Source organism: Tauraco erythrolophus, chromosome 14 (assembly GCF_009769465.1).
Source record: "Tauraco erythrolophus isolate bTauEry1 chromosome 14, bTauEry1.pri, whole genome shotgun sequence".
In the NCBI taxonomy this organism is placed as follows: Eukaryota; Metazoa; Chordata; class Aves; order Musophagiformes; family Musophagidae; genus Tauraco; species Tauraco erythrolophus.
In genome coordinates, this window is record NC_141478.1 from 779,116 (window position 1) to 1,059,962 (window position 280,847).

Consider the following 280,847-nt stretch of genomic DNA (forward strand, 5'->3'; position numbering starts at 1 on the left):
CTGAGCAGCCATTGAAGCGCCAACCCGCCAACAGCGGTGGGCGAGCGGTGCAGCACCGGGTGGAGCAGGGACACACGCGCCGTGACACCGTTACCAGCCGACACCGCACCGCGCGCACTGCGCTGCTCCAATGTCACCCTTTTCCATGTTTTTAGCAGGAAAACCGATCCCTCCCCGCTCCGCCTCCCCTCGCAGCGGCGGGTACGGCTCTGCCGTGCGCCACAGCGCTACGGGAGACGGACGGTTTGCGGGGCGACCCGATCGCGAATAAGCGCTTTCTTTGAGCGTTCCCCCTCCAACAAACACCTCATCTCCTCACGCCGTCTCGCGGGCGCGCCGCGCTCCCTCACGGAGGGTGCCGAGCCCTACTCTGCTGGTCCAACCCCTCCCCGGCCGCCCGTCCTCCCGCTCCCGCAGCCCGGGCCGGTGCCGCCGAGGGCCCCGCCGTGTCCGGGTGCCGCCGGCGCGCCCGCCCTCCCGCCGCAAGACCACCGGCCCCCCGCGCAACATGGCGCCCCGCCGCCGCCGGGACACTGCCCTCTCGCGCGAGCTCGGCGGCGGAAGGGGCGGGGCGGGGGCGCGCTGCCGGCCGGCGGAGCGGCGGCGCCAGCGCGGCGTTGCGGCCTGTCCGTCCCCGCGGGGCGGGAGCGGCGGCGGCAGCGCGGGCACGGCCCTGCTCCCGGCGCGCCTCCGCCTTCCCCTCGCCCCGCTGCTCTCGGCCGCCGCGGGCCGCCCGCGCTCCTCCCGCCTCACCCCCCCCCACACCGCCGCCGCGTTCGGGGCCGCCGGGGATGCGCGCGGCCCCCCGGGGTAGCGCCGCCGCCCGCCGCCCGGCGCCCTGAGCGCCCTTCCCGCCGCTCCGCGCCCCCGCCGCTGCTTCTCCCCTCTCAGGCGCGGGCGGAGGCGGCGCGCGGGTGCGGCCCCCGCCCGGCGGCGTCCCCCATGGTGGGCTTCGGGGCCAACCGGAGGGGCGGCCGTCTGCCTTCGCTCGTGTTCGCGGCGCTGCTGGTGGTGATCGCCGTCCTCGCCTTCAACTGCTGGAGCGCCTCGTCCCGCCAGGCGCTGCTGCAGGCCGAGGTGGCGGAGCTGCAGAGCCAGGCCCAGCGCACCGAGGTGGCCCGCGGGCGCCTGGAGAGGCGCAACTCGGACCTGCTGGGCAAGGTGGACTCGCACCGGCGGCAGCTGGAGCAGCGGGAGGCCGACTACAGCCACCTGAGCAGCCAGCTGCAGGCCCGCGACGGCCAGGCCAAGCGCTGCGAGGACAGCAAGGTGAGCGGCGGGGGCGGCGGGCGGGCCCCGGGGGTGCCGTGAGCCCCCGGGGGCACTGGTTTGCGGAGCCGGTGCGTTGGCTTTGGCGGCTGTCGGTATCCGCAGCACGCTGGGGTTCCTGAACGCATCCCAGGAAAGAGCTGGAAGCGTTCGGCCAAGGCAGAGCGTGTGCGAACAATGAGAACTCTGAGCGCTCAGTGGTTTCCAGACAGCTTAATTTTTATTCTTTTTTTTGAGCTTTCCTCCTCTGCTTAGATTGTTTGATCTTTTCTCATCAGTCAAAAAGCTATAGACAGTCTTAAAACTACAGTTTGCCTGGCCTCAAGGAAAATGAAATGACTTCAGGTGTAGCACCCTGAGCTGCCTCTCCCCAAATGCCTGGCACATCAGGCTCTGGTTCTGAGCTCCTCTTGCAGAATGCCTGGCACATCAGGCTCTGGTTCTTATGCAGCCAACTTAGAAAAAAAAAAAAAAAGAATTCTTGCTCCTGACATAACGTGTTGTTTTCATTAGCCGCAGAGAGACAAGCTAATATAAAATTCAGCTTGCCCTTTTATGTGGATGTGGCCTGGGGATTTCTTTTGTTACGGAAGGGAAAGTGAATCATCGACTTTCACTGTTCCATAATCATCAGCCAGGCAGCTCTTCACAGAGGCGTTAAGCAGACAAGTTCCTTTACTCGGTCGTGTGTGGTACTGTGTACTCTATTTGCATGCAGTTCATAATTCTGCTAATTAAACACTGTTTATCACAGTAGGATTTATGGAAATATCACACTCTCGGGCTCATTACTGGCCCAGTTTGTTTTTCTGACTCTTTTGTATCACACATTTGATAAGCAGTGTAAGAAAATGCGTTTAATTGTCACAGAAAAACTGAATACAGAATTACAGACTCCTTCAAATTGATTTAGTTCGTATTAAAGTATTTCCTACTGAGCTGTTAAAGTGAAGCCGTTTGTGTGTTCAGCAAACACATTTGGTTTAATTTCTTAATTTTTTCCAAGATTGGGATAAAAAGCCTGATTAGATACATAGGGGTGGATGCCAGTGCTCTCCTTTGGGAATAAATGCAACTAACACCGTTGTGATAGAAAATTCTGTGTTACTGTAAAATCCGGGTTGATTTATAAATAAGCATTCTGTACAGATGTCAAAAGAGTTAGTTCTGATGAGTAAGAGAAGCTGAACTCAAAGCAGTTAGGTTGTAAAAGTCACGCGTTGTGGTGACTGACTGACAGGTGTAGAACCGATGGGATTCCAGTAAGCTGTCAGGAACTGGGCTGCAGGGCAAGGCTGGCTTTTAATGCAAGAAATTTGTATTTTTTTTTAAATCTGTGATGTTTTCCTGCAGGACACCAGGCGACAAGTGCAGGTGGTGAGCGAGGGTGTCTAGGAAGGGGCATGGGAAGCCAGAGCCCATTTTGCCCACTTTGCTGTCGAGCTGCACCGGCCTGCGGAGCGCTTTGTTGTTCTCTGTAAATCCGGCTGCTCCCTGGATGCTCTCGGAGTCTGGCATCAAACAGGGCAGAGCAGGAGGGGAACGAGAGAGGTGGGACTCGTAGCTGTCACAAATGAGTTTTGCTGTTATTTGTCCCCGTGCTGCAGTAAGTGCCCTGGGTCTGGGCTCTTTGTTCCAGAAGCTGCCGTTTAAGGTCATGTGAGCTGGTGGCTTTTGAGTATCCCCTCTCCTTTACTTGGGCTCAGGATACTCCATGTGCCTTAACAGGCAAGAGTAGCAGATGTTCTGTCAATAGCCAGCCACTCTCCCTTTCCCTTTTCCTCTCACGTGAGCTGCTGTCATCTTCTAAGTGGCAACAATCCTTTTTTTTTTTTTAATAAAAACCCTTTAAGTGAGAGTACTCTAGAGAGTGGAGAGTAAACCTCTGGTTTAGAGAATAAAAGTGTGTTTGAAAAAAATTTGGAAGTAGTAGGCATAAAGTGTCTGAGCAAAAAAGGCTCGAATGATAATTTTTTTCTCTCAAAATAGAATTTGGCAAGGATGTTCTTTGAACAAGTTGGTTTTTTACTATTGATCTTACTCGATTTGTGAAATGCAGAAGCTATAATAAAACACCAGCACTGGTAATTTCCAGAGTATCGAGTGGTCACAACAGATCCAGGCTCATTTTGTAGAAAAATCATTGGAAGGATGCTGCTCTGGTGGTCATCGTGGTGCCTGTTCTGCTTCATGCCCCTTTGTCCTCCCAAGAGGCTCTTTGCCCTGTGCTTGTGTGGATCAAGTGTGCATCTCCTAGTGCTGAGGCAACTGGAATTTCTGCCGCGACGGTCTCCCAGGGGGGGTGGTGCTGTCATCAGGCCCCAACCTTTGTCTTTGTCTCTCCTTGCCTCCCTGCCCCTGCTCGCGGAACATCCCGCTCCCTGCTCCGGCACACAGTCTGCTCCTACGAGTGACCTCGTGTCTTCTGTTTGAAAAAAGAAAAGCCACGATTCTTGGGAATTCTCTTCTATCACCCTGCACTCATCTTGATGAGCTCACGATGGTCTGCTGGACCTTGGGACGAGCCAGAGGAGTTCTCTCTTGGAGCTCCTCCTGGGAGGCAAACAGAGGTGGTGGTTGCCCAGTGTTTGGGAGGTGATGCACACAGTTGGCATTGGTTTACTGAGTGTTTCGTGCTTTTGTGCAGCATACTGTGAGGATACTTCTTTTTTCATACACATTGCTGTGCAAGAAGCTCAACAAAATGATTGAATGGCAGGAATTTATGATGGAGAGCTTCCAAATGGCAGCCAGTGAGTGTGTAGGGGCTGGTAGCTGTGTGGTTGCTATTGCAGCTCTCGGGAGCATGCCTTTCTCATTCCAAAGCTGCTGCTGGCAGTGCCAGGTGTGTGGTACAGCCTTGTCCCTCAGCTGCTGCCTAGAGATGGTGCTGCAAAGGATGAAACTGTTCGGTGAAACATCCTTGGGAGCAGCTGGTTATATTCGTTGCCAAAACGCCTTGATGCCGCTCGGTTTGCAAAGCTGTGGCTTTACAGCAGTGATGCTGAGTACATCTTCCAGTCCTGCTGCATGTTCCTGATGGTCACAGTGTCATCTCCGACACCGTACTAACTGCGTGGTCATGGCAGTGTCTGTTCTGAAACAGGCTGCTGACAATAGCAGGACAATCTTGGAATGGTGGCATTGTGCAAAGACTTCTAACCAGCTTTCCTGTGCTGTTCCAGCACGTGCCCTAGCAGTGCGTTGGGAATGCCCTGGCGTATGGACACTGCTTGTGCTGCCCCGGCGGGTGATTCAGAGGGTGTTCTTGCCAGAGAAAGGAATAACTCACAGGGAAGTACGGGTGGGTGTTTATGGTTTACCACTCATCGGTGAGCAGTACCACCTGTGTTCTGTCCTGCCGTATGAAGAGATGAGCTCCAGCATGGTTGTGACTTCCCTTCGTCACAGCTCCTTCCGTTGTGTGACACGGCTGTTCACAACTCGGATAGCACTGGAGGGCTGCCCTGCATGTGCACAGCTCCAGCCAGCGCAGGGATATGGATGGTTTTTCCCTGTGCAGAGCTCATTGGGCTACAGAGAATTTCTTGTACGCATCCCAGCTGCTTTGGAAAGGATCTGAGAAATATGAACAGCACAAATAGGTCTGGACTCCAGGAGGACACAGCTCGGAAAGAACTGGACTTGCGCCATGCTTTGTGGAGTGTGGTTTTTTGCGTGTGTAGGTGGAACAGATCCCATGAATCATTAAAAAGCTTCTTGCCTTTCAGTCCTTCAGATGAGGGACATTTGCTGTCAGCTGAGCTGTTTTGGATGTGAATTCTGTCACTTCTGCCTGGAACTCAAAATGGCCAAAATGAAAGATGGTGTGGTAAAACTGATGCCATCCTGTTAGCAGACAGGCAGCCCTCCCCAGCCCGCTGCAAGTCAAGCGTTTTACAGGATGAGCAGAAGCAAGCCAGTGGGAAGGCCTTTTGTATTCAGAATTCTGCTAGATGAAGGTTTGAAAATGGAACCCACTACTTCCCAGGATCTCCTTTGTTCACAGATGTGTTGGGTTCTGTAAAATAACTGTGTTAGGGTGGAAGATGGGAAGAAACGTGGTCATTATTGCCAGTGGCTTTGCAAAACAGGGAAAGATACTTTTTCATTAACATTCTAAAGTCACTCTGTGTCTGTTCCCCTGTCCCCGTGTCGGTTGGATGGGGAGCTGTTGGAAGGGGAAGGCTGGGTCATTGCTGTCGTGTTGTGCTTCCATGCGAAGTCCCCACCACGTGCGGGGGTCACTTGTGCTTTCGTCGTAAAGCCCAGGAAGTCCAGCGCAGGCTTTCCTTCAGCTGAGCGTTGTTCCTTGTGCATCCTGTGACCGGGGTGCCAGGATGCCTTGGTGGGCAGCGCCCACGTGTCGCTGGATCTCAGACCTGTGGCTCCAACGTGCCGGGAAGGCTCCGCAGTGTCCCTGGTGGGTGTTTTTGTGCTGTGTCCGATTTCGGAGCAATATGGTCAGGGCTCTCGGGTTACCAAAAGATTGCATCATCTGCTGTTCTTTCCCTTCTTTAGGGAAGAGCCTTCTGAAGTGGCCTGGCGTCCCACCGGAGGTGCCTCTCGGCGCTCCAGAAGCCCTCTGGGCTGTGCCCTCTGCGGTGGCAGGATGTTCTGCCAGCACTGCCTGCGTCCATGGTGCCACGCGGGATGCACTGGGATACTGCAGTCTGGCACACACCAGGCTCTCCACGGGGCACTCGCTCCTGGAAGAAGCCTCTGTGGTGTGCCCGGAGCTACTGGACACGTGCCTCCATGTGCGCCGTGTTCTGCAGAACGTCCCGATTTCGGCAGCTCTGGAGCGGCCGCGGCTCCTGAAGGGACAAAGAGCAGCCTGGTCCCGCGCGGGCCGGGCTGGATCCCAGTCCGGAGCTCGGGTGCCTCTGTTGGAAACGAGAGCATTGCGTGAAAGGTTTTTAAACAAATTAGTAACGCGATAAGAGGGATGGCAGAGGTGGGTGGAGGAGATCTTAGAGTAGGGGCATGTGTCTGTTTGTTGGACAGGGAGTGTAGCCACCTGAGTCACCGCTGAGCTTCAGAACCTCCTGTGTGGGACGGAAATAGCCTCTGTGCATGCGTGTGCGTGTGTGTGTGCACGAGTGTGTGTGCTCCACGTGGCGTTCCAGAGGTAATTCTGACCTCGTAAGCAACAACAACCCTCTTCCAGCGCCCCTTCTATTGCTGCCGATCGTATCGAGCGTGAAACTACAAGAGAAATGGTTACAGCATCACTGTTGCCTGATGAGTCGTGGATTTTTTTCACTCAGTATGTTCTACATGTGCATCTTTCTCTTAATTTCTATTATTTTTTGTCTTTAGAGATGCCTTTATGTAAGAACAAGTTAAAGCTTCTTTACTTTGTGACTCCGTGTGTGTGCATTTCTTGTTTATTGTAACTGCTATTTTCCCCTTACTAAAAATACCAAATTAAAAGCTGTCGTGGAAGCCCACTGGTGTCAGATCCGCTTTTAAAAATAAAATTTGTTATGAATATTAGGTAGCATCACATAAAAATTTACTTTAAATATACATTAGGTAAAAATTGGTTTTGCTGCATGTTTATTTTTAGAGGTTTATGCTTTGACATTGGAAATTCACAGTCTCCTTCTGCAGTATCAGAACGCAGTGTGTTTATTTTAGTCCTGACAGAATCTACTTTTTCGATAGAAATATAGAATCATAGAATCACGGAACAGTTTGGGTTGGAAGGGACCTCCAAGACCATCCAGTTCCAACCCCCCTGCCGTGGGCAGGGACACCCTCCACTACACCAGGTTGCCCAAAGCCTCATCCAACCTGGCCTTGAATATGTTCTGGAAATAAATTTAAGTCCTTGTTAGCGAAGCCTAAACGTAGTGTTTAGGTTAGTGATGTCACTTGCAGATAACTAAACGTGCATTACTTATGTTTACAAGAACTTTGCGTATGTCACAATCCTTGTGCTACGTTGTCTTTGCAATGAAGAGAAGCCACCCGAGTCTAACCCCGCTGTGGCTGCTGGCTGCTTGCGTTCATGTAACCGTTTCTTCCTTTCAGATGAAGCTGCAGAGCAACATCTCGTATCAGATGGCAGACATCCATCGGCTGAAGGGTAAGGAATTATGGCAGACTGAGGAGTTGTGTGTGTTTTAGCTACCTCGGTACTGCAGGATGTGTTTTAAGTGGAAAATCAGGCAATGCTGGAATGCAGCATGATGTGACATTTCGTTATATTTGTTTACTGCCTGGTCTGGATGAGTGTGGGGTTGGCTCTCGTAGACTTTGCTCTGCTCTTTGCAGGAAGAACGTGGATTCTGGCACTGCTCACTACCAAGATGTTAGAATCATTTTCATGACCAAATACACAGTTCGTTATAGTTTGGATCAGCAATGTTGGGATGCTTACGCTGGGTTAGAAAAGGTCCAGAAAACATCTTTTAATGATTGCAATGCCTGTGATCTTACTGTGTGGGTTCCAGAGCGGCCTGGAATCAAGGAATCATGGAACGGTTTGGGTTGGAAGGGACCTCAAAGACCATCCAGTTCCAACCCCCCTGCCGTGGGCAGGGACAGCCTCCACTACACCAGGTTGCTCCAGGCCTCATCCAACCTGGCCTGGGACACTGCCAGGGATGGGAACAGCTAATGCAAAAATTCGAACGTGCCTGCAGACACCATGCTTGGCGTTTCTGCCTGTATCTGTGTAGTTGCCCTTAAAATAGTAGGAAGCTTAACAATTATTTGTAGCCTGAGGAGCAGGGAGGGCGTCTAGAACAATTGTAAGGACGGGAGATATGTGTTGGTTTTATGGAAAGTGTGAAGGTACCTTCTTTTTGTACACTTCTTGCAGAAAAAGAGTATTTGACCATCGTGCCTAAAGTAACCTAGTAGTACTTTTGTGTTACTCAGAATAACAGAATGTTTCAGGAAATTAAAGAGATTTCCAGCAGATATGTAAAATAGCATTGTGTAAGTCTCTGAATGCAAAAGTAAAGAAAAATTTAGGAGTTTTGGCATAGTATCAGAAGAATTGTTCTGTAGTTCATAGTGACATCTGGCATATGTGAGTAAATTGGCGTTTTTTTCCAAGTTACTTTAAGAATCTTTAGAAGAAATAACATAAGACTTGAGTAAATTTTTAACCTATATAGCAATATTGAAAGTTGTATCTGCTGTGGGGCATTTTTTCTTATGTTTCTATATTTGTGCTGATTTTTGCTTTTCGGTCCAGAACAACTGGCAGAATTACGTCAGGAATTCATTCGCCAGGAAGATCAGCTGCACGAGTACAAGAAGAACAATACTTACCTTACAAGGAGGCTGGAGTATGATAGGTATGTCTTCAAGAACGTTAGTAACTGTAGGGGGGTGTGTAATGGAGGTCTGTGCTTATGAAAAGTGCAAATAAATCCTATTTCTGCCAATCCTCAAACTTGAGTGCCCTCACTCGGTGATGTAACTCCAAGTTAGCTAGTTGTTTGATTTTTAAAGTTCTATTTTTTGTGGTGTTTGCTCCTCACCCCAAAGTGAGATATGATCGTAGAAGAATCTGATTTACTGGAATTGTCCAGCATTGGACAATTTTAAGTCAATGCATTTTTTTATAACATGGAGATTTTAGTTAACAAATACTTGGAAGAGTTTAATCAATGCAGTTCTGTAAGCTGTCTTTCTAAAAGTGCAGGGGTTTTGGGCGTTTTTTGTATGTTTTTTTTTTTCCCCACTGAAGTTGAAAGCATTGTGTGTATTGAAATTTTAAGCTGACCTCATCCTTTTAAGTTTATGATGGAGAAGCAGGAAGAGCAACTACTGCTGAAGCTTTGAGGATGGGGGAGATAAATGCTTGAGAAAACGTTTGAAACTTTCACACACACACAAATATTCTTTACTCCATGTGCCATGTTGAGTATTGGCGGGTCTGAGGGAGACAGGAATTTTGCTGAATTGGGTTGATCTCCGTGTGGCTCGTTAGAGAAGTTGGGACACTTAGCTGGGTCATTCAGATCTCATTATCTGAGCTGGTAGCAGTCACTGATAGTAGTAGTTGTGCATCTTCTGTGTTGACAACCGTGGGAGATACATTGCTCTCCAGTGGAACTAATGCGTGCTGGTGACAGATTGACTGTGAAGCTTGACTTTTTGGTTGCTTTCCAGGTTTTGGAGGAAACATGTTCAAGGCCTTTCCTGTTTTTCTGCTCTGTCTCTATTTTTTCTAGTTCTGCTTTCTTTCTGTATTCACTGCATGCTCATTCCAGGACAGGGCTTTTTGGACAGCCTATTCTAGTTATATCTCAGGTTTGGCTTTTTGTACCACGTCATATTTTCCCCCCTATTTTATTTACGGGAGAGCAGATACAACAGATGAAATATAACTAATAACGTGTTTCTAATCAAGTCTGCAGTGTGGGCAGCAAATCAAGGAAATGAGACTGCAACATGAAGAAAACATAAAGAAATTAATGGACCAAGTTGTGCGGGAACAAAAGGTAATGTGCAGCCGGGTTGGTGTGTCGGATTAGCAGAGCCTGAAGTCTGGCTTTTGTTTGACTCAGCATTTCAGATGCGTGGGGGCCTTGGTGCTTCTCTCCTGACTTTCTGTGAAATATCGTCCTGCTCAGCCCTGAATGGGTGTTAGTGTGAGAACATGTGCCTGGTTTGCTCCGTGAGGAGCAAAAACTTGATTCTTGAAGATCTGGCTTGATTCTTCGCTCTGCTGCAGCCTTCCTGCGTGACATCGTTGCTGAGGGTTTCAGTTTCTTCTCTGCAGAATGGATATTACTTCGTAGCTCTCCAGGGTAGAATCGATGTTCTTACAACCTTATATAGGTTATTGCAAAGGGGAACTCGGTCTCTGTTGAGGCCTGGAGGTGCTGGTGTGATGCAAATAACGATGGTATTTGAACGGTATCGAGGGTGTAATTCTGTGGCACGAGCTGCCAGTGGAACATGGGCCTCGCTCCTGCGAGCAGATGAAGTAACCTCTTCTTAAAATTTCATTTCCTTACTTAGTCTCTGTTTACAAACATTTCAAATAATAAGGCAGCTGTGAAGTAGGTTTCAGTCAGATCTTTTCTTGAAATCTAGAATTGTTTGCAAGTCTCTGACCTGAGGCTTAAGGCCAATGATGCCGTAACCCGTCTGCGTTAAGAGCTACACGTGCCAAGACAGATGTCGCGCAGCCACGCGGCGTTTCTGTTCCCTTATCTTCCCATACTCATCTCTCTCCCTCAGGATGCAGCTGTGCATATAGAGGAGTTCTGTTGTTTTTTGCTTTGGTGATCATCTAATTCCTAAATACCATCTCGCTTACCCAAAATAATCTTGAATTTGAGGGCATTCGTTTTGTAATTTTCAGGGATGTGCTTAATATTGGTTCCTTATGGATTTGTTCTAACAGGCCACACAAAAAATTCAATCAAGTAAAGACACTGAAGTAAGTCCCGACAATGATGACCAGGCAATATCTAAGACTGTTCCAGAGGCAGAATATAAAAACACAGTCAAGAATGAGCAGCCTTCAGACCATGTTGTAAACGGCAAAGGTATTTTCCTTTTTTTTGCAACTCCTGCCAGATAACAGGCTGATTGTGTTGTATCCTTTGCTATCACACAGAATGGGGAATTTTTCTGAAGCAGAGCAATGAATTCTTGGCTCAGGTGACCCGATCAGCTGCATGTGATTGCCCTAAGTCAGCGTTCATGGGTGTCCAGACACTGGCGTGTCCTTTCTCTGGGTCCTCCTATGAAAGTGGTTTCTTGCACAGTTTCGTGTTCACTTTGTTGGTTCATTTGGCAACTCCTTCCTGCTGTGGCAAACAGACCCAGGGATTGCCTCTCCGCTGCCCGTGAGGTGTGTCGTGGGGTGAGCTGGGGAAGGGCACATTGCTGGAGAGCTGGAACTGGCCCAGAGAAGGTGGCTGGAGGTGAGGAGCGTTGAAACCGCTGTGAGGAGTCTCTGGCAGGGGAGGTCAGCAGGAGCAGTGGGGACCTTTGGTTGTCCCGAGCTGCACAGGAGACTCTCAGCGAGCAACTCTTGGAGTTGTTTCCTCCCTGTAGGCATCTCTGAAAGGCAGATGCATTCCCTTTTTTTCTTTACTTGTGGTGCTGAATCAGCACATTTTGTCTCAGTTCCGTGTCTGTTCTGGCCAGCTTCTTGCAGCAGGTTTTTCTTACCCTGCTGCCAAGAGCAGTGCATCTGTTTCCCATCGTTTTCTGAAGATTGCACTGACTTTGGGCGTCTTCAGTGGCTGCTGCAGTACAATGGTAGGAGTGTTGCGGTCGCGTTATCAATATGGGATGTGTTCTGTGGATAAAGGACTTTTCTTCTGGTCTTAGAGCCTTCCACAAGAGGGAAATCCACTCTTCAAACTTCAAGGTTATTAAGGCAGAAAATCCTATTCTTGTCTTACAGAGAAAGTCAAACCAGGAGGAGATGCAGGCATGCCTGAAATAGAAGATAATGACCCTGCTAAAGCTGAAGATACTCCCACTGGTTAGGAGAAATACTCCAGTACTTTCACATTTGGGTTCTTGGTGGCGTATATGCTGTTTGAATACTAATTGCTTCATAGTGAATGCAAAATTTTAGAATCTGTGGTAATAAAATTCAAGTGGGGTGTAAAATTTGATAATTTTTACTGTGCTTTAGAGGTTTGAATTCTCAAAACTGAACGTTTCTGATAATTATTTTTTTCCCCCAGAAATCTTGTGTATTATATTTTCATCTATGGTTTAAAAACAAGAAAGAAAAACAAAACCAAAAAAGTTTCCAGGATTGCTAGAGGAATACCTGGTAATAGTGTCCGTTTGTTTCACGTTAATGTTTTTGTCCATGTATTTTGTTTCAGCTTTAAAGAAGCCACTTATTTCAGCTCCTAAAACTGAAGGTCATCAGCCTGTTGTAAATCTTCCAACTGAACAGCCCCCTGCTCCAAATCTGGCACCAGGTAAAATTCTTACTAGCAGGGGACAAGTCAACGTTTCGTAGGAAACTCACCATTTAGTATCTGGTACCATACCATGAAGGTTGGAGGTACATGGCCAGCCCCTTTTTTGTGTCTGATACGGCTGCAAAAAGAAAACCAACGATGGATTTCTGCAGGACACAAGATTGAATGCGTTCTTAGTCCGGCCTCCTGAGGCACTGAGGTTGCTGGTTGTACGATCTCTTTTTGTCACGCACCACCCCAGTAATTCCTGAGCCTTTTGACCAGCTGCAGCCCAATTTGAGAGTTAGAAGCTTCAAAGATAAGTGCTTCAAGACTTCTCCACTGGACAGAGGAGAGTAATTGAAATTAGTACTCCTCCTTAGGCACACTAATTAGACAGGGCTGCAACATGTAACCAGGAGTTGATTGTTGATCTGTTGGTAGCCAGTTACACTCAGATTAAGCAGCAGCACTGTCACTTGCTCAGTGTCCTCCTGTTTCTGTGGAAAGCTTGCTTGAGGGTGATGTGGCAGGGAGGTTTAGGACATGAGAGGACTAAAAGTACTGCAGTGAAAGGGTTTAGAAGGATTGCAGGTAGAAAGGACACAAATCCTTAGAAAATAAACTTAATGCTCGTGGATCAAGTCACTTTGCTTTAATGTCAGAGAACGTTAGGTTACACCTGCACTGCAAGTGGCATCTTCAAATACTGTCCTGCTGGAACCCGTTAAATAGGATGTACTCATGTATTTGTGACATGACCAGGCAGGTTGAAATTTTTTGTCATGTCCGTTATTGGTTCATTTGAAAAAAGGCAACAGAAGTATTTCTTTGTCTGCAGTGTTCTGTGAGCAGATTAGCATACCAAAAGTCTGTATCACATTTAAAGTTTATTACTTCCAAATGTCAAGTCTTTTAAATCGTTTCTGTTTGCTGCTCTGAGGTAGTCCTTCACTGTGACTTTAATTAATGAGAAAACATGAAAGGCAGCAAGTGAAATACTTGCTTTGTTGGATTTAGAGTTTATGAACAGAAGGTTGATGTGAGTTTCATGAGGACCAGGGTTTTCTGTATTCCTTGGTTGTGTAGTCCTGTGATTCTGCTTATTATTTTTAGCATAACTTCTGTGACCTATAGCAACCTTCTCCTCACATCACAGCTCTTGAACGATAAATGTTGCTTAGCAGATTTGAAAAGCAGAATCAGCAGGAGGAGTAAAAAAAAGTATTATTGTTCTAGGCTTCATCAAGCGCTTGAGTACATACAGAAAATCAGCTGAGAAGGTGACAACTTAGGATTGATTACATATTAAAATGTGATGCGTTATCATCTGCAGTAACGTTACAGCTGCCTCTTGGAACCGTGTACAAACCCAACCTGCTTCCTCGTTCTGCAGGTTTGCACAGTGACAACGATGGAAACGCTGACATTGCGAAGCAGATACCTCCAAATTCTCTCCAGCACTTAAATTTCGAAGAAAACGTGGAAAATCAGAAAGAACACAAAATTGACACGGAGCACATACAAATTCCAAAGAGCAGAGTTAGTGACTTGCAGAGGATGAAGCAAAGTAAGTTGGCCAAAATCGTATACTTCATTATATTAAGAAAATAACTTCATTTTCTATCCGTTATCTGGAAAATAGGAACTGTTACAGCGGGTGGCCTCCTGGAGAATAAGCCTGAAAAGAAATGTAATATGTTACTGTGTAGAAGATATGCCTTCATGTGTTGTCTTTCATCTATATCTATATTCAGTCATTAAAAAAAATTGTAAGCTTATAGGAATTTAAAACGCTTTTGGAAATTACTACACATTTAAATAGATTAAGCCAAGACTTGATACGTGCATGATACTGAGTTACTTATATGCACCCTGTAGTACTTGACTTAAATACAGTGTTTTGGTCAACATTGTAAGAATTCAGCCCTTATATAGGGGGTCTTTGTGGTGCTATATGTGTATTGGTCAGAAGTTTGTTCTTCTGTGTGAGGAAGTTTTCCAGAACCCTTCTCTTCCATGTCTGCTCAAGGAAGAAGCCTTCAGTCAGGAGCAAATCATATATTTGTTTTAGTGTGTATGGTGGAGGTAAGACTGCAGAGTGGGCAGACAGCAGGTAAGAACTTGCAGCTCCAGAGGCAGCTCTGTGTACTGCTGGTTTTGAGATGCTCTACCTTGCAGCAGGTTCCATAACGCTGGGAGAGTGCTGTGCCTGTGGCGTTTGATTTAGCACCTTCCTTTAGGACCATTATAGTGAAATAAGTTTCTTGTGGTGTCAGTGGAGATACCATACACCTAAGTGTTAGTATAGAGTATACTGACCAGATATACCTTAACCTAGTTATTTGTGAAGAACCAACTCCAGTTGTTTAGCATTTTGGTGGGGAAGGGACATCTGGAAGGAAAAACATAGTGCTGAAAGATCTCCTCTTGTTTTTTACCAAAATAAGATTTTTCTGTATTATAACGCTACTATAAATTCAACTTTAAATGTCTTTGTACTCACAGCTAAGTAGCTTTCACTTAGGGTTTGGTTTCTGTGATTAAAGTCTGTCTGTACTCCAAGGTGACAAGTTATCACATCAGAACAGCCATCTTCAGAGTCACGAGAATTGGGAGGAAAAAAAGGGATTCTATAGCCTCCTGCTGGAAACCTGTGCTAGTTCTGTGGATGGGATAAGCAGTGGTACAGAAACAGCAATTTTGTTGAAATAGAATCATGAATTGGTTTCAGTGATCTGGGAAAAGAGTTCTGAAAGCTGGGGTCACTCTCAGGAACATGAAACTATGAATTAATTTTTGTCATAACGAAGGGAACTTCGCAAGCTAAAACTGTGAAGAGTGGAGCTGCCGTTCCTTTTCAGGGTCTAGCACTTGACTGGCGATTCTGTAGCTTGGAGAAGTTGCAGGAAAAAGGTGTTAACCTCTAGCAATCTCTTAAATATTCCTTGGATAGCAGAGAAATAAGTTTCAAATACCACTCCGTTTATTCTTGTAAAATGTTTTAGGTGCTGTTCTGCAGTAGAGATTAAATTAAACCAGGGCCTGTAGCACGTAGTCCCATTTGTTAGCAGATGGCTGTGGGGGGGGTGTGTGGGCATGAAGGGCTGTACAGGGACGTGGGGGTTCAGTGGGTGCTGTCCTTGTCCTCCCACCCCCTTGTAGCCCCCCAAAGGGTCAGAACCCAGAGTGTGTAGATGGTGCCAGACTGCACCTGAGAGGTTCGGGCAGCTGCCCGAAATGGTCTCTGAGCCATTAACAACCTTGCGAGAGGAGGTGCCATCGCACCGCGAGGCGACTCGTCTTTAAAAAGTGAACGGGAGGAGGACTGGAGGCATTGCAGAGACCCAGCAGCCCACCTTTGACACCTGGAGAGCTGACTGAACAAATTCTCAATCAGTTTGAATACAATATGATAAGTGTTTCAAGAGAAGATTGTGTCAGTGATACGATCTGAAAAGTATGTATTCACAGGAACGAAAGCAGGAGTGTGACTTTGTGGTAGGCAAATAATGGAGACTGCTCAGGAATAAATTGCTATTTGGTGGGGTACAACTTTAAGAAAATTATTCCAGACATAGGTATCACTTACAGTTTTGTTCAAAAAGCTTCTGTGAGGTGCACGAAGATGCATCCTGTGCTCGGCACTGTTTGTATGTTGAGTGCTGGATGATAAACAAGGTAGGAGATGTGGTTTCAGCAGCATAGAAGTTTGTAAACATGAACGTAGTCCGCAATCAGGAATGGAGAATTCCGTGCACAGTCAGTGACAAAGAGCAAGTGAGCTGTTCCGTCAAAACCAATGTGGTCAACAGTGGCTATTAGTCCCTAACAAACGGCTGAAGTGGGATATGTTAACAGCAATGTCAGATAAGATGGTAAATGGAGTAACTAGCTCTGGTTTACCTGGTGCTTGTGAGGCCATCCTCTGGCTTCCAGTGTCAAAGAAAGATGATGGGAAGCTGGAAGGAAGTCAGGGAAGCGGAAAAAAGAATACAAAGTAGGGTTTAGCGTGAGGGGGTAAAAAGCTCTGAAAAGACCAGGGTTGAAGAGGTAAGGAGTGGGCATCAATTCACTGTTGGTTTCCAGAGACAGATCTTTAGGGAAGGCTTCAGTTTAGGGAAGGCTCCTGGATCTTCCTGATGCAGTGGGGATAGGTGTGTTCAAAAACGGTGTGCAACTGGGCAAGCTTTCCTTCCACTCTGGCCTGAGACGTGCGAGACTGTTGAGTTTATTGAAGGAGCTTCTTGAAGAGCCTGTGCTCGTCCGGCTGAGTGGCTACAGCCGAAATGACAGAGTTTGTGCTTCAGTTGCTGGGGTTTTCAAACGGATCGGCCGTCTTCCCTGGTTATGGAAGAAATGCCGGGGGCCCTGCTGTGCGGGCCGGAGCACGGAATGAAAGGTCTGCACTGTGGGCTGTGAGTGGGTCCCTGAGAGCCAGTAATGGTCACTGGTTGTCTTTGCCTTTTCTCTTTGCTATTTGGAATAACTTACATTGTACATTATAGTGATGCAAAGAGACTATCACTTATGGAAACAGCTAATCCAGGTCTGTGGAAGATTTGTTTCCTGATTGATCGGCAGTGGCTGTTCTGAAAGGTCCATCGATGATAAATTCGTCCCTCTGGAACAGAGGAGCCCATCCCTGGCACCTGGCTTTCGTGGTGGGGTTTTGGTTACTGAGCACTTCAGAACCTACTGTGCACCAGCCCAGGGGATGAGATGAGTAACCAGCACTGGCTAAGGTGTCTGTCATGTCTGGCTGGTTTCAGATCAGGGAACTTCTTCCCAAAAGATGTTTTCCTTTTTAATTTTGATAGTGTAGATTGAGAAAGTAACTTTGGTGCCAGGTAGAGATGGGCACATTGCGGCCGTTCAGTTTCAGAAGAAGCAGAACCCGAAGGTGACTGCAGCAGCGTCACTGTGCTCCTACCTGGCATCAGAAAAAAGCTGGGTGCAGCAGACTTCCAGCCCATGCTGCTGTCTGAAGTTGGCCTGTAAGCATGTCCTTAGTGATGGGCATGTGGACAGCTGCTCCGAGTAGTGTGTTTGTAAGGAGCCAGCTTTGAGTAGTAATACCCCGTGTGTCTACTCAGAATTCATTTCAGCAAATGTTACCTGCAGATTTTAGCATCTCCTTATGAGACATCCCCTGCTGTCACCAACCTCCTGTGCTTCATGACAACGTGTTGCACTGTGCCTCGAATAGCCAGTCCGTGTAACGCCTGTGTTACGGCCACGGACCCGTGTTCGGAGCGGTTGAGATCCACAAGCCATCAAGATGCCAGATCTTGTCTGTTTCCGAAAGCCACCGGTGCGTTGCTGGCGGGAGCTACAAGCAGCTCCTGCTGCGGTGTTCGCTTGGAGTTTGGCATCCCGAGACCCTTATCCCTGGCTGGTGTCAGAGCACTGACCTTCTCCCCGTTGTGCGAGACGTCGTCTGCCTCGTGTACCCCCAACTGCCCGCGCAGGCTGTGGAGCCGCTGCCCAGATCACCCAGTGCAGAGCGACTGCTGGTGAGGTTCGTGTGCTCAGCAAACCTCCCGTGGTTTGCGGTGGTGCCACCTAAACCACCGAACGCTGCAGGCAGAGCCCGAGTAGGGCTGTAGTGCCCGAGCAGGTGCACCCTGGAGCTGTGCTGGCACCCGCCCTCGCCGGGCTGTCCTGTGCACCAGGCTGTGCGGGTGACTCCGGTGCCCAGGCCTGTGGCCTGGCTGTGTTTCCAGGATCTCTTTCCAGTGTTTTAACCTTTCCTTCTGTCAGCTTAGATTTGTTCAGTGCTTGTTTGTCACAGTATCCCTGGCATTCTACAGGCTGGGTTTTTCTGTAAGCGAAGTGCATTCTTGCCTTTCCATAGCTTGGGTTGTATTTAACCTGTGCCAGTTGTACAGTTCTGATTGCTTTTTATATGTAGTGCAGTGTCCAAAAACACAAACAATAATGGCAAGGATTACTTGGAGATGAATAGAGAATGAATAATATATTGAACTTCTGGTTTCTAAACAGATCATAGTTTCTTCTTGATTATTTTATGAGAATAACTGAAACTTCAGTCTCTGTACACTTGAGCTGCACCAGATGTGATTCTTCTGCTGTTCTTCCCCACCCAGACAAGCACTGTGTTATTGTTCCTGTCCTGATTTTTATATGCTGCCACATATGATAGTTTTCATTGTTTTAAGACACAATTTCATTTTTGCATCTCTCTGTTGTAACCTCAACCCCCTTTTTAATCCTAACGTTGAAATCATATCGTCAGTTTTACTTCACTGTTCGTCGCTTGCACTGTGAATCACTTAACATCTGCCTCGGCAGACTTCTTCCTCCGTCCCCTCCCAGCCTGTAAGGATCGTATCGCACTTTAATCCTATTTTTGCGTTCATACATAATCCCTCCAGACTTGCATCCTCTGCAGGCTCAGCGTTGCGCTCTTTAAGCAACGGGCAAGCGGGCTGAGCCGCGCTGGGCGTGAGCAGATGTCCCCGTATCCCCCTGAACCCCAGCTCTGAGCTCGACATCGCACCGTTCATCTTCCATCGTGGGCTCGGTTGACTGTCTACTCATTGTGTAGCTCCAGCTAATTCTCATTTTTCTTGTGCGATGTTTCAGTATCTGGAACTGTTCTTAATTATTTGCTGGGAGACAAAAACACTGGATTCGGAACATTTTGAGAACTGTTAAAGCTTGATAAGAAACCAGAGCGTAAAGCCAAATTAATTAGGTAGTTAATCAGTTCCGAGATGCAAGGCAGATCTTTGCCAGGTTGGCACCCGTGACAGCGTGGTGCACGCGCTGCAGACGTCACCGTGTACGGAGTCAGCAACACGCTCCGCCGGGCGCAGGAAAACGCCAGTTCTCCTCCGACAGAGTCTGGACACCAAAACTTCCACTGTGTGTTCTTCAGCGTTGTAAGAAAACTTCACTAGCGTTTGTAGGTGATCAGTCAAAGGTGGAGCTTCTGGGTCGGGTGCTTACTCTAACTTTTCTCCCAAGAGTGAAGCTTACAGCAGTGGGATTTCACACGATCCAAATGCTGAATGACCGAGTACATCCTTTTTGCAGGGTGTTCCGTGACCCGGCTGGTTCTCCCCCTGCCCTCTCCCCGCTACCCCTTTGCTCCTCCAGCTGAAACTACTACAGCCCCCGACTGTCTTAACCTGTGGTCTGCTTGTGGTTGGAATCTTCCTGTTTCTTTCCTCTCTGCTTCTGACTTAATCCTTTGCCTACTTCACAGGCCGATTCTTTGATGAGAATGAATCCCCTGTTGATCCGCAGCAGGGTTCTAAACTGGCAGATTATAATGGGGATGATGGTAACGTGGGTGAGTATGAGGCAGACAAACAGGCCGAGCTGGCTTACAATGAGGAAGAGGATGGTGATGGTGGAGAAGAAGACGTCCAAGGTGAGCTTGGGCCTTGTCTCCATCCCATTGTAATCAAACCCGCGCTGAGTTTACTTGTTGAATTTGTGTAAAGCCTGGCTGATTTTGGCTGATCAGAAATTTCTGGCACAGAATAAATAAGCTTTCGGCAGTCTGCTCTCCGTTTGGGAGCGACGTGACAGTTTGCAGCGAGAGGGTTTGGTACCTGATTTCTGCCGGGGAAATCACGACACTTCAAATTTCAGAAACGGTTTTATCTACACCCCAACTCTGGTCTCTAGCTCGTTGGGATGCATTCTTTGCCATTACTAAAGCAATTTTCAAATGCAGACGCGTAGTTTGTTGGACTGCTGCTTTGGTCACACCTCCCTGGAGGTGCCGCGCAGCGAGGTCTCAGCAGTTCTAAGTGTAATTTTCGTGCACTGTACACAGATTCAACAGGCTTCTGGCTTTCCTTCCTAACCAGACTTCAAAACTCATTGATCTGGCACTGCCCTAATACCTGTGTGTGCATGTCCACCGCCTCGTGTTCCGCATGCGTGTCAGTGCGTCACCTCTCCTTCCTTGTCTGCCGTGTATCCGCCACGTTGTCTACCATTCTCCATCCAGCTGTTTGCCAGTACTTTGTGAAAGGTGTGCATGTCCCTAGGGCGAAAATGTTTATGCAAACACACGTGCTATTTCCAGTTAAGGAGAGTGCAAAAGAAAGAGGAGGGAAAAAAACCCCAAACCAATATTGAAGTTCTACAGGCACGCAGATCCTGATCCTCGTAATGCAAGTTTTTTAGCTGGTAGTTTTTCAGACGCGTATTTAATTGGTATCCAAGCTTAATTAATGGGAAAAGCTGATGAAAAAGCAGCTGATTTCTGTGAGCAGGCATCTAACTGTGCAGTGTAAGCATTTTTTGGCTGGGCTGGTAGTTTGAAACTCATGAACAAGCAAAAGAAAGGTATGGATCAGAACGCTGGGCGATTAATTGCCTTCCTGAGAAAAGGAAAACTCTGTTGCCGTTCCAGAAGATGTGGGCTGGTTTGTTACTCTGGTTTTCAGTCACTCTGCATTGCCAAGGCCTGTCCCTCTGGCTGGGCTGTTCCTGGGCTGTAATTAGCCCATACAGGCTGCCTTCCCCATGAAGGTGTGACAGTGCATACAGCCGCTCCCGTGGGAGCAGGAGATGCTTCCAGTGATTCCAGCCTTGTAACGGAAAGGAGCGCGTGGTTTGCCGTGCGGGCTCGCGTGTCTGAGCGCTGCTCAGCAAACCCAGGCAGTTGTGGGGGTCGGGTTTGTCGTGTGGTTCTGGGTCGGTTCCCCGTAGGAGGCGGTGGGCGATGCCGGCTCCTCACCACGGCAGTTCCTTAGATGGACTTCAGAATCCAGTTCGTGAAGTTTTACCCAGGGCCACGTAACGGTAAGGGGATCTGTGCTGCCTTCAGCCATTGGCCTCGCTCAGCCCTCGGGCTCGTCTTCGCCCGCAGCCGTCGCGGCAGTGGGTGCCGTGGGCTGCCCGAGCGGCGCAGGGACGCGGCTCTGGCTGTACCTCCGAGCTCTGTGCCACGTTGCTTACCAGCACGAACACGGTGCCATGGTGGCCTTTACTGGGAAGCGAGTGGCTTTGTGTAGCCAGAGCTAATACCGCGTGTGCTGTCAGCTATTACCAGTAACGTGGGCAGCATCCCTGTGTGCCACCTGGGAAAGGGTGGCTATGATACAGTGATAAGTGGTGGAAAATTGTTAAAAAGCATAGAGATTGGGTTTATGTAGCTCACTGTGCAAAGGATAGATATTTGGAAAAAAGAGAGCTCTGCCTGAAAGTGGCCTCATGAAACTGTTTCCCGTGAGATGTGGTACCTGTCAGCTCACGGCTCTGGTGGCTTTAAATTGGGACTTGGTGAAACTCTTTTCTGATCAACCCCTCTGCATATCTGTATAGACAACGGGTTTAATATCTGGTAGGAAAGATTAGAGAGTGACTTCTGGAAGCCTTTCATGAACAACAGTCTGAGCAGCATATGTTACTACCTCAGGCTTAATTTTCCAACCCCTTTGGTTCTGTTTTTTTCCTAATAACTTGTTGACTTGATTTGAGACAGAAGTCATACAGCATGGGGAGCAGCACTCCCAGAGCAGCATTTCGGAAAAAGTGTCTGCTTTTGTCGTTACACTCAGTTGTTTGCAGGGTAGGAGAAGGTACAATTGTGGGGGTTTGGAGGGAGGATGGTTATAATTGTTTAGGGAGGAAAAAAAAAAAAATCCTGAATTTCTGTCTAAAAACTATTAGAAAAACATCACATGGTTTTGCATGAGGCTGGAACAAAGCATGTGGCATGTGCAAACAAAGCAGTTTAATTAAACATGTTTTTCTGTTGCCACTAGAAATGTGTGGGCCTGAGATTGAAATTATCAGAGGAGAATACACAAATGTGGGAGATACACTCACGTGAATGTCAGTATCCCACCTGGCATTCCCCCTTTCACTCCACCTGTTTGAAACACACGGTGAAACTTCAAAGTTGTTGGCTTCTGCTCCAGTCAGCATGTTTTTGTGGTGGCTGGTTGGTGGAGGATTACATAAATCGATGATGCCCACATGCTGCTTTAGTAGCTTCTTGCCCAACAAAAGCGTGTGGGGTGTAGATAAAGTTGAGCCTTTTGCTGTGGGGAGCAGGTTACCATCGGGCACCCGCCTCGCGTGCGGGCTGGTGAGTAATTGTGGAAGCGTTGAAGAGCTTCAGGCTCTTATTGTCTAGTAAAGGACTTGGTAAACTCCAGCTTTGCTGTCCGCTCCTGAGAACCAGCATCTTTCCTGAGAACAAAGGATTTGAAGTGCAGCAAAAGCTTCTTAACTGAAACAAACTGAAGTTTTAGGGCTTTGTCACGTTCTGAGGGGAGGAGGCTGGAGACCTGCACAGGAGAGCTCTGAATTAATTACAGCAGAATGCAGAATATTGTGAGATATTTTAAAACATCACTTGAAAAAACCCACTGAATGTACACTTTCTTGCTGGATTTTTTTTTTTTTGCGTGTGCTACAGTAAATGGTTATTTTGAGGATGAGCAAGATTTTTTAAACTTTATGATTTTTCATGAGGCTCAAAACCCAAAACCGAAGGAGCAGAAGTCAAGAAGTAGCACAGAGTAGAGTGGTGGAGAGAGAGAGTCATTCTGGGTCTGAGACACGAGACAGTGTCCAGCTCCTGGCTGGGAGCGCAGCCGTCCTGCAGCGCAGGAGTCACGTCCCGCCTGGTGGGCTGAGCGTTCACCGCGCCGGAGCCCGGCTGGATAAGAGCAGCCGTGAAAAAGGCGTTGCTGATTTTCCAGCAGCGCTGAGAGAGCACAGAGATTTCCAGTGGTAAGGGCTTCGAAAAGGTTGAGAGCCGCCTTTTGCTTTTTTAAAAATCTCTCTTCAAATTTCGCCCTCAGGTCGGAGGAACGAGGTGGCCGTATCAAAAGCGTTGACAGCAGAGTCAACTCCAGCATTAGTAAAGATCCCATCACTAAAACGTGCTGTTTGTGTGGGAGGGATCACTTTTTGCATCGGAGAAGTAGGTGGAAGAAGTGTTGCCTTAGTCTGGAGGGGGTCACGCTGACTCCTCTGTGTGTCCCAGGAGGTCCTTGGCCTTCGTAGAACCTTAGAATGGATTCCCTCTGGAACAGGTTAAAAAGTGGCGATGTGGCGTTCCGAAGTGGTTGACTTGGTAGTTGAGTTCTAGTGGGAGAGGTTGAAACCTCGGAGGACCGTTCTCAAATGACAGTAGTAAGTTCAACTGGTTGTGCAGCTCCTTAAGGCAGTGACCCTCAACCACGTGGCCGGAAAGCCCAGGGTACTAAACAGCGTGAAGTCCCAGTTCTTCCCGAGGGACGGCTCCGGGCGCTGCCAGCCGGGCTTGCCGTCGCAGACCCCGGTGCCTTCTCATTGTTTTCCTGGTGACCTCACTCGAGGCCAGTTCCGTGTGGGCGTAGCGTGAGCGGCGGGTCCTGGGAAAGTACGTTCAGGTGGTTTTTCAGTAGTACCACATCAGGTTTGATCGGAACGTTCTAATTGCAGATGATGAAGAAAGAGATCTGCAAAATGACCTCGATTATGGCAAGCCACGCTTAAGTGACAGTGTTCTGTAAGGCCTGAATGGAGCAGGAAACATGGATGGGAAGAGATCTCCGCTGAGGAACCCGCAGTGCAGCAGAACTGAACCATTTTGACTTCAGAGTTCCCTACTTCGAAGGAAGCCGATACTAAAAGCGATGAGTGTGCTCGGAGTCAGCCAAGTAACAGAAGGCAACGGTTCTGTACAGATGTACATAGTTGTACTATTGCAAATTGTATCAAAACTACATTTTGGTTGTTACATTGAGCCAACTGCTTAGACTGTACCTTATCTGTAATGATCTTCCCATCGAAAACCGGTATTATAAATACGGGCCGAATTGTTTCTGCGATTTAGAAAACTTTGTAAACTGGAGAACTTGTACAGTTTGTATCTCATGTAACAAATACACTGTGGAAACAATGTACAGCCAAAGGACTCCTTTTCTACAGTAATACCTGTGTGGGCAAAAACGCTCCTGCTTTCCTCACGAGTGCTGTGCTTCTGTATTTTGCAGGTGAGCCATCCGTTGGGAACGAAAACGGGATGTTTAGCAAATTGCTCTTTCCTTAATGTAGCTGAGGACGGACTGCGAGTGTCTTTGGCAGCAAGTACCGTTTTAATTCGCGTGTCCAGCGAGCAAATCGCTCCTCGGTAGAGCTGGAAACCGGCGATCTTAGAATTTTAATGATTTGATACATCCTGACAAGGTGGTGTCATTAACAGCTTGTTTGAAAAGGGAATAGAAATATTTCAGCAGAGCTTGTAGGGGATCTTTGTGTGTGCTGAGGAGCCTTGGTGAGCAACGGGCGCGTCTGCATCGGCTCGGTGGGAACCCGACGGGAAGGAAGGACCCGTACCCTGGGAAAACACGGCGTGTGCTGTTCTGCTGCCTCGGAGCATCCATCCTGTGTCACAGCCTCTCCAGTTAATTTACAATTCAATCCTTTGATACAGATCTCCAAACATCTGCCATGTTCCATGTTTTGATTTTCTATGTCGCAAGGTTTGTAAGTTAGATACTTTTATTACTTTATGTTTAAGCACTTTCTGAATTCTATGAAAATGATTCTGTTGATCTGCAGTAGTGAAAATCAAGGTTATTAACCCAGCCTGCTTCTCCAAAAGGGCTACTGTGAAAAGAAATTATAGGGCCCGTGACGTGGGTGATTGTGCTTTGTCTCTGCACTCAGGTTCCAGTTTGAAGTGACAGTTGAGGTTCGCTCGATGCCAGTTCAGTGAACCTCTTAACAATTTTTATTTTGTGTTTTATTTTGCTACAGGGACCTTCTACCAATCAGTCTTAAATACACAAGGAATAAAAATTTCAGGTTCTGGCAATGCATCTCAAGGCTTTTTGTTTAAGGCTTGAGCTCTTCATTCCACACTTCTGGAGGCAGATGGGGAATAGCCCCTTGCATGGTGTGATGTACTTTCAGTTGGAAATTAAAATGCTGAACCTGCTCGGAATTAGGTACCATACTAATACCACACCGTAAGTGTAAACTTGTACAAGGATTCTAAGAATAGCAGTCTTCAGTAAATACTGTATTTAAGCTCTACATTTTTTTGTCTTAAAATGTAATTTCACCCTGAATTAGGTGTTAACTTGATTCTTCTAATGAAAGCAACATTTAAGGGTTCTAATAAATTAAGTTGTTTAAAGTATGCGAGGCTTCTGGCTCTTTTTTTTTTTTTTTTTTGACTTCTTACAATTGGATTAACTTGGGGATTCACAGAAGTCGAGGTATTGTAGATGCCCCAACCCTGGCAGTGTTCAAGGCCAGGCTGGATGGGGCTTTGGGCAACCTGGTGTAGTGGAGGGTGTCCCTGCCCATGGCAGGGGGGTTGGAACTGGATGGTCTTTGAGGTCCCTTCCAACCCAAACCATTCCATGATTCCATTGTGACGTATGGGCAGCAGTTACAGAGTTTCCTAAAGGCCGACTTGGGCAGCGATGGGGCTGAGGAACTCGCCGTGTGCCTCACAGCTCGTGTTTTGTCCCGGGCAGAGCAGCTCCAGCAGCTGCTCCCTGGATGTTCCCAAGCCAGAAGTCTGCCTCAGCTCTGCGCCCTCGGTGCGAGCGTGCGTGGCAACACCGGCAACGCGTTCTGAGCTGCCTCTTACTGCCAGTAACGTGAGGGGGAGACAGACACAAAATCAAATCTTATTTTAGCTTCTTACTTTCTAGAATATTAAACCATTTCACGTTATTTCTTTGTGCAGGTGCAGTGATTTTGGAAACAACAGCCCCCAGACCCTTTCTCTATAAAAGCAGAGTGCTGGGTTAGAGCTCAGGGCCCGTCTCAGTGTGTTTGCTGACCGAGTGGGATGGTAAATGATGGGAAGGATTCCTTGATGTGTTCTGGTCTGATTTCCACTGTAACCTGGTTACTTCTGTGCATGACACAGAACGACATCTGGCATTAGTAGACAAAATCATTAGATAACATGTTGGGAAATAGGTGAGCTTTGTAATTAGAGTCTTGTGATAACTATTATACGCATAATCAATTTCTTATTATGTGTAACCTGTTTTCTTGCATGCCACAGGCTGAATCTTGCTTTATATTTAGAATAGTCCATGTTACGATATCTTTTAAGTCTAGTGGTAGTAAAAAATAAAACCAACATTCATCCTGGCTTTTAACACCTGGCTAAACCGTCGCCGTTGAGTTGCCCTGTTGGCTACCTCACTTCTGCCACGAACTGGTCTGGAAAGGAGCACGGAGAGCTCATGGCACACACCCGCCTGGCCGCCGCCCGCGCGGTCGGAGCAAAGTTTAACGAGATGGCACCAACCGTAGGGCTGCAACCAGCGACCTGGCGGTGAGCGACCGGTAACGAAGGATTCCGCATCTCCCAGGAAACAGCCCCCTCGCTCACGGGTTAACACGGGTTGGGCAAGATGAGAAAAATTCATGTTTCTCATCCTGTTGGAAGGAGATGGTAAAACAGGGAACTACCAGCCCGGCTGGACGTTTGGTCTCAAGCAGTTCCCTTCCTTCGTGTGTGTTTCTGTTCTGTTCCTTGAGAAATCCATACTCACAGTTTTATGGCTTACGTCGTAACCCGCCGCGGAAGGGGGAAACACGGAGCTACAAAGGGGAGACAGGAGTGTCCGAGGAGAAAACCTCCCCTCTGGTTTGGCCGGTGCCTCCTCGGCTGCCAGCCGCAGCGCTCGGCAGGTTTGCCGACCGGCAAACGCTCCCGGTTCCCTTTGGAACGCCCGGGGGCACTCGGCGGGCTGTGCGCCTGAGCTGGGGGCTCGTGCTGCCTCGGGATTTTGGGAAAATATTTGGCTGGAGCATAACCCATATAGAAGCAGTTTGATCTGAGCGGGTATCCTTTTAAGGAATCTAATTTAGGTCACTGAGCACTTTACCCTTCATTATTTCATGATCCAATGTTTAAAGAATTTTATTTCTAAGGGGAATTGTTCTGTCAAACAAATTCTGCTTTAGTAAAAAAAAAAAAAAAAAAAGTGTGTTCTTTTGAGAAACTGCCCATGTTTTTAGAGCAATGTTCCTTGCTTTTTTTTTGGTTTGTTTGTAGGTGGCTTCATTACAGCTGTTCCCTGAGCCTCTCCCCTCTCACACGTGGCTCCTGCTGCTTCCTCCACCTCACCAGTCCCAGTCCACCTTCCCATTCCCATCTCTCCTGCTGTTCCTCGCTGCCCTCCTCCTCCTCACGCAACGCCAGCCGCGTCTCCTGGGCTGTTGGATTCACCGCAGAGCGGCGCCTGACCACCGCGCCAGCTGGAAAATAAATGTCTGCGTGATCAGGCTGAAGATGCCAGGCAACAAATAGAGGCACCTTCGTTTTTCAGGAATTCCTGGAGCTCCTGCTCCTCAACTTCGTGTGAGATTTGTTCTTCGTACCATCTCCTGGGAAGCAACAAGCCCGCTGGTTTAAGCCTATTTTTGAGGGCTGTAGCAAGGCTGACCTGGGGTAACGCCTTGGCCGTGACCGGCTGTTCCCGCAGCACGCGTCCCCGCAGGAACACGGGGCTCCCTGCGTTTTTACGTGCTGCTCAAGGTACAAACTCACCAATCATCAGTTTTGTGTCCCATGAGCCACTTTATTTTTTTAAAAATGTCTAGTTTGCCAACTAGCTGAGATCTGTAGTTCTCATCCAATACATGTCTCACCTCTTGAGGAAGGTGGAGGCCTGAAGAAGTGATAAAACCGTGATTGCCTTCCAGGATGCAGAAGAGCCTGTGCTGCACAAAGTGCAATCAATGCCTGTTTTTCTAATAAAGTTCTATCAAGCGCTCGCTCATTTAAAAGAAATAAAATTAAAACATTAATCACCGATCTGCCGATTCAGATGACTATTCCCAATATATTCAAAGACAGGTTCTGTTCAGCACCGCTATCGGTGGTTACGAGTGAAAATAAGAATGACTAACCTGACTTGATTTTGGTTTTTAAAATGTAATTCTGAAATCCCTATGCTGTTCCTGCTGAGCCAATACCCGTTTCCGTGGAAACGGCAGCACACAAAACGTTGACATATTTCAGGGAGCGAGAGCTACTTGAACATCTGCTTCCCTGAACCCACCAGCGAGCCTTCAAAATAAAACTGGCTCTCACGTTTGGTGGAACTGGTTCACAAGAAAATTCAGACCATGTTGCAGCCCCAGCCCAGCCCAGAGCCCTTTCAGCAACACACCCAGCCAGCGACAGCAGCACGCGGCGCACCGATTCCTGCTTTAAGGCTCACACTATAAATAACTTTTGATCTGCACGGCGATGCGTTACGGCGCAGCCTCTGGAAAAAAGCAGCCGAGAGCACCGACACACCTTTTGGTATCTTTTCATCCCATTTTCATACACATTTTTAAGAGCTTCACCTCTCGTTACGATTCTGCACCGCTAAGTGCTCAGCACTGTCACTGGTAAGAAATTTGGGAGCGTGGTAAAGGTGAGCACCTACTTCTCACTAAAGCCTAAGCCCAAAGCCAGTATTTAAACCAGAATTCAGACTGGATTTATGGATCAGCGCTCGCTGGAGCCAGGCAGGCACACTGCCCTTCCACAAACCATGTTGGCTGAATTTTGGTACAGTTCTTTAAACTGGAAGAAAAGAAGGGGAAAAAAGCCCAAACAAAACAAAAGAGCTGATTTATCAGCTTTTATCAGTTGATAAAAAGGGTAGAGCACACTGTATTTTTACTGTACCAGAAAATTCAAATTATTTCAGTTATTCCATTTTTTTCTGGAATGATTTCTGATTAGTTCATTCTTTTCCCTACACTTACTTTTTAAGTCCGTAAAGAGTTAACGGCTCCACCCTAACATAACCCTGCACACACCAAACCGAGTTAAATATATTTCTTGGAAAAGGGGCTTCCTACTGACTTGAGATTAAAGGGAAAAGAAGCAGCACTATTCAAAAGCAACATGAAAAATCTATTTACTCCTGTATGTTTTTACCCAGCCGACACCTGAGCCACCTGTACTAACTTGTGAGACGCTGGTGGCAGCAGCTTCATTCTTTCTCAGAGACATGATCTACTCTGAAAAGTGAAAAATGTTCATAATTTTTACAAGGTTGAAGAAAACAGTACGTTTGGAGTAAAAAGGATCTTTGCCGATAAACCTTGATTTCTCCCCGTGCCTCCAGTTGTCCACCACAGACAGGACACCCCCTTCAACTGGTTTTCCCCTGCCAGAGGCCAGCAAGGCCAGAGCGCCCCACACTCGGTGCTCGCTCCAAGCCAGGACTCCCAGCAGCAACCAACTGCTCCCTCTTTTTCTGCGCTCACCAGTAGGTGTCTGCAGCTAAGGCGTGCTCTTGGGGATCGAAATGAAACCAGCTTTTTAAACAGTAAAGCTTTGAAATCCTACCCAGCCAAAGGGACGGAGATGGGTGTTTTGTGAGAGCCTTAAGCAGCCTGTGGCGTTACGGTTTGGCCCCAGTTCAGGTGTAAAGAACCACGACTGCTGACATTCATGGTGGCAACACAGAGCTCACCCGCTTCTCGCTCCCTACGCCGCGCGTTCCGAGCTCTTCCCTTCCGGCACGCTGGCTGCACGCACAGCTCGGTACGCAGCGATGAGAGAGGGATTGCTCCCGAGCATGTAGAACTTCACCTGCCAACAATCCACAGAAAACTCAGGAAATCGGACCCGAGAGAACAAATTCCCTCGGGCTGCGTCTAACATGTTTTTCCCAACGTTTACCACGCTCCCATTGAGAGCTGTGATTAGGTGAGTCCACAGGAAGGACACTCGTATCGAGAGACTCGCTTCTGGGGGATCTAAAGAAAAATACTTTTAAAACATAAGAAATATCCTACCATGATACATTTTCCTTTTGCATTTATACTTTGGAAGTAACTGCAAGGACACCTGAGTGACTGTCAGGGTGAGCAGTGGCTACACACACAGTCTGAACTATCCAAATAATTTTGCAATACATGGAAATATCGCGGAAGTTTTACAAAGGGGTGACCCAAAGGCTTCATTTTCCTTTTCCTTGCCTACTCTTCATTTTTCCATCCACTACTCAAAATCGTGCTCAACGTCGCAGTAAGAGGCAAACCCACCTGTGGGAGAGCGGCAGCCAGACGCACGCGGTCCCTGCTGATCCGTGCTCCTCGGCTCTGGGCACTTGGCAAAGATGATCTGGGAAGTGTCCAATTGTTCCGCGTTTCTTGTTACAGTTCAGGGAAAGGAACAGGCTCCTCCACACGGAGATTCAACTCCTGTTTTCCGTGGAGCACGAGGGAAGGGCTCCCAACTCGGACATCCAGGTGACGTGTCCCAGGTGAGGCAGGACGAATCCAGCAAAGCCAACGGCTGAACCATTCCCATCACACTTGGTCGGGCCCAGTTTATCCTGTCCTTAGCAAGGGCATCCCGCAGACCGACTTGCAGGCAAGGAACGCGTACTTCCCTCAGAGAGAGAGGCACGAGCAGCGTTACGCACCGAACACGTACCTGTTTGCAAGTTTTCCATGTAACTCAACCCTCCTACTTCCCTCTCGCGCCGTTCCAAAAGCCAAGAACCGCGATCCCACCGTGACTGCCGGGCCCGGTGCAGCTCCCGCACCTCCCCGCGGGCTGACGGAGCCGAGGGGTTTGGGTGGGGGAACCCCTGCGTAACCCCATCATCTGTCTCTAGAACTCACAGACGTGCGAAAGCGGCGCGGGGTGAGCAGCCAGCCGCCCCCCGTGTGCTCGGTGCGCCCCAGAGCAGGGCATGGAGGGCCCTCCTCCTGCGGGGACAGAGGCAGAGCCCGCATTCCGGCACCCAGCGGAATAACGGGGTGATGACAACATGATGCAGGCGGTGGCAGCAGGGTCATCGATGAATCGCTTCGAAGGTGGTGTGCACCCACCTAAACACTGCCGTCTTACCCGTTTTTTAATTAATAACTCCACAGCCTCAAAGCACAGTACAGATATAAACTAATTAACATGTAATAACTGTGAGGAACTTTAGGAAAATACTGAATTCCTCAAACACCGAGAGCTGATACCATACCAAAGACCACGAAAATTCCTGCAATTGTTCCATTTCCTAAAGATTCCAAACGCGAAATGACAAAGAGGACAAACCCCTCTACCCTTTGCGTAAGTAACCAAACTTTAAAAACTCTCATTAAAAAAGGCTGCACTTAAAAAGCACTCACAAGTCCCTGTAAACGAATGCTGTAATGCCAAAAATATTTTGCCCAAGGTTAAACTGAGAAAATACATATTCCTAAGTCATTTTCGATCAGCAAGTGATTGCAGCACTTTGTTTTTATGCCCAGCCCTGAAGAGAAACCTGACTTGGAGAGACATCAGCCTACAAACAGGGCATGAACTTCCAAAGCTTGTGCAACTCTTGCTCCGCTAGAGACAGACCGAACCAATTAGGTTGTTAAAAGTCAGAGAACAAATCTTTGTTTCGGTTTAAAATGTGAGTGCTGCCTCCTACCTCAGACACACAGGAAATGTGAAGCTGGTAAGAATCCAGCTTGTTGAGGAGAGGAAAAAAATACCCAAACAGAACTCACTTGATGTTCTCTCTGCCACGGATTTTCCTCCCTCTCCTCCTCTGCTTCAACGTTCCCCTCCCTCTCTCCCCCGCAAAAAAGGGTTGGAGAGGAGGAGACAGAATTTTCCTCTCCAGATGATTTGATTCAGTCTTCAAACCTGGTAAGTGTGAAATCAGAGGAGTGTTTATCCTGCTTACTGGGAAAAACCTTGGCATAGCCATGACTGCACAAATCCCAAGCACCTCTGTAACGAACAGAAGGAAAACAATTAAGAGTGAGCTGATGACTTTGCTGCCAAGACTGAAGGATGATTTCAACTAGTATGAGAAATGCAGGAAGAGAAAAACCTGATTTTGAAGAGAAAAAACAGAATATTTAATAGGATCGCCTGCAGTGAACCACCACAGAAACAACCCAGTTCATCCTCGTCAGTCCCAACTGTGCAATCTGGTGGGTTTTCAGTAAACGGGTTTTGCCAAAGCTTTCTCCAAGTCACACGGATCCCACAAAAGCTGGGGCTCACTGATGAATCTATTTTAGTTTAAACATCAGGAAAACCAAACGAACTGATGGGTAGCACCCCACTGAGAGGTACAAAACAGCCCTATATGAAACAAAAATAACCACATTTTTCAGGCTTTTAGTAGCTGCAAAGAGCGTTCTGCTTAAAATGCTCTGAAGACTGACGTGACAGGCTGAAAACAGAGAGTCAATACCTAATGGTGTCAGTATTTTATTAAACGTCACCATTTTACGTGCTCCCATAGACAAAACCATAAACTGTGAGAAATCCAAAGCCTGCGGAACACAGGCTCTCTCGTAAGCGAGCGTTTTGCAAGACACCATCAGATGTTTTCTGTGGGTCACGGCTGGTTTGCCTGGAAAACACGCACGGTTGACTCGACTTCACACGTCGCCACGACTCCTGCTTCAGCGTAAGGTTGGTATCTGCAGCAGGCCCTCTCCTCTGCAGGCACAATTTCTGACACTCAGTTACAAAATGCTACACCACATCTCCCCCCAGCTCCATGTCTGACCTGCCAGAGGCCACACCAGTACTAGAAGAGGCAGAGGAGCCAGGTCTGTGTCTGTCACTCGGTGGTACCTCCACTAAGCAGGCCCTTTTCTGCACACGAAACTGTTCACCACTCGCTTCAAACTCTTGTGGATTTGCTGGAAGAAACACCCATGGTGTGTACTGGTGGGGTGTGGAGAACTCACCTCCGCTCCACTAGTTCACTCGTTCCCAAATATCTCACAGCAACTGAAGAATTCACAAACCTGCGTGCACCCAACACAGCGTGAACAAAGTGATTTCTTCGACTTCCACATGCCAGAAGAAAAGCCCAAATTTTATTGGAACTCTTGAGGTTTTATTACCCTAAAACTGTTTTTCGGGTAGCAACACTAAAGCTGTTCGTACAAGCAGCCCATTACGAAACCTGCTCAAAACACGGTCTGCATTAACATTGGTGGCACATCCTCAAAACAAGGCATCAACACAACTGCTTAACGGTTGTCAAAACATTCTTACATGTTCCCATGGCAAAGAAATAAGAGTGTATAAATATACTTATGTAGAAGAAAACCTTTTAATACCACTATTTTGTTTGCATATTGGAAAAAAGCTGGATCGACAAAAGCTGTTTTACTTGAAGCAAGGTTTTTGAGGTCCTGAGCAGAATCCATTTCACTGTTCAGCACCGGTCTCTGAAGAAATTCTGTATCTGACAACTTTCTGCTTTATCCGTATCATGGAGAGTCTCAGCATCCATACATCCAGCTGTCCACTGCAATCTGTATTCCAGGATACATACCGAACTTTTAAGTAACCTAGGACCCAAGTATGGTAACTTGAAGTTAAAGTTTAAGTAACCTGGGACCCTTCTTCGAAGAGAAAAACCAGAATATTTAATAGGATCAAAAATCTTGCTGCAATAAACTAGAAGATGTGAGATTGGGTGCTTTGTACCACTGTGGAGAAACAACATGGTGTTCTGCACTAGCCAGAGCTTTCCAGCTGACTCCAGGACTAAGATGACCACATTTCTCTAGTACAGCACTGGTTTAAATAAAATAGGAAAAAAAACCATCCAACAATTGAGGGCATATGTATCTATTCACTAGAATGCAGTGGGTTTTTCAAGCCAGCCACACACAGAGTGACGATATTCATGCAAGAACTTGATGCCAACACAGAAACCATAATACCCTAATTCCCCAGCCTATACCAAACTGTCGCCACGCAGCCACAGTGGCATTGCCAGTACGGACACTCTGCAGTTTAACCTCCTGAAAGTGGGCTTGGCCGCCCGTGGATGGGTGTTTCTGTCCCTGCGGGTTGCTCCACGACTGCAGACCGTTCAGCGGTGCGCTGTGCTGGACCGAACACGCACAGCGGTTCGTTTCATTTGTGCTTGCCTTTGTTCTGCAGGGATGCAGCACCACAGGAACGCTGATTCCCGTCAGCTGAAGGGTAAGCAGAGAGAACAGCGAGTCTGTAGCTGCTCCTGGACAGACAGACTGGATCGCAGGCGTCCAGGCATGACGGAGCACGCACAGCCTGCTACCTGCTCCTCATGTAAGGCAAGTGCATGGCTCTGTTCACCTATAAAACAAAATGTTTTCCCTTCAGACAAGCACAAGAAATAAAAAATACTAGAAATAGGTAATTTTAGAAACACAAACCCAAGTAAGAATCGGTTCTGTTTATACAGCAACTCTCTCTCAGTCATGTCACAGTTGTTTCACTTCGGTAAAATAAGCTGGATTGAACTGCTGCTGCACTCAGAGTACCCTGTGGTATCTGCAAGGAGGATGCGGAAACTCTAGAGAGAACTTAGAGGAAGACCCCCTCAAAATCATCCAGGGAATTAACCCCTTTCCTCCTGAAAAAGCAAGGCCCTCAAGGCAAGATTTAGGATTTTAGCTTGTGAAACAGAATTCTGAGGGATGACCCGATCCCTACACGTCAGTCCTGACACATGAAAGAGGAACTCCAGCAGCACACGAGAGAGAAACTGGTGGACTCACCAACAATCTCTACGACAAACAGGGAAGTCACTCTGAAGCGCGTCACTTTAAAGGAGCACATCCATGTAAACACACAGCTAATGGATCAGCAAGACTCGGGGGAAAAAAGAGAAGTGAGGAAACCGTAAGACACGAAGAATGGCCTTTCAGATGAACATCCAGAGTGTAGCATTTCAAGAACGTGCAGCATTCTGGCAACTCTGTGTTTTTCCCTTCTGTTTCTCTGTAAAGTGAGGAAAACAAGCACCCAGGACACCTCAGTCTGACGGAGTGCCTGAAATCCATGGTCAGGGAAGAACCTGCTGCCAACACGAGCCTCTTCTTTGGACGGACACCTGGTCAAAGCTCCCGCTGTGCCACGTGCGCGCAGGCAGACACGGCGTTATCGAGCGTTCGGCCGTTTTGCACACACGCAGAGCTCGTGCCTTTTTCACAGGATACTTAATAACGTGGAAAACAGGCCGCAGCAGGTGGACCTCTGCACTTTTGCCTTCAAAACTGCTAATTGCAACGTCAATGAGCAGTATGGTTTCACCCATTCCCACCGGGCACGTGGCAAAGCTCACAGCCCTCTCCCCAACACGGCGCAGAACCAGGCAACTCAAGGAAAGCACAAGACTGCTGTGGAAGACGTACTTTAATATTCTGTGACACAGAAAAGTGCAGATCTCATTCCCACAAATACTAGTTTGGACTCTGAGTTACAGGCTTTAACCTCTCCTCTGCATGTTTTTTGGCTGTTGTTGTAAAGGTACCAGGCTGTTTTGGTATTCGTACAAATATCTGCTTGCTTTGAATCTTGCTGAACAACTTCCTCTGGCAGCCAGTTTCATTCTAATTACATGTTTGAAAAAGTATTTCCACCTACCATTTTTCAAAACTCCCACTTTCTAAGTACCAGTGAACGTCCTTTTGGGCTTGTACCGTGAGACATCACAAAGTTATCCTGCCACACTAGCTCCTCTTAATGGACTGACAAACAATTAAGTTTTAACATGTCCAAGCTATCCTTTTTCACAGCTGATCATATAAAAAACATTCAAGTACTACGGTTAATGAGTGTGTTTAGAAACACTTCAATGCTCTAAAGGAATGAGGCTACCTGTCCTGAATGAGTACTACATTGTTTCCACTGCCTTTTTATTACCTCTTTTCTTAAGTTACTATGGCAAAATTAGCTTTATAATGTCTTCTGCTAAAGAATACCAGAGGCCTGTGATAGATTCTAAAACAAATCTTGGCTTCGCAGCAGCAGATGTGGTTCAGTTTAACAAGCCAATAAATATTTTAAGTGACTAGAGAGCTGGGACTTTTATAATATGACCCAGGTTTAAAAGCTAGGAAGGAAGTCACCAGGTAGCAGAAAAAGAAACCACACAGTACCCACCTGTGTGGGTTTCTGCCTACTGCTAGGGAACGTGGATACAAGCTACTTTTGTAAAAACGTTCCATTTTGAGCAATATCTTGGGAAGATATCCTAATGTCACAATGGATATGAACCTAAGAACTGAAGATATCTGTTTAAGAAGCTCGGTGGATAAAAGTGATCACCGACAGAAAGAAAAATCAGATACACGGGTCCGGCAGGATGCAAACAACAAACCTGACCTCACTGCATCCTCCTGACTGCACAAGACCGTCAAGCTGCCTCACTGAGTCACTCAAATCCCAAAGCACGCAGCGTCCTCAACATTTCACGCCGAAAAGAGGCTGCCTAAAAGAAGAAGAAAAAGAAAAAAAGTGAAAGTGGAAATAAAACTTCACAGTAGACCCCACAGGCGCCTTCAAACAGCAACTCGAATCACGAAAGCAGCAGCGCCCCGAGCTTGGGAAAGGAGGTGAACCCCGAAGAGCCGCGGCATGCCAAGGTGGCCGGAAGGCAGGACCGGGAACGCCGGCACGGGCCGGAGCGAGCCGCCGGGGCAAGGGGGAGGGGGCGGCCGGAGCGGCGGCGACCGGGGGCGGCCTCCCCTGGAGCACCCCCGGGCGCGGCGGCCCCAGCGCCGCCCGGAGGCCCCGCCGCAGCCCGCCCGGCCCTGCGGCCTCGCACCCGCCGCCGCGAAGCCGCCCCGGCGCTGCCCGCCGCGCCGCGCAGGAAAGCGCCGCTCTCCGCCCCCGCTCCGGGGGAAGCGCTCCCCGCCGGCCCGGCCTTCCTCCGCGCGGCGGGGGGAACCGACCCGCACAGCCCGGGCGCCGCTCGCCGCCGGCGCTCCCCAGCCGTGCCCCGGGGGTCGCCGCCGCCCAGCCCGGCGCTCCCGGGGCCGCCGCCGGCGCGTTCCCCGTCCCCTCACAGCGCCTCGGGCGCGGCGCGACCTCTGCCGCCCCCCCACACCTCTCCGGGGCCCGGCGCGGCCGCGCACCGCTCGCGCCGCCCCCCCCGCGCTCCTCTTCCCTCAGCGCTCCCCTCACCTCAGGGCGCGGCGCGGCGGCCGCTGCCTCCTCCGCCCGCGGCCCCCGCACCGCAGCCTCCGGCTCCCGGCGCGGCGAAGAGGCGGCCGGGCCCTCTCCCGCGCCCCCGCTCCGCCGCTCTCCGCCCGGCGCCGCTCCCCTGGCGAGGCCCCGGCTCCCCTCCTTCCCGGCCTGCCCCGGCGCCGCCGTCCCCGGGCCCCCCGCCCCCGGCCGGGCTGCGCCTGCGCGGCGGCCCCTCTCCCCATCCGGGTCCCTCCGTGCGGTGTAGCAGGTCGGTAGGCGGGAAATGGCGACTGGCTGCTGAGCGGCTGCGGAGCGCGGAGCCCCGGCGGCGGTGTAAACACAGCGGCGCCCGCCCGGCCCGGCCCGCCCCGGCCCGGCCCGGCTCGGCCGCCGGGGACCCGGACACCGGGGGCCCGCCTGCCCGGCACCCCGCACCCGCAGGTAACTGGCGCGGCGGTCCGGCCAGCGCGGGGTCCCAGCCCGGGATCAGGTGGGGAGGCAGCGGGTGGCCGCTCCGGAGCGACCGGCGGGAGCCTCCGCTCAGGGCCTGCCCCGCGGCGGGGCCCCCGCCCGCCGGGCTCCGCGCCCCGCTGCGTGCGGAGACGCGCCGTCCCTCCGCGCTCACCTCCCCTCGCCGATCGCCGAGGCCGGCCAGCCGCGGCCGCGCCGGAGCGGGGGCGCGGAGCTGCCGGGCCAGCCCCCTGCCCGCGGAGGAGCGGGCGGCGCGGCTGTCACCCCCGCGCCGGCACCCACCCGCGTCCCCCCCCTCTAGGCCGAGGCCTGCGGGGAGTCTCCGCCGCCCGCCGTGCCCCGTCCCGCCCGCCCCGTCCCGCCCCGCGCCCCGGGCGGCGGTGGGCAGCGCGGGGGCTGCGCTGTGCGCGGCGGCGGGGGCGCGTCCCGGGCCGGGCCGGCTCAGGGGGCGTCGCTCTGCGGGCTGCGCCCCAGCCCCGGCTGCGCGGGCGGGCCGTGCCCGCCGGGGCTCCCGCGGAGCGCCGCGCAGGGCGCGCCTGTTGCTGCCGGTGGCTGTCGCCGCGCCGGGGCGGCAGCGCTGGACGCGTCTGTCACCGGCTCCGGGGGGGGGGGGTACGCTCCCGGCGCGGGGGGGGCTGCCGTCCCGCTGCCTCCCGGGCCCCGGCGCGGGGAGCAGGGACCCCGGGCGGCAGGAGGCTGCCGCGGTGGGTGTCAGCGCGGTGGGCGGAGGGCATAACACCGACTGTGCCCGCTGTCACTCGTGGGGGCAGGACGGGGGCACGGCGGCCGCGAGGTCCCGGCCGGTAACGTACAGCACCGCCGCCACCCCGGCCCGTTACTGGCGTTCCCTGCCGATACCGGGAGGTGTTAGCGTGCTGCGAACCGCATCGATCATCTGCGGGCTCCTGCGCTACCGAAGAGCACTGTGCGAGCCTGTTGCTCCGTTGCGTGGTGCCGAGGAGCTCTTGAGAGGACAGGTCTTACCGTTTCTTTGTGACTGTTTTGGTTGAGCTCGGGATCGCCAAAATATCCCGCCCAGGGTATTTCTTCCTCTTTGATGGTGATTATAGCGCTTGTTCTGATCCTAGCCGATTGTTTCGGGTAGGGGTTTTTCGTAATCTTCCAGCTGCTCATGGTGCACTTCTAAAAGTAATTTGGAGATCGTACTTGTTGCCTTTGCCTTCCTTGATAAGCCTCCACTGTTACAATACAGTAGTCCGTGAGAGGATCTCCAAGCGTAACTACTACTCTGTTGCCTTGGGCGAGTCACAACCCCTTTTGCCATTTCTCCATCAGTAAAATGGGGATAATAATACCTCAGAGAGTTGTTACAAGAAGTAGTCGCTGTTTGTAGAGGGCTTAAAAGACCTAAGTGTTGTTAATTAGGCCCCATGACACATTAAGGTACGAGCTAGTGAACCAGGTTTACACAGGGATGAATTGAGGCAGGAAGAGATTATGATTTAGCTGGAGTAACATATTGGATCTGTGACAGTAGCAGAAAACAAGTTGTAACTACTTCGTGCTGTAGGCACACGTGAATAGTTCTGTGTAACAGATATGCTTCCAAGATTATTTGCCCCTCCCTCAACCCCCCTTCCAATTTCAAACTTTCCTACTTCAGGATGTTTTGCCTTTGTGACTCCCAGTTGACTGAAGAGCTCCAAGGACTCTTGTGGCTTGCCCACTTAAAAGTGTTTCAGCAGTTTTCATAACAAGATATATGTTCTAGGATGCAAGCCAAATCCCAACTTAAATTCCATAAAACGTTCTCCACTTTTTCCCTGAAAACATCGTGTGGAACTTAGTTAAGACTTGATCCTGTTCCAGTCAGCAGAGTACACACGAAAGCTGACATTCCTGTTTCATCTGAGAAAGTTCTTTCATTAAAGAAAAAACTCTCTCGTCAGTCTGTCCCAGAGATTTAATGGTTCAGTTAGATCATTTTTCTAAAGATGTAAACACTCCATGTATGCTGCCGCTGTACATGCATTTTCATAATTTAAAGGTGATTTTCCATCTTCAGACTTCCACTGCAAGTGTTGATAACTTCCGTCCACGGTGTTGATTCCCCAGCACACTGACGTGACACTATTGCAGGCTGAATAGCATTAAGTAGTTAAAAAAAAAAAGTCTACTGAATTCAAAAGGAAACTCAGTCTTCATCTTACCAAGTTTTTCCATACCGTATTGACTTTTGTTTTCTTTGATCACTTGTAATGCTGCTGAGGTTGACACCAACAAAAATAGTGTTTGGAGAAGACTTTAAGAATCACATTTTCTCTTCTGACAGTTTTCTATGCAAATATTTCATTCCTGTGGAAGAAACTTTTTCATAGGTCTAAGTGGAGTAATAACTTGGAGTACGTGCACATTTTTGTGAGAACCAATACTGGAAGTCAAAGTGAACTGTTTTGGCAAGAGCTTGCGATAAAAGCTTGAGCAGGGGGGTTGGAAAAGATGACCTCCAGAGTTCCCTTCCAACCTCAGCCATTCTGTGGGTCTGTAAAGGCATGATGTGTCAAGTACGACTGGAATTTGGCAGAAATTTAAAATTAATGTGCATTTCTAGACATATGTATACTCTGACAGAAGCTTGAGAATTCTTGCCCTTTTGAAGGAATGACTGAAAGTCCCAGAACATCATCATGATAATTTCAAGATCACAGCTGAAGCCAATGTAATGGTATAACTCTAAAATTGCCTTTTCCAGTTTACGAGTTTGCAGCTTTTCCCTACTCAAACCCCGTACAAGTTCTTCCCTATCTGTGTGTTTTCAGCCTGGGCTCCCTGGGGGAGCCAGTTCCTACGTATCGTGGTTTTTGGACTTTGATAATGTCAGCACAGGACTGTTAGGATTATCCCAGATTTAAAGGCTGTCGTGTGTTGTTGTCCCTGTCCCCCCCGCCCCGTGACTGCATCCTTATTCCATACTTTCTCAGGAGCATTCCTCAGACAAGTGCCTGATTCATTACTGAGTAGATCAGATGTGATGGTTCTTACTCTTATTAGCCCAGAAAGTGAAGGACTGATTCTGAATGAAATTCTTTCGTTTGCTGGCAGCCTACATCACCACTAAAGTGTTGGCACCAATCTCTTGTGAATTTTAAAGGGAAGATTGTTTTTCATCTATTGTGTGGGAAAAGTTCATTTGATTTTTTTGCATCCCAGTTAAGTCTTCAAAAAGGCAAATATGCACCGTAAGTGCATAGTTGATTAATCAAATTTGTAATGGATTGCAATTTTGGGGGGGCAGAGTATGTAAATTGGCTCATGCTGCTGTGATTCCGTAAGGGAGCAGTAAGCTCTTGCCAGGCTTGTTTAAAGAGCGGCTGGCTCAGGCGGGATTTTGTCGGAGTCGGGCCCTACTTGCAACATGGGTTCGTTTGCCGAAGTGCGGTGTGCTGCTGGGAGGAGGAACTCATGTACTCTGAGATATTTGAAAGCCAGTGTAACATGTTGTTTGCATGTTGAGTCGCCCCGATGGCCATTATTTAGTAGTTTAGGAAAATAAATATTTTACCTTCACAGGTGAAGACATTTTCCGTAGCACTTGAAAAATGAGGTGTGAAATCTTCCACATCTAAAGCAATCTGTTTGAGAGGTTGGGCAGTAGCTCCCAGTTGGCAGTCTTAACTTCTTCTAAATAGATTACTTCCCAATCAGATCAGTTTCAGTAATTACTTTGATTGAAGTCCTCTTAACTCTGGAAAATAAGTTTTTTTTTCATCGTACCTCGTGATCTAAGGAAAACACTTGTCAGGACAGCCTGGTGTAAGAAAATAACAAGTCGAGTATCAGCCTGAAGCGTCTTTTCACCTTTGCCAGCACTGTCAGGGGTGTGCTCTGACATGGGCCCTTTGTTGCCTCGATTTCCCTATCTGATGGGTTGGTGTTTATGGTAGTGCTGGGACCTGTGGACGAGCCGAGGGGAAGGAACGGCGCTGGACCCGATGAGCTCAGCAGCCACATTGATCTCTGCTTATTATGACATAAAAATACAGCTCCCTACGGGGAAAGTTTTGCAAGAGCCCAGCCCCATCAATCAGATTTCGGTGCATTTGGCTAAAAATAGCCCTAAAGCAGTGGTTAGGAGGCTGCTGCCTGTTGTGTTAGATCCAACGAGGATCCTCTGTCCACTGAGCAGCACGTGTGTCGGAGTGGCCTAGAAAAGAGGTGGCAGAACTTGAAGTTACCCCAAACAGTCCTAACTCCTGCCGGAATTCACAATTTCTTTTTCATTGGGTGAGGAAGCTAGTTAGAAGGCATAACACACTTGTAGTTTTGAATGTTCACTGGATCAGTGTAGCTTTAGGTATAACATTGTCATGAAAATGAGTTTAACTGAAAGGAGCTGTTAACCCCCGCAGCATCTCGAAAGTTGAGCTACGCATACTTACTTGAAGTAGCACAATGGTAAAAAAAAGCGTGTCCTGCTATTCATTGCTGATACACCCAGTGTAAGCAGGAGAAAAAAAATCTTCAGACTCTAAAACATTTGGATTATAATTTACATAAGTTATTTTTTTTCCTCTCTATATAAACACACACAGTGGCAACACAGCAGGAGCGTGGTTATCAGCAGAGGAAGGTGATACTGAGGGCATGTCAGCATCCTTGAAGCCTCGTAGTGAAGAAAAGGAACCTGTCCTTACTTAGGAACAGCTGATTGCAGCTAATAAATTACCAGGAACTCAGATCAAATCAGAGCAGTTGTTCTGAGTTTTGTCTGCACCGGTTCAGTCTAAACCATAACTCAGTTTACTCTAGGCCGTTCTAAAGGATGATTGTGTTGGTTCACCCTGTATTTTAGGAGGTGCTAATTAGAGGAAGGTGGGTAATTCAATCTAAGGATTAGGCTATACCACAAGGAGTGGACTGGCACAGCGACACCAGCCTGGTTAGTGGTAAACCCCTGCACAAGAGGTTCCTTTTGCCAGCACGAGTTGCTTTGCACTCACTGGGAGGCTTGTTACCCGAGCTGTACTGGACTAGGGAAAATTAGCATTTCCCCCTTCTTTTCACATTTCTAACAGATAGCTTTGTACTAGTAAAGCTTCTAGTTTAGACACAGTCTAATACAGATTTCTTTAGTCTAAACAGAGCTTCGAGGGTACTCAGTGTCTTCTGCATAGCACACAGGGGCTGCAGGTGCTGGAGCAAAGGGGCTAATACAGCTCTATTTATTTCTTACCCCCTGTGCTGGGATTTTGCTTCATCTGTTGTAGTTTCCTCTTGGCTTGCTCTTCTGTAGTTTACATCTCATAGCTTGTGTTTTTGGAGTATTTGCTCTTTCAGGATGGAGCAGGCTGACGAGGTAACAGCTAGGTTCTGGAGCCTCCTCTGTTCTTGCTTCACTTTCCAATACCCTTTTCATAGGAGATCCCACTACCTGGGCTGCTTCTCTTTCCTCCCTTTCCCAGGAACTTCTCTCATTGCACTATCCTGGGGGAAGCTCATTTAGGTGCAGCAGGCTTCCTTTTATATGGAATAACGCCTTTGGGCTGGTATGTGATGGCTGGTCACCTGATTCCAATCCATCACCTGCGAGGGAGATAAATCCTATAGGTGAGGGCTGGCTTTGTTCTCTTTGGAAACGTGGCTCCCTGTGACAGTGCTTGTACTGGGGTTGTGTGTCCCTGGTGTGTTGGCTGTGTGTGTGTCTGTCAGAAGTTAAGAACTGAGTAAAGAGGATAAGAGAAAACTAGTTGTTAGTAGTTACATGGGCTACACTTACGTTGTTTCAGTGTTTGCCCAAAAAAACCCATGTAGTGTGGAGTTTTAAGGTTTGTTTTCAGAGGGGGGTAAATATACAAGAAGTAAAGGACATAAATTATAAATAGCAGAAATATCTCCAAGAACATTAAAGGTACTTACGGGCTTTGTGTATGCTACACTCAAACATAGCACGTTTGATTGAATTACCTAGCTCAATTTATTTGACACCTTATGCTCTCGTCAAGACCAAGCGGTTGTAATTAAATCAATTTCAATACGCTTGGAAAAGCTTGTTTATTTCGTTTATCAAGATAGAACTGATGAATATTAAAGAAGAACAAGAAAGTTAGTGGAATCTTGATGCTTTTAGTTTATGTTCTTAAAAATATAAATTTGAAATTAACTTTAGCAGACTTGAATGCAGATAAATTGTACTCTCAAACAACTATAATTACTGGATTTGGAGTTCTTTAGTTGTGTGTTGCACAGGGACTAAAAAGCTTACTAGCACTCTTAAGAGAAAAGTCTTTGGGAGCTCAGTTGGAAAAATGGGCTGTATAGATACAGTTTCAGGTGAAGAGGTGTCATGCTTAATTGTTATGCTTAATTACCCTGCTGGACTTACTCGAAGATAATTCTCTTTTGCTAGTAGATTGGTTTATTACATACCTGGGAAATGTTTGATAATGTTCAATCTCAAAGATTAATAGTTAATATAAAAATGTCTTGAGTCAATTAACATAATAGAGTTCCAAACTGTAAAATAGTTTAAGATTAGGAAATAAACATTTGTCATCAGTGGTCCATGCCTTCTAAATTAAAAAGTTATTTCAAGAAGATTGCTCTTTGCTCTTTCTCCTCTTTGTGTATCTTCTCTTCCCTTTCAGTTTAAGTCCTGTAAGGCTGGAGGAGTACGTGTAGCTGTTAACGTGCCACTTGCTGGGAATGTGAAAGGCTCCGTGCCCCCTTTTGCAGATAGCTGATATTTTGTCAGAATTACTAGGATAAAGGGCTTTTTTTTTGTTTGTTTGATGGTTTAGTTTTATTTTTAAACTGAAGCGACTGTGCTGGTAAAGGCACTGCTGTATGTCAGCTTGCTCAGTGTTGTCAGCCTTCACCTGTGTTGTTAGTGTGGTGCAGCAGGAGCAGACCTGCAGAATGGTCTGTTGGTGTTGAGGACTTGATGTCCGTGTCATTTGTATTCCTGGAGGTTTTAGCTCCGTCTGGTCCCATGTCCTGGAGGAGACACTTCAGCCACTGAAGTTTAGCTTGAGTTGGAGGGCTCCAGTTGGTGAGCTCCGGGACTGCTTCCTTGTGTCAACTGGAGTGCTGTCAATGGGATGATGAGACGATCCGTTTCAAAGCTCAGCTAGATCCAAACTGGAAAACTGCTGTTTATGTTAAACAACATCTTGCCTCCAGAGAAGGCCGAAGATGCTGTTCCACTTCCGAAGTTTTTGTTTGTGTTAAGCTCCTTGTGAAAGGAGTGAGAGGCACATGGCAGTTGATAGAAGAAGGGACAAATGTGATGCGAAAAGGCTGTAAAAGGTGGTTAAGAGCCTTTAATCAGCCATCCCTGATGGAAGCAAATCCTGTAAAATCTGTACAGAGTTTTCGGAATGTCTGAAGGGATGCTTTGTCACCTGTTGCTGGAGTTGCATGGCTTAGCTCTGCTCTTTCCCTGGGGCTGGATGGACGCTCCTCATCTGCTTCGGCACAGTGTCTGCTGGTTTCACTCCGTTTGCAATAGGCGATTGTTTAATCCGGCTGGACTTTGTTTATCCTCCGTGTTCAAAGAGAGTTTAAAAAACTCCATTCTGGTTTATAACATATATGATACTGAAAGAATGAGGAGAGAATGATTCCCCCCCACTTTAATGTGCAGATTTTTAAATGTTACTGTGTAGGAGTTTTGATCTACTGTAGTGCTCAGGAACAAAAGGTGTTAACCGTTTGCATGAATGGTGTGCTTAGCGTTTTCTTCAGACTCTATTTCTGGGTTATTTTGTTGTCATACTGTAAGTGTCATAAATGAGGATTCTTCTTAACAAGATAATGGCAAGAGCAAACTGAACTAAACCGGTTAGTTACGTGTTGTTCCTGGAACAGCAGAATTGATAAGGTCTGTTTTCCCACAGACTGGTGTTCTTTTGTGCCTTCCAGCCCTCCCGTCTCCTGTACTACCTCCAGACTTTCCATCCACAACGTTTCAGGTATCCCCACCTGCAGTCAGAGCACCTCCCGTGAGCGCTCCCTCCTGCTGCCCGAAGTGCCAGCGCTGGGTTTGCTGGCTGGCGGAGCTGGTGGCACAATGCGTGGCTGTTCGTTCGCTGCCGGATCTCTGCTGAGGAGCTGACCTTTTTTCCAGAGGCAGGCTAGGACAGGAGACAAGGTGGAGTGTGGATGTGGGGTAAGGACTGGGCTGTGGCCGTCTTTTGCTTACTGGGGATGCTAACAGAGTCTGTCTTACCTACATAGCTTTGGATTTTCAGAAAACTTGGAGAAGCTTAGTATGTTTGGAATTTCTCTCCCACTGGGAAGTTGGGTTGATATTGCTCAGTGGGTTCCATGTCTGCCAGGGAAAGACTGACAGACACACAGGCAGTTAGAGGAAGTGCAATTGTATAAGCCTTATTTTCTCTAGAAACCAGGCTTTAAAAAAAAAAATCAACACTATTAGATAAAGCCTATAAATGTTTATGTTAAAGAATGCAGCCCTCAGAGCACAGGGGTATGGTGGCAGTTGGATGGGCTTAGGCTGTGGTGGAGCCCCGGCTGCCAGAGCAGCAAACTCTGGAGCTGTGCTGGAGAAGGGGAGGCTGGAGCTCCCTGTGCCAGTGCTGGAAGGCAGCGAACGGCACAGCCGGTGGAGGGATGAGCAGCTCCTTAAATCGACTTTTTAAATTGAGGAAGCATCGCTGAACTGTGTCCTGCCATGTGCCTATAGCCAGTTGTGATGGGCAATGAAACGGTACCCACTGAGCTGGAAGGGATGTAGAGGAAGGAGGTATGGAGATTAGAAAGCGTTCCTTCTGTTTTCATTAAAATGTGTATAAATGTCAAGAGTGCTCTTCCATGATTTTGCTAAATTGGTCTTCAGCGCTTCTAGTGAGAAGTGTAATGTGCTCTGTCGTATATATAGCATGCACAAAGGTGACAACTAGCTTTCTTCCAAGTATTTGTTTGGTATTTAGGTTAAATTAGGTCTCCTCGGTATCTGGAGAGGACGACTTGCCTTGCTTTGGAGCGTGGCATGGCCATTCCTTACTCTGTACCATTCCTGATGGAGGGGCTGTAGGTTTACCCCTGATATTGGAAAAAAAAAAAAATCCAACAACTCTGTAGGCTCACAGGTGATAGCAGCACTTTTTGCTCTTGCAGGTGTCTCTGTTTGAAAAGATACAGCTCCAGATATGTGGGTCGAGTGTGGAGATGAGTGGGCTTCAGCCGCCTCTATTCCATTCCAAGTTACTAGTGCAACATCCGTGCCCCATGGTACTGATGGGCAGCCTCCCTTTTCTCTGCCTCAAAGTGTCCCTCAGCTTGCTGGGCACGCAAAAATGCTGCTTGGTTTTGGATGGTTTTTCTGAAGAATGACATCAGTAACGGTGGTGTTAATGGTTCCGTAGCTCCTGCCTTTTCCCCAAACAAACTTTCTGCAGTGAGGCACCGGACAAACGCCATCTTCTCGCTGCGCAGAGCAGTCCCCTGCCTGTTCATGGAGCCATACAGTCACAAAGGTGTTTTTTCATTACATCTCACACATTTCCAAATGGCAGAGCTGTGTTAGACCAAAGTGGAGGCAATTAGCTTGTGAAATAAGTAAGTGGAATTCAGGGTAGAATCAAAGAAGAATGGAAACGTTATGGTGTGTATATAGATCATAGAATCATGGAATGGTTTGGGTTGGACCTCAAAGACCATCCAGTTCCAACCCCCCTGCCATGGGCAGGGACACCTTCCACTACACCAGGTTGCCCAAAGCCCCATCCAACCTGGCCTTGGATCAGTTTTGACTTACCAAACTTTTGTTGCTGTTGGTAATTTGTGCTTATTATACTTTGTGTTATTGGAATATTGACCAGAAACTTCCTATAACCTTCCACTGAATAGCCAGTGAGGTTTGTTTTTTTCTTGTGGATTTTTCACTTAAAATAAAATAGGAAAAAAAATAATGAAGGAAAATAAAATGTGTAAAATAACCTCGTTGTGATGGATCATGCTGGTCCCTGAAAGCCATTTCAGTTAAGTTTTTGAAACAAATGAGATTCAAGTTCATAATGTCTCAATATTATGTTTTTAAGGTTCTATGTAAAAACATAATATCACTCACAAATTAGTAAAGCTGTTAAAACTTTAGGACTTATATCAGTTTTAACATAGGTACATGCACAAAGTGGCAGATTAATCTCAGAGAATGCAATTTATAAGAATGAAGTTTTCCATGCAAGAAATAGGCCAGAATGGGCTATGAAAAAGTTGGGTTTAAATCAGCATGTGTATGTACTGGAAAACGTTTAGTTTAAAATTTGTATGGACAGTGACTGATAAAAATCTTCACTGTGATGGCATTTTCCCCATTTTTAACAACAGTTGGTTGATTTTTTTTTTTTTTTATTTTTGAATCAGGAAAGCCAGGTGCAAGAAGAGCATAATAGCTGCCCCTTACAAGGTAGAGAACACAATTTAAACTATTTTTAAAGGTTTTGAAGCTATATAGTGCACCAAGGAAAAATGTTTTCCAGGGCAATAAGAATCATATTATCATTTAAAGAGTTTTTGTCCTACAGTAAAAATAGTCTGCTATTTTTAAGGCCAAAGGAGCAGCCAAAAACCTTATCTAGCCTTTTAAAAGATAGCAACCTGACAAAGTCCTGTGGAATATGTGATTGTGGTTCTGATCCCACAGGAAGATTAAGGTGAAGTAGAGCAAGATTAGGTTTTCTGGTGAAGTTAAGCAAAATGCAGCTCTCTTGTCTGTGTAGACCTTGCAAAAAACTAGTAGCCTCTTGTAAAGAGCACAGGAGTGGCTTCCATAGTCCAGCACAGCCTTACTTGGGCATATTAATCTTCTTGATTTTTTCAATTGTTTTTTTAATTAAAGAGACAACTAATAAAGATGAGATGAACAATTTAAAAAAATAACTCATTAGGATATTTTTGTGGTCAGACAACATCCTGGAAGGTCTGTTCAGGAAGTGTTTAGCAACCTGTCTGTACCACGGGGTGTGACAAGAGGGAGATGACTTCCAAAAATAGGCTCCCTGTGTGCCCAGCAGCATGGATTAAATGTCCAGGGAGCCTCATATGTCTAAAGACAGCTGGTCCCTTCCAGAATCTCAGCAGGAACAGTGCTGGTTCTGCTGGAATTTGTGATCTACTTGTCTAAAACTCGAGCACTGCAAACTTTTATTTCAGAACATCTCAGCTATCAGTGAGCTCGCAATGCCTTCAGCTGACTAACGTAAAATTGTTATCTTGGCAACATCAGGGGCTGTGAATGGAATCTTTCTTTGGCAGCAGATTTTGGGGTTCTGTTCGGAGATGAACTCGGCTCTCCATCTTCCCCTGTTGGTCAGTAGTCTGACCCAAGCTGAAAAGACTGAGTTAATTCCAAGTATGTACCCTCAGTCGCAAAGAGAAAAATATCTTGGCCGGGAGGGAATAAACTTTCAGTTCCACATGCATCTGGTGTAATCAAAACACAGCCTCGCTGGCAAGGCCAGGGCAAAACCGTGGTGCCTTGAAATGTGGTTGCTAGAGCAGAAAAGTAAAGTAACAGAAAATGTATTTTCTGTTAAGCCTCATTATAAAAAGCCACCCTCATTCTTTGGCAAAATGTTTCTTTTAGGGGACATGCCTAACTTTGGGAGAGAGGAGCAGTGTGTGTGAGCCCAGCAGACGTACTGAGGGGTCGTGGTTAAACAGGGGGACTGGGCCCAGGGTTTTGGAGCGTGACTTTATTTCAGATCGAAGTGATGTCGTAACCTGAAAGACAGGGAGGAGAAGAAAAGGCGTTTTCGGTGAAACGAGGAAAATCTAGAGGTGCCTTTGCACGGCATCTTTGATAGCTGCAGTTGCTACCTGTGGTTTTGGTGGAACTTGTGGTTTCTTTATACGTGTCCAGATTTCAGCACCAACATTTGAATAGTACTTACTGTGTTTTTGGCTGTTTTTATAAATTATTGTCTTTACTTTGCTTTTACCTGTGCTATGCTGGCACTACCTCCAGACTCCTTTGAATCATGGCTTCCTAGTTAATAGTTGTCTCTCCAGGAGGCAGTTGCAGAAAAACGCACCTGAAGATTTGAGAAGAGTGACAAGTAATACAGTATGTTGCAAAATATGAAATAGATCAGATGGAATAACGTGAAATTGCAGTAATTTTCTAGGGAAGGAGAATAAGTCGGTTAAAGAAAGGCCAAGAGTCTTTGAGGGGGAAAAGTCTCAACATCTTTGAACTAACATAAAGCATTGCCTTGAAGTCTGTGAAGTGCTTTGGGGCCTGTATGGATGAAAGACTTTTATCTGTAAGTCATTTTCCTTGGCTTTGTTGTGAGTCCAGACAGGTACATCATTACGGCAGCGTGATCACCTGTCCCATGTTTCTCCCTCCCCACCAGCCACAGGCTTATCAACTCCTCGTCCCTTTGCCGTGGTGACTCGGGCTTCTTCAAACGCTAGCGTAAGGTCTTCTGTTTCTTGGAAACATCACTAGGACCGTGTGAGTGGACTTCAGCCAGCTCAGTGAACACGTCTCTTTGGGATGTTTCTTCACACTTGCAGTCCGGGTCGCATCGCGGGAATGAAATGTGCCGATGAAATATGCCTGGTATTATTTGTTTAAAAGGAAATCGAAGAAAACATTTCTTCTTGGTTCCTCTTTCTGTGGATCTGCCCGCTCTGATCCAGCTTGTATGTCTAGAAATACTTGAAAGAAGCGAGCACATTTTCTCAGCAGTGAGGTCTGCGTTATCTGAGCTGGTTGATAGTGGGACACTGAACCTGCTGCTGGTAGCTCACAAATTCAAACGCAGGCATCAGTCATCACAGCTGTTAAATTTGGTGACAGTTCACAGCTTTGTGTATGTTGGTCACGTATCCATCTGTATCGACAACATAAACAGCATGCATTGATGCTCTTGCTCAAAATCTAAAAAAAAAAAATTTAAAAAATTTACTGCCTTCTTGGCTTGTGTAAAAAATGTTTTGAGAAATGCTGTGGAAGTAATGCAGGAAGAATATTGTGCTTGTTAAAATGGGAAATATTCCACAACATTTTCAGTACACTTTGTTCTGCAGCGTGAATTTTTCATACCCGCTGGTCATCAGCTCCTTGATGGAAAAAACTAATGTGTGGGCATGTTTCTCTGAGAGGAGGGAGCATTTTTTGGCTTACCTGTGTCGTTGGGAAGGGAGCTGTACTGTGGAAGCAGAAAAATAATGTTCTGTCAGCATAGACGGTGTCCAAATAGGAGGTTAATATAATCTATAGCAGCAGCAGTTCAGTTGGGTAAAAAATGTTGAGCATCTCAACACAGCTGGCACAAGTTTCATCCCTTCCTCTTCCCTTACTATCTCACCTCTCCGGAGAACCTCATGGTCTCCCCTCCAACACCACGGCGGGTGGCCAGGTGGGCTGGCGAGCGCTCGCCCTTCGGTGGTGGGGGGGAGAGCACGATGTGCTTTGGGATCCAGTGGGGATTCATAGCATCTGTCTGGTCTGCCTGGGAAAGACCTGGGCGTTACACTGGAATGAGAGAGAAATGGATCGGAGGGGAAAAAAAAAACCAAATAAACTTTAAAAAATCAAGAAATTCACCTAATGTGATCCTGTCACTCACCCAGTTACACTCCTGAAGTGTGTTCAGTTGTCTCAGTCCTCTACAGCTCTCTTTTGTGTTCTGGATCGGAATGTAGAGTTTGCAGTGGGGGCAATTCCGTGTTATTCCTGAGTGCCAAATTAAATGTAGAAGTCGTTCAATGCTATAATTTTAAATTTTCTTGTCAGTTATCTCTTCCTGTTCTTCACCACTATTGTTCTTTTACAATCTTAAACTTTTTCCTGTATCAAAAAGCCTTAAACCCTGTAATTATACGTGCCTCACCTAATTTTTCTTTTAATAGTTTTCGGAAAAATAGATAAAACAGTAGTACCGTATGTGGTGGGAAAAGAAATCATCCCTAACTGCAGATTTCCTGGAGGTATGCTCTTGTCTAGAAATATGAGTCATTCACAGGAATTTCTTTCCTGTAGGTACACGGTACCTGTGCCATGGAATAACAACAGTGTTTACTGGGTAGTGAACCTGGCAGCTCAGTGCGGGGGACTCGGGAAAATGGGGAATTCATTGCAGCTGTAGCTTGTTCAGCTGCAGCTTTTTAATAGCTCCTTCATTTCTTACTTTCCTTTCTCACAAATTGCTTAATGAGAATTCCATTTACTCCCTCTTTACCTTGGAGTTCTCTTGCGAAGAGTGAGGCTTTGCTTTTTTTTTTTTTTTTTTGCCCCCCTCTTCCTTTCTGGGTTTATTATAGATGTAGAAGGAAGTGAAAAAAGAAGTGTTTTCAAGAGTTTAAAGGATGACATGTATATAGTGCAGAAACATGGCTTGAGTGTCTAAACATTCAGCATATTTGCTGTTCATGTTTTTAGTTGGCTGCAGGGTCCTGATGTTGCGGTGATACTTCGGTATCAGCTTTCCATGGTGGGAAGGAACTACGGCATTGCACAGAGAGGATTTCGAGCTGCAAACTCCTGGAGGAATCTGCTGAAAAGAGAATTAAAGTACAGGAATTACTTAGGATTGTGTAGTGTAATCCCCCACGCAGCCGACTGTACGACGGCTCAGCTTCGGCCTCGGCGTGCCAGCGGGGCCTTGGCTGGCCGCGGCGAGCGTGGTGCGTGGTGCCATGGCAGGTACTCGGGCTCTTGGCCGAACGGCACGCCGTGGGGAGAGCCAGACTGCCTGTGTTGGAGGAAGGAAGCTCACGTACACGTTTAGACTTGATTATTTTGACTGAGAGAGTGTGTTCAGTATTGTAGTCTGGTTTATGCTCGTTTCGGAGCCGAAACGCAACCACAATTCGAGTTAAACTGTCCACTGCCGAGTGCATCAAGCACTGGGAAAGCAAACAGTCGGTGAGAGGGTTGTAGGTAGCTGTTGCTAAGTCCATCCGAGATATTTATAACCCCAGGCTTGATACCCAGGATGCGAAACGAGCCAAAGAACTCTCTGGCAATAGCGCACAAATGAGTCGGATGGTGCCTTGCTGGATAAATACGTACTCACCACTGACGAAAGTTAAATGGGTTCATCTTTTGTCTGCCTGGTATTTGTTTCCGTTCTAGAAAAATCAGACAACTTGTATTATAGAAAATCTTAAGTAATTTTTTCATTCTCAAATTAGAATTTCACTAGTGTCGGTCGTCTTTCGATGTTTTACAGTTTTGTCTAATTCCTTTTTACACACATTTGTTTTCACTATAGTCATGTTTAATTCCTCCCCAGGAAATGGCAGTCATCTTAGATTTCTCACCAGAATATTTTAACATTTTTTAATATTTTAATATTTAAACTGCTGGTTTATAAAGTCACATTGCAGGATGTTTTCAAGTTTTTCACAATGTGTAAGTAACGTTTACACCTTTGAATATACTAAATCCTGTTATATTTTAGTGTTCATTTACTTAATTCCTAATTCCCCATGGCAAATGGTTGTCCATTGTCAATGAAAAACTTGAATTAGTTCAGTGTAACTCTATTCTTACCTGTCAGAGTTTTTTGGACTAGGTGAATGAGAATTAAGAATCTCACTTGTGTATATGTTTATATACTCAACATACGTGTTTTAGGGACTCCTGACTACTTCAGTTCTGTGTAACACACCCTTTCCAGAGAGTTCATAGCACAAGGGATTGAAAATTAGTTTCTGTAATTGTGTTAGCTTGAGACCTCAGTTCTGAGTGGCACAAAACCATTGCTGTGTAGAAAAGGCTGAAGAACAGCAATGCTCAAGGCCGAGCGTTGGTGTGTAGGTTGGGGTATCCTCCTCTTGTGCTCTGCAGGGGGATCTGGACAGGCTGGATCGAGGGGCCCAGAGCAACAGTATGAGGTTCAGCAAGGCTCAGTGTTGGGTCCTGCACTTGGGTCTCAACCCTGTGCAACGCTACCAGCTTGGGGAGGAGTGGCTGGAGTGCTGCCCGGCAGAAAGGAGCTGGGGCTGTTGGTCAATAGCTGGCTGAATGTGAGCCCGCCGTGTGGCCAAGAGGCCACGACATCCTGGCTTGTATCAGCAGTAGTGTGGCCAGCAGGACTAGAGAAGTGATCATGCCCCTGTACTCAGCACTGGTGAGGCCGTGGTCAGTTTTGGGCCCCTCAGTACAAGAAAGACATGGAGGTGCTGGAGCGTGTCCAAAAACGGGCAACGGAGCTGGTGGAGGATCTGGAGCGTGAGTCTTACGAGGAGCGGATGAGGGCACTGGGGTTGTTTAGCCTGGAGAAAAGGAGGCTCAGGGAGACCTTACTGCTACGTGAAAGGACGTGACCTTTCACAACTACGTGAAAGGAGGTCCCAAGTAACAAGTGATGGGACAAAAGGAAATGGCCTTGAGTTGCCCCGGGGGAGCTTTAGATTGGATAGTAGGAAAAATTTCTTCACCGGAAGGGTTGTCAAGCACTGGGAAGCGGTTGATTTGCCATCCCTGGAGGTGCTGAAAAATGTGTAGATGTGGTGCTTAGGGGCATGGTTTGGTGGTGGACTTGGCAGTGCTGGGTTAATGGTTGGACTGAATGATCTTAAGGGTCTTTTCCAACTTAAATGATTCAGTGATGGCATTGGCAGATGTCGCAGAGATCAGGGAATCCCTGAATGACCCTCCTGTCATCCTACCATATCTTGCAAGTACTTTTGAGAAGTTTGCTCTGATGATTACATATTCTGGTACCTTTTTTCTTATATCTTTCTGATTTTATTCCCCTTTTACCACTTCTCAACTTCTCAGCTTAAACATGTTTCCAGTGCCCAGGGGACCGTCATGAGAATAGGCTGCCTCGTGCTCTTTCCTGGGCCTGGCTTCCAGGGCTTCCTGGCCGGAAGGATTGCAAACACAAATCCATCCAACCTGGGCAACACAAAGCCAGAACAGTTAGTCACTCCGGCTGGCACAGGGCTGGCATGTCAGCGGTGGAGGAGCCTGGCACACAGGGGCTGTGGGTACCCATCGGAAACCAGTTGAAGCTGGGGTGGTGGAAGTATCTGTGACTGCTGTCTGCACTGCTCTGCTTGCTCTGCTGTCCCAGAGATCACTGTCTGTGAGCTGACGTGTGGCTCCTCGTGCAATGCACGGATTGCAGAATTGCACGGAGTTATAATTCAACCAAATTCACTCCTGAACAGGGTGATAATACTGCTAAAAAAAATTCCCTTTTCAAAGCGTGGAAGGACGAGAGCTCCTTGGAGAGTTGTAAGAATATTTTTCACATGGCAAAACAATGTTGTTTTTCTCTAACTTCATTCCAACAAGTTGCTAACTATTTAACTTGAAACATTGACATATTTAAACTATTTGGTTTAACAGGCCATTTTCTGTCCCAGCCTGTGTAGGGTTGTGAATTAATTCATCTCCCATGTACAAGAAATGTAATTGTTCTTTTTTCAGCCACCTAGGGTAACATGATTTTGGCAAGGCATGCAGACTTAAAGTACGTTATTTAATACACACAATGTTGATAAAAAATGGTGCTTTCCTCAATGTTTCTGAAGTGAAAATATGGTCCATGTTTTGAGGTATCTTTGGACCATCTTGTCCATTGATGTTTGATAATTTCTTCATGATTAGGTCCTCCTGATTAGTGCAGAAGTACAACAGGAACATGTGTCTGTTGTTGCGGGTACTTCCCACTATAAATCATACCCAAAAAATTAATCTGGCAGCAGTTTGTAAGAAAGAAAAGTCAAGATGCAAGTTCTGATAAAAGGCATGTTTATTTTACATCTTTGTATCAGAATGTCATTTTTATCTTTTTATTTTTCTATTGGCAAGGAATAGGAACAGAAAATTGGATTCAAATCTTTGGGGATATTTTTTCGTTTTTTCTCTGCATTACTTTTTTCCCACATGGAGTAGATTCTTTTAAACAAAATGCAAATTTTTTGTTACAAGTGTTAGTAACTAAAAGATACTTTCATGGACTCAGAGTTTTAATGCTTCTGTTACTAGAGGGCGCAAGATTATAAGGAACCAGTTTCTGTGAGTGTAGGCTATGGTTTCTGTGGGTTTTCCTTAAACCTCAAATATCATTCTGCTTTTGCTGTAGTTACTGTAGTCATTTAAGAATCTCGACTTGTCCTTTTCCTGTCTGTAAATATTAACTACTGGTGGAAAATGCTGGACATGTACGTGGGAAAAATGAAATCCCATGTTTGCTGGCAGTTAAAACAAGCATTATATGTAAAATTTCACTTTGACAATACCAGTTGGGTACTTTTTTTGCCAAGTCTTCTAAAAGAGTGTCAGTAGTTACGTTACTCTTCATTAGCTGGAACGTCTTTCGTTTGAGATCGAGATTTATTGAACTGCAAACAAATGCATCTGTGTACACTTTCTGAACTGTTTCTGAAAAATGTTATCACAATATTTCGATGTCTTTGAATTATACCAGTGCCACCAGTGGCTTTTCTTAAACAAGATAGCTGTTGTGACGTTACTTGTGTTTTAAGTGTTATAGATGATTTATTTTGTCTGTTCAGCGATAGGATACTTGCTAACTGAACTTGAGAAGAGCAGGTACCGATTCCTATCGTGATAAGCATATGCTCTTCTTTTTTAAAAAAAGCTTTTTGTCATGACTTCAGCCAGGAAACGCGTATTGCTTTCTTACCAGTATTTCTGTGCATTACGACTGGGATGGATTTCTTGCTGTTTCCTTTTTCTGCCCCGATCCAGTATATGCAGAATTTTAGGCACATGAGTACTGCCATTCAAATCAAGTGTGAGCTTCGGTCAACTGAAGAAGGCATATCCTTCAGTCCAGAAAAGCTTTACGTTTATGCACAAATTTGACTCTACCAGCAGTCCAGTTGAAGGCTGGAGATAAATGGGACACATTCTCTGGAATGGCCTTTTACTCTGCTTTAATAAATATTGCCCTTGCATGAGTCTTCCTGGGGTCTAATCTTGTTCCCAAACACACTTGTATTGAAGATCAATCTTAGGTTCCCTTGTTGAGCTGCCATATCCTCACCCACACTGAACGCATAGTCTCATTTATGTTTTCTTCTTCTGTGAACACTTGACACGAATTTAGATTTATGCCTCCTCTCAAATTTAATGTAGAGACTTAAAATGAAGGATTGTGAGGCACACGGAGCTGGAAAGGACTGCCTAGGTCATTGAGTTTAGTCATTTGATGCTGAAGACACCAGGCACCGTACATTCCCTTTCATCTTAGAAGCAGGTGGATTTTTTGTTCCTACTACTCGGATTGGAGGGTTATGCAAAACGTCATTGATCTAATGGTCAGATGTAGCCATGGCCAGCTTATATTCATTTGTTCTCCTGCCAGTGTTATGCTTTAACTTAAATAGCTTTTTTCTTTGATGTAAATTAAGCCATATATGTGGATGTAAAAGCTCAGTGCATCGGAACACTGTCAGTGCTATATAATTTTTTGAATTCATGATCCGATGCTTAATACATTTCTTCAATGACTAAGTATTCTTGGTTTTGTTTTTCCTTTTATAGCTTTACATGTGGTACACATGAAAATGAGGCTGAGAACGCGGAAAGCTTCTCAGCAGTCGAATCAAATTCACACGCAGCGTGCTTTGAGGGCGAAGAGGAAACACTCCGAGGTGGAAGAGAGCCTACCTGTTGGCGGAGGGAAACCACAGAAAAATGAGACTGGCTTGTTGTCTTCAATCAAAAAGTTTATTAAAGGAAGCACACCCAAGGTATGCCACCAGTGGGTTTCTTCTTTTGGTTTTTGATTGGGTCATAGTCAGTTAAATTCGATCTAAAATCATTTCTATTAAGAATAAACAAGCATGTGTAATGTAGTGGAAGCAAAACATTCTTGTCAAGAATTGGAAGACAAGAAGTACCTGTGATAGTTGTGTCAGGCAACAGATATTTTTAAAAAACCCACAGACTTTCAGACTCTACGGGAGTCAATTGTAGGTGTATTTAAGACAACCCAATAAATCACAGGATTTCTCTGAAAATATTGACTAATAAATTTGGTAGCTTCCGAATTTCTGTTTTAAGGAAGCCTTGAATTTGGGAATTAGCAATACTGGCAACTAAGAAAAGCAAGTCTGTAAGCATAAATTTGTTGAATATTTTTAGCATTTTTATTCAAAATTGTTCAGGAGTCCGTCAGTCGATAAAGGTCAAACCTCACAAATTCGACTATCGTGAAACTGATACAACTGCTCAGTGTGTTATTGCAGTGAGTTCTGCCCTGCTTAGTGGGTCAAATTCCAGCATTGCCAGGGCCAAACCACTGCATCTCATCCGTCTTGATCCAGGCAGAAATCTGAACTTCAGTAATCTTCGCACGTTAAAACCTGTTGCATGTACGTTTTGAGGGTGAATGATTTATAAAATACTTTGATAGGCTGAATGTGACCTTGCAATTGTTTCAAAAACCTATGTTTTTTTTCTGTAAAGGGAGGCCAGTTAAAAAACCACCAACTTCATTCAGTCCCAGCAGTCCAGACACTGACATTATGTAGCTGTAAATTTTGAAGAAGAGTAGCCAAGAAGTCATAACGAAGTGAAAATGTATCCCGGATTAACTATGTGATAAATAACAATATCATATAAATTCAGAAGTATTTTCTGGGTTTTGAACTAAGTGTTGAAAAAATAATTTTATAACAAGCTGAAGTTAAAATAATTTTAATTTACATAATAGTATATTCTTAAATTGTCGAAACTACCTCAAAGGGGCCTACAAGAAAGATGGGGAGAGGCTGTTCAGGAGGGCCTGTTGTGATAGGACAAGGGGTAATGGTTTTAAAATAGAGGGAGGTAGATTCAGGTTGGATATTAGGAAAAAATTTTTTACCATGAGAGTTGTAGAACACTGGAACAGGTTGCCCAGAGAGGTGGTGGATGCTCCATCCCTGGAGACGTTCAAGGCCAGATTGGACGAGGCCCTGAGCAACCTGATCTAGTTGGAGATATCCCTGTTCCTTGCAGGGGGGTTGGACTAGATGACCTTTGAAGGTCCCTTCCAGCCCTGACCATTCTATGATTCTACGATTCTATAGTGAAATTTAATATAGCATGGCATGTGTTAATTACCTGCCATAGAAACATAGAGCTACGGCCAAAGAAATATTTCAGTAAAAATAAGTGGTTAAATGCACTTACATTTTGTTTTTCGTTAAACTGGGACAATTATTCCATTTTGCATTCAGCATCCACATTGTAGCTCAGTAGTGCAGCATTTTGGCTGTGAAACCACTGCGACAAAACGCTGAAATCTAAGCAAAACATTTGACATTGGAATTTTAAGATAAGGGAAATATGTCTGGTTTTCCTTTCCTTTGTCTCTTTAAGGTTTTGTTAACTTTCTCTCTTCCCTTTTCTCTTCCCTTCCCAAATCTTTGGATTACATTTCATTCTTGTTTTTTCTCAACAGGTTTTTTAATATAAAATGCCCGCATTTTTCTACTGTTTCCTTTCATGTCCTCTCCTGTGCCTGTAGCAGGACTTGGAGTGGTTCCAGTGGCATTAGCATGGCATGATACTGATAGTGCCAGGCCATCTTCCAGAGCACTAATGGCTTAACAAAGTAGTCTTGTGGCTGCCAGGGAAGCGATAGAACTCTTGGAGGGGGTGTCAGTGTGTAGTAGTTCCTCTATGGGTATGTGAAACCTAAATCCTTGCCCAAAGCCCCATCCAGCCTGGCCTTGAACACTTTCCAGGGATGGGGCAGCCACAGCTTCCCTGGGCAACCTGTGCCAGTGCCTCAGCACCCTCAGAGTACCTAAAAGCAAGCAAAATGTTTATCTTGGTGTCCAGTTGGTTTGACATTGGCACGCTCCCCGTGGCACAGTTATTGATAGGGACAGGTTACATGGAGTAGATCCCAGAATTCAAACATTGTTCTACAAATACGTGTAATAGGTTTATTTAGTTCTGTATCTGTGCGATAAAATTTTCGGTGTATAAACCGAGTAGCACAATAACATTATATCTAACTTCACCTTTGAGTTCTGTTACCTCGTGCAGCATGAGCCTAGCAGTGGGAGCTTTCCCACCACGTCAGGATAGTGCCTCTCCTGGAGGATGAAGGTGATCTCCAGATTCAGTGAATTCTTTATGCCTCTGGTGGTACCACCAGCCAGATTTCCTGTTTCCACTGTAATTTTTGCAACGTTTCTACACTTGTTTTCCATAAAGCAGAATGAGAGCACAACTCGTTTTATGAAGGCACATGGATAGCTTTTAGAAGTTAATTAATTTCTCTCATTTTTCCCCCGGTGTTGAACATTTGAACAAATGACCTAGAAGATGGGATGCCTTACTGTTCTTTTATCAGTTCAGTGAGCCATCAGTTTTCTCTCATTATATGGATTTATAGTATATAGAATATTATTAATTCTCAGTGGTGGTAATTAGATTGTTCTCACCAAGGTTGTTGGTCAAGGATATTGCCAGCAGGAGGCTTTTGAGATCAGTGGCGTTCACTCGTCTTCTGATACCGACGTCAATACGTTTCCATGTTTGTTTGTATTTCTTTTCACTGTGCTCCTGTTACCATGGGCTTTAGATTAATTTTTCTAAAAGATCTATTTACTTTTTTTGGAGCACACAGACATTTTTCTCTTTTCTCTTTAAAGATGTGAGCGTGCTGCTCCAGAAAGGTAGTATTGTAATTCTAAAATTGAAATTTTAATTCACTTTGATATGGTCTGTGGCCTTGCTATTTATTTTGGCATTTAATTCAATTTATTTTGCATTGTCTCACACCTAACATTTCAGTGTGCTCTATGTGGCCATGCTTTAGATTGCAGATTGCCATTTTATTAAGTTGTAGTAGGTGCTTTGGGGGGAAAAAGGAGGAGAAGCCTGTGTTAAACTTGTGTGGCTGCACATGCACTGATGCACAGAAAATATGCAGAAATGTTTGGTTCTGTATCGTTCACGTGAGTGTCACAGGGGAGGACAGTCAGTTAGTTAAAGGTAAGGAGAATCACTGGCTCATAACCCTTGCCTACAGCATTTTTAACAGCCAGGTTTTGCCATGTACTATCCAATATGGATCGAATAGCAGCAAGTTCTGTACAATTTAGCAAGCCACTTCATGCAGGGAGCATGGTGGAGAATTTCCTCTTGGATATTGTTGTGCAGTTTACTTCCTGTGTATTTAACAGGTGGAGAAGTCGAGCTTCAGATCATTTTAGTTGCTTTATCTCTGCATTTCCCCCACTCCATCGCACTTAGGTATTTATAAATTGCCTGTCCAGTGAAATAGTACTTAAAGACCGTTTTTCTGCTACAGAAGTTCCGAGTACAGTTTTCTTTCCCAATACTTTGCCATTTACCTTGAGTCGTGTCAGTTTAAATGAGTTTAAAATTCCAGCTGCCCAGGTACATGGTGCGTATTCTGCATCTGGAAGTGGAACAAGACATGGATCTCTTGTGAAAATTTCCCTAAGAGCTAACATTTTCTCACAGTACTAGAGGCACTATTCAGTATGTTTCTTTTTTTCCCCCTTTTCTGTTTTAAGGAAGAAAGAGAAAATCCTGCAAAAAGAAGTAGAATTGAGCGGGATATAGATAACAACTTGATTACATCCACACCTCAAACAGGAGAAAAGCCTAACAAACAGATCTCTCGAGTACGACGGAAAAGTCAAATGAATGGAGGTTTGTAAATGTTCTGATCTTACGTTGTTGCAGTGGGGTGGGGGTTCAGCAGTCTCACAGCCCTTAACTGATACGGGACCTTTCTTCAGCGGTGGAAGTCGTTAAGGGTTTGGTGAGTGGCTTCGGTGAGAGCACGGGGCGCTAGCACGGGAAGCGTGGAGGTTCAGCCGTTGGAGTTCCACTGGCACTTCCTCTTGTTTCCATCTAGTGGAGTCCCACTGATCCTGACATCTGTCCGTCGGGAAAGCTGCACAGCATCTCACTCTGCCTGCCATCAGCAAGCCCGTTTAAAGGATTTAAACATATTATTATTAATCCATAGCATACTTCTATAAGCAACGAGTGCTTCCTAATTGGAAGTGAAAATTGCCGTTTCCTTTTTATGTTGAAACAAAATTGCCATCTCTTTTTGTTTGTTTTTTTTTTTAAATTAAAAACTTAGGCTAGTTTTTTGTCAGCCGAGTTGAACCATGAGCAAGAGGGATCTTTCCTATAGTGAAAATAACGATAAAACTGAGGCTGTAACTGTGAAACACAGAAGCATGGTGTTACACTTTGTAACTTTTCTTTTACAGAAGCTGGAAGTTACGAAATGACAAACCAACATGTAAAGCAAAATGGAAAATTAGAAGATAATCCTACCACTGGCAGTCCCCCACGAACTACGTTATTGGGAACCATATTTTCTCCTGTTTTCAATTTTTTTTCACCAGCAAATAAAAATGGTAGGTATTTTTTAAAAAGCCAGTAGTGTTAAAGCTAAGAATGATAGATATGGGTTTTTTTTAAGAAAAAGCTGATTTGAGCGACAGTACACTTTTCATTCTGATTTACAGACCAAGAGTTACTACTACCAGGTAAAAGACCTCCTTAATTCTTAGAAGGGTTGATTTGATCGTTAATAAAAGAAGCAATAAGTTTATATTAGAGCAATTCTTTCACAGGTATACATATCTAGTAGTGTACCTTTATTTAAAAAAAGAAAAAAGAGGGAAAAAATTGATAGTAAGTTCCTTGTCACAAACATAAAGGCATTTGTCCTGGTTTTCATTTTGGATCTTATTTTTGTAACATGAATCAAATGCAGCCATCTTCAATTATTCTGGAACTTTTTTTGTGTGGTTCGTGACGACTGTCAGTATTCTGATGAGTAGCTCAGCTTAAAGATAATGACTATGAGTGTGCTGAAATCTTACTTCAGGAACATCAGGATCAGATTCTCCAGGACAAGCTGTTGAAGCTGAAGAAATAGTCAAACAGCTTGATATGGAACAGGTAGATGAGATTACTACAAGTACTGCAACGTCAACCAACGGAGCAGCTTACACTAGCCAAGCCGTGCAGGTCAGATCTACTGTCAACAATGGTTTAGAAGAAGTGGAGGAAACAAATGACCGTGACCTGCCACCACTTACTGGTAAGAGATGTGTGCTTTGGACTCAAGTGTTGCAGCTGTATGTGATTTGTACTCTTGGGGAAATCCTAGCACCTGCATTTTCTATAAATTAATATTTCATATTTGCTTAGGGCATGCAAACAGTATTAATGTTGGGTTTTATGTTTCATAGACAAATCTCTTTTATGCACCAAAGACACAGTTTTGGCAAGTCAGATCTATTGCTGGGATAACTCAGTTGACCTTGTAACATTTCTTCAAATGAAACCAAAGATTCCAGAAGAAATGCGTTTTTGTTAATATTGAACCCTCCTCACCCCATTAAAAACGCACTCCCTAGACTTGGTGATCACGAAAGAGAAATTTGCAACATTTTGATGTCTTGTATTAGAACAACATAGTGAGGTGGATGAGAAACATGCAGGTTGTGCATTACTTTTCCACGTTTTCTTCTAAAGACTCATCATACATCCTTTTTGACAAAAATGGTATCCAGAAAATTCAGCATCTCTTTTTGCATGGCCAGCATCAAATTCTTAAGAGTTATCTAAATCCTCCCAAGACCCTTAAAACATTGGGAGTTAAGGGGTGCTGAGGTTTTTGGGGACTCCTTTCGAGGAAGTAAATGTAACCTCTGAGTAGAGGGGCTGGTGCGTGATCCACAGGTCCAGCCCAGACCTTCTGATGCGGTCCGGTGCCGTGTCTCAGAAGGGCCCCTCGGACATGAGGCTCTCGCTGGAAGAGTCGTGCCAGCTTCTGGGCTGGAATGGGCATCCAGGTGGTTCCCATCATCAGAGGCTGTGCCTTGCTGTGCCATGTGGGCATGTCCAGTGTGGCAGCTCCTGAGGTTCCGCGGCATGAGGCCACGTCAAGCTCTCGGGTGGCTTCCTCGGGAGCTGTGCAGGCTGGTCCAGGTGAAACGTGGGGGCTGAGAGGGTGAGGCTGAAAGGAGATTTTTTTTTTTTTCCACTTTTCTTTGAGGCTTTCGTTTATCAAATGCAAATTTCCACTTGTGAAAACTGCACTAATAAGACTAGCTCTTGTGGTTTTTTTTTTGTTTTGGTCATTTTCGTTGAATTTTAGCACCAGTATCTCCAGACAGTGGCTACTCATCAGCTCATGCAGAAGCCACCTATGAAGAAGACTGGGAAGTCTTTGATCCGTAAGTGCTAATATTTGTACTGAAAGTACTAAATTCATCATTGTGGGTATTGAATTAAAACATTACTTTTTTTTTTCTTAGTTGGAACATTTTTTTATATTATGGTAGTGAATTCCAAAAGCTCTGAACTTAAAAAATAAGTGTGTATCGATGTGGGTTTTTTTCAATTTAAAATACTTGCTTCTTGTGCAGCCTTAAATATTTGGAATATTAAGTAGGGCTGCACCATTGCCAGTTCAATAATGTATATGCCTTTCTGCAGCACAATCTGTATTCTTTTCAGGTATTATTTCATCAAACACGTTCCACCACTAACAGAAGAACAACTTAACAGGAAGCCAGCTCTTCCACTGAAAACAAGAAGCACACCAGAATTCTCACTAGTTCTAGACTTGGTAAATATCTTTAGAAACACATACCAAAAGCAGGGGTTATGTAGCATCTAGTTTATTTTGTTTGTTGCTGAAATTAGTAATGTGTGCTTTAAACAAAAAGGCCTTGTTGAATGTTACGCAATTTTTGTAGTGATTTTTAGTTAAAGATAGTCTGCATTTAAAAAAAAAAATTAATAGCAGCAAGAGTACAATGCTTGCCACATCTGTTGAATACTTAATGTCCTGTTTGGAAAAAAAAAAATCATTACAATTTTTATCATCTTGAACAGAGAGTTATCTGTCCCCATAAAGCTTTCCTAAATCCAGTGTGGAAAAAAATGAGATGTTATAAATAGGAAAATTCAGCTTGGTATATCTTGTGTCAAGATTGATCAAGAATGATTCTTTTAATTCTTGGAACATTCTTATTCTTAGAGGGCACAAATCCACTTTCTTAAATGTTAATAGAAAATGTATTTGTCTTTATAAGAATTCCTTTTAGTCTCTCTGTTTTGAAAGTTGTTTCAGACCGTTAATCATGTCAGGAACATTATTTGATCAGGAGCAATATCAGTTGGCCTGTCTTCTAGTGATGTATGAAGAGATGGATTATTCAAATTGGCAGATGCAGGTTTGGATTGAATGACAGGATAGCCTATGAAATTAATATATTTTCCTATCTTTGTGCCCCTAGCACACAATTCTAACTGAAATTTTTCAAACACTGCAAGAATAGTGAAATGTATAATTCGTTCTAGGAATTCTTCTTCAATCCTGACAGCACTTGTACAAAAGTAAACTTCCCAGACTAAATAAACTGACCTTAACATGAGCATAAAAATCTGGAAAACTATTTCAATTTTCAACATTCTTTTCACAATCTTTTCTTTCTTTTATACCATCTTTTTTTTTTTTTTTTACTAGGATGAAACATTAGTGCACTGTAGTCTAAATGAATTAGAAGATGCTGCACTCACTTTTCCAGTTCTTTTTCAAGATGTCATTTACCAGGTAATTCGTGTGCACAGAAAAATACTTACCCTTTATTTTGCTTAACATTATGGATTCTTGCTGTGTGTGTCTGTTACTGTCTTGTTGAAAGAGAGGTGAGTCACCGTCTGGCATTTAACAGCTGGGCTGTGAGCTGCAGGTGGCACATCTTGGGGTGGGTTGTCCTGTTGGGAGCACTGTGGAGCGTTGTTCGGGCACTGGTTCCAGCGGGAATGATCTTTCCTGCAGCAGTCGTGTCTCCTTGCTGGCAGGTGGAGGCAGGACCTCTCAAAGCGCACGAGCTGTGATTAGAAGTACAGGTACTACAAAGAAATGATTTTCCATGGATTTCCTGTTTGCATTCACATTTTAACTTCTTAGAGAAAGGTTGATGTCAAGGTAGATGACACACTCACAGCTGCGTGGCCGTGACCCAGAACAGAGCCTGGCACAAAGGTGCTGAGATATCCACGGGCTAAACAAACCCAGAGATGGAGCAGAAGGAGCGTGCACGCGTGAGGCACCCCGCAGCCACAGCTGTTCTCCCCTCGAATGGGATCATCTTCTAACTGGCCATTGTGACCAATATAATTCAGTCCAGATTTAAGAGGAACAATAAATTATAGAGAAAATGTTTTTATTTATATTAGCAGCAGTTGAAATATCAACAGAAACCGTAGCTCACTGCTTTGGTTGCCAGGAGTGTGCAGAGAGCTGCGGAAGAGGCTGCTTCTGAAATGACATCCGTGTTTCTCCTGTAACAGAGAAACAGATTTGAAATGAAGCTTTTGGAGAAACCTTAGAACCAAATACCATCCTCTTTACCTACCACTGTTTGCAGCTGGTGTCTCACAGGCAGTGAAAACGTTGAACATCCTTTCTGTGACTTTTTAGTTTTGGAGAGAAAGGTTTAGGTTGCAATGAAGTAAACGTTTACTCAGGAACAATGGCAGGAACAGAATAATCCTTTTGGCATTTGCAAAGAACAACTTGCCTTCCCTTAAACTCTGGGTTACAGCTCGGGAGGTCGCTGGCTGTGTTATCTACTTGCTGGATACTGGGCAAACGCTGAGGGAACAATTTGCACCAAATTTACAGTCACAGCCAACTTCAGTGTTGTTTAATGTCCGGTCGCCTGGAGTTAGTTCATTCCGTTTGTTCTTGTGGTGAGTTGAACACATCATCCAGTCTCTGAGCAAAACTTCCCTGCGTGCTTGGGGCGGGATGGGGGGTGTTCTCCCTCCAGTGCCCTCAGAAGTGGGGTGAAGACACGCTCCAGCTCTGTATTTAGCAAGTCGGTTTCTCAGTAGCTGTCTCAGCTAAATGCAGCTCACAAACCTGTCAAGCAGAGGCTGCTGTCTCTCCAAACAGGATAGCAAATTTAAGGGATACTTATTTACTGCCCCCAAATGTGGGTTTGCCAGGAGGAGAAGGGAAGTAGACATTGTCTGCACAGTGAACTAGTGTGTCCGTATGTGCTAGAGGTGCAGGTCCCGTTACCAGGCGTGGTAATTGTCTGGTTTTGGTGATTGCTCCTGCTGTAGGGGGGGAAAAAAAAAGAAAACTTCAGTGTTACTGTAGTAACTGGTCACTCTGCAAACTTAAGTCAGAACTTTAGCCATTTTAAGAAAGAAACAAACAAAAGACTTGCCAAATTTTAAGCTAAATAATGAAATTCACATTGAATTTTTGGTTTAGAAATATGTGCATCCTTCAAAGGACTAAGAGCTCTTGCAGCATGTGCTAACAATAAGAAATTTGGCATTTGCTTAAATTATTCCCCTTTTCTCTCCCTCTGGTCACTTGGTTGTGCCCACGTATACATTTGATACAATTCAATTCAAGTATACAAACCTTTGTGGAGATTTACTGTGATTTGATAAATTTAAGCCTATTCCTAATTGGCTGTTAAAAAAATGGGTAAAGCAGGAATTACCTTGGTTGAAATCAAAAGAAGTTCCGTACACTCTCTTCTCTTTCTGGATATTTTAGTAACTCTTTTCTCAAAACCATGTAGTTCTGTATGTGGGCAATCTCTGAGCCGAGCAGAAAGGTAGGCAGAGCCTAAGGCTGTCGTTTTCACCCCTTCGCACGTGTCACCACTGCTGCTGTAGGTCAAGTCCACACCTGTGCCAAGCCCTAGGCCAGCATTCCAAGAGAAGCTTGGGTGGTGTGCCACAGGAGCGGGACAGTGCTCGACACGTGCCCGCACATCTGCCGTGGCCACTGCCCTGAAGCCACAGATTTATCTCGGTGTCTCCGTGTGAGCCCAAGTGCTGAGTTAAATCCGAGGGAGACGCCGAGGTCTCCTGGACTGGTGTCTCCTCACGAGGCTACCGTTTTTGCAGGGAGTAATGTATGTATGTGTGCAGTTCTGTGTAAACTTGAATTTATGGAAATTTGCAAACAGCTGAAGCCTCTTTTTTTTTTTTTTTCTGTCACTTCTGCCACCCCCATTCTCACTGTGTAGTTCTTAGTGGCAGAAGGTTATTAAGAAGATTGCTTGGTTAGTGCTGGCTCACATTATCTAGTAGTTGAGTGGATGCTACCCAGCTGCTGAAAGCTGATTCCAAATGTTTAGTCAAAGTAACCAGTTTCGTTTTGTCTTAAGAGATTGTCCAACTTTTAATATTTAATTATTTGTAATTCCATCAAATTTTCCAATAAAATTGTTAAGCCTAATTACAGCATTTTACGCTTTCACTTACAACTGCTTAGGCTGCGAGCTAATTTAATACTGTTTTAATGGAGTTATTATTCTGTAAGAAGTTGATATTTGCTGTTTACTTTATTCATAAATGCTCATTTTGACCTAATCTTTACAAGCTGCTTCTTGGCAGTGCAGGTGACAGCTGAAGTATTTCGAATCTTTAGTAAAGTCCATCTCTGTTTCAGGTGTATGTCCGGTTAAGGCCGTTCTTCCGAGAATTCCTGGAACGTATGTCTCAGATTTATGAGGTAAAACCAATTAGACATTACCTTTTGAGTGTCATTTTTAAATTATATTCACATACTGATATCTAAAATAATTACTTTTTCCCCTTTAATCCATAGATCATTCTTTTTACTGCTTCTAAGAAGGTGTATGCAGACAAGTTATTGAACATACTAGACCCTAAAAAGCAACTGGTCAGGTAAAAATAGAAAAATGTGAACATGCCTGTTGTAAGCAACCTAACTGCTGTTTCTTAACAAACATGGTGAAGAAGTGATGATGACACGTTCGGTATTGCAGTGTGTCTCACTAAACCGATTCTTTGGTCTTTTGTCTGGTCTAAGAGTGAGAGAAAAATGAAATGAAGAAGTGATTGAGTTATTGCCTTGGTGATAAGATAAACCCACACAGCTTCACGTTGCCTTCTGGGGCCAAAAACCGTAGCCGCTCGTTCTCGGTAGCGTTGTCAGGCTTGCTGGTGGGAAATGACCTCGTGGGTATCAAAAATGTGTTTGAGCTGCTTTGGAATACACAGTAGGAATAAAGAAAATGAACTGAGTGTTAGATTACTTCTAAACGATTCAAACTTGATTTATTATTTATAAATTATGAATTGTATCATTATCTTTACAATCAACGTGTTCTTATTTCTTGTTCAATCACAAAATAACTTGTTTGTGGGATTTGTAGTAGAGTTATCTTGATTTTTCATTTCTTTTCTTAATTTGGAGCTCTGTTTGGAAGTGACTGGCATTCCTCAAGAACAGTTCCTTAAGGCATAAAGAAATTCTGCCAGCTGAGGTTCTTTGTTATCCTCATTTGGACAGTGGACTGTTACGTGGGAAAGTTGCAACCAAAGAGGGGTCTTCTCAGGGATTCACCCTGCACAGGGTGTCCCAAGTGAGGGAAGTAGACAACTGTGCTTGATTTAGAGTCAGAACTGAATAAATTCCGTGCCTGGGACGTCCTCGGCAAAGCACTTCTCTGCATCGTTTTATTGTAATATTATTCAGTGAAAACTTGATTTTTTTACACACACAATAAAATTACCATTTAGACTGAGACAGTGGTTGCATCCATTGTTTTCACTCGGTGGTTTAGGCGGTTTAGGCACATCGTAACTCGTTTTCCTTAAGAGCGTGAAGATAACCTGTTCCTTAGTTTCATCCAGGAACAGTGCTCTTGTTGCAAGTGAGTCCGCGCGTGCCCCTGTAGCGTGAAAAATCCATCCCCCAGAACCTGCTGCGGGTCCAGCACCGCAGTTTGAGCTGCGTTAGGAGCAGGAGAAGGACAATAAACCGTACAGCTGACCGGTGGTGTAAGAGCTGGCAGGAGGATTCCTGTGATGCATGGACTGGGATGTGATTCACGTGCACTGAACAGCTGGCATCAAGGCGTGATTAGTTGTGGCATCAGCTGAAATGAGACTTGCCAGGCATGCCACGCGTGCGACTCAGAGTCTGCCAAGGCAGCAGCCTGTTGTCCTCCATGGCAGCGTTGGGACTCAAGCCCTTCATGAAGTTAGGCACACTATGTGCAGCTTCTAAAAACTACATTTAAAAATACAAACAGCCTTCAAGAAACCGCGTTGTAGTACAGCTGGGTGCAACTCAAAATCTGTCTAGTTTACTATTTATTATGAGATTACAGTTACGTTGATACTCCATGAAATTTCAGTGTTATTCCTGGTAATTTTTTAATCTGAGTCCTTTTAGTCTATCCATCCATTGACTATGTATTTCTCCTGTAATAAATTAAAAGGGAGTAGACTAATTGGAAAGGAAGAAGTTGATGGAATGTTTTGGCCTCGAGGCTTTTTTCAAGCTATAATAACTGAAATAGGTTAATTGTGAACAGAGGCAAGATTAAAAAAAGAAAATATTTCTTCTGATACTTTGTGTTCTGGCATGCACAGGGAGGCCGTGTGCTGTAACAGTTGGAACAGAGTAAAAGAATAATGAAACCCAATAAACGGGCTCCTGTGCAGAACTAACTTCTCTGATCTTGGGGCCTTGCAAAATTGTTAGAGCATTTTGTCAATCTGTCTGCAAAAATGGGTAGAAAGCAAGACCCTGTTGGCAAATATTTGTTACATCCGAGTTGAGCTTTTCCATTTAAATACCACCGCCCACCTGCCGAGCTAGGTTAATATAAAAGCACCTTCACTTGTAGTTTTACCAGTAAAAAGCTCAAAAGCAAATGGAAAAAAAAAGGGAATGTTTTTTTAAAAGGAGCCAAGTAGATCAGAAGAGAAAAAAAGTGGTAACATTTGGCAAAGTTCACTGTTCTTTTCCCCTGTGCAATGTAGATGTTGTAATTTTTCTCACTAATTAGTGTTTTACTTTAATCACAGGCATCGACTTTTCCGTGAGCATTGTGTTTGTGTACAAGGGAATTACATAAAGGATTTAAACATTCTTGGCAGAGATCTTTCCAAAACGATCATCATTGACAATTCACCACAAGCCTTTGCTTACCAGGTGAGGGTGCTGCTGGCAGCAAACGTGGCAGGTGTGGCAAACGCTTCCGGAAGGAAGGCAGGGGACCACCACGGTGGAAGGAAGGCAGGGGACCACCAGGGTTTGGTTTGGCTTATTTAGCTCGTGTGCCCAGTCTGTGTGTGACAAACCACTCAGCCCTGCTCCGAGTTCTCTGGATTTCGTGAAGAGCTGCTCAAGTGACGTCTTACATGAGCAGACTGGATAACCAGTCAGTTTTATTTCTCATTCAGCTTTTCTGAAGACACCACTGGTCTGCTAAGCCTCTTGCTTGGACTCTTGTGGATTTAGATTTTTCATGCTAGTGAGATGATGAAGAACAAATTGCTGGTTGAAATGATGCACAGCTGTGAAAATTACTTATCCTTAAATGTTAAGAGTTATACACTGTGATTTAGATTTTCCCAGCAGTTGGGTATGTCACTATTCCAGTTAGTCCTATTATGTAGATAAAGAAGTGTCATCTCTAACATCTCACCTACATTAAAGCAGCAAAAAAACCCCCAAAACCTGTTAGACACAGCGTCATGCACAAACTGCGTCCCACCAGTACCCAGTTTGTATCCACGTGTGCTTTGGCATAACATTTTCTCAAAATACCAACGCTGTTCAGTTCAGCAGAACTTTTAGAGCTGGTTCTGTTTCAGCTTTGATGTGGAAAGCTTTGTAGTGATGTATGCAAAGGAAGGAGGTATTTTGGAAGTGAATTTTAATAAAAAATTTAGAGGAAAAATGGATATTAAACACCAGCTTGGAAACATTTTTCCCCAAAATGCTCTTTCACAACTCATTTTTAGATAAATTAAGTGTGAATCATGTGTTGATTTTTTTTTTCTTTTTTTTTTTTTTTTTACTTTAGCTTTCAAATGGAATTCCTATAGAAAGCTGGTTCATGGATAAAAATGACAACGAACTCCTAAAATTGATTCCATTTCTGGAGAAACTTGTAGAGCTGGTAAGTGTTTCCTTTATTTGGGCTCCCCTGCACCTCTCCCCCCCGCCCCATGTGTCAGTTGGCTCTTGTGAGTATTTCCATGTATTTTAGGATTCCTAGAGCCGCTGAGATTTAGGCTGCCAACAGTCATGCATGTCCCTCTTGGACAAAGATACTCTGGGAAGTATTTCAGAGCCTGCACAAGGGCTTCGTTACGTAGCAAAAGGCAGAACGTCGTCATTTCTAACGGTGCTTTTAGTCCCGAAACGGAGAATTGTAAGACAATTGTAAAGAGGTTGAGAAGCGGTGGGCATTTAGGTGATCTGCTGCCCTTGTTGGCTGGGATGGGTGGCTCTTCTCAAAACACACAGAAATTACTCCGAAGTTGTTGTTAATGTTACGTAGCTATTTCTGGGAGTCCCTTGTGATTACGTGTACCCAAATATAAGCCAGGAATGTATTGAAATACTGGTGTTGGCAAACTGACCCTGCCAAAACCTGATGTACAGATGTGTTTGTTCTCCTAAAACCGGCACCTTTTTTCCCCTCTTTTTTTTTTTCCTTTTCCCTGCAGAACGAAGATGTCCGACCTCACATCAGAGACAGATTTCGCTTGCATGACTTGCTACCCCCAGATTAAAGCCTTCTGCCTAATTACTGAAGGGGGAGAAAATGCAGGACCCTTTTGGACTAAAACAAAACATTGCCATTACTGTTGAAATTTTGCATTTTTGTACCCCGTCTTGCTTTTCTTATCTTTGGTGCCCGACAGTAATCAAGGGTTACAGAGAGAGACGTTCTAGATCGGAGATGGAATGCGTTCAGTACGGTGCCGTGCAGCGCGGTGGGGAGGCGAGAACAGAACAGTCTTTAGAACTAGTGCAACTCCAATGAAATTTTTTTACGTACAGGACATCTGCAGTTTATAAAGAATTCTGTTTCTGCCACCAGCAGTTTGACCTGTAGAAACACAGGATTTTATGACATAACAGAGATTGAAAATGGACTCTTATTTTCTCTCTGTTCGGTGCTCTAAGTGGGTTTGTAGCCACTTTTCTGTTACTTTTAAGATTCTCATTTCAACAGGAATGGCCAGTAAAAGTTGTTTTATTTTTCCTGTTAAGGTTTATAACCTTTTTACCTTTTTGACCTGTATTAGATTAGAATTTCATTATGCATTCCTTTTAGTTGAGGCGCTTCGTAGTTTTTCTGGAAATAGCCAAATTTTCTTAGTTTTTTATTAAACAGTTGGATGGCCGTTTTCCTGCTTCGTCTGCCTGCATACTGTATATTTGTTTAAAAATATTCTCTAGTTTTAGCCCACGTAAGTTTCATTTAGAAAGAAAGAACCCTGCATTTATATTTTCTTTCCGTAATATTCTACCGTAGTCGAAATCTTTTCAAAAATCAAGAGACTGGCTAGATAAGAAGAATATAAGAATTACTAATATTCAGAATATTTTAAACCCTTGTGATGGCATGTACTCTGGACAGACGGTATCTGGCAGTGGCACAAACAACTGGTGGACAAGGAATACCTCAGACTGTGCCGTGCACGCAGATCTTGAAGGGAGAACCAGTTTGGCCACCTCGCAGGTTCGATGCCATTCGATTACTGCTGCCTTCTGCTTCCTCCAAGACCGAAGTGTCCTGCACAGTGGCTCAGTATTTTCCGGTGTTTCCGTGGGCTGGCGGTACCTCTGCGACACTCGTCGTTACAATCAGTGCCACGCTCGGTGTGCCAGCCCGGGTACCTGGCAGCAAGGGCACGTAAGCGCGTGGCGCCGCAGGCAGCCTGCTCTCACAGTGGTTTGCTGTGCTGGAGGGAAATAGTCTTTCAGCCTGGGTTCTCTCATGCAGCTGCTGCGGGAGGCTGATATTTTTATAATGGTGTGTAATCTCCTTTTCAGGAGGCTTTTTACGGAAGGTATAATTTGTAAAAGTCAGGACGCGTTGCCTCTCGACTGCATCGACACGCCACAGGCTCAGACTGGTTTTGTGTAAAAGATGTCACAGAACGGCACTTTTTCTAAAGAGAAGTTTGATATTTTGTATGCTTGTTAAGAAAGTACAGTATTGGAAATTAAAGGTGGACAACTGATAATTGAGAAGTATGTCAGTTAATTTTTTATGTATATTACCTGTTTACTTGTACAATTTTATTGTACAAATTACATGCAGCTTCATTTTCAAATGAGTCCTTAAAATAAGGAAAATCTTTTTAGGAGAACATTTAATTTTTGTATTTTTGATTTTAAAAGGCATGAGTTATGTCAACTTTTTCCAGTGTATTAATGAAGATTTTAACTTTTCATCAGGTTGAGTGTTTTCTTACTATATTATCTGTTGTGTACGTAGCTAGCACATTGTGTCACTGAACTGTTTAAAAAAAACTAGCATGTAGAGCAAGCCTGTTTTGTGGAAAATCCTTATTCATTAAAAAAAAAAAAAATCATCATGGCAGATTTTCTGCAAAAAAGTGAAAACAGTTGCAATTCAGAATACTGTTTTTTTTTTTGTATTTAAAGAAAGGTATTTTGCTTGCAGGAAAGAAATACTACAGATTCATTTTAATGAGAATCTTTTAAATGTATTTATCTTTAGGGCATCTGGGCATCTTTACGCTGTTTGTCTTATGTCTTTATTGAAATAAAATGTACATAACATTACCTTTATAGATGCTTTTGCGCAGACGTGTGAGCCCTGTAACCATCCCCCTTCCTTCCTGGTTTTATGTCGATAAGATGGTTCTGGAAATATTTATAGATTTTGAAAATGGTCAGCTTGTATTTGAATTGCTGCGTGGTTTGCCAACTATTTTTCAGTTGTTTGTTTAAAATGTAAATCTGGATCTGAGATTTTTAATTAGTTTAACAGTGAATCCTTGTTGAATGTGGAATTCTTCCAAATTTCTCCAGGTAACTGACATAATAGAACTGCTTTAAAATTCACTGGTTGACCAGAATGAAACAATTTTTGTTAAGTAGTTCGTGGCTTTTCTCAGACTGTAAAAAGAGACGATGGTTTCTTCAGATAATGTCCTTAACCACGTGGGTCCTACCTTTGGCTAAAACCATTCTAAAAGTGCTTTTTTCAGTTAAGGAAACCAAAGCATACATTGCACTTTACAGCTGTATCTGTGTTGTGATGATCAGATCAGTGAGGGAAATCAAAATGTAACTGGAGGGGGTTAGTTCTACGTTAGATGCACAACAGAAATAACAGAGACTGCTTAGTAAACATATTAAATATTAATATTTTAATGTGCTGCAAGTCTGGTATTTATCATTCTGGACTTTCTTTGCAGAACGAGTCTGCCTTCTTCAAAATGGAAGTTCCTAAAAACGTCAGACGCTGCTGGCCTTTGCATGGAGCAGAGCTAGAATCCATCAGGCTTTGTTTTCGTCCTGCTACAGTGTCTGGAGGGTGAGACCCAGCTGTCCCGGGTCGGGGTCAGACTGTGCACGCTGACACCGGGGGTCTCAGCCGTGCGCATCGCTCCAGTCGGGAATGTAGAATTGGCAACTTTGGCAGTTAATCGTGTCGCTGTGTCGTTTATCCCAGTCTTATGTATTTTGAGAAAACACAACATCCTGTTTCCAGAGTTCTTAAGGACTTCTTTCGTGGTCTTCTGCTTGATGGTGGTAATAATGTGTTAATTTACATGTCCATGTGTGTTCTGTTCCAGGTTTGAGCATTCTTGGTTCTGACAGCAAAAGAATGTTTTTCCTGCTTGTTTTGGCAATACAGGTGCAATCGTTTTTTTTTTTCTTAGGTTGCTCTATAGCTAGAATAGTGCTCACTGTGGTATTACTGCTTCAACTTTCCACCTTCGATTCGTTTCACCTTCCAGCTATGTAGGAAAACAGTTTTCCATTACTTTTGAAACGTATCAGAAAGCCTGAATGTTTCAAGACCTGATGAAAAAGCTCCCAAAACAAGAGTGGTGTCGCCCAAAGGCGCGCTGAGCAGGCACCCCTGCTTTAAACACAGCACTCACCTGAGTGTTTTTGCTAGCGCCTTCTGTGCGAGTGCAGTGCTGGAGTAGAACGGGAGCGGTGCCGGGTCCGCCGCTGGCAGCAGCGCTGTTGGAACAGTTGGCCCTCACTCACTGCGAGAAGCAAACGTCCTTTTTGTGGCACCTCGTCCCCCCCCCTTCCCCAGATGCAGTTTTTTCCCAGCATCTGTGTCCGAGGGCAGTTGAACTGATGGCTGGACTGGTGCAGCTGAAAAAGCGTTGAGCCCCAGTGGGGAGTGGGATCAGGCAGGGGTGGATGAGGAGAAGGTGGAGTGGGTGGAAGTCTCATCAACCTGTCTGCCACCGGCAGAATAGTGATGTCTCGGAGTAGAGCTCGTTTGTTCTGTATGGAAAGGTGTCCAGAAACGCAAAAATGTTGTGACTCTACTGAGTAAATACCCACATTCCTTTATTTTTCCCTGTAGCGTTGCGTTGTAAATCGTACCCGTTATTCTTTTGTCTAAACCAGCTTGGATCAACCATGTAGCGTTAGTCTAGGAAAGCAGATGGTGAGGTTCATAACTTCACAATTCATGTGAGATCCAAGGCAAGCCTGTGTCGCAGGGAATCGGGCTGCTGAAGCAGTCGTGTCACCCCTGCTGGCATTGCCCCGGCTCCTGAGCGAGGGCCGGAGCAGCACCGGGTGCACCCAGGTGTGGGGAATTAGAAAAGTTTACCGTGCCTTCTTCCCTCCCCTGGCTGCGCTGTGCTCCCGTTGCGTTCCACGGGAAGGATGTGGAGAGCGCACCTTTGCACAGCTGAAACTTCCATGTAAAATTTAACACTGGCAGAGCTGAGATGGATCTAGTACAGACAGCCGAACTGTAACGGAACACAATTCCAGAGCCAAGGCCAGACAGCAAACATTCACAACCTGTTGTGTGATACCTGCTGGTGTGACATCAGCTCAGTTGGATGAGTTTGTTCCAACAGGTGCCAAGAGAAACTCATCTCTCTTCTGTTCAAATGTCTTCCACCACAAGTAGAGCGTTCAGTGGCACCGGCAGTGTTTTTCTGGGGAAAGGACTTCTATGGATCTGTGTGGCAAAGGCAGCAGGCAGTACCTTTGATCTGCGGTCGTGCCAATTCCATCTTTCATGCCATGAAACTTTAAACTCATCAAAAAACAATAAAAGAAGAAATAAAGCAGTGGCAGTCACGCCGGCACGGCGGTGTGCGTCGGACCACAGAGCGTGCCAGTCTGCTCCTGGCCTCCTGAGAAGGACGTAAACGTCTTCGTTTTCAGAAGACAGACGCCTCTTTCTGGGAGAGGTAATCCATGAAAGGTGTTCCGTTGGGACCTTCAGGCAGAATGATTGTCTTGAGGATTGGAATGAAAAGGGAGTTCAAAATCCATTCTGTGAGCTCCCACCAGCCGGGGCTGACCGAACGCAGGGAGGTTTCCTCCTGCTTTTCCTTCCCTCCCCGGGGCACGTTGGTTACCCACGTCCTCCTGCCGGCGCTGGTGCTGGTGCAGCCGTGCCGGGAGCCGATGCAGCCAGACACGAGCCGCGGTGTCGCTGAGGGAGAGCTCGTGGCAACGAGGACCCCGGGGCTCGGGTCCCAAAGCTGCTGCGGAGCGGGAAGAGAGTTTTTCTGGAAAAAACAATCGTTGCATGAAACTCGTTCAGCCGGAGGACGGTGTCACTGCGTACCTGGGAGATGCTGAAGGACTGACTGCTCTCCAAGGTGGGATTTCACCAATCCCACCTCAGATTTGTGTCTTAGGCTCTTGATACTTAAATCGAATCCTGAGCGAGATGATAAATGGCTGGTGAGAAGTAGCGTAGGTGCATCATTTTCTTAGCGAGTAGTCAAAATTTTGTAAAAAAAAAAAAAAAAAATTAAAAAAAAAATTTAAAAATCCAAAACATTGGCAGATCGGCAGCAAGCGTTTTTGTTGGGAAGCAAGCAAGGATGGGCTGCTGAGGATTAACTTGTACAGATTTTGTGAAGCACATCACTATTTTGGTTGTCTTGACCGTGTAATGTAATACTGTTTTGCTTTATTTTTTTGATACTTGCAAAAATGTCATTGTACTGATAGGCTGAATCTTGTAAAATACAATTGGAAGAGAACTCGTGTTCTACAGATCTGTGTTTCTTCTGCAATCATTTCTAGTATACAGAATCATAAAGGTTTATATTAAATATTTATGCTCTGGCTACTGTTTTCATGATTTCTAGCTGGTCTCATCCTTTATTGAAGAAGTTTCTCATGTCAGTTTTCAGCCTTTAAAAGCCAAGGAGAAGTGTTGTGTTTGTGTGTTAGAAGCTGAGGATACTGGAGACCGAACAAGAGAAAACAGATGCAGTTTATGTACTAAAATCGTTACAGCAGATTCTTTTAAGGATGGTCTTGCTTTGGATCTGATTTTCAGTATATCATACCTATTCCAGTGGATATATTTGTAAAATGACCACAAGGCCAGGTCTGCCTTCCTTTTATGTGTTTCTCCTCCTAAGCAGAAACCTTTAGACGTCTCCACGACAAGAACTGTTCCTTTCCTAGAAGGCAGTAAGTAGCTCAGACTCAGAGCTGTGCTGAGCAGCAGTTTTTTCCTTTGTGCCTTAATTTCCTCATCTATACAACGGGAATTACAACGCCACTGTTTTAATCCAGAGGTTTAAATTACATAAATGTCTGGTGTAAACACATAATATTTTTATAATTAACGTGTTCCCAGTCATAGCACAGTTCTTGGCCCTTTTGTTGTTATCCTCACAGCTTACTGAGCCTGTGAAACTCCGCGTAGACTCGGTGAGGATGTAACTTATGACATCATTTGATCTGTAGTTACGTGTCTGTTATTTATACTGCCTGATAATTGGGTAACAAGAAAAAAAGGACAAATTTGGAGGTAGTATTTTTTTTCTAGCTAACATGTATCATAGTATCATATATCATTCCACTTGTTATATGAAAGATGACATCTAAATTTATTATCTTCAGACAAAATATATCCTCCTTTTCCACTTACTCAGATTCTCACAGAAATCACAGGGTTGGGCGGTGGCAGTGAAATAAACTGGATGAAGTAAATGTTTCCAGCTTTTACGTATTGGATGTTATTTGACAAGGTGGAAGGAGACTAGCCCCGAAAAGCTGGGCTGGAGGAGGCGCGGGGGGGCTGGTCTGTAGCTCCCAGGAGCATCACGGCCTTGATGTTTAATCCTGAGATAAAGGTGTCCTCCACTTCCACCTGCTCCGTCAGGAACATCCAAACATCACCAGGTCTGAGACAAGGGCCTGCTTACCTCTGACTGAACCGGGGCCGACGAGGTCTCTCCCGGGTCTTGCAGGCAGAGCTAAAGGGACACGATGGGCCTCAGCGTTCCGAAATAAAACATTCCCCAGGATCAGTGGGGAGGAGGTTGGAGAAGAGCGACGACGTGCAGGCAGAGCATTTGAAGCTGTTAGCAAAGGGCTCGTCCGTACTCCTCTGGTGGCCACCAGACCACAATCCCTCGGGGATCTGACCTAAAAATCATACCCTAAACAGCATCGTGTGGCTAAATTGTGACAGTTCTGGCTGCTAGACCATCACTAGTAGCTCTGCTGCACCCATCTGCCCGTTTCGTCCTGGTTGACCACAAACCTGAAAGCCAGGAAATTACCAAGTCTTAACCTGCCTTCACTATACGGTTATCCTGTTATTTAGGGGATTAGGAGACACTTCCCTGAAACATTCCAAAATCAGACTGCAACTATTTTTTCTCTCCTTCTCTCTTCCAGCACAGCCGTGTGTGTTATCACAGTTGGATTTGATTTGCCAAGTCCAGTCAGTGCGAGAGATGTTCAGGTAACAGTGCTGGAGGAGGAACCTCTCCACGTCCTGCTCCCAAAGTCCTCTGCAGTGAAAGCAGCTGGAGGCAGAGCCGTGTTTGGGTGGACACAAGCCTTGCGAGGTGAACCTTCTAGATTGGTGGCGCGTTTCTTGTCCAGTCTCCGACATATCTGTGGATTAAACTATTCCAGTTTAATCGATAACATCGATTAACAACAATCGGAGCACCCAGCACGATGCTTCTCAGAAGAAGACGCCCAAGATGGCACAACAGTGCTGCCAGGGCAGCGTGTGCAGGACTCGGCGAGCGCAGCAGGATGCTGCCAGGGTACCCCCATGGGGTGACATTAACCTGCATGTCGCTGCTGCCAGACATGAAATAACACAGATCCCGGGATACTTGAAAAGAGCCGAGTTCACGGAGTCGAGCAGTCCTGGGCCGACTGAGAAGCAACGAGTGTGTAACTCCCCAGCACTGCTGGCGTTTTGGGGAAGGAAAAGGAAAAGCAGAGTCCGAGCCAGCCGGGGACGTCTGGGCCAGCAGTCGGGGTGTTCCAGCCTTTGCCTGTTGCTCTGCTTGCACCGCGCATCCCTATTGTTAACGGGTGAAGGATCTTCAAAAGAGTCTGCTTCCCGCCTTTTCTTCCCTAAGAGGAAAGACAACGTGGCAGCAAAGACGAGGGAATGAGCTCAGGCCAGAGATGAGGGTAACTCCGAGAAGAATTCCGACACACACTTTAATAGGATTTTCTCCTTCTAAAAAAAAAAAAATCTTAATTTTCTCCTTTTATCTATACCCTCATATTCCATTTTTGTGCCGTTTCCTACACATTTCCCAGAATTGACGCCGACAATCCCAGCTCCAGTGATGTTTTTTCCCCGCCGCAGCCCCGCCCGCCCGCGGCACCGGCTGAACCTCAGCGCGCACGAACGGACCCGGGGACGGCCGGGGCCGCGGCCGCTGCCGAAGCTCCCCCCGCGTGGGGCCGGTTTTTGCGGCGTTTGCCATTTTTCGCGGCGTTTCACCTGTTTGTGTTAAAGCTCCGCCACCCGCGGAGGGTGCGCGGCCTCAGCCCGGACCGCCCCGAGTTCGGCTTTTTTCGGGAAGCGGGAGAGTTTCCCGGTGCGGGGCTGGCCCCCCGCGCTCCCGCACAGCCGCGGTGCGGGAAGCGTTCGCCAAGCGCCCGTTCCCCGAGCAGAGCAGCTCCGCGGGTGCGGAACAGTGCGGCTCCCGCCGGGCCCGTGGGTGGGAGCGCGGGAACGGCACAGCCGCGGGACCGTTCCCACGGTGATGCGGCTCATCGCGGGGGGCCGCGCACCGGGACCGGCAGCGGCAGATCGAAGCGCCGCCAGCGCCGAGTGTGTCCCCGGTGCCGAGCGTGTCCCGCCGGCGGGAGCCCCGTGCGGGCGGAGCCCTCCCCGCCGCTCCAGGACAGCGCCGCGGGGCTGCGGCGATCCGCCCGGCGGGGAAACAGCACCGGGACCGCCGCCATCCCGCCGCCCCGCGGTGGGCGGAGCTTGAGGGGAGCGCTCGCGCCGTGGGCGCGGCGGGGCGGGGCCTCGGCAGTCCGCCGCCGTCCCGGCGTGCCCCGCGCGCGGCGCTGGCTGGGGGCCGCTCTGGCGCGGCCGCCTCACCGTGCCCGCACGAGCGCCGGCGGTCGCGGCCCGGCGGGGAAGATGGCGGCGGCGGAGGCGGCGGATTCGTGGGGTGAGTGGCGGCCGCCGCGCCCCGCCGGCGCCTCCGCCCGCCCGCCCGCCCGCCCGCGCTCACCCGCTCTGCTCTCCCCCACAGACGCGGACAGCTTCGAGGTGGTGGAGCCGGTGGCGAAGCGGCTGGTGCCGGGAGCGGCCGGAGACCGCTGGGCCGGCGAGGATGAGGAGGACGACGTGAAGGTGCGGCCTGGCGGGGCCTGGCGGCGGGGAGCGGGCCGGGGGCGGCGGGGAGCGGGCCGGGCCCGCCGCGGGCCGCTGCCATATGGTGCCGCGTGTGCGGGGAACGGGGCCGCGGCGGCGCGGCCCGGCCCGGGGCGGGCGAGGGGAGCTCCCTCCGGGCGGGCCGGGCCGGCGGCGTTCGCGCCTCTCTGGCGGTGACGCGCAGGCCCGGGGCGGGGGGGGGCGCGCGGCCGGGCCGGGCCCGCAGGGCGGCGGCGGCGGCGGCTCGGGCCGATCCCGGCGGCTCCGCCCGTGGGGAAGCGACTCCCGGTGTCGGTGCAGCGCTCGGCGGCAGCCGACGGGTCAAACGCCGCGTGGGACACGAGCCCGTCTCTGCCCCGAACCCCGCCCCGTGTGTGCCCGGGTTCCGTCCCGCGGTGTCGGCTCTTCCAGGGGCGGACAGACGGACGGACAGACGTGTTTCAAAGGCCCGAAGACGCGTCTGCTGCTCCCGGGGACCCACTCGCCGCGTGCCGGGCTCGGGCCGCCTTGCCGTGCCCCGCGGGGCGCCCCCCGCTGCAGCCCCTCAGACGGGCGGTTCTGAGCGCGGGTGGGATCGACCCAAAGCGGAGCTGTGCTCGTGCCTCTGGCCAGAAGCCTCTGCCTTGCACCAGCGGGTCCGTTCTGCCCCTTTCTCCTCCCTCACAGCCCCCCCTGACCCCCCCGGTGCCGCTGGAAGCACAGCAGCACTGTCGGGTTCCGTGCTCCCCACGGCGCTTACGGCACTATTCGACATGGATTTTTGCTGTGTCTGCATGGAATCGGCGTTAAAACGTGCAGATCATGGAATCATGGAATGGTTTGGGCTGGAAGGGACCTTCCAGACCACCCAGTTCCAACCCCCCTGCCATGGGCAGGGACACCTTCCACTACACCAGGTTGCTCAAAGCCCCGTCCAACCTGGCCTTGAACACTGCCAGGGATGGGGCAGCCACAGCTTCTCTGGGCAACCTGTGCCAGTGCCTCACCACCCTCAGAGGGAAGAATTTCTTCCTTAGATCCCATCGAAATCTCCCCTCTTTTTGTTTAAAGCCATCGCCCCGTGTGCTGTCACTGCACACCCCTGTCCAAAGCCCCTCTCCAGCTTTCCTGTAGCCCCTTTAGGTACTGGAAGGCTGCAAGATGTTTGTTTCTGATGCTTCTGGAAGCAGACAGCCCTTCCTTAAAAGCTCGTTTTCTCCTGCTTGGTTCCAGCTGCCCCTTAGGATGCCGGGGGGACTGGATGGCGGGTGCCACGGAAACCTCCGCTGGCTCCGCGTTCCTACAGACAGTGAGCAGCGTGATGTCAGGGAGCAGACAGAACGTGTTGGTGAACGTGGGGAATGGAAATAGACAACTGAAAAAGGCATTTTTATTTCAAGTGAGGCTGCTGAGACTGTACCAGCCTCGTGAGGTGACTCGGCCGCTGCGGCAGGGCCACAAGCCTGACACTGTCTGAGGTGGAGCGTGAGGACACGTTGGGCTTGTTTGGGCTGCTGGCTGTTAGCAGAATCTCGGAAAAAACAGCACAGTTGTCCTTGGAGCCGAGGGTGAGCGTGCTTTTTATAAACAGTATGAAAAAAGTAGTTTATCCTTTCTTCAAAAAAAAAAAAACCCCACGTTTTTGTAGATCATATTTTCCTTCTTAGATGTAACACCACACACCCCCAGTAGTTACCATGTGTCACACTACGGCAGGCAGGTGAGCGAAGGTGTCTCCGAGCGCCGCAGCTACAGTCATTTGTGACGAGGGTGGTTCCAACACGACACCGTGCACGTACGGTTTGGGGGGGTGTGTACACGTGCGTGTCGCAGGCTCGCCGTCTCTTTGGGCTGTGCTTTTCCTCCTTCTTTGGAAAGTGAGGAACTTTCTGCTGCGCCAGCACGTGTCCGAGAGGACTGGGCTCTGCAGAGTGATTCTCTCAGACTCCTGTGCTTTCCGTGGCTGTTTAGAAAGTTTTCCCATGTGTAGTGAGAATGGAGCAGCTTAACTCTTCCCGAGGAATTGCGGCTTTAGCCCTGGAGCTGCATCTGGAGGGAGGGCCAGGTCCAGCAAACTGGTTTGTTTTGCTCTGGTTTGCTCCTCCTGTGCAGACAGCAAGGATCACGGAGGGGGTGGTTCAGCTCGGGGTGCCGAGTTTGCGAGGGGCCCCTGGAGAAATGGCGTGGTCTGAAATGGAAGCACGAGGTGTTTTCTGACAATTAGTTGGTCCTAAGGTCGATGTTTCACATTTTGGGATGTGTTTTATATATTCAGATTCTGTAGTTTATTTTGGAAGATTTTTTTAGTAACGAACTTAAAATAACTGTGAAGGTCAGGAAACTTCGACTTCCCTGGGTTTAAAATTAGCATCTTCATCAGTAACAAAACTACTCTCCAGTGTTACCCAGCACACCAGTTTCCCAGAAGACGGGCCACCTGCCAAGGAATTTCCATCTATTTACTCCTGGGCAGCCCTGCTTAGCAAAGCCAGAACTGGGAAAAGTGTGGTGCCATCCAGGCAGCAGCTGTCGGTCATTTCTCTGGGAAGGAGGGCATTCAGGTTTGGCTGGGAACCTCCGTGCTGGGGTACCTGCCGCTTTCCAGTCATGTCTTCTGGTTTTGGGGGCAATAATGAACATTATCATGTGTTTAAGGTCCATGTGATGGAGCTTATGAAATGAAGGGCTGCTCTCATCAAGGGTTTATTTACATGAAACGGGAGGTGTTTGCAGGAGCTTTAATTTAGATAAAGATGTGTAAATGAGAATTGTTGGAATACTTCAGCTGCTTTAGTGGATGTATTTGGGAATGGAGATGTCCTCTGTGAATTACTCAGTATCAGCACAACGATACAGTGCTAGAACGATTTTCTGTTCCTCGAGAGAGTTCTGGAATTTATAAATGCAGAAATAGGTGTATGAAGGGATGCTCCCCCCACCCTCTAGTGGAAAAAAAAGCTGCCTGCTGTATTGCTCATGTTCTATTGCTGTTTAAAAAAAAAAAGCTTGGAGAAGAGCGAGACAGCGTTCCGCGTGTCTCAGCACCGCAGGGAGCGGGGCCTCGGCTGGCCCGTGGGGCTGGGGTGGCTCCCGGCACCCGCCGAGCCCTGTGCCGGGAGTCGGGCTCTGGAATTGCACGGCGGAGCTCGGGGGCGGTTGGGCCGGAGGTGGGCTCGCTGCCCGCCGGGGGCTCCGCTGCCCCGTGCCGCTGTGCCATCCCGGCTTGGGAAGCGAGACCCCGCGGGGACGGGGCTGCGGTGGGGCATCTCGTGGCGCGGAGCCCAGGCGGACTAAGGACACGCACTGGTTTCCCTCAGCCCCCTGCGTGCCTGCGCATCACGGACAGATGCCCTTCCTCGGGGTCTGCTCCCGAAACGCTGGATTTTGAAACGTCTGGGCAGGGCAGGGATCAGGCAGCGAGCTCCGTGCGGCAGTAATGAGAAGAGCTATTTAAGAAGTGGGTGTGACAAACTCTTAATTAGCCAGGAGCTCAAATAATGCTGCTCCAAATTCAAGTCAGCTTCTCGGAATGTGGAAGGGAAGCCGCGTCCCTTACAAGTGCCAATTAACTGGAGTGAGCTGGTGGATCCTTGCTTGGATCAGCACGCTGCAGGGACACACCAGTGTCCTTCATGGCCTCGTGCCAGTAGCAGCCCCCAGAGCTGAATAAATGGCTGGTGCAGCTGCTCACCTTAGTGGGGTGGAGATGCAGAACCCGGGAGTGATGGGGTTAAGCACTGGCACTGTGGGGTGCTGTGTAAGGCAGCTCTTGCCATCGGTGAGCTCGAGTGGAGCCGAAACAGGAAACTCAGATTAGATCCCTGCGAGGATTTTTGGCTTTAACTCGTGGTGTGTCCATCCCGTGGTACTCGGCGTGTAACTCGGATCAATTTAGGGCGCTGGTTTCCGAGCGGAGGCCGAGCGCCCGGCTGTGCCGTGGTGCCAGGACAAGAGCACACGGTGCCACAGCCCTCACCCGGCTAACTGGCGGGCAGGAGCCGCGGAATTGCTGCCGGCAAAGCCTGCAGACCACATCCGCAGGTCGGGTCTGTCGGACATCCCGCTTCCTCAGGGCTCAGGTGAGCCATGGAGCGTTTCGAGCCATGGATCGCCCACCTGGGAGCAGGGCAGTGGCCGTGAGGGGTGGGGATGGTGGCTCCCGAGGGAAGGAGGCTGTGAGCCATGGCTGGCGTGAGGAGCACCGGGAGGGTGGAAACTGGAGCAGAGTTACTGCAGACACGGCAGCCCAGTGTTGGAAAACACTGGAGAGCGCGACGGCTGTTGGGAACATTGAAGTGGTTTGTTTGTGGGAAGGGTGTTCTGATAGCGCCCGTGCCAGTCAAACAGAAACAGTCCTGGTGGTGGCCAGAAGGTTCGTGGATCAATGGATCAGCATTTGTAGAGGTTACACGTGAGCTACTGTCCTTTGTGACCTAAATAAGTATCTGTAAAAGAATCTTAATTAAAACTTATTTTGTAGGATAACTGGGATGATGAGGAGGAAGAGGAGGAAGTAAAGGAGACAGAGGTAAAACAAGGTAAGACTTCAAAGGAATAATGGCTCTGCGTGCCGCAGCAGGACAGGCACTGGTCTCGTCTCACAGCGTATCTGAAGGATCAAACCCAGTTTGGTGGTGACGGAGCGACTCTGAACTCCCATTCCAGTAACAGCTCTGTGGCTTTCTCCCCCTTTAGTGTTTCTGTAGTTGCTGGAGAGAAGAAAACCAGTAGATTTTGAGAGCTGTATTGTTCAATGTTTTACAGAACCAAAAGTTTCAGAAAAAAAGAAAATAGCAGAAAAAATTAAAGAAAAAGAAAAGCTACTGAAGAAAAAGCAAGAGGAGCTGAAAAAAAGGGTAACTGGTATTTCTCCCGGGTCTCATAACATTTAGAGGGCAGGTTTGGGATTTTGGTTTTTTTTTGAGATTAAAAAAGACCTGTAAAGATCTTGACTAGTCTGATAAACCAGATTTTAGTCATGCACTTAATAACATCTGGGGGATGTCAGCTTTAACTTCTCTGTAATGTCACCAGCCATTGCAGTAACGCTCGTCTCTGCTCCTGTGTGCAAAACACGCAGCAGTGAGACTCAGAACAAGGTGTTTCTTCCCACTTCGTGTAAAACCAGCAATCGATTCAACAACGTGGCGCTGGGACGCTTCGCTGGGCTGGTTTGCAGGTCTCTGCATGCTGGGGGGCTCCTGGCTTCAGGCAGGCGTAAGCTGCTCCGGTGGCTCTGGCAGAAACCTGGTTTGTTGGACGGCCCGTGCTCGGGGGTAACCGGTGTAACGTTCTCCTTGCATCTGTGCTTCTGTTCAGCTCGAGGCGCCCGAGGAACATAAAGAACTCACCCCGGAAGAACAGTTAGCAGATAAACTACGGCTAAAGAAATTACAAGAGGAGTCAGACCTTGAGTTAGCTAAAGAAACATTTGGTAAGTGTGCTGTGCCCGAGTCCTGCAGGTCAGCGAACTCTCCGCATCCCAGAAGTGCTGTGTCCTGCCAGTAACACCTGAGGGTGCTCTGCAGAACTGACTGGGCAGGACTGGACCATCAGAGCACACGCAGGTCGTGTCACTGGGAACAGAGAGGAGTTTAGGTTCGAACCCCTGGAGGCACGTCCTGGCACTGAGGGGTAATTGCGAGAACCAGGGAAATGTCTTTAGCGTAGAAGGTGCTGTGGTAGGAGGTTATGGCAGAAAGATGGCTGACTGGATTTCCCAGCATACTGGTGTTTCTGGTAAAAAGGTGAGTGTGCAAAAAGGAGGAAAAGTGCTGTCTCTAAATGTTCCAAGGTGCTTTACAGCACGGACTCAGTGAGGCTTCGGACATGCGTGGCACAGCGTGACTCCTGCACGCTTTACTCCGGGCAGTTTGGGCAATAAGCTGGGTGCTGAGGACGCCTCTGCGTCTGTGGAACGGGCATTTCCTGGCGTGGATGGATAGACCCAGAGCAGCTCCTTCTGGTTTTGTGCTTTGACAGAACCGGCAGGATCCTGACTCACAGCAGCATTCTTCAAACGCGAAGGCGTGTTCCTTGAGCACAGTGACTTACACAGCGTATTACTCGGTGAAAATTCTGCTCTGCGAGTCCCCGGTGCCGTGGGGAGGGGGGTGTGGTGCACACAGCTGCAAAGAGCCAACTAAACTTTGCATTCATGAGCTCAAGACGGGAATTCCTTATTTAAGGGGAAAGGAACAGGCTTTCCGTAGAGGCTCGTCCCTCGGGCTGCGAGGCTTTGTGTGGCAGAAGGCAGCGGGAGGCGAGTGAGCGACCCTGGGCTGTGGTTTTGCAAAGCTGGAGTGGAGGTGAAGAGCTGACCGTCAGCGAGGCTCCGTGTTTCCTCTGGTGTCACCTTTTGGGGATCACAGCTAATGTTTCCTGTAATATCTCTCCTTCTGTGCAGGTGTAAATAACACTTGTGGAATAGATGCCATGAATCCCTCTTCAAAAGATGACTTTACGGAATTTGGCAAACTACTAAAAGAGAAAATTACACAGTACGAAAAATCCTTACATTATGCCAGTTTTTTGGAAGCATTAGTTCGGGACGTATGTATTTCATGTAAGTCAAGCAAGAGACATGCTGCAATACTGCGATTGTGATGGAGCTGAAGTTGGGAACACACTGTTGTAGTAAATGTGGGATCGAGGTTCATCTGTGTAGTCTGTACTGAACGTACACTGAGTAGTATCCGATGCCATTCTGACAAACTACTGCAGATTGTGCACAAGAGCTGCTCTCTGCGTCAGTTCAGGAACAGTGATTGGAACAGTGTGACTCTTTATGCTGCCCCAAATCCTGCGCCTTTTTCTTGAAGCCATTTGTAAAGTCATAGTAACGGTAACAGTAACAGTTCTCCGAGCCAGATAACTTGAGTGGCTCATTTGGAAGGAAACTGTTACAAAATGGAGTTCATGTAATTCCGGGACTGCAGAATAAATTGATCTGGAAATCAACATGTAACTACACAGAGATAAAACAAAGTATTTTTTTTCCACTGCTCTGGGAGGCTGAAGGACTTGGTGGATCGTTGCTTAATTATCTTTTCCTGTGCTGTACGTGTCCTTCAGTGAAGTAGTAACCTGATAGTACTCAGTGCTGGATAAACACAGTGATCGCTGGCTGACGGAGCCGGGAACTTACGTTTCAAATGGATTCCAGATCTCTAACGTGAAGGACCCAGCCTCTTGGGCCATTTACTGCTAATAGTGATTTGTTTGTTGTGCTCGGGTACACTGTGTGTTACTGGATCCATATTTTACTGGTCACACACCTCCTCATTAAGGCTTTTGTGTTGACTAACTCTCAGTTTGCAAGTTTTACCTTCCACAACATTCACACTGCTTCCTAGGGACTGTCTGAAATGGCAATTCTGTGATTGCAGGGACCAGAATTACCCACTCTGTATTTTACTGATTTAAGTCCAGTAATTGCTTGTACTTACTACTGCAGCGTATTTCTAGTTTAGAGAATGTTGGTGGTGGGTTATTTAACTGCCTTTAAGAACAACACTGATCAGGAATCTCTTTTTTTTTTTTCCTTCCTGATGTAGTGGAAGTTGACGATTTGAAAAAGATCACAAATACTTTGACAGTACTATGCAGTGAAAAACAAAAACAAGAAAAGGTAAGAGTTGTGCGTGTTTGTGCCGCAGCGAGAGCACCACGAAGGGTGCTGACGGAGACACGCTCAGCTGAGCTGCTGATGTTGTCCGAGGTGGCAGCAGGGGATGAGGCACTCACCTTGGAGACTGTTTAGAGTTAAATCCTCTTCTCTGTGTGAGGCAATCAGGAGCTGACTGAACCTGGAGATCACAGGCAAACCGTGATGGATTGACCGGTGTCACCCACGGGCTGACCCTGCTCCGTTTGAAGGCTCACACCAACATCCCCAGGGCAGAAGTGCCTCATTTACTGTTCAGTGTCAACAGAATACCAGTCTGTGAGGAGCTTAAAGCTTTGCCAGAGTTTGGGATTTTGAGTAGCAGATAACTGCAATTTTTCACAGTCATGCAAACTAAAGGAACAGTCACTGCCTAAGCAAGGAAGAGCAGGTTTAAAACGTGATGTAATGGCTGAACTGCTGCTTCTGTGATGCAATACATGTTTTATGGCATGAGGTGGGCTGGAGTTCAGTGGTTAAGTGAATCATTAGATGGCAGCAAAATCAAGCAGAGAACGTGAGCAGCAGTGCAGCTCTTGGTGTGTTCTCAATCAAACTGGAGGACGGTCAGGAAACAAATGGCAGTGTTGTCCGTGTGAGGAGTAACTGGTAAATGTGAAATGGGAAACCTCTTGGGCAGAAACTGATCTGGTGTCAGGTGTTCTTCTGGGTGCTGTTCTGACTCCCCAGGGATGAGGGAAGCACCTTAATGCAACCCAGACTTGCTGTCCAGTGTTAATGCAGTAAGTCTGGAGTTGGCAACCGTGATTGATAAACTTTTTCCTTCATATGAACTGCACTTCGGAGAGAAGCCTGTGACCTACTGAACCAAACAAGTTTAAAAAGAAAAAGTATATATACTTCCTAATTTCATACTCTTCTCTGGTTTTTCATGTCAATTAGTTGGGTCAGCTACACCAATCCAGCGAGGAAGAGCTTTACTGTGAAATGTTCTGTAAAGTTTGTTTAGGACTTCCTTTTGTTTTTTTATTTGCAAGGAAGATGTTTGGCCACTGTGGTGATAAAAGCCACATTAAATTCCTCAATGAAAAGGGTAATTTCACAAAACTAAATGCTAGACTCTGCATTTACTTAGTTATCCTACTTGTTTACAGTATGGGTAAAATAGGCTGAAAGATGAAACATGGGCAGGTATGTGATGGGGGGAGGCTTTACCTTGAGTAGGTGTCACTGGGGGATGGAGTGCAGGGGTGGCGACCAGTGGCCTTGTGCTCAAAGACAGGTGGCTTTACTCTAGCTAGAGTGACGCCCAGTTACTGTGGATGTTAAAGTCAACATGCTCTTCTCATTTAAGCAGAACAAAGCCAAAAAGAAGAAAAAAGGTGTTGTGCCTGGAGGTGGTTTGAAGGCTACGATGAAAGATGACCTGGCTGATTACGGAGGATACGATGGAGAATACGTACAAGACTTTGAAGACTTCATGTGACACTTCTCTCCCCTTCTGTTGTCTTTCTGTTGCCCATAATCCCTTAAACATGTAGCACAACTTTTCTTCCTTTAAATTCTGCCAAATGCTACAATCAAATTGCAGTATCTCTGTGCTGGTGGTTTAACTCCTGACAGTCCGTGCTGAAGCACTGGGCTTCCTCTTCTGTGGCCAGGAGTTAGAACGAAGACCTGTAAAAGCTTTGTACATTGCAGTTAAACCCCACAGTTCTGGTCACGGGAACTGTTGCTATTTGGTGTTATCGTGGCAGCCAGGAAAGTGGGAGGAATTCCAGCAGTGCCATTGCCAGCACAGCCGAGTGACATGGCCTTAACTGTGCCGCCGCGGCGTGACAGCGGAAGCGGTTTGCAGCGAGGGCGTGCGTGCGCGTAGCGTTACGATTGCTTTGGCTTGAGGTAGAGCCCGAGGTTGTCACGGGTTGTGAAGGGGAACTGCAGCTTCACCTGGAGCCACGACTACACAGCTTGAACACGGGGGGGGTCAGCACAAGGAAAGGGTTGCTGATTTGGAAAAAAAAAAAAAAAAAAGACAAGATGACTCGTGTCTCGAGTGCGAAGTTTAGTTTCCATTCATCTAAATTTCTCCTAATGCAGCTGTATGGGTTGGGTGTTCTTTAACAGTTAACTGCCTGGTTTAAGTGTGAAGAAAACAAGACTTTTCTTGGTCTTTTATGGGTCGTGGCAGATCTTTCACGACTCAACCATTTTCTTTCATTTAAAAAAAACCCCAAACTTGCTTAGCAAACTGCGACAGTTACTACAGTTGGGCAAATTGTTATGTTAACAATTACAACATCTGCAATGTTTTATAAAGCAACTAATTTAATAAAAATCACTATTGAGGACTTCACTGCAGCTGTCTTTGGGCCAGTTCTTTGGTTGGCTTACAGTGCAGATCCTTGCAGTGCGAGCAGTTATGTGCAGCTGCCGTTACCACCACCAGTCCTGCACCTACAACCTCTGGTTTACTCACGTGTTTGTTCCTGGTGTGGATGGGACACGGGTGTGTTTCCTCAAGGCAGAAGTTCTTCCACATCCTCCCCATTGTTAGTGGTCCCAAATTTTTAAAGAATCGGGGACGGTGAGTAATTCTTAGAAGCATAGCTCAAGGTGCACCTTTCATGCTAAGAACTTTAAATTTAAGCAAGAAGCTTGCTAGCCAGTGTTTAACTTGGACTAGTCACAGCCAGCTCGGTCTCACTTGGGTGTAGGAGGCTGACTGGAACTGGAATTCTAAACGGTGTTCTGCTCAGGCACAGTCCTCCCTACATCAAACATTTTAGTTAGCGAAAGAGCAGGGACTTGCACTGTGTAGACCTGTGCACAGCTCCTGGCACAGCTCCTGGCACAGCTCCTGGCACAGCTCCTGGCACAGCTGCTGCAGCGCTGGGATACTGTGCAAGCAAACACTGGTCCTATGCAGCAGCTGCTGGCACAAAAACATTCAGCACCCGAGAAGGCACTGGTGGCATCTCTTTGCTAATTAACTGGGTTGCTATGGCAACTATTTTTGCTAGGATAATATTTAGGGAGTACAATATCATTGCTTAATTCCACTGGAAAGCTGTCTGTGCTGCAGTCAGCTACCCGCCCTCCCCACCCCTTGCTGGGCAGGAGGCAATGGCTTCGGATCAGCTGGAAGCTCCGCGGGCTGCGTTTATTCTGGGGGCTGCAGCGAGGCCGAGCTGCAGCTGGGTTTCTGCCTGAAGCCGTGCCCAAGCCTTGCCCCCTCCCCAGTTACATCAGCCCTGCTCTTGTCAACTTGCCAGACACCAACGTGGCAGAACCCGCTGGCTGCCAGCTCCTGGCAGGGTGTTGCTAACCAGCTTCTGCCCAAGCATGGGAAGGAGTTAAAATTTAACATTGGTACTTGATTACCTGTCCTGGTTTCAGCTGAAACAGAGTCAGCTCTTCTACTTAGCAGCTAGAAGAGCTCCGTGTTTTGGTTTTAGTCTGAGACTTCTTTTAGTCCCAGAGGGCAGCGAAGTCAGTACCTGCTGCTTGGAGTCGTGCAGGACTGTGTCACTGGATCAGCGAGCTGGAAAACAGAACTGGACCCATCATCAGACTGGAATCAAGGACCAACTATCACCGTGTGTAGCTAAAAAGTTTCAAAGGAGCTTGCTCGTTCTTCCGCTTAATTCATTGCCAATGGACTGGATGTTCTACTGCAGCCTTTTGGTGGGTGAGATGATCCGATTCCAGTGGTGATCCATCATCCACACCGCTGCTTTAAAGAGCTGCTGCATCATCAGCTGTGCAAGTATTTCGTAAACAGGAAGATTTATTATACAAAACACAATTTTAGGTTTAACACAGTCTCAGCGTTTTAAATATTTACAACCAGGACCAGTTTTCTGGAGTCACTTTCACATAGCAATGTATCATTGGAAGCAGGTAATTAACAAAAACCCGTGCTGAAGCATCAGTACCAACCATGCACGAAGCTGCGGCACTGGTCCTCGCCAGAGCCAGTCTCTGCTTCCCGGAGGCTGGAATCTAGCTGGATAACATATCCTTAAGACAGCAGCCAGTCTGTGCATCCTTCAGAAGCGTATTCACCACATCGTAGAACTTGTTGTCGTAAGCCAGCCTGTAGTATGTGTAGACATCTTCACAGTAGGTGAGCAGTTTCTTCAGGTTTCTCAGAGCAGCATCAGTGGGTGGGTGTTGTTTCACTCTGGAAAGAATTGCACGTAGAATTGAAACAGGCTTCACAGACAACGACAAGACTATCTTGCTGCAGAACTGCAAGAACTACACTTCCTGAAAAGAGGGAGAGCTCAACATGGACATGAGATTCTCTCGGTGGTTTATTTTGCTCTGATTCATTTTAAAAAACATTTGAATCTGACCAGCCCTGAAGCACCCTATTCATCCAGCTCAAAAAAACGGTAGATCCAGTTCTACTTCCACAATGTGCTGAACAGATCTCAAGTCTCTAGGCTCAACACTTTATCACGTAGAAGTTTTTAGCATCAGTCAGACTTGCAGGCTACTAAACACGCAGCTGCTCCTCTAAAGCAGCCTGTGGAAAAGCGAGTTCCAGTCTGACCACAGAACTACTTACTTCTTCGCGATCTCCTCGAACATGGCAGGCTGCAGCGGCCTCTGTTGTTTAAATTCTTCCAAGTAAGTGAAGTCTCCCTTAGTGATCACTTGTTGATACAGAACTTCGGCCCAGTCTGGAACAAACTCGTAAGCCTCCGCCACAATAGCTGCCTGCAGGGAGAACAGATGCTGGAATTACTGAGCAGGAAGAGCTCGTTCTTGCACAGAAACATTCCTATACTTGGAATACTTAAAACATTCTGGGTCTTCTGTTCGGCCCATCTCTGATGCTGCTCTTGAGAGAGAGAAATACAAGGGTAACAAAACACTGCAAATAATTTTCCTTAACCCCTAAACACGGTGTTGAGTTGGGGAGGGTGTTTGCTCTCTTGAAAAAGCCCTTTCCTTTCTTCTTTCCAGATTTTTTTTTTCCAACGTCGAAGAGATTTTAGGGCTGTAGTGTCGATTCACAGCAGCACGGGAGCTGTTGGAGAGCCAAGGTCCCGGCTGTGCAATGGCAGCAAACCAGCAAGGACTGTTACAAGCACCAGTCTGCCCCAGGATCATGCTGGCATTTCCCAGCTTGGTCCCACTGGCAGCAATACGACGGGTTAATAGTCACGGGACTTGGTGGCCACGTAGCAGAGTTGAGGCTTACGCTCCCAGGAGCAGAGCGCTGCAGCACCTGCTGCTTAACACAACCGTTGGCACACAAAGTGGGGGCTGAGGAAGAGGCTCACCTGGTAGAACCTGGGCAGGGACACGATGGCATCCATCAGGCTCTGCCTGGCCAGGTTGATGAGCATAGTGCTCTGGCCAGTGCTGAGGAAATGCAGCTGGAGGGTGATGAGCTTTGTCAGCCGACTGCAGCGCAAGGACTGGCGGACGCAGGAGTCCTGTGGCAGAGATCAAAGCCAAATGCAGTCTTCTGAAGCGTGTTTCCAGGGGAAATCACTAAATATTCCCGAGAGCAACAATGAGTTCAGAGTTGTCTAATATTTCATCCTTTAGATCACTGGTGGTTTATCATTGATCATACTCCAGTAGTTTTAAATGAAGCTCCACTCACCACAAACACTACTTTCATCATCATCACACCAGTTTTAAACACTCTGCGTTGTTCTCTTCTAGCTAGTTAAGCTCACGGTCACTCCTCTAAACTGGGGAACCTCATTGTAACCTTAGATGTTAAAGCCTGAGCAGGGAACAGCATTCTGCTCTTTGATACAAGTGTTATTAGGACTGCTGGGACACTGCTGAGCTGACAAAGCAAGAGATTCCTTTGCTCCTTTCCTACTGAGACAGGATTCTGCACACCCTCTCTGGAGCAGCTGTATTTGTTCTTCCAATTCAGCTCACTCCTTACATGCTCCCAGTACTGCACAGAAGTCATACAATTCCATCCCATTTTACCTTAGAATAGCTTTCTGCTGCATCAATAAAGAGAGTCAAAGCTTTCATCAGCAGTTTCTTTAAATTTGCAATATCCCGAAGAGACTCCTCTGAAATGGGGGGGGAAAAAAAGAATAACCAGTTATTTATAAAGGTGACAAAGTAAGTTACAAAAATACCTCCTGGTACCAAGTCTGTCCCTAACATTGATTCAGAAAGCAACAAAAGACTAAAAAAAAAAATTTGTGTTAAAAAAGCACAACGAAATAGCGATGCCTGCTGCTCAGTTAAAGGATCAAAGCTACTGCACGTGTCCTTACCTCCTCCCTGCACGGTACCACAGGAACATCACGTTACAGTAAGAGCCAAAAATCTCAACTTTTGGAAAAATACCAGAGCAGACAGGTAAACTGGTAAAAGAATACCCCAAGCCTGGCAAATAGGGCCCCTCCTTCCAGACAGTGGGAGTTTAATGGATGTTACCAGGACAACAGAGGCAACCAACACTACACCTACGCATCGTGTCTTCTCCTCCCTGACCAACCTTGCTGGTGTTTCTCGGTGCCGCAGCTGCCACTCACCCCACGGCTGAGACTCGATGAGCTTCAGCTGGATACAAGCAGCAGCCTCGTGATTCTCCCCGATCTCTCGACACATGCTGAAGCACAGGGCGATCATGTTGTGCTTCTCGCTGTCCCCGGGGCGACAGCGCTTGATGTAATCCAGCAGGGCTGTCTTCAACGTCCCGCTCTGGCCACATAAAGGGACACCAGGTTAAGATTCCAAGAGCTTTTTTTTTAAATCACGTTTTGGTACCAACAAGCAAATCTGTTCTGGTACAATTTTCCAAAAAGTGATCACTGCACTCTTCGAGGTGTCTCCATACTATTTTAAAACATCATGGCAATTTTACACTTGGGCTCAACGACATTACACCAGGTAAGCAAATCCAGCACCTATGCATTTATTTATTTACATACAAATGTCAACACTGACATTTGTTTATGACTTTATTTGTGTTACAAGAAAGCTATAAATATGTTATTTTAAAAAAACCCATGAAACATTAACTGGAAGTAAAACCAAAGCAGGACATGAGAACTCTGACATTTCCAAGCTTGAAGTTACAATGCTGCTCTCGTGGCAGCAATGGACTAATTAGAACAAACTTGTTAAACTAAAACTAGAATAAACCCCAGAATTAATTTATTACTGTGAACTTGAACAACACCTCCTATACTCCAGTAATTAAAATGCCCAGATAATTCCACCTTGTTGTGTAAATTAAATTGTTGTGTAAATTTTAAATCGTGTTGTAAATTTTAAACCCTGCAGGTGTTTAAAAACTGTGTGGATTTGGTGTTGAGGAACATGGTGTAGGGACCCTGACAGTGCAGGGGGAATGGTTGGACTCGATGATCTCGAGGGTCTCTTCCAACCAGACGATTCTATGACTCTATGAAATACCAGTTTCTGAAGCAGTCACACATTCCTCTGAAGGTGTCTCCCCTTTATCCCCTTCCACCTACCGGATCCAACTTCTTTCTCATGAGCACTTCGAAGTAGTGTTTCTCATGCAGCAGTTCAAATATGTAGGTCATTTCGTTGTACCTGCCAATTCCAGTGAGCAGACGGACCTGTGGAAACACGGTGTGAGTACGAAGCCCAACACGAGGTCTCCAAACCCCCCCCGAAGCCGTGAGCAGGGAGCGGGCGGCGCGAGGCCAGAGCGCTGCGCTGGGGATCCAGCGGCACGGCACAGCTGCATTAGGCAGGCAGATGTTCCCTGAGAGCCACAGAGGTTGGATTTTTCCACCAGCCTACTGCCTGTTTTCCACTGTGAGCTGAAGGGACACAGTTGTACCATATAAAGATACGCAGCGAAGCTTTTAGCAACGACACCGTTGCCCCGGGCACGTCTGAGGCCCCAGGAGTCGTTTCAAGGCAGGACTTCGACGCACGACAGCGCGGTGATGGAAATCATCACACTTCACCAGTGGCTGAGCTACTTCGACACTCCCGTTCTGATTTACTACACGATTGCCACCTCACCATCCTACTGTCTCCACTCTATTTTTCCAGAGAAGTCTCCCAAGAGCTTCTGTGACATAAAAATCATCCCAAACACCCTCTCTTGGCTTCTAGGGACAGGCTGGACAAGACCAGTCAACCAGAGATGACAGACTGTTCTCCATTCCATCACCCACCCACTCCTCCTGCACTGCTCAGGAGCAAAGTTATTTGCTAACGTGTGCCTGGAACCCTCACACAACACCTGGATAAACACACATGGCACCAAAGACACGTACCACAAGTCCGTACTCTTCATTAGGTGCCAAATGTTCGTCTGTGAGAAGCCGTGCTGCTTGGAGGACTCTAGTGATTCCTTCCATGTGGCAAGTTAAACTGAAGCAATTGTGGGCCAAAATCAGCAGTTCTGTAACTGAAGAAGAGAAGAGAACTCAGGTATTTCGGTTAATAAGCTGAGGAAGTTCATTATTATGCCTCTCTCCAAAGTGATGCCATCTCTGCAGAGGATACACAGCCTTTCCAGTTACAAACAGCACAACTGGATCAGAAAGTTGAGCTATTATGGTTCTGCCCTATGCAATTTTAAGAAGTAACAGTTTCTGTTACAGTATGCACGCAGTCTGGCTTCTCAATCTGTGGGAAAGTCTGGGGGTTTTGGATCATTTTCTGAAACATTACTTATTTCACACAGAAAACTTCCCATCTCCTCCACCAAAAGCTGACTGACAAGCACGTAATAATGCATCAGCACCCCACTATCACCAGTCAGCTCTGCATTTGAAACAGAAAGGCCACAAGTTTGGCATCTGGGTTTGAAAAATCATTCACAAATTCCAGACTAAATAAATAAGTTGAATCAGTACATTTTAGCACATTCCCTTTTCCGTGGAAGGCCTGATCTGCTACTGCAAAGCCATCACGACACTGGGAGCCCCAGATGTTCCTCTCAGCACCCTGCAGTTCACCTCAGAAAAGCAGCAGAGGTACATGGACTGGTGAACAACAGATTTAAAACGCAGATGTTGAAAAGAACACAGCTCATGTCGTAAACCCGCACAACTTATTTTCAAAGAAACCAACTACACCTCTACCTGCAAAAAGGTACTCCAGCAGAGACTCCTGTCAAAGGGAGGTGGAGTCCTCCAGCACCATTTGGTAATTCCCAACATTGTTTCCTCCTTTTCCTTACTTTTAGTCAGCCATACATGAAAATATTAATATTCACCCCCATAATACTTAACCAGACAAAATAAGGGGTAAGTTAAGATCTGACAACAGGACAAATGCGTTAGGGACACAAAGATCACATGAAACATGATATTTTTAACTCCTTTTCTCACAAAGGTTGGCCAAATTTCCAATCCAATTGGATTCCACTGGAACAGTTTCACCACTAACTTCAGCCACGCTTTTCCTTCTGCAGAACGTGTTCTAGAAGATGTTCTTTCCTCACCACATTGGAAGTTCTGCCCCCATTAACACTCATGAGACAACTCACACAAAACCCTTATCCTCATTCGTTTTCCTCAGAGATTAACTGCCCATAATACATCTTTTTTAAAACCACTCTAAACCACCAGTGCCCAAATGGTACCAAAGTGCCTTGGCTGTTTTATAAACTCAATGGCAACATCTCCATGGCATATAAAGCGATTTATATTTGTGACCAGCACAAAGGAAGTCACGACACCCTCCTTCTGTCACATGGAACTACAGAAGTTCAGGTAACTCACTGACTGCCCTTCCCCACTGTTGGCACAAAAAAAAAAAAAAATCTGTATTTTGTTTGGAAAGAAAACTGAAGCAACATGCTTACTGTGCTTGTACTCAGATCTATTATTTTAATATCAGATTTGACATCAGTGCCAGATGCTTCCATCAGTATTGCATTTATTCTCTGCGAGGGGATCTGAAACCAAGTCATGCCATGTTTAGTAACACACTAGTTACATCAAGGATTATTTACTTACTGCATGACAGTTCCCCACGTGGTACGGAGGAAACTTTACCCAGTAACTTCATGCCAACCAACATATGATCCTGGCACAGCTTAGCAAGCTGTAGGAACGCCTGGCTCTCAGCTGCGGGGTTCAAAACATGTTTCTGGCCTGTGTCCACAGAGAGAGAGAGAGTTGTGTCACAAGTGCTAAATGTTCAGGAGAGATTAGCTACATTAATAGAAAAAAACCCAAACAGATAAATATAACTTCATCCAGACTGACTTAGGACTTGGAACTACAACTCTAGAGGCACTTTTGATCTTACTGCTTAAATTTAAGAATCAGATACCACTTCTTGGCCAGTTCAATCCAATGAAATCCCACTGACGAACTGTACTGCTGCTATAATTACACCCAGGAGGCTGCTGCTGCTCCCCTTCCTTACACAACCCAATTCTAACCCATTCCTTGCAGTGGCTCCGATTCATATTCTTCCATGAACCTGTTCGACTCATGAACTCAACAGAAAACTCTTCTTTTCTGGATTTGCCTTCCGCTGAGTTAGCAAATTGACTCTTCTGAAGGAGGTGCACCAACTCATCTGAGCTAGCCAAGTGAGCTGGTACAAGGTGAGCAGCAGAGTGAGGGGGGTAGCGGAGTGGCAGATGGCAGGGGCAGAGGAAGGCACACCTGGACTCAAGAATCTCCATCCGATGGCTCATTGTTTCTCATGGAACTTTGTTGTTAATGTTGTGGCAAAGTAGAAGTTACTCAAATAGAAAAGTCCCCCAGATAAACTCCTGCTGTTTTGAGGAATATCCCTCACTTCAAAAAGTAAAAAACAACCAAAAAACCCACCCCAAACCTTGGCCACACTTTTCACAAAGAAATTAACAAGTCAGATGATGTGGGGCTGCAAAGATCATGATTAAAAAATTCAAACAACTCTTTCTTTTAAAATCATTAAATTTACACCCATAAAGGAAAAAACCTTAACTACTGCACCACCACATCGGACACAAAAGTAACTAAAAAAAGACATTTGTATAAAACCTCATACACCAGCAGCCCAAACATTGCTAACTGTAATCACCAAATATCTCAGGAGCCAGGACTGGTTTTCAGACACACAAACACCACACCTACAAACCACATATGCTACAAGACAAGACCAAGCCTCTTTACCACCTTTCCCTTCCGCAGACACTAGCAATTCCTGCACGATCTCTTCAGCCACCAGCTCTGCCACAGTTTCAGGCTGCAGACCCTGCGTGCTGATGAATGCCTGAGCTCTCCTGCATCGATCCGGCTGCTGGCACGACAGGATTGCTCGAAGCACTTGTTCAGGGTGGTGGGCTGCCATTTCACTGTAGGAGCAGTTCAACTCCTAAGAAACACACACACACACTTAGAAGATCTCACACAGCAAAAATGCCAGGCCAGAACATACACTGACCTGCAGTGCATCTTCTTAACGCTGAGCTGATGGAAGTGGGGAGTGCTGGAGGAGCAGACAAAACTCAGGTCCCAGAAATGCAAACACAATCTGTCCTTGTGCCAGTTAACAGTGCCTTCACCTGTGCATCCTCAGTATTCATGTTCTGCAGCTCAGGATGGCATTTAAGTACTTTCCATTTGAAGTTTAGCACTCATGGAGCTGTCGCTTTTCTGAACCAAACACAAACCTTAACACTTAAAATACCACGAAGAGAGACAGGAGTATTTCCTCCCAGATTAAATATTCTGGTTTACTGCCTAAGTTTTACTTACGAGGTTCCTCTTCTCTACATACCACAAACTCTCAAGTGAAAAATATACACTAGTTACATTTGGAAGAGGAGTCAGTGAGGCTTTGTAAACTCTCTGCTGTAACATATTCCAAATTTAAAAATTCATCACCAAACGCACCTCATCCACACAAAGATCAACTCTTAATTCCAAAGCACGAACATCCAGCTTCAGGCAAGAAGTAAATGGATGGTATAAAAGGGGACAAGCTGGTAACATGACTACTTCTTAGCAGCTCAAAACTAAAGTACTCACTCTGAATATTCAAGGCATGAAAAATTCTGTAGGCAGATCTAAGAACCTCTGTGATAAAGACAAGACTAATATTTTTGGCACACACGCTGCAGTTTTTATTCAGAAAAAACTAATGCTACGTTCCAAAACTATGGACTAAATATCATGGAAAGGGGTTCTGTACCCTGAAAGAATTGTTGAGCAGCACCTCCTGGAGAAGCAGCGGAGATGGGCTGCTGGCACTCAGGAGGGTCAAGGAGCAGAGAGGCAGCACACAACAATCTGCCACTTCTCCTATCACTGTCTGGATCAAACCACTTGGAACTTACTGGGCACTCCTCTGAGCAGCCTCTGGGTAACGAGCTGCCACGCAGTGGAGCCTGCAGAGCACCTCTGTGCTCAAACTTCTAAGGCAGCTGCTATCTCTGTGTCTGCGTCTGGGTCAGCGCCGATTACGAAGGCATCCCACAACGCAGGCCTGAAGCGAAGCACTAGATGAACAACACACGCTTGAAAGATTATAAAAAAGGCACATCAAAGAGACCCAGGCTGAAATCTGGCTTGGTGGAGTCAGAGGTAGGGGCCTGGGGAGTCTGGGAGCTGAGCTCATTTCAACACTTCACGCCTAGGAAGCATCTGGCCATTTTTCCACACAAAGGCTTGGTAAGTTCACCCGCGGAAGCTTGTTGATGAGTACTTTCACCACTCTTTATCCTGCTCTCCACGAATCTCCACAGCACAGCTTGGCACAAACCGCTTGTTTCTTCAGTAACGTTACGAGACACATACCTTAGAAAGTTCATACAGACAGAGAACCTGTCTGCAGTAGTTTCTCCCATGGACACATTCATCTATGAGAGCCTTCAGACTGGTAACAACTGGATCATCTAGAGACGGAGCCACAATGTGTGTCCAGTCTTCTAAGCTTGATGCTGGAAACAAAACCACTATAAATTCCTTTCTTGTAAAGACAGATAGCACCAACAAGCCTTATATTGGAGCAAGACTCCAGAAATCTGCAGCAAATACATAATACTTTCTCAGTCTTTGAAAACTAACTCTTGATACCTGTGATTTTATTTTTTTATACGTATTTTTTTTAAGTTTTAGGGTACAACCAATATGACAGAACACAAATGAGCCAAAATATCCACCGTAATATCTCAGATGATTCCTAATCATAAGAGAGCATAAGGGTTCAGCAGTCTTTCTGATGGCTAAGGCTTCATTTATTCTCTTTTCCTATTAAGCTTTATATATGTCAGCATTAGAAAGTAACGTTCCAGCTGACAGCTTTCTCATTCACACCTCATAAATACGCACTGAGTACTTTATACAAAACATCACCAGCCTTAGCCTTGCTATTAATAAGAAACACTAAACCCTTTATAATGTACAAAGAATTCAGAGAAATATATTAACTCAAGCATGCCCATGTTTCAGCTCCAGCAACACACTCAAGATTTACTACAGCCTCTATTCCAGAAGCAGAAACACAGATGAAGTTCAGTGCTACTTTACTGGAACAGAACTGTGAACTATGAGAAAAGGAACAGCTAAGAGACTACAGAAGCTGCACACAGAAACACACTGCCCAAAGCACACACGAGCAGTTACCAGGCTTCGACCTCCTTCCGTTAGAAGCCTTATGAACCAAGGAGATCACCCACTGCCATGAAGGAAGACCTTACTTCCTGCAGAAGTTTTTGGGGAAATCAACACTGTAACAGGAGAGGAAGAGTCCAGTGGAACCCCAACAACTGTATTACTTGTGAAATGGCTGAACTGGTTAGTGTTACTTACTGCTCGAGACTCTGCCCTGCTGAGACGAACTGCTTTCAGATGTCTTCTCTCTTGCTACCAGGAGCGGCCGAATATCTGTGTGTAATTTGTCTACATCAGTCTCCCCTGAGGCCAGAGCTCTGCAATGCAATACCAGGGAAACGTCTCTGTTGTAGAACTGGAAATACTGGCAAACACGGCTGGCTTCGTGCACACTTCCTTCATCGAGAAGGCATCCGATCAGAAACTCGAGTGACTCCTCCTCCTCGCTAGTCAGGGTCTGCTGGGACTCTCTGCATGGAAGACTCTCTAGTTTTAAGTGCTTGGGTGTGTTCAGATCAGGTAGCTTTGAAAAAGAAAACTCCTTAGCTAAGTTATCAAAGGTAAGATCTCTGTCCACTACAACACGAGAGGAAGATCTTGACTTGCCTGACCCCTCGTCTGCGGACAACATTTGTCGTGCAATGCGACAAATCCAGATCTGCTTCTCTATTTCTTCCAACTTGTGCAGTGACACCGAGTCATTCCTGGCCAGCCAATGGCCAGCTAGGGTAAGCAACAAATGTCTCTCCATAACGCCATTTATCTTCTCGTCAGCTAAAGGTTCAAACACTGTGTTTGCTTGATTAAAAAAAAATTCAGATGCAGCATTGCTGGAGATGGAGTTCTTCATGAAGTTGTCATTACATTTCTTCCAGAATTCAATTCTAGTCTGGTTTTGATGCCACTGTCCACTGTCTCTTAAACGATGTAGATCTCTTAGAACCTGCAAAATTCACAAAAGGTTTTAAACAGCGATTTTCCCAAAAAAGAAAAATCACACTGGATGGCTGGAATACTGAAAAACTGAATTTAGACTAAGTGTCTCAATCCGTAACAAATCCGTCTATTTTTCTCAGGAAATAAAACTGACTGTATAGCAAGTAAGAATAGTAAGAGAATAAGGAAAGCTACGCTGTCCTTTTTGGCTCAGCACTTACAGTCAACTTGTTTGGTGTACTTGCATTTCAAATAAAAATCTGAAGAAAAATTTGTGTTTCAGGAAGACTGAGAAGTAACATCTGCAATACTGCCAGTAATAGGAGTACTAAGAGGTGAGTCTCATTGTTTAACTACACTGTACCTCTTGAGTAACTACATTGTCCACGGGCAGCTCAGCCAGTGCTGCTACCTCCCGAGCCAGCGAGAACATTCCTCTCTCTTGTAGCTGCTCCAGAATCGATCCGCACTCGCTCTGAAACGTGGCCATGCTGTGACTGGTTAGGACGGAGCGATTAATGGACACGGAGGAATCCTTCAGGGTCTCGCTGAGTGCACAGAGTTTCTTCACATAAGGGCCTGTTTTAAAGGAGGACGAACAATTAAAGGGAGCTGGATTTTAAACCTGAGGAAATTCTGCTACTTCTGTCAGCACACAACCCTGCACGAGAAGGATCATAGATTTTACGCTCTCTAAAACCTTCCTGAGACTGAAATCAACTCCAAATCCTTGACTAAAATACTTCCATAGATAATATCTGTGCACTCCTCATCAAGACTTGCACATAATCACTCCCAAACCGACTTACAATCACACTTTCACCACTGCGATTCGCCGTAAGGACCAACTCTGGTTACATAAACTCCTACACAAAAATAAATCAGCGTGAACACACTTACAGCAAACCTTTTCAGTCACTCCAAAAACATTGCAGGTGGTTGCCAGATCAAGGCAGGAACATCACCGAACAGAGGAAGCTGTATTTACCATCAAGCAGAAGATTCTCTGCTGCAGCAAACAGCCCCAAGAGCTTTCCCAATTCGTATTCCGTCCCACACTGCTGCATCATCAACTCGAGAAGAAACACCGCTTGTGATTCCAACCACGGCACGGGTAATTCTGAAGCTGCTGGTTCACCTTCAGTTTTAAGCTGTGTAGATAAAGATTTTTCTGTGGTTACTTTTTATTTTTGCAAATATATTCTGCGTTTTGGTAGGAATTGCACTGGAAATGGAAGGTGTACCAGATCTACTTCCTTCCGTAAGAAACAATGAACTGCCATTCCCAAGGGAGCTCTCAGCCATTACTGATGCATGTTTGACTTTGACCACCAACCACTCCTGATAATCATGGAAGAGATAAAAAAAATGCCAGAAGGATCAGAAATGTATAGATAAAATAAACTTCTAGGTTAATAGCTCTTGTCATCCAGCTGCACACTTTATCAGCATATCCACTATGCGCGTGGCGCATCGGAAAGGAAACTGATCTGGCCTTTGCTTGAATTGCAGGAAGGAAAACCACTAATAACATGGAATGTCAGTTACCAAGACATTCAGGGAACTAGAAAACTGTGATGGAAAGAACTGAAATAATTAGTGAAAACGTTTATATGTGACAAACACGGAACGCTGCATGAAAACACTCCGGTCCTCTTAAAACCAACTGCTAAATCGATGTTTCAATCAAAGTGTGTGATTCAGTTCACTGGGTCATTTTCAAAGAAAAGTCTACACAACCACCAAAATTAAAGCAGTATCACAGACTTTTTCAGAAACTTTGAAGCATATTCCATAAAAGTTGTCTGTCTTAATAGATATTCCCTGTAAGCCACTGGTTTATTGGCTCAGTATTGACTTGCCCTGGTCAATACAGAACAGAGAATATCCCACACTTACTTACCACAAATAATTAAATTTACCAACAGGGGTCCTACCCGAGTCAGTGCCAACCTTCAAATGGTAAACTGCTCACAGGAGGAGGATGACGTTCTATTTCAACCTACCCACATCAACTTAAACCAAAATCATTTAGAAAAATGCATTGTGGGTTTTGAACTGTCAAAAACATCTTCCCATCAACTGCCAGTAATAAGAAGCATCTGCTGAAACCTGCTGCTTCACAAACCAGCTCCTAGTCATTCTAAGCATACTCTTCATTATTTTCATATATGCTTTTAGATGTGTGTCACATTCTAATGAGGGAAGACCCAGGCAAAGACATTTAGAGGAAATGAATTTGCTTACTTTTGTGAGACTTTCCTGAAACTTGTCCAGTTTGGTTTTAGCTTCATTGTATTTTTTACAGTTCATACAGAGTTCATACATCTCCAGTATATACAGTAAAGGCGAATCCTTTAAGACACAAAAATAGGTTACAATTCTTTCCTAGAAGTACCTCAATAAACGTAGGATTTGTCTTCCTCAGTACAGAACAATAAAGCTCTCATTTATCAAAACTGCATGCAAAGTTGATGCATGATCTGCAAATGTGCAATAGCTGGAAGAACTTCCATTCAGAGATTTTCTTACTCGAGGAGGATTTTCAGTGCATTACAGCCAGGTTGTCTAGGCCACAAACAGCGAGACAGGAACCTACAGGCCACCTCCTCTCCAAGATGATCTGACATACACTCAAGCATACCACTAAAAAGACATTAGCTTACCTTCAAAAAGAGCTGGAAGCCGTTTAGAAGTGTTTTACTTTTTTGCTTTCTTAAAAAGACTCTCCAGATAACTGACAGGTCATGAAGATCCCATTTGTGATCTTCTGCTGAGCTTTGAATGTGGTTTGTTGCTTCAGCTCTGGTAGTATCATCCACGGTAGTAATTATCCAAACACAGAGACAATCAATAATGTTTGCGTCCTGCCAAACGACAAAAATGATGATTTTACAATAACCCCAGACAAACATCATCTCATTATATGTCACTTGGCAAAACGTGTCGTACTATTCACAATTACTACAAAAAACTGAGAAAAAAACTTGATGAATGCAACCTACATATCTACCATTTAACATAATTATGCACGACCATCACTTTTTTGTTACTTATCCCTCTAAAAGAGAAATAGCTTCACCAACACTCACCTGGAAACATGCTGCTAAAACACTCAGAATGGGAGCGTGCTCTCTCAGTCCTTTAGTCAACAGGTAGCAGGAAGGGTTTGAGTTCCCCTGACATTGAAAAAGGATTTGGAAGAGACTATCTGCATATTTGCTTTTGACCACACTGGCAGCACCAGGACACAAAAGTGGTAACTTCTCCAATGCCAGCATCAAATGATCTCGTAAAACAGGAGTGAAATCTTGAAGGATAGAAATGACCTGGGAAAACAACCAAAAGCATCTGTACAGAGTGAGAGCCAAAGAGAACGAGGGGGAAGAAGGACTGAAGCACTAAGCACACAGAAAAGACAAATAAAATATTCCTCAAATTTGATTTTTAGAACATGTTTTGGAGACCTAAAGAGAACAAAGTGTTTGCAGGTGGGAATTATTCTAATAAAATATTAAAGCTCATCCTTTTACATGGAGCTAAAACGTCTCCTAGAGACACTCATCTTGGTGTCTCTCTCATACTGCTGACAGCGTATCATGACAAGTGCCCAGGCAGTTGCTGCTGTGTGATTACATATTTTCCTTTTCAAGACAACAAGATCCAAGTTAAAATCCTAGGCCTGCTATGCATCATCTTACTTAGAATTTTCCAGTTAGCTTCCTCACGTTACTTTTCCCAAATCACTTAATTTTTACATATATTGGTAATATTTCATTAATTTTCAAATTACGTTCAAATCAAAAACCGGAAGACTTAGATTCTCAAAAGTTTAAGTATCTTCACACAAAAATCAATGTAACTTTTGAAAGGAAAGATGAGTGGCTTTATTAAAACTTATACTGAACATATGGCAACTCTCCAGTGAAAAAAGCAGTAACTAAATTATTTTAAAAACAGTTGGTATGAGTATGTCATAATCTTAACTAAATTTAAAATGAAAATTAGGTCCCTTCTTGGCAAACACTTTTGCATTCTCTTCACTTCAAAGGGACACTCCCATCACTCCTCTCTGAAAACTCTTCTCCACTACCGATTAATAACGTTGCACAAGATTTTTCAGGCAGGGAATTTTTTCCCTAATCTTCCCCTTTAATAGTTGGCTTTCATGTTCTTAGAAGCTATTATGATATCTGCTGAACAGCCAGCTCCCTCTGGAGTCCATTTCCTTTGTGGTGTGTTAGCTTTACACACGCCAAGAGGGGGAGAGAAGTGGAAAAGTAGGGAAATCCAGCTGTAAGAGAAGGGCTATCATAATCAGAGGGTATTGAGCACCCTGAGACAACTTCCAACTCCCAGGAAGCGAAGAGGCTATTTTTTCCTTCCTTTTTTTTTTTTTTGATCTCAGACAGAACGTTCCTGATAAACTCTGTCCTCATTTAAAGTCATACCCAGAAGCTTACCTCCTCTGGCCGGTGGCTGTACAGCTGGCTTTGGACAATGAACTGCAGCCAGTCGTTGGATTTGGCACATTCCTTCAGGTAAGACGTACTCAGCTCGATATCATGGAGTTTACAGAACTGCATTACCAAAGCCCACTGCCTTCTAGAGTCGCTAGATGTCCTGCATGGGATTTAAAGAGCTTCAGCTGTAATAAACTGGTATTTATACCAGATGTTAACAACATATAAACTCTTCATGTGGCCTGAGACCCATCGCCTGCAAACAGCAACACCAGCACTTCTGCTGACTTCGCTACGGATCAGGTCACATTCCAGTGTGGGAGCTGCCATAGGACACTCCCCAAGGACATTCCCACCCACCAAGGGAGGTACTGTCCTACCTGGACACTGTAGGCTTTGGCAAGAACTCAACAATCTTCACACCTAAGCCTGCTGCACGAGCCCGGTGGGCCAGTGAGTCCAACACGCTGACTGCACTTCCTTGCTCTTGCCAATACATGTCCGTTACCTCTACTATTTGAAATCCCAAGACTATTCTTAATTCAAATATTGTTGCTCAGTTCACGGTGATAAAACACACAGGGATCTCTTTAATATTACCCAAATGGTAAAATTCGGTGCTCAATCTCCATTTGCCAGCATAATTCTTTAAATCGTATTTTACTCACTTCTTTACTCCTTGATGCTCAACTGCATCCCAAAAGGCTTCTTCTAAGGAGGTAAGAACTTCTGCTGCTGCTGCTTTTTCACCACCAGCCAATTTTGTTAGTTTTTCAACTGTTTAGAAGAAAGTGTTACCATTTCCAAGGTGCTATTTAAGATTAGAGTAAGGGTAACATTTTCAACAGTACCAGAATCATCAAGCAGAACGAATCCTATTAATGCAAACGTTTCAATAACTCTGCCAAGTCTAGCACCAAAGTGGCTACATGACTTTTGAAAAAGAATTGCAACTTGCCAATGACATAACCTTTTTTTTAAAAAAAAATAAGCTCTACCTATAGTTTTAAATAACACATACGTTCTTAGAATGATCAGGAAAATACAAATAAATGCCAGTAGTTTCCTAGTTGAGACAAAAAGACACCTGTGGACCTATAGTTAGAAATTCAACTTTCTAAAGTTATTCCTAGGATAAATTTAATTTCCTTACAGCTTTGAACATTTGATTTCACTGCTGCTGTAAGACAGTTTTCAAAAAAGAAAGAGAGGAGAGATTTGTTAATGTCCTTTTGTTTAATCCTCTAGTTATATCATTACAATATTAGGCTGAACCTTACTAAACGTTACACTGAGCCTTAGGCAGCTGTTCAACAAAGTCTATCCAATACTCCTGCAATTTTAGCTGCATGTCATAGTACAATCTTCCTGCCTTATCTGGTATGCCAGGGTCAAAACCACCTTCAAAATTGGTAAGAAGCAGGAATAAAAGAGCAAAATCCTTAGCTCTTCAAAGGACAGGATGCTTCTACTGCATTCCTGAGAAGTTAGGCACCATCTCTGCTCCTCCTCCCAATAAATCCATAGCACCCTATTTTAAAACAAACAAAAGACAGCCTTACCCAAAGATTCTCTTATTTGATTGCGCTGAGATTCTTCATTTCTAGTTCTGTAACTGAAAATCATCTTTGCAACTTTAATGTCAACCCTGAGTTTGAGGCTGTTGAGACCAAGCAACTCTAGAAAACACACGCAGGCTGCTCCTACTGCAGGTGTGCTGAAGGAAGAAAGAGCTAAAACATAGGCTTCATGTCCTGCCTGCTGAATCCTGGAACAAAAACACCACCAGTGAACACATGGGATTTTCAAACATGAATATTCCCCATGTAAGCAAGTACCTACACGGTTTACTAAGCTCACAGACTTATTAGCATGAAAGACGCTCACAAACCAGAAGTTTCATATTTATAAAAAATACAGGTCTGAGAATAAAGCCTCACACCTGCTAAGCACAGCTTGCAATTTAATAAACTTCAACAAAAACTGAAGCCAATGCATTTGATGCCATAATTAACAAAAACCACCTGTCAGCAGCCTCACTGCAAAACGCCCCGCTGCAGAGTTCCCAATCCAGGCGCTGCGGCACCCAGAATCTGAAACTGCGGATTGCACTAAGTGGAAAAGGGACCCTGAAGGCCTCTGCAGTGGCTGGTTCACTGCTGGACTGTTTAATTTTCAACTATTAAGTACTTCAGTCCACATTAAAGTGTGTTTTCCTTTTTGCCCAAATCTTACCGTTTACCCAACAGAAACTGATTTGTACAGAAATGATGAAAGAAACAGTGACTAACACACAAACAAGATCTTATAGAAACAGTGATTTCTTCTGATGTAACTCCTACTGATTTTGAATATATTTAATAGCAAATTTAATATATTCAAGCAAGATGTATAATTTGATTGTATCCTTTAGAACACATCATTCTGAAGCTTCAGCCAGAAAATTCAATTCCTTCAATCTCCAGTACACTATTTGTCTTATTAATTTAACTAAAGTGGTGTCATCCTTAGGAAATGCCAAAGAAAAAGGGCATCTTTTTTTCTACAAAGTGATCTAGAGGAAAGATGGGGAGAGGCTGTTCAGGAGGGCCAGTTGTGATAGGACAAGGGGTAATGGTTTTAAAATAGAGGGAGGTAGATTCAGATTGGATATTAGGAAAAAATTTTTTACCATGAGAGTTGTAGAACACTGGAACAGGTTGCCCAGAGAGGTGGTGGATGCTCCATCCCTGGAGACGTTCAAGGCCAGGTTGGACGAGGCCCTGAGCAACCTGATCTAGTTGGAGATATCCCTGTTCCTTGCAGGGGGGTTGGACTAGATGACCTTTGAAGGTCCCTTCCAGCCCTAACCATTCTATGATTCTATGATTCTATGTCCCTAGAAGAAAAGCCCACCTGTGTTTGATAAAACTGGAACATTTTCCATTCCTTGCTTTCTTTGTGCAGACTGCATTTTGATTCAAAACAAAATTCACCTTCTTTTAGGGGATTTCTATCCTCCTTGTTGCTAGACTGAACAGACTCCCAGGACACCTAAAATTTCAGGTCATGCAATGCACACCCCATGCTGCTTGTTGGGGAGGATTAATATTACTTCGTGTGCTAGATCACAATTTCAAAAGAACTACCCAACTGTCATTTCTGAGAAGACTTACAACTGTTTGGGGGATTTGCTCTTTACTAACTGCTGGACCAAAAATGTACCAAAAGCAAATGATGGACGTCCGTGCTGCAAATAGTACAAAAAATCCAGTCGTTCCATTATAGCGTATTTGTTCACCAGTTCAGGGGATGAAAAATGAGGAAAGTCACTCGATGCATCTAGAAAGAATATCATCATTTTTATGAGCTGACAAACAGTTGAACTAAACATAGAAAACAGCTTACAGCTACAAAACAGGAGATGACAACCAAATACCTCTCCCCTTGTTCAAATCTCAGCACACCCAAACCCCACTGAAATTCCAATTCTTACTGGAAAATCAGAACTCTAGATCACTTCTTAGGCCCTCAACTTGTTTTAAAAGAAAATACTGCTTTTACATCTCAAAATACATTTAGAAAAAATTATGTCTGCGAAGAACTTAATGGAGAAAGGTAATTTATCTAGGATTTATTTTCAAAACAAAATTTTCATACGTTACTTTTTAAAAAAAAAAAAAATGACCTTTTTAATAAGTTTATCCGTCAAATAATTTCACTGAAAGGTATTTTATCCCAGGTGCTCAGGCTAAAAAAGCATATAAGACTTGGAAGTAACATACCTGATACAGCAAGAGTATTTGTTGACTGCCAACCAAATAATTTAGTGGGATCAAAGGGCACTAATGACTGAAAAATGATGAAAAACAAAATATTTTCAGACATCTTAAGATTTTTACATCAGACCAGACTACAGAATATTTAGGGACCTATAGCAGCAGACAACCAGGTGTTGCCCATGCTGCTATCAAGCAGTGATGTATCTTGTGCACTTCTCTCAGTTACATATTTACCTACTCTGTAGGATCAGACCACAAACAAGTGCAAGGAAAGGCTTAGACTTTGGTCTAAGGAACTAGGAAAAGGACATACTGCAGTATTTTGCCAAAATGTGATTTTAGCAAAGTTAACACTTTCCTAACAATGAACAATTTGTAGCATTTCTTCCAATTTTCAGTTTATCTCCTACCACAGATCTGAAGTAAAAGGCATTTGCCCAGAAACATGCCATGATATTCCATGACATTCTAAATTCCAATTTCCCTTAGACAACTAAAAACATTTTAAGTTCTGTATTACTGAACAATGTGCCCACTGAATGCTGCAAGACACTCCAGGACAGCTGCAGTTAAACACTGCAGGGAGGGTGGGGGAAGCCAGACTCACAACATGGAGATCCCATTTCAACAAGCTGTTCAGGATGAAGCTATGGACTTTAGCTCCAAATCAAGGATTCCAACACACAGTCCCCACCCTCCAGGCTTCAGCTAAAACCAAGCTTCCCTCAGTTTACTTTTGTTCTGCTAAAAATCACCAACGAGAAGCATTTTGTGTACCTGAACAAGATGGTAAAGAGAGATGTCAGGTGGCAAAATTCCATGGGAAGTATTCGGGGGAAAGAGAGCAGCTTTGAGTTTGGGGTAAGCAGTCAGTGCCATTTTTAAGAGCTGTGGATCAACTTTCTTTAGAGGTTTTTCCACATCTTCATTCTGAAGAACCTACATTGCAAGGAAGCCAAAGTGTTTCATTAGGAAGAAGACACTGCATTAAAACACTAAAAAAATCAATCTCTGAATGTGTCAAACAAACTACCTCATGGGAATTTGACAGATGGTGACAACACAAAAAGTACACTTTTTTCCTGGAAAATCCAATAAGTTATATTAGACATATCTTCAACAGTACCTGATATTTTAGGTTCCCATGCTATGTATCAAAAAGCCATCTGTATAATAAATTCTGTCCCAACATGCAGTTCAACAAGCGTCTTTCTTTTCAAAGTAGAATAATTTATAATGTGCTTTTTGGTCTTTATGGCACAATGTAACTGGCTGCACAATATAACCAGCAAGCTGAAGTTTCTGATGTTAGCCCAGACTTCCAGACTTCCATGTAACCTTGAACCACTCTACTCGCTTCGTTTGGTCAACCTAACCCTGAAACTCGGAACACCAAAACCAGATTTTTGTAAAAGAAGAAATTATATGATGACATTAATATATTTATTCTTGTTAACACATTCCTTTGAGTTTTCAACACCATGTGAAAACTTCTCCAAAGGCTTCTCAATCATTTCTTGCACACAGTACCTGATCAATACCTCCGGGTGCGTACATTGTAGTAGCAAGTGCTAGTAGTGTACGTCCTTCCAGCAGCATGCTACTCACACTGGCTTGATTACTAGGAATCAGGATCTGAGCATTGGCTAGACTAGCCTGGAAAATCATCTTTGGATCTTAAAAGAAAAAAAAGTGAGATTTAATTTCACGCGAAATCAATATTAAATAACTAAATCATGCATTAAAACTGCTTTGTGACTAGGAAAAAAGCTGACTTTTCTATTTTTTGTTGTTAATAGTGATTTTTCTCCATTTACTTATAAATACAGATAAGCTGTTCTAAATTTTACCAAGCTTTGCTGAATTTCAAACCAGTTTTACCTAGACAGATTGATTTGGATTGAGTCCCACAGTTTAGCACTGCACTGGGTCAATTCTTTATCCTACACTGATCACACTTTCTGAAAAAGCTCCACTTGGGATTCTTTTTATCATACATTAATGTGTGACTCTATAAAAGAAGAAATGTTTTTTTAAAAAGTGAAATTAATTAAGGGCACAAATTCTACTGATTTGCAACGACAATAACTAAAAAAGGCAAACACATAATCCAAGGGGCAGAGAAGTCACAATGCACGAGAGGAAGCTTTAATTTTAACAGTATATACATTATCTTACTAATTCTTCATTTCAGTCTTTTAGAAATGTGATCAAAATGGAGGCAGTGAAGATCATACACAAAACAATTCTGACATATCTACAGCCTCCACACCTTCATGTACAGCTTAAGTAGGAACTGCAATCTACATTTTACAGATGAGGAACTCGGGCATCCACAAGGGATTTGCCACAGTCAGAAGAAAGTTTGCAGCAGAGCAGAGAATGAAACCCAGCTGTGCCAAACAGCCAGCCAGCAGCAGGAACGCCAGGCCACCCCTCCGGGGAGGCTCCTACCTCGTGGGTCACTGGCAACCCCCCGGCACTGCAGGAGAAATTCAAACCAGGGATGCGCTTCGTGCAACTCCTTGTCATCCAAAATGGGGCAGTTGGAAGCCGACAAACTGGGAATAAGATGAGCAGCAGCACAGTGAAAATACAGTATTTGTAACCACCCTCTGCTCAAATATAACGCCGCAATAAAAACTAAGAGCCTCTGACTCGCTGCTGCAGTGACTTATCCATTCTGAGGAAGGAGTCAAAAGACATCACTCTCTCCAGGAGGCACCACGTTAGCTGACACGGCGTCTCTGACCCGGCCCTTCTTGAGGGATGTGTTTCTGTGCTCCCTTCCATAAACCAAAGTCATAGTTTCCCCATCCGCCAACCCCAAACGTCTTCCAAAGAAGGGACCTGATTCACAAATACCACTCTGCAAAGTCTAAATACTTTACATAAACTATAACTGATTATATATAAACAAAAAAAAAAAAACAAAAAAACAACCAACCAAACAAACAAACAAAAACCCACATTTGTTGGCTTTTCTCTGGTCCACTTTTACCTTCTTAACAATTCCACTGTTACAGCTAAGACATTTTAACAACAAAGCATTCATTCAGTGGAAAGTATCCGTATGGTTCCAATATCTAATATTTATTTTTCCCTTAAATCCCAACCAATCCTAATTTAGATGGAAACCAGCAATTTCTTTACTTGCAAATGTATCAAGAAGGAACTGATATTTGTGCTTATCTCAGAGAGCTTCTGCAACACAAGTTGCTTTGGCAGACTTAAGACTGCATTGCTTATAAGATTATACTAATTACAACTATAGTTGTTTCCTTTGATGACTGTATCACAAATTAATCTTGACAAGACAACCCGAATAAAGCTTCAAAATACAGCATGAAACCTACCACACTGCCCCACGATTTTTCATTAAATGACACTGCTGTGACCCAAGCAGTACTTCTCGCCAAGCAGTAAGGGCTGAGGAAAGCTGTTACTATCAAAACTACTAAAATTGTGTTTAATTATTCAAATCTGCATGAGATTTGAGGGAAGAAAAGCGTTCCTACCTGTAATAGTCTAAGTAAGTGTATAAGAGATACTGCAAATTATGTTCCAAACAGTGAAGGACGAAACGAGCGTGGAAGTCCAGACCACCTGCAGCACTGTATTTCGGAACAGGGTGAGGATTTTGCAGAACTCCCCCAAGGTAAGACAGTCTTTGGAGCAGAAGTTCAAAATCTTCCAACTCGGAAGGGACAAAAATTCCCTTTCTATCAGAAAAGAGAAAAAGCATGCGCACTGATCAGACAGCTGCATCTTTAAGAAGCTGTGAGGGATGGGTTTGGTTGGAAATGACAAAGCAGACCTTTCCTGCCAGGGGATTACTTCACTACCCAGGCAAACACGACATGCCAAAATTCATCTGACAGTGCTCAAACAGTATCTTAGTTACTGCAGCTCACTGCAGGAACAAGGCGTGAGGAGCGTTCAGGATGTTCTCCCTTTCATTAAAATGGGCATCAGGAATATAATGGTTACAAATAAGATCGCAGGGCTGAGAGGGGATTTCTGTTGCTCTGTTTCTTACTCGGAAAGTGCAAGTACAAGACTAAAATTAAATTTCTTAACGAATTTGTGCTGTTTCAAAAAAGGGCACTAAATATACTACAAAAACCAATTTGCGTCAAAGATTTTACTAAGGTGCACTTCTCTAACTATGCAATTTTTGCTTCACAGAAGCCAGACAGTGAGTATAAGGCACTGAGGGCACATACCCAGCCAGCTTGTTTAAGATATCATTTCTCATGTAGCCACTACACAACGTGCTCCTGTCAATGATGTCTGCAGTAAGAGGAGGCCAGTGAGCTCGTCCGCACGAAGTCCGGTTGGGCTCAAATTCCTCAATCCATGAACAAATACTGAGCCAATCATGCTGGGCTGTCAAGTGCATCCAAAGAACCTCAGGATTACACGTCTTGAGTTCTGCGTTTAAAAAAGCCAACGATGAAACCCACACAAACACAGACCACTCAGGGAAACACTGACATTTCTTTCCACATGTACATGTTTTTAATGGATGGCTGCAAATATGACGCTGAGATTACATTCTTACAGCCTGCTAGAGCTTTATGTTGGAAAAGCTAAATATAATACTACAGTGTAATGAGCTTTCCAGAGCACAGCAGAGCACGACATTCACAAGTGGCCATTCATTAGACAAGTCCCTTTCAGCTTAGTTGCAAATTTTTCTCTACAGGAAAAACACACATCCCTGTCAGAAGACAACAGGATGAAACACATTGTTTACCCATTTTTCGCTGACAAAAAACAAGTGACCTACTGTGGCAGCACACAACTTCAGTTACATCAATGCCACTCGTACACAATTGCAATATGCTACGTCACAGGTGGATTTTTAATTCACAATTTCTTTGAAGTCCTTAGTACCAGAACACTTGCCTTGGCGTGGTTTTCTGGGGAGAAGAATCGTTTCCTGAATATGCTCATCCCACCACTGAGCCCAGTTAAACATCACTCTGACTCTCCTATTGTGAACCCGATGTCTATCGCGATCCAACAGCGAGTCTAGAACAGCTGTGTGTCTGGAAAAGTCTTGCTCCTTTCTCCAGTTCGTGAAACTGCAAGGAAGTGCTGCATTAGGACATTTTCAGTGCTCTCTTAAAAAACAGTTCACAATCTAACAAATAGCAGAGGAAAGGATCACCAAATTTTTCTAGTCCATTTTGAAGAACGTTCTGGAAGTGGCAGAGGGACTTACTCAGCTAAAAGTTGGAGTGTGCATATGAGAGCAACGGGCAAAGAATTAACTCATTTTTCCAAATCTGACACAGCAGATGATAAGTGTCGTAACATTCTTACAATTATTTAACCATAAAATTATTTTTCTAGGTTACTTACAGTTTGCTATATTATGGACACCATGTATGAAAAATAGAGCAAACATTTCATCTGAACACATTTCATTTGATTAATAATTCTAATAATATCCCTGGCTATTGAAAATACTTCCTTTGTGGTGATGATACGCACAGAAGACCTCTGTTACACTGACAATAGCACATTGTGACCTAGTCTGGAAAGAATACGACAGCAATTGTCATGTTAATGAGAAAAGTAATCAGTTCCCACACTGAACCTCATTTCTGCAAATGAAGAACGGTGTGAAATTAATGACATTACAGAAGACTGTATTTGTTAGTGCAGTAAATCATACGGAATGTAGAAGCCAGCATATTTTAAATCCTATTAACGTTATTAATTATTAATGAAAACTGATAACCCACATTACCTGGAAAGAGATTGAATCTCTTTATTTTCTTGGAAGGATTCCGAGTAAAAGCTTTCAACCTGATGCACAAAGTCTATCATTTTCTTCTCTCTTTCAGAAAAATAATTTTCTTCTCGTAAAACTTTCACCTTTAATTCAAATTAAAGTATTACCTCCAATTACCATTTTTATCCACTTACAATATATTTAAGTTTTAAATGATCCTGCAAGTGTAACGACTTAACCAACTGTAGGGAAAAATGCTGGAAGCATTGAGGTCAATACACTTAAACATCAAAAGGGTCAGAACATCACCCTGCCTGCACGCAGATGAGAACCAGATCCCAGCCAGAACAAACAAACAAACGACATTTCAGCCCATTTTTCACTTCAACTGCAAACACAGAAGAGCACAGGCACGTCAGTGCCATGTTTCAGTGCCCACACTGTGAGGATAGAGGGACAAGCCCCGTTTGCTCCCGTTCTGAAAGTGTGTTCAACACAGTACTTTCTCTCAGCGTAAACACACATCAGACCCGAGAACATCAGCTGGACACAAAAAGCCTTTTCCACACTTACCAACAAATCTCGTACGTGTTTATCAACGGTGTAGAAACATATCTTACGCAACTCCTCCTTCACATCGAAGCCCTAACAAGAAAGAAGATACTAACTGAATGCAAACTGTAGGAATGCAGGTGTACACTGGCAGAACAAATGCACCTTCTCTCCTCCCAAAGCACACAACCTTTTCCAACCACACTTGTGATGGTTGCTTCACCAGTAACTAGAGATGTCACAACAGCCCAGTGACGTGCCGATGTCTCGATGTCTCGTGTCGTCGTGTCTGGATGCAGAACGGGCACCCTTTCCCACCCGGCTCGCCAGAATCACCTCTGCACTTCGCTGGTCACGACAGCCATCAATACACATTCACAAACAGACCCCCTCAGCATTCCGAAGGCACGTTATTTTTAAAACGAGTTAATTTTCATCGTAATTCAAGTCTGTGGGAGAATCCATACATCCACAAGACACCTGATCGCTCCCCATACCCTTAGCATTCCTTAATTTCGTTAGTCATAAAGAGTGTGAGAGCTACCAGCATGCTTACTGAACACCTCTCACCATGTTTCGTAGCAGTTCCGAGGCCTCTCTGGTGTTGTCCTTCAGAAGACGGTCATAGACCAGACCCAAACCTCTCCGAATAAATTCTGGAAGTCTTTCAGCAGGATGCTGATGCATTCGGAAGAAGGTCTGGGCCTCTGGCATTTTGTTGCTTAAGATGGCGTCTGCAATGACTTCCTGAAAGGGGAAAAAAATCTGGAACAAACTGATCCCATTAATTTTCAGTGTTCCTATCTTTATGATCCTTACATTGATTTTTCCCCAATAGTTTAAAGACATTTCCATATTAATAATTTCCTTATATACAAGTGATATTAAAACTTGATTACTCATTTTTACCTCTGGTGTCAGTTTTTCCCACATGTGGCTTTCTTCTAACACAGGTAGGTCTTCATCGAGATCACTTCCTGTGTGTGCAGTATTTACTTCTGGTCGAGGGTATTTTCTCAGAAATTTTCTGAGTTTAATAATGTAATCAGTTAAAATATCTGCACCCTTCTGCAGGAATACATCAGGTTCTGTCAAGAGCATTCAAGATACCAGTTAAGCAGAACTCAACAACTCAGCATTTTTAAGGCTGGGTGATGTGGAATGCCTTTTTCTGACTCATACGGAGAACACACCTCAGAGGAAAGAGCACGTCAGCTCTGTACTGCTATCTGACCTGTACAGGTGCTAACACTGCCCACCACTATCAGTGCATTGTCAGGACACAGTCCCAGTCCTCCCAGTGCTCCCGACAGATCTCCCTGGCCTCACTGATGTGTTGTCCCCTTCAGGGACAAGTAACTAAGAGCAGAGATTTTTTATTGATCCAATCAGTTATTAGTCAGATTAAATTTAATTTAAAGTGCAGGGACATCTAAGCATAACATTCATGTAGTAAAGCACAAAGACTACTAAAAACCATGCAGAAAAAAGTTATTAAGAATCAGAGTTAGCAGTCTGCACCTTTTACTCTTGGAAGGAATCAGTTCCACTTGAACATGTACAACCTGTTGGTCCCCGGACTAAAAAGCATCACTGAGCCAGCAAGCCAGCCCCAAGGAGCAGGACAGCACACTGTGTGCTGGGACATGCCACCCCACTCCCCATAGCTTTCTCCAGCAAAACAAAACTGTCCTCTGGAATTCTAGGATTTTAATATTTCGCTTGTCTACCAGCTGTTACTCTGTTCTTGTACCTTTTAGGCTGCAGTTCAAAGAGCAACATGTGCCAGCATAAGCGGTCATGCACTGCCACATCCAGCCTGCAAGCCTCATCACCCTCTGCTTCTTGCTTCTGTGCCACCCCTCGTGTTATACTGGGATGTGGGACTGTGTTGCCACACTGTAAATGGAACTGGGAAATGCTCCAGATAAAAAATAACCTGGTAGGCTATTTTTTCAGCTCTATCAGCTTCTTAGTCTATTCCATTCCACAGCCACAGAAATACTTGTGCCAGAATACTTCAAACGGCAGCACTGAGAAAAGAATTAGCAGCTGAGAGCTAAACTCAAGGCATTTAACTGCACTACCAGCAAGTATTCAGCAAGAGCCTGAAAGTCCCATTCTGCTATTCTTATGCATCCCAAACGATCCTGTTGGCAGTATCCTCTGTGATCTGAGAGCCTGATCATAGTTTGAGCTAACACAGGTACTGTACTCCAATTTATGTCTCGTCCTTCCCCTTAAACAACATCTTCCATTCACTTCACTCTAGCACAAATTTGTTGTTAATTCTAAGCAAATTTAGGCTCTTATTTAAAAAAATTAGTAGTTCGTACTCATCTAAACAATGACACATTACATTACGACGTATGATACAAAATGAGGAATCTTACTCTCTGTGTGCACAAAAATGTCTTCGAGTTGCTTGCTAAGGAAAGTCAACGTCAGGTTTAGCAGCTGCTCAGAAAAGTGTTTACTGTGAGGCTCCATATCACTTTCTTTGATAGCTGAGCAGAGCAAGTTTAAAGCTGACCTCAGCTCTTCCAAATCTGCAATGTTTACATAAAAAGTTAGAACATCTGCATTCTACCATATGACTGATCACATAAATTTAAAATTTAAGTTAAAATCATAAAGCTACGCTACAAAAATCTTCTAAAATGTGTCAAACAATATATGTCACATGCTTTGCCTTCCTATCAAAATGCTTATCATACATATGCCAATGTCAGCACACAGCCAAGAAGCCCACACCTCCTGCACCACTTCTCTCTCTTTCCAGAGGCAGAGAACTTGCCATACAGCACCTCCAAACACACGAAGCACAGGCAATTCAACCTGCTTTTACAAACACCTGCCCATAAACAGAAAGGCAATTAAATGCAAACCTCTGAAAGTATTTTACTTACTTTTCAGGTACAACTGGGATGCGCTATCAGGAGACTGTTCAAGTCCAGAGTGGGGGGCAGACAGATTGAAAAGACTTTCTTTGCTTTTTAAAAATAAGTCTACTGTGTCCAGTTGACGATTTTCCAAACCAGCCTAGGCAAATATGGAGTAGAACAATGATGCACATGTTCTAAAATATATATATTGTATGCTTACTGCTAGTATTTGCACGTTGTACTCAGCGACAAGGTATGCATGCACAAAAAAAAAAAAGAAGAAATTTAAACTGTGTGTGCAACACCTGCAGCCTGAAATAACAAGGAGACCTGTTCAGTACCTGCCATGCTCCTTCAATCGGCTTTGCAGAAACCCTGCCTCGTATCTTCAGAGACAAAACATTAATTCAGCAATTTACTAGAGTTCAATTTTTTAATTTAAAATAAGTACTGTGAGATTTTAAATCTACTGTGGGATTTAAAATAAGTACTGTGAGAACCAGGACTTTGAATAAGCTTACAGCAAGGAAAATCAACTCGCTTTCCATCACAGCCCTCAAATAAAACCAGAAGAACCCGACCAAACATCTTCACCTAAGTGCCCTCCCTCCAAACACGACCAAGCGCAGGCTGGCAGCGAACTGAGCAATGGTGTGGGCAGCCTGTGGCAGAGCCCCACGCTTCTGGAACAATATTTGTTTTTAAAGAAGGATCTATGTCATCTAAAAGTAGAACTAGAGCACTGGAAAGCTGCAGAGACACAAGGAGATTCGTTTTGTGGTCTGGCACATTAAAAATGTTTTATCACCTACTGTTAAGGGATACCTAGCAACGTTTGGTAACCTCTAAGTTCTCCTCTCAGCTTTACAAGAGTGGTATGTTAAAAACAAAAATCTAGTTACAAGAATTTTAATATTTGACATTTTGGAAGAGGACAAAAACTGCTGCAGAAATTGGCAAAAATGCTTTAGAGTCCAGTTAAGAGAGAGTTTTGAGCACTGCTTAGTTTAAAGCTTTTTTTTTTTAATGTGCATTAATTTTGTTGCTGTATTTCTTCTTTTGGGTTACTCATCTGGGTTACTCGGGTTTTTTATGGTGGATTTAATAACTAAACCAGTCCTTTTGGTCCCTAGGTTACTGAGGCATACTCTTGGTTGTGTCTGAAAACACCACTAACACTGCTGAACTGCGTGCATCACGTTAAAGAAGTACTTCTGTTATCTGTAAGACACGAAACAGATTTTTTTTTTTACCTCCAGCGCATGTAGTGGAATTGAACATCGTTCCCATCCGTTGAGATGACAAACGGAATCGACGACTCCAGCACTGCCATAGATCATCAATCTATTCAAAAACTCTTCTCGAGTTAGCCCAAACAGAACTAAGGAAAGACCACGCTCTAAAAAGAATCAAATCATAATTAAAAATACATAAGCAAGCTGCTACATAGCAACGTTTCTATCTGCTGCTTCTCTTCCCAAATAATGCTGCAAAGCTGCAGGGCTCCGTTTGGATTTCACCTCGACAAGAATGCATCAGAAACCAGACAAGAGCAGCCAGGCAGCCAGGAAAGAAGAGTGCAACAAAAAAAAAAAAAAAAGAAGAAAAAAGCTTTTATCAGAAGCCTGCATCGGAACAATGAGATAAAAGCCCCTCACCTGTCAGAAGCAGACACAAGGGCACCTCTTCGCTGCAATCCACATAAACACTGTTTGGGCCAAAGTGGTGACACGTCACATCTTGTGACTCAAAATCCCAGAGCACGAGAGTCAATCCTCGGTCGGCTGTTGACACCACAAACACTGCTTTCACTCCAGTCACCAGCTTACACTCCACTTTCACCACTTCTCCTGGTGCTTCCCCAGGGATTTGCTTCCACTGCTGCCTGGCACCACGGGGGTTTGTACCGTCGCTCTGTGACGGTTTGGAAGGGGCCCACGTAACAGTTCGTGGAACAAATACCACCATCTTCTCAGCATTTTCATAGATTTCAGGATCATGACCTTCAAGATGAGTAAAAAACTGATACCAAGGTAAATCGAAGTCATTCACCAAATCTGAAGAACCTGGTCGTCTTCTCCTTACCCTATCGCACAGGGAGGACAGGTGTGCCTTCCAGGACCTGGGGCGAAGAACAAAGCTACTTATAATACCAGGTATTATGCACAGAACAATGCAGGTAAACCGATTTTTAAAGTTTCCTCGGTCAAAAAAACCCACATTTTAAGCTTACAGATTCCATCCAGCATCTTGCATTTTAACCCTAACGTGTCCTGTTTATTTCTATTTAAATACTGTTTGCTGCCAAGCTGAATGATCACAGCTGCATGAGCTGACAAGGTCCATGAAGCTGAGCGTTTTTAGGGGAAAATTTTCTTTTCCCCACAGAAAATCCACCCATCGATTAAAAAAAAAAAAATTAGAATTACATTAATTCCAGAATTATTTATTACATTTACATCAAGTTACGATGAATATATTTTGTAAGTATTAATACCTTTAATACCAAGGGTCTCAACACAGTTAAAATGCTTTACATGAACACAAAATCATTTGAAGCCCGCACGCACTCAGCAACGCTAAACACGCAACCATCTAGAAAGTGCTTGGAACACAAAAACCTGTCAATACTGGTTCAAACTGAAGGGAACACCCTAAACAGCAGTCACTATTTAGAAGCTGTCCAATGACATATGTAAACTTGTCCTGGCCCACTTCCTAACGTCATCCTCACGTTCAAAAGTTTAAAGCAGAATGAGCTGATTTTATCCATCACGACTACAATTTAAAAAAAAAAAAAATCAGTAGTTTATTGCTCAGTGACCTAAAGCAGGCAAAACCCAGCCTGCTTTAGGAAGTATTTTTGTTGAGTACCTGTCTGTGCGGAAGGGCAGTGACAAAAGCTCCATGCTGTAGTCAGAACTAGCAAGGTCATCCTCGTCGAGTCCTTCAGGAGGCTTCAGCGGAAGATTTTCAGGATCTCTCTTACAGAGCAAATGCCCAGGGAACTGTCTGTAAAGAAATGAACATTAAATTCCACCTCCCTCATAGATAATTGAATAATTTTTTTTTTCTTTCATGTGTAACTTCTCCAGGAGTGAAATTTGAGAAAATGGGAGCTCTCGGAGCAGCAGTTTTCTCTCAGATTAACAACATCCCCAAAAATGCATCCACGTAAGTCATGAAAGCTCGATGCTGTTTCCTTTGAGGTGGACACCGCCTCGAAATTAAAACCTGGTCCTAATTTATCCAGCAAGATCAGTAAAGCTGTATCAGAACAGTTTAACAACCCCACACTCTGGCATTTCTAAAAGGTGCCATGAACCACTGGCACTAATTCACAGCACATACCCAAACCTTCGGAGAAAAGACATCAGGTGCAATCCAAAGTTTTTCTGTTTGTTGAAGTGACAGAGCATAAATTGGGGAAAATATTAATGGGCTAGCTTTAAACAAGAAAGAGAGAACAAGAAACAGAGAGCCAGAACTCAAAACAAAAAGCTGGCATAACATCACCTACTAGAGGACCAGGATTAGGCCCTTTTTCACGTTGGTTGTACCCAAACTTCCACCTTGGAATTCTGCTGCAAACACACCTGAAGTACACGTTCAGGTCCACCGAGATGGCATGGTGGGAAGCGCTGACGACCACGGCGACGCTGAGATCATGCGACACTCTCACCGCGGCGAGCGGCGACGCGACGGCCGGGCTCCCGCCCTCGCCCCCCTGCCAGAGCGCCACGCTGACGTGCGCCAGATGGGCCCCATCGACAGAGTCAAACACATCTGGAACAGCGTCAAAGAAAACCCCAGCCCTCAGGTTGCCCAGCAAGAAATCAGATAGGAGGAGGAGACGGTGAATTACTGTTCACTTCGTGGTCCCAGCTCATCTCGGCACGACAAAACTCTCAGAACTGTTTGTTTTACAAGAGCATTCCCTGCTCAGCCAGGATCAGAAGTGAGCTGTGCCAGGTGATGTACAAACGCAACTTGTGTCACTTCAGAAGAGCTAATTTATACTCAGAAGTGAGCTGGGACAAACATATATTGACAGCTATATAATTAGGAGGAAAAAGTGACCTGACTTTATTGCATTTTTTTAAATATGTGTCAGAAAAAACTGACAAAGAACAGGTTAGAGTTGAGCCCCTTGAGGAACAGCCTGCCAGGTCTGAGCTCCTGTCCTTTAGAAGACAGCTGGAGATAATGTAGATTATTCCTGCAGATAATTGCTAAAGGATCTAATTACAAAAAGACAGAGCAGTGACAGTAGATGTAACCTGTTATACACAGGCCCCATATCAAAACCACTGAAAACCATTACTCCAGTGTGAAAGATTTCCAGTGACATGTTAAGAAACTACATCTGGTACGGGACAACGGCAATTTTCACTACAGCAACTAGCACTTTGCTACACAACCCTTGTACTGAAAGCAGCTTCAGATACTTGAATTTCTTTCAAGAGATTTCTGCTTAGCCCTGACAGAAAACGACTTGGTTCTTCCAGATCATTTCCAGCGAGAGCCAGTCTCTGTTGCAAAGGATACAAATCCAGCCGGAACTATCCAACAGAAACAGGACCCCCCGGCAGAAGTGGGCATCTGCAATTCTCTCCAAAGCTTGTGAGGGCAAATCGAGGGCAAAGCAGTCGCATGTCTCCAAGGGTGAGCCTTCTCCAGGAAAGGTAAGATGCACGACAATAAACTTGTTGAGCAGAAGTATGCCTTTGTTGTTTTCAAAAGACAGTATCCTCAAAGACAAAACCGAAGACAGACCTGTAAATTTAAAGATATTTTAGGATGACGGCAATCTGGTACTCTTGGTTTGTAGATACCCCAAGAAAATTACAGCTCAAACTCATTGCCTCTGCTACCACCTTAACAAAAGCTGGGATGGTGGGGAGAGGGGCTTGTTTTGGTTTAAGTTGCGCTTTCTGTGGCAGGAGTACTGACCTTAGAGCAGTTTCCTAAAACAGTGAAGGTTTTTTAAGTGGACAACACCATAAAGAACACGAAGAATGATCACAAAAGCGTATTTCAGTCAACACTGAACACAAACTAGAACCTTTGGAAACAAAAATACTTTAGCAATGGAGGCTGTGTAAGAACATGTGAAACACCAGAGGTGTACACCCTGCAGAGACTCTGCGTTCTGGCCACACGCTCCGTGTGCCAAGCACGGAACACAAGGTTCAACACACAATCAGTCCTTGCAGCACTAGTGAGGAGCCCATCTCAGTTTTCTTCCCACCAGTTCCAACATTAACAGGAAAATTTGAAACAGCAAGGTTGAACAGATGTTTTATTAAAGTTTATTTCAAACTTTGTGTCATCCAAACACCTTTCCCTCCAACGGTTTAATGCCCTCTAACAACATCACCTTCGAATACACAAATGTCTCTATTATTTTACAAGTCAGTACTGCCACTGACACTGTAAGTCAGTGTGGGAGTATGTGACACTTCTCCAGCGTTCAGGCCTCCTGCCCCAGTTTGTTTCAGCAGCTGAAGCAGAGTCAGTCTTACAATATAATTTCAAACACAGAATGCACACGGAAATGTACTCACTAATGTTTTTAGCTTCAAGGAGCTTTTTCAGCGTATCTTCCTCACAAGTGTGCAGGGAAACCGGGTTGTATTTTCCATCTTCTAGACTGAATTCGTAGACAAACAGTTCATGCCCTTCACTAAGAGCCAGCATTTTTGCCTTGTCTGCTTGCGGATCATACTCTTCTGCATTCTCCCACACGAAGCTGAAGGCACAACATTCAGTGTGTTTATTGACCTTATTTTTTTTCCACTTTTCACACACTGAACCGCTCTGGAAGCGTGCTGATGACGCACAGTATGATTTTAACACTTTGCAGTAAAGATTCTGCCACTGCCCCATCCCGCCTCCCCAGTACCAGGACCTGTTTCATCCCCAGCAGAGACTGCAATGCAAGGCAGCACTGGAGGAATCCCCACTTCTCCTCCCTGCAAGAACAGAGTTTTTTCTCTCCTTGTGTGTCTCTCTCCTTTAGTCACCCATGACACATGCCACACGAGTGATGCTCTGCTCCAGGACCTCGAGGAGGAGGAGCACCAGCACTGCCAGTAAGGAGAAGCAGAACACCTTGCTCATTCCTGCATGTTCTGCCTCCCTGTCGCTCAGGCTGACTCCCCGGACTCCTCGGGACTCCCCCACCCCGCTCGCCCCTCGCCACTTACTCAGCCCAGGCTCCCGGGAGGGCGCTGCCCCGGGCCCGGCCGCCCCCGCCCGGCCCCAGAGGCTCCAGGCAGATCCCGCCGGGGCCCAGCAGGCCGCTCAGCGCGTCCCGGCCGCTGCTGAGGCGGGCCCGGGCCGCGTCCCGCAGGGAGCGCCGCGCCTCCCGCGACAGCGGCGCCAGCAGCACCCGCAGCTCCCGCCTCGCCCCTTCCATCCCCTCAGGGCCGGCCGCCGCCATCTTGGGCGGCGGCAGAGCTTCCTTCCGGTCACCTGCCCAGCAGGCGCTCCCGCCAACGCTGAGGGGGCGGAGCTTCTGCGACACGCCCCGCCCCCTGGGCTCCGCCCAGGGGGCGGGGCGTGTGCGCAGAAGCTCCGCCCACCGTGCTGGCCCCGCTGGCGGCGGACGGTGGCCGCGAGGGTCCGTTCCGCGCTCTCCATGGCGGAGCGGGAGGATGTCGCTGGTGCTGGGGCTGCTGTCGCACACGCTGGGCAGGGTGCTGCGGTTCTCCGCGCCGCCTAGCGGCTGCCATGCCCGCCGGCGCCGGGCCATGGAGCAGGACAGGGCGCTCGAGGTTTACGGTGAGTGCCGTGGGGCGGGTGGCGGCGCCGTGACCTCGGCACGGAGCGTGTGGCATGGCCGCTCGGGATCCTGAGCCGGGAGTGCGCCGGGAGAGCCGTCTCTGCTCCAGCTCCCCGGCTCCCGAGCCCGCCCGACGGGGTGTTTCGTCACCTGGAAAGGACGCACCTGGAAAAGCGAGTAATTCCAGAAAAGTCAGCCGGTTAGTCCAGCGAAACGGCGCTTTCCGTTGATGCGCGACGTGAGTGTTTTGTAAAAGGTGGAGAGGTTTCCCCGCTGGAAGCGCTCCGTGCGGCGTCCCGGAGGAGTCTGGCATGGTCCCGCTCCGAGGCACGGTTGTTCCATAGATTTTTAGGTTGGAAAAGACCTCGGAGATCATCCGGTCCAACCGTCCCTAATCCCCATTAAACCATATCCCTAAGCAGTTCATCCACCCTTCTCTTAAACGCATCCAGGGATGGGGACTCAGCCACCTCCCTGGGCGGCTGGGGTAGCGTGAGGGATCCGTGCAGCGCTGGACACGGAAAAGGAAAAAAAGAAAGAGGAAACAATGTCAAACAAACTCAGTTTTGAAACTCGGGTGATGTTTAGATACGGATACTGGGAAACACCAGTGGTTCCAAGAAAGAGCTCGGGTTCCGGCCGTGAGCCTGGAAGGAGCGCTGCTGGTTTGGCTCACCCGGAGTTGCGCTTGCGCGTGAGCTTTGCGGAACTGAAACGGCTGCCTGTGGGACATTTAGGTGTAAAAAAAAGCGCAGAGACATCCACGAAGTACTGCTGAGCTGAGTCAACTTCAGTGTTCCTCTCGCTGCTTGGAGAAGTGATCGATTTCCTCCTGAAGGGAGCCTTTTCACAGAGAGCGTAAAACTTAAAAATAGAGAAGGAAATTTATCAGACTACAAGGAAATGTGTGTGTCAAGATACTTCTGGTTTATGTATATATGAAGTAATTTCAGTCGGACGAGGTGATCACTGTAGGTCCTTTCCAACCAAACTGTTCTGTTCTTGTGGATAAAACATCAAAAGTCATTTCGGTGAGAATTCCCCTGCGTAAAATCAAACGAGGTCGGATGTTGCAGGACCAAAACCATTTTGTTCAAGTAGCCATCCTGTTTTCATTGAGATGATTTCTTTGGTGACACTTCGGTAGCTGGCTAAGGCTTTAAGCAAAAAGTGACGCTATAGCCAGAGCAATGGAAAAAAAGGTGAAAATACTTTTTACTGGTCTGACAAATGAGACTATGAATCTGTTTACTGGTAAATAGTCTGCTAAAGCTAGACAGTTTGTTTGCTTGATCATAACCCCAGATATAATTGAGGGGACAGTTACCAGTTCTTTGGGAACACAGCACAAATAGCTTTGTGGCATCTACTGCATCTTCTCGGTTTGTAATTCAGCAGCATCACGTCTTCGTGATATAGAGAGGGAAATGGAGGCTGGAGGGTTCAGAATGATTCAAGCAATTGACTGCTTCCCTGGAAATTAGGGAGTGGGCATGTTTTCATTAACGTTTTTTGTAATGGGATTGTAAAAATAATAGCAAGTTGAGAAGTGGAATGTGAAAAATATGTGCGCAGTGAACAATAAATGCCTCAATTTGCCCAGTTCTGAAGCAATTTGTGAGATAATGTATCTCTGATATTTGCAGCTGTGCCTTTTCTGAAGAGGAGCAAAATAAACAATGCTGGGAAGATGGTACCTTTTATTAAATTCAGGAAAGCTACTTTATTGTTGGTCACTTGTCTTCTGCTTTAGATATAATCCGTACTATCCGGGACCCGGAGAAACCTAATACTTTGGAAGAACTGGAAGTGGTGACAGAGAGCTGTGTTGAAGTACAGGAGATAGGGGAAGATGAATATCTGGTTATCATCAGGTTTACACCAACAGTACCTCATTGCTCTTTGGCTACTCTCATTGGTAAGGCTGCTGTTTCATTAAATCTGTAACAATGAGCGTAAAGTTAATTTCAGGTTGTCTGAATAACATCAGTTATTAGTTAAATTAGTTAATAATTTAGTTAAAATTTAGTATTGTGTTCCCAGTAGTTTAACCAGGAATTTCATCCTGAGAACCCTGCTAGCAATGCCAACAAACACAAAAAAAAACAGAAGAAATGTGGGGACATCCATCTGTTTTTATCAAGTTAGGGAAACTTCAAAGAGAAGCTCTCAAAAATCTACTGGGAAGTGGCACAGAATTCCTTCCTTATATTCTCCAAATTATTTTAGAAATGTTAAATTGGAATTTTTCCAGCCTGTAAAACTTTATGTTTACCTCCCTTATCTTTCCCTTACCTTACGGGCTGTTCTTTGTCCCCACACATGTACAAAAAGCCCCACATGCAATCCAAGAACACACAAAAAAGTTATGAACTGTTAGGAGTTTGAAAGCAATTAAGTTGAATGAGAATCTACACTGGCTTGTTTTGCTTTTTGTTTTTCCCCTTGTTATTTGTGGTGAGATTACGTCTGAAGAATCACATCTGAGATCTCCAAATGATTTGTTTAAACGTACCAATGTTAGCAACTCTTGCCATTGTGTGTCAATACTAAGATTTCTCAGTCTATTTTAAAGATTTAAGGGAAAATAAGTCTTCAGTTTATTTCATAGATTTCATAGATTTCATAGATTTCATAGATTTCTAGGTTGGAAAAGACCTTAGAGATCATCAAGTCCAACCGTCCCTAATCCCCATTAAACCATATCCCTAAGTAGATCATCCACCCTATTCTTAAACACATCCAGGGATGGGGACTCAACCACCTTCTTATTGAAGAATTACATGCATTTAAGCCTAAATAAACCTTTGCAGCTTTATGTAGAAAGTAAAAGTATAGACAGTAAAGCATTAGCCTGCCAAACAGCAGCAATTTATTTCTAGTTTGACCCTGTTAGGAATGTCAGTGGGTCAAGGCTCCGACCTGAGGATCAGTGATGTGCGTGTCAAATCCTGAATTTCGTGCTGATGGTGTTCTCAGCACTCGGAGGTCAGCCAGGTCCGTGATGTCTGGCCGGCTGGGCAGTCGGTGTCGGTGGTGTGTGACCTCCGAAGCACCGTTCCTCGTGCCCTTGCAGGAAAGGGTATGGTGAATGTTTTAAATAGTCGAGCAGGACGTGTAGGAATGCAGGCAGTAAAGAGGTTTTTTCCCAAACTTCCAGAGGACTCTAAGCTGGTAGTTCCTTTGGGGAGTGTTTTCTGTTGCCGTTACCAGTGGCTCAGCCCGAGGACAAACTGGGGCTGCGGTCTGGCTGTGTCAGCCCATCACAGAGCCAGGGCTGGTGGGAAGCTGCAATGGAATGGTGGTGGGGATCTTCCCAAACTTGGATCTCGCTCCCAAAGGGGAGCCACAGCACTCCTCTGCTCAGCCTGTGTGTTAGACATTAATAGTGAAGTTAGGAGCTTGAATTGTCCCCAGGTGAGTGCGGGCTCGTGTTCTTCAAACAATTTATGTGGGCTTTTTTCAACAAAAGTTAGAAAACGAAACAGGCATTTTTCTCGGTACAGATGCAGCCACAGTGGCAGCCAAGAAGCTCTATCAAAAACACTGAAGAAAGCTGGAAATGGAGGAATTTGTCTGTATTTAGTGTTTCAAGGAGGTGTTTAGAGACAGACTCCTAAGCTCGTAAGGCAGGTGTGAGCTGAACTGGGAAGCTGTGCCTGGAAGGCCAAACCGCAGGGGATTTCAGTCTCCTCTGGGGCTTGTGCTGCTCGGAACACACAAGGAGCAGGTCGTCGGTGACACGGGTGGGTTTTGATCGTTGCATGTGAATTCTCTGCAAACGCACCTCAGACCTTGAATTTTACAATAAAATCTCCTATCTGTTTTGTTTAAACAGGCCTTTGTTTAAGAATAAAACTACAGAGATGTTTGCCCTTCAGACATAAGGTAAAGTGTCGGTCCTGGAACTCGCTTTAAACCCTGTGAGTATGTGCCAGGTTCTCTTCAACAGAGCGTGTGCTGCAGGACCACGTAACTGGCACGGTGTGCTGCAGGACCACGTAACTGGCACGGTGTGCTGCAGGACCACGTAACTGGCACGGTGTGCTGCAGGACCACTGGCACGCTGGGATGGAGGATGGGTCTTTTTAAAGCTCCTTGTTTGCTTGTGGAGGGAGGGAATGTCGCAGTACGGGTAGCACCTGCAGGGATCGGTGAATAACCGTGGTTCTCCCTTTCCTTTACAAAAGACTGCACTTGTGAAATACACTGAATTTCCAGGAGTTTCCTCACCAGCTTTCGGGTTCTCGCTCAGTGAAAGAGAGGGAGTTTTCAAATCCAGTGTTACAAAGAATCCAAGCCAGGCTCTTGCTTTGGGGAAAATGAATTTGGCCTTCTGCAATATTTCAATACATCTAAGCATCATAAATAGAAAATATTAATAGTTACTGACCCTGCTGTTCCATTTGGAATATCTGAGAGTTGTCTCCAGTGGACCAGCCCTCTGGCTCAGAGCAAGCAGCCCTGAAAGCACGAGGACTACTCCATTGTCAGTTAGAAACTGGTGAAGGGGAGTTCCATGACTTTGTGTAGGCATCACCTAGGAAGTAAAAACTTCAGAACAGGTTCATTAGAATTTAGAAGAGCTGCAGAATTCCAAACTGGGACTGCATTGAGGGAGCCTCTTTATGACCTGTGTCTTAGGAACTGTCAGATAGATGGTATTGGGGCCTGATGCTGGTCAATATGCTGTCCCTAACTGGGGCCAGCTCTGGCTGTTTTGCTGGAGTGTGAGAAAGTGGATAGGAAACGGGGTTAATGTGTCCTTAAAGCAAGCTGTTTGGGTCTTAGCAGGAGCTAAGAGTGGACCTTTAATGACAAACTTAGTCTTTTATAAACCTTTAGCAACTTGCCTGAAATAATTTAAAGTATAAATTCGTTATGTGAAGATTTCTGGTGTTGACAAGGCTTATGGTCTGTTCCCATGCAGGAAGGAGATATTACATTACACTGCCATTTTCAAATGGAATATCTATGATTCTCATCATTGAGCAAAACTTACTAAGAATATCTTATTAGGGATCTCTCCCTAAGGATGCCTTAGCATGTGGAAGTAACACTTGCAATTCTGGTGGCTTTTAAACAGAAGTTCGTTTAAAAACTGGAAAAGCAGTGCCAATCCTCCACTTCATTTCCAGTTGCCTCACTGCAAATACTTTTATGCCTCCACAATTTTGAGGAAAGATTATTGGGACCTCTCCGAGGTGGAGGAGGAGATCGTCTTGTGGTTGCGTTGCAGCGAAGTCTAAGATCAGCTCTTGTCATCCCTCTCCTTTCATTGTCCGTGAGCATTTGACATGCATCGTGTGCATACTGTACAGGTTTTTTTCTTCCAGTAATGAATATATTCAGCTGTTGATGTACGCATCTAACACTAATGATCTCTCCTCTAGCTGGAAATCTACATATCCGAAGGTACCCATTCCACCGAGGAAGACAGTAAGTAGAGGCTATAAACGAGCGCTGCTTTACACGGTGTGTTTGTGTTTCGAGAAGCCCTTTTCTGCCCCTGCCTTACTGCCCCTTTCAGGGATAAATGTGCTGCTAAAGCATTAGCATGACACATTGAAGCTGTTTCAGTGGCTGTATGGCACTGTGAACACACGCCTGTTGTTGCCGTGTTGGTTTTTTTAAACAAAACCCACCCACGGTTTGTGCAGGTGTCGAGTTGTGTTTGTAACAAAAGAAGTTGTTTCTGCGCTGCGGAATAATTAACACCAAGAACTTCTTGATCTTGCTACCTGAATGTCATCATAACAAAAATACATGTTTCTCAGTCAGTGTTTAAAATAAAACTTGTAGAATATCAAAATTCTGTCAAAGCTGTAGGGAGTCACTGGCTTAAAGAGCCGTTAAAGCCTGTGTCCAGGCAACGTCCCGGGCTTTTTTGTTCTTTGTGTGGGGAAAAGCCGTTCTTTTGATGAAACCATTAGAAATCGGACCTGGAGAACTCAGACTACTAATTTGTCACAAATTTCACGTTTGTTTTCGAGACGTGTCATTAGTGCATCTTACAGTTTTTTTGCTAAACTAGAAAAGTAACAAAAAAGTTTGGTTTCTGCTGGTTGGTCTTTTGTGACTGAGCTTTCATTTGCTTTGTTCTCAATTTCCTGTTAATCCTCTGGCCTTTGGCCACTGGCCCTTCAGCACCCCCATATTCCTCGTGTCTGGTCGTCCAGCTGTTGTACCTGGCACAACCTTCCTACCCCAGACCATGCAACTTAAACGTCTGCCTGCACAGTGCTTTACCAGCTGTTGTACAAATTTCGATTTTGGCTATTACTCAAATAATATCTTCCACCTAAAAAGAAAATTGAAAAGAGAGTGGACACAATGTGCCTGTACAGCAGCATTTGCTCAGTCTTCGAGCTGGCCCTTCACGGGGTTTCCAGCATCCTGGCTGCAGTGTGATCTCCAGCGTTCGGCACGGTGCTGGTGCAGGATGTGTGAGGTACCACTGAAAACTGCTTCTGACTTGACTTTTTTTACTGTGATGTTTTGCAGTCAACAAGCAAATCAATGACAAGGAGAGAGTAGCAGCTGCGATGGAGAATCCAAACTTGCGTGAAATTGTGGAGCAGTGTGTGACAGAGCCTGACTAGTAGCTGTAATACCCACAGAGTTGTCATTTTGATACATTTCTTAAAATGTTTTTGTTTAAAAAAAAAAGAAAATAATAATAATCAAGGCCTTCAGTTTAATACTTGAGTTCTTTTTATCTTCCACGTGTTTTTTAAAAGAAATTGTTTATAAGATAGATTTAAATTATGATGAATTAGTCTCTAAAACAAAGTGAAGTGTATAGTGTTAAGAGTTTGTAATTTCTGGTGTCCAGAGAAATATTTTATGATTAAAAACAAAACAACACGTATGTATTGCCTTCTGATAGACGTTGTGATATAAATTCCATTTTGCAAGTTAAATTTCTACATTGTTTCAATCACTGCACTGTAAAAATAAAACAGATTCTTGTACCGAAATGCTGCTTTCTTAGTTGAGTTGTTTTTTCTTTAAGCCTAGATTTAGATTTCTGTTAGAGAAGGAAACATTTAATTCAGCTTCCTAAACACGTTAAAGCTGGAATGAATTCAGAATTTGGAACCAAAGGACTGGACTAGCAAGAGGTGATTTTTACTGGGACGTTATTCCTGCTGAATGTTCGCGTTTTTTCTCTGCAAATACAGGTTTCTGATTCTGCAGGCTTTGCATTTTAATTATCCTGGGGCTAAAGCTTTCCTCTGGATGAGATCTTGCCACTTCGATCCTTCTTTGTCTTATGACTTAACCTGCAGCGTGGAAGGTGAGCGAATCCCACAGCCCTTCATCCCTCTGGTTCCCACCGTCCTGTTTCTTTCTGCTGCTCCCTCGCTCACCGTATCCGAGGCCTTCGTAACGTCGCCAGCTGTCACGTGTTTTTGCACTGGAGAAGATCCCTAGGGTTAGTTTCTGTTGCAGCTGTGGATTTGACCATGGATTTACCTTTCCCTGAAGAATTAGGCAGATGTTTCTCGCTCAGCTGTCCTCCTCCCAGTGGAAGTGATGTTCTGCATCTGCTCTACAGCCTCAGGAGGGCCCCAGTGGTAAATGGATGTGCGGGGGGAGAGGCTGCTGCCACCCATCTCCTGCCCCATGGCACTGCCCAGCTATTCCGGTGTCTCAGGGGGTGTAGCAGTTATCCCCTGCAGTGGTTCATGAGAGATTTCGGGAGCCGTTCCGCCGTGAAACAGGGATTCCTCTAGTGGGCTTGTATATGGTTGAACGGGGAGAAATCCTTGGAGATCGGTGCAAACATCTGCTGAGATTTCAAGGATTTGTAACCATTTTAATATTAAGCCACATAAAGCTTTCCCGACGGCATGAGATGATCCAATGGACTCCAGCTCGGCTGCGCGTTATAAACGGGGGGGGGATTTTTCCCATTGTAAAACAGCACACTGACACGTCACAGCTGTGCCAACAAGAGCTCGTAATCCCACTATTTCAGTGCCAAAGTTATCTTAAAAAAAAAAAGGAAAAAAAAAAAAGGGAAAAAAAAAAAGAAAAAAAAAAAGAAAAAAAAAGGGGGTAGGGAGGAAGAGAACAATCCCCTTTTTCCATAAGTTACAGCAGAACTGTCAGTTCTAGCGTATGTGTGGAAAATTCCTTTCCTTAACTTCAGTTACTCAGCTTCAATGAAGTTTTACTTGGATGTCAAAAGCCCTTGTACCCTCCCTGCTCACCCCGAGTTCAGCTCGAGGAAAGCCGTGTGTCCCTCCGCAGCACTTCCTACGGATGCTTCTGGAAACAGATGTAAGCTGAAACGTGGGACGCTGCCGTGTCCCCCGCCTCAGGCATTCAGCGGGATGCGAAGGGAATCAGCTACTTGATGCTCGCATGAGAAACTAAAAACTTGAACTTGGTACTGTTTTGAAAATAGATATAGAACCCATGGACCAATTATTTATTTTTTTTTTAAATACTACTTTGGGCAAAACCTAAAATCTCTATTTAGACTCCTGCTGGAGTTGTCTATCATGAAGTACCCCAAAAGATGCATTTTGCAAGGTTTTCCGTTGTGTTTTTGTGTTTCTTTGTGTTGTTTCTTTTTTTTTTTTTCAGCTGGGAAGACTCATTGAATAGTAATTACTTCTGTAAAATATTTTTTTTGCTATGAAAAGCAGGTGGAGATGTTTTTCTATGATAAGGTTCCCAGTTTTGGCGTGCCACACCACTAAAACAGAAGTGTAGAACAAGAGCAATGTTTTGGTTCCCCAGTGTTTACTCTTTAATTAACTGGTTAGATGGAAACCGTTGCAAATTGTAGTTTTGGTAAATGCAATTAGCAGTTCAGCATGAAGGATTTATTCTGCATAGTTAGTAACTGTCATCATCAGCCCAGCGCTTCTAATGCGACTCTTCTTCCAAAAATGTTTTCATTGCTAACCCATGGTGTTCCATGATGGTTGCACTGCTCCTTGCCACTTCTGTGTTTGTTTAGTGCTCCGTAGTGCTGTCCTGCATCGTGTCCAAAATGTCTTCAAGGTAACGTCTGCAAGTCTGCACGAAGTCGGTTTAGAAGAGCATACTGCTTCAGATAGAAAAGTCTCCGTTTCCATTTTAAAATTAAATCTAAGCTTACTTTGTTTCTGCTAGGTAGAAGCAATCTGTCTTTTTTTTTTTTTTTTCGTTTGCAAAACGGAAAAAAAAAAACCCAAAAGCAAAGAATTTTCTAACTATTAATGATTTCTGGAGAGAAGGGAACGAGCAGAGCTGGAAGTGTTTTCCCACGAGGGGGAGCCCTGAGAAAAGACCACGGAATCACAGAAGGGCTTGGGCTGGAAGGGACCTTTAAAGATCATCTTGTCCCTCTGCCAGGGACAACTTCCACTGGATCGGGTTGCTCAGAGCCCCATCCAACCTGGCCTTGAACACCTCCAGGGATGGGGCATCCACAGCTTTTCTGGGCCACCTGCTCCAGTTTCTCACTACTCTTACGGTAAAGAATTTCTTCCTCACAGCTAATCAAAATCTGCCCTTTTCTAGTTTAAAACTGCTACCCCTGCTCTTGGTAAAAAAGTCTCTGTCCATCTCTCTTACGAGCCCTCTCTACGTACTGGGAGGTCTCCCCGGAGCCTTCTCTTCTCCAGCCTGAACACCCCCAACTCTCCCAGCCCCTCTCCATAGGAGAGGCATTCCAGCCCTCAGTTTTCGTGGCCCACCTCTGGACCCTCTCTCTGCGTTTGGGAGCTGTCAAAAAACCTGTGATGGTGTTCCTTCTTTATGTTCCCTTGTTTGTTCCTTAGAAACAATTCCTTCTGCCTCCAAGAGGAGCCCGGCACGCGCGCCAGCAGCCAAAGCTGGGGCTGGCTCCGGCTCCTGGCCCCGTGCCGGCGCAGAGGGTGGCTCAGAGCACCCTGCCCAGGGTGAGAGCAACCACAGCTCAAAGGCTGTTGTTATTTGCTGTTTGTCTTTGCTTTTTGTGGGTTGTTTAATAATGGTCCAAGATGTAAACACATGAGGGTAAAGATAATTTTCTGTAGCAGAATTCCGGGTGACACTGGTTTAAAGCTGCTATTAGAGACCGGGGGTTTGTCCCTCAGAGCCGTCTCTTTATCTTCTCATTCCCCATTTTACTTTTTTTGTCTTTTAACAGAAACCTTTCATCCCTTGAGGAAACTTAATTGTTACTGCCAGACATCCAAGAATAGCACTTATATGCCTTTTTTCCTCTGTCTCCTGCCATACCGAAACTCCCGGGTTGGATCTTTCATGCTGATACTCCAGGAGCTGGGTGGAAGAGGTCAGTTTTCGATTCAGGACTGAAGCAGAGAAGAAAAACCCTAAACCCTCTTATAGGGTATAGGTTAAACCTATACTACTCTTTGTAGTAAGAGATGTATTCAAGAATACTAAATTTGAAGACAGTGCTGGATTTGTATCACCCAAATTTTATTTTGTCTGTGGCTCAGTGTGCTGGAGGTGTAAATTGTTCCCCAGAAGTACTTTTAAAGTATAAAAGTGAAATGCCTCTGATGTTGGGAGTTGTTTGGATGCGAGAGTCTCCTCCTACCACCACTCTTTGGGTGGGTTTGATAAAATCTCTGCGACGAAGCTACTTGCATCAAAGTGCTGGCGATTGACAAAACAAATTTTGATTAGTTATTCTAACCAAGACTTTTTTTTAATCTTTCTGATATTGTAAAGCATTATTTTAAAATGTTATTAGGACAAGAAATGTAAACATAACTGTTTGCTTTGGTTGGTATTTATTAGATGAGAATATTTCTTGTCCTGGGTGGATTTTCATGAAAATACTTCCTTGAGCATCGTATGAGGATGCTTTTTAAAACTGACTGAATAATCAAATAATGTCCTGTTGTAGCAGGCCTATAAACTGAATGGGTTTTCTTTTCCACTTGAAAGCAACAATGTTTTTTTTTAAAGCAAGAAAGTTAATGTTTTTGTAGCACAATCCAGCATTTTCATGACGTTTCCATGAGCTGTCGCAGCTTCTTTCTGATGGATCTACTCCCACATAGAAAGCATCAAGAGAAAAATAAGAGAATCTTGTTTTGATTAAACGTTCCTTATGTCAGGCAAGTATGTCCCCATGTGTTTGCTGCGTAAGGAGGGACAGTGCTTGTCGGGATTCATAAAAGGAAGGGAACAGGCAACAATTTCAGCTGCTTTATGCTGAAATGAACAGAGAGCTTTAATTGCAACGAATCTGGGGCTGTCTGCTTCCCCTACTGCCCCACAAAATAGTTAAAGGAGGGAAATCTCTCTAAAGTAGTGGTTTTACACATATAACAAAGGAAAACGGTGTCTCGGTGCCGGAGGGAAAGCCATGAGGGCACTGCTCGATGGCAGAGCCTGTCACTGCCCACTTTCTGGGAAGGGATTACTGGCAGCCCTGAAAGGTGCCACTGCTTTTCCAATTCCCTACTCGATTTTCCCACAGTCCAGTTTGATGGATCAGTTTTCATCTGAATGATACGTCCCAGAGGAAGCTCCTGCTAAACTGGTTTTCAAGGGCTGAAAGCCCGTGGGCAGGAGGGAGGGCTCTGCCCGTACCCCTGTGGTTTGTGTTGCAGAGTTACTGGTGCCCAGTGTGTGGGTACAGCCGACGGACCACGAGCAAAGAGCAAAGCCTCCCGCAGCAGGCTCTGGGAGGGTAATTCCTGCTCCAATTACACTAGCCCTGTTCCAATTTAAATGTAAGTGTATCCTTCAAAACACCATGAGAAAGACCTGAAATACCCTGGGGAACGGAAAAGGCTTTTCTGGGAGGGAAGCGGCAATGATTCGCTTTATTTCTCTAGAAATGTAATCCCCTGAGGGTTATCTTATTCCATTTCCTGATCCAACACAAAAACTGCTCCAAGTCATGCTTTCAGAGCCTCAACCCGCTTCAAATAACCTTGAATTTAAATAAAGAGCTGCTGGATCGCAGTAAGCGTGTGAGATCTGCACAGAAAAGGCTGAGGGCAGCGGTGACTGTTGGCTGTTCTGTACCTCTCTGCACACGGGCACCTGGCGGCCCCCACGCTGTATCGGGCCAGAAATGGTTAAAATAGTTTTAAATGCCAACGTGGAAGGTCGGAGCATTATTTCTGCAGCAGCAGTGCTGGTTTCAGCTGCCTCGGACACCCCTGAAGCTGCCAACCCCAGGGGCTCTTTGCCTCCGGCTGAGCCCAGCAAAGCCTTACGGCTTCCCGAGGGATGGATTTGGTTTCCGAGAGTTTTGCATGAAAGTGGGAAGCAGCTTGTGTCTCAGCTGCAGTTGCCGACCCCGCTCAGGCACGGTGACCGACGGAGCTGGTGAGCTGATTGTTTCAAAACCGAGGACGCCACTTTTGCAGGAGGACAGAACTCCTGCCTGGACGAGGTCGCCGGCTCTGGAGAGCCGGTGGGTTCCGAAGCGCCGTGCAAGGCAGCTCGTTGGTGCCAGTGGCACCCGGGTGAAGTGAAAAGCAGGATGTCTGCAGCTCCTTTAGCTTCTTGAGAGGTGCAGGTCTATTTCAATTTACTAAAATGACTAAAATGGATTTTTCCAGATTATGTTTTTCTTGACAGATCATAGAATCATAGAATGGTCAGGGCTGGAAGGGACCTTCAAAGGTCACCTAGTCCAACCCCCCTGCAAGGAACAGGGATATCTCCAACTAGATCAGGTTGCTCAGGGCCTCGTCCAACCTGGCCTTGAACGTCTCCAGGGATGGAGCATCCACCACCTCTCTGGGCAACCTGTTCCAGTGTTCTACAACTCTCATGGTAAAAAATTTTTTCCTAATATCCAACCTGAACCTACCTCCCTCTATTTTAAAACCATTACCCCTTGTCCTATCACAACAGGCCCTCCTGAACAGCCTCTCCCCATCTTTCTTGTAGGCCCCCTTGAGGTACTGGAAGACCGCTATAAGGTCACCCTGGAGCCTCCTCTTCTCCAGGCTGAACAGCCCCAACTCTTTCAGCCTGTCCTCATAGGAAAGGCTGAAAGATGATCACAAGATACAATTTTCTAGAAATACTGTATAGCTGGAGTTGAACCAGGCCAGCACACGGAGCTGTGGCAAAACATCATTTCAAGGATATAACATCGTTTTTGGGAACAGCTTTGCTGTATGCCCGCGGGCTTTCACCGCTCGCTGGCACAGACCTGCGTTTCTGAAGGTGCACGTGTTTCAGGCAGCTGCCTGGAGGTACCAGGGACAGGCTGGTGTGTGCAAGGTGTGTGAGCAAGACCTCCTGGTGCTGGCAGAAGATGAAGCAGTGAGTTATTCTATCCAAGGCCTTAGGAAACATTTGCTTAAGTAATGAATTTGCAATGGGCCAAAAGCAAGAAAATCCCATCTAGGGAGAAGCGGAGAGGACGCGGGCAGGGGTTGTCCTGGTGCCTATCAGACCTGGAAAGACTTTATCAAAGTCCTAACCCTGGGTCAGAAAAGTAATTCAGGAAAAACAAAGTTGTTTTTTAACTTAAAGCCAGAATTAAGGCACCTCCTTCCACTTCTGTCTCTCCCGGGAGAGATAACCACCCTGCAGAGGGGGTGTTCCACTGCCCAGGCAGCTTGGCCGACATTCTGAAACCCGAGGGAAGGAACAAGCGTGGATCGCTGTGTCGGGCCCGCGGGGCTCACCTCCTGCATCACAACCCTACTCTTTTGAAGAGGTTACTATAGGCAGATAAACACCCTACAGGGCTGCAGTAAATGAACCCGCGAGCGTGAGCTGGCATTATCTGTCAGCTGTTTTCCTGGAACTTGCTTTTTTGGCTTTCCAGCGAGGGAGTTGGTATTTTCTTTTCAGACCGAAGATATCTGCTGGGAGCAAAGAGGCTTTGTGAAATACTGTGACCATGAGATATGGAGCTCCTCTGCTCAGATGAGCCTCAGGTTGCACCACTGAAAGGTTATCGTGACTGGGGGGGGTTCAGCTGTTCTTCTGAGATGTCTCCTTAAAACCCCAAACCCCTAGAGACAGCTTCTATCCTAGACTTGAGTTTTTAAAAATAAATATAGAAAACAAACTCCTTCGTGAAACAAAATGAAGTTCATTGTTCTCTGCTGAAATAGCCTGATTCTGCCTTTTACGTCATCTCTGTCCAGCCTCAGGGAGAGCCAGGTGGCACAGACTGAGTTAAGTTGGAGTTAAGTTGGAGCAAATGGGCCTTCTGCAAAACACTCCAAGGGCGGCGTTCCATCTCAGACAAAACTTGGTGGACAGGGAATAGGATGCTTTGAAGACCATGAGAGGACTTTCCATGTTCCTGCATCGCTCTGCACTGGAGCACCCGACCTGACCTCAAAAGCAGGTCTCTGAAAACAGGAATATTCCCAGTTCCTCAGGGAACCGGTTACTGGGGGGACTGGGAGGTGGCTCCCCAGGGCTGGGCTCCAGCAGCACAGGAGGCAGCTCCAGAGCCGCTGCGCTTTTCAGCAATTCCCTATGAAATTGGGGTTGGGAGCTTTGTCCATCCCAGTTGCTGTTGCCCTGCGGAGCGGGGAGGGCAGAGGCTTCGCCGCGCTCCCACCAGAGCCGCCGGGTTCGGGCTCACCGTGGCGGTGAAGCCGTACTGCGTGGTGGCAGGGAAACAGCCAGTGAGCAGGGCACAGGGATGGGTCAAGGAGAGTTGCATCGGGTCATATTGGGCAGGATTTTAGGTGCCTGAGGACCGTACAGTGTTTCTCCAGCCCTGGGGAGACAGGCACGTGGCACCTGTCCTCACTTGCCATCATCAAATAATAAAATTGCCCCTTCATATTATTAATATTTTGCATTTCCAGTAAGGAGAAACAACTGCAGAGGGCACCAGCAAGCCACAGAGTGATGTTGCAACCAGTAACCGCTGTCTGCTGGGTGAGGAGCATCCCTTCCCCATGCTCCTGCTGCTCCTCTGCACCAGCTCCTGGCTCGCCAGCCGGGCTGGCACCAGGCTAGTGTCTCGTGTGGCTGGCGAGCCAGGAGTGGATACATCTAAAATCCAGAAGCTGAGTGCAACCTCTTAGGAAATTGTTGGAAAGGCAATTTCTAGTCATTGTGAAGCTTTATTTGCCTCATTTAAGTTTCTATATTTGGGTTGTGTTGGCTTTTATCTTTTTAGACTTTTCCCATTACTCAGAATTTCATCTTCCCCTTCCCCTCCGCTCTGCCCTCCTTCAGGAGCTGCTGAACCGCTCGCGTTTGGGTTTTCAAAGCAGCAGAGAAGGCGGCTGCCCTGGGATGGACACCGAGCCCGGAGGCCCCTGCGGACGGGTGGTCCCAGATCCTCCTCGGGCACTTACGGAGCCCCGGAGCTCAGGACCCCCTGTGGTACCTGCACCCGAGATTTGCTTATCCCACGGGAACCATTTTAAGACAGAACTTCACACTTTTGGGCCAAAAAATGTAGTGACAGGACACGGGGCAATGGCTTTAAACTGAAAGAGGGGAGATTTTGATGGGATTTAAGGAAGAAATTCTTCCCTCTGAGGGTGGTGAGGCACTGGCACAGGTTGCCCAGAGAAGCTGTGGCTGCCCCATCCCTGGAAGTGTTCAAGGCCAGGTTGGATGAGGCTTTGGGCAACCTGGTGTAGTGGAAGGTGTCCCTGCCCATGGCAGGGGGGTTGGAACTGGATGGTCTTCGAGGTCCCTTCCAACCCAAACTATCCTGTGATTCTATGGAAGAGCTGCGGCTGCTGGGGGAGCAGGGTCCCTCCTGTCTCTCCCTTCCAAAGTCCCTGGGGATGAAGCCATTTGAATAGGAAGGGACAGTCATTTTCCAACTCCAGCACAGCTGAACAAAAGATTTGGCTCAGGGAAAAAGTGCATTTAGAGTCTTTTCCCAGTCCAGCAGTACGAGGGGGAGCGAATGTGGAGAGGCGAGAGGCGTTCATGTGCAAGGGCCAAAGAGGGAGGTGTGGGACAGCTGTCAACTATCTGCCTTCTCTTGCTGGTTGAGCCACTTAATTTACTTGAAAATGCTGTTCAACATAAACATAAATTCTATGTCTGTCTTTTATCAAACGAAAGGAATTATTCTTACCGACAAACCACAGTCTATGCCATGCACCCCAAAAAAAGTCTTCAGCAATACAAAATTTTAAGAACAACTAATTTGAAAGAGGAGCCACAGCTCAGGTACCGGTTGCTGCTGTAATTAAGGTTGCCCAGATTTGTACAAATGTGCATTCCTGCCTTAAACACCAGCCCACAGCTCCTGCTAACCCAGTGCAGACGTCCAGCCGGCGCTGGAAGGCGACCAGGCTGCAAGAACAAAATTCCCTGTAGCTTCTGACAGTTTGGAGGAGAAACCAAACATTTTTCAAACGGGCCAAGTAAAACCCAGCGGCCAAAGGTTGGAGGGACTCTGCCCCCCCCCCCACTGCGACCGCTCACAATGAGTGGGCATCCCCCCCCCGTACCCTGTGCCAAACGAAGCGTGCGGGTTCTGCAGCACCAGCCTTCAATGGGGTCTTTCCGAAGTAATGAACCAAAAGTATCTTGGAGTGACACAGGGAATGACCCCGGTCACCGCGCAGCCCGGCGCGCGAACGAAAACACGATTTAGGGTCTTCTCCGCCTGCGCGGCTCGCAGGCAGGGCGCCGGCTCGGGGGGAGGGCTCTGCCGCGGCCCCCGGTCAAACGCACGCGTCTTCTTGGCGGGACCGGTGTGTCGCCGCGGTGGAGGGCTTCCGTCTGCTCTGCCGGGGTCTGGCTGACGGACAGTGGCCACAGCGGCCGGGGAGCTCGGGGAGCTCTGTGCTGGGGTCTGACGTATTCATAGAATCACGGACTGGTTTGGGTTGGGAGGGACCTCGAAGACCATCCAGTTCCAACCCCCCTGCCATGGGCAGGGACACCCTCCACTACACCAGGTTGCCCAAAGCCTCATCCAACCTGGCCTTGGACACTGCCAGGGATGGGGCAGCCACAGCTTCTCTGGGCAACCTGTGCCAGTGCCTCACCACCCTCAGAGGGAAGAATTTCTTCCTTAGATCCCATCGAAATCTCCCCTCTTTCAGTTCAAAGCCATTGCCCCCTGTCCTGTCACTCCACGCCCTTGTCCAAAGCCCCTCTCCAGCTTTCTTGTAGCCCCTTTAGGCACTGGAAGGTGCTGGAAGGTCTCCCTGGAGCCTTCTGTTCTCCAGGCTGAACAGCCCCAACTCTCCCAGCCTGTCTCCATGGCAGAGGTGTTCTTGCTTTTCTCTTTCATATCTGCCCTAATCAACCCAGCAAAAAGGATAAACTCGCCTTCCCGGCAAACCATCCTTCGACACCCCAGGGAAAAGCATCTTCCTATTTCAAACATCTTTTGATTCCCAGTTGCCTTCCTGCTTCCCTCCCCACGCTACTGCAGCAGTTGTTTCTAAAGTAACAACCTTCTTGTGTCTTTAAAAGAAGAGAAAAAGGCATTTCTAGTTCATGCCTTGGTTCCGAGGAGCAAGTGAACACACGGATCCTGGGAAAGCTGAGCAAGCAAATACCGGCTCTGCTCCCGGGGGGAGCGCGGGGCTCCGCACACACGTGCTCCCGCGTCCCCGCGGCTTAACGCCGATCGTGCCGTCAGGCACGGCAGAGCTCGCGACGCGGGAGCCGGGAGTCAGAGCGGCACCGGCTCCGGCTTCGGAGTTTTTCCTTTCCAGCACAGGCCACTTTCACGCTGTTCCTGTCCCAGTGAAAGCAAACATTGCAGGTATTTAAGCAAAAATCAGACGAAACGCCCTTCCAGGAGAGATTCCCACACTGCAATCCAAACTTCTCCAGCCACAGCGCCCACCTCATCCTGGGAGCTGTGGGGTCAGGGGCTGGCCACGCTTCTGGTTTACACGAATTCCTGCTGCTCCCGGTCCCAGCGCTTGGGAACGGGCTCTGCTCAGCCCTTCCCAGAAGGACGCCCCGGCGCCGCCGCCGTGTTGTGACAGCTGAAAGTCACCGCAGCGCCGGGGCGCCCGCCTCTGCTCTGCGAACCCCGCGCCTTCGGATGTGTCGGGGTTGGATCTTCTCGGAACAGAGAGTTTTCCGGGCTGGGACAGAAAGGTTCTCCCGGCTGCTGCGGTTCCCTGTGCCGCAGAGACAGTGGGGGCTGCAGGGACACGAAGGTGCCGGTGGGCACCGTGCTCCGGCCGTGCACCGGCAGCCGTGGCTGGGCTGGCGGGGGATGCTCAGGGACCAGCTCCGCTCCAGGTGCATGAAATGTGGCCGGCTAACACGAAAACCCACTTGCCACACGGCACGCGGGGCACGGAGCTCTCGCAGAAGCTCAGCGCCTTTGATTTAGGGGTTGTTTCATCAGCGTGTTCCCAAAGGTTTGTGTTTGGCCAGGCTGGAGCATTTAGGAAACAGCAGGGGCCGTTATGGTCTTCCCCTCCGCCGCGGTCGCTTCTCCGGTGATCCCACCTTTGCGCGGATGGTGCCATGGGTTTGGCTCGTTCTCACGGGGAGGGGTTATCTCGTGCTCTCCTCCCGGCCACGGATGTGACCCTGCACAGGGACAGTGCCACAGGAGAGGCTCAGGTTAGCACTGGAATGAACGGATTGCAAACCTGGAGTAGGCACCGGCACAACCCGGGGGCTGACGCCTTCCGAAACGCGAGTTGCCGGCTGCCGGCATTCACCCCACCGACCCAGCTCACATGGAACCACACAGATCCCAGCTGCAAACGGCAGCCCTAAACCATCCCCTGATGCAAACCGATTGCCAGTACCTAAACCATCTCCACTTCACTGCGTTTTCGGTGAAAAATCCCTGGAAAACCCCCAAGGGGAAGAGAAAATATGAAACCTTTCCATTTCCTTCAGTAACTGTTTAATTTAACACACTCGTGAGCTATAGCCGTTAACCCCAGCACGTTTAGAGGGCATCCCTCAGCAAAACCTGGGAGCGTGACGAAAGCACGGGACGGATGGTGCCGGAGAAGGAAAACAGGACTGAACGCAGGCTCTTGAGCCGTAAAAATTGACACCACGTCGGAAAGGAATAAAACACAAATAGTGAAATCACGGCTTGTGGTTTACAGACAAATTACACGCAGGAACTTCCCCTTCTGGGACCGAACATTGCTCCCGACAGCACAGGTCCTCCTCCGGGGACCAACCTAACGGCAAATCCTCCCTACGACAGGGAGGGATTAACACACAACACCCCCGGACGCGTAACGGCTGTGCCGGCCGAGTGCCGCTCCTCGTACAATATCGGATATTCTAGTTAAAAGAATCAACTAACCTTAACAGAGGTGAGTCTATATGAGCAGAAAAAAAAGGATTTTTAGCTTGTGAGAACACAGAAGAACATCTCAACCAACCGTTACGCTGCTACGCCGTAACCGCCTACGGAACCCAGGCGGGGAAGTACTTTGCTGCTCCGGAGGGCGGACGCGGGGACGCAGCTGCAGCGCTCCTGCTCCTCCACGAACACGTGCAAGGGGATCCGACCCCAAAACCAACGTGTCATTTCTCTCGTGGCTCGGTGGCCCTGACCACCCCCTCGGCCCCAGAGTGACACCGGCAATGGCTTTGGCACGCGACGGCGGGGGGCGAGGAGGGGACGGAGCCTTCGCACGCACCGCCAGCCCGGGGCTCGGGGGGGGTAACTGAGGCTGATACTTCATCCCTCCGCCCTGTCTCCCTTTCTTAAATTACAGCTATTTAGCTTCAGTGGGTAAACGTTTTAATGAAAATTACAGAAACGGGTTGTCAGCTTCAAGACCCCTTAGGGAAAAAAACCCAAACTAATCCAAGCGGTCGGCTGTGCTGCTGGAATGCTGGATGCTCACTTCGTGTGTATAAAAATAACAATAAAAGTCAAGAGTTTCGTGCTGGCCTGCCAACACCATCAAGAGGCTGAAAACGTCAAATGATAGCACCATGAGCACTTCTGAGAGGTCTCCCCCGAATTACTGCTGCTTTCGGTTTCCCTTCCCCAAATGTTTCCCCACTGGTCACCCGGCGGCAGCGCGACCCGACAGAGGGTCCCGGCTGCCCTGGGACCAGCTGGACCTGCCCACCCAGCCCACGCCAGACCTCATTTTTCAGACGGATGGTTTGAGCACCGTTCTAGTGTAGCACAAATAAATCGAGCCTTCCCCGTGTTTCGCAAGAGCACCGAGCAGCTCACGGGCGGCACCGGCCGGCGCTGCCGCGGGTCGAGGCAGAACCGCAAGTCCCAGCTGTGACCCAGCTCCCCGCTCCGCCGCCACCACCGTCCTGGTGCTTCTGGCCCTCGGGGATGGTCCCATCACCTCCTGGAGGCCCGCTCGTCCCCGCGGTCCCGGCCGGGCGCCGCGTGGTGGCCGTGCTGGCGGCAGCTTCGGCAGCACTGGAGATGGACCGTTGGGAGGTGGCACCTTCCCAGGAGCCGCAGGGTCTGGCAGAAGCCGAAGGTCAAGCGGTCGCGCTCGCAGACGAAGCCTGGAGGGGAGGCGAGAGGACAAGGTCAGCATCACTGCCGGTGCCGCCGGCGCGGTGATCGGGTGTTTCATGTGGAAAATGGCACCCAGTTGGCAGAGATACACACAGAGCAGCAAACGCAGAGCCCACCCTCCCCTGGGCACCCTCGCTGTGTCTAATTGCCAGCAGAAGGAACACCTCTGCTGCTGCCTGCGGTCCCACAGCACCTTCCCGGGGGAGTGAAACCCTCTGGGGGAGCGGGGCTGAGCCCGGGGCTCGCTCCGGGGTAGGAGGGTCCGTGCTGGAGGCTGGGAGAGGCGACAAACCTCCCCATGCCCAGACCCTGCCCGCTGTGTCAGCAGAAGGTGGCAGAAAGGCGATAACGCCGTTTTCTTTGCATTGTCTTTAGATTATTTTAGGAACCCGCATCATCCGCTTCGCTTCCTGCAGGTGTCTTGTGAACCTCAAAACAACACGGCCGCTGCTTCAAGGATGGGATTTGTTTTGGGAACTGCTCCTCTGGCACCAGCACCGGCCCCGCTGCGGGGGCAGCGCCCGGGCCAGCTGCAGCAGCGGCCACGGTGGCTGCAGGACGCAGCCCGGCCGCCCCGGCTGAGTCACTCGCGGGCTGAGCAAACTGTTTGCAGAAACCGTTTCCTCTCTGCAAACAGTCTGGGAATCACAAATCCCTCTCCGGGGCCGGGAGCGCCACGTCGGGGCGTTTGGTCCAGCGCTCGGGTTGGCGGCGGGGGGAGACACGAGCGCTGCCCCACAGAGACCCTGTGCCCGGGGTGCGGTAGGGCAGAACGTCCCACCACCCTGAAACACCCTCGTGCCCGCCACCGCGTGCAAACCAGGGTGCTGTGGGTGCCGCCGGACGTGGCAAAGAGGGGGCACCTCTCCCCTGCACCATCCGCAGAGGGTCCAGCAGCTCCCAGCTCCGTCACCAGTCCGACCAGTCTCAACCAGGTTGCGGCTCAGCTTACTCCCAGCAGCAGGGACCCCTCACCAAACGCACGTTGTCTATCCACATATAATTGGTTTGCTTTAATTTTTAATCTCCTTTTCCACCTTATGCCACAAGATCAGCTCTGTCTAATTTCACCTCCCGTAGAAATGATTAAAAAACCGACAGCTCTTCTCTGAAAAGGTCGATGCTCCGGGGTGGACACGCGGGGCTGGCACCCCCTGGTCCCCCGGCACCCCCTGCACCCTCTGCCCGGGACCGCGCTGAGCAGACACAGAAATGGGGAAAGAAAACAGGCTTTTTTCTTCCCCAGGACGCTTTTCTGCCAGGGAAACAGCGGGACGGAGCCGGGGGAGCTCTCGCTGACCATCGCCCCTCGCTGTCTCCCCTCTGCAAACAAAAGGCTTTGCTCAGGGAAAGGCTGCTGGCCCCATTCCCACCGGGACGAGCCGACCCGCAGCGCTTAACGCGAAGGACGCAGCAGATGCAGAACAGTGACTTTTTCCCCAGTTTGGGATTTCGATCACAGCCCTCACCCCCCAGCCCAGCAGTAAGGAGGTCGCTACACTGGTCTAAAATTAATGTTCTATTTCAGCAGAGGTATTTCCTCTCTTCCTCTCGAGCAGCAGCTATTTCTGCCCAGCAATAGTGTCTCTGTGCCCTGGAGAAAGCGTCTAACACAGAAGCTGCTGTCCGCCAGGCGCTGCCGGCTCCAGTGGCCACCACCGGATCGGGACCAAGAGCCAGATCCCAGCCCTGCATCACAGCCCCGGGCTGGGGTCTGGTCCAACAACGTGGATTTTTCCTGCTGGTTGAGTGGAGTGGAGGAGAAATCGCTGTGGAGCCCGGAGAGGGCTGGGCTGGAGAACCTCCTCCTGTCCCAGTGGTGGGTACTGGGGTGCACCAGCTGAGCTGCACTTTAACACGCACCGGTGCCAGCTCCGGGTGAGCACACCGGGCTCTGCCATCCCTCCCCTCGGGCAGGATTTGGTAACCATTAACTGCTGGATAACCCCCCCTGGCTGACCTGTGCTTCCCGCGGGGTTTATGAACTCGTGGTGGTGTTGGCTTTGGAAGCGGTATTGAGTAGGAGAGACGGGGAACGCAGCGACGGCTCCCGGCTGGCACGGAGCGGGGCTGGCGTGTGCCGGGACGCTCCTTATTCACCGCCGTGCACCGAGCAAGTGTCGCAGGAGTGAAAACTCCACGGCCTTCGGAACTCCGTTACAAATACCGGATGGGAACGGCACCGGTGTTTCGGAGGGTCAGTCCCGGGGCGATGCTCCCGGGGGGATGCCATGCCAAGACAGACCCCCGCCAAGCGCCTCGGTGTTTTTAGCCCGTGGCCACTGAGCCTTGCTGGGCTCGTTCCTGCCCACGAGCCTTCTGCTTTTGGCAGCAGCCTTCCTAGAAAGCTATTCATGGATCGCAACCAAGTTGCCTCCCGCCTTCCCTTGACAGAGCTGCAAAGGCCGCGCTGCTGGAGCCTCTCACTGGGAAGCAGCTTTCCAGGACCAGAGGTGATGGTTTAGCTCTTTCCTGATCCCTTCCCAACAGAAATTCCCGTACCTGCACTGCCCAGAGCCACACACAGCCATAAATAAGCCCGTCGGTCACCCGCCAGGAGTTACTTCTCTTTGTTGACCACGTTATCTGCAAAGGGATGAGCCGACTGCGGAATGAAATCTGGGATGGGCTTAGCAGAGGGTGGAGAAGAGCCCCCACCCTTGGCTGGAGCCATCGCTGCAACTGCTCCGCCGACCCGCTCCGAGACCCCGCAGCAGGACCCCGGCTTCCCAAAGCGTTTTTGTTGGGCGCCCGTCATCTTCCCAGATCGGGCCGTGCTTCGGGCTGGTGCCGCGTCTCAGCGTGGCTGCTGCGGGGTCACGCTCGGGTCTGAAAATCTTGGCTGAGCTCATGATTCCTCCCCGGAATTTGGTCTTGGGCAAGGGAAGCTGTAATAAGCACTTAATTTGTCAGCTCTTCAGAGAGGGTCCCTCCAGAACTGACCCGATTTTCATTTAATCCTTTTACTGTTATTTTTTTCCATTAACGATTTTTTTTTTTTAATATAATCCTAACACTTCATTTGAGCACACGCTCCAGGGTTCAAGTATATGCCGTACTTTAGTGGAAAGGAAGGGCTTAGAGCAGGGCTTTTAAAATCCAGGCTAAGTCAGCACATTAGAAACTGAAAACCCCCACTTTTTCTCGGTTGTTTTTTCAAGTTGGCGCGGAAGTCGCTTTAAATTTCGTTTAAGCTTCTGCCATACAGACCTAAGCGTTTACTTTTATGCTCGGGAAAAATAAACTTCCTGGAACAGGTTTTGTAAAAACAAGGAAAAGTTGAGCTTAGAGCTGAGCAAGCAAAAACCAGAGAATTAAGCTGCTGACCTCTGCCCTTGGGGACGCTCTCGGAGCCGGTGCCGGATTGCACAAGTATTATCCCAGGCTCCCGCGCCGCGGTGCGCTCCCCTGGGAACCAGCAGTGCCGCCGGCAGCGCGTCCCACCGCGGGCAGCGCTCCAGCCACGGCGGCTGGTCACCGCGCGTGCCACGGGTGCTCTGCTGCCAACTCTGCCTGCACGGGCAGGCACGGGCACGGCTGCAGCTTGGAAAACTGGGAGAAATACACAAAACCACACCATTTTGCAGGTGCCAACCCTGCTGCTCCTGGCACCCCTTGCTCTGCACCATCACGGAGTGCCCGTCGACACCCCTGAGCACCCGGCCCGGGGGTTACAGACCAGGTGGAACGCTGGTGCTCTCTAAGAGGTCAAGAAGGATTATCCCCTTTTTTAGAGTCCCTGGATCCCGCAGGGAGAAATCCTGATTTCCGAAGAGCCGCGGCAAAGCCAGGACCCTCCCCGCGCTCAGCGTCGTGTTCCCCTCCCTTCTCTGAGCGCAGGGAGGGGAGCAGCCCGCTCTGCCGAGCGGAACCCTGGACGCGACTCCGGCTTCATCCCCAAAATCCAGAACCGTGTCCAGAGCTCCCCACAGCCGACCCTGCCCGGAGCAAGGGGCTGGCACAGGCACCCGAGCGCATCAGCACAGCCTGCGCCCGTCTCGCCCGCGCCGGACGCTCACGGCGCTCGGCACAGCGCGACTGCTGCGGCTGAGCGCGGTTGCTCCTCCGGCCACAGGTGAAGCGCCGTTTCTCCATTTTTGTCCTCGCTTTCCCCATTTTTAGCATTTCAAGGCTAAGGCCAATATCTGCTGAAGGTCTTTCTTCTGCATGGAAAAACACATCTTTGATGCATTCTAGAGAGTTTCCCAAAAAGTTAAGTCAGGGTTAAGATCTAGTTGTTGGGATTAGGCTCTGCCTCCTCCCTGCCAGGCTGTTACGGGAGGTCTTGGCAAGACGCTCCCGGCAGAGGAGCCCGGATTGCAGCTACTGGGTCCTGTGGGTGCCCGCACAGGGTGCCCTGTGCACACCCAGAAGACAAGCAGACTCTATTACTCTCCTAATCACTTCCACTGGCTGCTGAGGTCCATTGTGATTTACACTTTCTAAAACTTAAATCTATTCGGCAGTTCCCAAGAAGGAGGGAGGAGAAGTGTCTCCTGTGGCACTTCCAGATTCCTGGCCACCGCCACAGAATCATCTCCCAGTGCTGGAGGAGAAGCGTCTCCCACCGCCACCGGCCAAACCAAGGGCATTTACAGGAAACCCTCCTGCTCTGGTCAGGGCGAGGGACCGTGCCCTTCCTGCTCCATCAGCCTGACAGCTCTTATGGTTTTCTCTCCCTCGCCCAGGTTTTCACGGGAACTGTGCCATGCCATGCCGTGCCGTGCCGTGCCGTGCTGACCCACCGTGCGGGCATGGCGTGGATCAGCATCTGGGCACGTTCCAGGGCTCTGCGCAGCACTGTCACTGCTCGGCCCCGGCATGTGCACCCACCCGCTCGGCAAGAAGGGCCGACATGGGGACGCCGGAGCTGCCTCTGCCAGCCCATGCCACCCAAAGCCCGTTCCTCCCTAAGGCTAAAATGTGCAATATTCCTTTCTCCTACATTTAATAAAAATGGGGAAGCCTTTCCCAAGCACCCATTTTTCACTGACAGCTGTTAATTAGCAGTAAATAAAGGGCACTTAACAACTCGCTCAGCAGCACCTCCCTGTCTTGCCCCTTGGATACAGACTTACACGCTCAAATGACAGGGAAAATTGGAATTTGCTGCCTTTATGTCTAGAACACATCCCTTGCGGACAAATTCAGCCACACGCAGCACCGCGAATAATTTCATTTCCCTACTCAGAGCAAGAAGGAATGTAACATTTAATTGCCAATTAATCTCGAGGCAACCAGAAATACGGCCAGACGCTGGGTAACGAGCCCGCAGCGCCGCAAGCGGCAGCTGGAGAAGCGGGTGCCGGGCGTCTGGGATCTGCCCCGGCACGTCCCGGGTGCAGGGTGGGGGTCACCCTTGGGTCCCCCCCGAGCCATCGCCGCTCTCACAGCCCCACCAAACACAGTCCCCTGTGCCAGCTGCTCCTGGGACACATGGCTGAACTGGGTCCATCCCGCTCCATCCCTCCCCGCTGGCTGGAAACCTTTATCCCATTCCCACAGGAACTGCTTCGGTGTTTTAAGACTGTTTGACCTGCTGGATAAACTGGTGCCGGTTTCTCCGAGCTCTCACGTGGGACCTGCTGCTCTGCTCCTTTCCAAGGTGGCCGTAAACCAAAGGGTAAAGCTTAAACACAGAAATAAACATGTCAGGAGGGTTTGTTTTTTTTCCCCAGCTTTCTGAGTTACAAGAAACGATCCAGTAAGACGAGAGGCTGATGTGGGTGTGAGCCTGCTGGGGCTCGGAGCGAGGCATGGGTGGAAAGCAGAGGACAACAGGCTTTCCCAAGCCAGAGGCTGCTCCCACCTTCCCAAGGTCCAGCAGATCCACTCTCGCTGCCATTGCCCTGGCCGTGCTGGCAGGAGCAGCACCATGTCCTCCTCGCCCCCTGGCAGGAGCAGCACCACGTCCTCCTCGCCCCCCGGACACCAGCAGGGAGCCGTGGGGCACTCCCAGCTGCTGCTAGCGTGGGCGAGAGCAAGGGCTCTCAGCCCCTCTGCAGATCCTCCTGCGCTGGAGTCGAATTTGTTTGAGTCCCTCGTCCCAGCACGGAGTGAGCTCAATGTGTCCAGCCTGGCCGGGGCATCGCCCGGTGGCACCCGGGTGCCTGACGGGCTCCGATGCTCCCCGGGAGCCATCTAAGGACACAGCCAACCTGATCTTCTCCGCTCACAGCTGGATGCAGCTGTAAAGCGACAGGCACATTCAAAAATAACCTCTGTGTAATCTCTAATTAATTTATAACCTGGCAACCCAACAGGATTCTGCTTCTAATTAATTCCGACCTCCTTTAATTAAAGAGAGCTGATTGCTGGTGAGATGTTCGTTCCTGCTTAATCTGTTCCGTCTCTGTTAAAAATTCATCTGATAATGGGTTTCCATCTAAACTCTACTGGGGTTACTGGCATCTCTACTGGGGTTACTGGCATCTCTACTGGGGTTACTGGCATCTCTGTGTCTGGTGAGAACACGACAGCTCACAAAGACAAACGCTCCTCATGCCACCATGGCCAGAGGCTCCTCAGGCTTCCGACAGAAACCCACGATGGCTCCAGCCGGCACTCCTCTGGTGCAGCCAGGATCCTTTAAAGCGCAGGAAAGGCCTGGAGTTCCCATTCCTGCCTTTTCTGGGAGCCTCTGCCTGTGGATTTACACATCTGTGATTTCCTGCCATGTGAAAGTCTTGCTCCTCCTGACGGTTTGGCAGGAAATGTTTGTATTTCCAAGAGGCGTTTCCTGCCCTGGGCTACAGCCAGAGCCTTTATGTCACTTTGGATCCCGGATTTTACCATTTCTTTGTGCGCTTCCGACACAGCTAAGCGGTGATTCTGGTACAGCCCTGGCTCCGCCGCGCGGCCCCGCGGCTCTCATCGCCGACCACGGCACGGCAATCTGCCCTCGGCAAAACCAGCCGGAACCACGCATCGTTTCTTGAGCGAGCCTGACTAATTATTTCCTAAATCTTGAACTGCCCAGCAGACTTGCAAACGCAGGGGGGTCGTGCGGCCGCTGAAAAGGAGGGATTTAATGGCTCGAGGCATCCCAACGGCCGGCGGCCACAGCCTCCAAACCCCAGTGAACCAAAGCCAACGCCTCTGCCCTCTCCAGAATAGCTTTTAGGAGAAACTCAGCTGAACGCAGGACAAATACAGAGAGCTGAAAGGATGAGAAGGGGGGTCCCAGGCTGCAGGGCACCCCCCGGGGCTCCTGCACCGCAGCCACCGGCCACCCACTGCCCTCTGCCCGCCCTGTGCCCGCTCAGCCCTCTCTTTGCTCAGTAAACCTCCCGAGGGTCTAACGTTTCTTTCTGGGCAGACAAAAAGCTCATTTTTTTGTCCAGACACATTAAAAAGATAAGGCTGATGAATGATTAACGTGCTAATATCAATGACATCTAATCCCCACGTTCTATTGCTTCACCTTTTGAGTGCTGTTAACCCTTACAGCCCACAGAGCTCTGGCTCCTGGGATCTGCCTGGTGCCACGGGACGTGTCTCTCCGAGCGAAGGGGAGCAGAGAAGCCAACTGAGCACCAGCTGCACGCCGAGCGCCGCGGCTGCAGCCAGAGCAAGTGAACACGGCCGAGCGGCCGTCTGCAGGGCTCTGGTGAAAACAAGACCGACCTGCTGGAGCATCTTCCTGGACTGGAAGCTGCTGGAGCACTGCCCTTTTACCCGACCTTCTCGTGGTGAGCCCCAGCTTGTTTCACAAGTTCAGCGTTCTGGGACCCTGTCACTAAACGGCTTTCTGGTGGTCAGAGAGCTTCGGTGCTTGACGTTTCCTTCTGGCTCCCTTCTTCCGAATTCTGTGTTGCTCCTGAAGCGGGTCCCTTCACCGCCCTGGCACCGGTGGGCCCTTTGCTGGGTGATGCTGCTGCCTCCGACACGCACGACCCAGTAAAAACCACGCTCGGCCCCTCGAGAGCTGAATGCCCCGGACACTTACAGACGGTTACAACATCCCTGCTCCGTTATCGACGAGCCAAGCTGGCCTCACACAAGTCCTGTATCAAACACCCCTCCAGCTCCCCACGGATACAGTGCTTTTTAGCAAGCTGGTGGGTTTTTCCTTCCTCCCCCATCCCTCCCCTTGCTGCAGCTGGCACCAGCTCCCCGTTCGGCAGCGCCGTGAGCACTGTGTGCCCATCGCCCTACCCCGTGCCCCAACCCCCGGCTCGCCCCTGGCACCCAGCCCGTCCCACCCTGGTGGCTGCTGCGCCGGCGCCGGCAGCACGGCCCTTCCCGGGGTCCCTTCCCGTGAGCAGGACGGCGTCGCGCCGCCGGCCAGCTGGGAGAGCGCGGGGCACGACCTGCCCTGCGAAAATTAACGGAGTGTGGCTCAGCTATGAGCACGGCCAGTTACTGCTGGCGGCCACCTCCAGGTTATCCGGGGGGACCGCGAAGTGAAAAGTGGGGAGAGGAAAAACAGACTGAGTCTAAACTTGGCTCGAAAAAACACCTGCAGGTACCGGCCCCACAAACGGGCCGTGCTCTTACACGGCCTTTACTTCGTTCCACGGCACGGCTTTGCAGAGACGGCGCGGAGCACCCAGCGCGCCCACCCACCGCCTGCCAACACGGCGCCGTTCCAGCCTGCCCAGCACGCAGCGTGCCAGGAAACACCGCGCCACACCGCGGCACGCTGCCGGGCACCCCGCGCCGGAGCTCTACCCGGGATGGTGGAGAAGTGACCCCAACCACAGCAGAGGACGGTGACGGAGGACGATGCATCGCTCCGCTGTAACGCTCCGAGAGCGAGCGAGACTGGTTTCCACACCAGTCTCCATGATTATCGCAGCGTTTATGCCAGCAGCGGGCACAGGCTCTGGGGGAGCACAGCCACACTACAGAGAGCCGTTGGGCTCTGGGGCCGGGAAGGACAGTCGCTTACCCGGCTCGGAGCTCTCGCAGTCCTGCGGGTTGCACTTCTGGGTGCTCTCGGGCCAGGGCTCGTGGTCGCAGAGGCTGCTGTCCTCCTCGGCCAGCCCCGTCTTGGTGTTGATGCACTTGACCTGGCGCCGCCGGACGCCCTCGCCGCAGGGCACTGTGCACTGCGGGAGCGGGGCAGCCCCGTCAGCCCCAGCGGGGGGACCCATCCCTGTGCCACATGGACCCACCCCCCACCACCGCGCTGTGCCCGCAGCACTAGACCCTGGGGGGTTTGTGTTGCAGTAGCCCCCAGTTTGGTTTTGAGGGTCGAGTTTTACCCCCGTTCCGTGCATTCCAAGCGGAAGCCCCGCAGAGAGGGGTGGTGCACTCCCGCCCGTGCCCGCTCACCTCGCCCCAGGACCCCACCACCCAGGTGGTGCAGGGGTGTGTGTTGCAGGGTCGGGTGGTGTTGGGCCGTAGCGTCTCCTCGCAGCGGTCCAGCTCCGGGCACGTCACCAGCCGCTCCTGCTCGCCGCCGCCGCACGGCTCCGAGCACTGCCGAGACACAAGGCGTCAGGAGGAGGAAGCCCGACACGCTCCGTGCATTGGTGTCTTAAGGAAACACGCTGCAAAACCACCCTATAAACACATAAGCCCCCGCAAAAACCTGCTCCCCAGGAGCAGCGCTCGCCTTGCAGCCACCCCTGCTATTAGCAGGTGGTTTCCCTCCGGGTGCTCGGAACCGGCCGGCAGATTCCCAGCAGCCAGAGGATCCAGCAGACCCACTGCAAGTATCTGCTTCAGTTTTGCAGGCATGGGAAGAGGCAGGCTGAGCCCGCCGCGAGCCTGCGGCAGTGACCGGGGGGCTGCGGCGGAGCAGGTCGCTGCAGGCAGCTCAGCCCCCCCGGCCCCATGCTCGCCCCGCTATCGGGCGTTCCCTTGCCCGAACGCCCAGCGTCGGCTGAACGTGCTGCCGGGGTGGGAGAGGAAAGAAAACGGCAGGGGTGCCACACGCTGGCACAGGCAGGAGCAAAGCCCCGCTGCGACCCCGGGGGGCTGAGCGCAGCCCCCTCCCCGGCAGCCCCTACCTCTCTCCAGGAGGACGTGTACCAGTCCAGGCACGGGGCGCTCCGGCAGGGCAGCCGTGCCGGCGGTTTGTAGAGGACAGCCTGGCAGTGGAAGGGCCGCAGCAGCCTCTGGTCTCTGGTGTCGATGCAATGCACGTCCCGAACCTTCGTCCCCCCGCCGCAGCTCCGGGAGCACTGGGAAACGACAGGAGCCAGGGTGGGGAAGGGTGGCAGGGGCTGGGGCAGTGGGAATCGCTGCGGCAAAGGGAGGTGAGCCCAGAGACACGCTCTGCCTGGGCTGGGCTGGGCTGACGCTCACCCTCCCTTCACCTCTTTGGTCCAAGCCCGAGAGCAGCGGGTGCAGCTCTGAACCTGTCACCACCACCCCCCTGAAAGCAGCTGGTTCCAGTTGTAACAGCAACAACGTCTTTCCTTCCAACTGACGATGTCCCGTCCCACAGCCGAGCCCCGGTGCCCCCCCGGAGCGAGGAGGGTCGCTCCCCACCACCCAACCTGCTGGGTTCACCCAACCCAACCGCAAACACCCCCCGCTAGTGCGAACTGGCAAGAACGTCTTCCGGAAGCTTTCGACCCACTCGTCGCTGAGCTTTTGCAAATTCCCGGCTTCTTAACCAGCCCAAGAGCAGGAACAATTAAAAGGTTATTATGGGATGAAGCAGCTTAAACCCCACGGCACGTGCAAAGCTTCACCCTCCGCCTTTGCGAGCCGCGGGGCAAAAGCACATCCCGGGAGCAGGTCCTGCTCCAGCCCCAGGGCACGTGCCCCTTCGCTGCGGGTATTCCGGACCCCCCTGCCCACCCGCTTACCTTACTCCAGTTCCCCACGCGCCACGAGGAGCACGGCCTCAGGGAACACCTCCGAGCGGGGACGGGTTTGCTGGCGGCGGCGCAGCCGTCGTCGCTGCCGCTGCTGCAGCGCACGCTCCTCCAGATCGCGCCCACGCCGCAGGTGGCCGAGCACTGCAACACACGGACAGGCTCCCGCGTCCGCCCTCGCCCACCGCCTGGCACGGCTGCCCCTCGTGCCCCTGATGCCCCGTGGCTGGCTCTGGCCAAGGACAGAGCCCCGTGGCCCAGCAGGAAGGTCCCTGGGTGCTCAGCTCATGGGCACAGGGAGGGGAGCCGGTAAAACTGGGGCGTGCGGAGGCAGGGCTGCAGGATAACGCGGAGAGAGGAGCTTTCCTGGACGCTGTGCCCAGCACGGGACTCAGCCCCATAGCCAGAGGCTCCTCTCTGACCAGCCCCACATCGGGCAGCCCTCAGTTTGCGGGAAAAAGGAGGAAAACTCTCCTCCATCACCCATCTCAGTTGTTTCTGGTCTGGCTGGGGCTCTCCTTTCTCTCCCTGCTCAGCCTTTGGCTTCCAGGAGGAATTTTTGGGGAAAAAAAAATAAAAATCACCTTCGATACAGAACAAGGGCTTGAGATTAGACTGTGGATGGGAGGGTTAACCATAAAAGATGCTGATGTGAAGAACAAATCGAAATGGTTCTGGGATATTTTCTTCTCATTTTGGGGGTGCAAGCTCCTCACGCCCTGCATTGTCAGTGGAGAAGCTCAGGGTGAGAAAGGAAGCAGGGGGGTGGAGGACCTTTGAGGTCCCTTCCAACCCAAACCGTTCCATGATTCTATCCTCTTGTTGGCAGCTGAAGCCTCACACCTCTGGATCAGAGGCACGATCAGACCTTGTCCTGCAGGCTGGGGAAACTGAGTTTATTTCGAGGTCACCAAAGCAGGTCACTTTTTTTTCTTTTTAAGCATGAGCCACTTGGCCTTGGGAGGGCACGTGATTGCGTGCCTGGTTTTGGGGGGTGCTCCTTTCAAGCGTGGAACGGGAGAAAGGCTGAGGGATTGTCAGTGCAGCAGAAACCAACTGCTCCTCAGCTTGTAATACTGAGTGACTTCGCCTGAGCGGGCGCTAAGCCAGCCCAGCTGGCAGCCCAGCTTGGTGCCCTCCACCCAGGAAAGCTACGGGCACTGAGCTCTTTTTAGGTGTTCCTTGCTGTAAGAGAGATTTGAGTCCCAGCTCTGAGCTTTCTGAACCTCAACAAACCACCAGCAGGGCCGTGGGAGGACAGTGCTGATCGCTGCCCATCCGCGTGCCCCGCACAGCCCCTTCCCTGTGCCAACCCTGTGCCAACTCGCCCCTCGCTGTGCCGTACGCTGACGCCGAAATTTCTGTCGTTTCACGGCACGTTTTAAGACACTCTCCCTGTACAACGGCAGGAGTTTGCTCCCGTGCCAGGGGGTCTCCCCCGGTGCCCAGCCCTGGCAGGGGCTCTGTGCTTGGCTGCTCCTTGGGAGCGGGCAGGGATCCAGGTGGGGAGCGCGTGTCCCTGCCCGCCTACTGCCACCAGCGCCCGCTGCCCGGGCACCCTCCCTGCAGCGCCGGGGAACGCCGCACACGGGCGAACCGGCCCCTCCGGAGCAGGGAGGTGTGCCAGGGCAGCAAATGGGCTGCCTGGAGATGTGCCGGGACGGGCCAAGCCGGGCACCGCAGAGTGAGAGGAGCTGCTGCAGTGGCTGGTGCCCCAGGGAGCGGGACAGGACGGAGCGGGGCAGGACGGAGCGGGAACAATGCCCCTGAGCCCAGCCAGGAGATGGACACGTCTCTCCCTCCGTACCAGCCGCGTCACGCTTTCAACGGCACTCGACACGTACCTCGCTCCAGTTCCCGACCTCCCAGCTGGGCATCGCTGTAGCTGCCACGGTGCTTGGTGGAGGAAGTAAAACCTCCTCCTCCTCCCTCTCTTCCTTCTCCCAGAACGGCAGCGGGGCGGGGGTGGGCTGGGATAACCCGTGCCCCCCATCACTGAAAGCAAACACCCCCGGGGTTGGCGAGTGCTCCCCCGGAGCGGTGCTGCCAAGCGGGACCCTGCGGGAGGGCGGCTGTGCATGGGGCGATGCCGTCTCCGGGTGGTGGGACACCCCCGCAGTCCACCACGCCAGGGGGGACTCGGAGGGTGATGCTCCCACCAGGAGCGTGGGAGGGCTGTGAGCTGGGGCCGCGGGCACAGCCAGCGCTGGGGCATCTTGCTGGGTGAGGCCGCCGGAGGTGAGCGGGGCGATTGGCACGGGCACAGTGGGGGACGAGGACCCTGCTGCCAGGAAGGCTGTCGTGGCCACCGAGGGGGCCACGGGCAGTGGGGGGGGGGTGCGGAGCTCCGGCTGGTGCCCCGCCTGCCCCGCGGGGCTGGGACTCGCAGTGGGATGGGTGCTGCCAGCGCTCCTTCCCATCTCCCACGCTGTGCCCTGCGGGGTGGGCAAGGAAAGTCCTGCCCTCTCCATCCCGCCGGTTTGCTTGTTGGCCGCCGGTGCTGCAGCTGTGCCCGTCGGCCCCTCCGGCATTTCTGCCCACCCTTCCTGCTCCCTGGTCTTGGGGGCAGCACCATTCTCATCACCAGAGGGGACACGATCCGTTTCCCTTGCATCTTCACGGCCTCTCCCCGCAGAGCTGGCCTCGCCGTGCTCCTCGCTGCCGGTGCTCCCTGGCACCGCTGTGCCCGCACGCCCCTCACCGTGGCTCCCCGGCTCTGCCAGGCTGTCGGCCATGCCTGCGCCAGCACTGCCCCTGCCAGCGGGTGGTGGTGGGGAGGGCCGGGCCGGGTAGGGAGCCAGGCTGCCGGCCGGAGCATCCTGCCCAGGACCCGTCCCCGTTGGCACAGCTCCCCCGGGTCCATCTGGAGGCGGGTGGTCGTGGCCGTTTGCAGAGTCGTGACTCGTGGTGCTCGGGGTGGGCAGGTGGTCCTCGGAGTGGGGCACAAGCGTTGTGTTCTCCTCCTCACCCACGAAGTCGGGGATGGCAAATTTGGGAGCGGTTGTTGCCGTGTCCTTGGGAACGACGCTCCAGAGGTCATTCGTGGTGGATCCCCCAGGCTCCGTCCCTCCTTCACCGTGCACAGGAGCAGAAGTGTTTGCTTGGCTGGTGCCCAGGTGGTCCTCGCTTCCTCCTCCTCCTCCTCCCGGCCTGGTGGTGTGCAGGACATCAGTGGGCATCTCACGGGACCCCTCCACGTCGTTGGGGCTCAGCTCTGGCTTATGCCCCTCACCTGTGGGCTCCTTCTCCGTGAAGGGGTAGTAGGACAGGTCCTCGTGGAAGTTGATAAAATTGTAATCGTAGTAAAAGTCATCAACAAAGACATTTCCCTTCCTGGCTGAGAAGTCTTCCTCAGTGATGATATTGATGTCATTGGACTCTGGAACGTTTGGAATTAAGGGGCTAAATTTAGCAATGTGGTTGCTGGGGATGTAATGGATTTCATTAAATATCTCTCTGCTGGAGGACCCACTGCCAGACCAGTCAGTGGTGGGGCCGTCCAACCTCTCCTGGCACTCGGGCATGGAGCAGACGGTTTCCGAGCCGGGTCTCTCCGCGGGGTCACAAGCGGCTCCGGTGCTGTTGCTGCAGTAAACGAGGCGACTCCGTGTCCCGTTCCCACACGTGGCAGAGCACTGGGAAAGGAACAGAGATGTGACCATCAGGGCGCAGCAGGTGGAGCGGGGAAGGGGCGGCAGTGGTGCCGTGGCAGTGCCCGTGCCCTGCGCCAGCGCTCCCCTCTGGTGTGGGTGCTCGACCGCCCCACATGCCGCAAGGCTTTGGGCACAGGGCAAAGGGGCTCCATGTTGCGCTGCCACGCTCCCACCGCCCACCCGGGTCCCAGGACGTCTCCTGTGCCTGGCCCACCTGTGGCACAGGGTGCCGTGTACCAGGGGCAGGAGGAGGGGGTACCGGTCACACCGGTAAGCACTGTGACTACTGGCCAAATCCACCTCTGGGGCCGCATCCCCATTTGAGACCGTCCCAGCGCAGGGTTGGCATCGCAGGGCACTTTGCTCAGGGTGAGCCCTGACCTGTGCTCCAGCCAGAAACAGTTTTCCCAGGAGATGGACATTGCGAAGGGCATTGGGTGAGATGATCTAATAGGTCTTTCCTGTGACCTATCACCATGAATTCATCTCTTCTTCTAGAAGAGAACGTTTTGAAGCAGGGGATAATAAGATGGGTGTTGCCCTTGCAGGGAAAAAGCAAAGGTCAATGAGCAGCTTTGTTGCAGACACCCCCTGCTCCACCATAATGGTCTCTTTGAGACTCTGCAGCATGAAAGAAGGAAAGGAGGAAGCTGGAAAGCAGGACAGCAACGTCTTCTGCTGCCTGAGGAAACCACAGCGCTGCTAACGTCAGATGTGGCTGCACAAGCCATGGGCTGCTGCAGTTCGTGGTGGCAGATGCACAGAGCATTGGTCACCTACATCGAAGCGCCTTACGTGACCCGGCCCAGAAGGACAACCCGTCAACAAGGCAAACAAACCCAGCGGAGGGGATTCCTGCTGAAATCGTGGATGTGGATGAAAACGGATGGGCCGAGGTGAGGGTTTGGTGCACAGCAGAAACTAAGAATTTAGGGTGGATGTGCAGAGCCGCTGGGCTGGGCTGGCTGGGAGGTGTGCTCCTCACACCAGAGATACTCCTGTATTTTGGGCCTTCCTTGTCTTTGCCCAGCCCTCGTGAGGACCAGGTGCCTGGTTGGGACCTACCCTGCTCCCCACGCTGCTCCTGGTGGGCTCCCGGGTGGGTGCCCACCCTGTGGGATGTCTCCCCTCAAGCAAGGGCTGGATGCTGACTCAGCAGCCAGAGCCCCCATGCCAACCGACCATGGCGTTTCCAGCTCCGTGTCTCCTGGGCAGTGCCAGGCAGGAGCAGAAATGCCCCTGAGGACCGTGCCTGGCAGGAGGGACAGTCCATAACACCGCGTGGCCACCGACAGGCATTTCCACCCGCCCCACTGTGCTGCTGGAATAAAACATTACGGCATATTAACATCTGCAGGAGGGGGTAAGCGAGCTGCTTCTCCCTACCGGGATGGCCAAGGCAGCCAAGAGAGCTCAATGCCCACAGGGTGCACCTCCAGCTAAAATTTCTCAGCAAATGCCTTCAGCTCCATCCAGCAGACAAATTCCAGGTACCGCCGCTCTTGCAGGGAAATGGAAGGGGCTTATCTGCCACGGCTCGGGTATCAGGAAAGCCTCCAGGACACGGATAAGGAACGAGGGCTCTTAGGAGCCTCATGGAGGAACACCCAGAGCTTGCAGGAGGCTCCGGCACGGAGCGTGTGGCAGCAGGAGGCACTGCAGCAGGTGGCACGGTGGGAATTGCTCCTGCCAGGAGGCAGATCCTGCCATGTGCAGACCCTCAGGTCCCACCAGACAACAAATAGCTCCCGAGCACACCCGTAACTTCTCTGGGAAGCCCACGGAGCTGGACACAACTGCTTTAGGGTCCTCCTGAAGGCACTGAGCGCCAGCGTTCAAGCACTCTGCTGGGCTGCCCAAGCCGCGGGCAACAACCTCCTTTTACGGCTGGACACATTTCTGGGGAGCTTCCAAGCACCTCAGATGTCTCTACTTACTGGTGGTGGTGGAAACGGAGAAGAAAGAGGGCTGCTGCTTGACATGAAAGCAGGACAGAAAAATTACAGACGACTCAAAATCTCGAGCACGTTTTTCCTGGGCTCGTCGAGCCGGCGATGCCAACACCCCAGAGGACGACCGCGACAGCACAGACCCGCCGGGGACGGGGGGGTTTTCCCCTCAGCTGCCGCAGCCGCCTCTCAGCCCTGGAATTGCGGCTTTTGGGGGCCCCTAGAAAAATATTTCTAAACAGCTCTCGTTTAGCCTTCGCGTTTTCTGTCCGCGTTTTTGTTCTGAGCGTCTCTTAGCAACACGCTGGGTTCCCAGGCTCTCCCATTTCTCTCCCAGTACTTGTCTTCGTGCTGAACACTGTGAAACCGCTGCTTAAATCAGGAGTTACAATTTTCTGGTTAAAACCCTCAACCTGCGGTTACGCTGATTCACAGAAATCGAAAAATAAGTAAAGGCTACACAGTGCGCCCGCAGACCGTGGTATTTTATACACAGGGTTCTGGGTTTTTTTTTGGTCTCTCCTTCTCTTTTGAAATAAATCATGGAAAAATTCCCCTTCTGAGGACTCCAGTGCATCAGGGCACAGGGGCTCTGCCCACCCCAGACACGCTGCCGGGGACCAGATGTGCACGTGCACGGTGCAGCCGGACCCCACCTTGCCCCTAACCCCCCACCTCAGCAGGGCAAGGGTTAAAGTTATTAAAGAAATAACTTCAAGGCTTCTGCTGAAGCAGAGGGGAACGCTTGTGGTGCTGGGAAATACACCGAAGGCTTGAAAGCCTCTTGTTTCTGCCCTCCTCACATCACGCACGGAGCGTGGCCACCACCCTGACCAAGGGTGCCACGACATTCCCGTCTGTGCGAGCCCACAGACACACATCCATGGGTTTTCCCTGCCAGCAGGAGCGTGCCCACCACTCTCAGGCGGGCTGAGGATGTCCGGGGGCACTCGGTCCCCACCTCCCACTAGCTCTGCAAGAAACCGGGACGCCCCCGATGCTCTGTCTCACCTCTGACCAGTTCCCCACAGTCCACTGGGAGGGACAGGGGACTTCTCGGTGACAGGGGGCGGTGGCCTCTGGTTTGGAGAGGTGCTGGCAGTCTGCTGGCTGCAAAGCTCTCTGCTCGTCCAGCCCCACGCTCTGGATGCAGAGCACTGTCCTCTTCGTCAGCCCCGACGGGCCGCAGGTGGCCGAGCACGCCTGCCACTCGCCGACCCACCACCTGCGGAAACGGGGAAGGGGAAAGGTCTCAGCCGGAGCGAGCGGCCACCACGGCGGTCAGGCAACCATGGGGGTTCCATCCCACGGACCACGGCAGGGTCTGGGACCCGCTCTGCGCACGAGGGAGAGGAGAAGTGCAAAACCAGGGGTGCAAACAGCTGCACGTGTCCTGGTGCAAACCGGGCACTGCAGCGCCAACATGCCCAGGACCCCGGTCGTGCTGTCGGGGCCGTTCGGACACTGAGGCTCTGCCGGGAACCGGTGAGGGGGGGTCCAGCAGACCTGGCCGGGCAGGGCTCCTCGCTGCACGTCCTCTGCTGGTCGTCGGGGCGGGTGAGCGCGTCGCAGAACCGCTCCTCCACGATGCCAGCCAGCTTCTCCACGCAGTGCACCACCTGCCGCTGCACCCCTGCGGACACAGGCCAGGGCTCGGCTCCAGGCGGAAACCGAACCCAACCACGGAGCATCCTCTGCCAGCAGGTGAGAGGAGGCCCTACGGTGAGTCTGAGCCACCAAAACCAGGGGAAATAAAATGAAACCGCCACTGAAACTGGAAGTCAAGAGCCCACTTCTGCTGAGGTATGGATGCCCTCACAGAGCCCAACGGCACCAGTGCTCCCAGTGTGCCCGGGAGGGAAAAGCAGAGCTGACACCTGGCCTCAGTCCAACACATGTGTGATGAGACCCATGGAGCTCAGCTGGGCTGGAAAACGACCCTGGAAATGCAGCTGCAAAGCAGGGACACCTGGGGCTGCATGGATGGACAGATGGGTGGATGGATGTGAGCAACACTGGTCCAGCCAGCACACAGGCTCCCGGGCACTACAAGCAGGAGACAGCAGCCAAAACCCATCCCTGGGGCTGGCAGGACACGGTGTCTGTCTGTCCAGCACTCGGCAAACCGCAGCTCCTGCGCTGAGGCCGAGGCCAGGGCTGCTCATGCAGAAAGCTAAAACCAGATCCCAGAGAGAGGAGGCAAATCTTGTTCTCCCTATAGGAAAAAGCTGCCGGATTATATCTGTTCCTTCAGGGCTCCGGGATGCCAGGAAATACCTAAGGAATGGCAAGAGCTTCCACTGAAGGTAAGGTGAGGACAACCATGTCCAGAGCCGTTGGCAGACCCCAGACTCGGAGACACAGCTTACTTCAACCTCGCCAACCCCACGGGATGTCTCCGCTCGCCCTCCCGGTGCTTCACCCCTGGACCAAGTGGTTCACAGGGACAAGACGGGTTAAAAGCAGGAACACTGGCACCCTTCTGCTGGCTCCCACTGCCAAATTTCTGCCATGACCCCAGCTCGCTCCTGGTGGCCGCTGGCCATGGCCTTTGGTCACAGGCAACTCAAGGAGGGGTGCACCATCCTGGCACCACCACCCAGAGCTGCATCCAGCCATCGGAGCACGCACGTGTGGATGCACCCACAGACACACACACACACTCTAAGGCTGTTGGCGGGGGCTGTGTCCGAAGCAGAGCCAGCTGGCAGCAGCACAGCTCTGTTTTGGCAGCGCTCTGCCCCAGCCGCAGCTCACGGACACATCGCCCACTGCAGCCTCGTGCCCACTGCACTCATGGGGTGACGTTTCCGAGGATGACTTCACCCGTGCCACACGGCCTTACTGCCCGCATTCGTCCTCCTTTTTGCAACACGTCCTTGACCCACGTCCTTAACTGCTGCCATCGGCCGAGATTGATAGGAGCTGCCGGACCCCGCCGGCACGGCCGGGACGTGCTCCGGCTCCAGCACTCCGGAGCTCCTGGGACCCCGGGGCTGCCTCTGCAGAAGAGGCTCAGCCTGAGCTCTCCCAAATCCATGGCTCAGCTCTCCCCACCATCCAGCCCAGGGAGAGGGCTCAGCTCTCCTCCGGCCGCTCACGGTGAGCATCCCCACCCGGCTCCTGCCTGAGTTGCTCCTGTACTTCCCTTCTGTTCTGGAAGCCAAGCGCCCAGACCTCGCAAAGGAAAGCTGGTTTTAAGCAGAAGCCCTCTCCTCCTGTCCTCCTCGACTCCCGCTACTGCAAATCCACAGCAAAGAGCTCGGCATATCACACATAAACCACCCTGCCGGCTCCTGCCGCACCACAGCCCTCCTGCCCCAGCAGGAACCCACGTCCATCCCCCAGGAACGGGCAGGAACCATCTCCTGGCACTCTGGGCTGCCTAGAAAACACGAGTGTCCTTCCACTCCCTTTTTTTCAGTGGCAGCCGCTCTCAAGGAAGCACTCGCTGGTCCCAGGCTCCCCCCTCGCAGCATGCCCGGACCGTCCCCCTCCATTGACCACCCCAAAAGCTGCCCTGGGCACCCTGGGACACCCAGCCAGCAGCGCAGCGGGGTGCAAGGGGGAAGCAAGTGTCTGACACCATGGGGCAGTGCAGGACACTGGAGCTCTGCCTGCGCCAGGTACCCTCCCGTGTGCTCTCCATAAAACCCTGGACACGATTCCCCCCGGAGACGCCCAGCCAGGCGGGAGACTGGCCCTTCAACACTCCCTGGATTTGTCCCAAGCTCTTTTGTCTCCGTCACCCTGACGCCGAGGAGCCCGGCGCGGTAACAGCACACCCGGCAAGAAGCAAAGCGCTGATAAAGCGCGGGGTCTGGCGGGCGAGGGCGGTGAGCGCACTGGAGCGCGGTGACCTCAGCAGGTGCCACCTTTTCCTTTTACCCCAAGACCTCCTGAAACAAGAGGCCCAGGAATTTCTAAAGCATCCCCACGGTACAGGCACGCTCTGCCTGCTGCTCTCCTCCACCACCGCGGCCATGCCCTGGGGTCCCGCGGGAGCTGGACTCACCGGTGCCGCACGTGGCGGTGCACGTGGTCCAGGAGCCGAAGCGCCAGAGGAACTCTGCCTGCTCGATCTCGTTCTCGCTGTCGGCTGGGCGCTGGATGGTGTACTGGTACCGCACCCCGGGGTTGGTCTCCTGGAACAGCAGCTGCGGGGAGACACAGGGTGCTCAGGGAGGTGGCCGAGCAGCGCGGGTGGCATCGGCCACTGCACCCCCAAGGGCTTTTCAGGAGATAACCACCCGCCTGGCACGGCCACAGAGACATCACCCCATGTCCAGCTCCGTACCACAGCTGCATTTGTCCCCCGGCGCTGCTGGTGGGGGACAGTGAGGGTTCCAGCTGCTGTACCCCAGCAACAGCACACAACCCTTTTGGACATGGGGTTAGCAAAAGGCCAGAGCAGCGCAGGAGCAGAGGAGCTGCCCCAGCTCGGAGCGTCGGGCTTGGGGCAATGGCAGATAAGAACAAAAACTAACAGTGAGAGCACCGAGAGCCACTGGGATTTGATTTTATGTCTCCCCTGATGAAGAGCCTGGAAGCATTCCCCTGTTCATCCCGCCCAGTCCCGCTGCCAAACGCGGCCCCATCCAAGGACTTTCTCAAGGTTCAGCACAGTGAAGGCCCAGGACAGCTGGACGTCCCCTTCCCCATCCCCTTCCCTGCAGCTGGAGCTGGGAGGGTTTTACACGTGCCACCGCCGGCCCCAGCCCAGCGCCGGGTCCGCAGCACACAGGGCAGGAACAACCCCTCCTCCCTCCACCCCCTTCCATCACTCTTCCTGAACTCTCAGCGCGCGATGGTCCGGCTCAAGATGCCAGGTACCCTCCGCAGTCCCCATCTGCACCTCCACCCTGCCACTGACGTGTCCCAGGCGGCACCAGGCGAGCGGCGTGGCCATGCCCCGTGCCCAGGGTGCACTCGCCTGCTGCAACACCCCACCGCTGCGGCGGAAGAAGGTGCTGGGGCAAACCGGAGGGAGCTGCTGGCAACAAGTGCCAGCGATGGCCGGTGGGAACGCGGCACGAAGGAATGTCATCAGTTGCTGGAGATGTGGCTCTCGCTGCTCTCAACACGCACAAAGCGGCTCCTGAGGTTGGCACAACTCCTGCCCCGAGTGCCTCCCGCTCTGGCGCTCGGCAGAGGCTGGGAGTTCAACCTTGTTTTTCTTAGCCTAAGTGCTCCCATTATTGCCAAAGCTTTGTTGTTCTTGGAGCTTTGCCAGGAGCGAGGGCATCTCTCCAAAACCTCTCCGTGAATATCGGAACATTTTTTTTCAAAAGGTTTTAATTACGTTCCGAATCCCGGAAGGCGATTAGCGGGTGCCGAGCATGGCAGCGCTCCCCCTAACAGCAGCACTTGGCAACAGACGTGCCCGGGATCCCGCTCCCGTTTCATCCTGAGCTTCTGCTGGAGGAAACGCTACAGGCAAAGACTTTGGCTGCTTGGCACGGCCGGGAGCCAGGGCCGGCTCCGCAGCGGGGTTCATGCTCCGGAGGAGCGCACCAGGCTGGGCAGGGGCTGCTGGGGGTCTGGGGGATGCACCTCCGGACACACCTGATGCCAGCTGTGCCATCGCCCGTGGGATGATTCCCACCGACTTCTCCGGGGGTAAAGCCTGGCCCCACGGGCACGAGGGTGTTGGCTCCCCAGAGCTTTGCATCCACTGGCAGCTCCCTCACTCCTGACCGTCCTGGTGGCCATTCCCAGGGGATGGAATTGCAGCACACAGGTCCCGAGGGCCCTGCCTGGCCCCGAGCACCCGTGCCGGGCTGCCTTCCTCCCACCCTCCTCGCCGTCACCCCGGCAAAGCCGTGGAAAGCTCGTTAACATGTACAGCTGTGCCAAAATGTAATCCCCGGAGCGCTCTTTTCCATGGAAACAAGGTGAAAACGAACCGAGCGGGACTGCTCTGCCAAACAAAGCAATTCCAGAGAAGAGCTGGAGCTGCTGCTGCGGCAGCGGAGGAGGGAGATAGCGACGGTGCAGTTGGGCTCGTTCCAAAAGCGTTGGCAGGTTGTGGGAATTCCAGAAGGGGGTGCCCGGGGAGCAGGGGCAGCGGCCGGGGGCTCGGAGCAGGAGCAGTCCCCGGGGGATGCGATGTGCTTCCATCGGTGGGGCGAAGACCGAGACTCTCCCACCGACCCAGGGATAAAAGGACCATCGGGGTGAGTGGGTCACGTAGAAATTCCCAAGTCCCCAAGTTCATTATCCGCTCCCCCAGTGCCTGCTCCGCACAGGGGCTGTCTGCTGGAGGCAACGCCTGGCAGGAGCAGTGGATGGGGAGATGCTCTCCTCCTCTCTGCGGCTGCCATCCTGGAAACTCACTGCTGCAATGCCATTTTTTAAAAAATTGTGGGGTTTTTTTGGACTATATGGTTAGTTGTAACCTCTCCTGCCCAAAGCCAGGCAGGCAGAGCAGTGGGTCCCTCCTGGGCCCCGGGAGCCACGGCTGATGCCCGGCAGCATCGCTCTGCGCCGGGGCTCACCTCCTCAGAGCCTTGGGGCTCTGATGAAAAATAACGACTTATTCCGGGGAGGGAAGTAGCTTTACAGAAATCCCCACGTGCAAAAAAGAGGGAAACTTGAAATTTCCAGTTGTTTCAGAGGATTTCAAATGATCCTTTTGGATTTCTACCTCCTGCCTCAAGGACTTTTGTGCAGAAGTAGAGCCTGACCTGCAGTGCCCTGGGCAGTATCGCCAAGTCCTGAGCACGGAGTGGGACGCCGAGCTCCATGCCACGGCGCCCAGCGGTGCAGAGGGGGGCATGGCACCGGCCGGAGCGCAGCACGGCTTGGGGGTGACGCGGGGCCACCCTCCACCACCACACATGGCACCACGACAGCTCCCGGCTCCCACTGCCTCCGCCAGCCGCTCCAGCCTTGCCAGGAGCAGCGTGGGCTCTGCCCAGGCTTTTGGTAGGATATGGGAAAGGGGCTTGCTCTCCTCATGCCCTCTGCTGCGTACACGTCATGAGGAACGCTGCAAAGGGGATGGGGCTCAACTGGAAGTGGCATGGCCTGGAAACACGCTCCCAGGGCCGGCGGTGCGTGCTTGGCTGCTCCCGACGTTGACTCCCGGAGAAACGCGCTCGGCGAGGAGATGCACAGCCCCATCCCTTGGATGGCAGCTCAGCCCCGCACAGAAAGGCCGGAGAGCCAGCGGCTCTGTCCCCCCCTGTACTCCCCACCGCACACCCCGGCCCCCCGCAGAGCCTGCACCATACCTGGATCCACACAGGCTCCACAGTGGGCCCCGGAGAGGTGAGATTCTCCCAGTTCCCCGTCCTCTTATAGGTGAAGGTGGTCCCCGCCACCCTGTAGTCCCCGTTCCACTGGATGGTCCAGCCACCGTTCAGGAAATACTTCTCCGGGTCCTCGCTCCGCAGCGCCAGAAAATTCCCGGCTTCTGCGACTTCTTCAATCCGGATCTCCCGCGCTCCCACCGGGATAATCCCAATATCGACGTAACCTGGGAATGGAACTGAGCGTTGGTCTTGGGGGAGTCAAAGACACGGCAGAGACAATGCATACCCTCAGGTGGGTGCTAGCATCCCTTGGGTGGGTGCTGGTGTCCCTTGGGTGGGTGCTGGTGTCCCTTGGGTGGGTGCTAGCGTCCCTTGGGTGGGTGCTGGCGTCCCTTGGGTGGGTGCTGGCGTCCCTTGGGTGGGTGCTGGCGTCCCTCGGGTGCCAGCATCATGCCAATCCTTACATCTCTGTAAGGCAACAGCACACACGAAACGCCCCTGGCACTGAGCCTGGCTGCGTCCCCTCCTGGGAGCACCCACGGCAGAGCGAGACGTTCCCCACGCGGGCGCTGGGAAGGCGGTTACCACGCTTTTGCCATGTCCCTGTCACACACAAAACCCTCTTAAACCTCTCCAGAGCGGCTCTGGAGCACACAGGTTGTTTTCAGACCAAAGGCAGTACGGGGACATTTTTCTTCCGAGGAGCAAGAAGTCGAATGGCAACGCCGCAGCTCCCTGTGCTGCCCTCCGGTCTCATCCCACCAAAATTAACCAGTCGGGATTGAACACTGCCCTGCCAACGAGCCGCAGCAGCGAGCCCGGCTCCGAGCGGAGCGGCTGCCCGGTGCTCCGGGGCCGGAGCCCAGCGCCCTTACCCAGCCCCTCGCTGTCCTCGAAGGTCTTGCTGACGGTGTGGCAGGTGGAGCCGTCGCCGTGGCAGACCCCGCACCGGTCCTCCACCGCGTTGGAGTCGATCTCGTAGTCGCAGCCCACGTTCTGCAAGGCAGCCCCGTCAGCGCCCGCGCCTGCCCCCTGCCCGCCCCGCGCCACCGCTCGCCGACGCGGGAGACGCAACCGTCCTAAATGGTGGGAAATAAGGAACATGGACGGGAGAGCAGGGTGAGCTTTTTGCAGATGGGCAGCGATACAGGCACCTGGGCTGCCATACGGGTTTCTCTGACACATCCAGCGTGGCCAGTGAGAGGGGGAGGTTTCTGCGAATGGTTTTCATATAAGAGGCTGTAAGGAAATCCATTGACTGGTCATTTTCCCCTCTTTCCTGCTGCTCTTTGTGCCTATTTTTCCACAAAGCCTTTCAGGGAGCACCTTTACCCAACACCCGTGTCCCCTCCCGTGGGTGTGCGTCCCCGGTGACCCATGGCCATCAGCTCCGCAGCAGCGTGGCTTCGGTTCGTCCCACGGTGGGACTTTGCCCCACGGACGACAGTGCCACGGCAGCAGATCGCCACCTGTTCCCTCATTTAACAGAAATCCAACACCCTACATGTGCGCTTATTCCTAAACTTCAGGACCGCTTCCCTAGGGAAAGGGAGGTGTTAACGAAGGGATGATCTCGCTATGACCGGAGGCAGCTGGAGGACCCCAGGCACAGCTTGGCAAAGCACCCTCGGCCACGGCAGCATCTCCCAGATGATTCCCAGCATTAATCGTGCCATCTCCTCCAGATTCCCAGTGCCTCCCATGCTGGGAGATGCCCTTCCCAGTTGGCAGCCAGAGCATTGCCACCGCACATCACACCTCATTTGTAGCGAGCTTCCAAGGAAGAAAAACAACCCAGGAGGACAAATCCCAGCGCTGGGAGGGGCTGCCAAGCCAGGGGGGCATCTCCATCACTGCAGGTCAGACCCACAGCCATGCTCGGGGTGCAGGGCTGGGCTGGGTGTCCTCTCCACACACCCCTTCGTATCTCCAACCTTATTTTTCAGCTAAACTATTCCTCCTCTACTTCCTTGGGTTTGTGCTCTATTTCCTTGAAGCCAACAGAGGCCGAAATGTGGCCATTCCACGTATCTCGTGGATGCACGGAAAGCCTTCTGAGTGGGGAATGACAAAAAGTGTAAGCTCAGCCCACCGGTGCGTGCGAGGGGACGGTGCTCACCCACGGGGTGCGTCACGGCGCCCGCCCCCACCTCCCCGAGCACGGGGGGTCCCTGGGCTCCCTGCCCAGAGCGTCCCGGCGCGGGACCCACCTTGCAGATGCCGTTGATGCACATGTCACGGCTGGCGTTCATCTCGTAGCACGGGGTCCCGTCGATGACGGCGTCCCGCAGCTTTTCCGCAAAGTATTCGTCCTCGGGCCGGCAGTGCAGCTCGCAGGGGTTAACTGGGGGGCCAACGGGCAGAGACGTAACCAAGGAGCCAGGGGACCACGTAACCATCTCCCAAATCCTACATTAACCCTGCAAGCCCAGCCACAATTTAAAATACGGCACAAACACGCCGCACGGCAAACCTTACAGCCGCGAACAGCAACACCGAGCCGTCAGCGAGACCGTGTTCCAGGATTTCCAGCGGGGCTGCGGGCAGAAACCTGGCAGCGGGCTCTGCCCTCCACTCACCGTTGTTGGGCACTGGTGTCCACCTGTAGAGTTTCCCTTTGTAGAGCATGGGGTTGAACTGGCTGCACTGGACCTGGCGGAAGGACGGCTTGTCGGGCGGACACGGCCTGACGTTGCAAATCCGGAACCGTTTCCGCTCCCCCAGGCAGTACCTGCCCCCGTACTTCGGCCTGTCCAGGGGAGGGAAAAGGGAAAACCAGAATCACAGAAGGGTTTGGCTTGGAAGGGACCTCCAAGACCATCCAGTTCCAACCCCTCTGCCATGGGCAGGGACACCCTCCACTACACCAGGTTGCCCAAAGCCCCATCCAACCTGGCCATGGACACTTCCAGGGATGGGGCAGCCACAGCTTCTCTGGGCAACCTGTGCCAGTGCCTCACCACCTTCATTGTAAAAAATTTCTTCCTTGGATCTAATTGAAATCTCCCCTCTTTCGGCTTAAACCCGTTATCCTCTGTCCCATCAAATACAGACGTACCGCACCTGCGGGGAACTGCCTCTCTACCCCCCGCTGAGGGTGGGTTTGTACCTGCTGCTCAGGTCTGATCTCACGAGGTTGGGTCACGCCTGAGTCAACGCGGAGTCACGAGAGCTCTCCCTGTCATCACCCGCACCCGCCGCTCTGCTGCAGTGCCCCTGGCAGGAAGCTCTGAACCCACCACCCACCCCAGAACGATCCCCACTCCACGCAATAAGCTTCGGAAACGGACAGCCACCACGGCCCACGTCCTTCTCCTCCGAGTCCCTCCCGGACCAGCTCCCTGCTGCTGCTGCGGCGCCGCGCTGCCCTACGGGACACGTGTGGGGAGACCACGGAGCAAAGGTGGCTTTTGCCGAGCGACGGCTGTCACGACGGACGAGCCACATCCCGGGTCTCATCCCCGCGATAATCTCTGCTTAACGCTGCCTGGGACGCTGCGGACTCTGCTCCTCTGCCACCCGAGGGAACGGCCAAAGCTGCCACTTTTGGAGCAAGAGGGACTTTAAAAGCAACAGCAGGTTTTTCTCAGATGCCAACAGACCCTCAAAACACGGCCGCTGCCTCCTGACACCTTTTCCTCTGGTCACAGCGCTCCCTGCAGCCCCGGCCCCACGACCTCGTCGAAATTACCGAGCGGTTCGGTCTGGGCACACTTTGCTGAAGGGAACAACGTTAATGGGTATTTCAGGGCTGGGTTTGCTCACCCTGCCCTGAGGAAATGCCCGTGGGCACCGGGCTGCCCAGCGCACACATCCGCTCACTCCAGCCAAAAGGCAACGCCGAAGGTTTACCCACGGCTGCCAAAGCAAACAACTGCCCAGGGAAACCTCCTGCTTCTCCAGTGCCTGCTCTCCTGCTGCCCACAGCTGTGTTTGAAACACTCTGTAAGCTCCAGCCACATTCCTGCCACCAGGCTCGTGTCAAACACCCGCCCAGCTCTTGACCAGCCCAACAGCGTGTGCCGAAACAACGCGCCCAGGGAAGATACTGGGCAGGAACCACATCTGGGCTCACTGGAGACCCTGCTCCCGCAGCGTGCAGCTCCTCATGCCATGGAAAAGCAACTGCCACCGGAACGCGGCTCTCAAAGCCCTTTTACCTCCCTGCCCCGGGGCGCTCCAACGGCCGGGCACGCCGGGGCTCTGCCTGAATTTGGCACAACAGCGAGTGGGTGTCAAAGGGGACACCTGGGAGCAGATGGGTCAGCGCAGAGATGACAGGATGGGCAAGGCTGCTCCTCCAGCAGTGCCCAGACACTGCCAGGCGAGGGGCAGCACTGGCCGTGGCACCAGCAGGCTGGGGGCACACACCAGAAATTGCTGAGGGAAAGCCATGGGGTGATAAACAGCAGTCAGGTTTTCCAAAACGACTCTGGATGAGGCTCAAAGAACACCTATCTGTCTTTTCTGTCATTAAGGGACACCGGATACGCTTTACGTCTACAGGAGCGGAGTCTTTGCTCTTTGTGTCATATTGCAACCACTGCCTGCACGGAACGGGAACGATGTGTGTGTGGAAGGAGACCCAGGCAGCTGGATAACCCCGGGAAACGAACCCCCCGAGCGCTTCCAAAGCACATTGCTCAGCCCCATAACGGCCTCAGGCGCGGTTTTGCCGTGCGATGCAGACAGGGGCAGGATGGCACTGGGCAGGCGCCGGTCCCTGGCTCTCCGGGGCCATACGGAAGCGTTGGGCTCCTCTCCTACACGGGGTCCCGCGGAGGGGCCGGGCGGCGGGAGCGAGCGCTCTTACGTGGGGCTGCTGCAGTGCCGCTCGGCGCTCTGCACGCCCGCGCCGCAGCTGCGCGAGCAGGCGGCCCACGAGCTCCAGGAGCCCCAGCCGCCGTCGATCGCGTCGGGACGGTAGCCCACGGGCACGCACTCGCCGTTGAAGCACCACTGCAGAGGGACAGGCAGGAAGGAGAGAAAACAAAGTTTAAGGATGGAGTAACTGATGCTGAGTCAGAGAGCCTGGCCGCAGGGAGCATGGAAGCCCAGCACCCATTTTGCCCTGGGAAAATCAATGCTTTGCTCGCACGGAGATGCTCAGGGGTCAGCTGGGCTCTGCCAGAGCCTGGTGCACCTCTAAGCCATGGGAAACTCAGAGATGTTGAGGATTTGTCCCAGGCAATGTACTCAAACCTCCACCAAGACCCCTCAACAAGGGGATCCACAGTCCGAGCTCAGCCCAGGCGGAAGGGCCGGCGAGGCACAGCCGCGGGCAGTGGCACGGTGGGAGGTTTCACCGGGAGCAGTGGCTAAACCCAGGGACATCCCCGGTGCTCTGGGGCCAGGGCTTTGGCGGGGCACTGAGCCTAACGAGGAGAGATGTCTACAGATACTTTTATAACTCCACAGTTTTATGCTACCTCGGGCAGGAAAACCCTGTTCTGGAAGAGTGTCATGTGACAGCTCCATCCCAGGGCTGCTGTGGCACCGGAGCCAGCATCACCCACCCAAGAACTGGTCCCCTCCACACCCCGTGCCTGCCCAGCTGCCGTGGGTGCTGCCGGACCCCCCGTGCCCCAGAGCGGGGAGGGGGGCAGGTCCCAGAGATGAGCATCCACCACCGCAGCAGCGGGAGAGCAGAACAAGGCTCGTGCTCTCCTGATGTGGTCATTAACTGCGGGTTTCACCTTCCCAAGGTATTTTCAGCTTCGCTGAAGGCTGTCCCTCCCTGGCAGCAGTGGGCATCTGGGCAGCGCGCTGAGCTGTGCCGGAGCCTGCGAGCCCCCCCAGCACGCAGGACAAGGAGTGTCTGCAGCCACGGCGGGGCCCGTTCCCGTTACCTTGTCCTCCCCGCAGGCTGTGCCATCAACGGCGGCATCCAGCTTGGAGTGGCACGTGTTGCCCACCGTGCACCACAGCGTGTTGCAGACGCTCTGCAGAAAACACGGTTGCGCAGGACACGGTTACCGCGCCGGCCAACGCATCGGCACGAATTTAAGGTGCAGGGAGAGGATTGCCCCGTGCAATGCCCCCCGCCCCCCGAGAGCCCCCCGAGCAGCACAGCCCGCATCACGGCGGGGGGACCCAGGCTTACGTCCATGTCGTCGCAGAAGGTGGAGTAGGCGCCGTACTGCAGCCGGCACTGGTGGCCCACGTCGTAGAGGACCCCCGGGGGCACCAGGGGGTAGTCCAGCACCTCCCGGGCAGGGGGGTCGTCCAGGCACAGCCCCCAGCCCCGGCTGAAAGAGAGAAGTCAGAGCAGCATCACCACCAGGCTGGCACACCCAGCAGGTGGTAACGGAGTAACTGAACATCTCATCGATGTCCCACCACAATGAGAAGCAATCAGGGCTTCCAGCTGATGTGACCCTGGCTCTCCAGTCAACCCTGGTGCTGCTCCAGTGCACGGATGGGCATCTGCTTTTCAGAGTGGGTGCCCGCTCCTAGAGCTATCGCCCCACAGCCCCTGGGCACGGTGGGTTATGGGGAAGGAGAAGGGGTAAAAGCAGCAGGAGCTTCTCTGTGCAGCTGCCGGAGCAGTGCCCTACATGCTGCCCCTTCCCCTCTGAGATGTCATTGTCCTCCTGACAGAGAGCCAGAAACATCATTTTCCCTGGGAATAATCCCCTGGATTTTCATTTTGTGACCAGGTCACCAGCTCAGCCCCCAGTCCGGGCCCGCGTTCGCCATGCAGGGTGAAGGGTTTCACTGAACAAACATTTCACTGCCGAGAAACAGACGCTGTCCTGGCGTCCGTGCATCACGCTGACCCCAGAAACGTCCCTGCGGGCACCATGACCCGCGTGCCAACGCGCTGCTAACAGCAATAAAGCAGATTGTCAGCAGCAAAACGCGCCCACCCTCCTCTTTGCTGCTACAAACTGCCCGAGCCGCGCCGGACAGGACAGCTTCAGAACAGGGACACGAGAGCGGAGCCCCCGAGGCTGCCGCCGCGGCGGTGGTCCGGCTGCGGGAGCGGCGATGGATGCTCCTGGCCGCCCGCCGCCGCTCCCGGTGGGTTTGCTACGGCACTTCACAAACACACGAGAAGCTGTCGCTGGTTCAGCTTTCAGTGTTGATTTAAACAAACTTGTTTCCAGCACGGCAAAGTGTCCGGCGAGGCTTTCTCAGCAGATTAGATTACTTTGGCTCGTTGTGATCGGGAACCGGGCTGGAATAACTCAAAACAAGACTCCTTTTTCACCCAGAGTAGCAACACGGAAACGGGGGCCGGCAGCATGGGAAGGCTCCTGACTCGGGGTGCCAGCAGTGCCACGGGGCGATGCCCAGCAGAACCAGCACCCCCTCCTCCCTTCTGCATCCCACCCCAGTGGGGCCTGCACTGGACACCTGCAAACAGCTCGCCTGGCTGGAGGCAGCCCCCTAAACACCATATATATATATTTTATGAGCAGCTTCCTTGTTGGAAAAACCAGTAAATCAGTTGCGTTCAGCAGCCCAGGGGCTCGGAAGTCCCTGTTTCCAAGTCCTCGCCCGTGGGAGCATCCCACCTGTCCCAGCCCGGGACCACCGCGGGGCACGCAGGGCTGAGCCGCGCACGGAGCCGGCAGCCGGACGCAGCGCCGTGGTGCAGCCTGGCTCAGGCACATGGCGAAGTCACTGCATCGCACCTCCAGAGGTATTTTCTTTACTTGCTGGTGGAAAACACTTAAAAAGAGTGTTTTCCTTAAAAATTGAAAGAATGACATCTCTTTATAGAGAAAAATCCCGATTTAAGCACCGGGCTCCTGCACGTGCGACATGCACGATACTGGTGATCCTCTGGACTGGTTCACCAACTGCCCATTCAGGTACCAGGACATGGGGCCCTGTGTGTCACCCCAAAACTGCCCCCAACCCTCCTCGCCCCCTGATCTGCTCGCGGCACTTTCCATCTTGCCCCAGCTTAGGGGAGAGGTCTCTGTCCCAGTCTGGGGGTGATTTAGATTCGCTGTCAGCTTTCCAGTGCTATGTTGAAAATCTACTTCTTCATTAAATGTTTTGCAATCATCCTACTGGGCTCTCCAATCGGCCAAAGCACACGACCGAGCCAGCAAAAATTGGCAGGAGTTTCCCTCTGGCTTTGCAGGGATATGCCACAAACCACACTCCGCAGTGCAAACACACAGGGGGCTGCGCTGCGTCTGCCTCTTTCAGCCTGCTCGTTAATGAGCTAGATGATGGAGCGGATGGGACGATGATTAAATCCCCATATGTGAGCAGGCTGCGAGGATCTGCAGATACATCTGAGAGCAGGATTAAAATTCCAAAAGCTCTTGGTGAACTGGAGGAAGGGTCCAAAAAGCCAGGACGGAATTCAATAAAAACAAAGGCAAAGATGGGAGCTCGGGAAGAAGCAGCTGCACGAACAGGGGATCCGCAGGAGCGGCAGCGCAGCGATGCAGCAGGCAGGGCTGGGGCACACCAGCCGTCCCCCGGTGCTGGGGAGGTGGGGATCGGCTGGAAGATGATGGAGGAAGACCTCCAGCACTGTGCAAAGAGGCTGAAAAACTGGTTGTGTGATTGGGCGAAAGGAGCGGAGGGAGGCGAGACACCCTGCAGCCGTGGGGCCAAGGGGGGCTGCACGCAGGGCACCCGCGGGACCCCGGACCCGCTTTACAAGGGCATCCCACCCCAGCCAGGTGGGGAAGGGGCTCCTACCATGGCGAGGGGTGGGGAGGAAAGAGCCGTACAGCATCTTCCGACTCCTCTGAGGATCAGAGAGGAAAAATCTCGCAACGCCAAAAAGGGCTTGACTGGGAAGTGCTGGCACGACCCAGGGCTGACGAGATGCCCAGGTCTGGCATGGTCCCTCCACCACAGGAGCATCACCGCCCTGCACCAGCCCCCTTGTTAGCCTGAACAAGGGATGCTCATTCCCTCAGGGGACACAGCCCCAAGGCAGGGAGTGACCCCTTCCACCACCCCTGGGTGCCCGGGCGGACCCCGACCCACAGCCTCACCAGGAGGGTCCTTCAGCCCCAGCTGCACCCAGGGCCTGACCCACAGCACCACAGCCGTGCCGCTGCCGAGGACAGGAATCATTTTCAGATGCTTAAACGTTCATCAGCATCTGTAAAATAACAATCTTTTGTAAAATAATAATAATAATCATCGCCTGACAGCGCTTTTTTTTTTTTTTTCCCCAAAGGCGGGGTCTGTTCCAAGCAACCCCAGGCCAGCAGGGTCTCATTTTCTGGCTCCCGCCTTCCCCTTCTCCTGCCAACACCACATTATAACACACTCATGGCTGCACTGGCCACGGCCTCTCCCTTGCCTGGGGGATGCTGCAGCCGGGGAAGGATGCGTGCCGGGCTCTGCTCCGCGCGTAAGGAAGAGCTGCTCCTTCAAGGGGGGAGCAACGAGACCAAAACCCAACTGGAGGAGCATCCAGCTGCTCTGTCTCTTCCCCATCGCAGCTCGCAGCAGCCCAAGGTCACTGCAGGCAGGAAATCCTTCATCCAGGAGCGAGGGTCAGGAGCAGAGGGCCAAGAACGCTGCGGATACGAGAAAGCGCCGTTCCTCGGAAAGCCATAAATCACCAGTAGTTCCCCGGGCCGAGCCCACAGGTTCCAGGCTGGGCTTTAGAAACGGGAGCTCAGTGCCGGGCAGCCCCCTGCCACGGGACTGCCACCCTGTGCCCAGCTCTGCCCAGTGCCGGTTCCTGCCCACGCTCTCGCTGTTTTCCAGCCCCCCCGCAGCAGGGACGGAGAACGTTTCTCCAGCGCGAGGCACTGGCTGACAAACGCAAACCTCTGGCCGCGTTCCGAGGAACTTCACAACAACGGGCTGGAAAACGAGCCACGGGGCGCTAAAAATAACCGAACGCACGGAAGAATTTGGCTCTGTCCCCTTTCCTCACGTGATGCCTCCTGCCTCCAGGCAAACACCATCTGCCCCGCGCAGAGCCCCCCAGAAAAGCGCCCAGAGCCACGAAGGAAACTGCTCCGGCTTTACGAGTTCGAGCCACGCGCCCCGTGCCACCGCCCCGACGCCGAACCCCCATCCTTCGCGGCGAGGACGGAGGCAGCCGAGCGAGACAAAAGCATCCCTGCGCGCCAGGGCTGGCTCCCGGGCACCGGGCTGGCTCCCGGGCACGGGGCTGGCTCCCGGGCACCACCAGCCACGTCTGTCCCCGGCATCAGACCCCCCCGAGCCCCCCGCCACCCCTGGCACCCCACCAGCGAGGGAGAAGAGGAAGGGAGGACTTACTCGAGGAATCGTGTGATGTACTCCCGGCTGCAGCGGGACCAGGTGAGTGGGGACGTGTCATACAGGAGCTGTGGAGACATGATGAAAGGTCTTTTCCCAACTGGCTCACAGTCATTGCTGCTTCCATCATGCTGAATCCCAAAACTGTGTAAGAGCACAGCCCCACAAAGGAGAGGTGAGCCGCACGCCGCTACAACCGCGCAGCCTCTCTGCGTCCCAGCACGACGCCGCGCCGGACACCCGAACCGCCCCGGCTCCGCGGGGACTCGCTCCTTAACGGGACCGGGGGATCTGGCTGGGGGGGGCGACGCGTTAGTGACACCAGGGCCACTGCCCCGAGCTTTGTCCCATGCTTTTATTTCAGCTTTCTTACTGAAAATTCAGCCAGGGAAAAAGTAACGAGACTACGGAATGCGATCAAGTCAATTAAACTTACGAGGTGTGTGGTTTTACCACATAAAGATCTCGACTGTGAACTGCGACGTTCAAGTGATCTTGTCAAAATTTGACTGAAATCAGGGCAAGCAAAATTCTGTTGCCGGTTCTATACTCAGACCCTACACTAAAATTTCTTAGTGGGCAACCCTCTTCTCCAAAACCCTCAGCACCAGCAACGCAGGACGATACACAAATGCAATGCGTCCAGGTTGCCGTGGACCACTTCCCTCGAACAGGTTGCCCAGAGAAGCTGTGGCTGCCCCATCCCTGGAAGTGTCCAAGGCCAGGTTGGATGGGGCTTGGAGCAACCTGGTGTAGTGGAGGGTGTCCCTGCCCATAGCAGGGGGGTTGGAACCAGGTGACCTTGAAGGTCCCTTCCAGCCCAAACCATTCTGTGATTCCATGATGATGTGATTTTTCATTCAACCTGGGGCAACCAAAAACTGAACTTAAAATTAAACTCCCAGGGTAAATTCCCCCGGGAGCAGGGGAAGGTTTGCACCAGCGAGGAACCGCTCAGCAGACTTCTCCCAACTTCCACCCGTGCCTTCTCAAGCCCTGACCGAGCAGCGCAGAGGACAGAGGAGAGGAGGAGGAAGCTGGTGGTACCTGTGTCCGAGCTCATGGGCCACGGTGAAGGCCAGGGGCAGCCCCGTGTCCTCGTTGATGTTGCAGCTCCGGTGGGGCTGGCACATCCCCGCCACGTGGGACAGGCCCAGGGTCTCGCAGGGTCTGTTCATCGCCGCGCAGATGTCCTTCCTTGGGCGACGGAGACAACGGACACACAGACACAGAGCAAAGAGGGTGTTTGACAGCAGCAAAACCCAACGTGAGACGCGGGAAGGAGCACGGGACGTGTCCCAGCCCATGGAGGAAGACACACGGACACCGGCCAAACAGAAGTGAGAACGGAGACGTCCAACGTCTCTCCGCAACGGAAAGATTTACGACCTTTCCTTTCCCCTTTCCCCTCCTGGTATTCCCAGCTTATTATTAAGCCTGATTAATGGGAACTGCTAGCCAGCCTGGCTATGTTTGTTCCATTGCATAAATAAAGCTGATGCTGGGAATAATTAAGCAATTACTACGTTGCTTGGGGAAGTACATCCCAGGGGTGCTGCGGGCCAGGGAGCTCCAGCCACCCAGGAAGAACGACTCCATGGAAGTACATGGCCTGAAGTGCCTTATTTCTGCTACAAAGCAAACTTCCTAAAGAAGATAAAACTGTTGTGGGTTGTGAATCATCACACAAACCACCACGAGACTGCCAACAGCCAAGTCACTGCAGCCTGAAACCATCAAACTACGTTTTTACTGCAAGGTATATAAACTTGGCCAGAGCCATGAATTCCTGCGAGCTTCATGGGAGGTCAGGGGCCTCCTGAGAGGCTCCTCTGCCAACCCCAGCATTAGCCTCCAAGGCAAAAGGGAGAGTTAATCCCTGTGTACATCTCCTGGGAGGATCCAGCCATTCTGGGGCTTGGCAACAGGGCCCTGCTGAAAACCTGGTTCGGAAGCCTCCGCTGCTAGTCAACTGGAAGCTGGCTCCAGGTTTGAACTTGAGTGTTGAGACCAGTTCTAGCCACTAAGACCAGGTTATCTTCAGATTTCATGTTACACATCTTATGTGCAGGTGTCCAGGCAGGGCTCAGACACGGAGAGTGAGATTTCAACCGCTCCCACTGAGATGTTCCTCTGGCTGCCCGTATTCCCATCTGCCTGCAGCTGGCAGAGGAGTTTCTAGCTGCCAGCGTAGCACCTACAGCATCAAATGAGCACATGGGCACAATACCTGGTGAGCAGGACCGCGACGTCGTGATGCAGGGGATGGGAATCTCCTTTAACGTTGATGCTCTTCTGCCATTTGCAAAAGCTTCTCAAGGTGTTGTCCGCATGGTGGGAGATCTTCAGATCCTCCTGCCAACATAATTCAAAGTCTGCTGTCAGATTGCTGCCAGATCTGTTTGGTTTCCAGGAGGTAGAGGGGAGGGGTCTGATCTCAGACACATCAGAGCAAAATCAGGCGTAACACCCATCCAGATGGAACTGCTCCATATTTATAGGTTGTGGGACTGGGTGGGAATAAGTCCTTTTCTGCTTTCTTTTCATCTGTGATTCAATCAAAACATTAAACCATCTGATACTGGGGGTTACGAAACACTGCGGGAAAACATCCCGCCCTGGCCGATGGCGAAGGACGCAGCTGGGGAGCCCGTCTGAGTGGCATCAGGCTCCCCGGCTGGGGGAGCACAACCAACCCACTACCGGCAGCGATGCTCAGTTATCCGAAATTATCACAGGAACCAGACCCACAGCTCCTCTGCCCACAGTAGAGTCGCACCAGGGCTGCAGCCCACGCAGAGGACAAGGCAGCCAGGCACAGCGTCTGCCACCCCTGGCACAAACTCCTCCAGGCCGTGAAAAGGGCACGAGAGAGACCTCGAAGGCTCCCAAGGGGCGGCTCCTCCAGAATCCCAGCCTGGTTGCCAGGGTTGGAGGGTGAGTCACTGTGTTTTCCTTTTACCTCTTCTTCCTCCAGCAGGATGAGCCGCACTATGGCGATGTTGATGGGGTTCCCGATGCTGGCGTGGTGGAACAGACCCGCCACCTGCAATAGCAAAGGACAAAGGACTAAAGCCGGAAAGAAAGACCTTACCCTGCGACACTGCTCCTGGTAAGCACATCTGCAGGGGAACATGAGCTCCAGGGGAAGCTACCGAAGGCTGTTGACAACAGCCCAGGGAATTCCCCAAAACAAAAGGCAAGACCAGATGCAGACCTGGACTAAAGCGCTGGGAGGGTGATGACATCCCGGTTGAAATGGATATAATCTGTGCAGCACATTGAAACTCAACCAGAAACCACTGGGGCAACACCTCTGCTTCCACTCCTAACAGATGTGTTTAGCATCTCAAAGGAAGCCTGTGCCTTCTGGGTGCCTTCACCAACCCCCAGAAATCCAGGGATGTTACTGGGAGGTCCTCTGCCCAAACCCACCCTCTTTTCTGACCACAAAGCCCTCTTCTGAGATGCAAATAGGTGCTACCACCACAGCAGAAGAGAGAACAGACTGAACCAACTCACACAGAGTTATCTGCTTGTTCGACAGTGCCAGCAAAACCTCCCCCCAGTGCCCAGTGAAGACCACCACAATCTGGTGCTACTCTCAGCCCCTTCCCTTGGCTCTCCTCACTGGCATCGTCCCATGAAAGCCGTGCACGTCTCTCCTGCCAACCAGGGTACTGCTGGCACCGGCTCCGACGGTAGCTGTCCTGGAGCACTCCCTCTGGGGGCACGGCCAGTCCCCAGTTCGAGCGAGCCTGAGCCAAAGCTCCCAGGTCCCTGCGGGTCTCCCCCCCCACGAGGAGGTTTCCTTACCACGCAGAGGGTGGTGGGTGGCCCCAGCACAGGCTTTGGGGTGGTTTTAGCTTCAGCTACATCCCCGTGCCCAGCTGCCTGCATGCCCGCCTGGGGAGAGCCATGGTGGCAGCACCCACCACCTCCCTCCCCTGGACCAGTGGTGTGGGACGAGCAGCCCTGCCCTTGGGGCATCTCCCAGGGAGGCCACATTATCCCTCCCCATGGAGGGAAGGAGAAAGGAGCAGCCCCTGAGCCCATGGGGCAGGTGAAACCGCTGCAGGCTGAGCTGCTCCTGCCTGCACGGAGATTTTGGACACCGACCCACCCTCCACCGACTGAGCGCTGGGCGATGCAGAAAAGCCAACGCGGGTGGGAACAGCCTGTTTGGCCAGAGGTTTGCTGAGGTCCCACCAGGGATGAGTCCCGGCAAGCCCAGGGGTCTTTACGTCTCACAGCCACGTCCCTCTGCCATCGAGAGGTCCAGGACTCACCATGTTCATCACGGTCAGCACGTATTTCTCTATGTTCTCGCTCCCGTGGTACTCTATCATCTTGGTGTCTGCCACCACCAGCGTTTCCACCCACTTCTCCCTGCTGATGGAGCGCTGCTTTATTCTTCTCTTCCTGTGCTGCTTCTGTTCCCATCTTTCCCTCCGCTTCTCAGACCTCTCCAGGCTTTCCTGAGATTCTGAGGGATTAAAGGGGGGAAAAAAAAGACTTGTTTTTTCTTGTAAAATGTCTGCAACTTTACTAAAATATCATCAAGGTCTTTTTTTTTTTTTTTTTTAATTCAAGAAATAACCTTTTGGTGTTGAGAAGGTGGCCCATGCTTAGACCCATAACCTACGTGTATTTTGCTGTGCTGTATGTTCCAAAAAATCACGGGGGTGAAGACTCTGACCTCAGTGTTGCAGAGCAGCATTAGCGTGACAGAAAAATATTAATCAATAAAGCACTTGAAGTAATTTCTTTGACTGGAACAGGGTTTGCAATACTCCATGAGGAACATGGAACTTCCCAGAGCGGTTTGTATGGACACACGAATTTACAGGCAGCCCTGGAGAGATGCCCGAGCGTGTACCACTGAGAAACATCGGTGGCCCAACATTTCTGATCATCATCACAAATCTGCATTTTGCAGAGAGGGGCAGTTCCCCAACACGATCAGCTCCGCGCCCCTGAAGCCGGACTGATGTCTTGAGCCGAATCCTGAAGACCATCAGTGTCTTGGGTAAGACCAAGACGTTGCAGGACCGCACCGAGATTTCCTCAGCCACACGGAGACTGAACTCTGCTCCTTCCCAGGGAGAAACAACGGGAACATTCATGGGGCTGAAAAGGGACGGGAGGTGGCGGAGGGCTGGGACGCTCCTCACGCACACCAGCAACTGGGAATTCTCATGTGGAGACTTTTCCTGTGACGCTCCAAGACCAAGGTCAGGGTCAGCCCCAAGCTGGGTAAAGGCTTTGCAAACCACATCCCACACAGTGGGAATTGCTTTTATGACCAGTTTCTGAGGACTCAGCCTCACTCTGTTAACAAAAGGCTTTTACATTTTATGGACTATACTGTACATGAGCTGTGAAAGAGCGTTCTATCCCCCCCAGCCTGAAAAATCCCAAGTATCTGGATAATTTGATGAATTGCTAATACCGCTGTGACAGTTTAATCGCCAACAGCTTCCTTGGAGCTTGCTTCCATGGTGTCCTTTGCTGCTAAGCTTCCCGCTGGGACGTGGCGGGACTGCGGAGAGGGTGGGTGCCGAGGGCTCCTGGGACCCTGGGTGGGCTCCCACGGCATTTTCCCTTGGAGACTCCTCTAAACACTGCCCAGCTGTACACACAGCCTGGTAATAACAGAAGGTAAATAACACCTCAGAGCCTGACACCATCTGCCTCGGCCACGTTGTGCAAAGACAACCGGCCATACACGGTTGAAGGGAAAGGCTTGCAGTCATTAAAATCCTACAGCCTCTGGTTCCCTGTCCAGGGCACCCACATCACAGCCCCTTTGCTGGCCCAGACCGCGGCGGAGACCCACGCGCGGTACGCAGGGGCCGTATCACACCCGCTGAGATTCATGTACTACGAATAGAGTTCAACGTCTAAAAGTCATTATGATTATTACCATAGATTAAATAATTAATTTAGATTAATGGAAGAATGCTTAAATATAACCTGCTTATAGAAAAAAACCCAAACAGTTTCCAAAAGCAGAGAGCTCTAGGAAATACACAAACTCAGATGCACTGCCTGGACGATGCAGACAAGGAGTAAAGTGCCTGTGAGCTGCTGGGGATGTGCTGAATTCCTCATTACTTGAAATGTTGTGTTTGGAAGCTTTTCCAACCCATTGGCTCTAGACAGAGGGGAAGGGACCAGCACGTGCTCCCTGCCCTGCCGCAGAGAGACTCCCGGGGCAGCGACCGGGTCTCACTCCGAAAGTCCAACGCCCCGGCGGGTCAGAAACCCGCGTTTGCAAGGAAATGGAAACAAACAGCCTCCCCATCGCGGGATGCTCGCTGCAGGGCCAGGAGGAAAAGCTGAGAGTGAAGGCCTGAGGTTCAGCACAGATCGAGTCGTGTATGAGAGAAACATAAGAAAATACAGAAAAACTGGCAAGGGAAAAAACCCAACCCTGTGCTCCACGGCGATTCCCGTGACTTGTGGGCGCCAGTCACTAACGCCACAACCCACATGTCGGCAAGCGACCTCTCCTGACCAGCAATTTAAACGAGGCTTCCCGTAATCAAAACGCCTGTGGGCAGGGTTTTGTGGGCACCCCGGGGGCCACGGGGCTGCCCACCGGCCAGCAGCTCCAGCCCGTTGGACACACGACCACCAGCAGCATCGCGGCGCTGCCGACCGCGAACGTCCTGTGCCCAACGCTGCCACCGCGCAGCGGGATGCCCGCAGCCCACGGTCCATCCCCTCCCCACTCCCGGTTCAGATTCTTGGTCTGAGGGTTTTCCTCCTTGCCAGCCTACGTGGCAAGAGAGACCTTCAGCCCAACTTGTAAACTCCAGCTGAGAGCAACCAGCATCACTGATGGGCACTGGGAGCCGAACGCTGGGGTTTAAGACCAACGAGTCTACGGAGGCAACGCAAGGACCTGCTCCCTTTATCCTTCTACGCTGTGCTTCACACGAATCCCAGGACCCAGCTGCTCATCACAAAAACTCAAGAGAAAGAGGACCATACCTCGCACACCACAGGTCTCCCGTGGAGCTGGTGGCCTCCTGCCTCGCTCTCCCCCGTGCTCGGGCACCTGGCGCTTGTATATCCTGTGGGGCTGCGCCGCTCCGTCCTCCCGAATGCTGCTGGACACCGGTTCGATGAAGTAGTCCTCGTTCATGAGCTGAAACACGCCTTTCTGGCAGGGAGAGACAAAGCTGTCACCATGAAGCCATCTGCACCTAGCAAGGACTCACGCTGAAGAAGCTGGGAATGGGAGAGGGTGCGCAAAATTTTCCAGGGGGAAATGGGTGTTCTCTAAAGAAACTGTTTTTATGGATATTTTAGAGCTCTAAACTCCCAGGCAAAAGAGAACGAGCCAGCATGGGTCGATCATTAAGACAATAAAAAGCTAAAGAGATCCCACCACAAGTGCAGATGGGTGGGAAGCCCATGGGTGCTGACCCTGCAGAGCCCAGGGATGCCGAGATGGAGAAACGCCGTCTCCCGAGACCCGGAGCACACCAGGAACAGGCGCACGTACGGTCGCAGACTGTGCTCCCTCCTCCGTGTTCAGGCCACCGCTCTCTGCCCTTCCTGGAGACACTCCGGGGAGTCAGGAGGCAGCCTGCTAGCGATGCTTCCCTGGCTCGTGCAGTGCCAGGGAAGAGAAAACGGCTTCCTCCGTAATTAACTCCTCGCAAATGTAAAATAATAAGGAGGAAACACCAAGGGGATGGGGAAGGAAGGGAAGGAAGCCACGGATACGATTCCTTCTCCATTTCCTGACGCAGGTTTTTCTGAGCCAGGACGGGAACAGACACCGCTGCCCCGGCTGAAACCCGCCCAGGGTGCCCGGCCCAGGGACCACGTTTCATCACCAGTTGGTTCTGCGGCAGCACTGACTGGCGTTTGCCACCCATGAGAAGGTCCAGTTCTCTCTAAAACACACCTGCTTAACACTTCTGCCCCTTGCGTGTCCCAGTCCGCCCCAGTAAGCAGCGCCAGCATCCCTAACCCCTGTCTCCCGCTCCCTCATCATGGTCTGCAAGAAGAGTAAGACGTAGCCTTGGAGAAGCTGAAATCACACTGGAAAAACTACACAAGAGCAGGACCCAGCTCTTAAGACCACATTTTACTTAAAAACGATGGACAGGAGGAACTCAAAGCCTTCCAGCAGTGCTGTAGGAAAGGCAAAACCTGCTCACGGAAATGGGGCGCTCGGAGGGCGGCCAAGAGTGCCCAAACACACGCCCGTGCGCTATACCAGGACTGACGCTGGAGCAGGGGCTGCACCAGCCACGGGGATGGGGGGCTCGGCCCCTCGAGGCGCTGATGCCATCGGCTCCACACGCCAGGCTGCCACGAGCAGGGATTTTGGGACGGCCCGACCATGCTTTGCAACCAGGAACAGCAGAGCTTTCCAAGCAGCACCGCGGGGCTCGGAACGCAACGTATCACCACCACGTGTAAACGCAACGTACTGCCCAGCCTCCAGCTCTGGGCTTTCCCACCCCAGTGGTGTGTTCCCCGTTCACACCCGGTGACACCGACCACGTGAGCGATTCCCCGTAACGAAGCAGCGGCTCAGAACACGCTTTACTTTCCGTAATAATTACGAGACCCGCAGCACACGGCTGAGCGCGGTTTTCCGTGGTTTCTTATCTGTCTGACAAAAAGCCGTGGTTTAGAGCAAAGCAAAGGTTTAGAGCAACTTAAGGCTGAGGTTTGCTCACCACTCACAGTGCACGGACTGCAGACCCTCTCACAACGTTGTGTAATGCCTTTCGTGGCTAAAAATTTGTTCTGCTTCTTAAAAAATAACACCGATCCGTAGCATTTGCATGATACAGTTAATTTTCAACACACTTTACAGACCTTAGCGATGGGGGTTGCCACACACCACTATGAAATGGGTGTTTTCCAGCGACACATGGTGTGGATGACAAATTATTTAACAAGCAACTTATTTTTCTGCTCTCCTTTCTGTGGTTGAATCACAAAGAGAATTCTCTTCACCAGAATATACTTCAAATGACCTGGGTGAACATCCCTCAGCCCGTTCACTATCACCAGCTCGGTCTTGCCTGACTCCCGCCCCAGGACCGGGTTTCTAAGCCTGGTGGCAGATTTCGGCTCATCACCAGGACGAGGCCACGCAAACACTTCCAGAACCATCCCATATTACCAGGGGCGTCCATGTGTCAGTAGACACTCACGACAGCGTTCACGACACTTCCTACAGCTGTGTACGCTGCAGCCATCAGTGTTTGTCTCACACAACCATTCCCAGAAAAACGAACCAAAAGGTTGTAGGTCCCTCCAGGTGCATCGCTCTGTTTTTTACCCAAATGATGGGCCTGGCTGTTTTCCGCAGCCTTCATCCCCCTGGAGAAAGGGGTGCTGCACGAAGCACTGGGTGCCAAATGCCCTCAGCTGCTGTTCAATTTGATAGCAAAAGAGCAACCCACACCTTCCAGGACGTGCCCAGCTCCTGTCCTGCCAGTCCTGCCCTGCTATCGGCCACGGCGGGGAAGGTTTCAGCTCTTGCAGCTTCAGGTGACGGAGCAGCAGCAGCGATGCTCCCCGTTGCTCGCCTGCGCCCTGCGCTCCCCTCCCCAAAACCCAGCACACGCTCTCGTGCCTCCAGACACAGCGCAGTGATTCAGGTGGCATCTGCGGATCTGCCATTGAAAAGCCACCTGCTCCACTGGGCTGCCATCATCCCTCCGAGCCCAGAGACGCCGGGCAGCAGCGCTGCTGGTGATCCCTCCCTCCGTCCCCAAAGGGGAACCCACCCCCATACACTCACCGCCTCCCGGGAACCCCAGTGCCTCCGTCATCCCACAGCCCCTGCTCTCTCACAATCCCACGTTTATGCACAAGAAGGCAGCGGGACATGAGAATTGCTCTCTTTGGGAATTTGGACACAAACAGAACACAGCCCCGGAGAGTTCCCAACCACTGGAATCCATGGGAAATGTACAGTCACATCAAACCTACGGGATGAGATCCTGACCGCCGGGAGCAGCCTTGCTATCGCCTTCAGCAGAAACAAGGATTTCCCACACTGCTTCCCTGTCGATGAGGGATCTCCGTACTTACCAGGCCATCGCACGTGCTGAGCGCCGCCAGACCCCCCTTCAGCGCCCGGCCCCGAACCTCCCCGATCATATGGCAGGAGTTGTACGCGTGAGACTGGATCTTGGCGGTCGCGATCCCCCCGTATCGCCTCTCGCTGACGAACCCGGGCGCCAGGAGGTTGTTGTTGAGGCTCAGGTTGAATTTCAGGGGTTGCCCTTTGTAGTGCAGTTCATAGAAGGCGAGAAACTTGCTCCTGGAGGAAGGAGACCTTCGGTGAAGCGCCCGGTGGGACAAATCGTAGGACAGGAATGATCCGCTCTCGTCAACCTTGATGGGATGAACGATGTCACTGCTGGAGTAGGGCTGAGCAGGTTCTGGGAAGAAAGGGGTTCAGTGGTCAGCTTGGGGGTTCATCACTGTTCCTCTCCCGCCCCTTTGGCTGGATGCTGATCTCCCAAGGCAGCCCAGTGGGGTCAGGTACCCAAATACCAGTTGGATCTGGTAACTGGTGTCTACTGCCAAAGGCACGGCAGGGAGCAAGGAAAGGCAGGAGCCCCAAGGCTGTGGGGCGCATGGGGCCCCACACTGTCTCTGCTGCCCATGGTGGGGTCAGGGGTGGGATTTTCCCAGGGAGAGGGTTAAGGTCAGGGTTAGGGTGAGGGTGAGGAGGGATGGAGGTGGGTAAGGGAGGGGCCGTGCAGCTCCGGGACTCTGCTCCGGCCGGGGCCGGTCCCGGTTTCCACGCACACGTTCCGCTGTTTAAATACAGCTGCCGAGAGAAAAAAAAAAAAACACAATACACACAAAAAAAACCCCAACCAAACCAGAAACCAAACGAACAACCAAAATTCCCCCCAAGCCCCCAAATCCCAGCTTTGAAACGGTGTCTGGAAGCCGTCTTGGGGGCAAAGCACCCCCCGGGCACCGAGCGCCCCGGAGCCTCCCCAGCTCGGTGAGCAGCGCCGCGGCCGCGGGCAGCCGGGGGGAGCCGCGGGGCGAGCCCAGCGCGGGGGCTGCAGCGGCGGGGGGCACCGGGCTGCCCGGCTCCGGCTCCCGCGGAACGCCCCGTGCGGCTCCGCGCCCCGCGGACATCCCCGCGCCCCGCCGACGCCCCCGGTGCGCATCTCCGCACCGCCCGCACCCCCCCTGCGCGCCCCTCCGCGGACCTGTCCGCGCGGTCCCTCCGCCCGCCTGCGCGCCCGCGGCCAGCGCGGCGGCGAGCAGGAGCAGGAGCAGGAGGCCGCCCGGGGCCAGCATGGGTGCGGGCAGCGGGCGGCTCGGCGCGGCCGGCGGCGGGACACGCCGGCGGCGCGGCCGCGGCGGGCGGGGCTCCGCGCCTGCGGAGGGCGCGGGCAGGGCCGGGCCGGGCAGCGCCCGCCTCCCGGCGCCGGTGCGGCCCGAAGGCGCCCCCCCGCGGCTCCCGCCGGTGCCCGCCGCTCTGGCGCTTATCCGAACGATGGGGTCACGCTCGGAAATCCGCGCGTCTGCGCGCAGCTCGGCCCTAAAACACCGCGGAGCACGCGTAGGGCGGGCGGGAGTACGGCAGGGCGGAGGCGGGCGGGCGGGGCCGGTGACATCCCCCGGGGGCTGCCCGGGCCTTCGCGTCCCCCCTGGGCAGAGGGAGCAAATAATAATAATGTAGAATATTAAAAAAAAAATTAAACGCAGAAAAGCAGAATAAAGGTATTTTCTCCTCCGCGCACGCAGCACGGCGGGCTACGGCTGCTCCCGACAATCCCGTAGCGTTCTCGGGGACTGGTCGCGTCTGGTGCGGCTCCACTTTTGCCGGCCCCGGGGCGGGATATTTTATTATTTAAGCGATAATGTTAATTATGCAAATGAGCTGGGGCGTGCGGGCCAGTGCCCACCCACACGAGTGACCCCTGGCGGCCGCGCCGCGGAACGGCCGGGACGCGGGCGAGGACACTGTGGAGTAAAGTGGAGGAAAACCCCGACCCGGAGCGCCCGGCTAGCTCAGTCGGTAGAGCATGGGACTCTTAATCCCAGGGTCGTGGGTTCGAGCCCCACGTTGGGCGTATAGTTTCGTTTTTTTTTTTTTCCCCTTACTCTATATTTTCTTTTTCCTTTTTTTTTTTATTTTTTTTTTTCTCACTCTGGCTCCTCACGGCTCTTGCAGCCAAACTGGTGCTTCATCCCCCCGGAGCGCAGGGCCTGGAAGCGGGGTTCTCCCCGCCGCAGACTACAGCTCCCAGCGTGCCGCGGGGGACGCGGCGGGACGCAGCGCGCTTGCGCGGCGCGGCGCGGGCTGGGGCCGGCCGCGCATAATGCGGCGGAGGCGGTGAGGCCCCCGCGGGGAGGGGGCGGGAGGAGGGAGAGTCACTTATAAATGGCGCCCAAGCAGGACCCCAAGCCGAAATTCCAGGAGGGTGAGTGCGGGCGGGGGGTGGTGGGGTGGGCCCGAGGCGCGGGTGGGGGGCCGGGGCCTGGGCGGGAGCGGGCCGCGGGGTGGGGGGGTGCGGAGGCCGGGGCGGCGGTGGGTTCCCTGAGGCCCGGCTCTCAGCGCGCTACCGCCGCTGGTTCCCCGGGCTTGGCAGCGGTGGGTGGGCCGGGGGGAGCAAAGGAGGCGGTTTAAAGGCGGGGGGGGGGAGATGCCGCCGCTGTTCCGCGGGGTCGCGGTGCGCTGAGGCGGCGGGGACGGGCCCGTGGCGGGGGCTCCCGGCACGTACCGGCCCCGGGCAGCCGCGGCCCGCGGCGGGTCTCGGCTCGGGGATGAAGCGGAGGGTGATGGCGGCCCCGGGGCAGGCTGCCAGGGAGCCTGCGGTGTTTGTGAGCCCTCATCGCAGAGGGTGGTTTGGGTTTTAGCCCTGACGGCGTGAGGATGCGTGGAAAAAATGAATTCCTCCAGTCTTTGTCTCTCTTCCTGTTTCTCGTTTTTCCCACCGGTAAGACTGGGGCCTCCCTGTCTCCGGTTATTCTAAATATGCTTCGTTTCCTTGCAAACATGGGCATTCATTGCCGTTAAAACTGTTGGAATCTCCGACGTCTGCGAGGATTTTTATTTTCTTGAGTTTGAAACGTGGTTATTGTTTATCCTCCCTTGAAAAGGGGGCTCAGTTAGGGATCCTCGAGTAGGAGGATTCCTGGGGACAGTGTTCGGGCTGCAGCTGTGGTGGAATCCATGTTTGCAACAAAGCACCGATGAATAAGGGTTAGGATTATGCTTTTTATAAAACTTATTTTGCATACATTTTGATTTTTAGATAATGGTTGTGATTGATACTAATATAAGTAGTGCTTAAAGGGGGCCTGCAGGAAAGCTGGAGAGGGGCTTTGGACATGGACGTGTAGTGACAGGACATGGGACAATGGCTTTAAACTGAAAGAGGGGAGATTTAGATGGGATCTAAGGAAGAAATTCTTCCCTCTGAGGGTGGTGAGGCACTGACACAGGTTGCCCAGAGAAGCTGTGGCTGCCCCATCCCTGCAAGTGTTCAAGGCCAGGTTGGATGGGGCTTTGAGCAACCTGGTGTAGTGGAAGGTGTCCCTGCCCATGGCAGGGGGGTTGGAACTGGATGGTCTTCGAGGTCCCTTCCAGCCCAAACCGTTCTGTGATTCTATAAGTAAATGAAAATGCTGGACAGTGGTAAATGGAAACTTACTTTACCCTTTCTTCTCTGCCCCTCTCTCACTTTGGCTTCTAAGCAAGTCTTTCCATCCGATCGTGATTTGTCTGGAAAAGCACAGTTTGCAGGAGAATGACTGGGAGCTCAAACACCACTAATTGTGTGTGCTTTGTGGCTGCTCGTGTCGGAGTGCGTTCAGTTGTGCGTCAGCGTTCCGTGCCACGCGTTAATGCCAGTGGTGGTATGAACCCGCAGAAATAACCAAGATTTTAATGTGTGATTCATGCTATAATAATTAACGTGAAATCCATTGAACTGCAGAAACTAAAACTTAAGTGGAATTCCAGGCTGAAATTGTGTTCACAGCTGTAGGAATATGAGCAACCTAAATTTAGTACGGAAGTCAACATTTTAAGGTTTTTTTCCACAATGTAAATGTGTTTGTGATTTCAACTGTGGGGTGAAGAGGCAAGTAAAGCCAGAATTGAACGGGATTCAGGCGAGTCAAAGCTAATGATACCATGTGCCACTGGCTGTATTTATCACTGGAATATGCAGAAAGTGGTTTTGAAGAGCAGAGTATGATCTACAGTCGAGAGTAATTTTAAACCTTTGGCCCGTGGACTGGTCCTTGTTCCATCCCAGTCATTCCTGAGCTGCTCAAGAGGAAAAAAAGGCATCCAGAGTTCTGCTGCTGGTGAGACAACCTGCTGCTGCACACCTCCTTCCCAGCCCAATGAGGGGACTGGATAAATACCTGCGTACCCCTGGTGTACGGCCTGCTCACGGTTGACAGAGGACAGCTCTCTCTTCTGTCCTCTGTGTCCTAGAAACAGCAGCAAGAACTGGATGTGTGCTGTGCCCTGGAGTGCATTGTGCAGCGGGTCTCTGAGAATGCGAGGTACTGCAGCTTTCGAGAAGGAAACATCTGCACTCAGATATCCTGTGTTAAGTACGTTCAAATTTCCACAGTGTAACCGCACAATAAGACCTTGCCATTGAGGGGAAAAAAAAAAACGGACTGGAGAGCAATCTCTTCCTACTTAAAAACCACAAAGTGAACAGTTTTTCTTGCTGTTGCACAGACCTGGCACTCCTCTGTCTCACGAGTCGGATGGGGAAACAATGTTGGTGCCTCTCTCTTCCTGACTTCATTGAACAAGCGGTACCCGGTGGTGTGCTTCCTGCAGGGAAAGGAGCACTGGTATCACTGGCTTTTGTTCATGTCAGGAGCTTCAGATGGCATCTCTTAGGAGAGCTGATTTGCTCCTCTGAATCAAAATGCAATGTTTTAGAGACTAAAGAATCCCTTACAGTAAGGTGATTTTACTTGCTTACTGCTTGAGTTCCTAGGCTGAAGTGGTCCATTTGTGTAGGGCCAGTGTGTTTTGGTGTCTGCATCTGGAATTCAAGGCTTGGAAGGAGCTCTGTGTGCCAGCCTTGCAGCAGGATGGAAGGGTGTCTATAACTTGGGTCGTCGGTGGCTGGAAGTATGGGCAAGTATGTGAGTTTTGATGCTAATTGTTTGCTGAAGTAACCAGCTGCTCCATAAAACTCCAGGCAGGCTTGGACTTGGTTTGCATGCGGCTGTCCTTGCACCAGTGCTCTTCAGGAAGGGCCTCAGGAATCTTCTCTTGGTGACCTGAACAATCAGAGCTCTGATCCTCTTCTGTGTGAGTGAATTTGCTTATCAAACACCAGCCTGCTTCTCAAATCAGTGTCTGCCTTTGAATTTCTCTCTAGGTTGACACTGGATTCATTTTGTGTTGTACTTGATGACTTATGTTTTACAGAAATGGCACGTTGGTGATGTTCCAAGATGTTAATCTGCAACTTTCTTTCAGGTGAACGAGTCCTTTGTTTTCATGGACCTCTCCTTTATGAAGCAAAGGTATGTGTGGTTGCTTGTTGCTGCAGACAGTTCTGACTGTTCTCCAAGAAAATAAGGAATTGTATTAGTTTACCTGCTGTACCTCACTAGATGGGATTAAAGACTGGAACTAAAATGAAGGAAAACATGATAATATATGAAATTAATTAGTTTTAAGTCCTACAGCACTATATTATAGGAAAATTTCAGAAAACCTGTGCTATTCTGGTGAACTCCTAAAGGCCAGGTGGCTGTGTGTGGAACATCCAATCCACCTGTGTTCCCAGAACACTGGAAGGAGTTTGTGCCCGCAGGGCTTGGTGCTGGTGCCAATGCATGAGCTAGGAAGTCAGCTGCAGTTTGGGCTTCCTCAGAGGTGGAGGTGGCTGAGTACAATCAGTGGTCTTCAGATGGGACAGCACTGCAGGAGATAGTGCTGGATGAGAGTGACGGGGAAGCGACGTTCTTGGTTCTGGCTTTTCACTGCAGAAACCAGTGCAAGTTTGTGACTCGGAGGAGTGTCCCTGTGCTGCAGCTGCAGGCCTGCACTGCAGCACGCTCAGTGATGTGCTCTTCCTGGGGGCCTTAAGCAGATGTCACTGCCATGCCATCTGCTTTGCTGAAGGTGTAGCTCCTCGTTGGGCTGCCTGTCTCCACCTCCTCTGAAACTGAAACAAAGGGCTTTTGTAGCCGTGTGGATTAGAAGACTTGCAGAAGTTCCTGGGGCACCTTAAACAGAGATTTAAGTCTATAAGGTTTTAGTGTCAGTAAGTGTTAACTGGGACAACTTCAGAGGGGTGGTTGGTGGTAGGGAGGCAGCTAGAAATACCTGACATCTCCTTTCATCCTATCAGGAAATAGTCATTCTAATGTTAAACCAGCGTTCAGACTGTTGACAGGGGACGTGTTTGTCCAAAACATTTTCACTTCAGTGATTCTCCTCTGTTCTCTCCCTTGCTCTACAACTGGAGGACAAGTTCCTTGTGAACGTATGCTCAGAATGTTATCTTCTGCCAGTGCCTGCCCAGGTGCTAGTACAGAGAGGAGAGTAATCAAGGCTTCTGGGTTTGTGGAAACAGACTTGTGTTAGCAGCAGTCTTAACTCTTTGGTCAATGAACCTGCCCGGAGCTGCTACAGCCATGTGCTTCCCCGTGCTGTGCCCTCTTCTCCTTTACGCCAGGGCGGAATGAGTGCTGCAGGAGCTGGCTCTGCCAGCCTGGTGTGCTAGAAGGGATTTCCCAGTTGGCAAGGTAGCTTTTGGCTGGCTGTTTATTTGATTCTGGATTCTTCTGGGCTCCTGGAATGGCAGAAGGAACTGGATCTAACTTTACGAAGATAATTTGTAGGTAGCAATGAATAATAACCTCAGTTTTTCTCTTGTTCCTTTGATCTGTTTCATCCATGATTCTCAGTACACAAGTTATTTTGTTCCTGATGACCATATCCTTGGCTTCCCATAGCAAGATGGTCAGAGAAACACTTGTTTGTGTTAGAGCAGTATGAAAAATTGTGACAAGCAGTAACTGTTTGTACATCCCTCTACAATGCAGAGGTAAATGAGATTCACTTAAGACACTTCTAACCTCCAGCAGGATGGAAAATATTTTGGTATAGAAATGTGCTTGAATCTGCTTTTACTTCATGCTCAGTTCTTACATTCTTCAAAACAAGAAGACACTTTTTAAGCACCCAGTCTGTATTTGGCTGGCTTTACCTCCAGGGCTGTTCAAAGTGAGCCACTGGTGCAGTAGTATATCAAATAAGGTTAGGATATCCTTACTCCTAGTTGCAGGTCTAGGTGAGACTGAGTTTAAGTTCCATACATGGCATTTGGGAGGTTAGGACTGAAATACGGTGTTCTTCCCTATGTTGACAATTAAGTTGTTTTTAATTGGAGAGAGTACAGAAAGGAGTCACCACAAAGGTCTTGAGAAAATGCTGTACAGCCTCCAGACCATAAGCAGTTAGACTTCTGTGAGTCACTTTTCACTTCAATGGAAAAAATCCTTTAAAAAGGAACTAAAAGCTAGAGCCAAAGAGGGTGATTCTTCACCTTCTGCAACACTCACTGCTTCACTGTTGAAGTGGTGCAGTGGCACCTGTGACTCGGTGTGTCCAGAGCAAGACTTTACCCTTCTGGATGAAGCGCCTTATCCAAGCTGAAGTCAGTGGATTTAATTTGGTGTAGCTAAGAAGTTCAGGGACATGAGGTGGGTTATGTGGCTTCTGTTCTGGGCTGTGCTTTTGCAGGAAGAGGCATGTGTCTCTGTTTTTCTTTTGTATAGATGTGGTAGTTTGAGCTCTGACGTGCCAGCCTGCAGGGTGGGAGGAAGCTGTGTTGTTAACTGGGTGGTGCACGTGGCTGTTCCAGCTCACCTGAATGTATTCCTCTGGATGAGCTGAGCAGGGGTCTTGCAGACTGTGAGTAAGGCTGTGCTAAACTGTAAGGCAGAAAAGTTTGTGAGGGATGCTTCTGAACCTTGAGTGATACCGTGAAGTGGTTGGAGCAACCTCGTTGGGTATGATGTGTCCCTCTTTTGATGGTCTCACCTTAGTATTGGTGTATGAGGAAGTTACTGTATTCATAGGCCAGTCTTTTGATGGAAATAACTGTTATTTACCTCATTTATACATTCTTAATGTAGAAAAAGCCCTTACTGCAACTCTTCCTACTGAATATAATGCACTCTCTGTGACTGTAGAAATCCTTATTATTTATCTTACTTTTGAAGGCTCCTCTACTTCAGCCAGCTTAGCTGTCTGTGAGGTGGGGCCTGCATGGGACCGAGCTCTCTAGTGGATGGCTTCTGGCTAACCTGGGGGTCGTGCAGTGACTGCTTCTTTACTCTCCTCATCATCCTCAGGGCTTTCCCATCCTTTTCGAGAATGAAGGTGTCCCTTTGGACAGCTGAGCAGAGTCGCCTGTTTGCCCAGCCCTTCCCAATCTGTAAACAGGCAGTGACTTGTGTTAGAAAACCAACTTTCTGCTGTGAAATAGCTGCTGGGATTTCAGTCGCTTGCATGGGAATCTCTGCATGTTTAAACTCTGAAGGCTAAAAAAAGCAAAACTCGCCCAGCTCTTTGTTCTCATTGGTCTGATGGAATTTCTTCTCTGTTCCAGTGCGTAAAGGTTGCCATAAAGGACAAGCAAGTGAAATACTTCATCCATTACAGTGGTTGGAATAAAAAGTAAGTATTGCATAAAACAAAAGCAGTATTTCATTTTCCTCCATGGGAAAACGCAGGCTTTATCAGTTTGAATGCGAGCTGGACATCCGTGGTGGTAGGAGTTTTTTCCTGAAATTGACCTAAATTATTTTGATACATAAGCCAGTGATTTATAGTAACACAGAGAAAACATTACCTGACCAACTGTTTCCTTCAGAGCTTTGGCTGTGTAGACTGACTAGCTTAGGGTGTCCGTAGGCTAACGGGAATGCTTTATGGAGTTCTGTTTGTTCAAGCTTGAAAACAGTCACCGTAATTCCTCCCTGGCAGAAATATCTAGTACAAAAACTTCCTCCTTATGTGTTGGTAGGAGAGGCAACCCGTCCTGAGGTGGAGCAAAGCTCTTTACTCAGATACACAGTGTACTTTACTCTTACACCACTTTTGGCAGCCAAGTTTGGTAGCGAGGATGTGGAGAAGCATGCCTTCGGGAAGTCTGTGCTCAGAAGGGGAAAGGCTGTCGTAGTCCTTCCCAGGAGCAGGTTTAGCCTGTGTTTCAGTTCTTGCCTCTCCTGCTAAGGTCGTTAGAGATGCTTTTCCCTTCTGCAAAAATGGTAGGATTCTAGCTGAGAGATTTCTGAAGAATAAAGGCATTTCCACAAAATAAATGTCCAGCCTGTTTAAAGGTGAATACTTTCACGAGCTTATTGCGTTTATGAACTTGTCTTTTTCTGTCATTTGAATTCTGTCCTGCCATTGAGTTTTGAATTTAGGAAAAGTAGGGGCTTTTTCTTAGCGATTAAAAGCTTCAGCTCTTCAGACTGCAGAATTCCTTCAGGGAGCACTTTCCTGTTTTGTTGGATTTGGTTTCATTTCAATGCTGCAGACTCTAGAGCGAAGACTTAGTCACTAGTATCTTGATCTCACTGATGTGACTAAAAGCTGAACTTCGTGTTTTAATGCGGAACTTTTTTAAATGCATCCGCACACCCTCCCTGCCAAAGGGACAGGAATGTTTTATTGCAAACACTGGGTTTCAAGGAGCATAATTGGTTCTGATGGTGGCTGCTGTATGTTAATGAGGCAGCATAAATTTGACACGTCCTCTCCTTGTGTCTCTCTGAAGGGTGCCAGAAGTGATGTCGTGACTCCTGCTTTTCTTGCTTCTGCTGTTTGAGGGTTTTTTTTGCCTTCAAGCTTCCAGTCGAATACATTGAAAGTGGCATTGCTGCATGATCTAGACAACTGGGGCAATAGAACTCCTTGATTTTTGTTTCTATGATTACAGTCCTTTGTTAATTGCTTAACTTGATAATTTTTGCAAATATCAACAGTTAGGATACCAAAAAAGTTTCTTCATCATACAGCAGAATGTGCCACACAGTGTTATAGTACTTCTTTTGAAGGTCTCTTGCAGATGTACAGGCAGGATTGAGATAAGTGGCTTAAATATCTGACCAAACACTATCCTAAAAACGTAATCTTAGCATGTGTACAGCTGGACATGTGTTTCTCCAACACTTGGATGCTGAGCTTGCCTGAACACTCTTGAAGACCTTGTGCTCCTGGAGCAGGATTGATTTTTGACACCTTGGTGTTCTCAGAGTGGTAGCTATTGCCATGAAATGAAAATGGTGCAGAACTCTTTCTATATAGAGCTTTAACTTGCCTACTGTGGAATATCTTGGCCACTTCTTTTAATGTGTTTTATTTGAAATAAACTGTCAGATTGCTCAGATAATCCACTTGTTGTCAAAGTGGAATTCTTGCTCATAATGGCAATGTCCCCAACACCTGTTCTCTTAAATCGTTCACTTCAGATTCTTCAAATATTCATGCCATCTTGGTTTCCTTCACAGACAGAAATCAGAGCTCTTCTTCTTACAGTAAGATCTTATTGTTGAATTTGTTAACCTATAAAATGTTGGAATAGATAAAGGAAACTTGCTTCATAATATAGTTATGGCTACAGGTGTCCAATAATTTAGTAAGCATAGAAAACTTTTATTTTCCTGAGATGCTTCTTTTAAATTAAAGACAGTCCCTTCCCTCCTAAATTGCCCATCCTTCAAGTTTGGGAAACTCTTTGGAAATGACTGAGGGTTACACTTCCCTAGAAAAATTGTTAACAGCTTCTGTCAGTGGGGAATGTATTTGGTAATTGACACTTTGAGTTGTGCCCGTCTGTGACTTGCTACAAAAGCAGAATTCAGTCTCAAATTCTTTGAAGCTTTTAATTGACTGTTGTGTGTAGAATGTAATTATCCAATGTTTTTGAATGATGGTTTCATTTTTTATTTTTTTTTTTTCAGCTGGGATGAATGGGTTCCAGAAAGCAGAGTGCTCAAATACGTGGATACCAATTTGCAGAAACAAAAAGAACTTCAAAAGGCCAATCAGTAAGTATTTTTGTTAGAAGGCCTTGTCAGTAAATGATTTTTTTATAGATCTTCAGTCCAACAACTGTATATCAAGGGAAGTTAATGAGTTCTAAAAAAAAGCCTTCAAGACATATTCATATGTTCATTTATTCTTGAGATGCTTTGGCTTAGAGAGGTGTTCTGATCTTTGTCCTCTAGCAGTTTAGAAAGAGCAAACTGCTGCTTAGTGTTTAAATGGTGGCTTGAAGTTTTATGGAAGGGTGGGCTGATGGCACCAGTACATCCTGTAATGTGGAAGTCAGGTGGCTAAAAGTGACCCTTGTGCTGTATCCTTAAAAGATACTGTTAAGTGGTGAGGATCTTAGCTTCAGGATGCCTACAAATACTTTGATTTTGTGAATGCTAATCTTGACTAGAAATGCTTTTATGGAGAAGTTGGTTTGTATTTTTCAGCAGCAGTGTGCTGCTTCCGTGTGATTCAGAGTAACAAGGATGGTGGAAGGGGAAGGAAATGGGTGTTCATACTGCTAATGTTGCATGAAGAAGTCTAAATTTTCTTGATGAGTTGAACTTGTTCTTGCTCATGACAGACACTGATTTGCAAAGCCATTTACTAGTCGTTCTCTAAATGTTTTGCATAATCTGATCTCCTTTGAGGGAAAACAAGCTGCTTTTTCCTTTAGAGTCCTATTTACAAATTTGCTCTTTTAAAGGGAACAATATGCAGAGGGGAAGATGAGAGGCGCTGCTCCGGGCAAGAAGACTTCTGGTCTGCAGCAGAAAAATGTTGAAGTGTAAGAAGATTTTTATTTAAAACAAACAAAAAAACCAAACCATGAACCAAAACACCACACAAAAACCAACCAAACAAAACGACTCCCCCCCAAAGCCCCACCCAAAAAACTTGGCAAACTTTTGCATGTCAGTTTTACTGTTGATCTTTAAGTAGTGTTTTTCTTAGAATGGCTCTGCAGGCTAAACTCATTACTTCTGACAAACCTGTACCAAAGTTGTGGTTCACTTCTGTGATACCAAAAGGCCTTTGTTGAAGTATTTTATTCAAACTGCCACCTTAGATTTTGCAGTGTTTAATGCTGAAGCAAGGTGCTGAGCAGACACCAACACTCTGTGCTTTTTTTGCACTCTTCCTCTAAATTTAGTGAACTGACGCTTAAAGTGGTGAGTCCTTGTAAGACTCGTCGTGTACCTTGGTGAAATCTATTTCTGTATAGAATTTTACAGTTCTTCCAAGCTGTGCAAGCACTTTTGAACAAAATCCCTGAAATGCCTTGCCTTCTTCCTGTTCAATTGTTAAAACTGCATTTAAAGTCTTTGTTTTGCTCTTTTTGACTAAACTAAGCCCATATGCTATTAAAAATGGTTTTCCATTTTAAGAGACCAGAAGCAAGCTCAGACATTTATTAGAAAAAAATAATTTCGGGATGTAACTGTCAGATTTCTTTCATTCCATCCTTTTTGTTTTTCAGAATAGGCTTGTATGGTGTAATGTTTAGGTTCTCATGCCATCAGTGCAGCTCTACTGCTTTGCTCATGTGTCATAAACTGTTCTGTTTGGGGTAGTGCTTCACTTAATTATGAAGATGGTCATTACTAATGTGACGTTTTGAACTCCTAACTTCATTTATGATGCTAGTCTTCATGAGGAAGCTGTTGAAATGACATCAGTTCCTAAGAGCAGCCTCAGATTTCATGTCTCATTTAGGGACAACTTTATGTTACAGAACATTTCTCGTTTGTTTGAGAAGTGTAGTGGTAGTGGGTACAGGTTTGGGTTTTTGTTTGTTTTGGTTTGGGTTTTTTGGTGGTGGTGTTTGTTTTTTTTCCTCCAGATCCTGAATGCAGATTTCACTTTGGGGTTAGTCAAAGCCTAGCCAAGGCTGTAAGTGGGCTCGTGGTCTCTGGAATGGGTAGTCCAATGGATCTGGACATAACGCTGCATGCATGCTCCCTTCTGGTATGTTGCTGTAGATTCTGAGGGGCTTTCACACCATTGATGTGGTGTCCTCTGTCTGCTCAGGATGGACCTCTGACAGGGACCTAGTCACTTGTTTGTCTTCATTTGAGGGTGAAAAAACCTCCAAACCAAATGTCTGTTTTGACAGTTCCTAATGAATATCATTAAAATCTAATTAAAACAGACCTAAATTATGACTATTACTAATTTGGCTGCTTAAGGCGTTGTTGCACCTGAGTCGTCTTTCACTTTAGTCAGTGGGAGCAGAAGTATTTCATGTGTAGCTTTAACACAGGTAGTGATGACTCAGTTGTGAATGCCTACGATTTGCATTGCAGAGACCAGACCAACAGTCCGTTCAGGATTAGGTTCCCCATGCTGTCAGCTTTAGTCATCTTGGTAGCCCAGTCTGATCGCAGTGGGATGAGTTGTTCTCTCTGGCTGAGTAAATGCTAAATGTTAACCTGTGCTTGAAATCAAAGTTGGCTTAGTCCTCTCAACCACACCTCATTATGTTGCATCCAAGGGAGACCCACGCAGCAAAAATGACTGCATCTTCAGCCCGAGAGCATGTTACCAGGTCTGTCTTTCCTCTCTGATTGAAACCAGTTGGGGAAAGGGAGTGGCTTTGCTTTTTGTGGTCATCACTATCCTAAGCATGGGTGGTTGTTTCCATCATAGCAAAACAGACCATAAGCTGATTCTCCGAAACTTGCATTTCATTTCGATTGGAAAAATTAAGTCCTTGATGAGTTGTAAAGGGGAGGAAGGAAAACTGTTGTCATTAGAACAGCAGTGTTATGTTGTGAAAGTTACTTGTAACAGGGTCCCATATGCTTGTTGCACTGATCTTGCTCCTAGTCTCTAGCCATTACCAGCATCCAATGCATCCTTCTAAATTATACCTGTGCTTCTTTCAACAAAGTCTCCCTGTTTTCCTTCCCTATTTGGAGGCCGAGGGAGAGGAAGTACTTGGACTTACCCTAGCAGTGATGCAGGGTTGTGATACTGATTGACCAGGCTACTGCTTACAGCTAAAGGCAAGATGGTTTCTGAAAAAAATCTCAAAATACAGTTCCAAAATAAAACTTCTCGATTGTTCTTGTGTTGTAAATTTAAGGTCATTGCAGACACAGAGTACTGATGGTGGGGAGGGGGAGAAACTGATCATGCAACTATTTTAAGAGGGTAATACTGTCAACCTATTTGGGCCTCAAAATTTACCTTTTGCAGCATTCTTGGAGGATTGGACAAAGGGAAAGGTAGCTTATATTTTGAAACTTACTCTTCAGATAGCCAAATGACAACGGAAAGGAAATAACTAAGTGCAACTTATCCTCCAGGAATGTTCAGTCAGACTATGATATGCTGCTAAAAAGGTAAATTTTTGAATCTTAAATAGATTCTCTTTAAGGCTAAACACGAGGTCTGACATTCTTTCCTTAACTCAACCCCCATTGTGCCTAGATTTTTCAGACGAGATGGAGCGCATACTGTTTGCTGTTTGGAGACCCCTACAATATCGACGCGGTGAGTTAAGGATGGATTGTCAAACCAGGATTGTCATCCTGAAATCCAAGTCTCCTTGCTTTCATAGATTTCTTTTGAAGAAAGTTCTCAGTTGTAATAATGTAAGCTTTGGGAGCAATTCAATTAACCATTTTAAGTGCTGCAGTGTATAATTTCGGGTTTTCTTTTTAAAGCTGCTATGGACGACTAGTTTTCAGTTTCTCTGGAATGTACACCTTTCCAGTTGGGATAGGGTACAATATGAGTAGTCAAATGCAGTCAGTGTGTCCACTCATTAAAAAGAAACAGGACAACTGACTGCAGATTTTTGAAACTGGATAGTTTCAGGTTACCTTTGGTCACCATGTGTACTGTAGCCTGGAGTTCTATTTCCATGGAAATCAGCACTAAACTGCACTATCTTCTGTAAGTCTTGGGAGTGAGGCTGCTAGGAGGGATGGTGTTGGAAATATGGGGTTTGAACTTGCTCCTTAATGTGCTATGTTTTTATTGTTGGCTTGAGTCTGTTCAGAATAACTGTTTCTGTAACCTGCAGCAACTGGTTCAAAAAGCTCTTGAGACTGTTTGTAAGCAATATCATGCAGGTTGTGTACATTTATTTTCAAAATAATTAGCAAGATAACAAGAGGCTATCTTACCAAAAAATGTGTATGGTTGGAGCAGGTTGCCAAAAATGAAATACAACACTACAGGTCCTGGCTTCTCCAGGCTGTTTTGTATGTAGCTCTGCTGAATTCCAGCTCTAAAAGTGGATGCTGCCTTTCATGTGCCTCATATGACTAACTTGCAAAAAAAGAGTGAACAATCGGAGTTAACGGGTGCTTGGAAAATCAGAAGGGCGACTGAGAGCGTTCTGGAGGGAAGATACAGCCCTAATCACAAATTTGATCTGGTTTTAAGTTCTATCTATACAAGCAGTCTTGTCAGATACACTCTTAAAACGGCGTCTCGCTTCAACATGGGAGTTACTGTTTTTTTCTTCTAGTACAAGTCTTGTTCTTAATCTGGACACATCACTCAAAAGCACATGCTTCTGCTGCCTGTCTCGTGTGGCGTCCTCTGCTGTGGCACAGCTGGGAGCTCTCACAGGTGACTTCAAGCCCTCTAAATGCCAAGCAGCACACGGACGCTGCCCACATGCCAGTTGTCTGGGGCTGTGATAACATCAGAATGACAGCCCCGACTCAAGCCGGAGATTTCCCTAAGCTCTTCTGCTGTCTGATGGTCACCAGTAACACGTGCTTAGGGAGATCGAGTGAGTCGAGTCTAGAATGCTGTTCTCCCTCAAATACCCTTTTTCTTCGAGCAGTCTGTAATTGAGGGACTTTAGAGCTGTAGGCTGTACCCATCTGATGGCTTTAATAACCCTTTGTAGGATTGTCTTATATTCATCTAGTAACTTCAAAACCGTTTGGACTTCTGGCATCGCCATCATCTTGGCAGTGTGTTCTCATTTTAATTCAGTACTGTGTCGAAGAGGGGAGGAAGGAGGATGACTCCTATCTCTTTAATGTCTGCTGCTTTGGTTTTTTTTTGGTCTTTTTTCATCTGTCTTGTGGAAAGATTGATTAATTCTTCAAGCATCACCTTTTATTGCTAATGATAAAAAGCTGCCACATTTCCCCTCTTCTTCCTGCCCAGTCGTCAGCCTGAGAAAGCCCTTGTCTGCCTGGTTACTCCTGGTGTAGAAGCTGTTGTACACTACTGACTCTTCTTTGTTCTCTTTACCTCTTCTAGTTTTGTGTGCCTGACCAGGCACAGGAGACATACATGGATATAATCATGGTTTTTATCCTTTTTGCTAATAACATTTGGTGGTTTAACCGAATCTTGATAGGACTGCTGCTTCTCACAGCTGAGTTAGTGACCAAGCTGCTTGAGCAATGGTGCCTGATTTCATGCTTTTTCCCCAACATACTTATTTTTCATACTTGAATCTTTTCACTTAGCTTTTTTCTTACTAGTCATCTTGTATTAGGAGAGCCTTTATGATTTCACGTAGCTTCAATGGTTACAGCTGTTGTTTTTATCAGTAAACTGGCACCTAATCTCCTTTTTCTGGCATTACAAATGTATTGAACTGAAATGTTTGAGGCCATGTGGTAGCTACCTTCATTCTCTGCTGTGATATCTTAACCAATTGTAGGCAGGTTCTAACAGATCTTTTAAGTCCCTTTAAAAGACGCATGGATTTGGGGAAAGCAAAATACTTGTTACTGTCCACAACATTTTTATCCACCTGGTCATGGACCACTAACTGTTGTGGAGTGAGTAAACCTTCCAAAGTCTTGTTTTTCCTGATGTCATTTGTCTGCGTTGAATTCTGTTTTTCTAAGCTATTCTATTTTCTGCTGACAGTCCTCTAGACATGTCCCAGAAGACACTGGCTTCTTGAAGTGGTACCCAAGGCTCTGTAACAGATACTTGATTTCTTCTGATGAATGTCTGTGGGAAGGTGAAGTGCAGTCTTTCAGTGTGTTGTCTTCTATGGCATCCTCTTCAGTCTCACTGTTTGATCGTGAACGCAGTCCTGGTTTGGATACTGAGGTTGGAAGTTCAGTATTCTCCTCTTGTGGCGCAGACTGCTTGTTTTCCTTTTCTGTCTGTCACCTTTAATATATAGCATTTCATTGTTGTGGGCTATTCTGTACACTCTAATACTGTTTGTTTTCTGCTGACTGTCTTGTTTCTACACAATTTCAGATGGTTATGTCAGTAGTTCATTTATTTTTGGCTTTTTAATTTGGTCTCATGTTTTGATCCCTAATACTTGAATATTCTTGTTATAGCTGTGTGTTCTTGTTCTGTTAAAGTCACCCTGCTATGAGGACTGGGTTACTTCTTGCCAGAACCCATGGCTGACCCTGCTTGTTTGAGGAGGGAATGTCTGACTGCCGTGGGATGCATCCTTTAAGTCTGAACTGTGGGATCTTTAGCACCTTGTGCCTCTGTTCAGGCTCTTAATTAAAACTCTTCACAGAAACTTCCTTGAAACTTCCATGCTGCTTTTTAGTTCTGCTGTCAGTTTTCAGTGAAAAATGCCAGTCAACAGAAATACGTGAGTGAAGAGCAGCAGCTGAGCTGTACTTGCTATCTAAGGAGAAGTCAATGAGAGCTTTTGTGCTGCTTCTGTCCAGCAGTGTGGGGCCTGCTGTTCATAATGTCGTGGTGAAGTGGCACAACAGGGTGTGTTTTAACCTCTCCTAGCTACGTTTCACCTTCTCAGGCTACGACTTCTGTCCGTGGAGCTGTCTCTAACCTCTGTGATACAGAAGCTGCGTGTTTCTCTTGGATATCGAGCCCGCTGCACGCTTCACTTGCTGTACACAACACCTGGCACAGCTGCTTTCACCTAGTGAAGAGTGTTATTCCAGACAGCCTGCTGTACAGGCTATCAAAAATCTTCCAAACGCTGATGTTTTGTCTCTAACCCCAGCTCTTTCTGTCTGTTCTCTAACTCAGATTTGTCTTTTAGACTTTGCAAACAGGTGGCTGCTTTGACTTGAAGCAGAGGCATATGATTTGAAAGATAAGAAATGAGGTGGGAGAGCACAAGCAACTGCCTAGAATGGTTTGTGCCAGACTTTATGCCTCAGTGACACAGACGTGGTTTGCTGTCTTGATTGTGGCACTTCATATCGCCTGTCTGTTCGAGTGCTTTGAGACGGCTTCTAGACTAATGCTTAACACTGTTCTTATCTGGTGATTTTAATTCTGGAAAGAATGCCCAGTTCCTCCTTGTTTACTCTGGGTTTGAAAGAAAAGACTCTCTTCAATAGGCAAGTCCCTTATCAGTGACTTAACTTGGCAATTGTTCCTTCTTCCTGGAGAGAGATGCTCTGCATTCTGCCCACAGTTTGAGCCTAAAGCTTACTTGTGACTTGAACTTGAAAAAAGCTTTAATCTTCCTGTTTTCAGGCCTTCCTAGAAACTTTGCCTGCTTCCTGACCCAGATAAACCCAGTTCAAAGCCCGAATACAGGAGTCACTTGAGATGGTGGTGAATTTCCAAGGAAATAATCTTGTACTGGTGAAGAGTTTTATCCACACAATCTGCAATTTTTTGAGAAGCTTAACTGGACTCCTATTAATAGTCGGCAAATTGAGACCTGACTAGTAGTACTCCGAATTAAAATTTTCTGAATATGGTTAGTAAATATACAAAGTTCAGCTAATAACAAAAATACCTATTAGGACAGTTTAATTTTGTCATTGATACTCTAGACCTATCTGAATATTTACATGTCGTGTGCATGGTATTTCAGGTGTCTTTAAAACTTTGGGAAGTACCGCTTTTAATTTGGAATAAAAATGAGGGCTGAGGATAGAGACTTGTGAAGTGTGTAAACCAGAAACAGTAAGTGTTGAGAGAAGCATTTGGAAGAAGGTAAAGATTAGGGACAATGCTATTTAGTGCTGTTCCAAACGTTTCTAATAAGTGACAAGTGGAATTGTGATCTCCCCTAAGGCTGATGACGGAATTGTAGGCAGTCCGTGCAGCGACATGCACGGAATTCTGATAGTGCTATTTAAACTTCCCTGCACTACTGTAGTGATAAAACTATGTTGTTTCAATGCTTTACTGGAAGTTGAGATTTATCTGATAATTCCCAGCACTTCTGTTTCCTTGTCCTGTATTCTGCCTCTAAGTGATCCTTGAAATGTAGAAATAAACCATCTAGTTTAGTTTTCCAAGGGCACTTGGAAAGTATGAAGCATCTGTAGATGTTACTTGCCTAAGTGTCAGTCAGTACTGGTTTTAAATACCCAAATGTTCTTGGTGTGCCTTCTGGGGTTTTGTAGGCTTAAGTTTAGTGATTTCCCTCCCAAAATGGTGAATTCTAACCTGTTACATGAAAAATCTTGTAGTATCATAACTGTGATGCTAAATCATACCTGATGTTTCTTTCACGTGCTTTTATCTAAATATTCCGTAGGCCACTGAGTATTTGCTCGTTGTTCTGAACTTGGTGGACAATTTTTCTGGCTTTCTACTTTCAATTTTAAGTATTGCTGTCTTTATATTTGCAATAATTTGTGTTCTTCTTGCAGGAAAACAAAAAAGAACAAACAGAAAAGTAAGTATGTCTTTATTTTGCATGTAAGTGGACATCCTTAGCGAAGGATCCTTAGCTGGAATAAGACTTTAAATCTGCCTCAACTAAGTTTGCTTACTGTCACCCTGTGTTGTTCCTCTTGGACTTCAGGTGTCTCTTCCTCTTGGTCAGGAGGAACGCGTACTTTTTTGGTTTGGACGCAAACTACTTGCTTCAGTCTGTCAGGATTTTGGCCTCTTGCAAATTAAAAGCAAAGTGATATCTCCATGGATCTGTTGAAATAATTTCATAAGTCAAACTTATGTTTTCTGTTGAGATGGAGATGTGACACGCCTGCAAAGCTGAGCTGCTGGATCCAAAATTTCTTCTGAAGAACCTTACAGATACTGGAACGTTGATTTGTTTTTTAGTGTAGAAACCTCCATCTTCAGATAAGTGAAGACAGCTCAAACTGTCATAAATCTGTGGGATTTCCAGAATACAAGTAATACTTAAAATTAAAAAAAAAGTGAAAAGGTGACCTGAGAAATCTAAGTCTTACTTTTAAATCCTTCTTCCAAGTTGTCTTTTACTGATATTTCTTACTGACTTACCAGGTTTCCCAAGCAGCATAATCTCTTTTTTTCTGTGCAGCTCCAGGAATTGGAGAAGGGAGCAGTACCAGTGAGACTCCTCAGCCTCCCAGGAAGAAGAGGGCTCGAGTAGATCCAACGGTTGAAAGCGTACGTGTTTCTGATTCTGAGTTTTTGACAGCAAACAGGGAGGTTGTTTTGGTCAGAAATACAGTGACACTTTGTCCTGCAGTATGGCAGTGTGAAGTGTTACAACTTGCAAAACTAAGGTTCCCAAGTGGTCTTGAAAAATCTAAGCTATTTCCTTGTTCCTTGTGGACCCTACAGGGATTACTGTAGCAGTTCCTCGGTCCAGTGGTGTATTTCAGTTGTGAAAACAAGAAATATGGGTGACTCTAGCTTGGACAGTTATCTGAAAATAATTAGTCTGGCTTCACTTTTTTTCAGGAAGAAACATTTATGAACAGAGTTGAAGTAAAGGTGAAAATCCCAGAAGAGCTGAAACCATGGCTGGTAGATGACTGGGACTTAATCACCAGGCAAAAGCAGGTAATTTGGCAGAAGAGCCATCTGGCCATGTATAGGCAAGGACACTGAAACTGGAATTTCATATCCCTTTCAAGTGCAGTGTAGTGAAATCTCTCATAGAGTTTAAGAGCAGACTGATGGCTTACTTGTCAGTTCTCATCCCAGTTGGGTTTTAACCCTGTGGCTCAGCAGAGTTGCATGTAAACTTGAAGGATAGATGTGGTCTAATCAAGCATAAGCCAGAAGGGCAAATAATTTAAAAAACCTGTTTAAGCTCTAAGTGTGGCGTTAACTGTATGTGTGCTTGGCCTGCTGGTGTGATTTGAACAGTTTGCTTGGCTGGCAGAGAACGGGGCTGCAGGAACATGCGATGCACGTGTTACCTGACCTCCATCCTTGCCTTGCTTGTGTCACTCACTGCCAGTTCTGCCAGTATCTTGAGTTGTTCTGCAGCTCTGACAAAGCTGTCACTTAAGATAGTGATTCTTGACTTCTGCTAGGCTTCCCGAGACAGTAAATTAAACTTTACTTTCCATTTTAAAAGTATAAAACCTTGTCATGAATGTAAAATGTATTAAGGAATCCTGACTTGTTTCTTGTGTGAAACTGCTTACTAAAATCAGCCAGAAGCATAGAAAATAACTGTTGAAAACTGTTTGCTGTAAAATATATATATAAATATATCTGCATAAATTAGACAACTTGTGTTTGTTCGGTTTTATTTCTTTTGTAGCTCTTCTATCTTCCTGCCAAGAAGAACGTTGACTCCATTTTAGAGGATTATGCAAACTACAAAAAATCACGAGGAAATACTGATAACAAGTAAGTAGTGGTCACTTCAGACTTTAAATACTACTTTTGCTGTTGTTGTTGGACTTGTATTTCATGGAAAATGTAGTAAGGTTGTTGAACATGTCCCAGCCTTATGTCCAGCTTCACGTTCCCAAACCAAGGTGATCAAGGAGCTTAGAAATCTTTGAGGAGGTAATTCAAGAACGCAGTTGTGCTTTCTGGGTATTATTTCTGCTTCCCCCACTTTTCCTAAGCATGTTCCTAAAGGAAGCTGATAAAAGCCAAGCAAATAATTCTCCACCCCTTCATTCTGGCTCAGGCTTCCTGCGTGGGGTGAATAAAGTCATTGGCACTTGCCATGTACAAGCTGAACAAACTATCAAAAAAGCTTCCTGGCAGATGAGCAAAGTGTTTCTGTATGGGTGGACCCTCTGGTGGAGGTAGCGGGGTGGGGGACAGGGAGATAGATGACGACTTTAAAAGAATCAGATGGGCAGAGCTAATTACCTTGAGGTGACAGCTTTGAAGATCCTTTCTTGTAATTACCCCAGCAGTCCAGCCCTGACAGCAAACAAGGTGTGTTTATCCTTGAAGGAAGTTTTCCTGTTTTAAAGGAGAGAAACCAGAAATGCAAAGTTATTTTCTTCTGTTCGAGAGGAAGTGTGTTCACTTGTCAGGGTGTTTTAACGTTCTCTTATGTAATTGTCCTAATGTCTGTTCTAAATTTGTTCGCAGGGTGGAGTGAGGGTTATACAGTGTCACAGCTAATTCCTGCACAGTTATTCTTCGCTTAGTTGTGGAGTTGGAGACCTGCAGGAGTGTGGCATTGAGAGGCCCAGTTAGAAAGGGTCAGTTGCCTGAAATACTGGGTGGCTGTCCCCTTCTGCTAAGCAGGAGTTCAGTCTGGTTGCTTAAAGTAGTTTTGTACTTGTAAACTGATGTGAGTTGGGATTAACTTTGGTTGAAAACAGAGGAGCTGGTAAGTGTCCTGATAAACATGTGTTGTTGCTTCGAAGCTCTAAGAGTTTCTCTGAGTAGATGACTACAAGCAAGGCTTTTCTTGGCTTGCCTAAATTCTTCCTGAGTTCAGAACAGTCCATTTTTAAAGGAGCTCTTGAAATGCATCACTCTCTGCAGCTGTATATTGTGGTCTCCAGACCTTGAGAAATCTGAGGGCTTGTGAAAGATCTTTATGAATTTCGATGGACTCGCCCAGCCGACTCTCATCTCGTGTCCATCCAGCCACTAGAACAAGACTTGCAGTGTTTTCTCTGTTTACCAGGGAGTATGCTGTCAATGAAGTTGTGGCTGGAATTAAAGAATACTTCAATGTCATGCTGGGAACTCAGCTACTGTACAAGTTTGAGAGGCCTCAATATGCTGAAATTTTAGCAGATCACCCAGATGCTCCGATGTCTCAGGTCTATGGTGCCCCACACCTACTGAGGCTGTTTGGTAAGTAGGATGTATGGAGATCTGAAGAAGAGCAGTTAGAAGTGTCCAAATGCTTCCTTTTCCTGTCTTGAGTCTCTGGCTGTGAGCTGCACAAATTCAACAAGCAGCTACGAAACACATGGCTTATTCGTTCCTCACTCCATGTACCTAAAATGTTCAGAGCCACCCAAGGATTTGGAATGGACATGGATTTTTAATAGTCTAATTATTTTACGTGAGCTTGTACATTTTGGAATAGATTCCTGGGCTGCTTTTATGTGCTAGTGCAAGGTTTTAGACCTGAAATACTGAAATACTCGTTAAAGTTGTTGTTTATAACTAACAAGTGCTGCTTCTTTTGAAACAGTGCGAATTGGAGCTATGCTTGCTTACACTCCTCTTGATGAGAAGAGTCTGGCTTTGCTGTTAAACTATTTGCATGACTTCTTAAAGTAAGTACTCTTTAAGTCTTTCAGCGAGAAGGAAAAAACTCAGGAAGCACAGGCTATTGCCATGTGGCCTATTTCCAGTGAACAGTTGTCATGTTGGAATATATGTGTGTGTGTGTAAAACCCTGGGCTTGTGCACGGTGTGTTCAGCCAAGCCTGCAGTGCAGCTTTCTCAAACTGCTGTACAGGAACATGAGTAAGACTGGTTTTAACTTCTCTTCAGCTATATGGAGGTTATTGCCAGTTAAAAGTGTTTGCTGTCTATTAGTCTGCACTTTTAAACTGTCCAAGTCTGCTACTCATTTCAAAATAAACGTTGAAGCGTTTATTTGTAGTTGCTATAAAAAGCAGATGACAATTACAGCAAACTATTAAGTTACACAACAGTTACTCAACAACAATTGAGCAAATGTCAAAAACTGATGAGCCTTACTAATGTTATTTCTGGGACAGACTGTTATTGTAGCTGTAGTGCACTGCAGTACCCTGTGATGCTGTAGACATGTTACATTCAGGATGAAAACCTCTTTCTAAATAATGCAAGACCAAAATGCAAGATGGGTTTCTAAAAAAAATTAAATCATCAGACATTTGATTTCCTTACTGCCATAAGGAACTGTGGAGTCATTTGCTGCTTAGTTCACCTGTAAATTCTAAAGTTCACCTGTGAGACTCTAAAATAGAATTAAACTTGAGTGTAGTGTCTGAGGGGTCACACCTGTGTTCCCCCATATGTACATGTGAACTGGCAGATTTTCTTGGTCAGCTTTTACTAAAGCCGTAAACTTCCATTTGTGATAGTCCTGCAGAGGAGAAAGGTTCTGCTTTAGTGGTACACTGATAGTGTTTGGAAATACTGGTTTGTAAATAACTAGAGTAACAAAGGGTTAAACTGTTTTGCCAGTAAATAATGGCTTTTACCTCCGTGTGATTGGATAAGCTATTGGAAGTTGGAAGAAAACCCTCAGCAAGTCCAAGACAGCTCGGCAGTAGAACTAGAAATGGATCAGCCTGATTTCCAGGGCAAACTTGTCTTGGAATGGTCCTAGAGTCTCGAGTAGATCCTAGTCTTTTGGGCAAGTCTGAAGTAAGCACAAGTGCCAAAGAGGTTCCAGCTGTGAAGATGGGAATGTGAAGCCAGTGCGGCGACCAGAAATCCCCGAATCCATTCCACGAGCAGCAATGGCATATCATGCTTATCTTCTGCTGGTGCACTCAGTTGGCTGTTGCTCGTTTTGCTTCAGCCATTTGAGTTCCACGTTTGTGCAGCCAGAGCTTCGGGGTGCCCTGCTCCTTGTCCCTGCCCCTCGGAGTGCCCTCAGTAGTACAGCAGCTGCCTGAACCTCAAACACAAACTTTCACCCTGTTAATCTTACCCTCCCTGTGCTCACTTGGAGCCAGAGTTGCTTGACAACTTGTTTGGAACTGATTTATTTTTACTGTTTTTTTTGGCATGACCTGTCAAATCGTTAAGTGCTTTCCACAGCCGACTCTTTAGTAGATACGTGTGAGATTTGTGCTCTTGAAATTATGTTTTATGCTCTCAGCAAACACCCAGCAATTCACTCGTGGTGCTAAACGACAGAGACGGTAGGCCAGAAGGTAATTTAATCTTTTCATTGTTTTTCATAGATATTTAGCCAAGAATTCCTCTGCGTTGTTCAGTGCCAGTGACTATGAAGTAGCCCCTCCCGAGTATCACCGGAAAGCGGTGTAATCCTGCGCTGCCTTACAGCGAGGCCGTGGTTGGATCCTTGTAGTACTGCCCACTTCTGCATCTTGTTCTTCACCTTTTATTGCACATTTCTCTTGCACAAACTGCGTAAACATAAAGTGAATAAAGTTGTGTGTTTAAAATGGAACTGGCATTTGTAAGTTCTGAAGATTTCTTGTCCTGAAATGGAAGCTTGGAGTTTAGCAGGAGCTCTCTGGTGTTTCTGGCTTGCTACTGTTGTTTGCATTGATGGAATGTAAAAAGAATGCATTTTGCTTTTTCATTGTCTGAGCTCTCTTCCGTGCTCGTGGGTCTGTTTTGGCAGTAAGGTTTGCTTCACTAATCCGCTTTATTGCATAGTAATGACAAACACAGACTCGGCCCCATGAGGGCCGTGCTCACCTGGTGTTGGTGCTATTGATTAGTCACATTTTCAAACCCATGTACTTTCTTGGTGGTGGAAATGAAATGTTTGGTCCATAAATGTGTGCTTTTATTTGGATAGTTGAAGGACTGTGACTTTTTTTAATATTCTAACAATAGGAAAATGTATTATCATATTGTAGTGTCTTGGAAATGTTGGTCTTTCACAGAGCTGTTTTACAAATCTTCAAATAAACTTTTTTTAATTTCAGATGTTGTTTCCAATGTTTGTATTTGCATCAGTCACTACCTTATGACAGTGTCAAGTATGATCTAAGTGTGTTAAGTGTAGTATAAAGCTCTGCAATATTAACTTGGAGACACTGTGTTTCTTTTTAATTCTAAGGGCTCTTAGTGACACCCATGCATCCAGTTCCAGTGGGGGAAGTGGATTCTTTTTCTCTAGGATCATCATAGAATCATCATAGATGATCATCATACAGTCTGTAAGTAGTGATGATGCAGTTTCCCTGCGTTTGTTGCAGAATTCTGAAAAGGTTTGTTCTTAAAAGCCTGAACCCTGAGAGCACACTTTGCCTGGCTTCTGTCAATCACTTTGGTTTCTTTATTCAATTTTATATGCGTAGTAGCATCTTAATGGTGAACTGGAGGGCCTGTGAGGTGTGCTGAGAATTGCACTGCTCGGGTTGCTGCTGTTAACTGTGTCCTGGAAGCTGTTACAGTCCCTCGTGCTCCCAATTCTTGTCTCAGTGCTGTTTCAAGAAGAGCTGTGGCAAAAGCTGAAATAGGCGGTAAAGAAATAATTGTCAGAGAAACGTGAACTGATGCTGACAGGAAAGGTGTGACAGTGAGATGCCTTGTGTGTGTTCTTTCCGTGGGCAGATGTGTGTTGTGCTTGGCTGTGACCTCTCGGGATCAGGCATGCCAAGCTTATCTCTCCTCCTGATGTTGCAAGTTCCCTGCGAACTTGCGCACTTTTCTGGGAAGGTCGCTGGCGGGGTCAGCCCTGAGCTGCTCAGTGATACGTGGCTCACACTGTCGTGCCTGTCCAGCTTGCTTGTTTCTCTTCCTGGCTTCCCTGTGTGTTTCTCAAGACAGCTTGTCCGCGCTCAGCCATCACAAAGTCACAAACTCACAGTTCCAGCCCTGGCAGCTAAATCCTGTCTGGGAGCCATCTCCTGTTCAGGCCTTTTGTCTCCTCCTGCCCTTCGGCCTGTTAAGGAACTCTTCTGTAAGGGCTCATTTAGATCCATTTTATAACGACTCCTTTCTGTGTGTAACTCCGTGCCCACGCGCATCACTACTCAGAAGCCAATTCCCAACCCAGTAAGAAGGGAAGGCGGCGCCAGACCGAACTCGGTGCATGAGGCTCACTTCGCCTGGCAAAGGCTTTTGTACCTCGATTCTGTGTCTGTGGGACAGGATCTGGAGTTCCTCTGGAAGTGCCTTTGTCTCCTGTGGACAGCAAAGTGTTAAACTCCATCTCCTCTGTGTCCTGCACCCCTTCTGCCAGGAGAGCAGCGCTGTTTGGGGCGAGTACGGGAAGGACAAGTGAGGTTTTCGGTCACATCTATTAAAAGCATTGCATGACTTGGCTGGGGTCTAACTAGCTGCTGTTTCTGGGCAAAATACCGGGTTTTAGTCACAGATGTTGTTGCAGGAAACCAGTGTCGGAGGGTCTGGGAACTGCTCTGCCAAAGGGCTGCTCTGGTGCTGGTGGGCGTGAGTGTGCCCTTTCTGCGGGCAGGCTGCGGAACCATCCCTGTCCCTGCTGCTGTGGCACCAGCTGGCCTGGAGGGAGGCTCCGCAGAGGCACCCGCACACTGCCCCGACGTGGGGTCCACCCTTCCCAGAACAGCTGCTTCCATCTAAAGATGGGAGTGGGCTAACTGGGGCCCAGGGAAGGTGTAAGCAGACTCAAATTCTTGGTGGCTGTCGCTGGGGTAGGTGCCTGGGCAAGAATTCAGCAGGGTTCTGCCCCACCCTCTTCCATCTGCCCTTCTGTACTTATAAATGGATCCTGTTTTGTGCAGGGTGGTGCTGGTGGAGGGGTGGTCTGCTGGAGCACAAACCATCCTGAACTGCTAAAAGGAGCAGCAGGGATCTCCTGGTAAATGGAAAAGAACAGTGTTGTGCAATGGTGTGAGTGGAAGTTGCCAGGTAAACTGAGGCAGTGCTGGGGAGCAGCTGCCGTGCCTTGTTCCCACCCAGGAGTCCTGTCCAGAGGAGTGCCGGGGCTGTGGGTTCCTGTGCCCAGCTCTGGCTCTGGACTGGTGGGAGGAGAAGCCCTGGAGCTGCGTGGGGAGTGCGAGTGGGTGCGAGGAGACGCGTGCTCCGCTTGCTGCCTCTGCGCTCTTCTCAGCGTTTAATGAACAGCTTGATGGAGCCCGTTAGCTGCTGGATTTTACTTATTGCGGTCGTTACCTGGATGAAGAGTCAAGGTCGTGTCCTGAGTCTGAATGGTGGGTTTGTCCTTTGCCAAACTGCCCCAGGAGTGAGAACAGCCTTTGCTGTCAGCGTGCTCGTCTTGTGGAACGGCGTCTGTACCTGAGACCTGTTGGATCTTCTGCTGATCCCTCGGTGGTTACTTGGGTGGCTCCCCAGGAGCCGGCTGGAAAACCGAGAGCAGGACACCCAGGGTGTGGGTGGGAGAGGGAGCGGGAGATGGTGCCCCCAGAGCCCCCTGGGCAGCGCCCGTACCCCAGGGACGGTCACAGGGCTGGAGCCTCCTGCGTTTCCCTCTGCTCATGAGAAGTTATCCATTCCTTTTTCCTGGCTGTGTCTGCGCGTGGTGCGCTGGGTCGCTGTGCAGGAGGCACCAGCCGTGCCCCCGGAGCAGTGAGGTTTCGGGAGCACCGCAGCCCCGTGCCCCGGCTCGGGGCATTCCAGCTGCAGTACTGGAAGGTTCCCTCAGCCCTGCTCCTGTGGCACTGAGCCCCTCCAGGGAGGGGATGTGCTGGGTGCATGGTGCCCCTCTGAGCTGGGAACCTCCGCTCCCTTCCAGCTCTTCCTGGGAGCGAGGGCTCCTCTCCCTCGTTAGTTGAGCTCAATATGGGAAAGAGGGAGTGAGTGGAGCTGTGCCGGTATCCGTGTGTCTGTCTGGTTCGTGTATCCCTGCAGAGGTGGCTGGTGAACCGAAGAGCCTTTGGCTGGTGCAGCCCCCGGGGAGGTGGTGTTTGATCACGGGCCCGGTGCCCCGGGGAGGGTCACGGCTGCCGGAGAGAAGGAAACGGAGCGTTTGCAGATGTGGAGTGCTGGAGCCCAAAGCGGGTGGCCGGGAAGGGTGACATTGGCACTGAGGCATCACAAGCCCCGTGCTGAGCCCCTGCCTCCCCCTGGCACACAGCACGGGGTGCCCCAGCCTGGGGGAGCTTCACGGGCCGAGTTCCCTCCTGCAGAAAATGCTTTTACACGTGGAAAATTATTTTATTTAGGAGGCTGCTGACAGGCAGTGATTAACTGTGCTCCTGGGGCTGACTCCGGCTCCGTGGCTGTCAGGTGGTGCTGGGCAGCGGCCGGTGTTCCGGCCATGCATCCTGCCCCATGCATTGTTCCACCTTTTTCCTGCCTTTACTCCCATCTGGGTGATTTCCTGCACCGTGGGGTGCGGAGGGCTGGGTGCATCCTCGCCTTGTTTTCCTGCTGCCGTTTAAGAGTCTGCCCGGCACAGCCCTGTCTGTGTCAGATGAGATCCTGGTGCTCCTCCATCCTCGTGGCGAGTCCCCTCTGCGAACTCGCCTGCCTCGCCATCGCTCCGACTCCGTGGGATGGACGGGAGAGGAGAGGAGGCAGCAGGGTGCTTCGTCCCACCTCACCCCAGCTTGGCCATGGCATCCTTGCAGGTCAGTGCTTCTCCTGTGGCCTTCGTGTGCAGTGTCTGTGGTGCTCCAGGATGTGCCAGGAGCAGCGTGTGCCCCCCTCGGGCAACTGTGCCATGGCAGGTAGGGCATACAGAGCCGTGCGCCCAACGACACTGTTTCTCTGCTCTTTGCACATCACATGGTGGCACTGTGTGTGGCTGTGCATGGCAGAGCTGCTCCAGCTGCCCACGAGCGTGGGGCTGTGCCAGCACGTGGGGGCTTGGTCCTGCCGGGGGCACTGGAGCTGCCAGCATGGCCTCCACGTGAGAGCTAAGGAGCTTACACCAGGGAGTAAGGAGCTCATAGGTGCCCCCGCGGGGCTGGAGCCAAAGTCCATTAAGTCTACGTGTGGCTCCCGGTTAACTGCAATAGGCTTTTGTGTGCAGGTGCTCACCGGGCTTTACCCGCGCTCTGATGCCATGCGGGGATTATGCCAAAGCCTTGCCCCGCTCGCTCCTGTTAATTAGTAACACAAAGTGGAATTAGTGAGTTGAATGGTGGAGAAATGCAGAGAGCAGCTGCAGAGCACCCTCCCCGAGTGCCCCTGGCCCACCATCTCGAAGGACCCTCTGGTGCCCCCAGTGAACACGGCTCCAAAGCCCCCCTGGTCCCCTGGCGGGGTCTGCTTCCTGCGCTGCCTTCCGGCCTGTCAGCAAACTGTAACCAGCTTCTCTCCAAGGAAATCAGATTTCAGGGTCCGGGAAGGAGCACGGGGTGCTTGGAGCTGCCAGAAACCGTGTCTCCCGTCAAGGCTCCTCTAGCAGCTGCTGCTGGGTGGCACCATCAGGCTTTGATTGTCGTGGCATTCTCTCTCTTTTCCCCCCCTTGGCATCTTACACCGGCTCTGAGAACCTGGAGACCCAGCATATCTGGGGAGCAGACACTCCGAGGAGCACCGTGTCCCTCTGGCCGCCTGCTCTTCCTCCCTGCTCGGTGCATCTGGTGCCCGCTGTGCCGAAAGCTGCAGCTACAGACGGCTGCTCCTCTCCGAGCCGGTTTGCAAAGCATCACCCAAACCTCCCTGTTGCTCTTAAATGTCTGGGTAAAGGAGGGAGAGAAAGGGAAAGGCTGGAGTTACTGCCCAGGGGGTCCAGAGGTCTGCAGGGGCTCACCCTGGCATGGGGAAGGGAGGTGGCAGGGGGGGCACCCCAGAAACCACAGAGGAGCCCCAGTCCGTGAGCCAAGGTTGGCGTCTTTACAGCAAAACTCACGGTGAGCGGAGGAGGAAGGTGAAGCACAGTGGGTGAACCCCGGCCGTGGGTTCCTCTGCCGCCTCCTCCAGCTGGTGCTGTCTGAATGGCCCTGCAGGGTCGGAGCTGGGGCTGAGGAAGGACGAGGGGCTCTGCCTGCTCCCGGCCCTGCCTGCGGGGCTGCCGGCGGATGGGATTTCCAAGGGCGTCCTTCCTGCCGAGACATCCCAGCCCACACTGGTACTTTCTGGGAGCCACGAGACACGGCACCTGCTGCCCTCGGAGCCGCAGCGGCTGCTGCTGCCCGGCCACAATAAAGCTCAGGCTGGCTCCTCCGTGGCTGTGCCTGGTGTGCTGCTTGATTCTGTGCAAAGATCACAGCGTTTCTTCCCGATTTTCAAGCTGTGAGACTGGGAGGGCAGGGGTGGTGATGCATGGATGTGCCTGCAATGCTTAATGCTCTTAAAAGTGCCCCCCTGTTTGTGTCAGCCTTTGGCTGTGTCTCGTGCCCGAGGAGGGGTGCCCAACAAGCATGGAACCACTGTGGCGAGTGCCAGCTGCCCAGGACTCATTTCCCAAATGGCTCCACATCACCCTTGGGTCCCCCCAGTTGCTCCGTGGGTCCAGGAGCCCTTGGCCAGGCAGTGCCTACTGCCAACATGGGAGAGTGGAGAGTGGGAGCCCTATGGGAGGTGCTCAGCCCTGCACGGGCACCCATCCTGCGCAGGAGGGCGAGGAGCACCTGGCGTGGCGCAGTTTGTCCGCAGCTCCGGGCTCCGACGCTGCTCGTCACCTTTAATTTGCACTGAAGGGTTGCTAAATCCAGAGACAAAGGCTGCTCACTAATTAGTTTATTCTTTAAAGCAGCCTTGCAGGAGCAACTCAGTCATCCTGGAAATGCTTCCTCCTGCCAGGGCTGCACAGGGACGTCGCTGCTTCGCTGGGTCGGCTCGTGGAGCTGGGAATAAAAGAAAACGCGCGCACGCTCCCTCCTTCCCGTCTCCCGGAGGGTGCGGAGATCAAAGCCTGGGCTGGAAGCGACGGTTTGGACCAGCTCTCCTCCTCTCCCGGTGCTCCATTAGAAATAAGGAGTGGAGAGCCAGGGTGGGGTGGTGTCCCCCTGGAGTAGTGCCCCTGCCCGTCAGGGACCCGGGCGCAGCACCGCTCCCTCCCGGGGTGCGACACATTGCTCCGCCGAGAGCGTTTTTAAGAGCGGACTGGCTGAGAAATCACAATAATTCCCAGGATAGCTGGGATTCTGTGGAGAAATGCGAGAAATTCCATGGAAGGCCATGGGTGAATCGTGCATTTGAACCAATTCCACACATCAGACACAGCGCCTGCCCTGTGATTTTTTTAGTTCTCTCTTGGCTTTCTTCTCCCGCCCTCCCTGACCTCCCCAGCGGCATGTGGGGCAGCTGCAGGAACACGTGTCCTCAGGGTGCAGAGGGGCACCAAGTTTTAGGAAGTTTGAGAGGTTTTTTTTGGTTGTTTTTTAAATTTGGAGAATGTTGCACAAAAAAAAAAAAACAACCCACCATGTTTTACCTAAAATGTCTTCCTTTTCTAAATGCCCCCCCCGTGGCTGTGTGCTGTGTCAGAAGGGGGTTTCTACCCGCTCCCAAACCTCTGCTGATTCCCAACGACGCCCCCAGTCGCTATGTTTTCCCTCTGTGCAGCTTCCAGTTGTCCTCTGGGAAGCAAAAGCTTGTCCTTGTTTTCACTCCAGTGCTCAGGAGCTCTCGGGTGCACCCTGGAGCTCTGCCCCGGCTCCCCGGGGGCGTTCAGCTGCCCGGGACGGCTTGCGAAAGCGCCCGGTGCCCGGGCACGCCTGCACGTACCTTGTCATTAAAGCCTGTTTGCCGTGTGACGCTGCCCGCAGCTCGTGTGTGCCAGGCGTGCTGCTGCCTGGGCCGTATCCTGGCACCTGCCCTCCATGCCTTGACACGGATCATTTTCCACCAGGATTTTGGGTACTGGATTCAACTGCCGTGCTCGGGAAGGAGGGAGCGGAGCTGCTTGCTGGGGAGCGGGACCGGGTCCCCCCAAGCCCACGGGGGCTCGGAGCTGGGGAAGGGGCCGCCTTCCCCCACCCCTGAGGTTCTAGAGCCGTAGCTGGAGGATACGGACCCTGCTGAGGAAGCTCCAAGTCCCTCAACAGCAAAATGAAATGTGCTTAAAAGACAAAAAACACCCCAAGCTGCTGTTTTTCCCTCAAAACAGCCCCGGTTTCTCCTGTTGGTCCCTGTGCCGTTTCGGTGTACGCCTGGTTTGTTGGCCCCCTGGCACTGCCCCTCGCCCCGGCGGGCTCAGCTGGGGACGATGGCACAACCTGCTCCGCCAGCTGCTCCTGGCCTCCTGCGGTGACACCGGAGGGAGAAGCTGCTCAGCTGGTGCCGGATGTGTCCCCGTGGGGCTGGGGCTGTGTCTGTGCCCCGGGAGAGCTGGGAAAGACGCTGGCTGTGGGGCTCTGGGTGACGGAGCCCTGCCTGGGCACCGGGTGGCACAACCCTGCCTGTTGGCGGGAGCGATGCTGTGGGCAACCACAGCTGCGGGTCCTGGCTCTCTCTGGCTTGTTCTGCTCCTGCCTGGAAACACGTTCCAGAGGACGGGGGGCAGCAGGCAGGGAAGAGGCAGGTGCCTGATGGGCCTCCCTGGGGCTGGCAGAGATGCTGGCGTAAAAGCTGGTGTTACCCTGAGAGCCCACAGCTGCCTGTGCCCTGCATCGGAGCCCTCGGTGGGTCGGGGGCGTCAAGGTGAGGCTGGAGCTGCTCGGTGAGAAGCTGCTCGTGGCTGACAACCTCTCCGCAGTGTCCCAGAGCGTTTGTGCCACCGGCTGAGCGGCACCCAGGAGGGCACCGGGCTGGAGCTCCTGTGGGATGGGGCAGGGGCAGGCGGTGGCGCAGCCCTGGGTAAGGGCAGCTGGTGGCCAGGGTGCAGGGAGGTGAGGACCCCCCATGCCGCACAGGGCAGAGGGGCACAGCGGGATGGATGTGTGGCCAGTGTGTGCTCTGGGAGCAGAACTACCAGCTGGTCCCCAACTGGGGGACAGTTCCTGGCAAAGCTGCTGTTTTGAGAATGTTTCTCCTCTTGTGGCATTTGTTATTGCTGGATGTGTCGGGCGCAGCACGCCGATGGCTCTGACTCCTGCTCCTCTGGAGCACCGAGCTGGTGCCCGAGATGAAACGCGGCCCCGTTCCCACCTGCTGTCCTTTCGCTGCCGTTTCCTCCAGCGTTGGCCCCGTGGTGGCATCACCAGGTCCCGGGCACAGCAGATGGGGGTCCGTGGGTCTCCGGTGCACCCGCCCGGGCTCCGGGCCCTGTGGCAGCCCTGTGCGTGCCCCGAGCGGCTCTGGCACGGGGGGTCAGCCCGGAGCACCCGCTGCGCCCTGGTTCTGCCGCCGGGGCAGCCGCCCGTGGAGCTGCGGCCGCGTTATCAGCCGGACGCTCCTGCAGCTGCAGTCGCGGCTTTTGTTTTTTAATTGGGTGGGGAGTGGAAACCCGGCGTCCCCTTTCGGTGCAAACAGGAGGGGATTTTTATCCAGGGGCCCAGCTCTCTGACTCGGACTAACGAAGCTCCCACCCCTCTCTCAGCTCTCCACGGGCTGAGCACCGTCCCCGCGGCCCCCAACAACGCGGGGTTTATCAGGGCACGGGCAGATGTGCCCGAGGCTGGTCTCCAAGTTGGCACCGAAACAGCTCGGGGTCCCCGGTGTGGTGCTGCCGACCTGTCCCGGCCCCACAGCACTCCCGGCTGCCCGGCGCTGCTGCTCCGATGCCTGTGGACATCTGAGGGGCACTGGGACTGAACAGGGAGCTCATGGCAGGGACTGGGAGCTCTGTGGCAGGGACTGGGCTGTGCTTGGTTTCACGGGATTTCCACTTTTCCCTGTTTGCTCCCTGGATTGCCTGAAGCACAGGAGTGATGGTGTGGGGGCACTCTGGTGTGAGGAACGCCAGGGCCGCCGAGCTCCTGCCTGCTGCTGGCCGCCCTCGCCAGTCCTGCCATCCTGGTCCTGCCACCAGCCCAGCCCAGGGCCGGTATCTCCACCGCACCCAAACCAGTGTGACGGGGCTGCCGCTCGGGAGCCCTGACCCACGTGAACCCCCAAGCCGCTGCCTGAACCCAGCTGCGGATGAAGGTGCTGATCCTCCTCCTCCTCCCGAGGCGGATAATCACTCGCTGGGGCCTTCCTTGCGTGCCTCTCGGTCCGTCGCTCCCAGCAATCAGCCCAGGGAGCGGCTGGGGAGTCGTTTCTCCTGTCGGTCCTTTCTCACGGCGGTTGCACATCAGCAGCTCTTCCCCGTAATTTGCTCCGACGTGTCCTCTGCCCCGGCTGACCCTGCGCCGCAGCCGTAACCTCACCTGCCCTCACGTCACCACGAATAAAGAGCCCGTCCTGCCGGGATGCCAACAGCCGCGGTGGGGGTGAGGGTCGCAGAGCTCCGGTGTGTCTCGTCCCTGCGGCTCGCCCCGGACCCTCTGCTCTCCGGGAATGGCTCTTCCCATCTCCGCGCAGCAGAGGTGCCTCCAGTGCCCACACAACACCCTGCGCACAGATGCAGGCACACATGCCAGTGGGTTGGGGTTTTTTCATCCTGGGAGAATTAATGATAGAGAAAAATTAATTTTGATTGAGAACTGGTGTGTCACAAAGCGTTTTGGATTTAGTTTTTTTTTTCCAAAGTGAGGGAAAATTGACCTACCCTGGGATAATCCCAAGCTGCTGCCTGAGCCAGTCCTCTGAGGCATGCAAGGAGATGAAATCACCGGAGCAGGGGAAACTGAGGCAGGAGGAGGTAGGAGGAGGCGGAGGGGGCTGGTGCTGGAAGGAGAACCTGCTGTAGGACAGAGACTTCTTGTCTCCCAGCTGCCGTTCCGCAGTCGCGGGGAGCTGCCTGCGCTGGGCCTGGGGACGCACTCGCCTCCGCGCGTCTCACCGCCCGGTGCTGCCGCAGTGCCAACGGGCAGTGGGGCTGAGGTGGAGCACGGCAGAGCCGGCGTTCGGCAGAGGTGACTGCAAGTTTTGGTGGTCGACCTTCAGAGCCCTTCCTCTGGACACCTTCCTGCGACCCCGAAACACCTCCATCCCATCGTGAGCAGCAGCTGGGGGCTGCTCTGGGCAGAGCCTTGTGGCAGCATGGCACGCAGCACCGTGGCATGCAGCACCGTGGCACGCAGCATCGTGCCGGCATCCGCGCTCCTGCCTGGTGCCGTGTTTGTGCCACGCTGCCCGTGCCACGTAACCAAACACTGTAGGTGCCCCGAGCGGTGTCTGGGATGTTCCTGCCCACCCTGAGCGGAAACGGGCTGCAGCGACGGGCCGAGGACGTGGCATCCGTTGGCATGTTTCTACTTTTAAGATGTCAAAGATCACGTCTGTAACCTGCTCTAATTTCAGGCTGCGGTCTATCTGCACCGAATTCCCGGCGCGGAAGAACGAGTGCAGGTGTAAAATTAGCTGGATTATTTCGGGGCCGGCGGTTACCAGCGCAGAGCTCGCCGGTGTCCGCACTGCTGCCTCCCAGCTTCACACCGATCGCCGGCCGCCGCGTTCCCACCCCGGGATTAGCCTGCCATCCAAATCTTGTTATCCCAGCGGAGGCTTACAGGGAAAGGCACCAGCCCTGCTTTAGGAACTGACCCACGTTAGGAGCAGTTAAACAGATAAACGCACGCTCGCGGTGGTGTGGCTGGCAGGAGCTGGAGCGCGCGGCTGACCAGAGACCGAGCGAGTGTAAACGGCGCGTTTCCAGCCTCTGCCACAGCTGGAGAAAAGATTGTGTGAAAGAACTAGCAAGGAAATGTTAATCAGCATTAGCTGCCGTCCAAATTCCATTATCAGGAATGCTAAACACAGAGGAGCAAAGTGCTCGGATTAGGGTGGCTTGGCAACACTCTCTTCCCCGACGTTTGGGTCTTGCGCTCCAGGATTTAAGCTTTTCTTTAAAATACGAGGGATTTTCTGTCCCTCGTCAGTAGGAACAACAAAAACATCGAAATATGCAGCAGCTGTAAGTCAGCGCAGCGCTGCGTGCGGGCAGCCTGCAGCGCTCTTCCACGGGCACAGTAAAGCCAGCACATCCTGGCATCCCAGCACATCGCCAGGCATCCCTGCCGACGTCTGACCGGTGGGGCTCTCCCAGAGACGCGGGTCATGGAGAGACTGGGACGGGATGGGGCTGCGGGAGCCCCGCTCCGCCTGGCCGATGGGGGGGACTCCAGAAGAGCACTCGGTGTTTCCCGAGGCCTGGCCTGGGTGGGCAGTACCTGAGTGTGCAAAGCAGGATGTGAATCCCGGGCCCCTGCCACGTGCGGGCAGGGCACACCCGTACGGAGCCGTGGCACCGCACACCGCGTGGCGCTGGGGGCAGCCTGCGGGAAGGTGCGCGCCCGGATGCAGGCTCCCCAGTTTTGGTTGGTGAATACTGGTTTTTGTGTTGTATGAGACTGTTCAGTCCCTAGTTTTGATCCTTTCCACGGCGCGCTGCATCCTGACCCTCGCATCCCGAGAGTTTGCAGTCAGTATTTCCCAGGTAACTCAGGCTCCTCCGCTCTCACGCGCGCTGGACGTGCCGGGGGGACGTGGCCAGGGGGGGTGTTTGCTGCAGAGTGGAATAGGACGGGGGGGAAATCCTTGCAGCAGAGCTCGCCCCCATCCCGCAAACTGGAACCGAATGGGATTTATGTGCTTCTACTCCCCTTCCACACGCCGCACGAGGCTGCCCGGGCGCTCCCGGGGTGGTGGCGTGTGATCGCGCACGCGGGGCCATTGCTGCTGCAGAGCTCGCTGTTGAAGAGCCCCTCGGTGCAGAGGCCACTCACGAATGCCTCCCAGGCTGTATCCGAGGGGGAATGCGGGAGCGGAAGCCACCCTGTTAGCAGGACAGGGGCTATTTCATAGAATCATAGAATGGTTAGGGCTGGAAGGGACCTTCAAAGGCCATCTAGTCCAACCCCCCTGCAAGGAACAGGGATATCTCCAACTAGATCAGGTTGCTCAGGGCCTCGTCCAACCTGGCCTTGAACGTCTCCAGGGATGGAGCATCCACCACCTCTCTGGGCAACCTGTTCCAGTGTTCTACAACTCTCATGGTAAAAAATTTTTTCCTAATATCCAACCTGAATCTACCTCCCTCTATTTTAAAACCATTACCCCTTGTCCTATCACAACAGGTCCTCCTGAACAGCCTCTCCCCATCTTTCCTGTAGGCCCCCTTGAGGTACTGGAAGACCGCTATAAGGTCACCCCGGAGCCTCCTCTTCTCCAGGCTGAACAGCCCCAACTCTTTCAGCCTGTCCTCATAGGAAAGGTGCTCCAGCCCTCTTATCATCTTTGTTACCACGCAGAGTGCTCACTTGGTGAGAGTAACTGAGCAAACAAGCGTGCCCAAGTAACATCAATCCAGGAGAGATGAAGACTGGCACTGTTTGCAGGGCTGGAGTCTCACCAGCTGCAATAGCCCCGAATTCAGGCACCAAGTGCAGGAGCAGATGTTGCCCACACGGCCAGGGAAGTGCGCTCGGTGAGAGCCAGGGAGCAGCCGTGCGGGGCGGACGGGCCATCCCCGGCGTGCTGGAGGAGCTCTTGGCTGGCAAGACAGCGTCTGGTGTCCGCTGCGAGTGCACCCTGGCACCTGCAAAAGCACGTGGAAGGGGCAGAGGAAAGGACACTTTTCAGAGCAGTCCTCAGGCTGCTTGGCTGCTTTGACCCATGGGAATTTTTTCCCCCTCTCCTGAAATGACAAGACTTTGAGAAAATCCACCCTTGAATAGCTCTGGCAGCGCGGCGAGCCGGCTCGCGTTACGGTATTTCAGGCAGCCTCCCGCTGCCTGCTGGCTTTGTCCAACGTGCTGCGGGGAGGCACAGCGATTAGGACACGGAGTGCCACCTTCTTCCAGTTCTGCTCCAAGGGCTGAGGCCTCAGCTCTACAGCTAGACCAGCTCCCGGATTTGGGTACAGATTGCTGCCCAGCGTGAGCCAAAGCTCCTTTCCAGACTGAATCCCATTCACAGGAAATTCACACCCCGTTTACCACCACAGCATCCGAGAGGGCGCAGTAAACGCAGGCGCAAGATTTATTTTGCAGGAGCACCATGAACGCGGCGGGTGCAGGAACTGGGCAGCACTGGCATGAGCTGACGGCCCTGTGCCAGCCCAGCAGGTCACCCCGGCATCCCTGTCCTTCCCGCATCACCCAGGGGTCTGTGCACCCCCAGCCTCCCCTCTCTCCGCTGCAGCTCAGCTCTGGCTCCTCCGGGGAGCCCCAGGCTGCCCCCGGTTGCGCGGCCGCAGGTTCAGCTGCTGTCTCAGCAGAAGGCAGGATTCCAAACCCCGCTGGTTTCCCGCTGATCAGACCAGATGGAGAGCAGACCCAGCGTGGCAGAGATAATGAAGCTATTTTGCGAGGCTTGGAGAGCTGCGTGGTGTTTCTCTGGCTTCAGGAGACGCTGCTGTTCAGGATTCTTGTGGGAGACGTGGTGGTGGCTATAATTACACTGCAAATCCATGCCTGGATGGTTGCTAACCTGAGACCCTGCTTGCTTTGCTGCTCATCAACCTAAAAATGAATCCAGGACCTCTCCTGTGCTGACAGGAGTTCCCGAGAGGAGACACAGGGTGAGGGAGCAGCTGAAGGTCAAGGGGCTCCAGTTTCACCGTTTATCCATGTGAGCTTAAACAAGGCTCCGAGCTGTTGACGGTCCAACCCCAGTCATCACACACACAAGGATGAGAAGCTCAGGAAGAGCTTTGCCTTTGCTCCTGAGTCCAGCGCTAAAGCTTCAGAAACTGCGGCCGGCGTTGCCTGGGAGCTCTGGTTTCCAGTGTAGCCAGCCAGCAAAACCAACCCAGTGAGGATGGAGGAAGAAGTGCTCGTGACAAACAGCCATCTGAGATGTTTTCCTCTGACCCAGGCTGGCTCTCCGCAGGCATCGTCTCTCTGAAGACCTGTCTGCAGCTCTGCTAGAGTTCAGATGGATTTGCACAATGTACATTCCCACATTTTTCTCTCTCTCTTTCACTGCAAATCAATCAGTTGTTAAACCAGAGCATGGTTACTCGTTCCAGCAGGCACACGAAGGCATCCAGCTCTCGTTAAGTTCTTTCTGATCTTTACATTCCTTTAGCCTCCTTATCGACCCTCTTTATCCTTCCATTTGTCTGTCCTCCCTGTTACCGTGTTTATGGCACGGGTTTATCGGCATGACCAAACCAGTCCGTGGGTGGTGGGGCTTTGTCCTGCCATCGCCGTGTCTCACTGGGTACTGGCGCAGGCGCGGCGGGCACTGAGCGCAGGCGGAGGGGGCTGCTGGGCAGCCGGGCAGCTCACGCGCTTGCCAGAGCAAACGGCCCCCGCGGCTCCCCTTCGGCTCTCCGCTGGAAGCCCACGGAGGAGTTGCTGGTCAGGGAGTGCTTACAGGATGAGTTCCAGGTCTCCGCGTTCCCACATGCTTGTTCCATGTTTTCTGCCTCCGCGGCCGTTCCCGAGCTGCTTTGCTGATCCGCGGGGCCCTGCGGGGCTGCGCCCGCTCTCCGTTTGCACAGCGTTGGCGGTTCCACTCCCTGCAGATTTGCCCACGGTACCACGGCATCCCGGGCGGCCCCGGACAGAAGCTCCTGCGTCACAGGAGTTGCGTTATCCGACTGAAGCTCCTGCCCACGCTGCTGATAAACAGGGGCAGCAGAACCCCCCACGTTTCTTTGCGGGGTGGGGAACCAGAGTCTAACGGCGATGATTCCCCGATGCGTGTGGGAACGCGAGAAGTTTTTGGTGTGTCTCTTGCACCTACTTCTGCTCCCAATTCTGGCTGCGCAGCCGAAGCTCCGAGCCGACGCTCCGAGCTCCCACCCTCGGGCACGACCACGGTGCGTGTCACCGAGTCCGAGCACAGCTTCCTGGGGACAGCGCTGCAGTCCGTATGGGACACGCTGCCTTTAGTTTCTCTCGGAAGTTCAGCTCCCTTACACTTACTGGAATGTGCTGCTCAGTTAGTATCATTGGTCACGCAGACGCCGTGGACCACGGTGCTGGAAATACAGGTTTACTGGCTGTCCCTCGGTGCTGTTGCCTCATCACAACAATTTCACTTCTTTGCAAAGGTTATTTGTTTTCTCTCAGCAGCAGGTGCTCGGCAGGGCTCAGAGTGCCAAGGTAAGGTGCCTTTACACCTACATCTTCCCCAGCATTGTTTCAAAATCTTCCCCTTACAACTGGAACTGGAGTCCCATGCAGTCATGAAAATCAAATTAGCCACTTTCCTGCAAACATGCACGTGTGGGAAAATCTGAGGAGCTGTTCTGTCTCAGCCTTTATCCACCACGTGAGCTTTACCCGCCCTCACTGCCAAAACAGATTCCCTTCCTTTAGGGTGTTATCTTCTTTTGGGGTGTGTTTTAATCAGGAATGAATACACGGGACAGCCTGTTCTGTTGGCTGTCTTGGCGGCAGGCAGCAGCCCTAGTTTCTACACCCACTTCTGACCCGACCTACAGCTTTGGGAAGTTGTATCCCACCCGTTCCCGTTCCCATTGCTGCCCCGTTGGTTAGGCACGGGCAGTTGTCCATGGCAGGCTCGGTCCCGCGCTCGGTCTGGGCACCGTGCTTCGCACGCAGGGCTGGGTATTTCCTGTGAGTGCCAGGCTCTGCTCTGGAACAGCCGCCAGGAATAAGTGAGAGCAGCCAAGTTGGCAGCTGAGCCTTTGTCAAACGCAGCTCCCAAGACGCTGGCACACGCTTTGTTTTTCCCCAAGCTTGGCATCACGCCAGGCTGGTTCAGGAGCACGGTGTGTAAACACTGGCTGCGTGGAGGTTTCCGTCTAAGCATGTTTCCTCCCTTCCCCGTTTCTCGGAACTCGGGACAAAATGGGGGTGAAAGGAGTAAAACAAAAGCTGGGACACTGGATTGCTTTGGCTGCACGTTGTTGAAGACTTCCCAGTGCCGACTTGTACGTACCTGCGGCCACCTCTCCTGCCCGTCCCAGCACAGCGGCGGCGAGACGTGCGGGCAGCTTTGCGCACACGTGGCTGGCACTGCTGGGAGATGGGGCTGGCACTGCTGGGAGACAGGGAGAAGCGGCTGTGGGGGAGTCAGGCAGCAGGCAGAGCAGCGAGGCTCCGGGGCCAGGCATGCCAGTGACTACGTGCGTGCTCCGCTGCTCCCGGGATGCGCCTGGTGTGGGAGCGGGAGCCAGCTCAGAATGGCATCGGACAGAGAAGCGTGTCTGTGCCAGGGGCATGGCATGTGGCCCGGGCACGGGACAGGGTGTCAGGCACCCTCGGAGAACAGGGCCTCGCTGTACCCTTGCAGGGAAGACTGTGACTCTTCATGGGAGATAAAATGATATCCTCCTCCATGCATATGCCTGGCATGGAGATTAATTTATCCGGATGATTAAGGCAGCAAGTGATGCAGGAAGTGGCTGGGTAATTTAACGACCTAAGTAGAAAAAGAAAGCGAGGAGCGTGTTTCCCTTTCAGTCCTGTCGGGGTTTGATTTTTGTGGCCTGTTAACAAACTGATTGATAAGTCAAATGTCATGTGTTCAGAATGATGTGCTTTTCTGTCCTACAAAACAGCTGAGAGCCAAAGCTGGTCGAGACTCTCACTGGAGACAGATGTGCCACGCGGTGCCTCGTTCCGTGGGTGCTCCCCAGCCAGCTCCCTGTGTGGCTGCAGGGAAGGTGCCACTGAGCACAGGAGGAGGTCCCGGCGCCACAGCCGGTACGGAAAACGGCTGCTCAGTTGTTCGTGCTGCTCGCGAGCTCAGGAAGTCGGTGTCACCTCGCTTGCTGGATGCGCACCCACCTCGCTTTGTGCTGGTTTGTGGCAGGTTTGAACACTTCTCCTTGACCTCTGACTGCGGGTGAGAGAATTGCACAAATATTGCTCAGCTCACGGAGCAGGAGCGCAGACTTTGGCACTGTGACTCTGGAAAACCCTCCGCCACGGTGAAGCTAGTCCTTCCTCCTCTCTCACGGTACAGCTTGGCTCCAATCAGTTTGTCTCGACAGCTAGATGTGCAGGCCAGCACTGCTTCATTTCAGGGGAACTTGCCAGAGATTAATTAGATCCCAGGCCTGTTGGAGGACTGGCCAGCAGATTTTGTGTGCCATTGACTCAGTACTTATCACACAAACGTTGCTGGAATAAACACACCCTTTGTTGTGCTGCTGCAAGCGAACGTGGTCACAAAAATGCAACGTTTGAGCAGACGCAGAGTGTGACGGTTTCTGAGCTACAGAAGCTGCTTGCTCAGACCAGACTTCAGCCACGGCTACCGAAACGGCACCGAGTGTGCACCGGTGCACGCGGCCCCGCTGCGCTCAGCAGCCCTTTGACACTTCCCCTGGCCGGGCACCCGCAGCAGCCGGGAGAGTGGGCAACAGCCGCCGTGTGCACAGTACTGCTGATGCGTGAGCATCTGATGGGCCCCCACCAAGCCCTATGTCACAGTACACGGAGGCGTAAGTCCGTGCTAGTCATTGTTCCCAAGAAACTTATGGCTTGACGGATAAACTCACAGAGAAAGAAACACGGAGCTGGGGAAGCAGTGGGACAAACCTCTGGCAAGAGTTGCACATTTCTGTTTGGTCCCTGTTTGTCAGCAGTGAAGTGACCTTATCTACCCACCCTCAGGTTGTGCTCTATTGTCTGTGCCCACGCAAAGCAAACACGAGCCGTAGCAGACCGGCTTGTGTTGGCTCGTCTTGCTTACAAGAGAGCCAGGGAAAGCCTAGCCAGATGATCAGGGAGCGAGGCGATGGAAGCCAAGAAGCAGTAATAGAGTGATGGTGAGAGCATACTGCAGAACAAACGAGGATATATCCAGCTAATAGGCAGAGAGGGGCTGGGATGTGGAGCGGGGTGATGTAGTGGGAGCTATGTGCCAAGAATCTTAGCAGCAGCAGCTTGAATTAATTTGGAGAGCAAAGTGAGAAGTCCAGAGAAAAAGCCCGTAGTAGATGTGTCCAGAATCAGGGAATAGTTCTGGCACCGTGGTGAGAGGAAGGGCCAGAACATGGACCCCTGTCCGGACTGCACTGCTGCGGCCCGGCTGGGGCCGGCGAGCCGGAGGTGAGAGCCGTGGCACACGCTGCCGAGGCAGCGAGGTGAGCTGGGCTCCCTCCTGGATCCGTTCAGCCTGGATGCCAGCCAAAGGCATCAGTCGGTCCCTGGCAATTTAACGTGAAACATCTTGTCCCTGTGCCGACACGCGCAGCACCAGGGCTGGAAAATGATGTTCGGATGGGGAGCTTTCTGCACTGACAGCAATGAAAAAGAGGGAAGGTTCCGCTCAGGCTGGTCTGGCCGATGGCTTTTCCCTGCACAGAGCTGGGTAGTGAGAAGCGTGGTGTGACCGGGACAAACTGCGCCCGTGATCAGCTCCAGCAGGAGGAAGCGGGGTCACCAGGCAGCCGCCGTCCTCGTACCGCAGCGGCTGCGGAGCCTTCGGACGAGCAGTGGCCCTAACGCATGTACAGGCGTGATCATCAGGAACAGGGAATGGCTCTGGAATTGGCTGAGCACTTGGAACTGCTATGTGCAGCTTCTCAGCACCGGCTCGATAGCAAGGAGTTGTTTTTAAAATTCTGCTTTCCCTCGTACTCGGGCGACTCGGAAGGAGCTCCCTTTGAACAGCATGAATTGGTGGAAGGAGGAGAAAGCTGCTGCTGTCAGCTTGGTCCTGAAAGTCAGATAATATTTTGTAACGCTGAAACTTTTGGTAATAAAATTTATTTTTAATGAACTATTTTCTGTGACAACTCGGCAGACAATTTTTCTGCTTTGAAACAACTCAAACCAGTTCATCTGTCCCAGGACAGACTGGTGCTGGCGCTTAGCTTTGTGCCTGGATCCGTGAGTGGATGTGAACGCTGCTGGCTCACGCTTCCATGGATCCTTCCGCAAAAAGCCTTTTGGGGTGCCGGGGCTTGACTGCGCTCTAGGAATTTGCTGCTTCAATTCTGCACCTTCAGCTAGAGGAAACCACTGCTTGTACTGCCATGGGTAGAAAATAACTGGGGTGTCCTGATCTTACCAGTTTCCATCTGCTGCTGTCGTTTTACCCACCACATCGCTCTGATTTGTGCCAGGCAGGGTCAGGTTACCTGTGCCAACGGTGACAGGGTGGCAGTACCAGGCTGTAGTGGTGGGAACCAGGGTTCAAAGGGGACCTTTGAGAGCCGGCGTGGTGCTGGCTGGCTGAATGACAGAGGCGTGGAGAGGTGCTGATTTCTGCTCGGAGGAGGAGCTGGGTTCGGGGAGCTCTCAGTGCCTCGAAAGCACGGAGGCACCCGCAGCCGGAACGGCGGTGGCTGCTGGACGGACAGAGCCTGCCTGAAAGCTCAACTCTCCAGGCAGGAGAACCCCGAAACCATTATATGGCATTCAGACCACGGACATTGTTTCTCCAAAGAGTTGAAACCTGGACTTAATCCCTTTTGGATGAGGTTAGGCTGGGGGTCGCACTCATTTGGGAAAGTTTTTGTTTTGGAGGATGCTGGTGCTTCCCAGCGCCCTGACTGCGTGAGATGACACCGGGTGCCGCACAGAGATGTTGATGGACCAGCTCCAGCCCAGACCAAGGTTTTCCACACAACCCACGGGCTGTAATTAAAGAGTCCCACAACCGAGCTCGACGTCGGCCATCCCGGCGCGGTGCCACTGGGCCTGACAGGGCTGTGAGTAAAGAGGCCGTGAAATACACCTTAATTACGCTGTTTTAAGTGCCGCTCGTGAGCTCTCTGGCGAATAAACGCCTCTTTTACTCAGAGAGAGGATGTTTGCAAGGACAGCCATCGCTTCGCATTCTCCGCTCCCGGCGCGCGCACTCCAGGCTCCCCCCCCCCCCCCCCGCCACCCACTCCCCCCGGTCCTCCCGCCTCCATCCAGCGAGCCCAGAGGGACGGCGGCGGCGGGGTGTTCCCGGCGGACGACACAGCCCAGCCCGACCCGACCCGAACCGATGAGGCGCCCGGCCGCGGCCGCCCTCTCTGTGGTGCCGCTGAGGGGCTGCCCCGGCGCCAGAGCGCCGCCCCGCCCGCAGCGCGCCCCCTGGCGAGCGGGCGACTCCGCTCCCACCCACGCCCCCCTCGGGCTGCCTTGAAACGAGGAAGTCCCTCCCTCCACGCTCCCTGCTGATTGGCCACGTCGCTCGCGCGGCTGGGCGGCGATTGGCTGCGGCTGCCGAGTGGGCGGGGCGGCGGGTTAGGGGTGCCGCGGCGGGCGGGGGCCGCCTCGTCCCGGCCGTGGCGGCGGCGGCGGGTGCGCGTGGCGGGGCTGGTGCCGGTGCCGCGCCCGCCCGCCCGGGGCCGCGCCATGAAGAGCCTCAAGTCCCGCCTGAAGAAGCACGAAGCGGTCATCGGGGGCAGCGCGGTGGGTGGCGGCGGGGCTGAACCGCGGGCAGCGGGGAGGGAGAGGCCCCCCCCCCCGGGGGGCGGGGGGCCCGCGGTGGCGGGCGGAGGGTCCGCGGGGCGGCGGGGGACAGGGAGCGCGGAGGAGCTGGGCTGACTCCGGGGCAGGGATTCTCTGGGATCCGGGGCAGTGAGCGCGCTGGGGCGGGTTGGAGCAGCGGCGCCCCGGGGGAGCGGGAGCTGGGTGGGCTTCAGCGGGCGGGGGGTCCGTGAGCCCCCGGGCCGGGGGTGTGCGGAGGCGCAGCTGAGAGGGGCTCGGAGCGCTGGTGGGGGGAAGCGGGGTGAGAACGCGCACTGCTGGTTCGGGCTGCGCTGCGCGGAAAGCGAGCCTGCAGCCGCGTGTCCCCGCTGCCCTCGGCTGTGCTGCCTGGCCCCGGCAGAAATCAGCAGCTTTTGACTTGTTCCGTACGAGCCCCGGGCCAGCGCTGAGCCCCGCCTGGCATCCCGCCCCGGGGCTAGCCGAGATGTGCGTGCTTGGCATCGTCGGTAGCTCGTTAGTAATTCCTGTGGCAAAGCTGGGGCGCTCATCCCAGCGCGCAGGAGGATTTGCTTAGGAAGTGGACAAAAAGCTTTCCAAGTGGCTAGTGGCTTTACGCAGTTGCGATTTCTCATCACCCAGTCTGGAAATACTGGGCCTGGGGGAGTTGCAGCCTCTGGAAACGAGGTCCCTTGGTGATGGTGCAATTGTCTGTGGTTTTTTTTATAGCTTTCAAAATTCAGGCTAGTGTTAACTGCCTTTAAATGGCTTTATTTGCTTTCATTTCTACTTCACTCCTCGCTGCAGGTGACTTTTGGTGAGAGATATCTTTGTAACTGAAGAAAGCTGTATTGGGAAAGTTCTTTGTGTGGTAAATATCTTTAGTTGTGACCATTCAGTAAATGCTTCCCTGGGAGTTTGCTGGGGCAGTCGGACTCCTAAGGTTATTGCTGTCTTCCTGCGCCGGTTTGCTCAACGTGCCGCATGGAATAGCGGAAAAGGGCAGGTTAATATGATACACTGACTTTTATCAGTCATCTGCTAAGATATTAGCTATCTTTAAAATACTCCTGCATGTTTGTCTTGGATCTGAAGTTATTACTTTAAAAATAATAGCTCATTTGAATGATATGTAGAGATTCAGGCTCGTAAACTGCTGACGGAATCGTCTGACAAAATGACAGCTCCGTGGGGAAGAGCACCACCGCGCCGAGCATCTCGCTGTGCGAAGGAGTGATTCACAGGTCTGTTACGATAATTTGTAGTGTGTAGGCTGGCACTGGCTTATGCTATTCATTACTTGTCCTATACTTTAGAACTGTTTGTTATTTCAAAGTAAGCATGCAATAATTAAGTTTCAGCAAACACTTACAGCATCTGCATTTGTTTTTGAATAGCCGAGGAGACTTTTCCCTTCCGTAGGTGAAGGCTCAACAAGCCTTCCTTTCAAAGTAGGTTCGAGCAGTCTTAATACCTCTGAGGGCTGAAGTTACTCCAGAATATGTGAAGGGAAATTACTTTCAGTGAGATCCTTTAAAAACTGGGGTTTGTACCCACGATGTCCTTATTTCCCCTGTTTATTACATATTTTGGTTACATTATCGCTCGCTCCACTGGCTAATCAAACACCAACTTGTCACCTTCTGTATGGGACGGTGGGCAAAAATCCATCTGCATGGGTGGGTGTTAGTAGTGAGGCTGAAGTGGGGGATGACTGGGCAAAGCTGAGTCTCTGTTCCTAACTGCTGGGAAGGAGGGGAAGTGGGTGGGAATCCTGCCAGGCTGAGCTTTATAGATCGTGCTTGAATGGAGAGTGAAAGGGTTGCCTGTTTGAGTAACTTCATCCCTCTCTCCTGTCCCCACCCAGTGCTATTTCCTGGGGGGCGGGGAGAAACTTAATCCCTTCATCATGCTTCTGAAAACTTTCCTCCAGGTTAAGGCAACAGTTACATGTCCTCTGTCTTCTGATGGTGATCTTTTGGAAATGGCTTTATTACCTGTCTGGGGATAGACAGAAGCCATGAAAAGCAGCAGAAAGTAAAAATGATAGTTATTACCAGTTCCATAATTATCCAGAATGTTTTGTCTGAAAACGGAATTATCTGGTTTTGCCAGCTCCCGCTGGTTGGTGATGCTTGGAAAGTAATCTGAGCAGCCTGCTCAGTAACTTCAGTGCTCTGAATAGTGAGACAAATGCCACCTGCAGTAGCGTAGGCTGGAAGCTTTGAGACCAGACTCTGTGGAGCACGAAGCCTTGAGGGCATGCTCCCCATTTCCAGTCGGAGATGGATTCACCAACGTTAACAAGATAGGTTTTAATTAACGTGGTCCGTGCTGCTGGGGTGAGGGTGACAGCACGCACTGTTTGTGTTTCTGAGATCCCAGAACACATGCTGATACTGGGAGTGTGTGTTTGTGATGTAGTTGGTGTTTAGGAACTGTGTTCTTCCTGTAAAGTTAGAGCTTCTGTGTGCACAAGCAGCAAATATGAAATGCCCACTGTGGGGAGAGATCGGCTTCTTGTTCTACAAAGTTATTTTGTTTCGGACCTTTGCTAATTGACTTTCACTGGGGAGATTCTCACTGTTGGCCCCTGCGGGGGAAGGGTTGCCTACTTATTTCTTGAACACTTGGGAAATAGCTGTGGAGGTGCTCTGTTAAATTTGGGGTGCGTTATCTTATTAATGTGGGGTTTTGACATTTCTGTCCTTTGTGATGAGGTCTGGAGTTCAGGGAAGGGGCTCCTGGGCTGCTTGCCAGAGGATGGCTACTTACTGCTGTGAACCGTGGGGTTCTGTAGTGCTTTGAGCACAGCCGAAGCCGAGCCGCTGAGCAGCAGCAGGTCTGCATCTCTGGAGCTGTTTGCATCCTGGGATACGACATCAAACAGAGCTGGTGCGAGATGCACACGCGCTTCAGGAATCAGCAGCGCTGCCTGGAGCACCTGCAAGTGCTGAGAATGAGCAGAGGTAAAACCATGAGCAAACTTCGTCAATCCTTTCTCCTCTGGGAAAAGTGGCATTGGATTTTTTTTTTTTAATTAAGAGAAACTGAGCATCGTATATAATTAGCGGCAGCCATTGTGCAAGGAACAAAGGTAGGCATCTGAGCACTCGTGCTGGTATGAGGATCTGTGATTATTAAATTAATACCTGAACGAGTTCTGTAGTCAGTGACAGCTGAACTCGTTTAAGGTTACGTTAGCACTTTTTTCCCCGTGGAGACCGCCCAGTTCTCTTAAGTGGATGACTTTTCCTCTGTGTAAGGAGTGGAACTCTGTGGGCTGACCTGATACACAGTTAATTAAACAACTGCCACTTGCCCCGTCAGCAGCAGAGAACCTCTTGTTCTGATCTGACCCTTTTCAGTAATGGGATGGAAGAATACTGTCTGTCTGAATTTGCTAATTAATCGGCAGCACTGTATCCTTGTACGTACAGCAGAATAACTGTTAAAAATGGTTTGTAGCACAAATGTGCTGTAGAATGCATGTTAATAAGTGAAGGAATGAAGTGAAAAAGGCTTTTGGCAACCTAGTTTTAAGTGATGATTCAAGATCACTTCTGTGTTTAACTTATTAAAGAACTTCTGCTGCTGGTGGTACACATCAGTTCGTAAACAAACAAGGTTTTCATGGAGTTTCGTCAGGACTCTGCGACAAAACAGTTTTTGTCAGCCACACTGATCACAATGCTGTGAGCTATCAGCAGAATTTTTCCAGCATTGTTGCTCTTGGCCGGAGCAAAGCTGCTCCTCCCTCTCTCCAGCCCCCCTGGTGTCTGTAGTGGGCACCTAAGGTGACTTACAATGCCATCTTCAGGCAATGCAGCCAAGAAGCAGCAACACTGTGATATTCAAATGCCAAATCCTGCACCGACTGTGGTTATTCTTTAGAGTGTGTTTGGGTTCCAGGAAGCTTTATTAAGGCTTGTGCTAATGAGCGTGTTGCTTATAAAAATTTGTGATTCATTTGCATTTAGTTAAATAGAATTAGATGCTTGGTTGTGGTTGATGCTGAAGAAATGTGAGGTAAGTCAAGATCAGCAATTTGTGGTTCAGCAAAAGCTTTGTGGTGCAGCCTGTGTACAGGTGCATTGTAATTTTCAGGCTCCTTAATGAGGAGTATTTGTGAAGGCTTTATCATTTTGGAACGTAGCGATGAAAAATATTTTAAAATTGCAGGTACAGTGAGTGCCTGTGTGCAAGTTAAATGTCCTTAGTTGATTTGCAGACATACTTATGCAGATAAGGCTGGTTATCTGTTTTAAGTTCATCTGACCTTTTGCTCAGGCATGACTTCTAAGGTGCTTTGTCAGTATTTAAATATTAATATTTATTAGCAAGCAAATGCTTAAAATATCTGAGAGACTGATACTGTCTCCGTGTTTCCATGACTTCGTGGTGACCAAACAGGACCGAACCAGGCAGTGGGGTGGGATTGCCCTCTCCATGCAGACGTGCTTGAGGCTGCTTGCCTGCAGGATGGATGTAACAGTCATGCTGTGTTTCATCACCCCCTGATATTTCCTGGCGCTTTGTTCCTAATAAATGGAAGTGCACAGATCAATCGGTCCTCGCCTGAGAACTTGATTTCAGCCTAATGGTTTGCCTGAGCCCCGAGCAGGCAGTGTGCTGTGCTGCTCGTGGTGGCACATGGAGCCAGCTGGGCTCTGACCTTCCTGCTGCTTTCTCCCTGGTTCGAGGGGAGGTGGCTTCTCCTGGGCACTGTGGTTGCTGGGCTGCAGCAGGAGCCAGGCTGCCAGGGCTCCCCGTCTCTCCTTGCTTTCGTGGGGAAAGCCGTGATGCTCTCCGTGCTGCAAAAGGGTGTAGTGTTCTGTGATGTGAGTCCGGCCCCAGTTACCATGAAGTGCACTGAGCAGACTGGTGTCAAATGCTGCAGCTGCACCAGTTTGTTTCCAGAGTGCATACGGGGTTCTGATGGCTTTTGTCAGTGTCCCAGTTGGTCTGTACCTCGGGGCTGAGAATTTGAGGTTGTTTTAGCAGGACAGTGCGCTCCAGCTGTGTGTTGGCAAAGAGATACAAGGAAGTTGTGTTTAAAAACAAATGGAAAAGATTTTTATTTACTTATTTAGCAGACCTTGCCTCCTTCAGGAGCCGTACGCAGAGTTCTAACACTCCTGCTGTAGCTTGTGACGTTGTTGTTGATGGTGTGTTTTCCCCCCCTATCCCAGCCATGTGGAAGAGAGAAGCTGGCTATGCTCGTAGGCACGTGTCACTCCTTGGAGATAGAAATGTACTATTTGACACGGATTTAGAGCCCTTATGATGACTTTGAGAGGAATCGTTGACATGTCACATAGCTAGAAGTGATTTGAATACTTTCTCGATACTTATTAATCTGATCTCGATGGATATGCTCACTTGTAGCAGGAAGGAAATACCTTAAGAGTAGGGTCAAATCAGAAGTGTTTATGGTGAGGTTTTGGACGGTTACTGTTTGTTTTGCTTTAACCTGTTCGTTAGGAGACTGTTACCTGTATTAACTACAGCATGCAGTTACGTTTAGAAAAGCCACGCAGCAGCACCCCTGTGAACAGGAATCCTTGGCACGAGCGTTTCGAGCAGTGCAAAACCAAAGCGGTGCTGGGCAGGCGCTTGTTTTTGGTGGCTGTTCAGGCTAAGCCTTGCCCACTCTGTGGCATTCAGTGATTTTTTCCGTAGAGGGAGAAATTGCAGTAAATGAGGGGATAACATAACGTGCTGGGTGGAACAGGAACCCTGTGTTCAGGATGTCTGTTCTTCAGTTGCTTGGGCTCAACAGTACATCTTAGTCCTGCCGTTTTAAACTCCAGAAGGTTTGTGTGTGAGTACAGACATAACCTGATAAGCTTATAAAATAGAAAATGCCATGTCACATCCCCCCCCGTTGGAGCTAACCCTTTCCCAGACCTGGTATCTGCAGTAGTTTCTAGGCAATTGCAGATAAGCCAAAGTCCACAGGATGGATGGGTGGTAGCTGGTGTACATCTGTACTGCACCTGGTGCATATCTTTTAAAAAATAGTCTCAGTAGTTCTAACCTACCCTTTCGTTTGGTCAGTCTGTGCAGTCTTTAAATAAATCAAACTACTTCAAAAGCAATCGTCGTTTCGTGCCATAAAAAATCGCAGGGTGTGCCCGTTCAGACGTTGGTTTTTGATCACAAATGTACTCTGACCTCTGCAGAAGGAGCAGGAAAATTGAATGTGTGGGCTGATAGATGTGCCGAGCTGCTCTTCTCATCCGTGCTCGGCTCGAGACACACGTACAGGTCCCAACTGTCCTTGTCAGTGAGCGCCCGCCTTTCTCCGTGGGAAAACCCGTGAGACCTAAACTGGGAAACTCAATATCTTGTGACAAAGGTGGGCCTGAAATGAATAATTCTCAATCTTCTCGTTGACAAGAGTTATTCTATCTAATGGTCTTCCCAGACTTCAGAAACTGCAGTTTTAATTTTATAACTGCTTCCATAAAAGTATGACGTTGGTGGTTTTTGTCTGGATAATTTTTAGGACCGTTCCTGGTTTTGTGAGCACTTGCTGTGAGTGGTGATGGCAGATCTTTGATCTCAGTACGTCTTATCTGCTCATGTCACCCGCTGATGGCATTAGAGGAGGATGTGCCCCGCTGGGTTTTTCCTTAATGGGATTATCCGCCTAGCCCAGCAGTGACCAGGAGCTGGGCTCGCTTTCACAGGTTTATGTCAGCTTCGGGCTGAAAGGTTTAAGAAACTGCTTGGAATTACAGCTGGTGTTTCTGAGGTGAGCTAGATGGCTGCTAAAGGTTGTCCGTGTTTTATTTAAATAGGCTGTTTATTTATGCAGTTGGTGTTCTGCAGCTATGTAGGCAAAAGTGTTCAGGGACTCTGGGTGAGCATTTCCCAGTTCAGGGGGAAGTTTCCTGAGCAATACTTCTATTTAAGCAACAATTTTTTTCACTTCAGTATTAGGACCAGTATTTCCTGTGCCCCTGGCCCTGTGTTGTCTTTTTAAAAAGGTCGGTGCGTTCTCAAATGGCAATCGTGCCTCGGCGGATGTGCTCAGACCAGTGACCAGAAATCTCTCCTGGTGGGCTTTTTGCTGGCATGGAAAGTCTTGGAAGTTCCCTTCTGGCTGCTTGAATTTCACTCTGGAGAATGTTTTGATTGAGAAAAATCTCAGCAGAAGATCTGCTGGGATTAAAGGTTATGGATTGCTTTCCAAAGGCCTTCAGGGTTGGGATCTTCATTCGTCTGTCCTTTTTGGGTCCCTATAACCCCAGTAGTATTCTCTCCTCTTGTGTCTCGATCACTAATAGAGCATTTTCTTTCCTCAGAGTTCCTCAGTGGGGACGCTGGGGTGGGTGGTGGGGTGTGCAGTAACACTCTGCATGGCTTCAAGGATTCTACCTGCTTTTCTTTTTTTTATTTTTGGTTGAGAGGGAGAAGATGCCCAGTAGCTTCAAGCTCATATTCCTGAAGTTTGGTGCTGTTTGTTTATTGATATCCTATAACAGTAATAAACTTTAAAGGTGAACTTTGCTAGTTGCCTCTCAGGTTGTCAGCTGGGTACAAATATATATATTTATTTTTTGTAGCCTGTAGAACTACCCTTTCTGATAGCACCTCCTGGCTTTCATTGCCAGCAATGGTGTGCCCTGTCCACTACCTTTGGTGGCTGTAACATCTTCCTTTGCTCAGGAAATGAGAGTAGTTAATGTGAGTGCCAAATGTGCCCTGAGTGTCAATACCTGTAGTGGCCATCACTGATGCTCTCGCTGCTCTCATCTTTAAATACTTAATTGTAGTGATGGATGAGGACAGGCTTGGTTTTGAAGGCAGCAGTTTGAAAGCATCTCCTGTAAACTTTGAATACTCTGTGTGCTCTTCTTGGGAAACAACTGAGTGGTGATATTTACCTGCTGCCTGGATTGGTGCTGGTGGAGAGTATTGCAGTGTACAGGGTAGGAGGATATAGTAACGTTACGTGATGGTCCAAAGATAGCTACAAGATGAGAACTGCTGGTGGGTGGAGTAGCCTGAGTTCTGATCTGCTAAATGTCTGATGAGATCAGGGGGTTTTGGGTCAGAGAGAACAGGAGGAGATAATTGTTCATGCAACATGTGGTTAAGTCCTGCAGTTCCTTATCAAAGGGTGTTGGGGATGCTAAAAGCTTACCTGTCCTCAAGGGAAAACTGCATGAGTTAACAGAGCAATGAAGTCAGAATTATTGAGCGTGCAGGTAGAATCCCTCTACCCCAGGAAGCTGAAATCATCACTTGAAAGCTAGGAGAGCATTTGGAAAAGTATTCTGTGCTTGTTCAGTTTCTCTTCTTTTTCTGAGCATGCTGGTGTGAACTCTCTCTGCACCACTCTGAAGGTGTCACAGTACCAGATGGATGCAGGGAGCGCGTGCAGACACCCACCGTATCTACTCACTAAGCCCTCAGGCTGAGAGCATGCCAGATACAAGCTGGTAGGAACAACTACTGCTTTTGATCCTAGCCAGATGGGGAAGATGGGATACTGCCTTATCTTTGGAGACCTGGAGCTGGGCAGAATTCTTGGCAGGCTGAGCTCAGGAAAAACAGGTGCTCTGTTAACAGCAAGCGGGCAATATTGGCCTTAGCCAGGCATCTGTGTGTTGGGCAACTCAGCTCCTCCAGAGATCTGTAGTGCTGGTGTGTCTGATGATGGCCTTGGTTCCGAACAACCGAATCTGAACTGGGTTCCGAACTTCAGTGCCGCTGCAAGAAGGAAACACGAGCATGTTTCATGAGTTTGTACCCTTGGAGCTCTCTGAGACTCAGCTGCCTTGGAGAACAGTTCAATGGGTGTGAGTTTGTTGCTGAGCTGTGTTTACCGAAGCTAATCAGTGCTGCTGGAGCCAGGAAAGCTGTGTGTCCTGAGAATGCTGTCTGTGCTTAGTCTGAGCTGGGCAGGAGTGGGGAATCTGGTTTGGCAATCCGAAATCTTGTGGTCAAGACTGTCTTGGGAGGATCTTCAGCGTAAAGGGACTGTAGGATGAGTGCAGCTCACGAGTCATGAGGAATGTCTGCAGGCAGATAAAAATGGAGACAAGTAAATCCTTCAGGATAAATAAATCCAAGACTGTTCACCTAGAAAGCATAATCTTTCTTACAAGGTTTCTCACCAAACTGATTTCAGCTAAGTGTTGTGTGTGTTTTTTTTTTGCTGTTGCTGTCACTTCTGAAGTGTATTTTATTTTTTTCCTCCCAAACTGCTGTTTTAGCTCAGACAGGCTTGGGTCTGGTCAGCAATAACTTGAGATGCCATAGTCCATTGCACTTTTTTGGAGTGGCTTTGTCACGTGGATGCTAATTGCAGAGAAGTCTTGGAAGGTTCTTCTGAGAAAACCACGTTGTGCTGCGAGGCAAAGGGCTGGTGCTCGCTGCAAGCGATGTGGAATAGTTTAGAAGTTACTGGAGAGAGTGGGATTGTGCAGATGTGAGTGAGTGATTTTTTTTAACATCCTTTCCTGAGACGCCCCATTTGTTGGGTTTCTGCAGTCTCCTGTGTGTGTCCTCCAGGGTGGCGTGCGTGTGGCTCTTCTGGCTGCGCACTGTTTTCCCTTCTGCAGACAAAACAGTGCATGGCTTGGAATGTTGACCTGGCTCTCTAAGTATGGCACTCCGGAGAGCTCCATTTAGATTTAAAACTTGTGAGAGTCTGCATCTTCCTGCTGTTAATCATTATGCTGTCTATTTAATGTTTTGACAGCCTCTGTGACTCCTCTCGTTTGACATGTTGGGAGACAGGCTGGCAAGCAGCAGTAAGCTGAAACCAGGTTCTATTCAGAATGGGTTTCATCACTGTAAAAGAGATTTATTTTTTTTTTTAAAAGCAGAGGCATGTGTGTTTTCTAATTTAAAATCAGTTACATTTCTGTCAAAATAGGATCATGCATTCCATCTGCTCTGCAGTTGTAACTGTCTGAAGTCTGATCGTGAGTCTGGCTTTGTGGTGTGGTGGAATGGGAAAAAATTACTCCTGTGAGTATTTCAGTCCTGTGTTATTAGTGGCGATAAGTATGTCCTTCATTTAATGTCAGCGGACAGTTAATTTGACTAACGTGTTTGTTATTTTAAAGTGAGTGTTTGCATGTCGGCAGAACATAACAACACCGTAGTAAAGTTTCGTGCGTGCTTCTATCCTGAGTTAACACGGAATCTCGGGTGAGTTACTCAGGGCATGAGCATGCCCAGAATGTATTAATAGCTATCGCCTGGCTATCAAGTACTGGCTTATCAGAAAATAGATCTGGGCTGAGAGACTGTCTACGTATTGTTTACAAGATATTGGGATCTGGGCATATTACTTGTGAGGTCTGAGTCACTCTGGCAGTCTGTTGCAACGCAGAAAACAGGAGCTCGGCGAGGGTTTTCCTGGGACTGCTGGGAGGGAGGAAGAGGCTGAGCGGGCGGCTGGACCCGCGAAGGGCTTTGCCGGCCGGGCAGCCTCTGGCCAGGGGTAGCCCGTAGGTTTTTTAAGAGTATGAAGTCTGAAGATGATCCTGAAGATGGGGAGAATACACCTGGGGGTCCAAGCTAAGTGAAGGATGGAACCAGATGAATTCAGTGCAGTGGAGAGAGCACCTTTCCTGAAGCAGCTGGCTGGGACTCTGGCTGGGTGCTCTGGAGTTGCAGCAGTTTGTAGCTGGATGCGAGATAAACTGGTTGCTTCTGGCAGCAAGAAGCTGTGAGTTCCACCATGCCTTGTTGGTTTCTTGTGCAGCTAAAGACACAGTAGGTATCTTGGATTTCTTACCCATGGCAGTAGTTTGCAACTGCAGCAATGGAAAGATTGAAGTTTGTAAATGTTTGTAACCATTCCTTTTTAGTTAATGTGAGTTACAGCTGTCTTTAACAACTCCTCCTGTGAGGAGTTTTCTTTACATGTTAAATGCTCGGGTGACAATATTTGATTCAGTACATCGTAAGTACTTGGTATCCACTTCCGAAGTGTTACAGGCAAAGGAAAAAATATTTATATTAAGATGATAGTAATTTTTTTAAAAATACTCTTGTTAATCAGAAGACTTACAAAATAGGAGGAAAGAATGGCTGCTGAAGGGCTCTCTATGGATTGGAGTGAGTTTGTGCTAGCGAGTATAAACGAGTTTGAAACTCAGCAAGCCAAGCCCAGTTGCAAACGTGCAAGATGCGATCGCTTTCCTCTACGGATGTGAAATGTCATGCAAAAGGACTTGGAGGGAACAGAGCTTGAGCTCTGTGTGTATGTTTCTGAGGTATTTAAAAATAAACCATCAAACTTGCTTAATAAGGGAGCTTACAGCCGAGGAGGCTTTGCCAAGCTGCAGAGGAATACTGCTTCCCGGAGCTTTCCGTGGTGTCGGCAATGGGGACACTCCATTGTGCCAACGAGGCTGGCTCGGCTTTGGGCTAATGGATGTTTTATCGGATTGACAGCTGGCGCTGCCCTTTGGCAGTGTGGCACTAGTGGTGTAATTTCCTAGTTGTCCATTGTTTCGTGTGGCTTTTAGCAAGTATCCTACTGATAAGCCGTCTCCGAGTCTTCATGATTACTGTCATCTTGTTTATATTGTGAAAATGGGGAGTAAAGACAATGATTATTGCAGCTCCTTTATGCAAGTCATCGCACAGATGCGGATGTGGCAGTGGGTTTTGGGTTTTTCTTTTATGTCTCCTCTTTTAACTGGCAAACCCTGGCTCTGGAGCGAGGTGGACCTTGCGGCAGCTCTGGGCTCCGACCGTCTTTGAGAGCTGGCTAGTTGGCATTGGTGCCCTCCTTTGTGGATCTTATTACTTTACATCCTGAAAAATTTTAGTCTTTGCTAGTAAGGCAGTCTTAAAGAATGTAACTTTTTTAACATGAAGGTTACATACCTCTTGTTTTTTACCTAATGTTCTTGCTTTCACATGAAGAGTGCTAAAGCTTTTGCGTAGTGGGTTTGGTGCTTTAGGGAGGTGGAGGAGTGTATTGTCATGAACCCAACGTGAAGGATATGGGAGTGGTAGGTTACTTTCTCACTTAAAACGCCAAAAATTTCAGCTGCTCTGTTTTGGAAATCTTTAGATTTACCAGTTTTCATGTTCTGTTCAGTGAGATGTGAAACTTCCTGATCCACAGTGATAAGAAACTTTACACACCTGCACTCTGCTCTTACGAGTAAATTCTTTTTCTGTATAGAGTTAGATTTGACCATAATACTCCTTTATAACCCTTTTTCTTTTTTTAAAAGCTTCTTGAATATCAAGTCACCAGTGTCCAGCTTGGCCATGAGGCTTCTGTCACAGAACAGATTTCCTGAAAAGCGTAAAGCGATTCAGAAAGGATGATTTAGGCAATAAAGAGAACAGGCTCCATGTTTTGGGATGGGGTGCTTGGCCTGTGGCCTGAAACTCTAATTTGAAGGAAACATGGAAAAAGCGGGGGTGACAAATGTCTGAGACTGAATGCGTGGTGGTCTGTGTGTAACTTGTACTTTCGTTGGACTCTACCTTGCTTTGGTAACTGCAGATAATTTAAAGCTATAAATTCTGAATTTCTTTCTTCTACAGCTCAGTAGATGTTCATCTCTTGAAAATTAAACTTAGCTAAATCTTGACCCTTTGAACAGCCTGACAGAGTCAGGAAAAACTGTGTCCTGTTGCTATGTTTAGTGCATCCATTTGATGTTAAAATCTGAAGACTGCTTGGGACGTAGCGGAGCTGGTTCAGATCTGTTTTTAAGAATGGCCAAATTCAGCGAGTTGAATTAGGAGTACACTTCTGCACTGGTGTCATGTGTGTACCTGTGTTGCCTTGCAGCATTTCAGCATTTGGTTTGGTACCGTGCAGGGTTGGGATACGGCCCGGTGTCGGATCGGATCCGCTGCCATCCCCGGCTGCGTGCTGGTGCCTCTCCCTCCTCGGTACCTGGCTGCGGGCGGATCGGCTCAGCGAGCTGGTTCCGTGGCAGCTCTCCGTGGATGTTTTCTCACGGATCAGCCTGTTGGGCAGGTGCAGGGTGACCGTGCTCCCCTGGCCCGAGGCGCACGGAGCGGAGGGATGCTCCATCCCTGGAGACGTTCCAGGCCAGGTTGGACGAGGCCCTGAGCAACCTGATCTAGTTGGAGATATCCCTGTTCCTTGCAGGGGGGTTGGACTAGATGACCTTTGAAGGTCCCTTCCAGCCCTGACCATTCGATGATTCTATGATTCTATGCTTTTCCCGGCACCAGCCCGCGGTTACGTGGGGCGGGAAGCAGCATCACACTCTGCACTCCTGCGAGTGGATGAAAGAGTGTTTTGAGGAAAAGCAAGTTGTGTGAGTGGATAAGGTGAAAATAGGGACTCTGCTTTTTGCTTCTCCATTCTTTCATCCATTTTAGTTGTGCCTTGGATGCGAAAACCAGCGTAACTCTCAGTAAAGCTGCGAAGCTCAGCTGTTCTTCATAAATGTGAACTTGGTTTAGAGGGGCTAAACTTAGTACAGACTTCGTGTCTTGCTGACTGCTGAATTCATGAAAACTGAAGTCTGCTGTCGATTGCATCACATAATTGTCCTGTTCAAATATCTCTCAAAGCTTTGTCTCTCTGTTGAATTCTCTGGTACCTTTAATATATAAGGTTGATAGAGGGAAAATTGTAGCGGCGGTGTCTTATCTGCCCACTTCTGTATGAAACAGTTTTTAATGAATACTGAAAAGCTCGCACTGGAGATGATTACTTAGGCTGGAAGCTGTCAGCAGTACTATTTTGGACTGTTATTTGCAGTTCCTCACTTATCTGTTCCTTTGTGCTGCATCTTGTTTCTTAATTTTTAAGTTTTGAGACATGGACAGCTATTTTATATATATTTATGTATATATAAATGAAACTCTTGATTGTTTCATTTAGACTATGAAAATGATTGACAATAAAATGAACAAAAAACCTCCAGTTTTCATATAATTAATGGAGTTAATTGACTTGCTGAAGCGAGAGAAGAGTTGATGTGCCTTCTCTAAAGGCATGAGGCTGAGACAGCTTTTCAGATATATAGGTGCTGCACAGAAAAGGAAGGGGGGTTCTTAGTGTGTAGTGATTAAAATGTGATAACTAGGCATCAGGAAAAATGTTCTATGATATGATTAGTGAAGGACTGAACTGCAGGTCTCCTTGGATGCTCTACCCCTTCCTTCAGTGGAGCTTTTGAGAGTTAAACAAGACCAGGACAAGCCACATAGATACAGCTGATCTTGTGTGAGGTTCCCTGCCTGCATGACCTTCGAAGTCCCTTCTAGACATGCTGGGATGCTTTTGAGATACTACAAGTTGCTATTCTATACAGTGTGTATGTGTACAAGTACACATGGTAGCCCTTCCTGCGTTGTGCGAAGTCCTTGGTTTATCGCAGCCCTCAGCAGTTTTTTGAGTTTATTAATCAACCACTGTGGGAGGAGAGACTTTTTTTCTGGTGAGGATGGAAGTATCTGTGATGAGAGAAGAGGAAAGTAAGATGCAGTGAAAAGAAAGCTGTCCTGGCAGCCTCACGTGACAGATCGAGGGGCCAGAAGGAGATGTGTAAAGGCAACCTGATATGAGAAACCATCTGAAAACTTTATTTGAAGATGAGGATAGGGAACTACCATGTGGGGCTTCAGTTTTACCTATTGGAACAAAGCAGAATGAGAGGAAGACCAAAGAGGTTTGATCCTAAAGGTCTCTTTTAGGACCAAAGTGCTGAACCGAACTGTCTTGGAGTACTGCATATGATAACAGCCTGGCTGAAATGCTGCAGTGATGTTACACATCAATAACTAAACATTGATAGGTACAACTCTATCTGTAAACCACGGTGTTTTTTTTGTTGTATCCTCCCAAATGCATGATTCAGCCTTTTATTGCAGTTCCTTTAGTAGATCAGTAGTGTACCATAAGCTGACTGGCTTTTCTAATTCTCTCTTACACAGCTGAACACAGACTGGAACAAATATGATGACAGGTTAATGAAAGCAGCTGAAAGGGGTGATGTGGAAAAGGTTTCATCAATCCTTGCCAAAAAAGGAGTCAGTCCTACTAAACTGGATGTGGAAGGGAGATCTGCGTAAGTAACTTCCAATACTACAATAGTGGTTACTCAATTCGAAATCTTGCAGCTGTTCTAAAAACTTTTTAAATATAAATCTGTTATGCCTCATGTTAGATTCAGGCTCACCTAAACTGGAATACCAGATAGCTAGAATGTCAAAGTCTCATAAACAATCTTCACTTCAAGGTGAAGATCAGTATTTAAATACTTGCTCTTGCCAGATTTGAATGTTAAAGAGAAATGGAAAGCATATTGGTGGCTCACTGGCTCAAGGTAAAGAGTGATTACTTCTCCAGAAAGCTGTCTTGTTCCTTAAAGTAAAATCTGCAAAACTCTTAGCTGGATTTGGATGCTCTCCAAAGCTGAATTTGTGCTGTGTAGTGCTCTCGTATGCAGCTGTTTGCTTTGACTTTCCTGATTAATATTACTGCTTTTGTGTCTCAAACAGCTGTGCTTAAGCAAGGTGTGTTTTGGTTTTTAGATTCCATGTTGTAGCATCAAAGGGAAACCTGGATTGTTTGAACACCATCCTTGTTCACGGAGTTGATATCACAGCCACTGATGCTGCAGGTAGGCTTCCTCAGCTGTCCCTGTGCAACTTGCCAAAGTTCTCAGCTTGGTTTTTATTTGGAGTGGGATTAAGCTAAACTATAGGACAGATGTTCTTCCTTTCCATGGATTTGCCTGTGGCTGGCAAAAAAAAAAAATCTGTGTGACTCGTTGCTGAAATTAGAGGAAACTTGTCGTGTCCAGTAGTGTAAGGTCGTGAACACCCCTGACATGCAGCAGAACTTGTGGACTTTGGCTTTGTGCTGCTGTAACTGTGTTATAGTCTCTTCCAGGCTCAGTAAGATCAGTATTTCTGGTGGAGAAATAAAAGCATAAGAACTGTTTCAAATGAATTTGTGTTCATTTGAATCCTAAGTGGATTTCACTTGAGGTTGATTTCACTAGTCGTGGACTGGGCTCTTTGGTTGCAGTTTGTCTAAAACAAAAAAGACTTTAGCAAATAGTGAAGGATGTTTGAGAGAGACGACTTATAGTACTGGCAGAATTAAGGAAAAACCTGACCATTGTATTTAAGATGATGTGGATGTTGATCTCAACTGCCTCTTGGGAAATCAATCGATCAGTCTAATAACACACACATATCTTGATGCTTCATGCATCTAACGCACGAGCAGTGATGGAGCATATGGAATTATGGAGGAGGCAGAAGGCGTTTTTTTGTTGAGACGAGATTAACTGTGCTAATGCTTTAGTGAAGCGCCAATTAATTTCTGATGAATTAGCATTATGTGGCTGGTAATAGCTGAGAAACAGCATAGGTGTGAGTTGGTGTGGTGTTTCTAAAGGCATGGTCAAAGCATCCTGAATTGATGTTGATGTCTCGTTCTAGGTAGAAACGCGTTGCACCTGGCTGCAAAGTACGGACATGCTTTGTGTTTGCAGAAGCTGTTACAGGTACTGAAAAATACAACTCGCCCTGTGTTACGTTTTTGATTCTTGAGAGGAGATAATGCTCTTAAATGTACTGACTCAAAATTGAGATACGCCGCTCTTTTCCTTTTTTTTTTTTTTGGAAGAATGTAATTTAAAAAAAAATGGGGGAAAAGGCCTTTTTGTGTTAAATAACAGGGTGTGGCTGAGTGCTAAAATCAGAAAAATAAACATCTTTTAATGTCTTCACTTAGACAATCAAGTGAAGTTGCAGTTGTCTTAAAGAAAATGGAATTGAATATCTTCTAAAGACCAGTGCTCCTTTTCTGAATACATGTGCTTTTGGGAACGGTAACACTGAAAAGTCTGCTCAAGAGTGGTGTGTTCTTCCAAAGATGGGCAATTGTGTCCAGTCGTCTTTCATGAATGAAACAATACTTTGTGAGGGGTTGTCTTGGGCTTGTTTGTGTGATTGTTACTTTACCTTCCGTTACTCCTGTTGAGTTCATGCTCATTTGAACCTTTTTCAGCTTTTAATGTTTTTTTCACCTTCTGGTTGCTTGATGCGTGTCTGGTACGTTCTCTGCGGAGTGCCAGAACTAGCAGTGATACTGGCAGGGAAGGAGTGGTGACAAATAGTGGAGAATCTGAGCTGTAGTGAACAAACGTTTGAAAGTGTTTGTGAAAATAGTGTTTTAATTAATTGTGTGATTTCTTTGCGCAGTCTTAGTTGGCTTCTACAGCTTTTGATCAATGTGTTTAAAGGTCTGTACGTATGGCTCTTTCTTTCACGTATGTCAGTATACTTGTAAGCTACAACTGTGTTTTTTTTTCCTGTGACTTTTTTCAAAGTCACTCTTTGTTGCTTTAATTCCAACCTCACCACATTTCGTGTTTTGTAAGTGTAATCTGAATCCTAATTGATAACTGAGGTTACTTATTTTAACAGTACAATTGTCCAACGGAGAATGTGGATCTTCAAGGAAGAACCGCTCTTCATGATGCAGGTAAAAGGTTTTTGCTTTTCTGGTAGCTGTAGTATGAAATCTAGATTTAAATAATGGATTAATTTTCAGGTGGGCTGAATTTTTCTCTGTTAATTTTGGTCACTGTAGTAGGAGAAAATGTTTTACATCGTCACAATATTCGTCCGCAATAGCAAACTCGTTAACAGACTTGGCAGAGGCTGTAGGTCTGAAAGTTTCTTCTGATAACCATGAATTGTTTAGTAAAATCTCAAGCAAGTATCACGAGCAGTGTTTTAGAGCAATGATCTTAGGGTAAGATACCTTTGCTCTGGATTGTCTGAATCCTCGTTACGCTGTGGAGTACCTGGAACAGTCGTGTTTGATTTCTTTCTTTTCAGATTGTGTGAGAACTAAGCCGTAGAGCCTTGTCATGCTCTAATTTAGTTGCATGAATTTTTGTGAAACAAATACACCCAAGGAAGTGTTTGACATTTCACAAAGACTGTTTTCAGCAGTATATAACTTGCTCTTTCTTTTTCTCTTGAAAGCTATGTCAGACTGTTCCTCTAGCATACAAACTACTGTGGATCATGGGGCCTCAGTGAATTCAAAGATGGAGTAAGTTGCTGCTTACAGCTCTTTCCTGTACAAACTCTCTTGGAGTTCTTACACTTTCTCTGCTTTCTCTCCCTTTACTTATTTCTTTCCCCCTTCCTCTCTTCAGGATGGGAGGACACCACTAGTGCTGGCCACTCAGATGTGTCGTCCCACAGTCTGTCAGCTTCTGATAGACAGAGGAGCAGATGTTAATGCCAGGGACAAACAAAACAGGTAAGGGTGCAGAGTGGTGTCGGAACACCTGCGGACTTAAGAGGGTAGAAAGCTGCCCTTGGCTTTCAGGCTACAGAATGGTGCTGCTTTTGGCTGGGGCAGAGTTACTTTGCTTCCCAGTAGCTAGTGTGGGGCTGGTTTGGATTGGTGCTGATAACGCAGGGATGTCTCGGTTATTGCTGAGCAGTGATTACACAGTCAGGCCTTTTCTGCTCCCAACCCTAACCTGAGCAGGCTGGGGGGAGACAGAAGAAGCTGGGAGGGGACACAGCCAAGACAGCTGACCAAGGGATATTCCATACCGTATGGCATCATGCTCAGCAGATAAATCGGGGGAAGGAGGAAGCGGGGGATGTTGTGGAGTGATGGTGTTTCTCTTCCCAAGTAACCTGTTAGGCACGATGGAGCCCTGCTTCCCGGCGGTGGCTGAGCACCTGGAAAGCAGTGAATGATTCCTTGTTTTGCTTTGCTTGCACGCAGGGCTTTTGCTCTACCTGTTAACTGTCTTCATCTCAACCCATGAGTTCTCTTACTTTACCCTTCTGATTCTGCCCCCCATCCCTCCGGGGGTGGTGAGCGAGCAGCTGCCTGGTTGCTTAGTTGCTGGCTGGGTTTAAACCATGACAAGAACAAATATGCTCAAGCCAGTGGAAAAGAACCTGGGATTTAATTTGGAAGTAGTTGTGCTGATTCAATACTGTCGATAAGTGTGGCCTTTTTCAATTGCGTGTTCTTGCATCTAAAATACATACAGGCTTGTTACTGACAGCAGAGAAACTGCACATGGTTACTTTCAGGGTTTTTCTATCCAAAGCTGCTTCTTGCACCCTTTGGGATCAATATGCAAAAGGGCTTTCCGTTTGTAGCTGCTACTTCTGCCAGTTATTCCTGGAGAGCGGCTTCGTTGTGGCCAAAGGACGTGAGCTGCTGTGGGACAAAGCCTGGGTACTTGCATTGCACGTTCTGAAGCTGGCAGGTGTTGGAAGGCATTGCAGGGCTCCCAAGGCATTGCCAGGGCTCCCAAGCACTTGCCCAAACTCTGTCTAAACTTTTTGTCGCATGTTTGTCGTGTCTATTGATGTTTGTACGTAAATAGAGAGCAAGCCAGAAGTCATGTGAGCTCTCAAAAACTGGGGTGGCTCTCTCAGAGGCAGTAGGCTTATGCTGGGTTTCGTGGAAGTACTGTTGTTACAGTGTTTTTGTTTGCTTTTTAACAGATATTTAAACATTGACTAAATGACTCTTTAAAGCTTAGTTTCCTCTCTTGGTAGAGGACAGATTCCTTGCCTCAAGTTTCCGTGGTTGGACATAAGCTTACAAAGGATGATTTCTGTAAGTGGTTGCTCCGTGAGTCTCTGAATGCCATCTCTCTTCCCATCCCCAGGACTGCCTTGATGTTAGGCTGTGAGTACGGCTGCAAGGACGCAGTGGAAGTTTTGCTCAAAAATGGTGCAGATGTTAGCTTGACTGATGGCCTTGGTCATGACTGTGCTTACTATGCCAGAATTGGTGACATATTGACATTTTGGCTTGATAAAAGCTGCCGTTGAGGATTCCAGCAGAGGTATGAAGAATGTGACTTATAGCAGTTGGCTCTTGTTCTTTCATTTGAATTGTGTATCTTCCCACCGCTCTGTCTTCAGGAACTGTTTTGGAGGACAGCTGTAGTCATTTGAACAAAAAGGTGATAAACTGCCTGTTTGGGAGAGGAAAGAAGGCTTTTGTTTCTGTTTGCTTCTCATAAAGCTTTAAGGTTAATGCAGGCTCTGCTGCCTCAAGGTGTTAACCTTGCTGAACCTGGCATTGCAGTATCCATCGTAAGAGTTATTTAGTCTTATTTGTGGAAAAACTTTGTGGTTTTGAATGTTTCCATATCTGATTAACTGAGGATGGTAACTATTTCTTGAAACGTCCTCCCAAGGTTGAAACTTGACAGAATTAGTTGACTGTGTTGCATGAGTCTGACTGAATTCACTTTTTAACTACCTTTTATTGTGGTGCTTTTTAGGAAGAGACACCATGAAGAAAGGCAGCCTGAACAAAAGGTAAGGCTGCTGATACTACATACCTCCCAAGGCAGTATATTGCTGGTATTGTTGAGAGGGTGATTAAATTGTCTTATGATGCAAAATTAGTTCAGTATTTTTTGAATTAACTTCATATGTAGCTGAGAAGATTCCCTCTGTAATCAGATGGTGTTCTATTTCCATTTGAAAAATACTCGATGATGTGCATATTCGGATTAGAGTTTTGACAAGCATCCCATTTACTGTCTGGGTGAGATCATGAGTGACCTCTTACTGAGAAGCAATCTGTCAAATATGAATGTTGGTAGAATTGTCCCTCAGAGGGAGCTGGAATGGAGGCTGGGAGCAGCCCACTCTGTCCCCCCACCCTGAAATGTATGTCTGCAGAACACAACAGGAACAGAAATTAATGCTTAACTGTTGCAATAACAGATCAGTAACATGTCACAGAAGTGGAACCGGCTGCATGCACAGGAGGAGGCGAATGTCATGCTGTATCAGAAGAACATAATGCTCAGGTAAGTGAGCAGGATTTCTGTGACCCTGCGTGTTCCTGTGTGCGTGATGAACCAGATGTGCTAAAGACCAGATGGCTGTAAGTAGGCGTTAGCGATTCCGTTGAGAAAGGTCAATATGCTGTTTGCATAAAACTGAATTGAAGACTATCTAATGCAGCAGTTATGCAGATAAGCTGTAAAGTGTTCAGGAAAAAAAAAATACTTGTCTTTGTAATAAATAGTTGCAAGTCTCTTCATGTCTTAACTTTTCTTATCTCGTAACCTTCTATCTACTACTTTGCTTGCAATGAAATCATAGGGTCACAAACCAGGAAGACTGATTTTTTTTTTTTTTTTTTTTAACATTCTCGAGATGTATAAGTGTCTTACTAAAAGTAACCTGGTGTCATAGTTGTTCTAATAACCAATATTAACTTTCTCATCTCATTACTATGTCATTACAGTTTTCAAAAAGGTAAACAACGTTTTAAGCTATGGGGAACAAACCACTGGGAAATTGAGGCCTTCGTTCTGAAATGCTTTGTAATAAAAGGATAAAGATCTCTAATGCACCTTCTCTGGGTTGAGCTAAAGTAGTTACCACAGTTCAGAAGGCGATTATCAGGCAAGAGTTGAACATGCTTTCTTGTTTGCATGTGAGCACTGGACTGGTTGGCAGCACAGAGACCTACCGTTCTCGTGTTGGGTTTGTTGTGCGGTACTGGGCGATTCGTGTGGCTGCTGGGACAGTTGGCACGTTTAAAGGTTGCTGTGCTTCATGCCAGTGAGGCTTTTTCGTGACACCTTTGGCTGCAGTGGTTGGGTTTCAGGAGCTGTTTTGACATCAGTTATTTTCACCTGTTAACAAACAGCAGGTAAAGCAGCTTCTGAGTGCTGTCAGCATTGGATACAGTCGTACTCTGCTCATGCTTTCAAAACCGTATGTCACCTATATGAGAGAGAGCTATCTAGAGCTGAAAAGCTTGAAGGACTCTGGAGCTTGTGCTTATGTAAACCTTCAGAATGCAACAGACCTGGAATAAGGCCACAAAATTGTCAGGGGACTTGTCAGGCAAGGCTTGTTGTCTTTAATGACTTAAGATTGTGGTTCAGGTTCTTTTAGATTTCTCAGTCTGTGTGTAATTCAGAGGTGTTTTGTTTTTTTTTTTTAATTTACATTTTTTTTCTTTAAGGAATTGGAGTTGGAAAATCAGATTTGAAAGATCGGATGAGAGAAGTGCAAGAGGAGCAGAGGATGCTGCTGGGTAGAATCAGTGGGCTGCAGCTACAGTTGAATGAGGTAAACCCAGTACTGGAGTAACCACCTGCTGCTGACGGTGAAGGCTGGTGGCAGTGGAAAGGGAAGCACGTGTAGTAGACACAGGCTTCACTGCTTTCCTGTGAATTACTTCTGTATGTGTCACTGTCATCTGCTGCTGCAGAAGCCTTTGGTCTTGTAGTAATGGTCAAAGTGCGAGGAGCCGTGTTAGTGTCCTTCACTGGTACTCGTACGTGTGAGCAGCAGCATCTATGGCTGTCCTCTGCAGTGTGACAGGAACCATGAGGTGTTCTGGGATGTCGTAATTTGGGCAGTAAACTTCTCCTGCACAATTAAATATACGTGTTGGTGTCAGTACTTTATCACAGCTTGTTTTTCAGCTGTATTGTAAGTGGAAACAGAAGATCTTCAGTTGGCAAAATCGGAAACAAGGGTTTCAACTGGGAATTTCTCACCCAAATTTGAAGCCCTGTTTTGAAAAAAGTTCCCCCTTCCTAGAGGTCTAAATGACCAGTACAATTGTGGAAGAAAATAAAAACCAAGACTTTTTTTTTTTTGCTTTGTGGAGGCTCATGTTTGCTCTTTCACTGTATTTTTGCAGAGGTATGTTTCAAAAGTGTGTGCAGCTTCCCCTAAATGTAGCACATGGATAGAAATAGTATTTTTTCTCATAATCATTGGCTTGTCTGCACTTCTCTTAAGCATTACCTGTGTAAAACAAACAAATTAAAACCACATATTAACTCCTTAATAGTCACTTTACGAAAATCAGCAAACTTCTACTGAAAAACCACTCTTCTGCCTCAGTAGTGTGTGGTCTAGAGAACTGGAAAAGTATTCCAGCTTCCTAGTATGCATGTCAAGAGACATGGCTCTGTCAAATGTCCTTAGCTTTGTTTGTTTTTATCTCACTTGCCAGAGGTTAGGTGGTAAATGGAAGGGGAACAGTCAGAAGCATGTAGCATTAGAAACTGGGGTAGACCTGTCAACTAATAAACTTGTGTATAAGCCCCTTAAACATTATTGAAAAAATGATTTGTGGGGGGATTTTTTTTTGTTATTTTTGCAGGAGCAAATGTTTGCAGATGATCTTGAAAATGAGGTATGATGCATCACTGTAAAGTGTAATAGAACTAAGAAATAAGGGAAGCGACTATCATATTTCAGTAATGGTATTTAAAACTATAGAGAAAAGAAAAGCTATCTATAAATGCTAAATGAAATAGCTGATATGTACTCAGTTTATACAGCTGTACCGCGTTTATGTTCCTACAAATAATATACATAATCCCTATGGCACCTTTAAAACAGTCTTAATGTTGTAAGTATCTCTTTAGCGACTTTCAGTATTGCAAGGCTAATAAATGCAAATAAACTAAAGAACAGCAAATTATGTTGGTGCATGTTCCCTTGACTTAACCTTCAAGACTCCTTGTAGAGGAGCAGTGTTGTAGAAGAACTTCAGAATCAAAAATTTAGGTATTCTTTCAGCACTGATTTTGGTTGAAGTTCTCCCTAAACTTTTTTTAAAAGTTACTTGAGATCTTATAAATCTGGCCATTCTTATGGCTTTGGCAATTTGTCACTCTTTCTCTTTCAGAAAGATGAGTTGAAGAAAATCCTAACTACCAAGGAAAAACAGCAGGAAGAAAGCTTAAGAACTATTGAAGCTCTCAAAGCTAAACTCAAATATTATGAAGTACGTTAATTGATTTGTAATATTATCTAACATTGATACTTGCAGTAGTAAATACTTAAGCAATTTTAAACTGTTGAAAGTCTTAAATGATTGTCTTATTGTAAAAGCTTTCCCTGCCCTTTAATCCTGAGCTTAACACACAGTAAAAACTTGGTATTAATTTTCAGCTTTATTTTTGTGTTTCTTGCTGCTTGCTTTTAGGCTGACTTTGCGGGACCTGGAAGTGGCTTTGGTAATCGTGAGTATATTGAATTCTTAAAACTCGCCGTGCGTGACGCGGTGTTAGAATACACAGACCAAGGGTGGGGTTTTGTCACCTCTTCCTTGTGTTGGTCCTACCAGTAGCCAAGCCCGGTGTGTGTGTGCCCACGTCAGACCCCAGCGTGCAGTCTGGTTTGTGCAAGTGACTTCGAGCACAAGACCTCGGCTCACGCTTCTGTTGGGAATTATTCTGTTTCTGGAAGTCAACGTCTTCTGCATCCAACTGGGTTACAGGCCTGCCTTGCACTTGTGTAACTGAAAATGTTACTTAATCCGTGCTGAGCTGTTGGGAGCTGTCTGCCTGCCTGTCGGGAAGGGTCAGTTATTGGGAGTGCAGGAGTTTGCTTTTCCCTGGGGTGCTGGTGTGCAGGCATGCCCGCAGCTCAGGGTGGCTCTCGTGACTGTTCTGCAGAGCCATACCCAGCCTGGCGTAGCAGGGGTGGTTTATTCCTTAGCAGAAGCTTGTCCAGACTTCCCTTGTGACTGAATTAAAGTGGAATTGTTTCAATACCGAGTACTTACGCACCAACTTGCAGCCTGGTGCAGTCCCACTGAGCACAGTAAAATTAGGAAGGAAAATCATAGCTCTTGTGTTGCTGTTTCTAAACGGAGGCTAATGCTGTTTGCTTTGCAAATCTAGGGAAAGAAGATTTACTGCTTAAACAAAGCCAAGTGTTTGCTGTGGAATCACAGGTAATAAATATTTTTCCTGTTGAGAGAATATAATGAAGATATTTAGCTTTCCCAAGCATAACTATACCTACAAATGTACATGTATTAAACATTGCTTTGGAATACACCATTTTCAGTACTATTTGCTTTGTTTATTTTTAACTGCTGGTGCCCTCTAGAGTTACACATGTGGCATAGCTGTGAGTGCTGTGGGACGGTCTGGTCTGTAATGGGCATCCTTAAAACTGAATCAACAGACTACTGGATCTCATTGTAAAATGCAATTGTTTTTTTATCTCCATTTTTTTATACTTGAAATATTTTGTTATACTTTAAATTCAGCTAAAATTCAGAAGACTTTAATTTCCTGCTAGTTATACAATAATTTCCTGCCAATTTTGTTTGCTGACAGCAGCTAACTACCTTTTAAAGCAGCAATTCAGTTATAAACAAGGTCCATCAGACCCTTAGAGTCCTATATGATAAGGATTGGTCCTAACTGACAAACTGCTCTTACACTTGAGCATCCCAACTGTAACGCTTCCAGAAGTAAGTGATGGCTCGAAATAGATCTGTACATCCTACACTTTCTTGCCAGATTTCACTGATATATGTATTTTGTGTGTTCTGGTAACACAGAAAAATCCTCTCTCTTCTGCCATGTTTTACATAAGGTTGTCCTAATAGTCTTAACAGGTTTTTTTATTCTTAGTTGGAGTTTAAAATGAGGTCATGTACAATTCTTGAAAAAAAACCCCAAAAAACAGGGGGGGGTTTGGGCATAAAAAACCAATCAACCAAAAAAACCCAAACCATGTCCCAAGCAGGAGTTAAGTGGCTTTAAGCTGGTCATGCCTGGAAGCTACATACTGCTTTGTGGTCCTTGGAGCGTGGATGAGATCTTTGGAGTAAGCTTGTGCCATGAAATAGCTGTCATGGCTGGTGGTGAAGCGAAGGTTGGTAGTGAAGACCACATGGCAGGAGGGCAAAACTGGTGGGTTTTCTTGAGATGACCTTTACTGGGCAGTTAATCAAATGACTGTTCCCCCTTAGTCTTTTCAGAGAGAATGTTCTGTTAACCATGATGTGCTCTGTTCTGTTTCCTTTTAAAATTATATTCACATGCTTGAGGGATGGAGGACATCTCTTAAATTTATTCTAGCAGATGAGTGATTAAATATGAATAATAAGGGAAATAAAATATACTATACCTGCACTTTAATGTCAGTGGGGTCTGATGATTGGGAATTAGTAAGGTAGAGCTATATTCAAGATTTTTATTGTTAAAAACTGAAATATGCATGTTCTGTAGTATGGGCAAGAACAGATGAGTGGTGTTTCTAAGAAAACATCTCTTGGATAAATTTTATGCTCATATCATCATAGGTTTAAGACAGTTGTGTATATGGCAGTTCATATGTGTGTGACTTGTCAAACTTGTAACCCTATATCTATTTTGTGCCCATTTATCTTCAGTCTCGGTCTATGCTGAGACCCCTGGAGCTCTCCGTACCGAGCCAATCATCCAGTTCAGAGAAGGAAACTTTAAAGAAAGAACTTGACAGCATGAGGACCTGCTATGGTGCAGCAAAAGAAGAAATTAGCAAACTGCAGAGAGAACTGTCTCACAAGGTATCTGAATGTAAAGCTTTGGCATCAGAGTGTGAAAGAACCAAGGCGGAATCTGATGGACAGATAAAACAACTGGAAGATGCTTTAAAAGATGTACAGAAAAGAATGTTTGACTCTGAAGGCAAAGTTAAGCAAATGCAGACCCACTTTCTTGCTCTGAAAGATCACCTGACTAACGAAGCTGCTTCGGGAAACAGTAAGCTAACAGAGGAGCTGAAGGAGCAGTTGAAAGAAATGAAAACAAAGTATGAAGGAGCCTCTGCTGAAGTGGGAAAACTAAGGAACCAGATTAAGCAGAATGAATTGCTGGTGGCAGAATTTAAGAGAGATGAAGGAAGGCTAGTGGAGGAAAACAAAAAGTTGCAGAAGGAACTTGTTAAGTTGGAGATGGAGCGAGATAAAAGGGGAAGAAATGTCATGGAGTTAGAAGGGCAGCTCAAAGAAACGGCAGTGAAGCTAGCCCACTCTGTAACTTCAGAGAAATTTGAAAAAATGAAGAGTTTGTTGTCAAACGAAGTGAATGAAAAAGCAAGGAAGTTAGCAGAGATGGAAGGAGAGCATGAAAAACTGCAGGCAGAGATTTTGCTTTTGAGAAGGGAATCTGAGAATCAGAAAGCTAAACTTGCTCAGCACGTAAAGCCAGAAGACCATGAACAAATGAGGAGTGGGTTTGAGCAAAAAAATGAGGAGCTTGGGAAGACAATTTCTGAATTATCACATAAGAATCAAACTCTGCAGAAGGAACTTGAAAGATTGCAGATCGATAACAAGATGCTTAAGCAGCAAATCCAAATGCTTAAAACTGAAATTAAAAGCCAGAATGTGCCTTTAAAAATTCATGAAGAATTGAAGAAAACAAATGATCTGGCTGTTGGTGACCTGACAAAAAAGCTTTTGAAGTAACAAAGAAGTACAATGAAAGCAAAGCAGAAGCTGAAAAGTTGCTGGCAGAGAAGACCAAGTTAAGTGAGAGTGTCGGCCACTTCCAAGCTGTGTACCTGTCTCCAGAGCAGCACAAAAAAGAAGTGGAAGCTCTAAAATCTAATGGCATTGAACTTGGAAAGCAGCTTGCTGAGCTTCAGAAGAAGTATGATGATGAACAAGCAAAAGTGTGCAAACTAGTCTCTGAAAACACGGTCGTAAGAGAAACGCTCAGGGATCAGTACGTGTTGGCTACAACACACGAGGAGATCAAAACAGTCTTGAATAACACACTAGAAAAGACTAATAGGGACCTGTCAGATCTGAAGGAAAAAACTGAAGAGATAAAGCAAGAATTCCTGAGGGTAAATGAAGAAAACGGAGCTTTGAAAAGTAAGGTGAAACTCTTACAGAATCAGTTACAAACTGAGTATATAAGTTTGAAAGATCATGAAGCTGCAGTGACTACGTTAAATAAAAGCATGCAAGAACTCCAGGAGAACAACGTTGCGATTACAGCTGAATATAAGAGGGGTCAAGAAGAAATCTTCCAGTTGCATGCAGAAATTGAAGCCCAAAAGAAGGAACTCGACACGATTCAAGAATGCATTAAGTCAAAATACGCCCCGGTTGCCTCCTTTGAAGACAGAGAACAAAGCTTTGAAGCCACAGTGAAAGAATTAAAAGCACAGTTGCAAGAACAGGCACAGAAGTGCAGAGAAAGTGAGGAGGAAAACAAGAAGTGCAAACAGGAGAATGAAAAGCTCAAAAACGGCGTTTTGTCCATCCAAAACGACTTGCAGCAGAACTATGTACTCGCTGAGAAGTCCCGTGAGATGGAAAAAATGTTCACGAGCAAAATGGAGGAGTTGAATAAGCAATTGAGAGAATTGCTGCAGAAATACACAGGGCAAAAAGAAGAGAAGGATGAGCTGCAAGAGAGTACCAAGCAACCCGTAACTGTGCAGGCTCAGCATCTTTCAGTAGAACAAATGGAAGCCTTGAAGGAGGCTCTTGGTCACACTGTGGAGGATCTAAAGGAAGCCCTCAGAAGTAAGAAGGAATGTTATGACAAAGAAACACTCAAAGTAGGAGAACTACAGCAGGAATTGTCCGATCTAAAAAAATCTTCAATACCTTTGGTAGAATATACACGAATGAAGGAAATGCTGGAACAAGAAATCGTAGCAACCAAAAACAGCTTGAAAGAAAAGGAAGAAGAAAACAGAGTTAAAAATGAGAAATCTTGACATTGCAGTCCGAGGTTCAGCTTACTCAACAAGCTTTAACGGACTTGGAGAGCAAAGAAGTGATTGACGTATCAGAATACAAATCCATGAAAAGTACTCTGGAAGCCCAAATTAATAGCATAGCTGAGAATTTGTCCAATATGAGTAAGAAGTACGAGGAAGCATGTGAAGAGGCTCTGCAAGCTAAAAGAGTGAGCTTGCTTTGAAGGATGAAAAGGAGCTGCTTCAGTTACGGAGTTGCAGTATTGAACAAGAAATTAAAGACCAGAAAGAAAGGTGTGATAAATCACTGACAACAATTATTGACTTGCAGAAGAGAATACAGGAATCTGCAAAGCAGGTGGAAGCCAAGGATAACAAGGTAGGATGTGTCTGTTGATGCTCTTGATGTTTTCAGGTTGGTGGTTAAGGAACTAGACTTCAAATACAGCTACTTAAGCATTCAGGTGCAGCTTTGTGTGCTGAGCGTTAGGTACCCAGGACTGACCCAGATCTGCTGAGGTGAAGTCCTGGGTTTGGTAGCATGACACTGAGTTTTCTAGTTCCTTGTGTTTCAAACATCATATATAGTATTTAAACTCTATTAAAACTTCCAAGCCGAGTTTCAGACTCTTGGGATATAAGCTCGTTCTTCTATTGGAGCTGTATTTGTTGAGCATCTCTGACTTGCCTTCTGACTGTTCATTGTCCTTTTTAGAAATTAGTCCTGGAATATTTTGGAGCATAAGACACTTCTGTTGCTGGCTGACCTCCAGGGTCCCACAGACTTCAATGTTAGGAAGCAGAATGTGAACCAGTGATAGGATGAAGCCCTCTATCTTTGTGAAATCTCTTGGCCAGTGTGATGGCAAGCTGGGACAAGACCCTTCAATGCTTGCTGATGGTCACCAGACTTCAAAAAAAAAAAAAAGTTAAAGAATATTAGTTTTCAGTAATGGAGACATCCTTAAATGATGTTTTTGTGTACTTTTTTTTTTAAGATAACAGAGCTGCTTAATGATGTTGAGCGGTTAAAACAAGCTCTTAATGGCTTGTCTCAACTTACTTACACTACTGGGATTCCCTCGAAGAGGCAGAACCAGCAGGTTGAAATGCTGCAGAACCAAGTGAAAACATTGCAACAACAGCTAGCTGTAAGTAATTAATCAATGTGGTAGCATTGCCTGCTGTTTCTTGAATAATGAAGGTCACTGGAGCACTGGGGTTGACTGTAGGCTTAGGCTACAAAAGTAAAATATTAATGATTTTTTTATTCTTGGGAACTTCTATAGATGAAAGGGACAAACAATTTGGAGAACTTAAGCTTACGAGTTATGCTGCTATAGTCCATACCAAGACCATTTCTGTATGTGAGTTCCATGTTAATATTTTGTTGCAAAAACCACCAGCCATGTATTTTCTGACTTTCTTTCAAAGTGAGGTGGTCCTTTCTTAATGGATTTGACTTTGTGTTCCCTTTTCTGCAAACAGTGTGGAGTCTATTGCTTATCACTAAGTACTGAGAGTAAAGGGGAGCACGGTGGTAAATACTGTGGGTTTGTGCACAAACACGTTTGTGGCCCCTGTGACTCCAGTAAAGCTCATAATTAAAGCTACATAAGCGAGCAAAGTTAGTGATTTGTGAATACAGAAGCAGGATCCATCTTTAATAGTATTTGCAAGGTTGACTGTTACAAGGCAAAGTGTTCTTAAACTGGGTGGTTTTAAACAAATAGCTAATGCTGTTGATGAAACAAGTGTTTACTCCTAGCACCTGGGCTGCCACACTAGATCAGCCTGTCTGGTAGCCTTTCAGCAAAACTGCTTTGCTGCAAGTCAGCAATATAAAGTGAAACAATGACTTTTTTTCTTGATTAATGGAGGGGATATAGCTAACTTTAATCTTGAAATTCTGCTTTGGCTAGTCTGGAAGTGCACAAAACCAAGCCCACGATGTTGGAAGTAGGCAAGAGTAGATGTTAAAAACTTGATGACTTCACCTCCTCTTCCTCTCTTCTGTTTTTATAGGATGCTAAAAGGCAGCATCAAGAGGTAGTTTCAGTTTATCGGACACATCTTCTTAGTGCTGTACAGGTATGACAGGTCCAAGTTCGGGTGGTTTTACTCTGTCGTCTCAATGTAGAGATTCTTGAGGCTTACTTCTAACTGCCATACTGGGAGACCTCAAACTTGAAAGTTGCATCAAGTACCTGCGTTCATGTTCAGAGTTTTAATTTAGAACAGACTGATCCAACAAAAAAGCAAACACACCCCACAGCTGGAGTCTGATTGTGCCATCTGCTTATTGCCATTTGTCTACGTGTAACTATACATAACAGTCTGCTTTGAAGGGTGATGGTGTCTGATCCGAGCGTGTTATTAATTCTGCATCGTCCCAGCTCGTGTTGGAGAGAAGTCGAGTAGAAGTTGGAAAGTTAATGCAGACTTATCCAGTGGCTCTCACCGAACGAAGAGCTGATCAACTAATTTAAGTCTTGTGACTTCAGATACTTAAGTGTACAAAAGAGACCGTTACTACAGCAGCAGGCTGTGGAGTCCAGAGGATAGGATCAGTAGTTTTTTCCCCACATGGTGTTTTCATAAAGGAAACTGCTGTGTTGGCAAGGCAGACCCTTCTTTCTCTCATGAGGGAAAAAAAAAAAAAAAACAAAACAGGATTCCTAAAGCATTTCAGATTTTCCCAGAGTGGTGAAAACACAGCAATGAGTTAAGACTTTTGGGTAATTCTGAAGAATCTCCTAATGTTAGTGATGTATGGTTGACACTTGATGGAATCTAAAATTTTTCTTTTAATTGTTTGCTTGCTCTAGGGTCACATGGATGAAGATGTCCAAGCTGCTTTACTGCAGATCATTCAGATGAGACAGGGACTTGTCTGCTGACGTGCTCAGTGCCATTGCTCTGGAAGGCTGCTGCGTCTTGTAGGAGTGCTGTGATTACGGTAGTGATAACTTAACGAGATTTATATAATTATGATCATATAGCTGCAATCAGAACCTGCAAATACGAAAACGTATAAAGCTGAAATACTTTGTTCTTGTAAAACAGCAAAATAGGGCTACTGAGTTTGAGATCTGACACTTCTTTCATTAGGGTAATAAGAGATGTAGAACACCTTTTAAAATTGGTATACAAGCTGACTGTCAAAATGATGACATAGTCCTTAAATGGTTTTAATGTCTGATTGACCACTTCTTAAAGCAAGGTCTGTACCCAGAAACTCCAGTTTATCCTATAACTTGAACTCTCACAATATGGTTAAAAATAAATGATGTTCAAATGAGCTTGGTTAAGTATTGTAGCTGTATATCTCCTTTAGTGATTAAGAGAAAGTGGCTATTTTGTCACGTGAGCTGATGGAGACACACTACAACGTGCTTAGTAAGTCAGCTGCAAAGGTAGATGAAAAGTGTTTAGGTGTATATGTTGTAACTTGGCTGGCCAAGTTACAGACTTTATTTAAATTTAAGCTTAAGATGTAGTGCCTTGGCTTTTTGCAAGACTTAAAAATCAGGTTTTCTATCAGAACACTAACTTTTATGTTTGCTTCCCCTTCTCTCTGCCCCCCAAGATTTGTCATGAATGCTTTGTAGTTGATTAGTGTAGGCTGAAATAGTGGCACTGGAGTGTTGTGGCTTGTAGAGCAGTGTTTTGATCTAAATACAGCAGTCCTGCTTCTGTATCATTTTGTTCTTCATTAGGCCTGGTGTGGGTGTAGACTGAGCAGCTCGTTCAGCTGTACACTAGATAATTCAGGTATTGGATTTTCAAACACTATCTCATGGAAGTTTTAGGTATTTTCCTCTTAACTGTAAATTATGTACTATAATCTTATTTATGGGGAAAGATGCAATAGGATTAATGAAATGAGAATTTTTACTTGCTTGGAATCTACCTATTGAACAAGACAGGGCTTCGTTTTTAGCTGAAGGATGATGTTCCCATAAGTAAGTTTTATGAAAGAGAAAGTGAAATTTGGGACTATTCAAAGGAAGCAATTGCAAAATGAGCCTGACAAGGTACGTGGCTGTTTTCGTAGAGCAAACGGTGTGAGTGCTGTCACTACCGTGTTACCCTCAGCTTGCTTGGTTGAAAGCATTTGCTTATAAGTAGTGAGTAGGAATCTGGCATCCTGATGCAGAAAAGACAAACTTCTTCCATGTTCCTGAAAAATGAGGTCTGAGGGTGGAGTTCTCTGCTTCGTGTTACTTGGGCTTCCCTACACGCTGTACCTCACAGGCTTAGGTCTCGTTTTTTTTGAGTAGTATTATGTTTGTTTCCTATTTTTGTCCCTTTTTGAGCAGTCCCCTTGTAGAATTACAGAGACAGCTGCCACTTAGAGGAGTATGCAGACATAGTGATGAATGTGCAGGGCAGTTTTTATTATAAATACACTTAATATATTTACTAAATATGTGTCTGTAGTTAAACAGATCTGCTGCTGCTTTCCTTTAATTTCTTAGAGGACTATTACAGAAAACATCTCAGTATATATATGTTACTTTTTAGCCAAGTTCTTTTATTATTGCATTACTTGAAGCTCTTATTAGAGAGAATTTGTTTTGATATACTAACTCTGGTGTATTTTGATATTGTATGGTTCCTTACTGAGGGAGTTCTATGTATGTTTTTCTAAATTTCTTCCCTGTTACATTATCAATAAAATGTTTTCTTCTTTTTTTTATTGTAGTAGTCAATTCTGTAAAAGGTAAAGAAATGCAACTAGTTTGGCAAAATAGTCTGGGTAGTGAAGGATATTGAACTCACTCGAATACTCCTGAATACCAGGTAACACATTTGGTTTTCAGATGCCCACTAAGTTTATTGGGTTTATCCATCTGTTTCCAGAGTTTATGGTTGGCAAAATTTTGGTGACAGTAATTGAGAGTCAAAGCTTCTGCCAGTTACTTCAGAGTAAATCAGCTCTGGCCACTTCTGCACCAACCAGGGCGAGCAATAGGTTTGGGGATGAGCCAGTGGAGTTTTACTACTGCTTTCATTAAAAGCGTGTTCACTGAGTAGCTTACCCTGCTGCCTGATTTCATGCCCAGCAAGCTTTGCAGAATAATTCTTGGCACTACCAACACCTATTGGTTTGGTGTGACTCAAAAGCGAAGGGCCCTCTAATTTCACCATTAGCTTAATTTATTTTTGGTTATTTGGATTATCTTGTCCAGCCAGTGGGACATGAAAATGAGTAAGATTGTCAAGTTTTAGGGTATGAACAGTGTAGGTGAAACTTTACTGTATTTAAACAATGACTGGAACAATGTTTCTGCCTTGGATCTTTGAAGGAGTTGCTTGTACTCCGAGTTAGTAAGCAGAAGATCTCTTTAGGGTTCTTGTAAATCTCTGACCTTGGCGGGGGGGAAGTGTATGAGTATGTATGAATTTGAATTTCTTCTAGAGGAACTTGCACTTAGGTAGAATGTTTCAAGATTTGATGTGTCTAAACCTTCCCTCTGCCAGTAGATACGTTCCATCAGCTTCACTGGGTCAGCTCGTCTGCAAGGTATTGTGAAGTGCTTTTTTCACTGATAACTTTCTGATGGCTCCGTGTGTTCTCAGGGGTACCATATGGGTGTTTTGATCTCCAACCATGTTGTTTTCTGCAGAGTGAGGCTAATTATTTAAAAGCTTTTTCAATTATATTTACATCATCTTTTTTTAGTAGACAAAGTAATTTCTTTCTGCTACAGTATTTTACTTTTTCCATCTTTGGTTCAGGAGGAATGGGGAGATTAACATGTCACTTAAACACCAGCCTGAAACATCCTCAAAAAACAAGCTGTTGGGTGAAAATATTGACTGTTACTCCACTCCTTGCCCCATACCAGTATAGACACCTGGAAATGCTGAGGTGGTACATGTCTAAGTCTCTCACTGTGTTGAGACTTGATTGTATCTGCTGTTCCAGCAGCTGAATTAAAGTGGATAGATCTGAGGTTTCTCATTATGTTGAATGACTTCAAGATCACTTTTGCATCTTCAACCCAACATCATGTTACTTGGAGTATGAATATGATTACTGGCTTCATCCATTGCAGTACATTTTTTTTAAAAGGAATAACTAAAATCACCATTTTTCTATGAAATGTGAATTGATAGCTGGGTTTGGGAAGTTGTGAGGGTGTTTTGGTTTTATTTTTTTGTTGTTTTTAAACTGTTTCCTTAATACTTCTGTGTCTCCTGTTTAATATGATACAAAAATGAGGTGATTAAGTTGAGAAGTTGCTACTTTTTGGGGAGGTGGAGGGAAACCCACCATGCCCAGTTATGCATCTTCTGTAGTAACATTTCAGTTTTACATCAGAAAGCAGCTTCCTTTTTGAAAGAGCAGTGCCACAGAGCTCTTGCTGGCTTAGTGTCAGCAGGTGGTTGTGGAGTTTTAATTAGGGTCACTCTGCCCTTTGCATTACACTGTTCTTAATAGCAGGATCATACTTGGGAAGAAAGTACCACCTGGACCTTCAGGTACTTCCCTGGGAGGAAAGTCCTACTTCAGAAATAAATGCAAGATAGAGAATGCCATAGAAATGAGAAACTAAATCTGAATTTCCTTGGGAACACTGTAATTCAATATTCCTGGTAATACATGGTAGCTCAGACTCTCTTTGTTACCTTGGCGTTGGTGTTACTATAGCGTGCAAGAAAGCTTTGATAGGTGTGGATTGTTTAAATACTGCCCACAGGCTCACTCTGAGCAGGTCCCTTGGCAATGCTGTCTGAAAGTTTGAGGGTTTTTTGGCTCAAGTGACTCATGAAGGTGAAGGTAAAATCTGAGCTGTGACGTCCCCACGGCAGTGGTAATCCGTGTGTTTGGTAAAATCAACCCTGAGGTATCAACCACCCAGTGAAGGAAGCTTTCTGTAGTGGTGTATTCATGGACAAACATCGCCAGTAAATGAAGAAATGAGGTCCCAAATGTCAAACATAAACGGGATGCATCTCAGAGGTTGGAGGGGTGCTTCACAAGAGGGGTTTTGTGCTCTGTTCCATGGAACAGTAAAGCAACGTTAACAAGGTAATGCAGCTTGTAACTGAGTGTTGGCACAGTGTCCCTGTTATGGAATGGTTCTTTTCAAAGTGAATATGTGACTTTTTTTTTGTTTTGAGTAGCTGACTTGGAAATATCTCTGAATCCTGGAAAGTTTATAGAGACTACTGCTTTTTTAATCTAATGCTTCGTATTGCTCTGCCAACTCAGAAAATTAACTTTTAATAGAAAAAACATACATGTAATTCAGTCACAGCTATTGGATCAGATGGATTTTACATTAAGTGAAAAAGATGTTGAGCATTTAAGGGCCATTAAATTGTGAAGCTTTTTATTGTTGGACTCGTAGCCTTCAAGCCAGCGCTCCGCTGTGAAGAATATTTATTTTTACATTTGCGAAGTATGCTAGATGATGGGAAGGGAAGACGTTTTAAAGGAAAATAGGACATGAAAATGTGATGTTTTTCCACTTTGTGAACAGCTAGTTTTATTTCATAATAATTAGTTTTACGCTTCATTAAATGTTGGGGGTTTTGCTTATATGCTTTTAGAATACAGTGGAAAAGAATTTAAAAATTCTCAGCAGGGCATCAAGTTAGAGTTGTAGAATCTAATGGGGGTGTTTCAAAGTAAGACAAGATCTTTTTAAGGGTTCCTCTTGTGGGTCAAGTATACTATAAGAATTATTTTGGGTGCAAAATAACTTCTGGTTGGTGTCTTGTCTTGCCATACTACCTGCTGGAGTTTAGGTCTTGTAAGATATTGACTTATGTACCAATGGACAAACAAAAGATGAGTATAAAGCAAGTAAAGTTGTAGCGGGATCTGGTCACAGCAGATTGGGACAAGTGACTCTGTCTTCAAGCAGCTCTGGGGCTCGATGGGTAGGAGTACTTGTGCCTTTGGTTTAAGGGAGTCTATAATCACAGCTGTGAAAAAAGGTGATCTTCTGTGACCATGCAGATGTAGTCCAACTTGCAAATTCCTCTGAAAGTAGTGAAGGATTTTTTGAGGGGAGCAAGGATGGGAGGGGTGAAGTAGATGATCTTTTGTCAATGGGAAATTCACTAGGAGAAAGTAGGAATAGATGTTTTGAGGAGGAGGGGGAGAAATGTGCCAGCAGTGGGATACCAGAATAAAAACCCTCCCAGAATAATGAAAATGGCTCCAGCTTCAGGGAAACAGCCAAAACTGTTTGTTGGAGTTTTTTGTGCGTATGTCTAGGAGGCCAAGGACTTACAAGGAGTGCTTGCTGCAAGCGAGAATAATGGACAGGTTTTTAAAAGAAATGGGTTGAGAAATACCCATTAAGTATTTATGAGCCCGACTTGAAATTATGAAACTGGAATATGTTCCAGCTGATGAGCTGTTACAGGAATACACTGGAAACGGCAGAATGAGTGGTGAGGTATGATATTAAAACTATCGGTGCATGGCCTAAAATCAGAGAGAACATTGTCCTCCAGGCTTCAAAGCTGCAGCAAGGAGAGCGCTGTCTGTGGGTGGACTCTCACAAGTTACATCACATTTGCCAAAGTTTTAATTTTAGCTGAGGAATGAATTAAAAGGCAGCGGGCCTTTCCTGCTCCGACTGCTTCTGTGCAATCACAGCTGAGATGAAGCTGTGAAGAGGCTGATTGCTGGTGGTAGTGGTTGGGTTAGGAGGTACCAAGAGACCTGTCAAGTTGTATTTAAGTTGGCAGCCGACATCTCTTGGAGCAGGACACAGTGTCGCCCTGTCTAGAGAGAAGATGCAACATTGCTACTAGTGTGGTAAAGCTGGAAGAACATGGAAATCCTCAGCTGAGTTTTACCCGGTAAGACATGAAGAAATATTGGAGTCTTCAATTTCTTTCAGTAAGACAGGGAAGTACATACTTTTCCCTTTTTATGTTTCACATCTGAAGTGAAAATTACTCCAGAATATCTGCTTATGCCCGGAGGAAGATGCCAAAGTGATACAGGCACGAGTGCTTTCTAACGCTGGCGTGACACGTGTTGAAAACAGCTCTGGAGCAGACCAGTCTGCGTCCTGCTGTGTGCCTGGCCGAGGCACGGAACTGGCAAGCTGAGTTACTTGGAGATGTGTTCTCACCTGGCTGTGCTGCCTGATGGCGCACAGGTTCTGCAGCGCACGGGTTGTCCCACGTCTGCAACGCTTCTTGCAGCAGAGTCTGCGCGTGTTGCACCTTCTAATGGGTCAGAAATGGGAGAAGCTGATCACAGTTTGAAATGGAGTGGGGAGAAAGCGTGCTGGCAAAGAGGGAGCTGCTCACTGATCTTGTGTGCCCCTTCAGAAACCAGGTGTCTATCTAGAAACCAGGTGTCTATCTAGAACAATTATTTGCTGCTGGATGGACAGAGACTTGAAGCTTTTGCAGTGGATTGCAGGGGGAAGTGTTTGGCTGCAGAAGTGCAAGTTTCAAGTGTAGGTGATAGGTGCAAGACCTTTAAACACTGGTCTTGCAGGAGCTAGGAATTCCAGCATCGACTGGATTCCAGCAGTAGGGCCTGTATTTTCAAATGGTGATATTCTTGTTGTCTTCTGCCTAGAAGGGAATGACCTTGCCTCCTTTTAGGAATCCTGGCCTGTTGGCAGCTTGCTCTGATCTGAAGCTCAACAGAGTTGTCAAATTCCTATAAATCTGAATAAAAGACAACTCTGTGTGTATCTCAGCTCTCACATCTGACAGTGTCAAGCTGTTGGAGGCTTTTCTGGAGGTGCTGTGTTGATAACTTCCACCCATACATGGAGTGGGTGTGATGCACTCAGAAAACATGGGACCTCTGGTGTTCATGCGTTTTTTTTGTACGAGAAATCTGAGGCAGAAATATGGTGACCCTATTCCAGCAGCCTCCCAGCCTCGGGCAGTCAAGTCTCTCACATCCTACTGTTGCTAAAAGGTAAAGAAGATCAGTGGGCATCTAAGTAGTGACACGCTGTGATAGAGGTTTTTTGGTAAAAAGCAAAAACTTGTAGGAGGTTGGGGTGGAGGGAGAGCAGGGTCTGAAAAAAGGGTAACAGGGTTCTCTTAAGCTTTCAGATTTAGCAGGGGAGACCGAGGGAAGTACAAAAATACATTAATTTGGGTAGCTTTGAAGAATCCTGGCAGTCTTCTGCGATTTTTTTTTTTTTTTTTTTTTTTTTCCTCTTCTGAATGAGAGTAGAAAAAGCTGGGGGAGGAGGGTACTATTCCCCTGGGCACAAGAGGGTTCTTGAGATTCCCTGTGTGTGCCCGTGGGGAGAGGGCTGCGGATGGGAAGGAGGACAGATGATTGCTCACCACTCCAAGAGGGTCCTTAATGAAGGAGGAACTGCATTCCGTGCTGCTGAAAGATTTGCCCCAGCTGAAAGATTTGCCCCAGCTGAAAGGATGGACTCTTGCTGCTCAGACCTACTTCAGCAGAGCACTGGCTTCAGATTTCCCATGTCTGTCTTGTTCTGCTTTATAGGTGCTTCTTCTGAATCTCAGTCCAGGCTGGCTGCCGGCATTCCCTGTTATCCTTGCCAGAAATGTGACCTTGGGAAGCCGAAGTGAGATGATTTCAACACCCCAGCACTCGCACCAGCACAGCCCCCATGCCCTGAATCCACACACCAAACCCTGTCTGATGGTTTGCTCGTGGCGTCTGACAGAGCGTGTGATTTAAAAACTTCCCAGGTCACCTTTGCAGTATCTCAAATGCAATTGATGGGGAATCCAGGGACACATTTGAAAGTAAATTACATGGAACAAATAAACCAATCTGCTTCTGAAGTGCTCTTGTGCCTTTGAAAACACTGACGCTATCTGCTGGGTTTTTAACGGTACTTTTATTCATTCTAATTGAGTTGACTTTAAAAAAAAAAAAGGCAACTGGACAAAAAACCCACCCCAGTGATGTGGGTGTCTGCTTAGGGAGTGTCTGTTTTTAATCTATGCCAGCCTGCTCAGCCAGCCCAGCAGTAAGGACACTGCAATTACTCCCTTGCAAAAGGCTTTTCTGTGCCCCAGAATCTGAGCTGTGGTGCCAGCTGGTGCCAGCTGCTACGGTGCACGGAGTGCGTGGTCATACGCTTGGCCGAGAGCAAGCAAGGAAAAGTCTTAGAGCAGCTTTTGGCAGCTGTCCCTTTGCTAGCCTGGAAGGAGAGGAAGCCCACGGGAGCATCATTCTGGTCAGGGCAACATATCTGCTCTTTGTCTTCCTACCTTTTCAAGGTAACCATGCTCTTAGCCTCCTTGCTCTGAAGCAGAGGTCCGCTGCTCCGTGATGTGCGTGCTCGTTATCGAGGTCCCTCGGGATGAGGCAGAATCCATTGCAGTGGCTTTGCACTGTGGGCCATGTTCCAGGTGTTTCTGACTGCGGGCTAGTGATCATGAACAACGTGCCTGTGTGCCATCAGATCACCTGGCAGGGCAAATTTGTCTACCTCAAGCATGATGCTGTCATCATATTTGTCAGACCAGCTAGAACAGGCAGTCCTGAGCTCATGCTGCCTTTGTGGGTTTTGTGCCAGCCGTGGGATAGCAGCTGGTACCTGCTCTGGCATAACCTCTGCTCTGCAATCAGATAAAGCTGGGCTGAGGACAGAGGTTACCTGATCTGGCACAGAGCCTGCCAGGACAAAGTTGATGTGCCAACACTTCTGGAATGTGTTTGAACTGGCTCGGGGAGTTTATAGTGGATCAGCACTTCTGGGCTACATGCTTATGGCATGTCTACATCCTGTATGGGGCAGCTTAGAGCTGAAAAGGGATTAAAACACTTGAAAGAGGATCTTCGGTGTAGTCTGTCTCTGGCTGTTGTGTTGCAGGCTGGTTTTATTCCTGTTCTTGAAAGCTGAGTGATTTGGAGATGACATTCTCTCCGGCACAGGTCTGGGTTTGGCCACATGGTTATTCAGGTGGTGGTTTCTTATGGCAATGGAGAGCTAACTTCTCAGCATCCTTTCTGGGAGCAGGAGGAGGCTGGAGGGTGCGAGAGGGGGAAGGCTGTATGGTTTTCTAGGCAAGATAAAGAGCTGGAAGGGGCTATAGACCCTGATTAGTAAAACTACTATTTAGCAAGTGAGTGCTGGTGGGGAGAAGGCATCTTCTTTGTCACGTGAAGATTCCTGTTGGATTTGTCTCTGAAAGATGCATGCTTTCCCCTGTTAGTTTCAAATGCATTTAATTGTGATGCACTTACAGAGCTTCTGCCTGTAGGCTCTGGCAGAGATGATGTTCTGCCCTGTGGCTCCGAGGTTTTTTGTGCCAGCTGACTTTTCTAATTGCCAGTGTTCTCTCTGCACTGATACAGCAAGTCATAAACTGTGTAACAAGTGTTACGGGGTAGGGAACAGTGGTGAGAGGATTCTGGCTCTACCTTGATACGAAACACCCAGGAATGTGCTTATCTGGTGTATTCCCATCTCAGGCACGAGATGCTCTTGTATTTCTGTTGAAATAGAGATTCCCAGGAGAGGTCAAAAATGGTGCAGATGGACCTTCTTTGGGCTACAGGAAGGTATGACGTTACCTCTGTCAGCTGGCTTGCCTCGTCAGGACAGAGTGGGCATGTGGCTGTCCTCACTGTCCCAAAATCCTGGGAATGTGCTCTAGGGGGGCAGGAGAAGGGGAAGTGAACACCATAGATAGTCCGAGCTGGGCAGCTCGTCTGCAGGACCATGGCTCACCATGCTCCCCTGGAACGGGTTCATGCTCAAACTGTCAGATTTCTGCAACCCTGAAACGAACAAAAATTGTGTGTTAATCCTGTTTGTGGAAGTGGAAAGGGAAAAAGTTTGTTCATTGGTTGTGGGTCCTGGGAAGCTCAGACTGGTGCAGGTCTGGCTGTGCAGGTGCTTTCCCAGCTTACAAGCTTCTAAAAAGAGATGGGTGGTTTGAAGTGCTGTAAGCATTGCCTAATATGAGTGAATATCTGAAAAATAACAAGGTGGCAGGTGTCCTGACTTCCACCAGCATCCAGGGTGAATGAAGAGGAAACAAATGCTGTTAGGCAGAAGTGTTTATGTAGGAAGAAAAACGCCTGCTGTGTGGCATGTCCTGTACAGCTGGTCAAAGGTATTGTGGAGAGACATTTGCTCTCTGAATGTTTGCGTGGGCACTTCTTCAAAGCTTCCCGTGTTTGCTATGGAAATGTTGTGTGGCATGGAGAGAGAGCTGGAGAGTAAGTGGGAGATGCATTCTTTAAGAGAAATAATTGATTCTCAAACTTATCTCAAAGAGAATTCCCATAAATAGGCAAGTTAGGGAAAGAAGGACTTCTGAATACCTGTCTTAGGGGAAGACATTGCAATTAATTCTGATTTAAAGGCAGTTTGCCCTATCCTGGTGTGATCGGATTTCATTGAAGAAGGGGCCGTGGTGGAAGCAGAGCTGCTCAGCTTCCAAGGAACCTGGTGCTTTGGGATTGCCCATGGCTTTTAACACTGGGCACGGACTTCGCTGCTGAATTGTGCACGCTCTGACACGCTCCCCGAGACCAGGGTTTGGACTCCCACAAGCCCTGGAAGTACTGCTGGGAGGATCTCGAGGCCGAAGGCTCCGATTCTGTTCAATAAACTCCTCAAAGCACCGATTGAGCCTCCCTGACCCTGTCCCGTGTGCAGTTTGCGTTGGAGTGTCTCACGTGGGTAACTGCCTGCGTGGGGAGAGCTGCTCCTGGCGCCGCTGCTGCTGCGGGTGGCTCGGGCAGGGTCCCGTGGGGTTTGGGTTTTGGCACGCCTGGCGGTGTGATGATCTCCCTTGCGGCAGGAGCAGGTTGGATGTTGTTGTGGTTTAACCCAGCTGGCAACTAAATGCCACACAGCTGCTTGCTCAACCTCCCCAGCCCCAGGGAATGGGAGAGAGAGTTAAAGGGGAAAAGGGAAAGAGACCTGTGGGTTGAGATAAGAACAATTTAACAATAATAATAATGGTTTGTATATATCATTTTATATATATTGATATGAGTGATGCACAATATAATTACTCACCACTGGATGACCAGTGCCTGTCCCTTCCCAGTTAACTGTTTTGGAATTGTTAAGTCCCGATGCTGCAATCCCAGATGAGCAAGAGAGAGAGAGCACTTTGAGAGTCCAAGAGAGCCCTCGGAAGAGCATTTCTGGAAGAGCAAAAGCCCTTCTTCCTAGTCAACCCTCATCTATGACATCGCATGATCTGGAATACTCCAGTGGCCAATGTGGCCCTCAATCTTAAGTCTAAGGTCGAATCCTAAGGGGAGTCGTGGGCCCTTTGTCCCGGCCGTGCCCCCCCAGCCCGCTGTGCTCCTGCACACCGGCAAAACCCGGGAAGCTGAAAGGTCCTTGATGTCTCAGCACCGACTCCAAACATCAGTGCGCTGCCAACGTTCTTCTCACAGCGAATCCCAGGCTAGATCCAAAGCACAGAAGAAAAGCAAAACTAACCCTGTCCCAGTCGAAACCAGGACGATGCTTTTGTCAGCTGCTCTCAGGAGTTTGTTCCACTGAACCGCGCTGCTTGCACGGCTCTGCTGCTTGTAGCTTCTGGCCTGAGCTGGTTCACGTCCAGCTTTGTACCTGTTTTGGTCTCACACCAATGTTGTCCTTCAGCATAGATGCTTTTCTGTGTCCTCAGTGCTTACTGCCTCTACACCTCTGTGCTTCTGAATAGTGTTCCAGCACTCTTTGGGTGGTGAGGCTCTTCCAGACTCCTGAAACTGTTCTCCCAGGGCAGCGGCAGTGACTCTGCATCATCTCCTCAGTGTCT

General features: G+C 48.6%; 8 protein-coding genes and 1 non-coding gene across 15 annotated transcripts; 7 read left to right on the forward strand and 2 right to left on the reverse strand.

Annotated features, from left to right (window-relative positions):
• The first annotated feature begins 942 nt into the window (after positions 1–942).
• Positions 943–24,888, forward strand: GOLM2 (golgi membrane protein 2). Of its 2 annotated transcripts, XM_086620084.1 has the most exons (10): positions 943–1,269; positions 7,309–7,363; positions 8,483–8,585; positions 9,647–9,737; positions 10,649–10,793; positions 11,663–11,743; positions 12,099–12,197; positions 13,576–13,749; positions 19,414–19,581; positions 23,607–24,888. In XM_086620084.1, the coding sequence occupies exons 1-10, from the start codon at positions 943–945 to the stop codon at positions 23,675–23,677; spliced, it is 1,314 nt and encodes a 437-aa protein (XP_086476210.1). In that variant the 3' UTR covers positions 23,678–24,888. The 2 variants fall into 2 exon arrangements, with proteins under 2 accessions (XP_086476210.1, XP_086476211.1); XM_086620085.1 differs by lacking the exon at positions 19,414–19,581.
• Positions 24,889–37,492: 12,604 nt separating this feature from the next.
• CTDSPL2 (CTD small phosphatase like 2) lies at positions 37,493–74,671 on the forward strand. The gene is made up of 13 exons (XM_086620424.1): positions 37,493–37,524; positions 57,020–57,228; positions 61,021–61,159; positions 61,735–61,884; positions 62,361–62,576; positions 63,639–63,717; positions 64,001–64,112; positions 65,016–65,102; positions 67,977–68,039; positions 68,136–68,215; positions 70,370–70,496; positions 71,374–71,469; positions 72,023–74,671. Exons 2-13 carry the CDS (start codon positions 57,037–57,039, stop codon positions 72,086–72,088), a joined length of 1,407 nt encoding a protein of 468 aa, XP_086476550.1. The 5' UTR covers positions 37,493–37,524; positions 57,020–57,036; the 3' UTR covers positions 72,089–74,671.
• Positions 74,672–80,931: 6,260 nt separating this feature from the next.
• EIF3J (eukaryotic translation initiation factor 3 subunit J) lies at positions 80,932–91,124 on the forward strand. Of its 2 annotated transcripts, XM_086620478.1 has the most exons (8): positions 80,932–80,962; positions 81,047–81,147; positions 85,628–85,685; positions 85,912–86,003; positions 86,467–86,581; positions 87,554–87,712; positions 88,704–88,777; positions 90,129–91,124. In XM_086620478.1, exons 1-8 carry the CDS (start codon positions 80,932–80,934, stop codon positions 90,258–90,260), a joined length of 762 nt encoding a protein of 253 aa, XP_086476604.1. In that variant the 3' UTR covers positions 90,261–91,124. The 2 variants fall into 2 exon arrangements, with proteins under 2 accessions (XP_086476604.1, XP_086476605.1); XM_086620479.1 differs by lacking the exons at positions 85,628–85,685; positions 85,912–86,003.
• A 1,470-nt stretch (positions 91,125–92,594) lies between these two features.
• On the reverse strand, positions 92,595–127,085 carry SPG11 (SPG11 vesicle trafficking associated, spatacsin). The gene is made up of 40 exons (XM_086620091.1): positions 126,874–127,085; positions 126,232–126,416; positions 125,213–125,440; positions 124,261–124,450; positions 123,539–123,676; positions 122,323–122,786; positions 121,918–122,063; positions 120,689–120,821; positions 120,173–120,328; positions 118,689–118,867; positions 118,350–118,526; positions 117,801–117,872; positions 117,243–117,370; positions 116,393–116,571; positions 115,708–115,915; positions 115,000–115,203; positions 113,936–114,042; positions 113,012–113,157; positions 112,259–112,420; positions 111,485–111,551; positions 110,876–111,041; positions 109,283–109,488; positions 108,389–108,497; positions 107,721–107,880; positions 106,350–106,586; positions 105,924–106,124; positions 105,505–105,612; positions 104,246–104,408; positions 103,622–103,836; positions 102,520–103,264; positions 101,506–101,648; positions 99,883–100,081; positions 98,725–98,862; positions 97,033–97,166; positions 96,253–96,360; positions 95,305–95,473; positions 94,745–94,833; positions 94,072–94,227; positions 93,351–93,502; positions 92,595–92,960 (listed from the first exon to the last, which is right to left on the reverse strand). Exons 1-40 carry the CDS (start codon positions 127,083–127,085, stop codon positions 92,780–92,782), a joined length of 7,260 nt encoding a protein of 2,419 aa, XP_086476217.1. The 3' UTR covers positions 92,595–92,779.
• A 238-nt stretch (positions 127,086–127,323) lies between these two features.
• Positions 127,324–134,422, forward strand: CIAO2A (cytosolic iron-sulfur assembly component 2A). Its single transcript, XM_086620102.1, has 5 exons — positions 127,324–127,450; positions 129,205–129,369; positions 131,290–131,339; positions 132,845–132,890; positions 133,956–134,422. The coding sequence occupies exons 1-5, from the start codon at positions 127,324–127,326 to the stop codon at positions 134,051–134,053; spliced, it is 486 nt and encodes a 161-aa protein (XP_086476228.1). The 3' UTR covers positions 134,054–134,422.
• Positions 134,423–147,645: 13,223 nt separating this feature from the next.
• On the reverse strand, positions 147,646–192,998 carry ADAMTS7 (ADAM metallopeptidase with thrombospondin type 1 motif 7). The gene is made up of 24 exons (XM_086620150.1): positions 192,908–192,998; positions 191,763–192,115; positions 188,685–188,856; positions 185,975–186,171; positions 184,648–184,731; positions 183,916–184,040; positions 182,733–182,882; positions 181,686–181,829; positions 177,568–177,712; positions 177,314–177,406; positions 176,278–176,423; positions 174,044–174,213; positions 173,675–173,808; positions 172,340–172,460; positions 171,444–171,688; positions 168,224–168,365; positions 165,715–165,841; positions 165,220–165,433; positions 160,451–162,241; positions 158,598–158,750; positions 157,791–157,964; positions 157,111–157,257; positions 156,725–156,884; positions 147,646–147,818 (listed from the first exon to the last, which is right to left on the reverse strand). The coding sequence occupies exons 1-24, from the start codon at positions 192,996–192,998 to the stop codon at positions 147,646–147,648; spliced, it is 5,451 nt and encodes a 1,816-aa protein (XP_086476276.1).
• Positions 192,999–193,704: 706 nt separating this feature from the next.
• On the forward strand, positions 193,705–193,777 carry TRNAK-CUU (transfer RNA lysine (anticodon CUU)). Its single transcript has one exon. It is a non-coding gene; the product is annotated as a tRNA-Lys (tRNA).
• Positions 193,778–194,019: 242 nt separating this feature from the next.
• MORF4L1 (mortality factor 4 like 1) lies at positions 194,020–217,429 on the forward strand. 5 transcript variants are annotated; one of them, XM_086619981.1, is made up of 14 exons: positions 194,020–194,128; positions 197,170–197,216; positions 200,318–200,385; positions 202,185–202,250; positions 202,677–202,763; positions 203,459–203,539; positions 206,188–206,250; positions 211,302–211,327; positions 211,940–212,028; positions 212,326–212,427; positions 213,140–213,228; positions 214,481–214,653; positions 215,000–215,084; positions 216,714–217,429. In XM_086619981.1, the coding sequence occupies exons 1-14, from the start codon at positions 194,089–194,091 to the stop codon at positions 216,796–216,798; spliced, it is 1,101 nt and encodes a 366-aa protein (XP_086476107.1). In that variant the 5' UTR covers positions 194,020–194,088; the 3' UTR covers positions 216,799–217,429. The 5 variants fall into 5 exon arrangements, with proteins under 5 accessions (XP_086476107.1, XP_086476110.1, XP_086476106.1 ...); XM_086619984.1 differs by having other exon boundaries at positions 202,224–202,250; XM_086619980.1 differs by lacking the exon at positions 202,185–202,250 and adding an exon at positions 205,247–205,300.
• Positions 217,430–237,551: 20,122 nt separating this feature from the next.
• Positions 237,552–269,017, forward strand: UACA (uveal autoantigen with coiled-coil domains and ankyrin repeats). Its single transcript, XM_086620551.1, is given in 24 exon segments — positions 237,552–237,608; positions 252,540–252,673; positions 253,140–253,228; positions 254,058–254,122; positions 255,048–255,105; positions 255,615–255,688; positions 255,791–255,897; positions 257,282–257,419; positions 257,421–257,461; positions 257,906–257,942; positions 258,498–258,519; positions 259,615–259,630; positions 259,633–259,721; positions 260,770–260,802; positions 261,301–261,399; positions 261,601–261,637; positions 262,301–262,353; positions 263,809–264,853; positions 264,856–266,121; positions 266,124–266,324; positions 266,327–266,496; positions 267,116–267,268; positions 268,143–268,208; positions 268,946–269,017. Coding segments are annotated over 24 exon segments (4,122 nt in total).
• The last annotated feature ends 11,830 nt before the right edge of the window (positions 269,018–280,847 follow it).

What these genes read in the sequence shown, in the direction of transcription:
- GOLM2 (XM_086620084.1), top strand. Translation starts at nt 943, where the DNA reads ATGGTGGGCTTCGGGGCCAACCGGAGGGGCGGCCGTCTGCCTTCGCTC. An exon ending in CCATGTTGTAAACGGCAAAG is followed by an intron (nt 10,794 to 11,662) that starts GTATTTTCCTTT and finishes CTTGTCTTACAG; the next exon opens with AGAAAGTCAAACCAGGAGGA. An exon ending in CTTGCAGAGGATGAAGCAAA is followed by an intron (nt 13,750 to 19,413) that starts GTAAGTTGGCCA and finishes CCTACTTCACAG; the next exon opens with GCCGATTCTTTGATGAGAAT.
- CTDSPL2 (XM_086620424.1), top strand. Translation starts at nt 57,037, where the DNA reads ATGAAAATGAGGCTGAGAACGCGGAAAGCTTCTCAGCAGTCGAATCAA. An exon ending in TTCACCAGCAAATAAAAATG is followed by an intron (nt 61,885 to 62,360) that starts GTAGGTATTTTT and finishes ATCTTACTTCAG; the next exon opens with GAACATCAGGATCAGATTCT. An exon ending in TGACCTGCCACCACTTACTG is followed by an intron (nt 62,577 to 63,638) that starts GTAAGAGATGTG and finishes GTTGAATTTTAG; the next exon opens with CACCAGTATCTCCAGACAGT.
- EIF3J (XM_086620478.1), top strand. Translation starts at nt 80,932, where the DNA reads ATGGCGGCGGCGGAGGCGGCGGATTCGTGGG. An exon ending in GTTAGCTAAAGAAACATTTG is followed by an intron (nt 86,582 to 87,553) that starts GTAAGTGTGCTG and finishes CCTTCTGTGCAG; the next exon opens with GTGTAAATAACACTTGTGGA. An exon ending in TCGGGACGTATGTATTTCAT is followed by an intron (nt 87,713 to 88,703) that starts GTAAGTCAAGCA and finishes TTCCTGATGTAG; the next exon opens with TGGAAGTTGACGATTTGAAA.
- SPG11 (XM_086620091.1), bottom strand. Translation starts at nt 127,085, where the DNA reads ATGGAAGGGGCGAGGCGGGAGCTGCGGGTGCTGCTGGCGCCGCTGTCG. An exon ending in GGATAGTTCCGGCTGGATTT is followed by an intron (nt 124,451 to 125,212) that starts GTATCCTTTGCA and finishes ACGCTGTTCCAG; the next exon opens with ATGTGTTTGACTCTGTCGAT. An exon ending in CTGCCCTTCCGCACAGACAG is followed by an intron (nt 122,787 to 123,538) that starts GTACTCAACAAA and finishes TCTTCGCCCCAG; the next exon opens with GTCCTGGAAGGCACACCTGT.
- CIAO2A (XM_086620102.1), top strand. Translation starts at nt 127,324, where the DNA reads ATGTCGCTGGTGCTGGGGCTGCTGTCGCACACGCTGGGCAGGGTGCTG. An exon ending in CAGGGCGCTCGAGGTTTACG is followed by an intron (nt 127,451 to 129,204) that starts GTGAGTGCCGTG and finishes CTTCTGCTTTAG; the next exon opens with ATATAATCCGTACTATCCGG. An exon ending in GTTTGCCCTTCAGACATAAG is followed by an intron (nt 131,340 to 132,844) that starts GTAAAGTGTCGG and finishes TCTCTCCTCTAG; the next exon opens with CTGGAAATCTACATATCCGA.
- ADAMTS7 (XM_086620150.1), bottom strand. Translation starts at nt 192,998, where the DNA reads ATGCTGGCCCCGGGCGGCCTCCTGCTCCTGCTCCTGCTCGCCGCCGCG. An exon ending in CAGCCTGCGGGGAGGACAAG is followed by an intron (nt 176,424 to 177,313) that starts GTAACGGGAACG and finishes GTCCCTCTGCAG; the next exon opens with TGGTGCTTCAACGGCGAGTG. An exon ending in CTGTGGGGAACTGGTCAGAG is followed by an intron (nt 162,242 to 165,219) that starts GTGAGACAGAGC and finishes TTCCTTTCCCAG; the next exon opens with TGCTCTGCCACGTGTGGGAA.
- MORF4L1 (XM_086619981.1), top strand. Translation starts at nt 194,089, where the DNA reads ATGGCGCCCAAGCAGGACCCCAAGCCGAAATTCCAGGAGG. An exon ending in GAACTTCAAAAGGCCAATCA is followed by an intron (nt 202,764 to 203,458) that starts GTAAGTATTTTT and finishes GCTCTTTTAAAG; the next exon opens with GGAACAATATGCAGAGGGGA. An exon ending in CAGCAGAAAAATGTTGAAGT is followed by an intron (nt 203,540 to 206,187) that starts GTAAGAAGATTT and finishes CATTGTGCCTAG; the next exon opens with ATTTTTCAGACGAGATGGAG.